At 44.9% G+C, this 288,358-nt stretch overlaps 1 protein-coding gene and 1 long non-coding RNA gene across 6 annotated transcripts; both read right to left on the reverse strand.

The window, feature by feature from the left end:
* Window positions 1–7,265: 7,265 nt before the first annotated feature.
* On the reverse strand, window positions 7,266–238,836 carry LOC148014596 (uncharacterized). 5 transcript variants are annotated; one of them, XM_087667327.1, is made up of 10 exons: window positions 238,614–238,836; window positions 167,383–167,461; window positions 167,237–167,301; window positions 165,981–166,041; window positions 86,412–86,452; window positions 23,734–24,027; window positions 14,385–14,464; window positions 8,296–8,389; window positions 8,062–8,173; window positions 7,267–7,904 (listed from the first exon to the last, which is right to left on the reverse strand). In XM_087667327.1, exons 1-9 carry the CDS (start codon window positions 238,767–238,769, stop codon window positions 8,081–8,083), a joined length of 963 nt encoding a protein of 320 aa, XP_087523453.1. In that variant the 5' UTR covers window positions 238,770–238,836; the 3' UTR covers window positions 7,267–7,904; window positions 8,062–8,080. The 5 variants fall into 5 exon arrangements, with proteins under 5 accessions (XP_087523454.1, XP_087523453.1, XP_087523452.1 ...); XM_087667328.1 differs by lacking the exon at window positions 8,062–8,173 and having other exon boundaries at window positions 7,266–7,904; XM_087667326.1 differs by having other exon boundaries at window positions 7,269–8,173.
* Window positions 86,477–89,774, reverse strand: LOC148014597 (uncharacterized). The gene is made up of 2 exons (XR_015688754.1): window positions 87,298–89,774; window positions 86,477–87,194 (listed from the first exon to the last, which is right to left on the reverse strand). It is a non-coding gene; the product is annotated as an uncharacterized LOC148014597 (long non-coding RNA).
* Window positions 238,837–288,358: the final 49,522 nt, after the last annotated feature.

Raw genomic sequence — 288,358 nt, forward strand, 5'->3', positions numbered from 1 at the left:
TCAGCATTTGAAAGGGCCCATAGTATCTCATGCTCAAATTCGGATACAATCTCTCTTTCTCTCATCCATTTTTGCCTCGCCTTTTAAAAATGCAACAATAAATAATCACCCTCCACAAACTGCAAAGCACGTCTACGGCAATCAATTGTCTTCTTTTGCTTTTCATGTGATATTTGAAGTGCATATTTTATCTTTGCATAGGTTGCATCCAAGCTTTCCACATAAAGATCAAGCTCAAAGATCTTATCCTTAGTTTGCAAGATAGGTGGTACATTCTTGCCACCCTCAACCACCTCAAACGAAACTTTGCTAGTGGAACTATGCATGATATTGTTAACTATGCATGATATTGCTGTTTGCAAATTCAAATAATGGCAAATATTCCTCCTACCGTGTCTTATATTTTGAAACATAGCACCTCAAAAGATCCACTACTATGAAATTTGTTTCCTTAGATTGACTATCTATTTGCGAATGAAAGGATAATGAGAATTTCAGCATGGCAACCATATTCTTAAACAATCCCTTCTAAAACAAGCTAGCCATTTGAGGGTCTCAATCATTGATGATTGACTCTGCCATACCATGATACTTAAAGATATGCTATAAAAATAAACATGCCATACGATTATCCTTTACTTTCTTTCTCACTAGAATGAAATGGGCTTGTTTGCTAAACTTGCAAATGATAGTTCATATCCCATCATTCCCTACTAGGTGTCTTATGAAGCTAAAAAATAAAATCCATTGCTATACTCTGCCAAGGTTGATCATCTTTTGCCTATCATGCTTTACCTTTTAACATACCATGCATGTCTTGGCAAACTACTCTACATCATGCCTCAAAGCTAGCCAATAAAAGAAATGCTCCACTAGTATTATTTGCTTATGCTCACTATCCACATTTGGAACATCATGCTCCTATATTGACTCTTCCTTTAGTGCATCTTGTTATTCCAAAGTTGCATTTATTGCCCACAGATCATGCCATAAGCCCCATATGGCAAGGTTTGAGGATCTTGCCAATTGCATAAACATTTCAACTATTGTTCTCAATTGATATTTAAATAGATAATCAAATTCCTCTTTCTCTTGTTGATCATCAGCTTCTAAAGGCCTAAAAGGATCCACATTTTGATCTAAACCAACATTATTAGCTTGCTGTCCATGTTGCATATCTTGTCCAAGATCAAGAATTACATTTTTTTCAACAATTTGTGAATTTTCAGATCAAGGCATCATCCATGCTGAATCCCATCTCACTATTTGAAGAAATTCTTGATATAATACTCAATTGAATGCAACTTCAGCTTTAGAGCAAGGTTTTTCACATTTAGTTAGGTACCTTGGGTCCATTAAGTCAAGGGAATTGATGGTATCTTGGTGATGAAACCATGAAACCAAGTTTCTCCTCTGATAGGGTGGTAAATAACCTCATTAAGCATTAATTACAACATGCATAAAATTTACATAAATAAAAAAAGCACACTTTAACAGTTTAATCTTGGACATTAGATACCTCATTGGTCCCAAAACTAGCACCCCATTGTGATATTTCTTTATCTTATATCGCAAATGAAAGGAGTACAACTAAGATCCTTTGATTTTCTAAGCTAATCCAAGTGCCTCTTGCTATCCAAATTGACTAGCAAGCCTCCAAGCCAATTTGCCCCTTGGTTTGATTGGCCTTTACTTCTTGAAAGACAAATTCAATCCCAAATCTAAAATTGGCTAGTTGGCCTTTTCAAAATCTCCCTGAAATTTCCTAATTTTAAATATTGGAATTCAAGTTATAGGCTCTCAATTCTGAGCATGCATCCCGAGATTGTTGTTAAACCCTAATTTTTACTGTAAATTAAGCTTTATAATAGAGATCGATTAAAATCTCTTTCTCTGATGGCTTAAATTGTTGAAAAATATTGAGATAATTTGAGAGATGGCAAGAAGATAAGAGAGAATATTGTAGAGAGAGAAAATTCTGAGTTTCATTGGGAGAAAGACTAAAAAGCTAATGCTACCTTGCTTAAACAACCACAAGAGTTGTCACCAACAGCGTAGGACTACTAGAGAGATTGTTACCTCCTATTATGCTGTCATTTGCACCAGAATGGCCTTGGGCTATTGTCACTTGCTTATAGAGGGCTCCAAACCACTGTCACATGTTGTAGGACCGATTCTTGGTTGCTACAAATCACATTAGTAGCTTCTCCTTGCTCTCTAATAGTCTTATTTTCTCTCACAATTACTGGAATAGACTCTCACTAGCCCTTAAAAATATTTCTCGCTTGCATGGGTAAGTTTTACCAAGTGATAGCCTTCTAATCTCATTTTTTAATATTATCCATCTTATTAAATTAATTTTTAGAATAATTAATACTAAAAATTAATTTAATAATTATTCTAGCGCTCAAAAAAATTAATTTCATCAACCAATAGTTAAATTGACTAGGTTATTTTATCTTTCAAGTATCCTTGAGCAGTTATTAATCCTTAGATCGGCACTAATTAATTAATTAATTAATGCATACTCTATAATATCACCACTAACATTAGTGGCTAATAAATCGGTCTAGGCTAAAATCAGACACTAGGATACCACCTACTCCTTGTTAAATATAACTTATTACAACTTTTTTCTTCGGCATTTGATATGTTGGGATCCTAGGTCCCATATTGTGAAGTAATTGACTTACGTCTCACATGTGCAAGTCACATGATCACATTTGATTAACTTTTAATCAAATACTAAGCAAAGCAATAAAATTTCACATCCTTGTGACAAATGGAATCTTCTTTTGCAATGTAGCTTTATTAACTACTGTAAAGTTAGTGTCAATCATACCTTGCTTATATGTCACATTTCTTCTTTTGATTACCTTTTGTACCTCCTCTCGTACCTTGGTTGTCAATTTCTCAACTCACCTCTGATCCTTTTATTAGCTATAACCACCTTTATGGCCAACTCTCCCTCTAGGTCCGCTAGGTGCATAACTACTTAGACAAGCCATTTTGAAAGCCCATGGTATCTCATGAGGAGAACTTCTTGGTAGTCATTTTGAAAGCGTGCTATGCTATTTCAAGTTACAAAAAAGGATGTTGACCTCCCTACTAAGGTAGGTGCTGATGCCATTGTCAACTCCTTTACTAACCTTAGAGATCCCTTGAAGTTTGAGGTTCCTTAGATGCTAAATTGTCCTAAAGACTACTCCTCGAATCACAACCCAAAGATTCAAGCTCCACAAATTCATATTTCTGGTCTCCCAACAAGGCTCACTTGCAATTGATACTATGGAATCCAACTTTGTCCATAAAGTTTTTGAAAGTCTTCCATGAGTAGTAGGCATATTGGCAGTCTGAAAAGAGATGGAAGATATCTTCATGTCTTCCACAAAAAAAACACATATGACCAATGGCTTTAAACATGCTCAGCTTCTTCTTTATAGACCATTTTTTGAACAAAATTCTCCATAGTGTGTTGAGACAGTTAGAGGAAATTACCTTCCATATCATTTTACACCTCCAAATCCAGACCTTTAGTGAGTCATAAGGAAACCTTTGATTCCAACTTTGTTTCAGCTTTAGTAGATGTCTCGTATCCTCCATCTTGAAAAAGCCATGCCCCTTGATTTCCTAGAGAGGGATGTAGTCATCTTGGTAGGCAACATGTAGACTCCACAATGTTTTCAAGGGACAGGTGCCCCCTTGGGTCGCCTTCCCATTCCGCTTGATGTAGCACTTCCCTCCAGCTCCCCACTAGATCCTTGACCACATTAGATCCTTCAATCCATAGCATAAGTCAGGTTGAATAGGTTTATCAACCCATCCAACCTTAGTGATAACACCCAAAAGCATGGGACTCGCCTTGATTGTGTGCATGACTAAGATTGTCCAAGGTTGGGACTTCAACCTTTGGAGAAGGGAGAATTGCAACCTTTGTGCTTTATCCAATAGAGGTTCTGACAAAAGGCTACCAAGATTCTCAAGTGATGTGACTTGACCCCAACCTATGCAAGCAACCTTTCTTCTCACCGTAGGTCCAAGTGAAGGTCCTCAATAGTATTTCTATCTTCCTCTAGCACGCTTGAGAGAAAGGAAGGACAAAGGCCACAAATATCGATTAGGAGAGTATACTTTGCATGATGTAACCTTTCCTAGCCAACAGTCCGTATGTGCATCCACTCTAGGCATTGGAACTTGGTTTTATTTCTATTGAAAGCCAATCAAGTCTTTGGGCAAGGGTGATCCCTATCCCTATAGGGCAGCTCGAGTATCTAATTAAGGTCCCATGCGGGACCAACTTGAAGCTTAAATTGATGGCCCATTGTTCAAGAGTTCCCTACTCCATATAGATAAGTTCTATTTTGCTAGGGCTAATCTTGGAACTAGAAGAGGTCAAGAAATTGTCATAGATTTGTAGGAGGGCCTTGATTGACTATTCTTAAGCTTCGAGGATGTTAGAGTTGTCGATCACAAACAATTGCATAATGAATTGCTGTTGGTTGGATGCTGGAGGCCCTTGATTGTTCCTTTCTCCATCCTTCCATAGACTGCTTTGAGCAAGGGCTTCATGGCCATTGTAAAAAGCAAGGGGGACTAATGAGCACTCTTGTCAAATAGACCTTTGAACCGTGAAGCCTTCTAAAAGAGAGCTATATATTGCTACCCTTGTGGATGCATTGGTGAAGAGGGCCTCCACCATTTGATGGAATATCTCCTCAAAGCCAAGAGCTTTCATAATTTTGGTCATAAATTGCTAAGACACCTTGTCATATGCCTTTTTGAATTCCATAGTTATTAGCAAAAACTCTTAGTTGAGAGCTAAGGCGTGATTAATAACAATAATCACATTTAAATTACGGTTTTCGTACTAATGGGGGATGTAAGAGCTTGGGGAGTAGGTGCTTAATCCACCGAGTCAAAGCTTTTGCCATGATTTTGTATACCATATTTAGCATGGTTAGTGGCCTCCAATCACTTGGCTTGGATCTAGTTGGGGACTTTGGGATTACTTTGATTAGGTCACAATTAACCTCAACGAGCATCTCTCCATTATGTCAAATGCTATTGAGTAAAATGCAAAGATTTGAGCCTAATAGATCCAAATTTTTTTGAAAAAATTCCATAGGAAGTCCATTAGGAGCAAGGGACTTGTGTTTCTTCATTTTCATGGCATCTTGCAACTCTTTTGTGCTAAAAGGGCGATCTAGGAGGATGCACTTTTTCCTGGGGACTTGAGTATGGATATATTGAGAAGGCCTTCTATCTTTTCTATTGCAACAGCATCCCCTTTGGATACTTTACCAAGAATACTTGCTGCTTTTACTAGTTTGCCCCTATGTATTGGATGTGGGTCTAGCGGATTCCTTTCACTCTTTAGCAAGGTTGCCCCACACTGGCTCGGGCAGTTAGAGCTTTGTTGATCCTCATCCTCCTTAGATTGCTCCTTTTCCCTAGAGTGTAGTTCTCCTAAAGTGCTTGATTGATTTGCATATGTATCATGCATTTGGGAAGGACGAGAAGTGCACTTCCATGGCAATCTCCAAGCCATTGACATTGTACAACTCCAAGGCACCTGAGATCTCCTCTTGACAATCATAGAGAATTCAAACATGTTTTTTGAGCTTTGATCGGTCCATAAACTATTGATGTGAGGCATAAAAGGCCTTTCCCAACACCTCCACAATGGAAACGATTTCTTCTTCTTGCTAGTTAGATATCATGGGAAACTAGATCCAAATTGGATACTCATGAAGAAGCGTCATCTCTAGTGAGAACCTAGAGGACCAGGGCAAGACATATACAAGGTGGCATGTGTATCCCATTCCATTGGATAAATTTTATTTCAGCACAAAACCAAGGTGAAATAAAATCCTTTTCCCACAAACCAAGTCAAAATAGAATCCTTTTCCCATGAACCGATACTAGTAGAGGGTAGCTTTGAACTAGTAAGTCACTACAAACCACTTAAACAAAGTTGCCCTTCCTAGGGATACACCCGAGGAAAAAGAAGTAGGGTCCTACATTGGAGTACTTCACCTATCTATTTTCGAGCTTAGGAAGGAAGAAGGCAACTACTACTTTGAAAACCCACTTACCCTTAGGCATTCCTTCCTTGCAATGCTTTTTGTATTGCTTGATGCTTCTCCAAAGTTCCTTCTCCACCTCTTCCATATCGACCTACTTAGCACAAACCATAATAACATAATCCACCTCCATAGCACTTTCCCGCTTGTTTCCTAAGCTCACAGTGCATGATTAGTACTTGATCTCACTCACATGGCCCTCTTGCATGCGAGGAGGTGGAGATGCAATTGCCAACTCTTTAATGAGGGATAAATGCCTCAAGTAGTCGTAATGAGCTTTGACAACTTCCAACTTCGATGGCCTACTCTCTCCCAACAAAAATTACTTTTTTCTTGACAACTCCCCCTTAGTAATTGTCAACAATGTTGAAAGGTGCTTCCATACTACCGTGTTTGAAACTTTAATGCCCTTTTCATGTCCTCTTCAAAATTTACTACGGAAAACCATTCAAGCTCATACAAATGTCTATCTTTACCTTCATCTTCAAAATGAGCTTGTTTTTGGCATTGCCCTATGATTATTGTATGACTGTAAATGAAAGTCCCTAATTGTCAACCAACGATGCTGAGTTTGTTGCTTTGTATAGCAGATCTACTCTTTTGTTGTCCTTCCACTTAGTAACAACTCTAGCTAGATAGATTCATATCAGGGAGTCATCTTCCAAATAACCAATCACCTTTTGTTGGTTTAATTTCGGGATAAAAATATACATTCTATGTCATGTGAAACGTTACAATCAATACCCTTTTCAAACCCTGCACTAGTCCATCCTCTCGCGAAAAGGCCTGTAGGTCCAATGAGATCTTATTTTTTGCTTCGTCGACATCCTAATTTCAGAGATCAGTACTCATCCCAGCACTCATCAGACGGCTTCCTTGGCTCCTCTCCCAAAAATGCAGTCATTTCTTCTACCCTAGATAAATTTAGAGAGCCACAGAACTGATCGTGGAAACTAGTTTCCAGCTGGCTTCGTCTAGGCTTCCATGGTCAGCAAAGAAGGCAACAGACATGCTAAACTGATTCTTGAGGTTGGATACAACAACCGCTTAATTCGTATCCATACTGGCTTCATATGAACAACATTCCCAGAAAAAGATGTTTCCGCTTTACTACAAAAGGCCCGTTAGGTGACGACAATTGGCAACCCTAGTACATTGAGTAAATGACTATTTTGCTATTTTCTGGATACCTCTCAATAGGTAATGTGTTCGTACCTCTCAATAGGAAATGTATTTGTACCTACTTAAAATCACGACCCTTTGACGTTCCACCACTGATACTACAAGCTTTTGGGCACCAACGGTATATCCATCCATACTTGATTGCCATGTCAAAATTTGCTTTCTTTGCTTCACTTGCTTGCCTAATAGTGGACCAGAAGAAGTGAAAACGAGCAAATAGTATGCTACAAGTGTGCCATGTCCATGTAGAAGATGCTGATGCAAAGAACATGGTGACTAGCACCATGGACAAGGCAGCCGAAGCTACGGAGAGAGGGGTTATCATGTGGGAAAGGCCAAAACGGCATATGAGACCTGCGCATATACTACAACTAGAAGTCTATGGCTATAATATGAGAGAGAGAGAGAGAGAGAGAGAGAGAGAGAGAGAGAGAGAGTCTTTGCTCCAGATGGAAATCTGTTAGTGATGTTCGTGAGTTAACGGCAGACATATTTCTGATGTTGTAAACATGTTATGGGATATACACCAACTAAGTGTTTTCATTCTGTTCGTTGAGACAGTTTATCCAGCACTGCTCTCTCTTTCTGCCTTAGGCTCTCTCTCTCCTTTGGTCATCGAGATTCTGATCCTCCGTACCTCTGCACAGTACAACAATTAACATCAAGACTTCAACCTTTTATTTGCCCAGATTGGAGTAGCAATGCACATGGTCCTTCATATGAGATCGATGGAAGCTGCTTGGAAAAGAGCACATGCAACCCAGAAGAGTAGTCCCAATAATGCTCTCATATATACCACTTGAAGGTTCCGTGGATCAGCTGAAAACAAATTGCATGAGTTCTACTTGATCAGAAGCCTCAGCATTTGTTTTTCTTGTTCGTTTATCATGCTTTTCAAGCTTAAGGCCCTGCCCACATAAAGCTTGTCATATTTCTTCAGCTGTAGAATTTTGCAGTTTGATACTGAAACTTAAAATGCATGACAAGGCAGTAACTCTTGATGCAGGACAAAGCAGTAACTAATGCTTACATCAGCTGATGTATTCTGGCTCAACAAATCCAACAACTGCCGTCGATTCTGAGGTGTTCTGTGTGTTGGATCGGTCATTATTACCTTCCCAGACCTGTAATAATGATTCGAGTCAATGTGTATATTTCAGCGAAAACATAGCAGCTTCTAAGAAAAAGTCTTGGAAAAACCATGAACATTTTGAAGAGTAAAAAATGCCAAAGAAGCTTGGTGAGGAATCTAACATGGGTGGGCATTAGGCAGGATTTGAACCCTAGTGGGCCTAACCCTTACCATTCAATTTTCCCTTGACGCTTGCTTGTCTTTACCTAGACAACCTAATCCCAGATTTCTTCAAGGCTGCAATCATCAGACTTCACAATGCATGATTCCCTTGACCCTTGCTTGTTTCACCTAGACAACCTAATCACAAGATTTCTCCAAGACTCCAATCATCTGACTTTAGAATGCATTACCAGCAAATGAAAAGCCGCCCCCTCCTTTTTCCCATAAAGAAATGCTAGGGAAATCACAGAGAAATGCAGAATGTATGACAACACAATGAACACAGTCTATCACATGCTCAATCAAGAAATGATATGAGATTGATACAAATGGGGGGCCTCAAACCTCTGTGTCTCAAGGACTGGGGATGAGGTGAGTTGAGAGTGGTGTTAAGAGACACTATGAACAACTCTGAGAGTGCGCCATACTCATGATGAATCCCAAAAAGCAGCAGTGCAGCCCATCACTCACGACATCATGGCCAAGGAGCAAAATGCAGTCTTTCCAGCAACAAGATATCATGAGGTGACTCCGGGGAGTAAAACATAAGGTTTCCTGGCTTTAAGGCAGCTCAATGGGCAGTAGAAAACGATGATGGTGTAGACCTCAGCTGGCTGGCCACTAGAGTGTGAAGGCACAGGCTGCTGGAGCAAAATGTAGTCAGTAGGAGGTGGAGAAGATGTGGCAACTGCTGGCAGCAGTCAAAAACAACAGGTGTCGGTGGAGATAATCAGGGTGGTAGCTTGATGTGACTGGCGGTGATGGTAGCAGCTGGGTGGACCTCCACAAGCTGGGTGGCAATGGTGGCTAGCTGGGTGGCAGCTACAGTAGGAGGGCAATGCTCCAAAATGCAAGCTTCTTTCTCTAGCTTAATGGTGACTGGCATCTCCACGGATGAGGGCAGCAGATGCTGTGAGACTGATGGCTGGCATGATTAGTGATAGAATAAGATGCCCACAACATGCTCTTTTACAAAGGAGTTTTAGGCATTTGTTCCACTATTCAAAAATAAATCCTTTTAGTTTAACTAAAGATATCTGGGGCTTTTTAAGGAGTAAAAAGTAGCCATTAATGCACAATAATTTGAGGTTAATGCATGCTTTATTTTGGTGGCTCAACAACCCCTCTCGAGAAGCACCTAGCAGCTGTAGAAGACATGGAGTGAGATATGAAGAAGAATCAAGATTTCTAGTCCTGTTTTGATTTCTCCTTTGGAAGTGCAAAAATGGGTGTAAGTAACCATAAACAACCCATACCAAGATGTGAACACAAGAAGTGGTTTCACAATTTCAATTCCTACCCATTTCATGAATTTCAACTTCTTCCGTTGCACACACACATCAGATCTCATCTATTACACAATTCACCACACTAGGGGTACCATTGAATTAGGCACATATCCCATAGATTTAAATCCTATCCCTTAGCCGAGTGGTGGTGCTGCAATATTGGTGGGAATTCTACTCCTAGTGCAAGCACCAGCAAGAACCTATGTTCAAGGGTATCCAATTCATGCATATGAAGCCCCTCCAACAGCTTTCTCACATATGTGAGCCTAGTGGGCCATCCTATATCTTTTCGGCACATGCACCTCACACTAGCCAAACACCTTCTTCAAGGTAAACACCTAGAGTCACCATGTCTTGCAATTCTATGCCACGTCACACCTAGTGCACCACAAGCCTTTTCAATGCTACCCACTTATTTGACACCCCATGCATTGTTCCATTCGTTTTGCTATGGCCAAGCATGCCTTTATTGACCAAACTCACTTTAATGGGCCAAACTTCATGACTTGGTCTAATTAATGCAGCATATTTTGGATTGCTAGGACTTGACCTTGCTCAGGGTTGAAACCCCAACCTAACCTGCATTAGTCCTTATACAAGGTAGTGTGCTCTTGGAAGAGCAAAAGTACCATAGCTATTGTCAAGCTCATGTAAGATCTCATGCTAGAGTTTCACTCACAATTATAACATTTTGACCTTGCATCTAAGTGTTGGGCAACTTCATCGACCACTTTGTGTCTTGTGATCGTACACGACTATCAATCTTGATCATGAGCTCCAAGAATTTAACATCATTGAGAGGGACGACTTGATAGCCCAAGTTGGCTGAGTATCAATATTTGCTTGCTGAATTTGCCATCACTAGTCCAACAAAGTCGATGATGACCAAGTCACTTTGTTCATGAATAAGATGACCCCTAAATATTCAATTTCATGTATCAAATCATTTCACACCCCCAATTTTGAATGTCAACTCTTGCGTTTTGCAAGGTTGTCGGATCTAGTTCACAAGAAATCCCCTTTGCCATATTTAAAGGGTGCCTTGTTTCCACCCCTCAAAGAGGGAAGCAAGGGAGTGGCAAGAATAACACTAGACCTAATCGGCTAGTGCGGAGCAAAGTAACTCCCCCTAGGATCGAAGTTGGGTTGGCAAAATATCACCAAGAGAAATAGCAACTACTAGCATAGTTGAAAGGCCAGTCCTTGGATGAGGAGTGTTATTCAAAGGCCAAGGGTCAAACCCCGACCCTGTACTCCACCTAGGACATTGAGAACATTAGGATAGGGTAATGCCACCTCTCCTTCTTAATTGGACACGTACTACACTTCTTCTTCAATGGATGCTTCTCCTCCCTTCTTTAGCATTGAAATGATAAGGAGAGAAGTGGTGTTTACTTTTCCTTCCCCTATTTGGTGGTAAGACGGAGAGGTCTTGTTCTCTTGGTGCTTATAGGATTTTGGTGACTACATTGATGTATCATGCATTTGTATCATTATCTATTGGCATCTTGATGATCATGCTTGTAAAAGGGTGGTTGGTCAAGTGAAGGATTCCCTTGTATTGCTCAAACGGTACTATTGTATTTTGATCATGCTTGTAAAAGGAAGCTTCGTCAAGTGAATAATTCCCCTATGAGGGCATTGCTCAAGTGGTACCATTATACTTTATATAGCATTTTGTTTGAGCATCACACTTTGTATTAGCCCTTACATCACCCATGCATTGGCATTGTGTTAATGTGAAACAAAGTGCTTTGGATGGAAAAGCAAGGATCCATCCAATGTGAAAAGTCCTTGCACTCATAAGCATGTCTCTCTTCTACCTCATCAAAGATGGTCAACTTGGATCCACCATATTTGCAGTACATCATTATGGCAGTCTAGTATGACAACTACCACCGCAACTTCTTCTATACTTCGTCACCCCATCCTTGCCTTGTAACACTTTGTTTTAAGGAGGATGTAAACTTGTAAGTCTTACTATGCATTTATAGCCATCAAAGAAAAGAACAGACCATTAAATTAGGCTACTTGAAAGAAGATACCCATCACCTTTGCATTCATGGTAGACTGATGGGCAGCCCATTGATATGCTTCTCATCCAATCCCTTGGTTTCTTTGGGGTGGGACCGTTTGGGGTACGAAAGAGGGTGGAGACTTGACTTATTCACTGACTTGGGCACATCTTTTTGGGTTTGGGAGGGAGCATTGAGCCACTAAAATTACGGTTTGCACCAATCAAAATTGCAGTGCATTAATCCCTATTTTAATTCTCCTTAAAAGAGCACCAAAAAGCAATGACTGCTGATTATAAAAAATGAAATGGTTTTTTGAATAGTAGGGCAAATGTACAAAAATCCTCCATCTAAGTAAATGCAATTTGCATACAATAACACTTGCATTTACTTCAATTTGCATACAATAACACTCCACATACAGCTACACGAAAAGCACCTTTTGAAATCATTTATGGATATAGATTGCCTACACCTATTACTTCATTGTCAAACAAAGTTAAAGCTACTGATGATATTGCCAATATGCAAGCTACTATTTTTGATGAAGTTAAAGATATAATTGCGAAAGCCCAATGGACAGGTAGTTCAAACCTGTCCCATGTGTTTGTACCTTTACCTCAGAGACTTGCATAAAGTAATGTGCAAGACCTCAATTGGCATCCTTACAGGACCTTTGACTTTCAGCCTCGTATCCTTTGCTCCTCGCACCAAGTTAGCACACACTTTTTCAAGGTTCTTAAGCAGAGTCTCCCCCTTTCCTAGAAGGGTGAGACATGCTTGAAAAATGAGTATGTATGTCTGTAGATTTGGACTTGCACCTTCCTCTACCATTTGCCTAAATAGGCGTAAAGCTTTTTCTCCTTGATCATGTTTCACATATATCAAAAGTAGAGAACTCCACAGTACCAGATCATGGTTGGATCCGTGAGCAAATACACTTTTTGCTTCCAAAAGGCTACCACATTTTCCATACATAGTCACAAGGATGCTACAAACAAAAGCATCTATTATGAAACCATCCTTCAAGCCATCAACCAGTATTGCTTGGCCAATCTCCAACAATGTGGCTTGACTCATTTGCCCATCTTCTATCACCAATTGACTGATTATCAAGAGAATGATCAGATGGGTTGATGTTGTTCATCAAGATGAGAGCCTTCTCTTTCAGCCCTTGTTTTCAAGTTTCTTCCTCCACCATATGTTCAAATACATTATGAGCAACATTTAAAGATCCATGAAGTGCCAAAAATGAGTGGGCCAATGCAAATTTTATGTGGGAATTTAAAGCTGATGGAAGCGGACCATGAAGATTCGACAATTTTTAGAGACCAAGATAGACAAAAATGCAAACTTTGGCCATTGCTGTGTCACATAGAATACGGCAGGAGTTTGTGAAAGTTGCTTGTCGCAGAGACGCTATGCGTGATGGGTATCCAAGTACAAATCCAAGCAAGTTTATAAAATCTAAATCTCAATCAGGTAAGGTAAACCCATAGTCGCAAATGCCAAGTCAAGTCATAGTGATTGCATTGTGGGCATCAAACTAGCCACCTTGCAGTCGACATCATCATATCTAGAGAATGTAAAAAGCTCTTCTTCCATGAGCACATCTCCAAAGCTGATTCTCTCTGCCATGACTTATCATTTAACACAATCTCTATAAGAATCAAGCATTTAGACTTAGACAGACACAGCATTATAGAATTCCACATTCATTATAATATGGATCGTTCTTACAGACACCCACTTTATAGATTCATATTTATGTCATAACATCTCTGAGCCAGGACTCATCAAATTCAGTGCAGAGTTCGTAACCCCAATATGAGCGTACTGTGCAACAAAATGATTTAATGCATGCAATCCAAAACTAAGAATATGTAAAGCATTTACTAAGACTAAGTTAAGATGACATAGAAACTGGTAGTAGGCAGGTGGAAGGGAGTTGGCAGAGGCCCAGTTGCATGCTTGAAATGTGGGGCAGCAAAGGAGACTAGGAGGCATTGTGTTTGGGACTTTACCCAGGGCTCAGGAGGCATAGAGGACAGTTCTCAGATTGGTTTTTCATGGCACTCATAGTGAGATGATAGCTACTGGAGAGTCTCATTGGCTGTCTAATCTCATAGGCTAATGTGCACAGTATGGATACCTGTACAACCTTGAAAACATTCTCTGGGCAACATTCTTTTACATCAAAGTGGATTCTGCCTTCTCCAAAATTTTAGGGCATTACACATGCACGACATGGAGCTTCCACATGACATCCAGCTTATTAAACATAAATATGAAACAAGGCGTTTTAAGAAAAGGGGTAAATTGCACAATGATTCACAAACGCAGCACAGAACATGCCTTACTACAATGATTGCAGAAAATAGTTTAACCCTGAAGGCATGTAGCTTACCTACTTGCATAGGTGAAATGCAAGCAAATAATGAGAACCTAGTAATGCTTCAACTTGATTCAAGCTCATGGACATGTTCAAACCTCAAACATAATTTGGCAAAGAACTACATACCCGTGACACAGCAATTTTGGCAATACTTTGGCAATACAAGGGACTGACTTCTTTTCATAAAGTACATCACAAGCCAAGACCTGCCAAAATATGATAAAATTACCTTCAGCATTGATAAGAGCACATGATACAAAAAACTTTTTGTACTTTCAAATAGCAGTTGAAATTTGATCGTTTATGTTAGTTGGGGGTAAAAGAGTATGTGCCTAACCGCCCGTGTATTCATTACATTAATAGTACCCGTATGCCTGTACATTGCAGGTGGTGGGCGCCCATCATTGTCACTTCATTCTTTATTTTTTTAGTGACATTTGAATAAGGGAAAGCTGGTCACACATTGTGACTATTGGAGTTTCTACATCTTGAGTCTCTCTTTCTCTCTTGCTCTCTCGCTCCATCTACCATAGCTCACTCCTCCATTGCTTCTGCTTACTTGTGCTCTCACTCGGGCTTCTCCCTTCAACTGGTATCAGAGCATTGGTTCGAGGAGCTTCTCTTCAGTGCGCTTTAGCCCATATTTGAAATCTACAACTCAAGATTTAATGGCTGCCCCCCCTCAAGAAGGTATGCATTAGCCTTATGCTTCATAGGCCTCTTTCTAGCTTGTGTGGACTCCTTCCTGGGATCAACTAAACCTGATTGAGCTTTAGCAAGTGCTCTAGTGTGGCTAGCAATAGCAGCAAACAGATCATTGTGGACAGCAAGATTGCGCTTGTTTTTCTTCCTGGCACTGACAACGGACCTGTTACTTACTCTGTGTAGTATACCTACTGTCTATTCTGTGCAAGACAAACCTGCTATTCACTATGTTGTAGGACATACCTACTATACATTGTGTTGCAAACAAACCTGATGTTCAATACATTGAGGAAAAACTTGCTGTTAACTACTGTTCAAGACATGCCTACTCTATATTGTCATAGCAAGGTAATTCACTGTGAAAGTCTATGCCTATTGCCATCTAATGATATTTGAGTACTTCAGTGGATGTATTGATATATGACATTGATGCTATGCACTTGGATATGCTTATGGAATATCCTGAGCTTCGCATTTGAGCTTGGTTACACGTATTGGAGCTTTGGTCAGTTGCTACAATGATCATTCACTTACAGGCTTGAAGATTTTATTGAGTTTTATGCTTCTCGCTCTATGCTTGATGTATCTGGGATTTCGAATGGCCATGTACTTGATGTTTTGAGCTTGCATTGCTTATTTGGCATTCGGTTTTGTTCCAATGGGAGTTACTTGAACTACTTTGCTATTATTTAAGTAGAGCTTTGGGTTTATGCAGTCAAGCTTACGCCAATGAGATCGGGGGACTTGGTTGAGTCATATCTATGCTCTTCGAATGTTATTTGGATGTGGTTGTTGCCTAGTGGGCTGATTTGATTCATGCTTTGAGCCGGCACATATCTTTGTTAGGTTGTTGTCAGTGATGTATTCATCTTGCTTGGTTATGTATTGAGCTTCTTTACACTTGCTCAGTCAATTGTGTATTTGGCACTTCTCTTTTGTTATCTTGAGACCTACTATATGCATGATAAGTTATGCCTATTGGATATATCCCACTTTGACATATTGAGTTCGATAGTTCTCACTACCGATTGTATACTCAATGACTGCTAGTGGTTTGTTCATACCCTACTTCTTGCAGGATATACCTAGTAGCTACCGATTGGATTCTATCAGTTCATTGCTTACACTTGGCTTTGGATTTACTGTTATTATTTTTCAGTTATTATTTTTCAGCTTGCTATAATTGTAGATTGAATTTAAGGACAATCTTCCTTCCTGTTCTTGCTGGTTATATTGTCTGAGTCATGAGACACATTCTGTACTGCTATGTATGCAAATATGCCTACCGATGTAAAGGGTGTGCTATTGAATGAAGAGGTTAACAAAAAGAATGTAGATATTTCCCACACCTCTCATGCTTTGATAGTTAGAGGCAATAATGGTAGGAGCGGTAATGACTGGCGTGGGAGAGACTCTTAGAAGTCTCGCTCTTAGCCATGTGGACAATCTCCCAGTAAGTCCCCTGGCCGTAAGTCTGCATTGACTTGTCACTATTGTGGGACACAAGGTTATATTTAGCCATAGTACCATAAAATGCGTGATGATAAGCACAAGAAAAAGGGAAAGAGCAAGGTGCAAGAAAATAATGATGATTGTAGCATTGTTCCTAGCAAGTCCAGCATCACGATTGAAGAGATTAATGTTGTGCAGACTCATTTTGATGATGACTACATACTTGCAACTTCTTCTCTTGATGTTTCACAATGGATTGATGTCTCGTCCATCTATGCTTAGTATTGGCCAATTGGTTTAGGGGTTTCATTTTATGTCACCTCTCATCAAAAGTGGTTCCACTCTTATTGCAACATGATAGAATCTGTTAGATTGGATAATGACTTGGCATTGAATATTGTTGGTGTTGGAAATGCCCAACTATAGTTTCCTTTAGGCTATATGTTTACTTTGCATTATGTATGCCATGTTCCGACTTTGACTAAAAGCGCCCTTTAAGTTGCATAGTTGGATAATGTAGGCTATGTTGTATCTTTTGGTGATTCCTTACGAAAGCTTATCTATGGGAATTTTGTTTTGGAACAAGGTGCCAAGTTTGGCACTCTTTATCCCTTGTATTTTGATCTATCCAGCATGTTTTGACAGTGGTTGCAATACCGCATGTATCGTCGCATTGGGCATATGTCATTAAAAGGAATGAAAATACTTACTCATTTGTAGTATCTTCCACCCCTTGACTATAAGTGTTTTGATTCTTATAATCATCGTCTTTATGGAAGGCAGACCCGCAAATAAAAAGTCTAGCATTACACGCATGTGCGAGCCTCTGGCTCTTATTCATTCTAGTATTTGTGGACCTATGTCCTACAAGTCTTTAGGTGGTAGGAAGTGTTTCGTTACTTTTATTGATGATTACTTACATAAGGTCTCGACATATTTTATAAAGCAAAAATCGGAAGTCTTGGCTATATTTCAGCATTGGCTTGCTTTTGTTGAGAACCAATTTGGATATAGGCCGAAATACCTACGATTTGATAATGGGAGCAAGTATGTACCTAAGGCCTTTGAGCAATTTTGTGATGAGAGGGGTATTAAGCGTCAGTTGACCGCCTCGTACACCCCACTCTAGATGTAATATTTCCGCGTACCGTACCGTAAATATTAACTTTCCGTATACCGTGTAAACCCTGTGCAAAGGGTATCTCTCGCATTTGAATTATTAGGCCGCGTAATGTGTGAGCCGCACAAGAGAAATAGGATCCTCTGCGAGTGGTAAAATGACCCGGGGAATAAAAACCGCTAACCGCACGGGAACACCCTCTTGGGAGGGGCAATTCAATTAATTAATTGCAAATTTTTTTATGTATTTATCCCTTTCCCCCAGCCGATGCATGGCTGGAGGAAAGGGAGTATGTGGGGGGGATGGGAAAGTGGGGGTTGCATGGGCAGTTTCCCCCACGTGGGGGGAGACCCCTTCCCCACCCCCACGGCCTATGAGAACATCCCCATCAAGGGATGTGTTTACGAGGAGGAGGAGAGGGAGGAAAGACTGTGCTTGGTGAGAGAGGAGGGAAGCCTGTCGGCCGTGGAGGAGAGGACGTGAGTCGCCTTGCTGCTGCCAACGTAAGGAGGAACGCCGCCAGTCTGCCGTGCCGCTACCTCGCCAGCGTCGCCACCAGCTACCACACCGCCGCCTCGCTGCTGCTGGGCCTCGCCAGGCCGCCATCCCACCGCCACGTTGCCACGACCCTGCCCACGTGCTCCCAGAAGCTCCTTTGGAAGCTTCTATAGAAGCTTCCATAGGGGGCCTCCCTAAACCCCTTTCCCACGGCCCTATTTTCCACACCCATTTTAAGGGCAAATTCCCACCATTTTGGCCCAAAGGCCTTTCCACGGCCATTTTTCCAACTTCCCTAAAGGGATTTTTATTCCACCCATTTCCAAAGGTTCCGTCCCATCCCAATTCCGGGAAAAGGCCTTCCTATTCCTCCCTGGAACGTCTAAGAAGAGACAGCGGAGTCTCAAAGACCACCGCAAGATCCATCGAGTGATCTCCGCAAGAAGGGTTAAGCCGCAAGCCGTCCAATTACCGCGCCGATTCGAATTCGTGGAGAGTCCTAAGCTTTTGTCGCAAGCTCTATCCCGAAGAGGAACCCATCCGCATACAAGCACAAAGGCAAATCGTAAGTCGAATTTACGACTACGATGGCTCCTAAAAGATCCCAGGAGGCAACCGCGGGAGGTTCGACTCCAAACGTGCAAGTGGACATCACCCCGACACCACAAGTCCAGGTTCTTCGTATTAAATTCCGCATAAGGAAATGGTTAGGCGCGCGTAGGAAGGGAATTTCAAGTTACGTTTAAATTAAAAGCATTGAAAGAAATGCATCTTTTTGAGCATTATGAAAGATTGAACGGTTAGGGAATTAGATGCATGTAGATGGTATTTTATTAAGGTAAAGAATCTAATCCTAAGCAAGAAGACGAAGTTTATATGTGCATTAGTTGCCATCCTAGATATGATGAATTAAGCGTATATGCACATTATGATTTCATAGGGAAAGTCTAGCACCATAAGATTTCATTCGGAAAGAACTAATAGGGCACTAAAAACGAACGTATGACTTGCAACATAGTTATACGATGGAATAGAGCAACACTAGTTTTCGCTTGAGTATCATCATGACTTAGTGATTAGGAGAATGTTATGAAATTGCGTAGTCTTCATGAGAAAAGGATCAATCATTAAAGAGTCGTAACTAGGTGTAAATGCATGGGATGCCAAAGGATAAACTACAAGGTAGTAGGTACGATTATTGATGCAAGACCTAGTAGGCCTTAGGGAAAGTTAGTAACCAAATTAGCATGCACCAAGGAAAGATTGTATGACTCGCCAATGCATAAGTTCGAGAGCATAGACTACAAAGTAGTAGGCTGGATTAATTAGGAAAGTTAGCGTACATATTAGTAAGTAATTTACCTCACCAAGAAAACGGCAATCAATCGCTTGTTTACGCGAATTAATCAATCGCTTGTTTACGCGAATTCGATTCCGTAGATTTGGTTTATCACCCTAGAAGGATCATGATGGAACTCCGACGGAGTTGCATATTCTAGTATCATGACCCAAACCTAATTGTAATGACTTGAAGGATACCCCAAAAATCCTGTTACTCGGATAGGGTTAAAAAAAAACCGCAGTCGGAACACTAAGGAAGGAATAGGAGGATTCCATAGAATAGATGCAATACTTGCGCACAAGCCGCAACATTGTATAGTCTTGGATTTTGTTCGCAAAGAGTATTGTCATCTCTCGAAATGAGGTTGACAATTTATTGAAGGGAGTTAAATTATTGAGGATGAGTAATCATCCTGTTATTCACTTTCCCTGGGAAAAGTTGCCAAGGAAAAGGAAAGTTAAGTAAATTGCCTTGAAGCAGTTGACCGACAATAATCTCAAGCGACATGGTCGCTGGATCCTGCCAAAATAAACCTAATGTTTTAGAAGGGTATGATTCTAACCCAAGGATGATAGGAATCTTGCTAAGTTGCAATGGATTCCGGATCGAATGCGGGTCGCATTCGGAGGTAAGGAGTTACTCCTTGACAGTTTGCCAGCCAACCGGCCATTTGAATTTGATTGTGCTTGTGACAGCTAGAAAAGCACTGTTTGCATTGTTTGCTCAATGAACTAAAGGAGGAAAACATATTTAAACGCTTCAGGTGAAAGTCCTGAAGGGAGAGGCAGCTTCAGTTACCCCCGACTGCCTGCCTAACCCTAACCAAGGGGGTTGTGAACCGCGCCGGGAACGTGGACCGAACCCGCCGTGAGAGGTCTCTCCGTTGAGTTCTGCTTGGAGCAGGAGGACGCTTGGGTGCCAGGGGGGGCTCTGGCTGTAAATCCCTCGCCTTCCGGGCCCTGCACAAGAGACTAACGTGACTCGGGATTGGATCTCGAGGCCCGCATACTAGTCTACGGGCGGAAACTTGGGATAGTAATCACAGGAAGGATTACTGGATAGCCTTCGGGCGGATTATGAATACGCCTACCGGCGGGAACTCCTTGTATTTCAAAGATAAAAGGATATAATGATAATAAAGGAGTTGTTTGACATTGTTTTCTTTATGTCCTGTGATAAGATTACGTGAAGGAACCAGTGTTTAACAGGGTTAATCAAGGAAGCTGTTTGTATGTGTCAAACTAATGTGGTAGGTAATTACATAACTAAAACAAACTGAGGAAAGTGCGGAGGATAGACCATAGGTCTGTCCTACGGATGGGTGGTCCCGGTTAGCCGGGAACTTTTCTCAAGATCTTCGATGGACAGAGGATGATCGTCATCACCAAAGCAAGCAAGGAGAACAATGACTTGGAAGTACCGATTACCCGATTCAGGCTGTTTTAGGGAAACGGAATGGGACTATGCCTTTTGGCAGAGAGGTCGAGCCTTGCATCCCTCTCGTTTCCTATTCTCCTTGAACCAAGTGCAGCATGAATTCGCTTTAGACCGAGCGTTCTGCGTAAAGTAGTTCGATCAGGTCTGACGCTAGTCGCTGTTAGCAAACGACCAAACAATTCCGTTCGATCCTAAGTGGAAAGCGCCCAGGACACTTCCGTTACGGGGCAGACGCGGAAAGTCCTAGATTACAAAACCCGCAACATTCCATGGGAGTGCCGGGTGGAGTCTTCTAGACAACCTTTCCGACGGACTGCTAAGACGTGTCCTAGAGGATGTTAGTGGACACGTTACACTAGAATAGTATGACTGAGCGCATGAATAGGACGATTCAAGAGTGAGTTCGTAGTATGCTTAGCCATGTAAGCTTACCGCAACACTTTTGGGCTGAGGCAATTACTACTGCCGTACATTTGACTAATCAATCCGCATACATTGGTCTTGATTACTAGATTATAGAGGAGATATGGTCTGAAAAATCTCCATTATATGCTCATTTGCGTGTCTTTGGTTGTGAGGCTTTCTACTATATTTTCAAGGATAAGTGCAATAAATTGGATTCTAAGTTCGTAAAATGCATCTTTCTTGGTATGAGGATGCAAGTGAGATGAGTTATCGTCTATGAGGTTCGCAAGCTCGGAAGGTCATTCATAGCCATGATGCTATTTTCCATGAGGAGAAAATGCATAAATAGCTTGAGCAAGTTATTGAGATACGTAAGGTGATATTTTAGAAGGAGCCTCCTGTTACTCTACAATCAACTAAATAGCTTGCATCAACTGGTGTAGTGGCCCAAGACCATGATATTAGATAGGAGGTACATCCCCCACAACTTGTTTTGAGGCGGCGGTCTATTAGAGATAGACATTAGACTGATTGATTTGTGCTCTCTGTTATGGTGATAGATGTTAGCGAGCCTTTTATCTATGATGAGACCATGCGTAGAGGTGATGATCATTCTTGGGAGAGGGCCACGTAGTGTATGATTCACTGCAAAAAACCATACGTGGGATTTGGTTCGTTTACCAAGTGGAAAGTGTGCTTTGCCATGTACGTGGATGTACAAGTTGAAAAGCACCCTTGGACATCCCAAGCCAGCCTATAAGGCTAGATTGGTTGCTAAGGGTTTTAAGCAGAAGCATGGTGTTGATTTCGATAAAGTCTTCTCTCTTATAGTCAAGATGATTACTCTACACTTTGTATTGCTTTGATTGTGTAGCTAGATCTGAATCTCTATCAGATGGATGTTAAAATTGCTTTCTTACATAGGGACTTGCATGATGAGATTTATATGCAGCAGCCTTGGGGCTTTGAGGAAAAAGGCAGGGAACATCTAGTGTGCAAGATAAAAAAGAGCCTTTATAGCCTTAAGTAGGCACCTAGGAAATGGTACCATAAGTTCAATGCTTTTATGTACTCACAGGGATATATCCGTAGTTATACGGATCTATGCTTATATACAAAGAAAACCTGTGATGGCAGCCTTACGATTCTCATACTCTATGTGGATGATATGTTGATACACGAAGAAGACCTGTGATGGCAGTCTTATGATTTTGGTACTCTGTGGATGATATGCTGATTGCTGGGAGTGCTCATATGATGAGCTAGATGCTTTAAAAGGTTAGCTCAAAAAGAGCTTTGAGATGAAACATGGGACAGACCTCACATATTCTTGGGATGCGCATCTTGCGCAATCACTCTAAAGGGCTTCTTTACTTGTCGTAGAAGGAGTATATCCAGAAGGTCCTTCAGTGGTTTCATATATAATATGTTAAGCCTATTGGTTGTCGTTTGATGAGTAGAAGGCCGAGATGGCAAAGATTCCTTAGGCATCTCCAGTGGACAATTTTATATATGCCATGATAGCCACTCGTCCCGTGACTGTTGGAGTTCCCACATCTTAAATCTCTCTCTCTTGCTCTCTTGCTCCATCTGCCATAGCTCACTACTCCATTGCTTCCGGTTACTCGTGCTCTCACTCGGGCTTCTGCCTTCAATGTTGCGATATTTCCTGCTGAGAAGCGCAATTGCTTCCAATCCTTTAAGTGAAAGAATTTTTAGCAGCAGTAGATTTTGCTTCCAATTCCTTAATCGAAACAATTCTTAGCACCAATAAAATTTCTTTTAATGCACTAGAGCTTTAAAAAGAAGTTCATAAAAGCATTCTCTAGAATACTGCTTTCGTATTATCAAGATTCGAGATGTGGAGTGTGCACCATCTTCTACAGAATTGCGGCTTTGGTTTCACAATCAAGTTTCAATTGTAGGAGGTTTCATAATCACACAACAGATTCTTGTACTCTGTCAAAGATTCTGCAATACTGCCAGTCCAGGAGGTGATCCAATTAGGATGCAAATTCATATTGGTCATCCATGAGCTTTTGATATGCACAAGTTAAGTGAAGGCTAACTGTGGGTCAAGATTCAGCCAACATAGAGGTAATCTGATTAGGATACGAGTTTGCTCACCCATGAGCTCTGTAACAATGAGTTCTGAACATGGCAGGTTCTAAAGTCAACACAAGAGATGCTTGTACTGTATCTAAAGTTGAAGTGATTTTGTTTTGTTAATCTTTGTCAGCAGAATCTTTCATGAGTAAGCTGTGATCCTCATCCACTGCTCTTTTAAGAGAATGATCATTGCAATGAGCCTACGTTTTTGTTGTTTCACTCACTTTGGTTCTTGGAATGTCAAAGCTCTCATAGTTACTTTCTCATTATGAGTTAATTTAAAAAAGTAGCTTTCCTGTTGGAATTTATACCTCTCCTGGTTTTTGGGACGTGATTGTGTGGTAGCTTTCTTATTTGAGTGAATTTAAAACTAATAGCCTTCCTGCAAGACAGATCAGAAATCAAACCATATCAAATTTTGGAGCTTGTACTTTGCTGTCAGCCCAGTCAAAAAGTTCTGCAGTAGCTCTTAGAACCAGAGCTTCTTGAAGCTCTGTATCCTGCTTGCCTGAAGAAAGAGACTCTGCCGAGTTAAGTGTGAGCCCTGATCTCCAAGGGAAACCTTCCGAACTTTCCACTATTTTGTCAGCAGAAAAGCGCTTCATTATAAAGGATAGATTTGTTGCTGCATGAGGGATAGTTGCATGGACTGAAAGAAGGGAACAAAGGAGAGCTAGGGGCTCTTGGTCATAAAATTCCACCTGCAGTTATGAAATTCAAACAAACTAATGTTACATTCCAATTGACTACTAAAAATTTTCTTAAAAGCATATGATAAAAGACATGTTAACAACCCTGTCCTCCAAACAAAAAAAACCCTGCGCGCCCCCAAACAAAAAAGAAAAACCCCAAAACAGAAAAAACAACCTCTTCTATTAGTTAAAAACCCCAACAAAGGTGCAAAAAGAGTTAAAAAGGGGGGACTTGATGTTCCCAAGCTGGCTCCTCTACATTCCAAAAACTTTCTTGAAGCATATGATAAAAGACGTGTGCCCCTACTAAAAATTTTCTTAAAGCATATGATTAAAGACATGTAAACAACCCCCTCCCCCAAAGGAAAAAGAACCCTGTACAACCCCAAAGAAAACAAAAAGACTCAAAACAGGGCAAAAAACTCTTCTAATAGTTAGAAACCCTAAAAAACTGGGACTTATACACAAAGGTGCAAAAAAGAGTAAAACAGGTGGGACTTGGTGTTCCCAAGCTGGCTCCTCTACATTCCAATTGACTACTAAAAAATTTCTTAAAGCATATGATAAAAGACATGTGCCTCTACTAAAAATTTTCTTAAAGCATACGATAAAAGACATGTAAACAAAACCCTCCCCAAAAGGGAACAAAAACCCTGTACACCCCCAAACAAGTCAAAAAGACCCAAAACAGGGGAAAAAAAAAACACTCTTCTATTAGTTAAAAACCCCAAAAGACTGGGACTTATATACAAAGGTGCAAAAAAGAATAAAAGAGGTGGGACTTGGGTGTTCCCAAGCTGGCTCCTCTACATTCCAATTGACTACTAAAAACTTTCTTAAAGCATACGATAAAAGACACTAAACTGTGGCTAATTATATTATGCAAAGTCAAGAAGTACAATATGCTGAGTTAGACAGTGTGGCTCCTGAGCTGACAAGCTGACCTACGCCATCACATCTGCTGCCCTCAAGCTGCCCCTGACACCCCGCCCTCCTTTGCCTCCCTGCTGTACCAGCACCGCCTTGCCCCTCCCTCCTGCACCAGCACCCCTGACACCTGACCTATGCTGTCTTGCCTCTCCCTCCTGCACCTGCATTGCCCCTTGCCATTGGCGCCTGCCAGTGCTGCCTCTCTCCTGCTCAGCCCTGCCCTTTTTGCCCCCATCCCTGTACCACCTGCTCCACTCCTGTGTCACCCATCCTGTGCCACCCCCTTCCACCAGCGCCGTGCTCTATCTCTGCATAGTAAGCCACCCTCCTTTCCGGCACAGCACCGCCGCCACCCCTTCCTGCATTCTGCACCTTGCTGCCTGCAACCCCAGCTCTTTTTCCTGCTTCCTACCTGCATGCACACCCACCAGATACTCCCTTCCATTGAAGCATGCAAGGGTCTTCAGCCTCCTCTTCTACCCTAGCAGCTTTTGTTCGCAAAGGCCACTAGGCTGAGACTTCAGAATTGAATCCATCACAAGTCCCTAACACTCAGCAGGCAGAAGGAGCAGATGCCCCAGGAGAGCAAGCAGGAATTGGATGACTCGGATGCATACTCCAAGGATTTTCCTCTCTTGTCTGAGGCAGCAGATCTAGCACAAAGGAGGTTGACAAGCATGGGCTACAGAGCCACACTGGTCCCAAAGACTCAGACACACCTCATGAGGATCCTCTGAAGAAATGTACCAGCCTTCAGTGGATGACTTTTTAGGCAGAGCAGTAGCCTCATGAAAACCCTACATAGAGCACTAGTGGGAGGATCGATGAATTTGTTGGGTATTTTACTCACGCCTTACTTACGCCTACGCTCATATGGGAGTGTCGGTGATCAGTAGGACACTGGGGCACTTTTTACTCTCGGTAGGAGAGGTTTTTTCCCCCAGACTTATGGTCTTATTATCGTATGTACTTATGTGCTTATGTTACACACATTTAGGCACTTAGTGTGTGTCGGGTGTGAACACCCCCCTACAACCCTAAGGTTTAAGGGTTGTACTTTGTACTTTCAGATTACACTCATTCAGTCTATTCTCTTGGGTGTCGTGCTTCAACTCTGTCTCTCTCACTCTCACACTGTCTACTGAATCTGGCTGTATCTCGATCCTCTGTTCTCACATTTGGTATCAGAGCAGTCCTCAGTCAGCAGCCAGGAGTCCCCGTCAGTCTTACCCCCGAGTCGCCGGCTCCACGCCAGTCCTGCTCCAGGCCGCTGACACACAGCTCCACGCAACGTGTCTCCAGCGCACAGGGTCTGACGCTGCCTGATGTCAAACCTTGTCAGACGTCACGTCAGCACAGGTACAGCCTGTCGTCAGTCCTGTCAGCAGTCAGGCGCTGTTCCTCAGCGCTGCCTCAGCACAGGTACAGCTCGTCGTCAGCCTCCACCAGTACCCTACTCGTCAGCAACGTCAGCGTCAGCATCGTCAGATTCGTCAGACTTGCGAGTCGTCAGCCCATGTCAGCTCGCGACTCACGACGCCAGCTCGCGACCGTTTCCTGTGCCTGCGCCGCCTGTCTACTTCCACGTCAGCAGTTCGCGACCTGCGTCTGCTCTTCACGTCGCCTGCCCTGTCCACGCGCAGCTCGCCTGCCGTCTGCCCGCGTCAACATCGCGCCTGGTCAGCCCATCAAACGATCACGTAAGGTGCAATTTTAAATAATTAAAAAAAATAAAATAAAAAATTCAGCCCAAGACCAATTCTGGAAGCGGGAGTCACACACGGCAACACAGAACCAGTGCAGGGAAAAATTTCATGCAAATTTTTAGATAGGATCGTCAAACATTTTGGGGCTTTTGTGTATTTGGAGGACAGATGCATTTAAACTGTTGATACAGTCACAGAACGACTGTTTTTGACAGAAATTTTGGCAAAAATTTTGGGGATTTATTCATAACAGTGTTGCATTGCACTGTTTGCACCTTGGGAAGCGTGCAGTAAAAGACAGTTTTCTGACAGAGTACGCCCTTGCACATCAATTGCAGAAACGTATTTGCTGCAATTTCTGGAAATTTGCAGATTTCCAGTTCGTACTGCTTTGACATTGCTCATTTTGTCTTTGGAAATTTGTCATCATGGCAAATCAGGGAGGTGATGTTTTTACGTATGTATCCAAAGAGGACAGACTGGACGGAAACAACTATTCCCTTTGGTCATTTATGATGAAAAATGTATTAGTGGCCAAGAATTTATGGGATTATGTCAGTGGAGAGGAAACTCGGCCGGGAGTTGTAGCTCCCGCTACTCCTCCTCCCCATGGCGCACGTGGACAACGGGGACCTCAGCCCGCTCCACCTCAGCCACTTCCTCCAAGAACTGCAGCTCAAAAAGCTTGGGATACCCGTGATGCACAGGCCTTGTCGCTGATTGCTCTGGCAGTTCAGCGGTCCATCATACCTCATATCCGTTCGGCATCTTCTTCACGAGATGCATGGTTGACTTTGGAGCATATGTTTGCAGGAAAAAATGAGACACGGATCTCTTTCTTGAAGAAAGAGTTGGAAACTCTGAAGATGCATGAAGGTGATTCTATGCAGAATCACTTAAACAAGATTCAGGGCTTGAGGGAGCAGCTCATGAATATAGATGAGTATTTTTCGGATGCACAGTTGATATCCACCACCTTGAATTCCCTGCCTCCTTCGTACTTGTCTTTTCATACTGCATTAAACCTCACAATGAGGATTGCTGAGCACCCACTCACTTTTATTCAGCTGGTTAGCTTGCTTCTAGAGGAGAAGCAAACACGGAAAAATAGTGGTGTGGATGCTATAGTCTCTGAGCAGGCTTTTGTGGCAAGATAGAAAGGCAAGAACAACAAGGTGAAAAATGCTCCACAGAGTTCTGGCACTTCGGGCACATCGCAGAATCAGTCACAAGGGGGGACGCAAGCAAAGAAAGGAAAATGTCATTATTGTAAGAAGCCCGGCCACTATATCACTGAGTGCAGAAAGCGCATTGCCAAAGAGAAGAAGAAGGAGTCAGGAATGTCTGTTTCTACTACTCCTTCCACTGCTAGTGAGTCCGCGTCCTTTGTTGTGGACAGGGACTATTGTTTTTACACTTGCAGTTATGACATCTCTTGGGCCGATAGAGCACTTAGCTCTACGGAGGATGCTGACACTTGGTTCTTTGACAGTGGTGCTTCTAGACATATCACATCTCGCAGAGATTTGTTTGCTTCAGTTAGTGCACCTCCCGTTGGAAAATCGGTACAGTGTGCCAATAATGCATCATACCCTGTTCGTGGTATTGGGGAGATTCAGCTCACAGCCATTGATGGCTCTATTCTCCGCCTGCAGGATGCTTTGTTTGTGCCTGGAATAAAGAAGAATTTGCTTTCTATTTTTTCTTTGGCACGTCGTGGTATGCAGGTCACCTTTGATGATGACCGTTGCACGGTTCGAGAAAAAGAATGCATGACATTGGTCTTGACAGGATTTTTGTGTCATGGTTTATATGAGTTGGATGCTCTTTTAGTAGATCAGTCAGCATACTTGACATCCACTCTTACTCCTGCTATGATACAGGCGGAGTTATGGCATGCTTGTTTAGGGCATGTAAACTTTGGCAGCTTGATGCTTTTACAGCGTACTCAGATGCTGAATGGTGTGGGAGCTTTCACTCAACCGCCAAGATCCTCGGACCGCTTATTGTTTCAAGCGTTCCAAGCCGAGCACTAATGGTTACCTCTCACATAGCCGCCGCGCCATCCATATCTACGGGTGTAGTGAGCTTACCTTGATGCCGTTCGAGTTACCTCCTCTCCCGCGCACTCCGGTAGCTCCACGATCCAAGTGCAAGCTTCAAGCAAGCTCCATCCTCAAGCTCCACGCTCCAAGCTCCATTGCCGCGAGCAAGAGAAGAGAAGAGAAGAGAAGAGAAGAGAAGAAGAGAGGAGACGATGGAGAGCTTCTCCTCCCCGGTCCCTCACCCTCACACACTCACTCCCTCACACTCTCACACTCTCTCTCTCAAGCATAAGCTCAAGCAAGCAAGAACAAGAAGAAGAAGAAGAAGAGGAGAGCTACTTTTGGCCACACACAAGAATGAGCTTCTCATTCACTTTTTAACTTTATATACAAAACCCTAAATCCCTTTTGGGCGGTCATCCCCTTTTCCCCTTTTTACATGGCCGGCCGTAGCCTAGGCCCTTTTTCCCATTATCCTTCTATCTTTCTAGCTTCCTTTCCATCGCCCGTCTACATTTACAAATTGCACGGGTGAGAGCCCGGTGCTCTTTTACAAGATTTCAGGGTGCGCCTTTTTATTTTAAAATGCGCCTTTCGCCTTTTGCCTTTGCCTTGGACTTTTAAGGTTGCCCTTGCGCTTTTGGCATTTTCTCCTTTTCTTTCTTCAGTCGGGCTACCTTTTTTTCTCCCTTTGCCCTGCGCCTTTTCCACTTCCTTTTGCTTTCTTCGTGTTGGGGTTAACATTACCCCCCTCCTAGACGAGTGTCAGTCCCATGGCACTCACCGTCGTAGGTAGCAGGCTGTAGCATGCACCGAAGACGTGGGTGACAAGGACGCCTGTGGTTTCCGTGGAGGAGTGTTGGTGGTGGTGTGGCAGAAGGTCCTGGGGGCCTGTTGGTGGCCAAGGTGGCTGGTGGAAGGTTGTTGGAGTTGGTGGTAGGGCATGCTGTGTTGGGGATTGCATGGATGGCCAGCACAAGTGTTGGTTTGTTGGGGTTCTGTGCATGATGATTCCTTGCGGGCTTGTCGGATGGTAAGGGACAAGCATTCAAAGTTGAGTGTTGATAAGGAGCGATTGGAATTTCGTTGGAGGCTTCAATACCTGCAATTTGAAAACCTCTCGTGTGATCTCTCCCTAAGGGGTAGTGCTAGTCTTCTTATCGTGCACAAGACATATTTGATTAGTTTGGGAGACAGGTCGAACTCTAAGCAAGCTGAGAGTATTGTCCTGCACTTGAGGACCCAAACTGTGCATATACTTTGGTGCAGATATTATGTAAGTGCTCGTGCATACTTACATATTACATAGTTAGAAGACCGTGGGCTAGTTTCTCATAACAATTCGTGGATGAAGCAAAGTTGTCCATGTGGAGAAGGAGTACGCGTGAAGGCATATGAGACATTCTTGGCATTGTGACTGCATGATGTAGCATAATGAAATACAAGGACACGGCACTTTTAGTAGCTGGAAACTATTGGACTCGCTTGATGAGTACGGTGTACTTTTCATGGCCAATCGTGCGTGCTTATCACCACTGATTGCAATGGTACGAAGGCAGAGTGCAAAAGAAAATTGTGTAAGTGGGTCAGGGTGACAGGTCTAACCCTAGGTGAGACAAGCTCCCCAGATATGTCCTGCCCTTGATGTGCCCTGAACAATTGTGGGTGAGTGTAAGGGGCTAGGGGACTAGGGACGAAGCCGGTCGACCAAGGTCACCAGACGTACCTAATTTGAGGACCCCTAGGTGCTGTGCTGTGATCGTGGGTGCTTCTTATTTTTCCATTCATTTCTTTTCCTTTCTTTTCGTTTCTTTTTCTTTTTCTTTTTCTTTTTCTTTCTTTTCTCTCTTTTTTTTTTTTGTGCCTGAGTACAACCATTACAATATGTTGAGGCTATCAACCTTTCAATGGGTTGGAAAATGTCAAGCTTCGAAGGCTCAGAAAATGAATAGTACAATGATGATGGTACCCTAGCCTCGTTGTTAGAGAAGCAGTTGGCGAAAGGGGAAGATACACTTGAGATATTGCAACCCTCCTTGCGGCACATGCGATGTGGGTACAATTGAGGTAACGACTGCCGTGAGCCAACTATAGAGCTTGACCCAGAAAGGGGCGTGGCCTAGGAATGTTTTGTGGACCATGCTATGTGGGCGGTTGGCAAGGGTGCTTTCGGCAGCGTGGCTTTGCCGCGGCTCCTTGTGGGGTTGTTGGTGTTGCGGTGGTTGGGCATTGAACATTTTCGTACAAGGACCTGTATTATCCTGCAACCACTTGTCGCTTCATGAGAGTACATGCATGGTATATGCCGCAACTTTAATAAACCAGTGCAATGCAAGGAGATATCACTTATTTGAATTCTATGGTGTTGACTAGATATTTCTCACCTGCGCTTGATTAGCTTTTTCTTTTGCTAAAGGCGTAGCATATATTAAACGCAGATATAATAAGTTCATACAAGTCAGGAACATGTCAACACTTAACAAGTCAGGAACATGTCAATACTTAACAAGTCAGGAACACTCAACCATTTAAAACAAAAAGTCTTGGCCAGTTATCATTTGATAAGCCCCTTATGCATTATGGGCTACTTGATTTGTACGAGGCGGGGCGAGTTTGGATGGCCGGGTGATTGGGGCTCTGCTGGTGTGGGACTCCCGTGGGGGTGAGCAGGGACATGTCGGCCGGGATATGAATGGTGTAATCCTGGCTCACTACCGTTTCCAGAATTTCTTTAAATAATTCATTAAATTCTTCTTTTTCCCGAGCTGCCCTTTCTGCCTTTGAGCGTCTGGGGCCCGAGCAGGAGCTGGGAGTGCGCACCGCTAGTGCTGCCACCTGTTGCGCGTTTCGAGTCTCGACTTTCTTGACCCGAGGATTCTTCGGCCTTCACCCTGGGCAATGTCGCTTAGGGCCTCGCTTCTTGGCATACCTCTTGATGGTGGGCACGTAGCGCTCCGGTGAAGGGGCACGTGCTACATGCTCCCTTCTTTTGCGAAGAGCGTCTGTGCATGCTAGCTCTCCATGATTCTCCATGCGTTCCGCCACAAAGGAAACCTGCAAGGTGCGACCCAAGGGTTAGACCTTGATACAGGAGACGACTGTTTGCATGGAAGGGATTTTAGTGTGGTTTATGAAGCGCATATGACAAGAAGGGGAGGGGTGAGACATGCGGTGTTTGTTGTAGGGGAATGGTCCCCATGCTGATGTTTGCGTTGCCTCTAGTCATTAGCGGATATTAGTTTATGCTAAGTCGCGTGGACTGGTTGTCGTGGAGTGGGACAGGGTACTTCCTCGGGAGGATAGACCAAAAGGGAAGGTGTATGGGAAGGGACTACACCCTGTCTACACCATCAAAGTTGTTGGTCAAGGTCTCCTATGGTGGCAATATGGGTTGCATGCCCTTCACTTGGAGGTGGGGCTGGTCACACGGCTTTTAAATGTGTGATGAGAAGAGGACTTGAGGAGGTTAGCCTATTAGAACCAACTCTTCTCCCTGCGCTTGACTATCATTGCTTGTGTGTGTTGTTATTGTTTATACATGGTGACACAAAAATCAGTGTTTATTTATATACATATCTATAAATCCATGTCACATCACGAGGATAAGAACCAAGTGTAGAACTCGGGGTTGTACCGGAGCATGGCACACGCATCTAGTATTCGTGGCAGCTGACTTAATACTGATAGATATTTTGCCACGTCGAGTAGCATGGAACCTTGACCGAGTCTACTGGCAATATGTAACTCCTCCTCGGTGAGAACCTTATCAATCAAAGGGCCTTGTAGCCTAGTCCCAGCCAAGTCCCCACCCCGAATGTCAGTGAGCACTCGAAGGGAAGTTGGTGCCACGTAGGTTGGGTCTCTTTGAGACCGCCATTTAGCCAATCGCTCTTCTGAGACCGTCATGATCTGAGCCCCTAGTTCGGCCATTACAACGCAGCTTTCGCACCAACGCCGCTCAAATTGACTCTGGCCTGCTGACAGTCACTTTAGTAGCTCTATGTCTACGAGATTCGGTCGACAGAGCACTTCATTGAACATGACGGTTAAGCGTAGTTCGTCAGCCTCCTCGTCAGGGATGAGTCGCATTTGTTTATGCAGGAGCCTATCATAGTGCCCGTTAAGATGTTATTGTTCTTCCCATGATAGAGGAAAGGTCAAGTAATCTCCAAGCTGCTCCTTGGGGATCGTGCCCACGTCCGCAAGGACGTAGACACGCGCGACCACTTTGAGCTTAGCCTCCAACTCAGTTAAGCATTCTGCGACATTTCTATGTTCAACGAGGGCTTGCTCGGTTGCTATCTCATGCAAAGTTCTAAGAGTTTCCTTAGGCTTTAGCATGGCTGGGGGCTCAGGCCTAGATGAGCAAGATTGGTCCACACTAGGTCTTCTTATGCTCTTGGGGTTCTCACGTTTCTCCTGAGGTTTTGCTATTATTTCGTCATGGTTCTTCTCGGATGTGACTGGTATAGATTTGTCACCCTGTTGTGACAGCGTTGTATCCACTCTTGAGTGATCAATGTGAGTTCTATTGTCAGTGGATAGAGTGTTGCAAGCAACTGTTGCTGGCAACGGTTGCTTTGGTTTCTCAGAACACACGGATGTGTCTGAGGTTTCACCGCTATTCGGAGAGGCATCAGTGGATTCATTGGTGGATGGACTCGATGCTTTATTCATCAGCTCTCCAGCGCTCTTTGTCTGAATGTTCTTGGGGTCCACAATCCCCTGCAACTGTTGCTGTTTTCTCTGCTTTCTCCTCTTTTTCTTGGTCAATGAAGGTGCCTCTCTCGACGACTCAGGACCCTGGGCTATATCGACCGTTGATGTGCTTGGTCGGGCCTCAGCATTTCCCTTCTCTAGTGTGTCCTTATGGGACATAGCTGCGGTTTGCTGAATAGCCTTGCCCGGTTGTGAGGGCACAATTGCCGCTCTTTTTGGAGAGTCTAGCTTTTCAACCAACTCCCTTGCGTTTGACTCCTCCAGCCTAGGCTTTACACACTTTGAAAGTGCTGGAGTTGTCGAGGAAGTTGGTTGTGACACCTCCTCTACAGGTAAATTTCTAAGGACACGTTCCACAAGGGGCATTGTCATGGCCAAGGGCTGTGACTGCTGTGATCCCTGATTGGAAGTAGTAGCAGCTAGTTTAGTGGGCTGGCTACCCTTGGTGGATTGCGGTGTCAAGTCCTTAGGGCAATCAGAAGTGGTTGTCTTTTGTTGGCCTTTGAGCACTCATCTGTGTAGATCGAGCCTGAGCTGATCTAGTCGCATTAGGTGGCTCGGGTATATCCTTGGGTCGAGAGGTACCGATGGCATCATGTCCCACCTTTTTGACGGTTGGAAGCTTAGACGGAGGTAGAGATTGGAATTGAGCAGTTGCCCTTGACAACTGCTGTGGTGCTTCCTGTGTCTGTTTGGGAGAAGAGGGTGTAGAAGATCTAGGGGTCCTAGGTGGATGTGGTACTAGCTGAATGATTTTCTCAAGGCCATTAGATGATTGTGCCATTTGCTTTGTTGAGTGAGTAGCCTTGCCATGAGCAATGTTGTGCCTATGATGTTTGTTCTCCCCTTGGGAAATCAAAGGCTTCTTGGGCACTAATGATTTTTGTACATGCTCAATGGTTGCATCTGATGTCCGCTTGTCAAGCACACTAGGCTGAGGATCTACTTTTTGATAGGCCATGTTTGGTTTCTTGATTTCAGTAGTGATGGCCTCAATCACTCCAATATTTTTGGTTTGAAACTTGGCCTTTCGTTTAGTTTTCCTCCCATGTCTCTTAGCTTTGGACATAGTTTGGGCTTCTGATAGAGGTGGCCTAGCAGGGAGTTTGGGCACCCAAATCCAATGTTTGCCTGCATAATACCCTTGAGCACGAAGCAACGCTTTGGGTATCCATCGCAGTGTTGTGCTGACCCTCCATCGATGCCTGCGTCTATAAGGCTTGGGCTTCTTTTGGGGCCTGCTACGATATTTGTAAGTCCAAAGCCCGTCCTTGGCATTGTCTCTTGACCTTCTTTTTTTAGGCTTGGCCTCACTCAACACTGGCTCTTGTTGTTCGACCTGTGCTTGTATTAACCCTTCCAACAAGTCCTTGCCCTCGTTTGTAGGCTTGACTGTTATGTCATCACCTTCCTTGCCTTTCCCATGAGGTTCGATGAGGTCACCCTTGCTAAAGGTGGTGACTATCCTCACACCCGGTAGTGTCAGGTGTATCCTTTGTGCTACATAGTCGGCTTCACACTTCGTTGCCTTTTTGAAGGGCCTTCCTAGGAGGATTTCCTTTCCACAATTCTCGCTATTTGGAGGAACATAGAACAGGACTGGCAAGCTTTCTGTTTCAATAGTTACAAGGATTCTGCACTTCCCTAGAAGTGCTTGTGGGTGTTCCCCATAAGGGTTAAGAGTTGCATCAGTCGGTTTGAGCTCTGGTTGACCTAGTAGAGTCCATGCTTCGTAAGTCAAGATATTGAAATCTGCTCCTTCATCAATGAGAGCATCAACACTATGCTCTCTTTCTGCGGTGAGTTGGACCCTAAGATAAGCAGGTGGTACTATGTCTTCATCTTCCGGGTCCTGGCTTGTAAATTTAAGCCTTCTGACAGATGCCCTTGAGTTCTCGACTGCATGACCAGATGTGGATTCTCCACTGCTGTCTTGGATCGTCAGTGCAATGCTATTCAAGGTATATCTCTCGTCAAGAGTGTCATGTCTAGTCATCTTCGCATTTGCAGCTTGCTGATATCGCATTTCGCTCTGACTAGACATGGTCTGAACACAATGTCTTTGTGTTCTCGTGGTGTGGCCTTTTTGCCCTTAATGGCTAGATTGGCCCATTGCTGTTCTAGGGTCTCTGTTTGTCTCTATTCGGGTACGGGCTTTTGGTTGCTCTATTGCAAGTGGGACTCCATGCTCATGTAGAGCCATTGCTACGCTAGGGTCCAATTTGGAGGACCTGTCACGGCTCACGTTTTCTCTCCAACCTACTTGGGGGAGGTGCGGAGGGGGCAGAGCCCCCTCTGCGGGGGTCCGGGGGGGGGCAATACCCCCCGGCCCGCAGGGTCGTTACGGTAGACGCCATATGCAATTTGGAGGACCGTTTATAGCCAAATTTTAAACTACGTGCTCTAAATTTTAGCCCGATTATGGATCTGCGATGTATCTTTAGCTCTACGTAGCCTTAGGGGTCAATTTCGGGGTTTAGATGTATCAGAATTTGTGTTCTAGACACGTGTCCGATTTTGACAGTTTTTGGTCCGATTCTCAGATGTCCGATTTCAGGAGTCCGATTTTGGGTGGGTCCGATCGGACCAGTGGTCTGATTTTGATCACGTCCGATTCTAGGAGTCGGATAAAAAAGTGGTCCGATTTTCAAGTGGTCCGATTCTGGGAATCGGATCGGACAGGGTGGTCCGATTCTGGTAATCGGACGGCTTGGTCCGATTGTGAGTGGTCCGATTATGGACTCGTCTGAGTGTCCGAGTGTCCGAGTCTGACGGGTTGGTCCGATCGGACGGGGTTGTCCGATCGAGCGTCCGAGTCCGAGCGGTCCGATTTCCAAAATCGGACGGGCTGGTCCGAGTGGTCCGATCGGACGGTGGTCCGAGCGTCCGATTTCTAAAAATCGGACGTCTGATTTTGGGACTCGGACGACCTGGTCCGACCACGCGGCCGACGGCCTGCGAGTTGCATGTGATGCCTCTAGGCTGATGTGCAGTACACCGAATCGTCCAGCGCCTTCCAGATAGGTGCAAGACACTACAAGGGAATGCCAGACATGCCTGGAACCACTGTGGTGCTCGAATCGAATAGCACTCCAAGGATCTGTGCCCCTATTTCCCTGTTTTAGCCTGTTATACAGCAATAGAGGACCCTACTGTTTGTTTCTTTTTTTCTTCCTTTTCTTTGTTTTTTCCTACCCTAAATGCATCCAAATCAGAAAGTAAATACCTACACTACTTCATTCCACAACATACATCTCAAGAAAGCAAAAAACCTACTTGCCAAGGAGATCGAATACCATCTTCAACCCCCTCGCTTCCTACCTATCTCAAGCGCCAGTTCAGGGAAACCCTTACTTTGATGCTCGATTCGAAGCGGGCAAGCGCTCAAGGCTTGAATCCGTTGGTCCCAGCAACGGAACCAAAATGTGGGAGCTTTTACTCAACCGCCAAGTCCAAGCCGAGCACTAATGGCTACCTCTCACATAGCCGACGCGCCATCCATATCTACGGGTGTAGTGAGCTTACCTTGATGCCGTTCGAGTTACCTCCTCTCCCGCGCACTCCGGTAGCTCCACGATCCAAGTGCAAGCTTCAAGCAAGCTCCATCCTCAAGCTCCACGCTCCAAGCTCCATTGCCGCGAGCAAGAGAAGAGAAGAGAAGAGAAGAGAAGAAGAGAGGAGACGATGGAGAGCTTCTCCTCCCCGGTCCCTCACCCTCACACACTCACTCCCTCACACTCTCACATTCCCTCTCTCAAGCACAAGCTCAAGCAAGCAAGAAGAAGAAGAAGAAGAAGAAGAGGAGAGCTACTTTTGGCCACACACAAGAATGAGCTTCTCATTCACTTTTCAACTTTATATACAAAACCCTAAATCCCTTTTGGGCGGTCATTCCCTTTTCCCCTTTTTACATGGCCGGCCGTAGCCTAGGCCCTTTTTCCCATTATCCTTCTATCTTTCTAGCTTCCTTTCCACCGCCCGTCTATATTTACAAATTGCACGGGTGAGAGCCCGGTGCTCTTTTACAAGATTTCAAGGTGCGCCTTTTTATTTTAAAATGCGCCTTTCGCCTTTTGCCTTTGCCTTGGACTTTTAAGGTTGCCCTTGCGCTTTTGGCATTTTCTCCTTTTCTTTCTTCAGTCGGGCTACCTTTTTTTCCGCCTTTGCCCTGCGCCTTTTCCACTTCCTTTTGCTTTCTTCGTGTTGGGGTTAACAAATGGCTTACCTCTCTTGGAGAGACCTCCTGAGCACTTATGCGAGGGATGCATTTTGGGGAAAATGCATCGTTTCTCATTTCCTCGTAATGTTGCTTTCAGGGCAACAACCAGATTGGAGTTGGTGCATTCAGATGTTTGTGGGCCTATGCAGACCATGTCATTGGGTGGTTGTTATTACTTTGTGACATTCATTGATGACTTCACACGTTTTTGCTGGGTCTATTGTTTGAAAAAGAAGTCAGAAGTGTATGATGCATTTTTGGCTTTCAGTGCACTTGTTGAAAACCAATCTGGATGCCACATTAAGACTCTCCGTTCGGACCGAGGGGGGGAATACATGTCCTCTATGCTGAATTCTTTTTTGCAGCAGAAGGGCATAGTACATCAGTATACTACAGCTTATACTCCACAGCAGAATGGGGTAGCAGAGAGGAAAAATCGGTCACTCATGGAGATGGCCAGATGTATGCTGAAGGCAAAGAGCTTGCCTCATAGTTTTTGGATGGAAGCAGTCATGTGTGCTTGCCACATTTTGAACAGATGCCCTACCAAAGCCTTGAAGACCATCACACCATTTGAGGCTTGGAACAGCCGTAAACCTTCTGTTGGTCATTTTCGTACCTTTGGGTGTCTTGCCTATGCCCATATTCCACAGGTACTTAGAAGAAAATTGGACAACAAGGCTGTTAAGTGCATTTTTATGGGATATAGCACTGAGAGCAAAGGCTACAGACTCTATGATCCCGTTACTAAGAAGGTTTTTGTCAGCAGGAATGTTGTTTTTGATGAAAAATCAGAATTATCCTTGGCTGGTTTGGACACATATCAGGCTGCCCGTGATGTTTTTGAAGGGCTGCTGCCCATTACTTTTGGTGATTCAGCTGGAGGTTCACAAAATGAACCTAATGTTCAGCCAACTGCTCCTATGGAAAGTGCAGAAATTCAGCCATTGGCTGATCGGAATATTCAGCATCATGCTGAAACAGAAATTCAGCAAGAGCTTGCACACAGCCAGGATGCTAGACAGCTACCTAGATGGTATTTACAGACTATGCAAGATAGTCCTTTGGATGCACCCATGGCTGGTCGTACTAGAAGGCAAACTCGTTTGCATGATTCAGCACATACTATGGAGTTTATGATGGCAGCACGTACTTTTGATAATGAAGAGCCTGAATGTTATGAGGATGCACAACACAGTGTGCATTGGAAGGCAGCCATGCAAGCTGAATTAGATTCTATTACTAAGAATCAAACTTGGGATTTGGTGTCCTTGCCATTTGGGAAGAAAGCCATTGGAACAAAATGGGTCTACAAATTGAAAAGAAAAGCGGATGGATCCATTGATAAATACAAGGCACGGCTGGTATCTAAAGGCTACGCACAGAAAAAGGGCATTGACTATGAGGAGACATTTGCTCCTACTTCCCGTATGACGACCATCAGGTCTATGATTGCTTTGGCTGCACATTATGGTTGGACAGTTCATCAGCTAGATATCAAGACTGCATTTTTGCATGGGGAACTTCAGGAGGAAGTTTATGTACAGCAGCCCATTGGTTTTGCAGTTGAAGGCTCAAAACATTTGGTATGCAAGCTCCAAAAGGCACTATATGGTTTAAAACAAGCTCCTAGAGCTTGGTATGAAAAGATAGATGCTTTCTTGCTTGATCAGGGGTTTCTAAACAGTTCATCTGAGTCTACCCTTTACGTATGTAAAGAAGGGGGATCTATGCTGATTTTATGTCTTTATGTTGATGACCTTTTGCTCATTTGAACACATGCTGATCAGATTTCAGCATTCAAACAAAATTTGCAGCAAACTTTTGACATGTCTGACTTGGGAGTTTTGCATTACTACTTGGGCATCCAGTTCATACATACTGCTCGAGGTATTGGGTTATCACAGTCAAGGTATATTGGGCAACTTCTTGAGAAGTTTGGCTTACAGGATTGCAAGCCAGTTTGTACTCCCATGGAACCTGGATTGAAACTGTCATTACATGATGACAGTGATTTGTTTGATATACATACATATGCTCCTGCAGTTGGATGTCTTATCTATCTATGCAATACTAGGCCGGACATACAGTTTGCAGTTTCAGCCTTGAGCAGGTATATGCATCAGCCACGTATGTCACATTGGCAAGCTGTCAAGCGTGTTTTCCGCTACTTGCAGGGTACTCGTTCTCTTGGGTTGCTTTATGCCAAGGGGGGACCACTGCATTTACATGCTTACAGTGATTTTGATTGGGCTGGTGATTATGATACACGTCACTCTACTAGTGGCAATTGTTTCTTTCTTGGCACTTCTTGCATTTCTTGGCTTAGCAAGAAACAATCCACTGTTGCCACATCGTCATGTGAAGCTGAATACAAGGCGGCTTTCACCACCACAGTTGAATGCGTATGGCTTAGACGCTTGCTAGCTGATTTGGATGTATCTGTTACTGAGCCTACTCCTTTGTTCACTGACAGTCAGAGTGCCATTGCAGTGGCACGGAACCCAGTGTTTCATGCTTGCACGAAACACATTGAGATTCACTATCACTTTGTCAGAGAGAGGCTACATGCAGGTGATACCAGCCTTGTCTATTGTCCTACCACCAGTAATGTGGCAGACATCTTCACCAAAGCTCTTCCTCGTGACAAATTTTAAGCATTTCGCGATGCTTTAAATTTGATATCCTTTGGTGACGGATGATCCTTGTACTCTTGATCACTCTTCACTCCAGGGGGGTTTGTTGGGTATTTTACTCACGCCTTACTTACGCCTACGCTCATATGGGAGTGTCGGTGATCAGTAGGACACTGGGGCACTTTTTACTCTCGGTAAGAGAGGTTTTTTCCCCCAGACTTATGGTCTTATTATCGTATGTACTTATGTGCTTATGTTACACATATTTAGGCACTTAGTGTGTGTCGGGTGTGAACACCCCCCTACAACCCTAAGGTTTAAGGGTTGTACTTTGTACTTTCAGATTACACTCATTCAGTCTATTCTCTTGGGTGTCGTGCTTCAACTCTGTCTCTCTCACTCTCACACTGTCTACTGAATCTGGCTGTATCTCGATCCTCTGTTCTCACAGAATTTTCTCATAGTCATAATAGAAGAGCACTAGCTCACAACAGAGAGGATCTCCCCATGTTGTGGGAAGCTTCTGCTAGGGCAGAGCTACACTTATTGGTACCACATACATCCAAATAGAAGTCTGTATATGTGTTGGGAAGCAGTGGACTCAAGAAATGCAGGATTTGGGTCCCGGTTCCAAGGAGAGACATGTGGCTCTCTATGAGAGTGGATGATGCACTTATAGGTTGGTTGCTCATCTATGCCCCAAATGGTCAGTGTGACAGTAGAAAGTTCTAGCATGGTAATATGGGACATGTTTTGGGGACGGGGACAAGAATAGGAATGGGGCCACAAATTGCCAACCCTTGTCCTTGGTACTTTGCTAACAAATGGCCACTAATGCTTCTAGCAACAATGACAATAAATTCCTCTATGAAATCAAGAGTTTCGATGGCATTGGCTTTAATTTGTGGAACGACAGGATGCAAGGCATTTTATTTCTCAAAGACTATGATGATACTCTCTTGGAAACTAAGCCGCCAACTATGGCAGACGAGGATTGGGCTAGACTCAACAAGAAGGCCATTGCATACATTAAAATGGTTGTATATCTGATGATGTACTTACAGACATTAAGCGTCTTGATACAGCTTATGCTGTATGGAAAAAGTTAATGGATACTTATGAAAATACAACTTTAGTAAATCAAGTGCATCTCATGTGCAAGCTTGTGAACATGGAGTTGGATGAGTCTAAGCCAACATCTGAGCATTTCAGTGCTTTCACAGGGATTTTGAGTTTTGCAGGACTTTGGTTTGTAGCCTTTCAATGATAAATTGAAGGCTATTTTCTTGCTGATGACTTTATCTGATAGCTAGGAGGCTTTGGTTATTTTACTTAGCAACAACACTGCTTTAACCTTTGATGGTGTTAGGGGCTCTATTCTCAATAAGGAGATTAGAAGAAAGTCTAGTGGAGAAAGCAATGGTTCAACCTATCATCTTAGAGGTAGGCCAGAGTAGAGGGGTAATGCAATAAATAAATGCAAAAGAAGGAGTAAAAGCAAGGGCAAACAACAAGATGTTACTTGCTATCAGTGTGGGTGTAAAGGGAATAAAAAGCCCAAGTGCCAATATTACAAGAAAGAGCAAGAAAGAAAGAAACAACAAGGAAAGAAAAAGAAGGATGACAAGAAAGATAATAACAACTCTTCCTCAAAAGAAGTTGCAAAGGCAAATATTGCATCTAGTGTGGTCATTGAAGAGCTCTATCACACTGGAGAGATACTTGTTGCAGCCTCATGCAATGATGTAAACATTATGGCAGTAGCAGGTAATATGCACATCACCAAAAAGGAGGTAATTGATGCCTTACTTTCAGCTCATGATGGGCTGTGCCAATCATGGATAGTATGGGGATGTGCAATTTTTGAGATGCTTTAATCTTGCTAGTAATATTTGATTAAGTTACTAATCAAGTGTGGAAGGTTGTTAAGCACGTGTTACACATGGTAGTTATTTCATGGTAACAGGCCAATGATCCCGCGGATGCAGTGTGTTTTAAAGGCAAAAGTTGTGACAAGTTATGACAAGTGGGCTTTGGTTCTCAATTGGTGTCAATTTTGACCCTAGGATAGTTGTTTAACCAATAAATGTCAGTGGTGACACTAGGAACTAGCATTAATTAATTAATTAATGCCAGTCTAAGGATTAACAGAGGTTGGGACCACTTCATGTTGCAAATGGCCTCACCAATTTATTTATGGATAGACACATTTAATTTTGGGTAGGGTCAGAAGGATTGAAATTAATTTTCAGAATTAATTAATTTTGAAAATTAACCTAATGGTTGAATAATGCTGAAAATGGATTTAGAAGGCTACCACTTGGCACAGATATCCAAGCAACCGAGAAAAAACTTTTTTGGGCTGGTGGAGAGGCATTGGGCAATGGTTGAGTGGAATCTTTTTGCTTTGGCATCGAGACATTGCTTTCTTGTATGGAGAATGATTTGCAGGCCTTGGGTTGGCATGGAGTTGTGATTTCTAAGGGAGATATAACCAGATACTTGGGTTATCCTATCGGTGTGGATGTAGCTCCCCGTGCCTTGCTTGATTGGATGTTATCCCGTATTCATGATCAGTTCATATATTGGAAATCTCAAGATTGGCGTCTTTGTGTGAGACTTAAAGTTGCTCAATGTATCATGATCAGTATGATTTCGTTTTTTCTGCCATTACTTCCTTGGACTAAGAAGTCTCTTTTGGAATTGGTTCAGCCTATCCACTTCATGTCGTGGAAAAAGAAAGGGAATTATTTGAGCCAGGTATGGATTTCGTGGCAGCATGTGACTACTCCTAAAAGGATGGGGGGAGTAGCTTTATTGGATGTTAATCTGTATATGGCTGCTTTGAGACTAGCTCTTTTGCAGGCACTGTGTACAGAGTCATCCCTGATTAGATATTGCAAAATTTTTCATCAAAAGGATTGGCATCTCTCATGGTAGTACGGTTATTCACGCTTCTTGGTGGCATGTGCTTAATTCCATGGTGGCCTATTAAGCCCAGTCTTTTCTCCTTTCTCATTATCTCCTTTCTCATTTGATTGCATATTGGCAAGAGATGTTACATTTTGGCGCCCCCTAATTTTCGTAAGGAGGAGAATTCATTGCAAGGAGAAGTACTAGCTACCTCCAGGTTGTTGGATTGGCCTGATAAAGATTTGTTGTGAGACAAGTTTAATTGGATGGCTCGTTTGGGATTGCAGACAATCCTTGATGGTGTCATTCCTGGGCAGCCTCGTCTTAATTCTTTCCGGCGTATTTGTCAACACTTTCAGGTGCCTTGAGGATATCATGACATTTGGTTGTCCATACAGGACAAGCTTCTGAGGTTCTCTCCTTTGCCTGCGTTATAGCCATTGTCTCCCTGGCAAGATTGGATGTTTGTGTTTCCTGATAATTTCGAGAAAAAATAAGCTAATTAGATATATCATCAGATGGTGGAGGCCAAGAGATGGGTCATTGGAAAGGCTAATAAATTATGGCATATTCAGGATAGCAAAAAGAAGTGGCAGGAAAGATTCATCCAACTTTGGAAGTCTAAGGTTCCTTATCAGAGTAGAGTGTTCATGTGGAGGTTGCTTATTGGGGGTCTTCCAACTAGGGATGTGTTGCGTGCTCGCAAGATCTTTGCTAGTCGTCGTATATTTTGCACATGTGATGAGACATCGCTTCATCTCTTTGTCTCTTGTCTTGTTGCTCAACAGATTTTGAGTTTTGTTTCCCATGTGTGGTCCTTGGCGACTTACACCGGGTATCAGCTTGTTCATGGATTATGGAAAACAAGACCTCTATGTCTACTTTGCATTCAGATTATTCCTGCCTCTTCCATTTCCTTAGTTGGATAGCCTTGTGGCATGTTTGGCATACTTGGAATGCCTTTATTTTTTATTCAACATTGCGCATCCATGGTCATGTGGCCCGTGTTTGTGGTTTAGTGTTATGGCAAATCTCCTCGATAGTTTCAGCTGATCTGGTTCTTCGTGACATTGCTGCTCCCTGGCTGGATATTGTTGGCTCTACACTAACTATCCTTTCTCTGTGATATTTTTGTGCTAGAGTCTTGGTAGATTTCCATTTGGATCTATTTTTCCTTTGCGGACTTGATGGTCTGATGTAAATATTTACTTCTTAATTCAATTATCTTCACGAAAAGAGAGAGAGAGAGAGAGAGATTAGTTTGTGCACATTAGGCAATGGAGATAGGTGAACATGTGTGGTAGGAGTGTGACAGAAGCAAAAAGAAAAAAAATCAATTTTTAGTCAGCAGGCTTAGAATGGCCATTCCAAACAAGGAACGACAGGAAACGGTAGGGAATGGCAGGGAATGTTCCCTAGCCGTTTCACCTTCTCAAAGGGTTTGGAACACGTTAGGCCATTCCTACAGGCTGGAACAGCCATTCCTTGTTTCTATGCATCGTGATTAGAGTTTCCACGAACCACTTGCTACCATTTGGTGCGTGATTCCAGCCTTCTATGCTTGTTTGCAGCTGTCGCCAAGTTCCAAGAGCTGTCACCTACAGTTGGGTACTACTGCTTACAGTTGATAGTTGTTGCCATCAGTTAGTTGTTGTTGTTATCATCTTCTCTCTCCTCTGAATGCTGTGTTTTGGTTTTCTAGTTGTTGCCTTGACATTCTCTCACCTCTATCTGTCGCATTTGCACCTAAAAGCTATCGTGCAGATTTTCTCTCTCGTTAGGTTCTTGCATTTTTACTCTCTCTCTCTCCTGCACTGTCGTTTGCATCAGATCCAGCCTTCCTTGTCTGCGTTTGTTGGTGTTCGACACTTGGAGCTTGCTTTTGTTGTGATTTGGGATCCGTTCGGAGTACGACAAACTCTACAACTCATAACCTTTGCCTTGATCGGTTTGGAGTATTCACTGCATAGTATGTTTGTTGCATGAGCATTGTATATTCATTATTCATTCACTTTATTATTATTATTCATTGTATTCACTCTCTTTGAGTTACCCTAACCCTAACCCTAACTGTGTTCTCAATTTATCAATCTGTGCTTTGTCATATGGTTGGTTTCCTGCTTTTTACATTTTAGAGCATCTCTTCACAACTCTCACTAATTCAGGCTATGTGTAGGGACTGATCAGTCCACATTGTTGTATTCAGCATTCATCTTCAGTCAATGCAGATTTCTTCCTTCTTCTTTTTCTTCTTGTTGCTCTCTTCTTTTCTCTTTGTGTTCATGTTCTTCCATTGCGCACTCCCTGTTGCCCTAGTCCTAAGATGCCTTCTATGGCACCCTCAATGCATGTGTCTATACTTCCTTCTTTGCTTAAGGAGGACCGCTTAGATGGTTCCAACTATTCATCATGGTCGTGTAAGGTTGAGTGTATTCTCGACACCTTCGACCTTTGGGAGTTTATTTTTCATCTTGTACCCTATTCGGTGGAGGATTTGAAAGTGGGATCAATAATGGATCATGCTGCCTTACGAGATTAGTCGAGCTAGATCTTTTCTTTTTATGAGCTTGATAGATTCTGTCCTATTGCATGTTGGTAGATTGAAGATTGTTGTGGAGGTATGGAAGAAGCTAGTGTCTTTCTATGGCATCACCTAGTGGACATGTCATTATGTTGTGCCCCAACTTACATTTGAAGAGGGCTATTGTGTCTCCATGCCTCTATCTCCATCTATAGTACCATATGGAACTATGATAGTTTCGATACCTCCACATCAATCAGCACTTCTTGGACATCATCAGCCTATTTCTACCTATCCACCACTAACCCCCCCCCTTATCCACCACCACTACCACCATCTTATCCTCTACCCTACCCCACCTATCCACCTTCACAAACACCTCATGGTTCTAGTTCTTCATCCGCCAAGCATGCTTTTAATGACAAGACTCATTTCAACGGGTCAAACTACACCACTTGGTCTAACTTGATGAGGCATGTCTTAGACTCTTAGAACCTATGGGATTTAGTGCAAGGGTTGGAACCTGAACCTGATCCTGTACTTGTTCCGTACAAGATCATCCGCTCATGGAAGGGTTGTAACGCCTCCGCTATTGTCGAGCTTATGTAGGGCTTATTGCCGGAGTTTCACTCTCAACTTCGGCAATTTGACTTAGCATCGGAGTGTTGGGCATACTTGACTAACTGCTATGCGGCTCACGATAGAACCCGTCACATCAATTTGGATCATGAGCTCTAGAACTTTAAGATCATAGACAAGCATAGTTGTTTTCAGACATGTTTGAAAAAAATTTAAGACGTTTGTAGACGTTTGAAAAACACATTTCAAACTTGACAATTTTTTTCATTAAAAATTTGAAATATTTTTAAAAAGCATTGATTTCAGGTTGCTTTTGTCTTTTTACTGGTCCTGACTGGACACAGCCTGGAAATCACCTTCTGTGAGACTGAAAACAACTCAAAATCCCTCACAGAGTCTGCAAACTGTGGGCAACATGGCTGACTGCCTGGAAACACTGCTGCCCCAAAATTTTTGACCATTGGCGAAGATCTCTCTCTTAGCCTTTGAGCAGTGAAGTGTATTCAGCCTGCACTGTCACTCTTCATAGCCTAAAGGCTAGAAGCTGAAGTTTGAACTCTAAAGTTTGATTATTAAAGAGAACACCTTCTCTTCTCTTTCTCTCTCAAGTCTAAGAGGCAGAGACAGAGGAACACATCTGCCGATGCATGGGATATTATGATATACGAGGCAGATACCGCTGTCTGTTTCAAGAGGGTTTTGGACCCTTGAGACGAATTGTGTAGTATCAAAGATGCTTGGATTTCTTACTCTCGGAGTTACAAAGACGTGGAGCAGCTATTCTATGGAGTAGGAGGCCCCCATAGCTCAGCTCAAATAGATAGAGAGCGGTCTCTGACTTTTTCACTGCTACACGACAAAGTATGGTACATTCCACTACTATTGTCTCACAGCCTACAGGAGTACATCATCATTGGACCTCATCTTCTATGGGTGTTCCTTTGGATAGAGTAGTGGCACTCAGTTGTTCTAGGCACCCATGCCCACCCAGATGAAGGCCTAGACATCCACACCATACCGTGTCTCTTTTCAAAATAATAAGGTTTCTTCATTAATTAAGCATATTTCGGGGCTATTTAAGTCACGCAAATGTATTTTTAGCTCAACCCCCCTCTCATGCCCAAAACTTTTGCTACCAGAAGTAGGCCAACCAAGCCCTTTTGTTTATTTTTCTTTTACCCCAAGGTGTCCTGCCTCAAAGCAGCCAAGGCATCGGGCAAATGATATGCGGCAATTGCCCAGTGACCTACCAAGACCATAGAGGTGATGGTTATTTTATCAAGGGATCCCAAGTGATCACCCTAGAGAGGCTAGGGTATCAAACCAAGGGTACTTGTTGGTTGCCTAGGGGCCTACCAAGTCTTGCAAAGGTGGATGGAATCAACAGTCGACTTTTTTTCTTTTTCTTTTAAAGGGCTGTGATTTAGTTTGGCACAAGATTTAGCCTTAAGTGAGGGTTTTCAAATCAGTTTTCATCCCATTGAGTCACTCTACCCTAAGGTATGGGAAATAAGGGTGGAAGCCCCTCTACCATTATAAAACAAGTAAAACTAGCCCACAAAAAGTAAAGACATACCCATTGGTAGATTTCCTAGTGTCAAGATCTCCTGCCATCTCCAAATCACAGAATCCCTGCAACTCTAGTATACCTTTTTCATAGCATATACACTTCTCTTGTGTACCTTTAAGTATTTGAAAATACATTTCACTACTTTCCAATGTGGCTTGCCAACGTTAGACATGAATCTACTAACAACTCCCATTGCATGAGCAATGTGAGGGCAAGTTGCAACCATAGCATACACTAAAGATCCCCAAGTTGATGCATAAGAAGGTATGCCCTTCATAGCACTAGTAGCTGCATCATCCTTTGGGCAATCAGCTTTGCTAAGCTTTGTATGTGGTGGTAAAGGCACACCAAGGGGCTTAGCATCAGCCATATTAAACCTATCAAGTACTTTGCTAATGTACTCGTCTTGTGAGAGAAACAACTAGTGCTGCTCTCTCTCTCTTTCATTTCGCATGTCCAAAATGTATTTAGCTACCCCAAAATCTTTCATAGAGAAGGCTGAACTTAGCTGCCTTTTAAGAGCATTCAAAGTACTCTTATGCTTTCCTGCAATCAGCATGTCATCCACATATAACACCGACACAATAAGACTTCCATCATCAACCGTTTTAGTATATAAGCAATAATCTGCATGATTGTATTTAAATCCATGGCTGAGCATGAAGGTATCAAACTTTTCATATCATTGTCTAGGGGCTTGTTTCAGCCCATATAAGCTGTGTTTCAGCTTACAAACCAAATGCTCTTTCCCTAGAATGGCAAAACCTTTTGGTTGTTTCATGTACAGCTCTTCATCTAGGTCACCATGAAGAAAAGCAATCTTCACATCCATCTGATCCAACTCTAAATCCAAGGATGCAATGAGAGCAAACAAAACATGGAGCATAGTCATCTTCACTACTAGTGAAAAGGCCTTCTAGAAGTCTATGCCTTCTATGTATAGCCCTTAGCAACCAATTGTGCCTTGTACTTGGGTTTCCCATCGATACAATTCACTTTGTAAACCCATTTATTAGGGATAGCTCTTCTATCCTTGGGAAAAGGTATAAGCTCCCAAGTGTTATTTGCATACAGAGACTTCATCCCTTCTTGCATAGCAAGCTCCCACTTTCTCTTGTTTTCACATGACTATGCCTCTCTAAATATTAGAGACTTACCCTCATTAGTGTCTCTAACCCTCATTAGTCAACAAAATGCAATCCAAAGATGGCTGAAACCTTTGTGGCTGCCTTCTGGTATGTGTAGACCTTCTTACCCAATGATTTGTATTGTCGGAGGGCAATGGGCCTACATCCTCAAGTACGTGCACATCATCACCAGGTTGCTAATATTCAGCATCTTGCTGCTGTACCCTGTTTTCAGCATGTTCTTCTTGCTATCCTATTCCATTCTATGCATCTATTTGTTGTCCATTATCTTTTGGCTGTAGCACAAAGGATTGCTGCTCATTTTCAGCATCAAAAGAAACAAAATCTACAATTAATGGCTGCTGAATGGTTGGCCGTTTGTGTGAAATTTGACTCTCTTTTTGTTAAAGTCACCTTGTGTAGCATGTTTCAACGACTTTTTGCCTCATTAAATACTACGTCTCGTCTGTGTACTATCTTCTTTTCCTGAGGAAGCCAAACTCTATAACCCATCTCTCCCTCATCTCCATATCCCATGAAGATGGCCTTAATGGATTTCGTGTCTAGTTTGGTCCTCTGTTCTACAAGTAGATGCATAAAGTTATCACAACCAAAGGCATGCAAATGGTCATATGAAGCAGGTTTGTCAAACCAATCCTCTTTAGGAATATCATTATCCAATGCATGATTTGAAGAGTAAGTACATACATGAATTGTAGTTTTAAGAGCCTCTCCCCAGAACTGCATGCATTTGACTTTCTCACAAAGTGTGCAATTATATATTTTAGCCACACCATTTGATGCAAGATTATAAGAGGCTATCAACCTCCTCTTCATGGCATGCATCTCACAAAACTTTTTGAACTCGTTAGAAACATAGTCACTCCCATTGTCCATTCTTATAGCTTTTAACTTAAGTCCTTTTTGTGTGGTAACAAAAGTAGAAACCTTTTAAAAGCATCCAACACTTCTTTTTGGCTCTTTAACACATACACCCATGACTTTCTACTGAAATCATCAATGAAAGTGACAAAGTACCGCACATCCCCATATAAATTAACAATGTACACATCAGAGTGTACTAAATCACGAGTATTGGACTTCTTAATGAGACCAGAGTAATAAGGAGACTTCACATGTTTTCCATATATGCAATCATTACAAAATTTGAGATCAAAACCTTTTACATTAAATCTCCCTAAAGAGGAGAGAATTTGAAGGCCCTTTTGGCTCATATAGCCAAGTCTTTTGTGCCAAAGTTCCATATGTGAATGAACTTCAACCATAGCCAACAACTTGCTAGGAAATGCTTTACAATGCATATAATACAAAGTCCCCTTTTTGCTACCTTTAACAATCAGCATAGAGCCTTTGTGGACCTTCCAAGATCCACCACCAAAGGTAGTAAAATACCCTGTTGGATCAAGCTTCCAATTGATAGTAGACTTTTCTTTATGCTAGGTACATATCTGACATCTTGTAAAATTAGCTCGGTTGTTTTCAAGGACCGAATGAATGGGACCTATACCCTCTATCTCACATGCATAGTTATTGCCCAAGTAAACCTTTCCTAGACAACCTGCAGTGTAAACAAAAAATGACTCCAAAGAGGGAGTAACACGAAAACATGCACCACTGTTAACAATCTCACCTTGATTGGCCAACTTATCCAACAATGAGAGCATTGGGTGAGTGACTAAAGCAAATAGCAAAGGGCTGAGAGGGTAGCCTTGCCAAAAAGACCGAGACAAGGCAATTTCATCAATAATCCCCCCATTGAGTACAATACGAGCCACAACACCTTGACTAATGGTATCAACAAGAGAAATCATGCGAAGACTAAATCCCATGGTGGACATTAGTTGCCGCAAAAAGACCGGCTAACATGATCAAATGCCTTTTCAAGATCAAGCTGATGCATAACAACCTACTTGCCTGAAGCTTTGGCATAATCATCCCCGGTTGAACATTCAAAATGTTATGAATTATATTCAGACCCTCAATGAAACCATATTGACGTGGATGAACCAAGTGCGGAAACACTTTCTACAATCTATTGGCAATGATTTTAGAGAAGATTTTATATAAAGAATCCATAATAGAAATGGGTCTTCATTGTTTCAAAGAGGTCGGAGAGGGAACCTTAGGCAATAACCGAATGACAACAATCTTCTAGTCTGAAGGCATCATACCAAAATTCCACACTTGCTGACATAGGCGAGTTCATGGGTCCTTAAGTTGCTCAACATGGGCTGAAAACAACTCATTAGGAAGTCCATTCCAACCAAGGCTTTTCCTTGGAGGCAAATGGGACAACACATCTTCCACTTCATTCTCTCAAATATCAGCCTCCATCAAATCAACCCATTCTGGCTTAACCTGGTTACTAATCAAATCGCAAATGTATCGGCGAGTAGAGTGGACAACATAAAAAAGATTTAGCATATTCCTCTTCTTGAAGAGATTGAACTCTACATTTCAACCATTCAATGCATGTGAGCAAGTCATCAGTGGTATCCCTTGACTGATACAGAGACAACGAGCGGGCCAACAAAGATTGCGCATGCTGCAATTCATCTCCAAAGAGGAAGAATGCTGAATATCATACTGTCGAGACAACACTTGTGCATTATCCCTAAAAGTAGCCCATGCTTCCATCCCTCCAGATAGGACTCTCCAGCTAAAAGAAGCAATCAATTGCTGAATACATTCAAAAAACTGATTTTGCAATAGAAAAGATTGATTGAAATGAAGCCGTCATAAACTGTAATTTTCATTAGTGCTTACGACATAATAATCGCTGAAAAAGAAAAACTCTATGCGTTTGAATGAATTCATTAAGGTCTAGTGCAGATTCCCTTTTTAGACTTTGACTTTTTGCCTTTTAATTCAAAGTTTTCGTGCCCTTTTCCTACCCCACCCGTTTTTCACAATGTATGCCTACGTACTTCACTGACTTTGATTTGCTTTACTGCTTCTGATCTGATTCACCTTACCCCCTTCCCTTCCAGTTTGAGAAGAATCCTCCCTAGGATTGAGGGTTAGAAGGTGAAGGGCTTTCAGCCTGGCGGTGTAGGGGCTACTTGTGAAGGAGCCAAGTATAGAAATTGGGGTTGTATTCCAACTGGGCTTCGCGGTCCAGGTCGGAGGGTTTAATCCCCACTTGGGTGATGTATATGAGAACGTCAGTCAGGAAGTCGCCCGAGTTGACTCGGCTAGCAATGTGTAACTCCTCTTCGGTCAACAGGCGGTCGAGGTAGGGGTGTCCCTTGATGTGGTCTTCTATAGGATGACCCCACAGTGTGGTTAACACTCGATATGATGTCGGTGCGACGTATGTGGGGTCGTACTCTGCCGTTTTGATAGCGCGTCGTTGCTCGGCGTTGGTCATTACTCGGCATCTTTCAACTTCCCATTGCAGTCTAAGATCATACCAATGCCTTAAGAACTGTGATTTCGTCTCAACAAGTTTTGACAGCTCTGCTACTTCTTGGTCAGTGATGGCAGAGGTGGTTCGCTGATCATACGACGTGATGAGGCGTTGTTTGATTGCTTGCTCTTTTGAGATCTCGCCGCTGAGCAACTTAGCAGCAGAGGTAGGGGCTTTTGCAAATGCAAATTCAAACGTTTTCCAAGAACAAGGCATCGTTTGAACTTCGGCTGTGAAGGATTCATCCAATAGGCTAACTCGAGGCGATCGTAGCTCAGAGCTAGAGACACAAAAGTAGCGTCCAGTCGCTTAATGCAATCCACCACGTCATCCCTTGTTTCCTTAGCTAAATCAGCTGCTAGTGAGAGAAAGGATTTCCTCTCGTAAGAGGGCCTAAGGCTTGTGGGTGGTTGGGGTTTGGTAGGACTTGAGCCTTTGACGACGGAGAGTTGCTGTGGTAGGACTTCAGGAGCTTGTGATTGGGTCGCTGGGACGGAGGCTAGGTTAGCAGTGGCCTCGAGTGATGGCCTATTGCTTACAGGATGGATTTGGAAAGCCGGATCGTTTCTTGCTTGTGATGATGCTCCAGCTAGCGGTTGTTGATTGGTCCGACAGGCTTGGGCGATTCGCGTAGGTTCACGCGTGGATGAACTCGATGGTTGCGGGTCGGGGAAGCTCTGCGGCTTATGCTTTCGAGGTCCTACGGTTTTTGGGATGATCGAGCTTGAGGTTGGCATACGAGTGGTGCCTCTGGCTGTGTGGGCCTTAGGTATCCATAGCCAAGCATTGCCCTCATAGTAGCCTTGTGCGCGCAAGAGAGCCTTGGGGACCCATTTTTGACTAATTACACGTCTATTCTTGTGATTGCGTTTGGGCCTCCTAGGTTTAGAGTTTCTGGTCTTATGAGGGTAGGAGCATCGACTCCTAGGCGGCTATTGCGGTTGTTTAGGCACCCATTGAAGGCGAGGCTGTGGAGCCTTAGCTTTGGCTGGTATGGGTTGCGGGCGATGAGCCTCGAGGAGTGGCGGCTGCACACTACCCCCCTCCTTAGAATTGCCTACAGGTGTTTCTATCGGTGGCTGGGTGGCCCGTGATGAGGTTGCATAGCCCTTGCTGAAAGCTGTAACAATGCGAATGTTGCCTATTGCTAGGTGGATGCGCTGCGACGCGTAGTCGACATTGCAGTGGGTCTGCTTTTTGAAGGTGCGCCCCAGCAGTGACTCTGTGCCTGTTTTTTTAGCATTTGGCAACACGTAAAAAATCATTGGAACAGTCTTAGACTCGATAGAAACGGCTGCCTTGCACTTGCCGAGTAGTGCATAGGAATGAGCCCCATATGGACTTAATTTTGCAGTGGTGGGTTGAAGTTGTGGCTGGCCAAGTTAAGTCCAATGATCGTAGATCAGGACGTTGAAGTCTGCTCCCTTGTTGATCAAGGCAGTGAAAGCACATGTTTGTTTTACCGTGACCGTGATACGAAGGTATGCGGGTTCCACGGCTTTCTCGTCCTCATCGTCGATTGCAGTGATTGTGGCTACTCGTACCTTGACAGGCGGTTCTAATATCGGTGGTTTGTGCAAAGGATGCGTAGGAGGGTAGTACTTCTTGACACGACTGCCATTGAAGAAGCCTATTCCTTCACCATTTAGGGTCTCGAGTTCAACGTTGCCTGTTTGGCTGATTGCACGAACTTTAAAGGATCCAAGACCTCTAAATTTCATCTTTTGCTTATGTCCTTTAACCGAGTAGAGGAGCACTAAGTCAACCTGTTCGAACTCGCGCTGCTTAAAGTGCTTGTCAAACCAGCTTTTGCGTCGGGCTTTCTCACAGATCAGTGCATGGGTGGCAAGAAGACGAGTCTTCGAGAGACGTTCGAGCTCAACTAGTCGTTGCGTCCATGCCTCCTTCCCTTCCCATCGCTCTTGAAGCACTATTCTCAGGCTAGAAACGAAGAACTCTAATGGTAGAATCGCTTCTGTCCCATACGTCAGCCTCAAGGGGGTTTGACCGACAGCCGTTTTATAAGCCGTTCGGTAAGCCCATAGAGCTGCCATTAACTTGTTGTCCCAGTCGCTGCGTGAAGCGGAGACGACCTTGGTTAGGACATTGACAAGAATCTTATTTGTTGATTCGGCCTGGCCGTTTGCCTGAGGGTAGTATGGCGAGGATTTGCGATGGATGATGAGGAAGGTGGACAGGAGATGCGCGATCACTTCATTGATGAATCGCTGCGTGAAGCGGAGACGACCTTGGTTAGGACATTGACAAGAATCTTATTTGTTGATTCGGCCTGGCCGTTTGCCTGAGGGTAGTATGGCGAGGATTTGCGATGGATGATGAGGAAGGTGGACAGGAGATGCGCGATCACTTCATTGATGAAGTGCGTGCCTTGGTCATTGACCAGCTTGATGGGGCAACCGAATCATGAGATTACTTGCTCCCATAAGAACTTAGCCGTCGTTCTAGCGTCGCTTTTTCGTGTGGCTCGCGCTTCTGCCCACTTAGTGAGGTAATCCGTGGCCACAATGATGTACTTAGCCTGCGAATACTGTGCCGCAAGACTGATGGGCCCAATGAAATCAATTCCCCATTTTTCGAAGGGTTGTCGAGCAATAACCGGGGTTAATTTCATCCGATCTTTGCGAATTGGGACCTTCGTCCGCTTGGCTTGACGAATCGTGCGGCGGAAAAGCGTGGGCCACCACAGTTGAGACTGCAACACCTTTCGTGCTGTCGTGTCTCCGCTAAAGTGCCCTTCGGCAATGCCGCCGTGCGCTTCTAAGAGCACATCGTGCATCTCATATTCGCACACGCATCTGCGCAACAATCCGTCTTGCCCCAGCCTATAGAGTTGGCCTGCAATCAACTGATAGGGCTGGATCTTAAGGATTAATCGCCTAAGCCGGGCTTTTTCTATTGGTTGGTCAGGCATCCGTGCTCAAGCACTTGGACTATGTCATCTGCCCAATACGGCGTTAGATCAGCCTTGAATAGGTCTCTCTCGCTGGCGAGGTTAAGCAGATGGGCGTCGGGCAGTTCATCAATAACACCTTGTCCCGCGGCTTCTCCGTTGGGAATGCGCGACATGCCATCAGCCATGTAATGCTGTTTTCCCTTCCGTACCACTACGGAGAAGTCGAACTCTAAAAGCAGGAGCCATCGAGCTATGCGTCGTGTAGCACAAGGTTTGTTTACTAGATAAAGCAAGGCTTGATGGTCCACAAAGAAGGTGAAGGGCGTGGCCAAAAGGTAATGCCGGAATTTCTTCACTGCGAATACCATGGCTAATCTCTCTCTTTCCGTCGTCGAGTAGTTCATTTCCGTCTCAGTGAGTTGTCTGCTAGGAAAGCTCACTGGATAGTCTAAATTGTGTTTGCCAGGCTGGCACAACACTGCCCCCATAGCAAACTTAGAAGCATTGATATGCACGTGGAAGGTGATGGTCCAATCTGGGGCTCATAGGATTGGTGATGTGGTTAGAGCCTTCTTCAATTCTTCGTATGCCCGTTGGCATGCTTCAGTCCATTCGAAGACTGTAAGCAACTTGTATAATGGTCTGGCGATCAACGCATAATTGAGTGCAAATCGCCGATAGTACCCGGTATGGCCTAGGAAGCATTGAACTCCTTTGTAGTTGCTTGGGGGTGGAAGGTCAACAATGACCCTGACCTTCGAGAAGTCAGTGGCAATGCCGTTCTTCGACACCACGTGCCCTATAATGCATCCATGCTTCACCCAAAACTGGCACTTTAAGGGGTTCAAGGAGAGACGGTATAAACGACACCGCTTAAAGACTGCTCAGAGTTTGTCTAAGTGTTCGGTCCAGGCAGAGTGGACACAGAGGTCGTCGACAAAGACTTCTAACTCCTTGCGAAGCATGTCCTTAAAGATGGTGCACATGAGGCGTTGGAAAGTTGCAGGGGCATTAGTCAACCTGAAGGGCATGACTATGTAAGCAAAGACGCCCCACTCAGTGGCGAAGGCAGTCTTATGCCTGGTCCGCAGGATGCACTTCCACCTGGTTGTACCCTGAGAAGCCGTCCAAGAAACTGTAGGCTTCCTTGCCTGCCACTCTCTCAAGCATGTGCTCGATGTACGGCAACGGATAGTTGTCCCTCTTGGTGGCAGCGTTTACCTTCTTGTAATTGACGCACACTCGGATTTTTCCATTCTTCTTCATCACGATGACTATGGGCGATACCTAGTCTCTGTGCTCAATTTCATAAATGAATCCTGCTCTCATCAGCTTATCAATCTCCTCCTTGACAGCATGAGCATGTTTTGGATTCATAGGGTACGGTCGCTGCTTGACCGGTATTGCGTCTGGCGTCATGGGTATGTTATGGGTCATGACACTCGGATCTATCCCCTTAAGCTCTCCTAAGGACTAGGCGAACACGTCTATGTACTCTCGCAAGAGAGCGACAAGACTCGTTTTTTCTTCATTAGTCAAGTCATCAGCAATGAAGACTGGTCGGGGTGGTTCCCCTTCTTGGGCTAGGTCCACCTCCTTGACCTTGGCTGGTCCCTCGATTGGTTCGCTTGTCTGTGCTTGACGTTTGGCACCTAACAGAACTACCACCCTATCTCCCTTTTTGAATTTCGTAAATCGTTTAGGGAGGTCTTGCGGTTTTCGCTATTCTTCCGTTCGAGTATCCCTGGGTTGTTTTGCCTTTTCCTGTCTCAACCGTCTGCGCCTTAGATGGACAGACCCCTCCTTGGCTAGAAGAGGTGGTCTCCCCTGGTGGGCGCAGTTCAGATGGTGATTCAGTTCTAAATACTGATGTCATTCCTGGCAGGGCTAGTCCTGCTTGCTCGAGGTCTATGGCTCCTACGTGTTCCAACCAGGCGCGGTCACATTTCACGCTTATGACTCCTCGCTCCATCCGGAAGATACTCTTTCTCTGCAGCTTGGAGTCTACTCGTATTTGCTCTATTTCTTGTCCTTCAGTGTCGTATTCCACGGTATCCACCTCACCCTCACTTTCATCACTGAAGGAATGATAGTCTTCGTATTCGTAGTTCGAATTCCCTTCTTCAGACTGCTCGTCATCTCCTAGGACTCGGTCCATCCCTGGTCGTTGGTCAGGCACCAGGGCCCAGTTATACATGAGGTTTAAGTCATGCACTCTGGTCCATTGCCACTTGGATTCATCTAAGAGATCCTGGAGTGGTTTGAGATTTGCAGCTGGATTGCCAGCTAGCTTGTCCGATAGACATTCCAGTATCTCCTGGAGTTCCTTTTTGTTGGTTGGGACATGGGAGTTAACAGGTTTCGGCTTTCCATGAAGGCTTCCTGCCATCATGCAGACTGGTACGGAGGGTGTGTCGTCAGTCTTGCCTATTGTTTTGATGGCTTGCCCATATGCCTTGTGATCAGAGAACGGCAGGTCGATTGTAGCAAGGACATGCATCCAATCCCGCTCGTCCTCTGGGCATGGGATATACCTGGTCAGGGGCCCGTAGGACTTCTTGACCTGAGCATTACCCTTGAGCATAGCAAAGATGGCATCTAAGTCGACGGATGAGGTCTTCCAGGTGTCCATCTCTACTCTCACGGCGTCCGTCCTATTGCCAAGGAAGATTAAGCCGTTACCCCAATCCTCGATGACCCTAGCATTGCGCATCCAGGGGCGGCCCAATAGGATGTCGTAGTCCACTCCCTTCATGACTATAAAGTCAACGGAGAACTGGACACCTACGATCTTCACTGGCCAATTCTTAAGCACCCCGAATGGCTTGACTCTCATACCGTTTGCTAGTGTGACATTAAACCTAGCAGTCTCAACAGGTGGATTTCCCCAAGTCTGAAGCACTGCATGGCTAAGTACACTAACCCCAGCCCCAGTGTCTACAATTCCCTTTCTTGTTGTATCGCCTAGGGCTAGGACCGGTAAGACTGCATGGATCTCGGAGCCTTTCCAAAAGGCGTTGACGTGCAAGGACTTCGGTGTAGAGTGCAGTGTCAAACTTGGTATTTGCGTTTCTGCCTCATGGTCATGAGGGTCTGTCGTGACCTCCTCTTGTGACCCTTCCACCCACTACTTAAGATCTTGCCATAGGGTGGGGTGCTGCCTAAGCAGATTTCCCAGGCTAAGTGTTACAGGGGTAGTCACTAGTGTGGTTAGGAGATCGTTGGGTGTTCGTCTCTCTCCTAACCTGGATTGTCCTGACCAGTGGCCGTGACTGTACCGCGGCCCTGTAGCAACGCCGAGGCTTGGCCTTAGCGGTACCGCTTGTGGTGCAATTGCTTCTCTTGACTTTGGTTGTGGGAGCAAGGTTGGCGTACTTATGCTGGAGAGATCATCGATCCCATCCTCTATGATGGGCTCAGCGTCTTTTAGGTGTTCTTGGGCTTCCCTCACCTTTTCCATGGCCTCTAATTGTCGCTTCGGGTGCGGGTAGTCCCCTATCTTAGCGCTTCCCTTTTCAGCCATCTTAGGGGCTGACGTCTCTGCTTTTGCGTCGGAGACCTTTTTGTAGCAGGCAAAGTTGTAACACACACTGTTTTTAGTGCGATTTTAGCTTCTGACTTTCTCTTCTGCCGTCTACGGCTCTTCTTCCCTATCGAGGCTGCATCGAGATTGCTAGGTCCTGGCAGAGAGATGCCAGCGTGCTTTGTTTGGGCACGGGTCATGACCCGCAAGGGGATAGGCGTGGCCTGCCCGTCGTGGTTCTCGACACCGAACAGCCCCAATGGGACCGATGGTTCATTGGTTGAGCTAGATGACGGTTTTCGCCTTGGGCAGTTGACGAAGAGATGGGTGATTCCGCACTTAGCACACCTTTGGTCAGCCTTATCTCTGTTTTGCTGCTCCCTTTCAGGGTAGCGCGATGAGACATGACCTGGGTGGCCACAGGTCCAACAGGTGATTGGATCCTGCGTCTGCCCTCCTAGGCCTCTACCTCGTTCTCTTCCTAACGCCATCACCGGGACGGGGCGATAGTCCATGAGGACAACGTTACCCTCGTCGTCCCGCGAAACGTAAGGGCATATGTAAGCTTCCTCCTTGTTTGATTCTTCCATATAGTGGACAGGAGCGTCACTTGGTGGGTGGGTTACATAAGGACTAGGCGGTCTAGGAATGCTTGTAGGATTTATTTCCATCCTAGGAAAGGCCGGCTTAATGTCGTTGGGCGCGGGGAGGGCCAATGGGGCTCCCCTTCCGAAAAATGGCTGTGGCCTGTTCACTAGGTAAGGCTAGCCGTATGGTTGTGAGTATGGAAGTCTCCCTGGCAATCTACAATGCGCAACGTCATGACCGAACCTACCACAGTTAGCGCAAGGTCTTGACCTAGGGTCTTGACACTCGGCTGGCAAGTGGTTGCCGCCACAGTACATGCATTGGATGTGTGGGCGCGTTGGTCGTCTCAACGTATCTTGCAACTTGGCTAGTTCCATTCTAACGTTAGCCAAGTCTTGGTTCGTTTCGGTGGTTTTCCCCTTATCCTGGGATGATGGGCCTGATCGCTCACTCGAGGCTGACGCTCTCTCTGAGCTTCGCGAGTTGGTCTCCTCTAGGTTCGCGCTTCTGGAGCTCCGCTTCTTCAGCTGATCGTCAACTCGGATGGCCTCCTCAAAGACCCTGGCTAGCGCGTCTCGCTGCAAGCCCGAGTTGCCTGCCAAAGCCTTGTATAGTTCCTTGTTCTGAATCCCGCTAATGAATACAGTTGACACTGCTCTTTCAGTCGGTCTCTCTCCAGTAGGGATTCTCTTGAAGAGACTCCGTACATGGGTCACGCAATCGCGAATGTCCTCATTTTCTTTTTGCTTGACGTTCATCAAGCGTACTAGTAGATTATCGAAGTATCCGGGCTCGGCAAATCTCTTAATGAAGAGATCCTTGAGGCCATCGAAGTTGGCTCCCTCTGCGTTATCTAAGCTCGTATACCACGTCCTACCCTTGTCGCCCAAGCAAAGCCCGATCGCTTGAGAGCGTTGAGTCAGGTCGTTGAGGCCGTTGGCTTCGCAGACTTGCTCAAACTGCTCAACAAAGCTATAGGGATCGTCATGGGATTGGTACTTATCGAGTTGCTTGGCAACAATAGGGATTTTAGCCTGGCTTCTTGAGCCCTGGTTTGCTCCTAATCCTGCGAGCAGCGATGTCGCTAGAGCCGTGGCATTGTGCTCTGCAGCCGTGTTATCGAGCAGTCGCTTCATAAGAAGCTCACTCAGCGTTAAGTCTCATTCTAGTGCCCTCTCATGGTCCGTTCGATTCTTGCCAGCTAAGTTCAGTACTCGTTGCACCTCTCGCAACTCCATGCCTTGCCTTTGGTTCCTAGCCTGCTGATCCCTATTATACTCAGCCATACTTTGCAATGCCTTGCGAGCCAGCTTTCTCTCCTCTTCTAGATCTGCAATGATAGCGTCCGCCGTCCTACCGCGGTGCTCGTACCGAGCATGAGCGTTGTAACCTAGGAAGCCCGAACGCAGTTGTAGGAATAGACGAGTAATCCGTCAAAGATGGGTCCCCAAGGCCCTCCTGCACGCACAAGGCTACTATGAGGGCAATCCTTGGCTCTGGATACCTAAGGCCCACACGGCTAGAGGCACCACTCGTACGCTAGCCTCAAGCTTGATCATCCCAAAAACCGTAGAACCTCGAAACCACAAGCCGCAGAGCTTTCTCGATCCACAACCATCAAGTTCATCCACGCGCGAACCCACGCGAGTTGCCCAAGCCTATCGATCCAAGCGACAACCGCCATCTCAAGAGTCATCACCCGCTGGAGTTGATCTGACTTTCCAAATCCATCCTGAAAGCAATGGGCCGTCACTCGAGGCTGCTGTTAACACAACCTTCGTCCTAGCGATCCAATCGTAAGCTCAAGAACATTCATCACCGCAACTTTCCGTTGCCAAAGGCTCAAGTCCTGCCAAACCCCAACCACCCGCAGGCTTTAGGCCCTCTTACGAGAGGAAATCCTTTCTCTCACTAGCAGCTGATTTAGCTGAAGAAACAGGGGATGACGTAGTGGATTGCATTAAGCTACTGGACGCCACTTTTGTGTCGCTAGCTCTGAGCTACGATCGCCTCGACTTAGGCCTATTGGACGAATCCTTCGCAACCGAAGTTCAAACGATGCCTTGTTCTTGGGAAACGTTTGAATTCGCATTTGCAAAAGCCGCTATCTCTGCTGCTAAGTTGCTCAGCAGTGAGATCTCAAAAGAGCAAGCAATCAAGCAACGCCTCATCACGTCGTATGATCAGCGAACCACTTCTGCCATCACTGACCAAGAAGTGGCAAAGCTGTCAAAACTTGCTGAGATGAAATCCCAGTTCTTAAGGCACTGGTACGCTCTTAGGTTGCAATGGGAAGTTGAAGGATGCCGAATAATGACCAATGATGAGCAGCGCCGCGCTATCAAAAAGTAGAGTACGACCCCACATACGTCGCGCCAACCTCATATCGAGTGTTAACCACTCTGCAGGGCCGTCCTATAGAAGAACACATCAAAGGACGCCCCTACCTCGACCGCCTGTTGACCGAGGAGGAGTTACACATTGCTAGCCGAGTCAACTCGGGTGACTTCCTAACTGATGTTCTCACATACATCACCCAAGTGGGGATTAAACCCTCTGACCTGGACTGCGAAGCCCATTTGGAATACAACCCCAATTTTTATACTTGGCTCCTTCACAAGTAGCCCCTACACCTCCATGCCGAAAACCCTTCACCTTCTAACCCTAAATCCTAGGAAGAATTCTTCTCAAACTAGAAGGGGAGGGGCTAAGGTGAATCAGATCAGAATCAGTAAATCAAATCAAAGTCAGTGAAGCACGTAGACATACATTGTGAAAAACGGATGGAGTAGAAAAAGGGCGTGAAAACTTTGAACTAAAGGGCAAAAAGTCAAAGTCTGGAAAAGGGAATTTGCATTAGATCTTAATGAATTCATTCAAAAGCATAGAGTTTTTTATTTTTCAGCAATTATTATGTCGCAAGCACTAATGAAAATTATGGTTTATGACAGGAACAAAAAATGTCGCAGCAAAACCGAGCCCACCGACTCCCCTTCACGGAGGAGGAGAGAACGCGGTACAACATCAACCTGGAGAGCCGCGCCTACAATCAATTGAAATTCCGAACTATTCACAATTTAGAAGAATTAGTGGCCAAGGAAGAGGTGGCCAAGAGCGTCGTGGAAAGCTACAACCTCAAGAAGTACCTGGAAAGTTTCGCACAAGAACCCGACCACACGAGCTGTGTGGAATTTCTCAGGTCCTATAACCCCGACAGCGAATGAGGCACTGTCACAGTGGAAAGAGGACAGAATGCTAAGCAAGTATTGGCCCGGCCTTGGTGGAGAAGGCGCTGGGATTGGAACCAAACGTGAAAAAGAAGCAGAAGAGGGACGTATACGCCATGCTGGGGATGAGAAAGAAGGACGTGCTAACAAACGACAGCATCAGTATCCAGGACATCCCCAATGCACAGAGCAGGTTATAGGCGAAACTCATACACGCGCTCTTTTCCAGCCAACGCTACAACGTGTTGATGCACCGGATCAGCGTACCAATACTGGAACATGTAGCGGCCCATATTCTGCACGAAGTTGACTGGAACGGCTATGTGCGCAAGACCATCGACGAGACAGCTCGAGCGCTAGCCTTAGGAAGCATGCCAGTAGGAGGAGAATCCCCGATGTCGAAGGCCGTATAAAGAAAGAGGGCCTCCCCCAAAGCCTCGTTCATCGCATACGGGGGCATCTTAACGGTGCTTATCCAGGAGGCCGTGAAAGAAGCAGAAGAGGGGGAGGGGGAAACACCCGACAGATCACCTCCTCATCAACACCAAGAGAGGTCCAGTGATTGGACGGAGACCGAGGAAGAAGGAGAAGAACACAAAAGCAAAAAGCAGGTCAAGGAGACTAAGAAAAAAGCAGCGCAAAAGAAAAAGAAACAGGATGAGGGCTGTAGGAAGGAGAATGAAGACTTGGAGAAAGCGAAAAGATAATCCCTCAGGGAAGCCGAGAAGAGAGAAAAGAGGAGGAAGTAGGAAGAAGAAGAAACAACAGCGCAAGTCAGGCAGGCTAAAAAGGCGTCAAAGCAAGAGGCTGAAAGGAGAAGAAGAGAAGAACAGGAGGAAAAAGAGAAACTAAAGGAAGAATACAAAAAGGCCGAAGAGGAAAGGAAAAGAAGAGTCGTGGAGGAGAAAGAGGAGTTAAGAAGAAAGGAGGAGGAGGACTTGGCCGAGGCTACATGCCAGTCCATCGAGCAGCAATGCAAGGTGGATGACCCAAAAGTCTGGAATCAACCAAGGGAAGAAGGGCCTAGCTCCAGCATGCAGGCACCAGAACCCGCGCCCCCCGCAGTTCCGGAAGGAAAAGGCAAAGGACCCCTCCATCCTATCCCCACCCTTATGGCACCCCCCGCTGAACCCACTACGCTCACCCCTAGCATCCCCACTAGCTTGGAAGTGTTCAACGTGGTGGCCTGGATGCAATACTTCATTAGTAAGGAAATGGCCCAAGGGAAGAGCACGGAAACCATAACCATGGGACCAAAAAGGCCAGCCGCAGATACAGAATCAAGGCAGGACCAAAAGCGTCCGCGTATGGAGGCCTCAACTACCCCCACCCACGCAACAATGACGCCACCAGCCAGTTACGACGAATACGTCGCTGAGTTGCTCTCCCAACTGGAGAGAGTGAAGGAGGAAAAAAGAATGGCGGTGGCTGAGTTGGTGACAGAGAAAGAGTTAGTGGCGGCTTTCCAACTGGAGAAAACCCACATCATCGCCATGCAGCAACGCCAAATATTCGAACTCAAGCAAGAGTTGAAAGCAAAAGAGAACAGGGAAGAAAGCTACAAGCAACGGCTGGAGGACGAGAATCAAGAACTCGTGCAGATGCAGCGGGAATACAAGCTCCTCACGATGCAATATAAGGAACTGGAGTCAAAGACCGCCACCATTGAGCAAATGATGGAGGAGCTGAGCGCCAAAGAAGAGGAGAGAAGACAAGAGAGGGAGCAACAACGACAGGAGATCGAGTCCATGACCGATCAACTACGCCTCGGGAAGAAGGAGCAAGACAACATGAGCAAAGAGCTCAGGGCCTAGGAGCAGAAGCTCATAACCCTAGCACAAAAGCAGGGGGAGAGTATGGAAGGAATGAGCAAAAGGGCCGAGGAATGGGCCGCGTAGAACCAGAAATGGGTGAAGGCACTGGCACGGTGCCTCGCCTTGGTGGAGAAAGAAAAAATCTTGGCAGAAAGCAAAGCGGACGCCGCCCAGACAGCCTTCACTGCCCAGTAACAGGCCTTCCTCAACACACTACTGGACACAACTCAACCAGAGGGAAAGGAGCCGTTGGAGGTGATAAAGAAGAAACCGAGCATCGCGCACAGAGCCCTGCATGCAGGGCTACAGATGCCATCCCAACTTGCGGCGGTTAGGCTGGGCTTGGAAGAACAGCAAAAGTACCTACTACTGGCCGGCCTAACCCCCCAGGAGGCAGATGCACTCGGCTTTGAGGAAGGGGCGCAGCTAGACGACCGGCAGGGGGAGGACACTGACATCGAATTCGTCATAAGAGGAACCAACGAAGAAATAATCCCACAATCCCCCTCGCCACACGACCAGGAACAACAACAACTCGACCCGCCCCTGGACAGACAAGCCACGCTCAAGGAGCGACGGAAAAAATTGGTGGAAGAAGCCAAAAGGCAGCTGCAGGCCAAGCCAGTCGTGCGGCCATCCGCATCCCTCCCACCATGCCTTGATGACCTCCCAACGCAATTCCACATAGAGCTAGTGGTCTGGGAACGGCAGAAACTCGAAAAGGACCCTTTCTCTTTCAGTTTCATGATGCCTGACAGCCTGAGAAGGATCCTGCTGATCAAAGTCATGGAGGAGGTGATCGCGGCTAGCAGCCGACTAGGCCAAAAATGGCTAGATGACAGGGCAAGGACCCCTACTCTGTGGGGCACGGAAGAAGCCAAATTTTGGCAAGATAAACTGTACGAGGTGCCACACACAGTAAGGGGCTACGACTGCCAACCCCTCTGGAGAAGGCGAATATGCAATACCAACATGCTCGCCTGGATGGCATTTTGTAACACCCTACCCTACGAGCAGAACGACCCCACATTCATGGCGTATCCTCGTAGGGTAGGCGTGGATTTTGTCGCCACCCTAGGCACGACTTCCCTGTCATCTACAATTCAAACGCCACCTCCTTCGAGGATGCTCTACTTTTTGATTTAGGAAGCCTACCCGCCTCCATGACGCGCTTCCTCGTTGAGTTCTCATCCTGTCTAGATCCCGCTTTCATAACCACCTATAATTACCTTAGGCTCCTTAAGCTCCTACTTAAGCAAGATCCGGCACCGCAAGAAAACGGCTTGCCTCTCCTCTTTTTTGATCCTAATGCTATTGATAGCTGTGCTATGACCCGCTTAATGATGAGAGCTAGCCTACTACCTTCCTTTTGCCTAGCTCTCCTAGAGGATATGAGCGACATCCAATTCACTAGGTGTAATCACCCCTTCCTATCCACCACCTCTCTCCACGTCCGCATGAACCTGAAAGGGTACATGCAAAGCCACCAATTTTTACGCAAATCCATCCGCCCTCCCTCCCCCCCTCATTCCGACGATGAGAATTAGACTTGGCTGTCATACTCCTGATGTAATACTATCCCTAAATGTATCCACCAAAAAAAGAAAAAGAAAAAAAAAGAAAAGAAACGAAGCAAAGAAAAGTACAATCACTGCACCTAGGGGTCCTTAAGTTAGGCGTGTCCGGTGGCTTCGGTCAGCCGGCTCCGCTCCTAACCCCCTAGCCCTTTTTGATCCCCCACATCACGCTTAGGGCACATCAAGGGCAGGGCACACCTAGGAAGGTACCAGTCACCTATGGCTAGACCTGTCACCCTAAGCCATTGGCACTGCACCCCCTTGGCACAAATGGGGTCCTCAAGTATGAAACATCACCCGGGCTTGCCTGCGGTTAGACCCACCTCCCCATTTCACTAGCACGAGCACAATGCACCAACACACTGAGGAAAGCACTCCCCTTAGGTAGAGCACCGCACCTTCTTCTTCAGACACCCCAAAAGCGCCCAACCACCAACTTCGGAGTCCCTCGTCCACCCATGATATCCAGTGAGCTGCTCCGATGAACATCATTCTTGAGCTTCCACAAGCACCTGAGTCTACATGTGGCCCTCACCCTTACACCAACGCCGAAGTGCCATGGGATTGGCACTCGTCTAGGAGAGGGGTAATGTTAACCCCAAGTCGAGATGGCGGAAAAATGGAGGAAAAAGAAAAAGGAACATAGAAAAAGAGCAAAGACACACCCAGGCGGCCTCTAAAGATGAACCGGGGCAAAAAGCGCAACCTTTAAAGAAAATGCGTCTCAAAACACTCGGAAAATTCTTGTAAAAGAGCGCCAGGCTCCCTCCTGTGCCAATTGCAAAATATTATATAGGTGTAGGCTAGAGGCTAGAAGAGGGAAACAGAAAAAGGACCTTGCCACAATGGCCGGTCATGTAAAAAAGGGATGGGTGCCCATGGGATTTTAGGGTTTGTATATATAAAGTTCAAAAAGTGAATAAGAGATCATTCTTTGGTGTGTGGCAAAAGGAGTCTTCTTCTTCTTCTCTCCTGCTCACCTTCTTGCTTGTGTATGCTCTTGAGAGAGGGAGTGTGAGAGTGTGAGGGAGTGAGTGTGTGAGGGTGAGGGATCAAGAGGGTCAAGCTCTTCACCATCTCCTCTTCTCTTCCTTTCTTCCCTTCTCTCTTCTTGCGCGCACGGCTATGAAGGATGGAGCTTGGAGGTGGAGGAGGCTTGAGGATGCTTGAGCTAGCATCTAGGATCGTGGAGCTACCGGCGTGCGTGAGAGAGGAGGCAACTCATATCGGCACTAAGGTAAGCTCACTACACTCGTAGGATCGACGGCGCGTCGGCTAGGTGAGAGATAGCTATTAGAGCTTGCTTGGAACGCTTGAAACAATAAGCGGTCCGTGGGTCTTGGCGGTTGAGCGAAAGCTCCCACATTAACACACGAAGACAAGCAACCCAATGAGCTATTCTAGATACATTAAAATACTCACTAGAATGTAAGATCTAGCCTAGTACAAATCAACCAAAATCCTACTCTTTTTTCTTCTTTTTCTTTATCATTATAAGAATCTACTAAAAGTAAGAGCGAATACAACATGTATGATATCTAAAGCGGTCCACAAAGTGGACATGATAAGTAAAAAGATGACTAGATAGATATCCTGTAACTTGAGTACGTGGACTCCAATTGTAAAGGATCACTGGAATGATATGTCGATGAATATACCAACCACATCTGTGATATGAATGCGGAAACGGTCATCCAGGTACATGAGTGTCAGCTCATGTTGAGCTTGTTGACATCTCAACACTTCCTCTGCAGCTCAACTCTAGGACTTATACTCCAATTTCCCTACAATAGAATGATAGGTATGAGCATCAAAAGACTGACCCGAGGTATCCTTGTGTAGATGGACAGTGGGATCTAGAGACGTGGCCACTGGCCGTGTCTAATCAATGCAGTATTGATCCATTGGTTGTAGGGTATACTTCTGCTATGACAGAAAGATACTTTCCTTGGATCTAATAATCTCCAATTCTAAGAAATAAGACAACCACCTTGAGTCTTTTATCTTGAAGGTAGCACAAAGTTATGCCTTAATTTATGCAAGAGTAGTAGAATCGGAGCCAGTGAGTAGAATATCATCAACATTTAGTAGGATATAGTTGACCCCCACGCTAGTGGTACGCACGTATAGATTTGGATCATAGGGGGTAGAATGATATCCATGAGTCCGTAAGAACTCGTCCATCCTGTGGAACCAAGATCTCGGCACTTGCTTCAACCCATAAAGAGCTTTCTGCAAGAGAAATGCCTTGTCAATCCAGTCAATGGAAGAAAAACCGGGAGGCTACTCCACATAGACTTTCTCATCCAAATAACCATTCAAAAAGGCACTTCTAATATCTATCTAATAGATTGGCCAACTTTGGTGAGTATCCGAATGCAACTAATAGATGAAAGAATGTCAATTGAGCGGTAGGTGCAAAGATTTCTTCATAGTCAATGCTGTACTTTTGTTAGGAAACCTTGCACTACAAGGTGAGCCTTATATTTTTCTAAAGTATCATCAACCTTTAGTTCGGTCCCAAAAATCCACTTCATCCCGATGAGTGGCTTGTGACAAGGACAATCCACCAATGTCGAAGTCCAATTTCGATCAATACTATCCAATTTCTTTTCCGTAGCCTAAGCCACAAAGGATCCTAGAGAGCCTCGTGCCAATTGTCTTGCTCAGAATGTGCAATGTAATCAGTTGTAAACAACAATGTATATGAAGCATGAGGGGCAAGCCGAGTAGATCTTCTAGGGCCCTCCAGAGTGTGATCCGATGGAAGGATCCTCAAATCTTGCATGGTCTGCTAGTACAAGTGAGGTAATGGGTCTCGTGTGGAGGAGGCTTGGGAGCTGAAGTATCTATAGGAAGGTTAGGAGCGGGCAGTACACCCAACTCAATAGGCACGATATCTCAAATGACATGAGTAAAGGGGAGGACAAAGAGTCCAATGCAGAGGATTGCACGATGTCCCTCTTATCGAAGACGATATCTCTCCTAAAGATCACCTTGTTCGGAACAAACGATAGACTTTCGCTTCAGAGGAATAGCCCACAAAAATCAAGAGATCTACTTAAGGGGTCAGCTTTCATATCATGTCATTAAGAGTGCATATAAACAAAACTACCAAAAACTCTGAAATGAGAAATAATAGGTCGAGAGCCAAAGAATGCCTCGTACAGAGTCTTTCTAGGGACTACTAGAATTGGGCATCGGTTGAGGATGTACACTGAAGTGTTAATAGCCTTGACCCAAAGGCACTCATGAAGCTTTGTTACAAACATCATAGAGCGTGCCATATTTAGGATAGTCCGATTCCTACGCTCTAAAACTCCATTTTGTGCAAGGGAGTTGATAGAGGTGAGCTAGCATGTAATGCCATGTTCATGTAGAAACTTGGAAAACTCGTGGGAGATAAACTCGCCACCAGAATCACTCCTCATAGTACCCGCACAACAACCAGTCTGGTTATGGACCAACAACACCTAAGCACTGAAATAAGTAAAGGCATCAAACTTCTACTTGAGGAAGTATATCCACATGTATTTGGAGAACTCGTTCACTATCTGAAAAAAACACATTGCGCCATTTAAGGCAGCACTGGATGTGGGACCACAAAGATCTACATGAATGAGCCTTTTACTTGAAGTATACCCACATGTATCTAGAGAAATCATTCACTATTTGAAAAAAGTACATTGCGCCATTTAAGGCAGCAATGGATGTGAAATTCGGAAAACTCGTGGGAGATAAACTCGCTACCAGAATCACTCCTCATAGTACCCGCACAACAACCAGTCTGGTTATGGACAAACAAGACCCAAGCACTGAAATAAGTAAAGGCATTAGACTTCTACTTGAGGAAGTATACCCACCTGTATCTGGAGAAATCATTCACTATCTGAAAAAAGTACATTGCACCATTTAAGGCAACAATGGATGTGGGACCACAAAGATCTACATGAATGAGCCTAAGGGGTTTTGCAACACGAGTGAAAGACTGCTAAGAAAAGAGTCTACCATGTTGCTTACCTAGCTAGCATGCTTTACAGACCTCTCCAAATAGTTTTACATGTGGAAGGCCTTCAACCATCTCCTCACGCGACAGCTTAGAAAGAGAGTCGTAATCAAGATGGCCTAAGCAAAAATACCAAAGACACTCAGAGTCCGTGGGCTCCCGTGTAGTGACCAAAGCCTGGAAGCCATGGAACTCCGAATCATTGGTAGGTCGGCTCAATAAGAAACTGGGTCATGTGGTAAAGGTCATTAGGCTATGTTGTGCCGCGAGCAGTCACTAAACCAATCTGAGAGTCTAGAACCTCGACTGTGGTCGCAGTGAAGAAAATTGTTCATCCCAACAGGCAAAGCTCCTAAACGGACAAGTTCACCCCAAGCTAGGGGACATGATAGACGTCATCCAACAAAGCAAGGTCTGGACCCAAATCGATGGGAAAATTGGTGTGATCCTAGGTCTTAATCGTGATCGAGAAGTTATTTCCTACACGGACACTCTTGATTGCAAGGGCTCAGAAAATAAAAATGTCCGCTCTAGGAGTCATGTGATGGATTGCTTCACTGTCCATAAGCCAAACAAGTACTGATATGCTCAATTGAGATGAGTGGGCCTCTGCAGACCAATCAAACAAACTCTTTGGAGTTGAGTAGTTCACTGATTGTGATGACGGATTGGTGGTAGTGTGGGTCTAGCCTCTCCATTGCCCCTACCAAGAGGGTTGCCACCACCCCGCTTTCCTTGTTGGGGGGGTTACCCAATTGGGATGCGGGGGTCCGATTCTTGGATTTGGGTTGTGTGCTTCTTACCTTAGATCAACACTCGTCATCATAATGGCCAGTCTTTTGACAATGTTGACAATATCTATTCTTTTTAGATACATTCTGCCATCCAAGGTTAAGTGTGGATTGATTGTTTCCTTAGGATTCACTAGCCGTGTTTTGATTGTGATTTTGATTTGAGTTTTGTGTGCCCTTACCCTATTGCCCCCTTTGAGAAGATGCAACTAGAGCCCTCTCTATCGAGGACGTGTTATAAAATTGATCGAACAATTGTGCGTAATGCAATAGCTGACACTCAAACTAATTAAATGTGGGCATCAGAGGTTGTGAGATCCACCTATTGTACGAAATGAAAATATTTTCTTGGTAGCTTGTTAAGGAATAGAGTAACCTGATCACTAGAGGAGTTGGAGCCAGGTCATGTTGAATATGAAGATTTTAATGACCCAGTACTGATCCCGAAGGAGAGGACTAAATGCCCTCCTCCTTATAGGGATCTCCTAGTATTTCATGGGCTGGTAAATGAGGACCCGATGTTGCACTTAAAAGAATATGGCCTAACTTGCCTTGCAAGTGGGTTCAATGATATTCATCGGAGGCTTGTATTTTCTAGCACCGTGAAGGGAGAAGCTAGGAAATGGTACTGGAGCCTCCCAAGAGGGCCGATTAAATCATTTGAGGAGTAGCATGATCCTGCGGGTTGGCAAGAGTTACCCGCCAATGCGGGATGCCAAGCCGGACGCCCATGATTTTTCAGAGCTCAATTCGGAGCCCAAGTGGTTAAGAACTCAGTGAGGAGACACAAATACTCAGCCAACTTGACTTTCAAGTCATCCTTGTCTGTGATTTTGAAATTTTGGAGCTCATGATCCAAATTGATACGATGGGTCCTATCTCGAGCCGCATAGCGGTCAATCAAGTATGCCCGACACTCAAATGCTAAGTTGAAATGCTGAAGCTGAGAGTGAAACTCAAGCAATAAGCACTACATAAGCTTGACAATAGCGAAGATGTACGAGCCTTCAATGAGCGGACAGCCTCACATGGAACAAGGGCGCGATCAAGTTAGCGTTTCAACCCTTGCACTAAATCCCATAGGTTATGAGAGTCTAAGACATATCTAGTCAAATTTGACCAAGTGGTGAAGTTTGACCCATTGAAACGAGTCTTACCATTAAATGCATGCTTGGTGGATGAGGAACTAGAACCATGAGGTGTCTGTGAAGATGGATAAATGAGATAAGATGGAGGATAAGATGGTGGTGGTGGTAGTGGATAAGGAGGTAAAGGTGGATAGGTAGAAATAGGTTCTTGATGTCCAATGAGTGCTGATTGCTGCAGAGGTACCAAAATAGACATAGGTCCATATAATACCGTAGGTGTAGGTGGAGACACTGGGACACAATAGCCTTGTCCAAATGTCAGCTAGGGCACTACAGAATGATCGAATGGTCCACTAGGTAATGCCATAGAGGCAAAGTGTGATACCAAATGATTCACACTCCAGTATGTCTAGGATGCACTCCCAAAGGGATCGAAAGTGTATGTGTGGAAGGTTGAGCCGCCATCATAGGTATACCACCCGAATATGGGTATGCAGAGTCCTAAAGGCTGTGCCTAAATGTGCAGAAATCCCCGGTGTGGTGTGTAGTGGATAATGTGGTACACTTAATGGAAGGGGAAAGGAAGGTGCAACAGAAGATGAGGGAGAGATGGGTGGGATCCCAAATGGATTTGTAATGGATGTTGTTGTGGAAAATATTGTAGGTTCCGTTTGTCTATTACATGCACTAGATAAAGATGCACCTACTCTATATTGACCATGATTTAAAAAATATTTGAAGGAAAAGGAACGGTAGGAATACTTATGAGTTCTTCCTTTAGCTTCTTATCTAGTTTTGAGTTCATGAAGAAATACCTATCTCCTCATTACCCACAACCAAAGCTTGTTTTGAAAAGTCCCTTCTTGATGAGCATTTTCCAATCCAACAAAAAATATAGAATCAATTGGCATAGAATCTGAAATAATAGGATTCATACCTGGCATTGAAGAGAAGTGGTATTATGGAAGTAACATGTAATCTGAGCTAGGAGTCCACTTGTGGAAAGCCAGTTTGTAGGGGAGATTCCGAAGGTCTTGCAAGATCATTAGTTTTGTGCACCGAATCTAAAGGAGAAAACTCAGGCTTGCTTTCAACCTCCTGCTGAGCCCTATTCATAAGGATAAGATCATACTCAACGACGAAAATTTGATATGGTCTATGGACTCCATGGTAGTCTGATGGTTCTCCACCCATGTGAGATCGGGCAATAGCAAGCTAGGGGGACCCACTCCTAATCATTTCTGTCTATGTTTGGCTGTGGAGACTAGAGCGGTGTTGTGAATGTATTTGAAGTTATCTTACCCTTCTGTTGTTCTTGCTTTCACAAATGAGCTTTCCAATCAAAGGCCAAGGTTTCTCAAAGAGTACCTAGCTCTGATACCATTTGAAGAAATGCTTTAAACTCCATAAGACAAAGCACAGACTGATAACTGAGAATACTATTAGGGTTAGAGTTAGGGTAACTCAGAGAGAGTGAATACGATGAATAATAAAGTGGATGAATAATGAATATATAGTGCTCATGTAGCAAACACACTATGCAGTGGATACTAAACCTCGAACTCCCATATCTCCAGGATATCAAGGCAAAGGTTATGAGCTGTAGAGTGTATCGTACTCCGAACGGATCTCGAATCGCAACAAAGGCAACCTCTGAGTGTCGAACACCAACAAACGTAGCCAAGGAAGGTTGGATCTGATGAAGATGACAGTGTAGCAGAGAGAAAAAAATGCAAGTACCTAAGGAGAGAGAAAATCTGCATGACAGTTGTTAGGTGCAAATGCAGCACACTGAGGTGAGAGACTATCAAGGCGACAACTAGAAAATCAAAACGCAGCATTCAAAGAAGAGAGAAGATGATGGCGACAACTACCAGTTGATGGCAACAGTTGTCTATTGTAGACAGTAGCACCGAGCTGTAGACAACAACTCTTGGAATCTAGCCGCAGCTCCAAACAAACATGGAAGGCTGGAATCAGGAGGCGCCAGATGGTAGCAGGTGAATCGTGGAAACTCTAACTGCAATATTCTCCGAGAACAAAGTGTGGGCAGTAGAGATAACGGCTCTTGAAACCTGTAAAAACATGATTGAGGAAAAGAGACGAGTTGCATGCATATTTATAGAAAGTTTGGCGCACCCAAATTAGGGTTTTGCATGTGGGACATAGTAACTCTCTAGGATCACGTTTCTTTCTAAAATAAGAGTTTTTCTTCATTAATTAAGAGTGTTTTGGGGTTGTTTAAGTCAGGGTAATGCATTTTTAGCTCAACAAGGGCACCAAATCAGACTGAAAATGATGATGGCAGCAGCAACACCAAAGACGGATGAAAATGCCAAGGATGGAGTGTGCAAATCACGCACCTACAAAAGAATATGATTTGCCAAGTGTGGAGGATAGCTATATACAGCCAAAGATCCGGAAAACTAGCGGACCTGAAAGCTGGCCTAAGAATATGGCCAAGCTAACAAAATCAGCCTGGCGATTGCTAAAATAACACGCCGACTGCACCAGAAAAAGGCTAAAATAATGTGGAGGCATTTTGGGGCAGCCATAGGGAGTCAGGGCAATAGATAGTTGGCAAACCTAGGAAATGCACAAGAAATGTGCTCAAAAGAGAAGAAATGCACATTAAACTGCCAAAGCTTCCATGTCTCTGTTGGACTTTGACAAGAGTTCATAACCAAGAGATGATAGATTGACAACCGTAATATAGGCATGCTAACAGATTGTCCCTAGTCATATAATGAGAGGGCCGAGTGGCCGAGACCCCATATGCAGCCATGGTGGGCAACTTGATGTATGCCATGCTAGCCACTAGACCTTACATAGCATTGCAGTGGGAGTTGTGGCTCATTATATGGCAACACCTGGCATGTGACATTAGGATGCCATGAAGGGTATCATGAGATGCCTTAAGAGCATTGCAAATATGCGTATTTGTTATGGTGGCTAGGATACTAGAATCGTGGGCTACACAGATTCTGATTCTGCAAGCTATGCAGATTCTAGGAAGTCCACCTCTAGCTATGTCTTCACCCTTGCTAGAGGTGTTATTTCTTGGATGTCTAGGGTGCAAAAATGCACAACCTTGTCTACTACCGAGACAGAGTACATTGCAACGACTAGGCTTCCAAGGAGGCCCTATCTTAGACCATCTAGTGGTAGACCTTGCTATGACTATGACTCCTACATTGTATTCGAACTCTATGAGTACTATTCAGTTGGCACGTAATCTGTGCTTTCATGCGAAGACCAAGCACATTGAGATCTATTATCACTTCATCAAAGAGATGATTGAGGACAAGCAAATAGAGCTTGTTAAGACCTCAATTGACGAGGATCCTGCAAATCTGCTCACTAAAAGTCTCCTAGTGGAACGTTATGTCTTTCTTAGGAAGTTAATAGGCGTAGGATAAGATGATGTCTATTCGTTACCCTATTGTACTTCTATGTATATATCCTACTTTGTCACTTTTTTCCTGTTTTCTCCAAGCTCAAGCACATTCGCCTTTAAGTGAAAGGTTGTTGGGAATTAAAGGCTGCCTATACCTAGCTGCCTACATTTACTTGTACTTACTCCCTACACACCTATATATTGCATTTGGCGGTTGCCCATCACTATCACTTTATTCTTTATTCTTTCTGTGATGATAGAATTAATGAATGTAAGTCACACATTGTGATTGTTAGAGTTTCCATATACCATCTTGCTCTCTCTTGCTTAAACCTCCATAGCTCTTGCTTCCACTCATGCTTCTACTCTTGCTCCACCTTTCAAATGTGACTAGAGAGAGTTCTTACAACCTTAGGTTATCCTCAGTCAATCCCATCGACCATTGGATAATAGGAGTTGATTTCAACATAGTAAGAGGCCTTGGAGGATATGAGATGCAATTGCATACAGATCACTAGAAGAGGAGAGCATGCTTCTAGGGAGAAGTTCATATTTCAAATCAAAGGACGGGATCTTACCTTGTAGGAGAGTACAGAAGATCCATGGACTCGTTTCAATTCTAGGAAAGACAAGGTAGTAGGAGCTAGAATCTTCTCTAGGGTTGGCAAGGTTTATGTGGATGATTCGACATGTCACCAAGGTGGCTTAGCTGGCATCATTCTTGGCATGACTCTCTCAGACCATTCATCGATTCAACTAATTCCTTTCTAAGAGAGTCAAAGGACTATCTCGCATAGCTAGGTCCTTGTCAATGGGGCTTTAGAGGAGAGATTCAATACTTAGAGATCAAGGAGACAAGGACACTCATTGGCTTTGTTCTTGTTTTTATTTATAATAGAGACCATGCGTTATTTTTTGAACAGTTAGATCTACTAGTACCCGAGGCATCAAGTTCCCCATCCTTGAATTTGAGGAGCCTTGATGTGGAGTTTGTAGATGACACAACAATTTATTTAGACTGATATGAGAGAAATTTTAGGATCTTTGTACCAGCCATGGAGATCTTCAACAAAGTATTTGGTGCTTTAATTAATTCACACACATTGTATGGCCTTTGGGTATGTGACACTAGACAACTAAACTAGCAATCTCAAGAGGACTTCACCTGGGTCCCCACAGGAGGACATTGAGAAATCTTGGGTATCATGTAGTGATTGACATTGCTTCAAAACAATAATTGGCACCTCTTCTCTAGAGCATAAGACAAAAGCTCCTCTACTAGAACTCCACAAGGCTTTTATTAGTAGGGGGTGATGGTTGCAACTTGCCAACCAAGCTCTTCTCACCTCCATGTGGTATATCAATACTTTTTCGGCATTCTCTATGTCATGCATAGGCCATGTGAATTGTCTCGTTGAGAATTCTATTTGACCAAGAGGAGACAAGAGCCTAGCCAAGGCAAAGGTCGCTAGGGATGTTAACATTCAGCCTAGATCCAAAGGAGGCTTGGGGATCATAGACCTAGATAGTTAAAGTAGAGCCTTATTAATTAAGCCCATTTGTCAACAAGGGTCTTCTTCCTAGTGGGAAGCCTTGGAAGAAAATTTTGCCTTGGAGGCTACAGACTAGTACACCCATACTTGGAGGATATATCCACCTGCACTAATTGTCTCCCCCGTGTGATCTGACGTTTGAGTGCCACCAAAAAGCTTCACCTCTAGATGCACCGCTTGGATAGTTGGCTCCTTACTGTATCACATGGCATATCTGCTCGCATTCGTCCACTTCTTGCCTATCAAGCACAACAACTACCATGTGCCATGCCTTCAGCCTGTTGTGACGCCATCATTATCTTCGATAAGCACTGACATCTCCTGTTGGCTAGAGAATATGTATGGATATCAAACAAGTCATTGTCATCATGCAATGATAACTTCAGTCCGCGTGGGTTCCATTGGTGTACAAACTGGCTTGCAATCCTATAAGCCAAACCTCTCAAGAAGTTTACTAATGTATCTTGATTGTGACAATCCAATGCATCTAGCATCATGAATGAACTGAATGCCCAAGTAATAGTACAAAGGCCCCAAATCTGACATCTCAAAAGTTTGCTGCAAATTTTGTTTAAATGCTGAAATCTGATCAGCATGTGTCCTTGTAAGCAAAAGATCATCAACATATAGACATATGACCAGCAAGGATTCCCCCTCTTTACATATGTAAAAGGTAGACTTTGATGAGTTGCTTATGAACCCTTGGTTGAGTAAAAAGGCATCAATCTTTGCATACCAACCTCAAGGAGCTTGTTTCAAACCATATAAAGCCTTTTTCAGCTTACAAATCAAGTGTTTGGATCCCTCAACTGCCAAACCAATGGGTTGCTGTACATACACTTCTTCTTGAAGCTCCCCATGTAAATTTGCAGTCTTTATACGGAGTTGATGCACAATCCATCCATAATGAGCAAACAAAGCAACCATAGACCTAATGGTAGTAATGCGGGAGGTAGGAGCAAATGTCTCCTCATAATCAATGCCTTTCTTCTGTGCGTAGCCCTTGGCCACAAGCCTCACCTTATATTTTTCAAAGGATCCATTTACATTCCTTTTCAACTTATAGACCCACTTTGTGCCAATGGCTTTCTTCCCAACAAGTAAAGATACTAAATCCCATGTTTGTTTCTTTATGATGGAATCAAACTCAGCTTGCATTGCTGCCATCCAATGCACACTATGTTGTGCATCCTCAAAACATTCAGGCTCCTCATCATCAAATGTATCTTCTGCTATAACAAACTCCATGGTATGTACACCATCATGCATATGAGCTTGCCTTCTAGTACGACAAGCAATAGGAGCATCCAACTAACTATCTTCCACAGTCTGCAAATACCATCTAGGCATTTGTCTAGCCCCCTGACTGTGTACAAGCTCTTGCTGAATTTCAAATTCAGCACCTTGCTGAATATTCAGATCAGTCATGGGCTGAATTTCTGCATTACCTAATGGAGTAATTGGCTGAACAAGTTCACTTGCTGAAGCTCCAGCTATATCACCGAAAGAAATGGGCAACAGCCCTTCAAATACATCACCGGCAACCTGATATGTGTCAAAACCAGAAAGGGATAATTCTGATTTTTCATCGAAAACCACATCCCTATTGACAAATACCTTTTCAGAGACAAGATCATATAATCTATATCCTTTGCTCTTGCTGCTATACCCCACAAAAATGTATTTAACAGCCTTGTTATCCAACTTCTTCCTAAGTACCTTGGAAATGTGTGCATATGTAAGACACCCAAAAGTACGAAAATACCAACAGAAGGTTTTCGACTATTCCAAGCCTCAAAAGGTGTGACATTCTTTAATGCCTTGGTGGGGCATCTATTGAAGACATGGCAAGCACACATAACTGCTTCCATCCGAAAACTATGTGGCAAGCTCATTGCTTTCAGCATACATTTGGCCATCTCCATGAGTGACCAATTCTTCCTCTCTACAAACCCATTCTGTTGTGGAGTATAAGCAGTAGTGTACTGATGAACAATGCCCTTCTGCTTCAAAAAAGATTTCAGCGTAGAGGACATGTATTCCCCTCCCTTGGTCCAAACAGAATTCTATTTTATAAAGAAAAAAATGCTTCTTTTTTAGGTTTGGTTAGCCAAATGATGTTCATATTGGATGAAAATTGGTAGGAATGTTGTTTTCTGTATGTTTGATGATTCTCTGCTAGAAAAATCAAAATATATAATGCCATAATGCTGAAAATAATTTTCTAAAAACCCAAAAACCGCATTTTACAAAGGAAAAATGGGATTTTGTGTGTTTTGGGTGAGGAAAAAATATGCACATGGGCTGGAAATTTGTTTGAGCCTTGCTTGCAACATGTTTGAGGGCTGCACATGGGAAAATGCAAAACCCGTAATAATTTATGGTCATAATAACCACCCAATGACTTCGTCTGCATAGAGCCATATATATTTGAGGGCACAATCTGTAACCTGGCAGTTACTCTAAAAAGTAACATCACAGGGAAACGAAAAAAGATGCATTTTTCCCAAAATACATCCCTCGCATAAGTGCTCAGGAGGTCTCTCCAAGAGAGGTAAACCATCAAACATATGTATACATTGCATAAGTATCAACCTACCATAGTTTACATACCCCATGCAAGCATGCCATAACTCTATCTGTGACATAGCAAGAGTAAGACTGGACGCTAAATAGACCAACCGATCAACGGAAAAAACATCCAACTCATATAACCCATGAAATAGAGTGCCAGTCAAACCCAAAGTCACGTGTTCCTTATCTCTCACCATGCATCTGTCATCATCAAAGATGACCTACAAACTACACATTGCCAAAGAAGAAATAGATAACAAATTCTTCTTTATATCTGGCACAAACAAGGCATCCTGCAAGTGGAGAATAGAGCCATCAATGACTGTTAGCATAGTCTCCCCAATACCTCTAACAGGGTATGATGCATTGTTGGCACACTCTAAGGACTTGCCAAGCGGGGTTGTAATAACAAAAGCAAACAAATCTCAACGAGATGTGATGTGCTTGGAAGCACCACTGTCAAAAAACCATATGCCCACATCCTCGGTAGAGCTAAATGCTCTATCAGCCCAAGAAGAGTCATAACTGCATGTGTAAAAACAATAGTCTCTACTGCAACAAAGGATGTGAGCTCGGTAGCACTAGAAGGTGTATCAGAAACAGACATCCTTGACTCCTCCTTCTCCTTGGCTATGCGCTTTCTACACTCAATGATGTAGTGGCCTGGCTTCTTGCAATAGTGGTACTTTCCCTTCTCGACTTGCGTATCTCTCTATTTCTTGTTGCCTTGTGAAGTGCCTGAAGTCCTAGAGCTCTACGGATCATTCTTTGCTTGGCTGCCCTTGCCCTTCTACCTTGCCATAAAAGCCTACTCAAAGGCTATTATATCCACACCACTGTTCTTTCTTGTATTCTCTTCCTCTAAGAGAAAATTGACCAATTGAAGGAAAGTAAGCGGCTGTGGGGCAATTCTCATGGTGAGGTTCAAGGCCATATGAAAGGCCAAGTACGAGGGTGGCAATGAATTCAAGGTAGTAGATATCATTTGTGCATTTGAGTAATACTCATCTACATTCATAAGCTACTCACGCAAGTCCTGAACTTTATTTAGATGATCCTTTATAGAACCACTCTCATCCATCTTCACTGTCTCAAGCTCTTTCTTCAAGAAAGAGATGCGTGTCTCATTCTTTCCAGCAAATATCTGCTCTAAGGTCAGCCAAGCTTCTCGTGAAGAAGTTGCAAATCGAATGTAAAGGATGATAGACCGTTGAACTACCAATGCAATCAACAACAAAGTCTATGCATCCCGTGTATCCCATGCCTTTTGTATTGCTAATCTTTGGGGAAGTGGTGGAGTTGGAGCAAGTTGAACAGACTGAGTTGCCCACTGTCCACTTTCTCCTAGAGAAGGAGTAGCAGGAGCCACAACTCCAGACCTAACTTCTTCACTGCTGACATAATCCCAAAGATTCTTCGCAATCAGCACATTCTTCATCATGAAGGACCAGAGGGAATAGTTGTTACCATCCAACCTATCCTCCTTGGATACGTAAGTAAATACATCACCTCCCTGATTTGACATGATAAATAATGTTGATCAGAGAGCAAAAGAGCAATGTTTCAAGATGGAACAACCTGGAAATCTGAGAATTTCCAAAAAATTACAACAAGTACTTTGCAATAGTTAGACTATCCAAGGTGCAATTAATGTTCAGTAGCACTAAAAATGTGAATGCCCCAAAATTTATTGTCCCAAAATGAACAAAATCAGTCTATTCTAGATTGTCACAAATGTACATGTGTCAATCACTGAGCTGACTACAAAAGTCCCAAATGTCTGGCCCAAAATGCATAAATTCCTTGTTGTAATTGGGTCCCAAACACATGTTGAAATTGAGAATGCATGCCCGGGCAAAAGCTCCTTCCAGAGAAATAAAATTTGATTAAATTTTGATAAATTTTCTTTTTACCTCTCCTAATCTGGGATGGATTGGGTGAGCGTTGGAGCTCGAGCTGGAGTCTAGCAAGCTGTGCAAGTGGCGCGCTAGGGAGCTGGCGTTGTCTAGCAACGGCGCAACTAGAATAGCACACGGCTGAAGGCGTAGCCTGTCAAATGGCTGCACAGGTGACGAAAGGAGCAGCACAACTAGTGAGCATCACTACAAACCTGTGGGCAGCGACTAATGAGCACCAAGAGCAGGGCGCTGGGGCCAGGGCACACGAAGCAAGCTTGAGGCCATGCGGGTGGACCAAGGAGACAAGCGCAGAGATCTGACACCTGTGGTGGCGACGTACAGGACAGAAGCACTGCCCAGACTGGTGGCGCACGTAGGGAACTAGGGCAGGTGTCACGTAGGGTGCACACCAGAGAGTGGACGAATTGACTAACTAGCGGACTTCTCTGGTGCAGGAGGCTGGAGCAGCAGCCCTTCACAGGGAGCTGTGGAACTGAGGACAGCTATGGAGCTGAATGCCGAGGAGCTATGGGCTCAGCTCACAGTGGCCAGCTCTGATACCAAATGAAAGAGTAGGAAGAGATCGAAGCTCAATTGAGAGTAGAGTAGACAATGTAGAGTGTGAGAGCATGGCATCCAATGCAATAATCTGAAGTGTAAGGTGCAAGTACAAAGTACAACCCTTAAACCTTAGGGTTGTAAGAGGGTGTTCACACCCGAAGAGTGTGAAACACGATTAGTGCCTAAAAGTCTGTAACACAGGCACATAAAATAAAAGGAATAAATCTGGGAAAAAAAACCTCTCATACGGAGAGTAAAAAGTGCCCCACTGTCCTACTGAAGATCACTAACACTCCTCTGTGAGCATAGGCGTGAGTTAAACCCAACAGATTCGAGTCTCATAAATCTGGGTTATCTCTCAACAAGGTGACTACAAAGGCCCACTCTTCAAGCTGAGCACTACTCCTCCTATTTTGATTGTGGACAATGGAGCTACAAATTACATGACCCCCATCCAAGACAATTTACTCACTCGAGCCCCTACTGTCTGGCATGTCCGGATCAGGAATAACTCCTCAATCAAGGTTCAAGCTCAAGTTTGCATCAGTTTTGCTATTGATGACCAAGGTCCGGATCTCGCTGCGCTAGACAATGTCTACCATGTCACCCAAGTTGGGGTGAACTTGTTATCTATTCCGCAGCTTTGCCAGTTGGGGCGAGCGGTCTTTTTTACAACAACCACCGTCAAGGTCCTTGACTCTCAAATTCGTTTGATAATTGCTCATGGTCAGTCTACAGTACTGGTAATTCTTTTTAGGCCTGTTGCTGACTCGCATGGCTGTTTTCCTGCATGCAACAAGCATGTGGCTGTTTTTGTTGACAACTCAGCTGATGTAGCAGTCATGACAGCTGATCTAATCTTTGAGATGCTGACTGGCTGTATGCACATTGTTGAGAGTCACAAGGGAAGAAACATAGGGTGCTCATAGCCCACTAAACCAATTCAAACAAGGTGTTGGTTGGCATATCCAAGATTGTGTAGCAGGCTGTGGAGTCACCTATTTATTGTTTTGCATCATTTCAGCCTATATAAAGGCTGCCTCTCCTCCATCTCACATTCATTCTATACATTCACGCTACATCCCACTTGAGAGAGGGAGACTAGGAGCAGTCTGTTCATTGCCCATAGCCGGTGCCTTTATACAATACTCTTGTGCTTTGGTAAATGGATTCTGATTCCCGAGCTCATTATTTCTGACTTCATGTGTTCTTGTTCTTTTATTCTATTCTCTGTGTTTACAGCAGTCCATTGCTCCACAATATTCTGACATGGTATCAAAGCCCAAGCATCTTGGTTCTAGTGATGTTTGCATTTCCTGACTGTTGTTCACTCTTCTCGACTGCGGCAACCATTGCATTTTGCTGTTGTGCCTAACTGGCCTGGGCGCCTCATTTGACAACTGCATGGCAGTTTACAATTGCTGGGAAGCCTATGTGACTTGCATTTTCATTGCTGAACCCTGCATTGTCACTGCTACAACTTGCATTTTCTTCAGCTCTGCCATCATCTATGCTGAATAGCTGATGATTTCATCTTTTGTGTATTCATTTTCACTTTTTTTGTTCACTAGTGCCTACATATGATTTCCTCCTTTCTGCATATTCAGCCTGATCTACACACCAAAGGGAAGGTTCACATGTGTTGGTTGTCATGCCTATGTTCACTGCACTCACTTCAAGACTCAAGTACTGTTTCTCTCTCGTCTTTCATTTGAACGAGCCTTTCTTGCTTGAACAATTGAACTCTTTGGTATGTTCACTACACTGAACTTCACATATTGTTCCTCTTTCTTGTCTTTCATCGAACCGATCTTTCTTGCATGAACTGATGAATTCTTTTTATTGGGCTTATTAACTATAAGTGCCATAGGTATTCACTCAACACCACCTATTCATCTTCTATGCGTACCATCTACAAGTGGCTCCTCCATGTTGGAACACTAATGGCAAACTTAAAAGGCCCGGACTATCTAACTTGGAATGTGGCAATGAAAGCATAGTTTGTGCACAAGCGTCTCTAGTACATTGTTTCAACATCTGCCTTGCGTTCCCAAAAAACTTGTCCTCTTCCAACCAATTTGGACAAAGACAACCATGAGGAAGCAGTCCTAAATTGGGCCAACAATGATGCCAAAGCATACTTCGCACTTCTTTGATGCATCTTAAAGGAAATCCTATTAGTGGTTACCTTCTGCAGGGCATCTCCCAAGATATGGGAGAAGCTCCACCTTATGTACGAGGCTCTATTGACCAATGAGAGTTGTTACCCTATACAGTTAATTGCAGGATAATACAATTCCTTCATTCATTCTTTGAGTAGCACCGATCCAAGATCAGCTTCGCAACATGCAATGTGCTCCTCTTGAATCTCATCTTGTGAGGACTATTCTCTACAGATTGCATCCAAAGTTTGATGGTGTTGCAAATACCCTGCAAGCTCAAACATTGAATACTCCCATTAGTTTCCAATACATGATATCAATACTACTTGAGCATGATCCTATCTTATAATTGCAATGGAGGTTTCCATCTCATTTCGGCAACCACCCTTCTAGTGTTTTGGCTACTTCAAAGAGGGGTAATACGTGAAAAGAAGAAGATTCAATACTACTTCTATGGCAAGAAGGGGCACCTCCGCAAGGACTACAATAACTTAGCAGCATTGCCAAAACAGAAGGAGGAGAAAGAGAAGAAGAAGGGCAAGGACGACTCCAACTCTTCATCAACCTCAGGTTCCAAGGGATTACGGTCATGCAAGAAAGGCCACAATGGCCCCAAAATTTTCCTTCTAGCCCTAATGGTGCCAATTTTCCTCACAACTCGTCAATGCCAGAGAGGGAGTGTGAGTAGTTGTGGGCATGTGAATCTCATCCATATGCACGTGTGTTGGACCTTGAGTGTCGCTTTTTACAAGCACCGATGAAGTCTAGCAAATTCAAATCCTAGAGCCAATTTGCCTTTCCGGTTCATGATAAGAGGTGAGACAGAGAGTGGTCTCTGCCCCTAGTTTGTTTTCACATGAGGGGACACTTTGACAATCGAGTTGAAAGCAAGGAATTTATGGTCATGACATGCTTTCTACAGAGCTGGATAGTGACATGCATCAGATTCAGGTATTTCTACTCTCTGTTATCAAGGATTGGTGTGATCAACATCAGCATCAGCATCATTGCCTTTCCGAACAATCTTGGTGGTGGCTAGATCACCCACTACTTGGGTATACATGGTCCTATCTAATTGCCATTGTTCTATGTACTATGGTGGGTCTTTTATCATTGTATATCTTATTGTACTTTGTCTCCCATGATCTAATAGAGGGTGTTAACAATGTACATATCATGGCTGTACGGGCATACTATATGAGAGAATTTCATTTTTGAGCAACCACCATGATTATGCCTGGCCAAGCTGCATTAATGGTATCCTTAAATGTTGGCCGACCTATTTGTGGTTTTGTTTTATTTCAGCCTATGTAAAGGCTGCCTCTCCTCCATCTCACATTCATTTGATAAATGCACACTACATCCTCCTAGACAAAGGGAGACTAGGATCACTCTACTGGTTGTCCACAGCCCATGCCTTTGCACACACTTTTGTGCTTTGGTATATGGATTCCATTTACCAAGTTCATTATAGTTCATGTGTTCATGTTCTTTGATTCAATTCTCTGTGTTTACAGCAGCTTCATCTTTTTGCTTCCATTGCTCCACAATATTCTGATAGAACATCACTAGACTTAACAATTCTTCACTTGGGCTATCAATAGGCCCCAAAGTGAACTAAGCTGGACACAGTCATGTGATTATGATCTCTGGTGATGAACAAGACCACCATCTCCACCAGATGCAGCAACAAAAGGTACATCACATCTTCAAAAACAATACCAAGTCAGACTGTACCACCTCTTGCCTTCATGTGCATGACCATTGTTCATGTTGGTAACTAATGGTCTGACACCTGCATGTTTCCTGTTTGGCATGGCTGCCATCTATCATGCAGATTTGTCTCTTTTGGCTCAATGCATGCTGCTGTAAAAGGATACTCTTGTTACTGGTGAGAGCAAGGATTGGCAGTTGGATGGTTGAGACAAAGAAATCTTGCAAGAGTTTTTGGTTATAGATCTAGGCAACTGGTGGTGCTGAGATTCTATCAGTTTTGAGACAGCCTCTTCAATAGATTTAAGTAACACCACAAGGGACCATGGGATTTGGGGCCAATCTAGTGTTAGCATTTCTCTATGCAGGAGCAATCTAGCACCACTGTGATTTATTTGCTTTCTGATTTCAGGTGTTGAATTTTTGTGTGCAACCGTTTGTTATTCACTGCCTTTAAGATATTGAATGCCCGTTTCAAAAGCATTGTAGATCACTTTTCTGTATGAGCAATGCATCATGTTGAAATTCATGCATTTAACTTAAAGCATTTAATGACCTATACAATACGCAGTTTCAAGAGAATCGCCAAAGAGGAATGAGCTAGTACCATACCTCTTTGGCACCAGCTAATAAAGCAGCAAGTCCTGCCAAGCCTATTGGACAACAGCAAAACCACTCTTTTTATTTTTGTAAGTTTTAAAAAGACAACTGAATCTAAAATTTTGAGAGATGCACAGCTTTTACATTAAAGAAGGATATTCAAACAACATTGTCGATAATCATTGCTGTAGAAGAACAAACTTTGTTCACTATTGTTGAGCTGTGCTAAATTACTTCTCCAGCCCCCTCTTGCCTCCACCAGCCGCTCACCCTTCCTTGGCTTCCTCCTTGCTTCTCTTTTCTCCTTCCCCTTCTACCCATTGTGCACTTTCCCACTATTTCCCAACCTCTTCTTGGCCTTTCAATTTTCCCCACGGCAAAGGAATAGAATAAATTGCCGTATGTCAAGGAACCAAATACTCCCTACGAAGAAGATCAACATGCTGAACGAGATCTAACTGCCAATGCAGAAGACCCTTAAGCCTAGCACTATGTCCCTGGGCACTAGAGGCTGAGTGAAAAACAAATGCATTCCAGGTGACCCAATTGTGCCAACTGTCAGAGTGCAGCAGTGCGGAAGCGTACGACCAAGACTGAGAGATAGAGTGAACACGGAGAGAAGAGAGAGAGATAGAAGAATGTAGATCTGTATGAAGAATCCTGAATAAGAAATATAGATATGTACACGGGCGCAGTTTGTGTATCTATGTATCTCCACCTCGATGATGTCACCCTGCTATATACCTCGAAGTCTGCAGCAGTCAGCACGATCTCTGCCCCGAACTGAGCCTGAATCTGCAATCAAAATAAATGCCAAAGTGTGCTGGAAATTTGCTATTTATAGCAGAAAAAATAGGCAGCAAAAATAACAGTCAGGCTGCCAAATCTAGCCACTTACCTGTCCAACTGCTGCTGACATGGCGATCTGATGTGGCATTGCTCACATGGCTGCCTATCCAAGGGATGAGCACATAACCATACCTCTAACAACCCTCTCAGATACTGGACACGGTAGGAGATTGAGGGATTTGGAATGCTGATGAAGTAAAACCTGGGAAAGCGCCTTCGTAAACAAATCTACTAAGTTGTCCTCTGTCTTGCAGTAAACCACATTGATAGTGTCATCCAGAAGCTTCTCCCCAAGGAAATGGTACTCGATCTCATTATGCTTCGTCCTAGCATGAAACACAAGATTCCGGGCCAAGCCAATGCAACTTTCATTGTTGCAATGAAGTGTAGTAGGACCGCTTGGCAGACAGCCAAGCTCCTCCAACAATCTCTAAAGCCATACCGTCTCGCATGTGGTAGAAGACACTCGTCAATACTCCACCTCAATTGAAGATAAGGCAACCGTGGGTGGCTTCTTAGTGCTCCATGAAACAACACCTGCACCCAAGGTAAAGCAATAACCTACCATGGACCACCAGTGGTCCACATCGCTAGCCCAATCTCAATCACTCCAACTAGCAAGCACAAAAGTTGAACCATCTATACCTGCTGGATACAAGAGCCCTAGATTGGGGGTCCCCCTCAAGAACCACAAAATCCTCAAAGCAGCTTGCAAATGTACCTCTTTAGGTTTAGTCATGAACCCGGCGTCCAACAAACCAACATCATAACACAAATCAAAACAAGTGTTGAGAAACCAAATAAGGGACCCAATAAGCTACTTGTAACGGGTAGCATCCGCCAAAGGAGAATCAACATGGGTTGTGGCCTTCCAGTTCAGATCCATACAAGTCCATAGAGACTTGCATCCGTCCATCTCAAACGTAGTCCGGAGCTCCAGCACATACCGCTATTGAGAGATGAAGATCCCAGCGGAGTTTGATAGATCTCATGCCCTAAGAAAAAATGGAGAAGTCCCTTGTCTATCATCTCAAACTGCTCATGAAGTGCTGCCTTGGTTGTCTTGACCATCTCTACATGATCACTTGTTAAAAGAAAATAATCCACATAGAGCACAAACAAGGCATGTGCCCCCTCTGAAATGTGGACATAAAGCTGTGCATCAGCCATGGAGCACCAATATCTCAATCTCTGCTAGAGGAATGAGTCTATCTTCTCATTCCAAGCATGTGGAGCCTTTTTGAGGCCATAGAGGGCCTTGTTCAACTTGCACACCTATCCATTTGATGAAGAAAAACCAGGAGGCTACTCAACATAGGTTTTCTCCTTCAAATCACCATTGAGGAAGGCAAACTTCACCTCAAGCTAATAAACCGGCTATCTCCTATGGTTGGCTAAGGAAAGAACGGCTCTAATGGTAGCCATCCGAGCTATAAGTGAAAAGGTGTCATGAAAATCCACCCTTGGCTATTGGGCGAAACCCTTTGCTATGACCCGCACCTTGTGCTAATCCAGAGTACCATCACTGTGACATTTGGTCTTGAAGACCCATTTGACACCAATCATCTTCCTATAAGCAGATTGAGGCACAAGGTCCCAAGTGTCATTCTGCTCAATAGCATCCAACCCTGCTCCATAGCCTTCTTCCAATGCAGTGATTGGAAAGCCTCCTTCACGGAGGTGGGCTCCCTATCCTACATAAGATGAGTCATCAGACATAGTTAGAACAAACAAGCTCGGTGGAGTGTGCTTGGTTCCTCCAAGAACACCGTGGACCATTCTCCAGCTACCACTCCTTAGGGACCCCCGCAATCCGTGCCTCGCGGAGTGTATCACGTGCCCAACGAGGAGGAGGCAAGATAGCTCCTCATCGCTCTCCATCTATTGAAGTCTTTGGAACATCCATCGGCAATGGCTCATGTGGGGTAGTCGATGGCAAAAAAAACCCTCATCTAGAGAAGAACCATTCCCAAGGGGCACAGGCGCCAAAGGAAGAGTCTCTGGTGCCCAACTATCTCCTGGATCTCCAAGTACATGGTGCTCATCAATTTCTCTAAAGTTGGAACCTCCACAAATTGCACATCACGACTCGTGTAGACATATCACTTAACGGGATCATACAAGCAGTAGCCCTAGGATTGCGAGCTATAGCCCACAAACACCGGTCTTTTCGAAGCCACTACAAACTTGCCCCTTTGAGTCTTTGGGATATGAACATAAGCATCACACCCAAAGATCTTGAAATAAGAAACATCTAGCTTGGCGCAAAAATAAGCCTCATAAGGGGTCATACCAACCATGGCCAAAGTAGGTGACCGATTGAGGATGTGGATAGCAGTAGCCATAGCATCGGCTCAAAGACACTAAGGTGTCTAATGATGCTCCATCATGGTGCAAGCCATCTTGATCACACTCTTGTTCTTCCGCTCCAATATGTTGTTCTCCTGAGTTGTGTTTATGTTGGCAAACTCTTGGTGAATACCGCGATCTACTCAAAATCAAGCAAGCTCGTTAGAGACGAACTCTCCTTCCTTATGTGACTGCAAGGTCTTCAGCCTCCAGACTAATCGAGTTGAAGAAGGCCTCCGACTTCAGCGCAAAAAAGTATACCCATGTCATCCTGCTAAAATCGTCAACAATAAGCATGAAATACAAACTCCCCTTAAAAAACTCCATCTGCATAGGTCCACAAAGATCTATAGAAACAAGCTCCAAGGGTGCTAAAGACCACCTCGAAGCCTTGCTGGGATTGGCATCATGATGCCGTTTTCCACGAATGCGAGATACACAAGGCTGATGGCTCACCACTATATCCGGCAAACCTCGAACAAGCTACTGTTAGCAGTCATGTTTGTCATGCCTTGTCATCTCTTGCCTGTGAGCCTTAGTCTGAGTCAGACGAGGACATTAGGAGCTCTGACATGTCTGTCATGTGTTATGATGGGGGAGGCTAGTCACTCTTGACTGGCTATCTTAGGATGTGTATTTCTTTTTGGCCTCTTTTTAGTGGGCAGCCACCACTGGCTGCCCGGCCACCTTTTTGGTCACTGATATGGGGCGCCCATTTTAGGGCATTTTAGGGTTTGCGCCCATTTTAGGGTTAGGGTTAGGGTTTGTCCTTTGCCTATTTATAGGCAGCCCCCCTCCCCACTTGGTCACTTGTCTTCTTGCAGATTCCGACACTCCTTCTCCCCCGTGGTGGTGCTGCCATCATCATCAGCCTGATCTGGTGCCCTCACTGACGCTGTGGGCTGCGTGCAGGGACTGATCAGTCCATTTCAGTGTATTCAGCATTCATTTCAGTCAGTGCAGATTTCTCTTCCTTATTCTCTGCTTTCTCTCTCTCTCTCCCTCCGTGTTCGTATTCCCTCTTCCGCAGCGCACTCTCACATGGTATCAGAGCCGAAGGAGAGTACACGGAGCTGAGTTTTATGCGGGAGAACACCCACAACCTTGCGTTTGCTGGTCAAGACATCTCCAACAGCTGAGGCGTCACCTTCAGCACCATCCCCTTGATCAAGGCGGCCTGTTTTGGTGTCCACCTATTTGCGTTTGCTGTTGGCGTCATCCCCAAATTTGAGTTTTCAGCCTGGGCGGCCCTCCTCCAGCTGGGCGACACTCCTCCAGCCTGCGCCTTGCTGTTCTGGCTATTGTTCCATCTTCAGGTGGCTCTTTTCCTGCCGGCGACCTATTCCCAGGCTGCGTTTTGAGGCAGGAGGCTGTTTTTCTGTGGTGATTGCATCGTTAGCATTTGCGTTTGACATCATCCTTGCGTTCTGTGCAAGGCGGCTAGCTCAGGAGCTTCTGGTGTTTGTGTTTCGGCATCGGCAACCTTCCCTTGTTGTGTTTTGGTGTTTGCAGATTGGAAGATGTCTTCTCATCAGTTTACAGGCTTTGATGACTCAGATGACGAGCTTTTGTCTCAACACTCATCTGAACGGAGGCGTGATTTCTATCACGAGGACCGTCGTCCGGAGTCTATTCCTCTTTCCCGTCCCCCTTCTATTCATGTATCTCGGCAAGCCCCTTCCAGTGGGCCGAAGATGCAGCCTTTGGTACCCCCTGTACAAGTACCCGTACTTCCTCAGCTGCCCAAAGAGGACCGGTTGGATGGCTCCAATTTTTCTCTATGGTCCTGCAAGGTGGAGTGTATCTTGGACTCCTTTGATCTTTGGGAGCTTGTTTCTGTTCCTATTCCCCGGCCTCAGGTGGATCCCGCAGATGGGACATCTATGGATCGTGCAGCCTTATGGGATCGGCTCAATTCTAGAGCCAGATCTTTCCTCTTTCTGAGTTTGCAAGATTCTGTCCTTGTTCATGTTCACAGGTTGAAGACTGCAGCAGACGTGTGGAGAAAGCTCGTGTCTCTCTATCAACAGAAGACGTTTGCCCACCGGATATCTCTCGAAAAGAAGTTGCGGATGCTCGCTATTGATGATAGTCCTTCCATGAAGGACCACATCAACAGATTACAGGATATGAGGGATGAGCTTGCATCCCTCAGTCGGACAATATCTTCTAAAGACATGGCTATGATTCTTTTGACTCAGCTGCCATCGCCTCGGTTTGATGTCTTCTACACCAGCCTTCTTACATCGAGGACCCGTGAGAAGCTTCTATGGGAGGAGCTATCCCCGCTTGTCTTGGAGCATGACGAGCGACTCAGAGAGGTCAGTGCTAGTGGATCCGACTCCACTAGAGCTTTTGTTGCAGGTTCGAGAGGACAGAAGAAGAAGAAGAAGTCAAAGGCTAAGCAGAAGGACAGTTCTTCAGGCTCTGACACAGATTCACAGAGACCGAAGTGCCCACATTGTGGAAAAGGGACACATCCCGAGGAGAAATGCTGGAAGAAGTACCCTCACCTTCGTCCGGGAGCGAAGGGTGGATCTACATCGGAACCTTCTTCTACCTCTACACCAGCTGTTACCCATGAGTCAGTGTTCCTTCATATCCATGCTTTGGAGGAGGATCCTTCTGCAGTGTCTTCTGCGCAGTCTTGGTTAGTGGACAGTGGTGCTTCGAGTCATATGACTCCCCGAGGTGATTTGTTACAGGATCTCCGTCCATCAGAGGGTTCAGTCACTGTTGGTGACATTTTATTGGTGCCTATTAGTGGTGTTGACACATTGCCTTTGTTTACCGACCGACCTTCGAGCTCCTTTTCACAGGCCCTACATGTTCCGGATTTGGGCCTTCCCCTCCTCTCAGTTTATGGCCTTACGAGGCTTGGCACACGAGTGATCTTCACCGAGCATGCCGTTGTTATTGAGGATTCTCTTACGGGAGCTTTTTTATCTACAGGTTGGCAGGAGAGCGGGCTTTACAGGCTCCATTCCCCTTCTTTGATGCAGGGTCCTCCGCGGCAGTCTATTGCTACACCCGTTCCCGCTTGTGTACCTTCTATTCCACAGGTTCCTTCCCATCCCCCACCTTCTCCTCCGGTGGTTCCCTTGTACCCCCCCATCCCTTTTAGAGGGGGACGATCTCGGTGATGCGGCTGTGGATTCCCTGGCCCCTAGTGTTTTAGAGGGGGATTCCCAGGATCGTGAGGAGCTCCTTCAGCGGCAGTCTACATCGACGGACTTCATCGACATTGGCATTCCTCTTGCCACCCCAGGATCTATTTCCTCTTCGGCCTTCAGCCACATCCAGGATCTGAGAGGGGGTGTTAGCAGTCATGTTTGTCATGCCTTGTCATCTCCTGCCTGTGAGCCTTAGTCTGAGTCAGACGAGGACATTAGGAGCTCTGACATGTCTGTCATGTGTTATGATGGGGAAGGCTAGTCACTCTTGACTGGCTATCTTAGGATGTGTATTTCTTTTTGGCCTCTTTTTAGTGGGCAGCCACCACTGGCTGCCCGGCCACCTTTTTGGTCACTGATATGGGGCGCCCATTTTAGGGCATTTTAGGGTTTGCGCCCATTTTAGGGTTAGGGTTAGGGTTTGTCCTTTGCCTATTTATAGGCAGCCCCCCTCCCCACTTGGTCACTTGTCTTCTTGCAGATTCCGACACTCCTTCTCCCCCGTGGTGGTGCTGCCATCATCATCAGCCTGATCTGGTGCCCTCACTGACGCTGTGGGCTGCGTGCAGGGACTGATCAGTCCATTTCAGTGTATTCAGCATTCATTTCAGTCAGTGCAGATTTCTCTTCCTTATTCTCTGCTTTCTCTCTCTCTCCCTCCGTGTTCGTATTCCCTCTTCCGCAGCGCACTCTCACAGCTACACCTTAGATGCCTTCCAAAGATAGTCATAATTCAGGTGGTCAAACCAAGCATGCCATAGCTCGGACTGTGTTTGTGAAGCAAGAACAAAATAAGTCAAGGTAGGAGACTTCAACTTGTAGATCCCATTCTCCACGTAACCTATAGAAAGAACCTTTCTCGAGCCACGCTCAAGAATACAAAAAGAATCTATATCAAACTCAACCAATTGGTTAAGAGCACAAATCTTGTGCACCGAAAGCAAATGGTAACCCAAACCTAGCACATAAAGCACCTCGAAAGTATGAGTACCACCTGTCCATCTAGAATCAACAGCATATTACCCCTACCCTGTATGGAAACAGAAGAGCTATCTCCTATGAAAATCTGCCCATGCGAAGGCCACAAATGGGCAACACCTCTAGAATAAGGGATCATGTGCCAAGAGGCACCACTATCAACAATCCATTCATGGGGGTGTGGGGCTGTCAATGCAACATTAGAAGCCTTCAGGAATGATGCCTAAACCACCTCCAAATGGAGAAAAGCGGCTGATGAGGAAGCGGCCACCGCTCCAAAATCCTTTGAAGCCTTCTCCTTCTTGGTGTCCTTATTGTCCTTGTCGGCAAATCCTTCTTCCAGTGACCTATCTTGTCACAAATGTGACAAGTGGAGTTCTTCTCTTTGCCCTTCTTTGGTTTGTCGTCCTTCTTTTTCTTCTTGTCCTTCCCCTTCTTCTAAGAGGACTAACCTCTCAATGCCTCTGACTGGAAAGCATTCTATCCTTTAAATTGTTTCTCTTAGTCCAAGACCATAGGAACCAACTCCTTCCACCAAAGAGTCGACTCTCGCCTTGAAGCAATCAATGCAAAGTAAAAGGCACTAAACCTAGGCAATAATTGTGACAAAAGAGTTATCACCATGTCTTCGGATGCGATGGCCTTCCCTACATTCTGAACCTATATCTAAAGTTGTCGTAGCTTGTTCACATGCTCCGCTCCCGCATAGAAGATGGCTTGGAAGGATTCAACATCCTCATCTGCACCTCCAAAGACACATGTTTCATAACATCATTCAGTTGTACATCTGATCAAGCTCCAACCATATGTCCCTAGCCACTGTGAAATGTTCAATATGGACAATCATGGCTAGAGTACATGAAAGGAAGAGAAAAGAGTGAATGCGGGCATTCAGTTTGCCGCCCCAATGTGCTTGAACCTTGGCCAACTCCACACAATCGCTTGCAGAAAGTTTGGACTTGTCTCTTGATGCAAGATGGTCAATAGCCTCCATAACAAGCTCCGCCAAATCATAGGACTTCAAGATTGCAAGCATCATAACACGCCAAATGCGATAGTTCTCACCATCGAGCTACTAATCTAATGGAAGAGCCGGTAGAACGGCGCCTGAAACTCCATATCGGTCTCAAACAACATCTTCACCTAAAACGCCTACAATAACACAAAAGCAGCCCCCTTTGACTATGAAAACACAGCCTGCTAGGGCTCTTCTCCGCTCGTCTTGCACCTTCTTCACCAGCCATTGGAGACGATGAAAAAGATAAAATCTATAATTGAAGGCTCAAAACATGGCCTTCCTATACAACAAAAATCCACAACAAAATCAGCAACTTTGCTCCTTTCCCACATGCTCATGCTCGCTCAACCTTGTTTCGATGCACAACCCTCTCACTCGCCCTCAAATGCTGAAACACAGCCTTGTGTCGTCGCTGAAAACTCCTCTTCAAGTCTACCCACGATCATCAGTCTTTGCGATGCTTTGACACCATGTCAGAGTGCAACAGTGCGGAAGCGTATAACTGAGATCAAGAGAGAGAGTGAACACGGAGAGGAGAGAGAGAGAATACAGATATGTACGCGGGCGCAGTTTGTATGCTTGCCTATCTCCACCTCGATGATGTCGACCTGCTATACACCTCGAAGTTTGCAGCAGCTAGCATGATATCTGCCCCGAACTGAGCCTGAATCTGCAATCAGAATAAATGCCAAAGTGTGCTGGAAATCTGCTATTTACAGCAAAAAATTAGGGAGCAAAAAATGGCAGTCGGCCTACCAAATCTGACCGACTGCACCAAAACTGGCCGACCAACTGCTGCTGATGTGGCGATCTAACATGGCTGCCTGTCCAAGGGATGACCAGATAACCATATCTCTAACATCAACAGCTCCAAAATCTGAGAAAGTGGAACAAAATCTTCATATGTGGCTGCACCGAAGTGGGATATTTTGCCTTAGCAAAGACCCACTCATAGGGGTACAACGATGGCCCAATCACAACTCTCCAAAGATCAAACAAACGGGTCCATATTTTCTCGCCAAAGGATAGGAAATAGATCTATGATGAGAGGATTCCACACTGGTCATATAAAATTGTTGTGATATAGGCATATACTATGATTGGTGAGGTAGTGCTGAGGTAGCTAAGACAATGCTTTATGCGAGCAGCTGGCCAACATCACGTCAACACCTTTATTTTTTAAGTATACCCATGTATGTAAACTAACTACTTTCAAGTTCTCAGCTTACTGTGAAATATATATTTTTTATTAGTTAAATAATTATATCACTAAGTATTTACTTAATATTAAAAGAGTAGAGAAAACTACTTTTCAAATTATTAATTAATATAAAATGACTACTTATTAGTTTAATAAATTAAATACTTAATAATTTATCTTATAATAAGTATTTTATACAAAACATTTAAAATATGCAAAATAAACAATTGCCATTGGAGATTCGATGCTTTGAAAGAGCCGAGGCAAGAGGAAGTCCGCCAATCAAGACGCTCCAAAGAAAAACACTACATTTAAACAAAGTCTTGTTTAGCCAACCTTCCATCATAATCATTTTCCACCAAACCTTAGAGTTATACAAGCCCCAAATAGTATTAGCTTTCGTGACCAGCCAATGATGATCTTTGATCATGAGATGATACACCTAATTAGCCAAAGCCTTTTCAAAGTTGAACCGGCCAACAAGACCCCAATCCTGCCAAGGACCATCAAAATCAAGAGTGGAAAAGGGCTGCCTATGCCGCAATACCATCAAAATCTGGCCCCATAAGTCACAATGTCCGTGAGGGATCTAAAAAAGTCTTCTAGCTATACAGAAAGACATCAACACATTGCGACTCACCAGAGTGACATCAACACAACAAAATACAAGACCAAACATGCCTTACAATTAAAATTTGGTCGGGCTTCATGTTTCTCATCCCAAGAGTAGCTTTGACCCAACCAACAATTCCATCTGAAAAGAGTTAGCCACAAAGTGAGCCTTTGCCAGATGCCAGTGCACCTTCTAAGGAACAAGCTTCCATGAGCTTACCAAATGAGTCACCAAAAAAGAGAAGGATCTCAAGAAATGGGCATTAGTGTTACCATGAGCCTTGAATGCTAGTAATAGCATGCATCAGACTGTGGTCCTTCAGGAACATACAAACAATAAAGACCCAAGGGTGATGATCAATAGACATAGCACGGAAAAATGACAAACGAAGAGTCACCATATGAGTCTCAACATCCAATATAGCCCCACAACCCATGCTTTCTAGGGTGCAAACATTTCTCAGGCATCCTTTCTCCCTCTCACTTCCCTTGCTATCTCCATTTAGTTCTTGTCATTTCTCCTAGCCCTCAAAGCATGCTCCCATCCCATAGCTAGCCCTCAATCCCTTTTCCACTTACCTTCCTCCATCCTTCATGCAGCCATGATGCCACCACCCTCTTGCACAACTTCACATTTGTTCCTCCAAATCCCTTTTCTCCCTCTATATATTGCCGGTCATCCTACCCTTCCCCCATTCCCTCCCCCCGGGCGCCCCCAAAAAAAAGAAACAAAAGCCACTGCCCAATTGTCCACCTCTCAAAGAAAATGACTAAAACTTATTGCTCCTCATTGAGTTCAATCTTGGAGGGTCTTTGTGTGATTCTATGAGATCTATCCACCTATCACCCTCATCATAGTTGGACTTCTCTTGATGGAACTCCATTGCTACACATCATGCGTTGCTACCCATTTCAATGTTAGGTTCACACCTTATGGCTGCTACCATGGCATCAGCAATCACCACTACCCAATGGAGTCTTTGTTTGACATAGGAGCATCATCAGCTTTTGCAAACCTAGGACCGATTGCTTGAGGCAACCCAATCAAGGCTTGCATGATGAGAGCTGTGTCAATGAGGGCATTGAATAGATGGCTTTTGGAATGTAGAAGCTTGAGGCGACCCGATCAAGGCTTGCATGATGGGAGCTGTGTCAATGAGGGCATTGAATAGATGGCTGAAGATGGGAATGTGGAAAGGAAGATGAGAGAGAATGACTGGTTGGAATGATGGATGTGATGGATGTGTGGAGGCATGGGTTGGGGCTTCCTATGAATAGGCAGTAGACACTAGAACAGGCTGGAGTAATATCATAAGTATGGCCCCTGCTCAAAATGGCCACCAAACTACCTGCATGGAAAATATAAAATGCACTCTACTAAAGTGATCAGTGTGCAGTGTGAATAGGCTCAATGAACTGGTGGATGGAAATGTGCCTCAAATGGAGAAGACTGGAACACAATAAGACAAACTGTGATAGTGACAGCACCCAATGTCCTTGTCTATTGAGTTTCACAAGTACAAGATGTACATAGAAGAAGACACCAAATAATGTATTAACACGTCCCCTCTCACATCCTAGGTCAGGTTAAAGGCAGGGGAGAGAAAAAATCCAATGGAAAATCAAACCATGTGAATGTTGACGAAGACCATCAATCAAGATACCTAGCCAAGTAGTATGAACCCCTCCTACAGATGAGAACACGCTAATAGGGGTGGCTAAAACATGCCAATGGGAGCGGAGAGGCCTTGAATGAGTAAGACCAAATGTATCCAATTGAGAATGTATGAGCCAAGTCTCTAATGCAACTAAAAGACATTAGTAAGGAGCTACAAAGGCATTGTAAAACACTTCTACCTAAGATAGACATCACGGAACAAAGGGCGCTGAATGGGCATGCTAGTAATAAGAAAGGGTGGCTCAAAGAAGAGAGAAAGTAGTCATTGCATGATGTCAAGACCCTATGAGGATGTGCATCCCTAAAGGAGCTCCTCATAATCCTGGGAACCCCCCTCTGAAACTAATAAAAGGGCCAAGGAATCCATATCATCACCTATATCAATATCCCCCTCTAAAAGGGAAAGAGGGTTCGAGGGAACTACCAAAGAAGGTGGTTGGGGATAGATAGTAATCTGTAGGAGAAATGGTAGCCTAATGGATGAGGCAATGAGAAGATGCACAAGAAGACCATGCACAAAAAAAGAAGGATGGAGCACATAAAAACTGACACTCCTGACAACCTATCCAAAGAATGGCTCTTGAGGTAGCATCCCCTATTGAGCTAAAACATGCTCACAAGCTGATTAGCATCTTTAAACAGCCTCAAAACATGCTTAATTAATGAAAAAACACAAATTTGACGGTTTGAGAGTTTCAGTGGTCCCCCAAAACCGTAATTTTTGGGGCACCCCTTCAACATCTATAATAGACAAGCTGCCCAACATTCAGTCTCATCCTTTTGTGCAAGGTTCTCACTCTATTGTGCAGATTTCAGCCATCAACCAACTACAATCTACTGTCCAACCATCACCGACTGCAGCCCATCACTATCTAGCCCTATGTTGGGTATTTCACTCATGCCTCACTTACCCCTATGCTCACATAGGAGTGTCCGTGATCAATAGGACACACAGGCACTTTTTACTCTCAATAGGAGAGGTTTTTTCCACCAGACTTATGGTATTATTTTGTATGTGCTTATGACACACACTTACAGGCAATTACCGTGTTCGGGTGTGAACACCCCCCTACAACCATAACGTTTAAGGGTTGTACCTTGTACTTTCAGCTTACACTCTTTCAGTCTATTGCATCGGGTGTCCTGCTTCACTCTCTACTGTCTACTGGTTTTCTGTGTTGAGCTTTGATCCTGTCCTCTCTCACATTTGGTATCAGAGCATTGGCTCTGCTCTTCTCAGCTCAACTGTACTCAGGTACAACTGTGTTCACCACGAAGCACAACTACGCCACCGTCCTGCAGCTCACCAGTCCGCCAGGGAGCTCCTTGCTCAGCGCCATTGCCCCGCTTGCCCTCTGGCCATCGTACCTGTCCCCTGTAGTGCCCCACCACCAATCCTGCTACGACACTCCCTTCGCCACGTCGCCCGCTAGCAGCTGCACGAACCCGCCAAACATTCGTCACCAATCGTCACACCCACCTGCAGCCGTCTATGCCCTCCCGCAGTCTTTGGCCCGTAGCTCGCCGCTCGTCTGACCCGCCGGCTACACTGTGAGGAACGTGACAGCCCATCTGAAGCATCGCCAGTCAACCCGCTTGACACCTCCCTGACGTCTCTGCGCTAGTAATCTCGTTTTTTTGTAAATTGTTTTTCAAAAAAAAAAAATTCCAGTTGCAATTTCTGGAAGCAGGGGTTCCTACGCCACAAACACAACACTCAAAAACGTGTCTAGGACACATTGAATGCAATTTTTGGACACATTCTTAAAAAAAAATTTGGGCTTTTATGTTTTTCAGGGAATATTGGCATATGCACTACAGTTATAGTCACTGAAAGACTGTTTTGACAAATCCGAGGCAATAAATTTTGGGGATTTTGCTGGTATAGTGTTGCTGAACACTGATTGCATGTTGGACTGCGTGCATAATAGACAGTTTTGACAAAGTGCACCTCTATACACTAATTGCAGAAAGTTATTTTCTGCAATTTCTGAAAATTTTCAGATTTCGAGTGTAGTCCTACTTCGACATTGCTCTTTTGCATTTTTTTGGTAATTGAAAATCATAGCAAATCACGGAGGAGATGTTTTCACCTATGTATCCAAGGAGGACAGATTGGATGGAAATAACTATTCACTTTGGTCCTTCATGATGAAGAATGTACTTGTGGCCAAAAATCTTTGGGATTATGCCAGTGGAGAAGAAGCTAGACCTAGAGTTGTGGCTCCAACTACTACTCCTCCAAGAGGACGTGCACAACGGGCACCTTAGCTTGCTCCATTTCAACCACTTCCCCAAAGAACAGCAGCTCAAAAACCATGGGATACATGGGATGCACAGGCTTTGTCGCTAATTGCATTGGCAGTTCAGCGACCAATCATCCCCCATATTCGTTCAGCAACTTCTTCACGATAAGCTTGACTAACTTTGGAGCAGATGTTTGTAGGCAAGAATGAGACTCGCATCTCTTTCCTAAAGAAAGAGCTAGAGACATTGAAAATGGATGAAGGTGATTCTATTCAGGATCACTTGAACAAAATTCAGGACTTGCGAGAGCAACTCATGAATGTTGATGAGTACTATTCAGATGCACAGATGATATCTACCACTTTAAGCTCATTACCTCCTTCGTACTTGGCTTTTCATACGGCCTTAAACCTCACCATGAGGATTGCCGTGCAGCCAATCACTTTTCTTCAGTTAGTCAGTTTGCTTCTAGAGGAGGAGCAAACACAGAGGAATAGTGGTGTGGATGCTATAGCCTTTGAGTAGACTTTTATGGCTAGACAAAAGGGCAAAGGTAACCAAGTGAAGAATGCTCCGCAGAGTTCTGGGACTTCTAGCACCTCACAAGCAAACAAAAAACAAGGGGGCACGCAAGCCAAAAAGGAAAAATGCCATTATTGCAAGAAGCCAAGCCACTACATCACTGAGTGCAGAAAGCACATTGCCAAAGAGAAGAAAAAGAAGTCAGGAATGTCTGTTTCTGATACTCCTTCCACTGCTACTAAGTCCGCGTCCTTTATTGCAAACAGGGACTAGTGTTTTTACACATGCAGTTATGACACCTCTTGGACAGATCGAGCATTTAGCTCTACTGAGGATGCAGGCACTTGGTTTTTTGACAGTGGTGCTTCTAGGCATATTACATCTCACAGAGATTTATTTGCATCTGTTCATGCAGCTCTACTTGGCAAGTCTGTACAGTGTACTAACAATGCATCATACCCTGTTCGAGGTATTGGGGAGATTGTGCTCACAGCCATTGATGGCTCCATTCTCCGCCTACAGGATGCTTTATTTGTGCCAGGCATAAAGAAGAATTTGCTCTCTATCTCTTCTTTGGCACATTGTGGATTGCAAGTCACATTTGATGATGACAGATGCATGGTGAGAGACAAAGAGAAACATGACTTTGGTCTTGACAGACCCTTTATATCATGGGTTATACGAGTTGGATGCTCTTTCAGTTGATCACTCAGAGTATTTGACATCCACTCTTACTCCTGCTATGATACAAGCAAAGTTATGGCATGCTAGGATGGGGCATATGAACTATGGCAGCTTGGTGCTCTTACAACGTACACACATGCTAGATGGATTACCTCTACAGGAGAGACCTCCTGAGCACTTGTGCGAAGGATGTATTTTGGGAAAAATGCATCGTTTTTCATTTTCCTGTGATGTTGCTTTTAGAGCAATAGCCAGGTTGCAGTTAGTGCATTCAGATGTATGTGGGCCTATGTAGACAAAGTCATTGGGAGGATGCTACTATTTTGTGACTTTATTGACGACTTTACTCGATTTTGCTCGGTCTACTCTTTGGTCAAAAAGTCAAAAGTATATGATGCATTCTTGGCTTTCATTGCACTTATTGAAAACCAGTCTGGTTGTAAAATTAAGACTCTCCATTCGGACCGAGGGGGAGAATACATGTCCTCTATGCTGAATTCTTTTTTGAAGCAGAAGGGCATTGTCCATTAGTACACTACTGCTTATACTCCACAGTAGAATGGGGTTGCAAAGAGAAAGAATCGGTCACTCATGGAGATGGCTAGATGTATGCTAAAGGCAAAGAGCTTGCCTCACAGTTTTTGGATGGAAGCCGTCATATGTCCTTGCCATGTTTTGAATAGATGCCCCACCAAAGCTTTGAAGAAAATTATACCTTTGAATGTTTGGAACAGCCGGAAACCTTCTGTTGGACACTTTCGTATCTTTGGGTGCCTTGCATATGCACATATTCCAAAGGTACTCAGGAAAAAGTTGGATAACAAGGCTGTTAAATGCATTTTTGTGGGATATAACAATGAGAGCAAAGGCTACAAACTCTATGATCTTATTTCTAAAAAGGTGTTTGTTAGTAGGGATGTACTAATTGATGAAAAATCAGAATTGTCCCTGGCTGGTTTAGACACATATCAAGCTGCCCGTGATGTATTTGAAGGGCTGCTGCCCATTACATTTGGTGATTCAGCTGGAGTTTCAGCAAGTGAACTCAATGTTCAGCCAACTACTCCTTTGCTGATCTGAATATTCAGCAAAGTGCTGGAACTGAAATTCAGCAAGAGCTTATGCACAGTCAGGAGGCAAGACAAATGCCTAGATGGTATTTACAGACTATGAAAGATAGTCATCTGGATGCACCCATGGCTGGTCGTACTAGAAGGCAAGCTCATATGCATGATACTGCACATACCATGGAGTTTGTTATGGCAGCAAGCACCCTTGATGAAGAGGAGCCTGAATGTTTTGAGGATGCACAACAGAGTGTGCATTAGATGGCAGCAATGAAAGCTGAATTGGATTCTATCACTAAGAATCAAACATGGGATTTGGTGTCCTTGCCATTTGGGAAGAAAGCCATTGGAACAAAATGGGTCTACAAGCTGAAACGGAATGCAAATGGTGTCAGAGTGCAGCGGTGCGGAAGCGTAGGACTGAGAGAGAGAGAATGCAGAGAAAGAAGGGAGAGAAAGAGACAGTGGACGATGAAGATCTGCTGTATAAAGAATGCTGAATACAAAGATATACAATGGGCGCAGTGCGCTGGACTGCGTGTCTCCACCTCGACGATGCGACCTGCTGTCCACCTCGAAGTCTGCTGCAGTCTGCACTGTCTGCTGTCTGAAATCTGTGAACAGAGACAGAGACTGCGCGTCACCGGTCTGTAATCTGCGTCAGAGAAGTGTGTATACAGACTGCTGAAAGTGTCGACTATAAATAGTCGAAATCTGCCACGAAATGGGACGCCAGAAATAGGGCGCAGCCTGGAAATAAGTCGGCTGCATTAAATGCAGCCGACTGGGCTGCAGACAGTCGGACTGCCACGTGGCAGTCCGACTGTGCAGCTGCCCTGCTGGTCCGACTGTGCAGGCTATGATCTCTAACACCCCCTCTCAGAGCCTGGACAGGGCAGAAGCCTGAGGGATCTGGAATGTTGCCGAAGTAGAGCCTGAGGAAGCGCCTTCGTAAACAAATCCGCAAGATTGTCCTCCGTCTTGCAATACTCCACAGTGATGGTCTCATCCAGAAGCTTTTCTCGGATGAAGTGGTACTGGATCTCAATGTGCTTCGTCCGGGCATGAAAAACAGGGTTCCTTGCCAAGGCAATGCAACTTTCATTGTCACATCACAGCAATGTAGGACGAGTCTGGGGGCACCCAAGCTCCTCCAACAATCTCCGAAGCCACACAACCTCGCATGTGGTGGAAGACGCGGCCCGATACTCCGCCTCAGTAGACGAAAGGGCTACCGTGGGCTGCTTCTTGCTACTCCATGAAATAACACCTGCACCCAAAGTAAAGCAGTAACCTGTAGTAGACCGCCTGTGGTCCACGTCACCGGCCCAATCCGAGTCGCTCCAACCTGCAAGTACAAGATCTGACCCATCTGTCCCTGCGGGGTAATGAATCCCCAAATCAGACGTCCCCCTCAGATACCGAAGTATCCTCTGAGCAGCCTGCAAATGCACCGTCTTAGGTTCACTCATGAACCCTGCCAAGAGCCCAACAGCAAAACATAGATCAACCCTGGTGTTGAGAAGCCAAATCAAAGACCCAATCAACTGTCGATAGCGGGACGCATCCGCCAAAGGAGAAGCTGAATGGGAAGTGGCCTTCCAGTTCGGATCCATAGGAGTAGAGAGGGCCCGACAATCTTCCATCTCAAAAGACACCAAGAGCTCCTGTACATATCTCTGTTGGGAGATAAAGATCCCCCTCTGAGACTGAAAAATCTCATGGCCCAAAAAGAAATGGAGTAGCCCCAAATCCGTCATCTCGAACGTCCGATGTAAAGCTGACTTTGTCTCCTAGACCTGCTGTGCATCATCACCTGTGACAATCAAATCATCAACATATAAAACAAACAGCACACAACCATCCTCGGAAGTGTGAACATACAGCTGCGGATCGGCCTTGGACCGCCGATATCCCAACTGAGACTGAAGGAACGAATCAATCTTCTCGTTCCAAGCTCGCGGAGCCTGCTTGAGGCCATACAAAGCCTTCTTCAACCTGTAGACTTTCCCATCTGAAGAACCAAAGCCAGGAGGCTGCTCAACATAGATCTCCTCCTTCAAATCACCGCTGTAGTGCATGATAGGAAGAGAAAGGATCGAATCCTGGCATTCAGTTTGTCCCAATGAGACTGGGCCCTGGCCAACTCCATACGAGCATCGGAAGAGAGTGTGGACTTATCTCTTACCGAGGGCCGGTCAATATCCTCCTGTACCAACTCCGCCAAATCATAGGACTGAAGGATGGCCAACATCATGACGCGCCAAATGCGGTAGTTGTCGCCGTCGAGCTTCTGATCTGTAGGAAGAGCTGGTAAGACAGGCACCTTCCGGTCCATAATCGCCTGGAACTCCAAGTCCATCTCTGTAGACATCTTCACCTGCAATGCCTTCTCAAACGCAAAAGCAGCCCCCTCTGACTGGGTAAACTCCGCCTACTAAGGCTCTCCCGCGTCCTGAAGCTTCTTCACCCACCGAAGGCGATAAAAAAGCAAAACCTGCACTTTTAGGCTGAAAACTCAAACTGAAAACGCAAATGGGTCTACAAGCTGAAACGGAATGCAAATGGTGTCAGAGTGCAGCGGTGCGGAAGCGTAGGACTGAGAGAGAGAGAATGCAGAGAAAGAAGGGAGAGAAAGAGAAAGTGGACGATGAAGATCTGCTGTATAAAGAATGCTGAATACAAAGATATACAATGGGCGCAGTGCGCTGGACTGCGTGTCTCCACCTCGACGATGCGACCTGCTGTCCACCTCGAAGTCTGCTGCAGTCTGCACTGTCTGCTGTCTGAAATCTGTGAACAGAGACAGAGACTGCGCGTCACCGGTCTGTAATCTGCGTCAGAGAAGTGTGTATATAGACTGCTGAAAGTGTCGACTATAAATAGTCGAAATCTGCCACGAAATGGGGCGCCAGAAATAGGGCGCAGCCTGGAAATAAGTCGGCTGCATTAAATGCAGCCGACTGGGCTGCAGACAGTCGGACTGTCACGTGGCAGTCCGACTGCACAGTCCGACTGTGCAGCTGCCCTGCTGGTCCGACTGTGCAGGCTATGATCTCTAACAGATGGATCCATTGACAAATACAAGACAAGGCTTGTAGCTAAAGGCTACGCACAGAAAAAAGGCATTGACTATGAGGAGACATTTGCTTCTACTTCCCGTACGACGACCATTAGGTCTATGGTTGCTTTGGCTGCTCATTATGGATGGACTGTGCATCAGTTGGATATTAAAATTGCATTTTTACATGGGGAACTTCAAGAGGAAGTATATGTATAGTAGCCCATTGGTTTTGCAGTTGAGGGCGCGAACACTTGGTATGCAAGCTGAAAAAAGCTTTGTATGGTTTGAAACAAGCTCCTAGAGCTTGGTATGCAAAGATAGATGCTTTCTTGCTTAGCCAAGGGTTCATAAACAGCTCATCTGAGTCTACCCTTTACGTATGTAAAGAGGGGGGATCCATGCTGATCATTTGTCTTTATGTTGATGATCTCTTGCTTACAGGGACACATGCTGATCAGATTTCAGCATTTAAACAAAATTTGCAGCAAACTTTTGGCATGTCAGACTTGGGGTCTTTGCATTATTACTTGGGCATTCAGTTCATACATAGTGCTAGAGATATTGGGTTATCACAGTCAAGATACATTGGTAAAATTCTTGAGAAGTTTGGCTTACAGGATTGCAAGCCAATTTGTACACCAATGGAGCCTGGACTTAAACTGTCATTACATGATGACAGTGATTTGTTTGATATACACACATATGCTCTAGCAGTTGGATGTCTTATTTACTTATGCAATATTAGGCCAGACATACAGTTTGCAGTTTCAACCCTATGTAGATATATGTATCAGCCACACATGTCGCATTGGCAAGCTGTTAAGCGTGTCTTCCGTTACTTGCAGGGTACTAGATCTCTTGGATTGCTTTATGCCAAGGGGGGACCACTGCAATTACATGCTTACAGTGATTCTGATTGGGCTGGTGATTGTGATTCACGTCACTCCACTAGTGGCAATTGTTTCTTTCTTGGCTCGTCTTGCATATCTTGGCTTAGCAAGAAACAGTCCAATGTTGCCACATTGTCATGTGAAGCTAAATACAAGGCAGCTTTCACTACCACAATTGAATGCGTATGGATTAGACACTTGCTAGCTAATTTGGATGTATCTATTACGGAGCCTACTCCTTTGTTCACTGACAATCACAGTGTCATTGCAGGGGCACGGAACCCAGTGTTTCATGCATGCACGAAACATATTGAGATACATTATCACTTTGTCAGAGAGGCTACATGCAAGTGATATCAGCCTTGTCTATTGTCCTACCACCAGTAATGTGGCAGACATCTTCACCAAAGCTCTTCCTCGTGAAAAATTTGAAGCATTTCGCCATGCTTTAAATTTGATCTCCTTTGGTGGCGGATGATCCTTTTACTCTTGATCACTCTTCACTCCAGGGGGGTTTGTTGGGTATTTCACTCACGCCTCACTTACGCCTATGCTCACATAGGAGTGTCAATGATCAATAGGACACTGGGGCACTTTTTACTCTTGGTAGGAGAGGTTTTTTCCCCTAGACTTATGGTATTACTTCGTATGTGCTTATGACACACACTTATGTGCACTTACCGTGTTCAGGTGTAAACACCCCCTACAACCCTAAGGTTTAAGGGTTGTACCTTGTACTTTCAACTTACACTCTTTCAGTCTATTGCATTGGGTTTCGTGCTTCACTCTCTACTATCTACTGGTTTTCTGTGCTGAGCTTCGATCCTGTCCTCTCTCACACCCTAGGCAACTTATTTTCAGCCATCGCCCTGCTATTCGGAGATCTCCATCTGCTGCAACATCATAGCACCTAATCGACCTACGTTTTCAGCATCCCGTGCCAAGGGACAGGCTGTTGCCATCTCTCCCACCAGGAGACCACTGTAGTACCTATGTTTTTGTTGTCTAGCAGGCCACCTACATCAGCACACACCTCTCCTATTGTCCTCTAACAATTCTCTACCTCAAGTGACCAGTTTTCAGCCTTCTCTAGTGGTACACTGCTACATTTACCAAATTTCAGTCTTCGATTGCTGTGTTTAGGTGACCAGCCTGCTACCCTTCATTATTCAGCACTCTCTCATCTTTGACTAGTGGTTACAACACTCACGGTTCGTCTCCGGTGGACTCTACTCTTTGACACTCCATTGCTTTGCCTATGGGCGTTATGTATACTCTTCCATTCATTTACAACATTCCTTCACTTCAAAGTTTCTTCTCTCTATGTTTGTCTCTGTGTTTAAGTTTTGGGTTTTGCATTTGTGTTTGCATTTTGCGTTTAGGGTTTGAGTTTTGCATGTCACTGTATGAGTCTTTGTGTTTCAATATTGGTCGTATGTGCTATGTTTCCTCAGAGCAAACCCTAGCATATCTTCACATTTCCTACCAAGATGGTTGACGTTGTGAGACGGTGACGGTAACAGTGACACAGCGGTGACAATGACGGAGATGGTGACACTGACGGAGACAGAGAGTGTGCAGCCTGCTGTCCACGACAAAGATGGAGAAGATTGATGCCACCTGACAGAGCACCTACAAGACAGAAAGTGGATATCTTCCCTAACCAAACTGATCAGCTATATATACCAGAAGAAAGTGCCATAGTGCAAGCACAGAGGTGAGTAGTGAGATGCTCCAAAAAACAAAACTGAAAATAAGGAAAGCAAAGCTAACTGTAATGCAATGAGTATGTAAGTATGCAATGAAAATCTAAAAAGGGAAAGGCTGAGTGTGCGGCTATCATCACGTACTGCGAGGTGGGGAAGTGGTCCTAGAAGGTACAATAGATACCCTAGAAATGGATGCGTAAAGTGCAATGGGTGAGCCAGCAAACCAATCAGCTAATCCTTTAGGAGTAGTGAAGTAGATAGGCTATTGAGGCTATCCGTGTGCCGCAAATCTAGTAGGCACTGGGACAAATGGAGTAGAGGATGTGGTAGCAAGAGGCATAGCCTCACTGGATTGGCCAGCCGGAGTGAAAGCAGTCATAGCAGTCTACCGTGGTTTTCTAGGTATAAGACCTTGGGCCTTGGTATGACACTCCTCATCCACATGGCCCAAGTGTGTGCAAAACTTATTTTTCTTAGGAATATGCTGCCAAAGGAGTTGTGTTTCTTTAGTTCCATCAAAGGAAGGGATATCATCATTATTTTTTGTTTGCCTTCGTATCTTGCAAGTTCTTACCACTAGTCGTTTTCCCTCCTAAAGAAGAGGCAATCAATCCTTGCCTCTCTAAATGGATGTGTGTGGAGGACTTCTTGTGGACTTGATGATATAGCCTAGCGTAACGCAAGAACTGGCACTCAAACTTGTAAAAGGTTGGTAGTTTATGTAGGGAGATAATGTACTAGATAAAATGGAAGTATTTGTCAAGCAACTTGTTCAAGAAGTGTAGGAAATTCAGTGTTTCCACACATGATCATGAGCTAGAAGACATAGCTATGGAGGATGGTACCATAGTGCGCTCATGATTGTGTATGAGAGAAAATGTGTATATAGAAAGAAAAGAGAGAACAAGACACAAACTAGATGCAAAGTAGAATTATCTTCATGTTGATAAGTAAAAGAGTTGTTTGTGACAATGAAGATGAGTCTCTTATATAAGCTAAGGCAAGTGGGTTACTTACATTGTCATGATCACATGGGTCCAACTACTTCTCCTAAAGGAATTTTGCATCTCACCCTTTTTCACCAACTAGAGGGGGATTCACATAAGCCTATTAGAGAGGCATATTTCAACACCCTCTATGGCTCAAATAATACGCAAGAGATGGATAATGAATAATTGGGATGATTGGGCTAGGTGGTACTCACTCCTAGATAAAGAAAGGACTACATCTAGTACATTGTCTAGGATTACTCAATGTGAATACATATGGTGCAATCTCTAGACTTACACAACATGAATACAACTAGTACAATGTCCAGGATTACTCAATGTGAATACAACTGGCACACTGTCTACGATTGCAAGATATGGAGGAGCTATCAAATAAATAAAACCTAACCATTAAAAGATGAAACAATGATTTGTTGTTGAAGAACTCTAAGGTTGGACACCTTCGTTGAAGACTTTGATGATGCATAAACCTCTACTATATTGCTGCTCTTTGATAACGTAGTCCAAAATAGTGTTGGCAACCCTCCCTTGCTTGCAACATGAAACATGTTATTGTCCCCGTGCATTTGGTGACAAATTCTTTGAGAAAACGCTTCCCCTCATTGAAATTGATAGAAATGCAATGGTGTATTGCCTTGTATGTGAATAAGTCTTAGTGAAAGCTTGGTGTGAATGGGGCCAAATGTCATTAAGGTTTGAAACCTTAATAAGAACATTATAAGCTAAAAAGCTTATCTATTCAAAAAAACAATGACGATGAAGCCATTGAGAGCGGAGCATGATCAGCACAAAATATGCCACCAAAGAAGATGAGATAGCTGGAGGTCAAAGCTAGAGCTACCACCATGGATGACTACGCTTGTTGATCCGCCTTTCATGCTAATTGATGTCATGTTGGAGGGGCGTTGATTGTTGAGATGGCAGCTGAATATGCCCTTGGATAGTTGCCGGTTGACTTTTAGTTGCAATGACGCCATTGGATGATGAGTTGTGAATGTCAATGATTGCTGCCACCCTTGGCTTTTCTAATGGCCACTTAGAGGTTGAGCTACCATGTGACTATCAGCTGGATAGGCCACCATTTTAATGCCATGAATGTGTCAAATGATGGGCTTGACACTAATGTCATAGAGATTGCTGCTACCCGATGATCAACTAATCAACCGACATGGACTGCGCCTATTGCACGTGGAGCACCAATGATTACGCTGGATGCCGATGTTTGATCACTAATGTGTCTCTCCCAAAATGGCGTTTTACTTTCTAAGGTTTGCACAAACATTAATAAAGTACCTAAAGGAATAAAGACGAGGCTGCCCAGGAATAACACCATCACGGACTGATTAAACTTGTCTCGCTGCAAATCTTTTTGTGGCCCATCCAACAACCGTGAGGAAGCTAGTATTTCTCCTTGCAGCAAATTTTCCTCTTTATGAATATCCGGTGTCGTGCCGCTATGCGCACACCATGTAAAAAAAATCTAGAGTGTGGCTTTCTTATTGATTTAGAGAGCCAATGCCATTTTAGACATTAGTATTAGTGTCCATGGTTCAAAAATATTAGATTTTTGGGCAAGTTTTAGCCAATTTTTTTATATTCTAGATATTATCTCTTGTAAAAATCCATAAAACTATAGACAACTTCTAGATTAGGATGACATGTAAAAGAAAGCATATAGCTTTCAGCCAATTTGAGAGGATTTTATGTAAAAAGAGAGATTGACGAAATCGTGCGATGCGCGATGCTGTTTTCAGGCAGTGAACAGCACTCCAAAGTGGGAGATGGAGGAGTGATCTGGCAGAATTCTGGCTAGGCGTCTTGATATTTTACCCCCCTTTCAGAGCCAATGGAAGCATCAAATTGGCGATCTAAGCAGCATAGAGGAAGGTATTATTTTATACACGTTTTTGTCTATTAGAGTTTTATCTTTTCATAATGCAGGAATAAACTGGCACACTTCATCTCTGTTAGTATTCTTCTACATTTTCTAATTCTTTTTGGGAGTATTCTTCTACGTCTTCAATTTCTTCAAACCCCTTCTCTTTCGTCTACTCCTCTCCCTGAATCTACCTTCACTCTGTTGTCTCTTACCTCCGTGGTGGACTCTCGACACCAAACGCACCGACACCGTGTTAGGGGAAGTTTATGCTATCATCAGAGGTGAATTCCGGAAGTTATTTGGGCTGATTTGGAGCTATATCTTCAGCTATATTCAGAGAATTAGCTACAACATTGTTCTTTTAATTCATTTCTTACTCTACAGAAGACACCTTGTCAAAATATGCAAATATTATGTGCCCCTATGGCAGGGCAATGTTTGTAGATCATTCATAGATGCTTTGAGTTGAATTAAGAGGAGCTTTTTCTCTTATTTCTTGGCTGTGGTAACTTATCCTTATCAGAAACTCAATTTGAAGCTCTCTTGAAGCAAGTTTCTTTGCCCTACAAGCCTTGTTATTGACTCATAAGCTTTTGTCCCTAACAGTCTACATTGAATGTAATCATGCAAAGTTGATTCATGTTATGGCATCATGTATGAATGATGGGATGCAGAGTTGTTTATGATACATGACAGCATATTGTACTTGATTTTATAATTTGTGATTGCTCTTACAGTCAAGAAAACAAGCTTGATTTGAGTTAGAACTTATGAGATAATACTCTTGTGATCTTTGCTAAGAACATGGACTTGGAAGCTCTATTAACATCTTCAAGAACTTGGCTTGAAACCTTCAACCCTTCTCTTATCTCTACCATCTCCGGAGTCTAAGCTCTTGAACCCCCATACATTCTTCTCTCTCAAACCCCTGTGATTGACCGTGAAGTACCTCTTGAACCTTTAAACATTCACTGTAATCTACTTATCTCTTGAAGACACATCTCCATCTATCTTATCTAGTTTTCTTGCCGAACCCCTATGGTGACCTTCAACCCTATGCACTGCGACACCGGGGGATGCCAAACTGCAAAATGAAGCATCTCCTGCCAGGAAGCTATCAAATGAGAAAGGAGAAAAGATTGGGAGACCTTTATAGGCCTCGTAGAATTAAGTGCACGCCACCAAGAAGCATGAATAACGGTGCTACCATGAGAGATGCCAGTCTTTTCTATGAAGAATTTGGCAATATCTGACCAAGGATGACACTGAATACATAGACTCTGCAACAGGAATAGCCTTAAAGTGGCCATTTGCAAATTAACATCTAGCAAAGCTGCACCCCCCCATCCTTTTCGAAGTGGTCACATACTGCCAGGAGATCCATACTTGCCCAAACGATTGCCTTTCTTTTTCCAAAGCGTGAATCTGATAGGCTGAACCAAATCCAAAATGGACTTCTTAGGCCAAGGAAGTAATGGCAGAAAGAATGAGATCATACTGATCATAATGCATTGAGCCACTTTTAGTCTAACATGTAGTGGCCAACTCTGAGATTTCCAGTACATGAACCTATCATGAATTCGGGAGGCCATCCAATCCAACAAGGCATGGGGAGCAACCTCCACACCAATAGGATATCCCAAGTGTCTAGTTATATTGCCCCTTAGTGATCACTATTCCATTCCAACCCAAGGCCTGTAGATCATTCTCTGTACAGGAGAGAAGGGTGGATTTCTGAGTATTAATGTGAAGACCCGATGCCAAAGCAAAAAGATTACAGGCCACCATTGCCCGATTAACATTAATATGATCCGCCTAAAGGAACACGAATCATCTGCCAAAGATTGACCCACAAGCTGGTCACCGCCGGGAAGAGTTAAGCCAACTATCTCACCTTGAGCTCCCAACTTATCCAATAATGAGAGCATATAGTGAGTTACCAAAGCAAACAACAAAGGGCTAAGAGGACAGCCTTGCTGAAGGGACAGAGATAAGGCAATTTCCTCTGTAATCCCTCCATTAAGAGCACTACGGGCCACAGCATCCTGACTGATGGTATCAACTGGAGAAATCATACGGGGCCGAAAACCCATTGTAGACATTAATTACCGCAAAAATGACCAGCTAACATGATCAAATGCCTTCTCAACATCAAGTTGAAGCATAATAACATGCTGCCTAGAAGCTTTGGCATAGTCAATTCCCAGTTGAACATTCAAAATGTTATGCATTATATTCCGACCTTTAATAAAACTATATTGACGTGGATGAATGAGGTGCAGAAATACTTTCTGCAATCTGTTGGCAATAATTTTGGAGAAGATTTGATATAACGATCCCATAACAGAAACGGGTCTCCATTGTTTCAAAGAGGTTGGAGAGGGAACCTTGGGCAACAACCTAATGACAACAATCTTCCAATCTGAAGGCATCATACCAGAGTTCCACACCTGCTGACACAAGCACGTTAATGGGTCCTCAAGCAGTTGCACATGGGCTGAAAACAGGCATTAGGAAGCCCATCCCAGCTTGATCTTTTCCTTCAAGGCAAGTGAGACAGCACTTCTTCCACTTCATCTTTAGAAATATTAGCCTCCATTAGATTCACCCATTCCGATTTGACCTGATTACTAACTAGGTCACAAATATATGTTCGAGCAGAGAGAACAGCATCAGAAATAATCTCTTGCGGACCCAACAAGGCCCTATAAAAGTCAACAGTCATCCGAATAATAGAGGCAATATCAGTCACCATATCACCTTGCCCATCCTTTAAGCGCACAATATTTTCCCGGGCATATTTCTAATACAGACGAGCATAAAATTAATAAGTTTGACAATTATTATCATGTAAAGCTTCAGCTCTGGCCAACAGTTTGTATTTTTCATATTCCTCTTCCTGAAGAGATTGGACCCCACCTTTCAGTCATTCAATGCATATGAGCAAGTCATCATTGGAATCCCCACTCTGACACAAAGACAAGGAATGAGCTAATAAGATTTGAGCATGCTTAATACCATATCGTCGGGATAACGCTCAAATTTTGCAATTTGGCCTGCTGATAAGATTTTAACTGTAACTCTTTAATAAGATCAGCCAAACGCATTGCAATGACAGCAGGAATACATCATTTGGAGTGTCCCCCAGCAGAGAACGAACCAAAGCCAGTAAGTCCTCCGCTGCTTGCCGACGCTGCCGACAAAGAGAGGCATTATGGATCCCATACTGCCGAGCAACCCCCTGCACATTAGAGAGTAATCGTTCAAAAGAAGCATTGCCCTCAGCGGCGAAGTCCAATAAAAATCTATCAATCAATTGTTGCATATAGCCCTAAAAGATTAAATGCTTCAAATAAGAGGAGTTGAAGCGCAAAGGGAGTCTATCCAATTGCTTAAAAGGTGCAATGGGTTGTGCAAGTATCTCAAGCTGTAATGGGAAATGGTCCAACAAGGCATATTGCTGCAACACTTTCATTTCCAGCATCTCAGGAAGAAAACCATCATCCTGCATGATGTACATGCGGTCCAACCGCGACCATGTAGTTGCATACTGCACAGAATGGAAAGTAAACCTTGTAGAAGAAGGGTGTAGCCAAGACCAGAGATCTTGCTTAAGTACGGCAAGAGCAAATGTATTCCACACACGACTTTCCAGAGCGTCCATCACCAAATGTTCCGATGTGGACTGTGACGAATCAACACACATATTAAAATCCCCCATCAAAAAACCCCGTCTACCAAGTGACAAGGAGATCTGCAAAGTATTCCAAAGATCCCGGCGGGATAAGAGGTCATTCGGAGCATAGAGGCCCAACAACCATAAGATCTCTCCTTCAAATAAAACTTCAATCACCACAAAATGGCCATGTACATCATTTTTAATAAGAACAGGCTGATATTTCTCATATACAATCATAAGCACACCCGAATAATGCATGGCATGTGTCCCTGCATAAAACAAAGCGAAACCCATGGCAATCCACAACTTTTCCTGCTTCACCGTGACTCTTGTGCTCAACAGCACACAAGACATCCCACTGATTCTCATGCAATACAGTCCACATGGCATGTTGCTTATGGCGAGAACAAATGCCTCGCACATTCCACGTGGCTATCTTCATGTGTATTCAAAAGATCAGCTAACACGGCAAAAGAGTTCTGACGGCCGGCTTTAGAGGTAGACGGAATATCCACTGTCTTGGGGATGGAGCGGGGATAACGACGATCCCATGGTGTAATCACATTACCTCTAGTATCAAAAGCCAACTTAGCAGGTGGGCCCTTTGGACCGTCCGAATATACTTTCCTAGTAGACTGATTACGAGGTGCAGAAGAAACCATAGGATGAGCAGGATGCTATGAAGACAACATCTCTTTCCTGCGCATGGAATCTTGTGAAGCATTAGGCCCAGTATCCGCCAGGCCAGCATCAAACCTTTTATCTTTTTTTGCACGTACATCCACCCAGTCATTGCCATGGGAATCCAAACCCGAAACATATTGTTTACCTTTATCCAAAACTTTAGATGGCTCGGTGGCATCCTGCAATAGAGCATCACACACCATATCTTCCATGGGCAGTGCAACATGCTCAGCATCTGAAGTCTGTTGCTTCTCTGGGCATTCGGCCATAAAATGCCCCAATTTTCCACACGAAAAGCAATGTCCAGCAAAGTTGCCCCATTTCAAACGAAAGTGCAAAGGATGCATGCCAGAGCAATTAAGACGTAACCAAGCAGACCTTTTTCTAGCAGCGTCCCATAACATACACAAACACTTACGATTCATGGCCCTTAGGCTCGGGGGGACCAAAACAATGCCCACAATGGCCATGGCATCCTTTAACAGTGGCCAATAGACAACTGGACAATTTTCCACTTCAACCCACATAGGGCATTCACGTTGAAGCAGGCGCTGAAAATCTGCCATTGGGCGCCATGGCACAACATGGACCAAACTGCGATCAAAGAACAATGGCAGTTTAGACAGGAGATCAGCACGGTGCTTCTCAGATTTCAACAGCACCTCATAGAAGCCTCGGGGCCCAACAAAAATCTCCTTAACACACTCCCCTTGTAGTAGATTGTGCAGCCATTGGCGAATATGGGAAAGCACTAGGATCCTGCCAATGAAGAAGAGTATAACAGCACGGTCATAAAACACCGAAAATGAGTGCAAGACATTTTTCGGGTCCACCGTGGCTTCCAACACATCTTCAGTTTCAGAGTCAGAAAAGCTTCATGATTATGTTGGACATAATCACCAAGTAGAGTGTTGGTAAACTCCAGCAAATGCTCCCAGTCAACATCCTTAGAATCCACAGAATCAGAGGCAACCTGAGCATAAGAACGTTCCTGATGATCCATTGTCACTTCCGAAGTATGCTTAGTGTGTTTTCCAGCAGGCTGGAACTCAGGACCAGGGGGCATCTCCTCTGTGCAAGGAACCATATCCTCTGGTTCCTCTGTATCAGAATCCGGACCAAGGGCTGCCACCGTTTGGTCGATAAAAGCCATATCCAAACCAGCCATGTTGAATCACCACTTGTGCAGTTCAAATGCAAAGCCAGGAGCTCACGGGTGGAAGAAACGAACGCAGGCCGCTCTCCCTCTCTCTCTCTCTCACACGCACTCTCTCTCTCTCTCTCTCTCTCTCTCTCTCTCTCTCTCTCTCTCTCTCTCTTTTTTTCGTAAAAGGTAATTATATTAATTACGAAAAAAATACAAGATTACTGGATTACAAGATACATGATGACACAAAGCCATCATGTGAAGAGGTTTTCTCTTTCTCTCTCTCTCTGTTCTTCTGATTACAAGATACACGAGGGCCCTAGGCCAACGTGTGGGGAAGCCCCGTAGTAATGTACTGAAAAGGTTACACCAATCATGGCAACGACCCAGAGGCAATTGCCATATGCCACGGATGCAAATCCTCCCGAGGGAGCAAGTCGGAGTGTCGGATGATATCTAACTGCCAATGCAAGAGCCCTTTAAGCCTGGCAATATGTCGGGGTACATTAGAGGCCGAATCAAAGAGAAAAGCATTGCACGTGGTCCAAATGTGCCAGCATCCCCAATATCTGAAAAAGTGAAATAAGATCTTCTCATGCAACTGTGGCGGTGCGGGATACTTCGGGCGCACAAAAACCCAGTCGAAAGGAGATAGCGAGGATCCCACGACCGCGCGCCAAATGTGCGACAAGAGCGACCAGATATTCTTGGCGAGCGGGCAAGAGAGAAAACGATGTCGGGCTGATTCCGCCGTTGTGGTACAGAAGAAACAATTGCCATTCGAGATGCGACGCTTGGCAAGGGCCGAGGCCAGAGGAAGACCACCAATCATCACCCGCCAAAGAAAAACCTTGCATTTGAAAGGTGTCTTATTTAGCCAGCCCTCCATCAGCGTTTTCTGCCACCATGACAGCGATTTCCGCAGGTCCCAAACAGTGTTAGCTTTCTCTCCCAGCCATTGGTGATCTTGCACAAGAAGATGATACACCTGATTAGTAGAGGCCTTTTCCAGACTCAGGCGGCTTGCAAGGTCCCAATCCTGCCAAGGGCGGTCCACAGTCAAGGCAGGAAAGGGTTGTCGACCCTGAAGTTCCGACGAAAGCTGCTCCCATAAATCACGGTATCCACGCGGGATCTTGAAGAGTCGCCGAGCAGTCCGAAAAGATACGAGGACATTGCGAGTGGCAAGGGTAGCATCTGCCACCGACGTCACACCTAAACGGGCCATGCGATTAAATCTTGGTCTGAGTTGATGTTTATCTTCCCATGAAAGGAGTCTCGATACTGCCAACAATTCCAGCTGAAAGGAGTTAGTCTGCAAGCGGTCCCCTGCTGGGTGCCAACGGGCCTTTTGCAGCACCACTTTCCAAGAGCCGACCAAGTGCAGTAACAAAGAGGAAGAGGGGCTGGAAACACAAGAGTCCGCATTAAGGACATGCCACAAGGAGGCCCGAAGCCGTGTGTTACCATGGCGGAGCCCGCTGTCCTCAAGAAAATAGCGGGCTATGATGGTCCATGGGTGATGGCCCACACACATGGCACGAAAGAGGGACCAGCGGAGAGCTAACATATGAGTATCTGCATCCAAAATAGCTCCTCCACCCATGCGCTTAGGGGTACATGCGTGTGACCATGAAATCCAGGAGATGCCGGCCTGCAGTGAATCCTTCTTCCACAACATGAAACGGATGGGATGAGTGAGGGCCTTCAAAGTAGTAGGCGTCCATGGCAACAAAGGCAGGAAATATGTAAGCATCGGAAGCATGATTGTCTGGGCCACTTTGAGGCGGACATGGAATGGCCACGCTTGCGACTTCCAATACATAAACTTCGCCGCCAGTTTTTGTGAAATCCACTCCAGCAGGTCTTTTGGCCGTACATCCACCCCCAGCTGGAAGGTGTTTATGAAGCCGATTCGCCAGCACTTTGGAGTAGATTTTATACATGGAGCCCATCAAAGAGATTGGTCTCCAGTGTTGCAACTTTGACGGCGAAGGGACCTTTGGAATTAGTTTGATAAGGCCTTCTTTCCATGAGGAGGGCATGACCCCCGTTTCCCACACCTGCTGAAACATGGCCACCAATGGCTTCACCAACTGCGTGGCCGAGGTCTGAAAGAATTCATTAGTGAGGCCATCCCAGCCAGGACTTTTATCATTCGACAAGTGCAACAAAACGTCCATAACCTCTTCCTCGCAAATATTCGTCTCCAAAGCGGCTTGCATATCAAGTGGAACCTGCTGGCGGACCAGTTGATAGAAGACCGAACGGGCATGCGTAACCTGGCTAGAAGGCGAGGAAGAGGAACCAAGGAGTTCCATAAAATAGTTTCTGCACATAGTGACAATGGTCTGCGGATCCGTGGCCATGCGACCTTCCGAATCCTGGAGTCTGGTCATATTTTCGCGAGCTGGAGACGCATGCAAGGCGCGAAAGAACTTATGAGACTGGCAGGCGCTGTCTTGCATTGTGTCCGTCAAGTTGTGCAGCTTGGCCTGTTGATATGATTTCAACTGAAACACTTGAATAAGATGGGCCAACCGCCTCTCCAGAGACAGCAGAAAATCATCATCAGGGGAATCCAGAAGCAAGGAACGGACCAACGCCAGTAGGTCTTCTGCTGCATGTCGACGCCGGCGACAAAGCGAGGCATGATGGATCCCATACTGGCGAGCAACTCGCTGCACATTGGAAAGCAGTCGTGCAAATGAAGGCAAGCCCTCCGAGGCGAAGTCCAATAAGAACCTCTCAATCAGCTGCTGCATATAGCCCTGGAAAATTGAATGCTTCAAATAAGAGGAGTTGAAACGTAAAGGAAGCCTATCCAGGAATTGCACAAAAGGTGCAATCAAGTGTGCTCGCATCTCAAGCTGAAGGGGGAAATGGTCCGACAACGCATATTGGCGCAAGACCTTCATCTCCAACATCTCGGGAAGAAAATCATCGCCCTGCATGATATACATTCTGTCCAGTCGCGACCAGGTAGTTGCATATTGTGCGGAATGAAAAGTAAACCCTGAAAAAGAAGGGTGAAGCCACGACCAAAGATCTTGCTTGAGCACGTGCAAAGCAAAGGAATTCCACACCCGGCTTTCCGGCATATCCATTACCGAATGCCCGGAAGTGGACTGTGAAGAGTCAACACACATATTGAAATCGCCCATCAAGAACCCCCTTCGGCCGAGTGACATGGAGCCTTGCAAAGTGGACCAAAGATCGTGTCGGGATGCGGGATCATTCGGAGCATAAAGGCCCAACAGCCATAAAATCTCTCCTTCAAATAAGACTTCGATCACCAGAAACCGGCCCTGCACATCATTTTTAACAAGGACAGGCTGGTATTTCTCATGGACAATCATCAGCACGCCCGAATAGTGCGAAGCATGCGTCCCTGCATAAAACAGACGAAATCCATGACAATCCATCACTTTTCCTGCTTCACCGTGACTTTTGTGCTCAACTGCACACAATACATCCCACTGGTTCTCGTGCAAGACGGTCCACATGGCATGTTGCTTATGGCGAGAGCAAATGCCTCGCACATTCCACGTGGCTATCTTCATGTATTCTCAAAGAAGGAAGTCAGGAACGAGGCACCTGTTGCCTTGATTTCACCTTTTCCGCGAGAGCATCCAGGACACCCTCATCCAGAAAATCAGCCAATACTGCGAAAGAATTCTGGCGACCTGCTTTGGAGGTAGAAGGGAAATCCACTACCTTGGGAGAGGGGCGGGGATAACGCCGATCCCAGGGTGTAATAACATTTCCTTTGGCATCGAACGCCAGCTTGGCAGGTGGGCCTCTGGGGCCGTCGGTATAGGCTCTCCTTGGAGACTGATTGCGGGGGCCCGACGGGGCCGTAGGACGCGCAGCCTGCTGTGAAGTGGCCATGTCTTTCCGGCGCGTATACGTGCGCACGGAATCCTGGAAAGCGGGAGGCCCACGATCCGGCTGGCCTGCATCCAACTTTTTACCTTTTTTAGGACGTGCCTCAATCCAGTCAGTGCGACCGGAATCCACACTCAGGACCTGTTGTTTGCCTTTATCCATGACATGAGGAGACTGAAGGGCTTCCTGGGGCGTGGCATCAAGCACCATGTCGTCCTTGGGCAGCGCAACCTGCGCATCCTCCGAAGACGTCTGCTTTTCAGGACATTCGGCCATGAAATGCCCCAGTTTTCCACATGAAAAGCAGTGGCCCGCAAAGTTGCCCCATTTTAAGCGAAAATACAAAGGATGCATGCCCGAACAATTGAGGCGAAGCCACGCGGGCCTTTTCCTGGCCGTGTCCCAGAGCATGCATAAACGGTTGCGGTTCATCGCCCTGAGGCTTGGGGGAACCAGCACTGTTCCCACAACTGCCATCGCATCCTTCAACATGGGCCAATAGACCGCCGGACAGTTTTCCACCTCCACCCACACCGGGCATTCGCGTTGAAGCAGACGCTGGAAGTCGGCCATGGGGCGCCATGGCACAACATGAACCAATCGGCGGTCAAAGAATAGCGGCAACTTGGACAGGAGCTCAGCGCGATGCGTTTCTGATTTCAGCAAGACCTCATAAAACCCGCGAGGTCCAAGGAAGATCTCCTCAACCGACTCCCCTTGCAACAGATGGTGCAACCACTGGCGAATGTGCGAAAGCACTGGGATCCTGCCAGTGAAGAAAAGTATAACGGCACGGTCATAGAACACCGAGAAGGATCGCAAGACTGATTTGGGGTCGACCGTGGCTTCCAGCACATCATCCGTTCCCGCAACAGAAAAAGATTCGGTATTATGCTGGACATAATCACCAAGCAGGGTATTGGCGAAGTCCAGCAAATGCTCCCAGTCAATTTCCTGCGAATCTACAGGATCAGAGGCCACTTGCGCATAGGAGCGTTCCGGAGGGCTCATTGGCTCATCAGGCGTATGCTTGGAGCGTTTGCCGGCAGGCGGCTGTTCAGAAGTCGGCGGTAACTCCTCCGTGCATGGCACCATATCTTCCGGCTCCTCTGCATCGGAATCAGGGCCAAGGGCGGCCACCGTCCGGTCAAGAAAATCCATATCCAGGCCAGCCATACTGCTGTCTGCACACTTGTCCTGGTAAAGGGCGAGTTAGGTTAGTTGAGGTCGCTCCTGTTTCTGCAAACGGAAGGCGTTCAAACTTCGGGCGTCGACGGGGCCACAGGGCGCTACACGCTGACGCAGGGGAAACGATCACCAGCGGCTCCGGCGGGCAGTCGTCAGGCGAGCAGGTGCAGGCTGGCACAGGCGAACAGGGGCGGGACAGGCAGGCAAGCCCGAGGCGTCAACGGCACGATCTGTCAGGACGCGCAGGTCCAGGCGACGGCAGGGGCAGGGGTAGGATATCGGGCGACGTGGCGACGGGACAGCCTGGCGCGTGGACGACGGCTCACACAGTCGACAGGCGGCAAGGCAACGGGGCGCGCAGACCTGCAGGCGACGTGGCGGCGGGTTGCACAGGCGGCGGGCGACGTGGCGACGAGATGCACAGGCGCCAGGCGATGACGACGTGGGCGACGGGATGCACAGGCGACAGGCGCTGAACGTCCGCCGCGCAGGTCTAACGAAGAGCCACTCTCTCTCTCTCTCTCTCTCTCTCTCTCTCTCTCTCTCTCTCTCTCTCTCTCTCTCTCTCTCTCTCTCTCTCTCTCTCTCTCTCTCTCTCTCTCTCTCTCTCTCTCTCTCTCTCTCTCTCTCTCTCTCTCTCTCTCTCTCTCTCTCTCTCTTTTTCGTAAAAGGTAATTGTATTAATTACGAAAAGAAGTACAAGTTTACATGATCACAAGATACACGATGGCTCTACGCCATCGTGTGCAAAAACTCTCTCTCGCAACAAGAAGTAAACAACCCAAGAGTTACAAAACATCATGGCAAAGACGCAGCGGAAATTGCCATATGCCAGGGAAGCAAGAGCTCCCGAGGGAGCAAGTCAGAGAGCCGAATAAGATCTATCTGCCAGAGTAAGAGACCTTTAAGCCTAGCCATGTGCCCCTGAACATTAGAGGCGGAATCGAAAATAAAAGCATTCCGAATAGTCCAGTTATGCCAACAGCCCCAATATCTAAGAAAGTGAAACAAGATCTTCATATGTGGCTGTGTCGGTGTGGGGTATTTGGGCTGCACAAAAACCCAATCAAAAGGGCGTAGCAAGAAACCGACCACCGCGCGCCAAACTGCCGACAAGAAGGACCAGATTTTCTTAGCGAGAGGGCAAGAAATAAATCGATGACGAGCCGATTCCACACTGGTGGTGCAAAAGAAACAATTGCCATTGGAGATGCGACGCTTGGAAAGGGCTGAAGCCAGCGGAAGACCACCAATCATTACCCTCCAAAGAAAGACCTTATATTTGAAAGGTGTCTTGTTCAACCAGGCTTCCATCACCGTTACCCTCCACCATGACCGGGATTTACGCAATCCCCATAGAGTATTAGCTTTAGTAACCAGCCATTGATGATCTTTCATCAGAAGATGATACACCTGGTTAGCTGAAGCCTTTTCCAAATTGAGCCCGCTTGTAAGATCCCAGTCCTCCCAGGGACGATCCGAAGTAAGGGAAGGAAAGGGTTGTCTGTTCTGGAGCATCATCAAAAGCTGTCCCCATAAATCCCTATATCCACGAGGGATCCTAAAAAGTCTCCTGGCTGTACGAAACACTATCAACACATTGCGACTAGCAAGGGTGGCATCTGCGACCGAAGTCAAGCCCAAACGTGCCATGCGGTTAAATTTTGGTCTAAGCTCATGCATGCCTTCCCAAGAAAGTAACCGCGACACTGCCAACAATTCCAGTTGGAAGGAGTTAGTAGCTAAGCGGTCCTCCGTTGGATGCCACCGAGCCTTCTGGAGGACCACTCTCCAGGAACATACCAAATGGACAAGGAGAGATGATGAACGACTAGAAAACGGAGTGTCTGCATTAAGAGCATGCCACCAAGAACCCCAAATTTGGGTATTACCACCCAGAATCCCCTGATCCTCAAGAAAATAACGGGCTATAACAACCCACGGGTGATGATCCAAGCACATGGCGCGAAAAAGAGACCAATGGAGTGCCAGCATATGAGTTTTGGCATCTAAGATAGCCCCACCACCCATGCGTTTCGGGGTACATGCATGCAACCAAGAAATCCATGAAATGCCTGCATGCAAGGAATCCTTCTTCCATATCATGAAACGAATATACTGCGTAAGAGCATTCAATGTAGTAGTAGTCCAAGGCAGCAAGGGCAAGAAATATGTGAGCATTGGCAACAGAATTGTCTGAGCCACTTTGAGGCGAACATGGAAGGACCAAGCCTATGACTTCCAATACAGAAATTTCGCTGCCAGTTTCTGTGAAATCCACTCTAGTAGCTGCTTTGGCGGAACATCAACACCCAAAGGGTACCCAAGATGCCTGACAATGGAACCACGAGGAACAACCATTCCCTGCCAGTCCAATGACTGCAAATCCGACTCCGTGCAGCTGTGAATAGCTGATTTCAAAGTATTGATGCGAAGACCAGAGGCCTCACCAAAGAGAGCCCAAACATCTAATGCTTTACGAAGATTATTCTTGTCCGTACGCAGAATCATAAAGCTGTCATCAGCCAAGGATTGACCAATGAAGTGCTGTCCAAAAGGAAGAGACAATCCAGCCAACTGCGAAGAAGCTGCCAGATGAGTTCACATCGAAAGAACTGGATGAGTTGCAAGGGCAAAAAAGAGAGGAATCAAAGGGCAACCCTGTCTCACAGAGCGGGCAAGGACAAAAGGCTCGGTAACACCTCCATTCAGCATGATTCGCGAAGACGCCGCAGCACTGATGGTGTAAATCAGACGAGACATCTCGGCACCAAAGCCCATAATAGACATAAGTTCTGCAATGAAAGACCAGTCCAGATAATCAAAAGCCTTTTCCAGGTCCAATTGAATCAGTAGGACCTCTTGATTGGAATGTTTTGCATAATCAATTGCCAGTTGTGCATTTAATACTTGTGCAAAATGTTCCGGCCCTTAATGAATCCATATTGGAGAGGATGCACAATGGCAGGAAGATGCTTATGGAGCCGATTCGCCATTACTTTGGAAAAGATTTTATACATAGAACCCATCAAAGAAATTGGTCGCCAATGTTTCAACATAGACGGCGAAGGAACTTTTGGAAGCAGTTTAATAAGTCCTTCTTTCCATGAGGAAGGCATGAACCCCGTTTCCCACACCTGCTGAAACATAGCAGTCAATGGTTTCGCCAGTTGGGTAGCAAAGACCTCAAAGAACTCATTGGTGAGACCATCCCAGCCAGGACATTTATCCTTGGGCAAGTGTAACAAAACATCCATAACCTCCGCCTCACAAATGTCTACCAAAACATCCCATTGATTCTCATGCAATACAGTCCACATGGCATGTTGCTTATGGCAAAAATAAATGCCCCGCACATTCCACATGGCTATCTTCATGTGTATTCAAAAGGAAAATCAAGTACGAGGCACAGCTTGCCGCGATTTAACCTTTTTTGCTAGAATGTCAAGGACTCCCTCATCCAAAAAATCAGCTAACACAGCAAAAGAGTTCTGACGGCCAGATTTAGAGGTGGACGTATATCTGCTGTCTTGGGGATGGAACGGGGATAACGACGATCCCATGGGGTAATCACATTACCTCTAGTATCAAAAGCCAATTTAGCAAGTGGACCCTTTGGACCATCCATATATACTTTCCTGGTAGGCTGATGACAGGGAGCAGAGGAAGCCATAGCAGGAGCAGTGCGCTCTGAAGACAACATTTCTTTCCTGCGCATATAAGTACGCATGGAATCTTGTGAGGCAGTAGGCATAGTATCCGCCATGCCAGCATCAAACCTTTTACCTTTTTTTGCACGTACATCAACCCATTCATTGCCACGGAAATCCAAACCCGAAACCTGTTCTTTACCTTTATCCAAAACTCTAGGTGGCTGGGTTGCATCTTGCTACGGAGCATCGAGCGCCATATCATCCATGGGCAGCACAACATGCTCAGTATATGAAGACAGTTGCTTCTCTCGGCATTCAGCCATAAAATGCCCCAATTTTCCACACGAAAAGCAATGCCCCGCAAAGTTATCCCATTTCAAACGAAAGTGCAAAGGATGCATGCTAGAGCAATTAAGACGTAACCAAGCAGGCCTTTTCCTAGCAGTGTCCCATAATATACATAAACGGTTACGATTCATGGCCCTAAGGGTCGGGGGGACCAAAACAGTGCCCACCATGGCCATGGCATCCTTTAATAGGGGCCAATAGACAGCTGGATAATTTTTCACTTCAACCCACACCGGGCATTCATGTTGAAGCAGGTGCTGAAAATCTGCCATTGGGCGCCATGGCACAACATGGACCAAATGGCAATCAAAGAACAATGGCAGTTTGAACAGGAGATCAGCACAATGCTTCTCCGATTTCAACAGCACCTCATAAAAACCTCTGGGCCCAACAAAAATCTCTTCAACACACTCCCCTTCTAGCAGACTGTGCAGCCACTGACGAATACGGGAAAGCACTGGGATCTTGCCAGTGAAGAAGAGTATAACAGCATGTTCATAAAACACTAAAAATGAGCGCAAGACATTTTTCGGGTCCACAGTGGCTTCGAGAACATCTTCAGTTCCAGAGTCAGAAAACGCTTCCTGATTATGTTACACATAATCGCCAAGCAGAGTGTTGGCAAACTCCAATAGATGCTCCCAGTCAACATCCTGAGAGTCCACAGAATCCAAGGCAACCTACGCATAAGAACGATCTTGATGATCCATTGTCTCATCCGAAGTATGCTTGGTGCGTTTGCCCACAGGCTGGAAGTCAGGACCAGGGGGCATCTCCTCTGTGCAAGGAACCAAATCTTCGGGTTCCTCTGTATCAGAATCCGGACCAAGAGCTACCACTGTTTGGTCTATAAAAGCCATATCCAGACCAGCATGTTGTATCACTACGTGTGTCGGTCAGCGCTCGGAACCAGGAGTACACAGGAAGCAAAAACGGCACAGGCCTTTCTCTCTCTCTCTCGGGCAGAACGGACCCTGCACTTGACGGATGAAGGGGCTCAGGCAGAGCACTAGCAAGAACAGACGCCCGCAGGGCAGAGAGGGCACATCCACCGTCAGGGAACATGAGGCCCCTTTCCCGTGCTCGCTCAGGCTCTCGCTCCCGCTGTTCGCTAAAACTCTCTCTCTCTCTCTCTCTCTCTCTCTCTCTCTCTCTCTCTCTCTCTCTCTCTCTCTCTCTCTCTCTCTCTCTCTCTCTCTCTCTCTCTCTCTCTCTCTCTCTCTCTCTCTCTCTCTCTCTCTCTCTCTCTCTCTCTCTCTCTCTCTCTCTCTCTCTCTCTCTCTCTCTCTCTCTCTCTCTCTCTCTCTCTCTCTTTTTTCGTAAAAGGTAATTGTATTAATTACGAAAAAAATACAAGATTACTTGATTACAAGATAGTTGATGACACTAAGCCATCAAGTGAAGAAGTTCTCTTGCTCTCTCTCTCTCTCTTTGTGATTACAAGAGGCACGAGGGCCCTAGGCCAACGTGTGGGAAATCCCCGTAGTAATGCACTAAAAAAGTTACACCAATCATGGCAACGACCCAGAGGCAATTGCCATATGCCAAGGAAGCAAATCCTCCCGAGGGAGCAAGTCGGAGTGTCGGATGAGATCTAGCTGCCAATGCAAGAGGCCTTTAAGCCTGGCAATATGGCGCGGTACATTAGAGGCCGAATCAAAGAGAAAAGCATTGCGCGTGGTCCAAATGTGCCAGCATCCCCAGTATCTGAAAAAGTGAAATAAGATCTTCATATGCAACTGTGGCGGTGTGGGATACTTCGGGCGCACAAAAACCCAGTCGAAAGGAGTTAGGGAGGACCCCACCACAGTGCGCCAAATGTGCAACAAGAGTGACCAGATATTCTTGGCGAGCGGGCAAGAAAGAAAACGATGTCAGGCCAATTCCGCCGTTGTGGTACAGAAGAAACAATTGCCATGCGAGATGCGACGCTTGGCAAGGGCCGAGGCAAGAGGAAGACCACCAATCATTACCCCCCAAAGAAAGACCTTGCATTTGAAAGGTGCCTTATTCAGCCAGCCCTCCATCAGCGTTGTCTGCCACCATGTCAGCGATTTCCGCAGTCCCCAAACAGTATTAGCTTTGTCACCCAGCCAATGGTGATCCTGAATGAGAAGATGATACACCTGATTGGTAGAGGCCTTTTCCAGACTCAACCGGCCTGCAAGGTCCCAGTCCTGCCAAGGGCGATCCACAACCAGGGCAGGAAAGGGTTGCCTACCCTGAAGCTCCGACGAAAGCTTTCCCCATAAATCACGGTATCCGCGCGGGATCTTGAAAAGTCGCCTAGCAGTCCAAAACGATACGAGGACATTGCGAGTGGCAAGGGTAGCATCCGCAACTGACGTCACACCTAAACGGGCCATGCGGTTAAATCTCAGTCTGAGCTGATGTTTATCTTCCCATGAAAGTAGTCTCGATACTGCCAACAAATCCAGCTGAAAGGAGTTAGTCTGCAAGCGGTCCCCTACCGGGTGCCAACGGGCCTTTTGGAGCACCACTTTCCAAGAGCCGACCAAGTGCAGTAACAAAGCGGAAGAGGGACTGGAAAAACGGGAGTCAGCATTAAGGACATGCCACCAGGAGGCCCGAAGCCGGGTGTTACCATGGCGGAGCCCGCTGTCCTCAAGAAAATAACGGGCTATGATGGTCCACGGGTAATGATCCACACACATGGCACGAAAAAGGGACCAACGGAGAGCTAGCATATGAGTTTCTGCATCCAAAATAGCTCCACCACCCATGCGCTTAGGGGTACATGTATGTGACCATGAAATCCATGAAATGCCTGCCTGCAGTGAATCCTTCTTCCATAGCATGAAACGGATGGGATGAGTGAGAGCCTTCAAAGTAGTAGGCGTCCATGGCAACAATGGCAAGAAATACGTTAGCATTGGGAGTATAATTGACTGAGCCACTTTAAGGCGGACATGGAAGGGCCACGCTTGCGACTTCCAATACATAAACTTCGCCGCCAGTTTTTGTGAAATCCACTCCAGCAGGTCCTTTGGCCGTACATCCACCCCCAATGGGTATCCAAGATGCCTGACAATAGAGCCACGGGAAACCACCTGGCCTTGCCAGCCTAATGACTGTAAATCAGGCTCCGTGCAACTGAGAATGGCTGACTTAAAGGCATTGATGCGAAGCCCAGAGGCCTGACCAAAAAGCGTCCAAACATCTAATGCCTTGCGAATGTTGTCCCTGTCCGCCTGCAAAATCATAAAGGTGTCATCAGCCAAAGATTGGCTAATGAAGTGCTGGCCCAAAGGAAGAGACAACCCTACCAGCTGAGCAGAATCTGCCATGGAGGATAACATTGAAAGGACCGGATGAGTCGCCAGGGCAAAGAAGAGAGGACTCAAAGGACAACCCTGTCTGACTGAGCGTGCAAGGACAAATGGCTCTATAACCCCACCATTGAGCATAACTCTGGAGGAAGCCGCATCACTAATGGTGTAGATCAATCGGGACATCCGGGTACCAAAGCCCATAGCAGACATGAGACCTGCAATGAAAGACCAGTCCACATAATCAAACGCCTTTTCCAAGTCCAATTGAATCAATACCACTTCCTGACCGGAGTGTCGCGCATAGTCAATAGCCATTTGCACATTTAAGATATTATGCAAAATGTTGCGGCCCTTAATGAAACCATATTGGAGAGGATGCACAATAGCGGGAAGGTGCTTATGAAGCCGATTCGCCAGCACTTTGGAGTAGATTTTATACATGGAGCCCATCAAAGAGATTGGTCGCCAGTGTTGCAGCTTTGACGGCGAAGGGACCTTTGGAATCAGTTTGATAAGGCCTTCTTTCCATGAGGAGGGCATGACCCCTGTTTCCCAAACCTGCTGAAACATGACCACCAATGGCTTCACCAACTGCGTGGCCGAGCTCTGAAAGAATTCATTAGTGAGACCATCCCAGCCAGGACTTTTATCCATCGGCAGGTGCAACAAAACTTCCATAACCTCCTCCTCGCAAATATCCGCCTCCAACGTGGCTTGCATATCCAATGGAACCTGCTGGCGGACCAGATGATAGAAGACCGAGCGGGCATGCGTAACCTGGCTAGAAGGCAAGGGAGAAGAACCAAGAAGTTCCATAAAATAATTTCTGCACATATTGACAATGGTCTGCAGATCAGTGACCATGCGACCCTCCGAATCCTGGAGTCTGGTCATATTGTCGCGAGCGGGAGACGCATGCAAGGCGCGAAAGAACTTATGAGACTGGCAGGCACTATCTTGCAATATGTCAGTCAAGTTATGCAGCTTGGCCTGCTGATAAGATTTCAACTGAAATACTTGAAGAAGATGGGCCAAACGCCTCTCCAATGACAGCAGAAAATCACCATCTGGGGAATCCAGGAGCAAGGAACGGATCAAAGCCAGTAACTCCTCTGCTGCAGATCGACGACGGCGACAAAGCGAGGCATTATGGATCCCATACTGCCGAGCAACCCGCTGTACATTAGAGAGCAACCGTGCAAATGAAGGCAAGCCCTCGGAGGCGAAGTCCAATAAGAACCTCTCAATCAATTGCTGCATATAGCCCTGAAAAATTGAATGCTTCAAATAAGAGGAGTTGAAACGTAAAGGGAGCCTATCCAGCAACTGCATAAAAGGTGCAATAGATTGTGCCCGCATCTCAAGCTGGAGGGGGAAATGATCCGACAACGCATACTGCTGCAAGACCTTCATTTCCAGCATCTCAGGAAGAAAATCGCCCCCCTGCATGATATACATTCTGTCCAACCGCGCCCAGGTAGTTGCATATTGTGCGGAATGAAAAGTAAACCCTGAAAAAGAAGGGTGAAGCCACGACCAAAGATCCTGCTTAAGTACGTGCAAAGCAAAGGAATTCCACACCCGGCTTTCCGGCGCATCCATTACCGAATGCCCTGAAGTGGACTGAGAAGAGTGAACACACACATTGAAATCTCCCATCAAAAACCCCCTTCGGCCGAGTGACATGGAGGCCTGCAAAGTGGACCAAAGATCCCGTCGGGATGCGGGATCATTCGGAGCATAGAGGCCCAATAACCATAAAATCTCTCCTTCAAATAAGACTTCGATAACCAGAAATCGGCCCTGTACATCATTTTTAATAAGGACAGGCTGATATTTCTCATGGACAATCATCAGCACGCCCGAATAGTGCGTAGCATGGGTGCCTGCATAAAACAGACGGAATCCATGACAATCCACAACTTTTCCTGCTTCACCATGACTTTTGTGCTCAACTGCACAAAATACATCCCACTGGTTCTCATGCAAGACGGTCCACATGGCATGTTGCTTATGGCGAGAGCAGATGCCTCGCACATTCCACGTGGCTATCTTCATATATCTTCAAAAAAGGAAGTCAGGAACGAGGCGCCTGTTGCCTCGATTTCACCTTTTCCGCGAGAGCATCCAGGACGCCCTCATCCAGAAAATCAGCCAATACTGCAAACGAATTCTGGCGACCTGCTTTAGAGGTAGAAGGGAAATCCACTGCCTTCGGAGTGGGGCGGGGATAACGCCGATCCCAGGGTGTAATCACATTACCTTTGGTATCAAACGCCAGCTTAGCAGGAGGGCCTTTGGGGCCGTCGGTATAGACTTTCCTTGGAGACTGATTACGGGGGGCAGACGGGGCCGTAGTACGCGCAGCCTGCTGTGAAGTGACCATTTCTTTTCTGCGCGTATACGTGCGCACGGAATCCTCGGAAGCAGTAGGCCCAGGATCCGCCAGGCCTGCATCCAACTTTTTACCTTTTTTGGGACGTGCCTCAATCCAGTCAGTGCGACGGGAATCCAAACCCAGGACCTGTTGTTTGCCTTTATCCATCACATGAGGTGACTAAAGGGCTTCTTGGGGCGGGGCATCAAGCACCATGTCATCCTTGGGCAGCACAACCTGCGCATCCTCCGAACACGGTTGCCTTTCAGGGCATTCAGCCATGAAATGCCCCAATTTACCACATGAAAAGCAGTGTCCCGCAAAGTTGCCCCATTTCAAGCGAAAATGCAGAGGATGCATGCCTGAACAATTGAGGCGAAGCCACGCGGGCCTTTTCCTGGCCGTGTCCCATAACATGCATAAACGGTTGCGGTTCATTGCCTTGAGGCTTGGGGAAACCAGCACCGTTCCCACAACCGCCATCGCATCCTTCAACATTGGCCAATAGACCGCCGGACAATTTTCCACTTCCACCCACACCGGGCATTCTCGTTGAAGCAGACGCTGGAAGTCGGCCATGGGGCGCCATGGTACAACATGGACCAAGCGGCGATCAAAGAATAGTGGCAACTTGGACAGGAGCTCAGCTCGATGCGTTTCCGATTTCAACAGCACCTCATAAAAGCCGCGAGGTCCAAGGAAGATCTCCTCAACACACTCCCCTTGCAATAAATGGTGCATCCACTGGCGAATATGCGACAGCACTGGGATCCTACCAGTGAAGAAAAGTATAACTGCACGATCATAAAATACCGAGAAGGATCGCAAGACTGATTTGTGGTCCACCGTGGCTTCTAGTACATCATCCGTTCCCGCTTCAGAAAAAGATTCATTATTATGCTGGACATAATCGCCAAGCAGAGTATTGGCAAAGTCTAGCAAATGCTCCCAGTCAATTTCCTGCGAATCCACAGGATCAGAGGCCACTTGCGCATAGGAACGTTCCTGAGGACCCATTGGCTCATCAGAAGTATGCTTGGAGTGTTTGCCAGCAGGCGACAGTTCAGAACCCGGCCGTTCAGAACCCTGAGGCAGCTCCTCCGTGCATGGCACCATATCCTCTGGCTCCTCTGCATCGGAATCAGGGCCAAGGGCTGCCACCGTCCGGTCGAGAAAATCCAAATCCAGGCCAGACATACTGCTGTCTTCTCTCTCTCTCTCTCTCTCTCTCTCTCTCTCTCTCTCTCTCTCTCTCTCTCTCTCTCTCTCTCTCTCTCTCTCTCTCTCTCTCTCTCTCTCTCTCTCTCTCTCTCTCTTTTCTGTACAGCGGCGCTGTCCAAGGGCGGATTCTACAAGCACAGCCGATGAAACCTGAGCTTTACCTGTCAGCCTCACTCGTGGCCTGTCCCAAGAACGCGTGTGGCAGGGCACAACCCTAACAGTGCAGGGGCCTGAGGGTGGAACACAGGGCTGGCAGTCGACGGCAGAGTGGGATAGTCGAGGGCGCAGGGCAGGGGCCGCGCCAGCAGAAACCCTAATACACAGGGCGAACGGGCGAAACGCAGGTGCAGAGCCCGCAGCTCAGGCAGGCGATAGCAGGGCGGGGGACGCAGTCGATGGGCCTACAGGCAGCAGGGTGGGGGACTTAGCCGTAGCCGACGGGGCGTGAGAGATAGGCAACAGGGCACCAGAGGCAGCCGAGGCCGACGGGCCTTCAGAGGCAGGCGACGGACCTGCGGGCGACGGCAGCTTCAGAGGCAGGCGACGGGCCTGCGGGCGACGGCCAGACGGCAGCTGCAAGCGACGACGATCAGGCGCTGACGACGGGACACCAGGCGATGGCGACGCTGCAGGCGACGCATCTCTCTCTCTCTCTCTCTCTCTCTCTCTCTCTCTCTCTCTCTCTCTCTCTCTCTCTCTCTCTCTCTCTCTCTCTCTCTCTCTCTCTCTCTCTCTCTCTCTCTCTCTCTCTCTCTCTCTCTCTCTCTCTCTCTCTCTCTCTCTCTCTCTCTCTCTCTCTCTCTCTCTCTCTCTCTCTCTCTCTCTCTCTCTCTCTCTCTCTCTCTCTCTCTCTCTCTCTCTCTCTCTCTTTTCGTAAAAGGTAATTGTATTAATTACGAAAAAAGTACACGATTACATGATTACACGAGTACAAGAGGCACGAGGGCCGTAGGCCAACGTGTGGGAAATCCCCGGACTAGGGTACTAAAAAGTTACACCAATCATGGCAAGGACCCAGAGGCAATTGCCAAATGCCAGGAATACAAATCCTCCCGAGGGAGCAAGTCAGAGTGCCTGATGAGATCTAGCTGCCAATGCAAGAGCCCTCTAAGCCTTGCAATATGTCGCGGTACATTAGAAGCCGAATCAAAGAGAAAAGCATTTCGGGTGGTCCAAATGTGCCAGCATCCCCAGTATCTGAAAAAATGGAATAAGATCTTCATATGTAACGGTGGCGGTGTGGGAGACTTCGGGCGCACAAAAACCCAATCGAAGGGAGTCAGTGAGGACCCCACCACCGCGTGCCAGATTTGTGACAAGAGTGACCAGATATTCTTGGCGAGCGGGCAAGAAAGAAAACGATGTCGGGCCGATTCCGCCGAAGTGGTGCAGAAGAAGCAAGTGCCATTCGAGATTCGACGCTTGGAAAGGGCCGAGGCAAGAGGAAGACCACCAATCATTACCCACCACAGAAAGACCTTGCATTTGAAAGGTGTCTTATTCTGCCATCCCTCCATCAGCGTTGCCTGCCACCATGACAGTGATTTCCGCAGGCCCCAAACAGTATTAGCTTTCACACCCAACCATTGGTGATCTTTAATGAGAAGATGATACACCTGATTAGTAGAGGCCTTTTCCAGACTCAACCGGCCTGCAAGGTCCCAGTCCTGCCAAGGGCGATCCATAGCCAGGGCAGGAAAGGGTTGCCTACCCTGAAGTTCCGAGGAAAGCTTTCCCCATAAATCACGGTATCCGCGCGGGATCCTGAAAAGTCTCCTAGCAGTCCGAAATGATGCAAGGACATTGCGAGTGGCAAGGGTAGCATCCGCAATCGAAGTCACACCCAAACGAGCCATGCGGTTAAATCTTGGTCTAAGCTGATGTTTATCTTCCCATGAAAGTAATGTGGATACCGCCAACAATTCCAGCTGAAAAGAATTTGTCTGCACGCGGTCCCCTACAAGATGCCAACGGGCCTTTTGGAGCACCACTTTCCAAGAGCCGACCAAGTGCAGTAACAAAGAGGACGAGGGACTGGAAAATCGAGCGTCAGCATTAAGGACATGCCACCATGAGGCTCGAAGCCGTGTGTTACCCTGGCGGAGACCGCTGTCCTCAAGAAAATAACGGGCTATGATGGTCCACGGGTGATGATCCACACACATGGCACGAAACAGAGACCAACGAAGAGCCAGCATATGAGTTTCTGCATCCAAAATAGCTCCACCACCCATGCGCTTAGGGGTACATGCATGTGACCATGAAATCCAGGAAATGCCTACCTGCAGTGAATCTTTCTTCCATAGCATGAAACGAATGGGATGAGTGAGAGCCTTCAAAGTACTGGGCGTCCATGGCAGTAATGGCAGGAAATACGTCAGCATTGGTAGCATAATTGTCTGAGCCACTTTGAGGCGGACATGGAACGGCCAGGCTTGCGACTTTCAATACATAAACTTCGCGGCCAGTTTGTGTGAAATCCACTCCAGCAGGTCCTTTGGCCGTACATCCACCCCCAATGGGTATCCAAGATGCCTGACAATCGAGCCACGAGAAACCACCTGGCCCTGCCAGCCTAATGACTCTAAATCAGGCTCCGTGCAACTAAGAATGGCTGACTTGAAGGCATTGATGCGAAGACCAGAAGCTTGACCAAAGAGCGTCCAAACATCTAATTCTCTCTCTCTCTCTCTCTCTCTCTCTCTCTCTCTCTCTCTCTCTCTCTCTCTCTCTCTCTCTCTCTCTCTCTCTCTCTCTCTCTCTCTCTCTCTCTCTCTCTCTCTCTCTCTCTCTCTCTCTCTCTCTCTCTCTCTCTCTCTCTGTGTGTGTACAGAGCAGCGGGCACTCTGGTCGAGACGCTGCCTCTCTGACAAGAGCGGAGCTTAGGGTTGACCGCAGCTCGGCGCCTCTGCAGAGGGCAACAAATCGAGCAAGCGGACCCGCGGACAGCAAAGTGGTCGAAGGCAAATGGGCGTCTGTCGGCGTGGCAGCGCGAGTGGGCAAGCAATGGGCGCAAGGGAACCCGTGACGAACCAAAAGGGCGCTGAGGAGCAAGACGCGCGAAACGCAGGCTCACGAGACGGACGGGTGACAGGCGGGACCCCAGCCGCCAGGACAAACAAAGGACGGGTGACGGCCTATGCCGTCTGCACGCGGGGAAACCAGGCAACGGATGGCGACGAATCGGCACAGGCGGCAGGTCACAAGCGGGCGCCATCGACGAGCTCATCTCTCTCTCTCTCTCTCTCTCTCTCTCTCTCTCTCTCTCTCTCTCTCTTTTTTTTTCGTAAAAGGTAATTATATTAATTACGAAAAAAATACTGGATTACAAGATACATGATGACACAAAGCCATCATGTGAAGAGGTTTTCTCTTTCTCTCTCTCTCTCTCTCTTTTTTCTGATTACAAGATACACGAGGGCCCTAGGCCAACGTGTGGGGAAGCCTCGTAGTAATGCACTGAAAAAGTTACACCAATCATGGCAACGACCCAGAGGCAATTGCCATATGCCACGGATGCAAATCCTGTCGAGGGAGCAAGTCGGAGTGTCGGATGATATCCAGCTGCCAATGCAAGAGCCCTTTAAGCCTGGCAATATGTCGGGGTACATTAGAGGCCGAATCAAAGAGAAAAGCATTGCGCGTTGTCCAAATGTGCCAGCATCCCCAATATCTGAAAAAGTGAAATAAGATCTTCTCATGCAACTGTGGCGGTGCGGAATACATCGGGCGCACAAAAACCCAATCGAAAGGAGTTAGCGAGGATCCCACCACCGCGCGCCAAATGTGCGACAAGAGTGACCAGATATTCTTGGCGAGCGGGCAAGAGAGAAAACGATGTCGGGCCGATTCCGCCGGTGTGGTACAGAAGAAACAATTGCCATTCGAGATGCGACGCTTGGCAAGGGCCGAGGCCAGAGGAAGACCACCAATCATTACCCGCCAAAGAAAAACCTTGCATTTGAAAGGTGTCTTATTTTGCCAGCCCTCCATCAGCGTTTTGTGCCACCATGACAGCGATTTCCGCAGTCCCCAAACAGTGTTAGCTTTCTCTCCCAGCCATTGGTGATCTTGAACAAGAAGATGATACACCTGATTAGTGGAGGCCTTTTCCAGACTCAGGCGGCCTGCAAGATCCCAGTCCTGCCAAGGGCGATCCACCGTCAAGGCAGGAAAGGGTTGCCGACCCTGAAGCTTCGACGAAAGCAGCTCCCACAAATCACGGTATCCACGCGGGATCTTAAAGAGTCGCCGAGCAGTCCGAAATGAGACGAGGACATTGCGAGTAGCAAGGGTAGCATCTGCAACCGACATCACACCTAAACGGGCCATGCGATTAAATCTTGGTCTGAGTTGATGTTTATCCTCCCATGAAAGGAGTCTCGATACTGCCAACAATTCCAGCTGAAAGGAATTAGTCTGCAAGCGGTCCCCCACTGGGTGCCAGCGGGCCTTTTGGAGCACTACTTTCCAAGAGGCGACCAAGTGCAGTAACAACGAGGAAGAGGGACTGGAAACACGAGAGTCAGCATTAAGGACATGCCACCAGGAAGCCCGAAGCCGTGTGTTGCCATGGCGGAGCCCGCTGTCCTCAAGAAAATAACGGGCTATGATGGACCAAGGGTGGTGATCCACACACATGGCACGAAAAAGGGACCAACGGAGAGCTAACATATGAGTGTGTGCATCCAAAATCGCTCCGCCACCCATGCGCTTAGGGGTACATGCGTGTGACCAAGAAATCCAGGAAATGCCAGCCTGCAGTGAGTCCTTCTTCCATAGCATGAAACGGATGGGCTGAGTGAGGGCCTTCAAAGTAGTAGGAGTCCATGGCAACAATGGCAGGAAATACGTTAGCATTGGAAGCATGATTGTCTGGGCCACTTTGAGGCGGACATGGAATGGCCATGCTTGCGACTTCCAATACATAAACTTTGCTGCCAATTTTTGTGAAATCCACTCCAGCAGGGCTTTTGGCCGTACATCCACCCCCAATGGGTATCCAAGATGCCTGACAATGGAGCCACGGGAAACCACCTGGCCTTGCCAGCCTAAGAACTGCAGATCAGGCTCCGTACAACTGAGAATGGCTGACTTAAGGGTATTGATGCGAAGCCCAGAGGCCTGACCAAAGAGTGTCCAAACATCTAATGCCCTTCGAATGTTGTCCCTGTCCGCCTGCAAAATCATAAAGGTGTCATCCGCCAAAGATTGGCTAACGAAGTGCTGACCCAACGGAAGAGACAGACCGGCCAGCTGGGCAGAGGCTGCCATGGAGGATAACATTGAAAGGACCGGGTGAGTCGCCAGGGCAAAGAAGAGAGGGCTCAAAGGACAACCCTGTCGGACCGAGCGTGCAAGGACAAATGGCTCTGTAACTCCACCATTAAGCATAACTCTGGAGGAAGCCTCAGTACTAATGGTGTAGATCAATCGGGACATTCGGGTACCAAAGCCCATAGCCGACATGAGGTCTGCAATGAAAGACCAGTCCACATAATCAAATGCCTTTTCCAAGTCCAATTGGATCAATACCACTTCCTGACCGGAGTGCCGCGCATAGTCAATGGCCATTTGCACATTTAAGATATTATGCAGAATGTTGCGGCCCTTAATGAAACCATATTGGAGAGGATGCACAATAGCTGGAAGGTGCTTGTGGAGCCGATTCGCCAGCACTTTGGAGTAGATTTTGTACATGGAGCCCATCAACGAGATTGGTCGCCAGTGTTGCAACTTTGACGGCGAAGGGACCTTTGGAATTAGTTTGATAAGGCCTTCTTTCCATGAGGAGGGCATGACCCCCGTTTCCCACACCTGCTGAAACATGGCCACCAATGGCTTCGCCAACTGCGTGACCGAGGTCTGAAAGAATTCATTAGTGAGACCATCCCAGCCAGGGCTTTTATCATTCGGCAGGTGCAACAAAACATCCATAACCTCGTCCTCGCAAATATCCGTCTCCAAAGCGGCTTGCATATCAACTGGAACCTGCTGGCGGACCAGATGATAGAAGACCGCACGGGCATGCGTAACCTGGCTAGAAGGCGAGGAAGAGGAACCAAGAAGATCCATAAAATAGTTTCTGCACATAGTGACAATGGTCTGCGGATCCGTGACCATGCGACCTTCTGAATCCTGGAGTCTGGTCATATTTTCGCGGGGCGGAGATGCATGCAAGGCGCGAAAGAACTTATGAGACTGACAGGAGCTATCTTGCATTGTGTCCATCAAGTTGTGCAGCTTGGCCTGTTGATAAGATTTCAACTGAAACACTTGAATAAGATGGGCCAACCGCCTCTCCAGAGACAGCAGAAAATCATCATCAGGGGAATCCAGGAGCAAGGAACGGACCAAGGCCAGTAAGTCTTCGGCTGCATGTCGACGTTGGCGGCAAAGCGAGGCATGATGGATCCCATACTGGCGAGCAACCCGCTGCACATTAGAGAGCAGCCGTGCAAATGAAGGCCAGCCCTCAGAGGCGAAGTCCAATAAGAACCTCTCAATCAACTGCTGCATATAGCCCTGGAAAACTGAATGCTTCAGATAAGAGGAGTTGAAACGTAAGGGGAGCCTATCCAGGAATTGCACAAAAGGTGCAATAGAGTGTGCCTGCATCTCAAGCTGGAGGGGGAAATGGTCCGACAACGCATATTGCCGCAAGACCTTCATTTCCAGCATGTCGGGAAGAAAGTCATCGCCCTGCATGATATACATTCTGTCCAGCCGCGACCAGGTAGTTGCATATTGTGCGGAATGAAACGTAAACCCTGAAAAAGAAGGGTGAAGCCACGACCAAAGATCTTGTTTGAGCACGTGCAAAGCAAAAGAACTCCACACCCGGCTTTCCGGCATATCCATTACCGAATGCCCTGAAGTGGACTGAGAAGAGTCGACACACATATTGAAATCTCCCATCAAGAATCCCCTTCGGCCGAGTGACATGGAGCCCTGCAAAGTGGACCAAAGATTCCGCCGGGATGCGGGATCATTCGGAGCATAGAGGCCCAACAGCCATAAAATCTCACCTTCAAATAAGACTTCGATCACCAGAAAGCGGCCCTGCACATCATTTTTAACAAGGACAGGCTGATATTTCTCATGGACAATCATCAGCCTGCCCGAATAGTGCGTAGCATGGGTCCCTGCATAAAACAGGCGGAATCCATGACAATCCATCACTTTTCCTGCTTCACCGTGACTTTTGTGCTCAACTGCACACAATACATCCCACTGGTTCTCATGCAAGACGGTCCACATGGCATGTTGCTTATGGCGAGAGCAAATGCCTCGCACATTCCACGTGGCTATCTTCATGTATCCTCAAAGAAGGAAGTCAGGAACGAGGCACCTGCTCCCTCGATTTCACCTTTTCCGCGAGAGCATCCAGGACACCCTCATCCAGAAAATCAGCCAATACTGCAAAAGAATTCTGGCGACCTGCGTTGGAGGTAGAAGGGCAATCCACTGCCTTGGGAGAGGGGCGGGGATAACGCCGATCCCAGGGTGTAATAACATTTCCTTTGGCATCGAACGCCAGCTTGGCAGGTGGGCCTCTGGGGCCGTCGGTATAGGCTCTCCTTGGAGCCTGATTGCGGGGGCCCGACGGGGCCCTAGGACGCGGAGCCTGCTGTGAAGTGGCCATTTCTTTCCGGCGCGTATACGTGCGCACGGAATCCTGGGAAGCGGGAGGCCCAGGATCCGCCAGGCCTGTATCCAAGTTTTTACCTTTTTGAGGACGTGCCTCAATCCAGTCAGTACGATGGGAATCCACACTTCGGACCTGTTGTTTGCCTTTGTCCATGACATGAGGAGACTGAAGGGCTTCCTGGGGCGTGGCATCAAGCAGCATGTCGTCCTTGGGCAGCACAACCTGCGCATCATCCGAAGACGATTGCTTTTCAGGGCATTCGGCCATGAAATGCCCCAATTTACCACATGAAAAGCAGTGGCCCGCAAAGTTGCCCCATTTTAAGCGAAAATACAAAGGATGCATGCCCGAACAATTGAGGCGAAGCCAAGCAGGCCTTTTCCTGGCCGTGTCCCATAGCATGCATAAACGGTTGCGGTTCATCGCCCTGAGGCTTGGGGGAACCAGCACTGTTCCCACAACTGCCATCGCATCCTTCAACATGGGCCAATAGACCGCCAGACAGTTTTCCACCTCTACCCACACCGGGCATTCGCGTTGAAGCAGACGCTGGAAGTCGGCCATGGGGCGCCATGGCACAACATGAACCAGGCGGCGATCAAAGAATAGCGGCAACTTGGACAGGAGCTCAGCGCGATGCGTTTCTGATTTCAGCAGGACCTCATAAAACCCGCGAGGTCCAAGGAAAATCTCCTCAACCGACTCCCCTTGCAAAAGATGGTGCAACCACTGGCGAATATGCGAAAGCATTGGGATCCTGCCAGTGAAGAAAAGAATAACTGCACGGTCATAGAACACAGAGAAGGATCGCAAGACGGATTTGGGGTCCACCGTGGCTTCCAGCACATCATCCGTTCCCGCAACAGAAAAAGATTCGGTATTATGCTGGACATAATCGCCAAGCAGAGTATTGGCGAAGTCCAGCAAATGCTCCCAGTCGATTTCCTGCGAATCCACCGGATCAGAGGCCACTTGCGCATAGGAGCATTCCGGAGGACTCATGGGCTCATCAGGCATAGGCTTGGAGCATTTGCCGGCAGGCGGCTGTTCAGAACTTGGCGGCAATTCCTCCGTGCATGGCACCATATCTTCCGGCTCCTCTGCATCGGAATCAGGGCCAAGGGCTGCCACCGTCCGATCAAGAAAATCCAAATCCAGGCCAGCCATACTGCTGTCTTCACACAGAGGACGAACTCTCTCTCTCTCTCTCTCTCTCTCTCTCTCTCTCTCTCTCTCTCTCTCTCTCTCTCTCTCTCTCTCTCTCTCTCTCTCTCTCTCTCTCTCTCGCCTTCTTTATATAGATCAGTGGGCACGCTGTTCAGGATGCCGCCTCTCTGACAACCGCCAGGTTTAGGGTTTACAGGAGCTGGACTCCGTTCTTCAGGCCCTATATGAAAATTTTGTGCACAGGTGCAGTAGCTGTGAACTGGCTTCTGGCTCTCGCAGTCGTTCAGTCACCTGCCACAGGAAGGAAGGAGGACACAGATCCTCCTCAGGCACTGCCGCTCCTGAACTGTGACTGCCGCAGGCCTGTGGAAACACAGATCCCACACGACTGCAGGACGACTAGGGTGTCAGCGGGGGACAGGGCCGTGCTGTCGATACCTCCAATCTGCCACGTAGCACAGTCGCAAGAAGGCGGGGCGCAGGACGATTTGGAGAGTGCCAGGCGTAGACGCAAGTGGTAATAGAAGGCAGAGGCGCAGGCACGGACGCTGTAGCAAGTCGAAAGGCGGCGGACAGGCAACGGCTCCCACGTCAGATGGCGACGGCAGGGTCCCCGACACGCAGGACGAGCGCGGGTCAGGCAGCCGACGACCGCGCGAGGCGACCAGGCGACGACATCGCGTTCGCGCTCCCCGTCACGTTCCGCGCCATCGTCGTTCCTCTCTCTCTCTCTCTCTCTCTCTCTCTCTCTCTCTCTCTCTCTCTCACCTCTCTCTCTTTTTTTTTTTCGTAAAAGGTAATTATATTAATTACGAAAAAAATACAAGATTACTGGATTACAAGATACATGATGACACAAAGCCATCATGTGAAGAGGTTTTCTCTTTCTCTCTCTCTCTGTTCTTCTGATTACAAGATACACGAGGGCCCTAGGCCAACGTGTGGGGAAGCCCCGTAGCAATGTACTGAAAAGGTTACACCAATCATGGCAACGACCCAGAGGCAATTGCCATATGCCACGGATGCAAATCCTCCCGAGGGAGCAAGTCGGAGTGTCGGATGATATCTAACTGCCAATGCAAGAGCCCTTTAAGCCTGGCAATATGTCGGGGTACATTAGAGGCCGAATCAAAGAGAAAAGCATTGCGCGTGGTCCAAATGTGCCAGCATCCCCAATATCTGAAAAAGTGAAATAAGATCTTCTCATGCAACTGTGGCGGTGCGGGATACTTCGGGCGCACAAAAACCCAATCGAAAGGAGATAGCGAGGATCCCACGACCGCGCGCCAAATGTGCGACAAGAGCGACCAGATATTCTTGGCGAGCGGGCAAGAGAGAAAACGATGTCGGGCTGATTCCGCCGGTGTGGTACAGAAGAAACAATTGCCATTCGAGATGCGACGCTTGGCAAGGGCCGAGGCCAGAGGAAGACCACCAATCATCACCCGCCAAAGAAAAACCTTGCATTTGAAAGGTGTCTTATTTAGCCAGCCCTCCATCAGCGTTTTCTGCCACTATGACAGCGATTTCCGCAGGTCCCAAACAGTGTTAGCTTTCTCTCCCAGCCATTGGTGATCTTGCACAAGAAGATGATACACCTGATTAGTAGAGGCCTTTTCCAGACTCAGGCAGCTTGCAAGGTCCCAATCCTGCCAAGGGCGGTCCACAGTCAAGGCAGGAAAGGGTTGTCGACCCTGAAGTTCCGACGAAAGCTGCTCCCATAAATCACGGTATCCACGCGGGATCTTGAAGAGTCGCCGAGCAGTCCGAAAAGATACGAGGACATTGCGAGTGGCAAGGGTAGCATCTGCCACCGACGTCACACCTAAACGGGCCATGCGATTAAATCTTGGTCTGAGTTGATGTTTATCTTCCCATGAAAGGAGTCTCGATACTGCCAACAATTCCAGCTGAAAGGAGTTAGTCTGCAAGCGGTCCCCTGCTGGGTGCCAACGGGCCTTTTGGAGCACCACTTTCCAAGAGCCGACCAAGTGCAGTAACAAAGAGGAAGAGGGGCTGGAAACACGAGAGTCCGCATTAAGGACATGCCACCAGGAGGCCCGAAGCCGTGTGTTACCATGGCGGAGCCCGCTGTCCTCAAGAAAATAGCGGGCTATGATGGTCCATGGGTGATGGCCCACACACATGGCACGAAAAAGGGACCAGCGGAGAGCTAACATATGAGTATGTGCATCCAAAATAGCTCCTCCACCCATGCGCTTAGGGGTACATGCGTGTGACCATGAAATCCAGGAGATGCCGGCCTGCAGTGAATCCTTCTTCCACAACATGAAACGGATGGGATGAGTGAGGGCCTTCAAAGTAGTAGGCGTCCATGGCAACAAAGGCAGGAAATATGTAAGCATCGGAAGCATGATTGTCTGGGCCACTTTGAGGCGGACATGGAATGGCCACGCTTGCGACTTCCAATACATAAACTTCGCCGCCAGTTTTTGTGAAATCCACTCCAGCAGGTCTTTTGGCCGTACATCCACCCCCAATGGATATCCAAGATGCCTGACAATGGAGCCACGGGAAACCACCTGGCCTTGCCAGCCTAAGGACTGCAGATCAGGCTCCGTACAACTGAGAATGGCTGACTTAAGGGTATTGATGCGAAGCCCAGAGGCCTGACCAAAGAGTGTCCAAACATCTAATGCCCTTCGAATGTTGTCCCTGTCCGCCTGCAAGATCATAAAGGTATCGTCAGCCAAAGATTGGCTAACGAAGTGCTGACCCAACGGAAGAGACAGCCCGGCCAGCTGAGCAGATGCTGCCATGGAGGATAACATTGAAAGGACCGGGTGAGTCGCCAGGGCAAAAAAGAGCGGGCTCAAAGGACAACCCTGTCTGACCGAGCGCGCAAGGACAAATGGCTCTGTAACTCCACCATTAAGCATAACTCTGGAGGAAGCCGCATCACTAATGGTGTAGATCAGTCGGGACATGCGGGTACCAAAGCCCATAGCCGACATGAGGTCTGCAATGAACGACCAGTCCACATAATCAAACGCCTTTTCCAAGTCCAATTGGATCAATACCACTTGCTGACCGGAGTGCCGCGCATAGTCAATCGCCATTTGCACATTTAAGATATTATGCAGAATGTTGCGGCCCTTAATGAAGCCATATTGGAGAGGATGCACAATAGCTGGAAGGTGTTTATGAAGCCGATTCGCCAGCACTTTGGAGTAGATTTTATACATGGAGCCCATCAAAGAGATTGGTCTCCAGTGTTGCAACTTTGACGGCGAAGGGACCTTTGGAATTAGTTTGATAAGGCCTTCTTTCCATGAGGAGGGCATGACCCCCGTTTCCCACACCTGCTGAAACATGGCCACCAATGGCTTCACCAACTGCGTGGCCAAGGTCTGAAAGAATTCATTAGTGAGGCCATCCCAGCCAGGACTTTTATCATTCGACAAGTGCAACAAAACGTCCATAACCTCTTCCTCGCAAATATTCGTCTCCAAAGCGGCTTGCATATCAAGTGGAACCTGCTGGCGGACCAGTTGATAGAAGACCGAACGGGCATGCGTAACCTGGCTAGAAGGCGAGGAAGAGGAACCAAGGAGTTCCATAAAATAGTTTCTGCACATAGTGACAATGGTCTGCGGATCCGTGACCATGCGACCTTCCGAATCCTGGAGTCTGGTCATATTTTCGCGAGCTGGAGACGCATGCAAGGCGCGAAAGAACTTATGAGACTGGCAGGCGCTGTCTTGCATTGTGTCCGTCAAGTTGTGCAGCTTGGCCTGTTGATATGATTTCAACTGAAACACTTGAATAAGATGGGCCAACCGCCTCTCCAGAGACAGCAGAAAATCATCATCAGGGGAATCCAGAAGCAAGGAACGGACCAACGCCAGTAGGTCTTCTGCTGCATGTCGACGCCGGCGACAAAGCGAGGCATGATGGATCCCATACTGGCGAGCAACTCGCTGCACATTGGAAAGCAGTCGTGCAAATGAAGGCAAGCCCTCCGAGGCGAAGTCCAATAAGAACCTCTCAATCAGCTGCTGCATATAGCCCTGGAAAATTGAATGCTTCAAATAAGAGGAGTTGAAACGTAAAGGAAGCCTATCCAGGAATTGCACAAAAGGTGCAATCGAGTGTGCTCGCATCTCAAGCTGAAGGGGGAAATGGTCCGACAACGCATATTGGCGCAAGACCTTCATCTCCAGCATCTCGGGAAGAAAATTATCGCCCTGCATGATATACATTCTGTCCAGTCGCGACCAGGTAGTTGCATATTGTGCGGAATGAAAAGTAAACCCTGAAAAAGAAGGGTAAAGCCACGACCAAAGATCTTGCTTGAGCACGTGCAAAGCAAAGGAATTCCACACCCGGCTTTCCGGCGTATCCATTACCGAATGCCCGGAAGTGGACTGTGAAGAGTCAACACACATATTGAAATCGCCCATCAAGAACCCCCTTCGGCCGAGTGACATGGAGCCTTGCAAAGTGGACCAAAGATCGCGTCGGGATGCGGGATCATTCGGAGCATAAAGGCCCAACAGCCATAAAATCTCTCCTTCAAATAAGACTTCGATCACCAGAAACCGGCCCTGCACATCATTTTTAACAAGGACAGGCTGGTATTTCTCATGGACAATCATCAGCACGCCCGAATAGTGCGAAGCATGCGTCCCTGCATAAAACAGACGAAATCCATGACAATCCATCACTTTTCCTGCTTCACTGTGACTTTTGTGCTCAACTGCACACAATACATCCCACTGGTTCTCGTGCAAGACGGTCCACATGGCATGTTGCTTATGGCGAGAGCAAATGCCTCGCACATTCCACGTGGCTATCTTCATGTATTCTCAAAGAAGGAAGTCAGGAACGAGGCACCTGTTGCCTTGATTTCACCTTTTCCGCGAGAGCATCCAGGACACCCTCATCCAGAAAATCAGCCAATACTGCGAAAGAATTCTGGCGACCTGCTTTGGAGGTAGAAGGGAAATCCACTACCTTGGGAGAGGGGCGGGGATAACGCCGATCCCAGGGTGTAATAACATTTCCTTTGGCATCGAACGCCAGCTTGGCAGGTGGGCCTCTGGGGCCGTCGGTATAGGCTCTCCTTGGAGACTGATTGCGGGGGCCCGACGGGGCCGTAGGACGCGCAGCCTGCTGTGAAGTGGCCATGTCTTTCCGGCGCGTATACGTGCGCACGGAATCCTGGAAAGCGGGAGGCCCACGATCCGGCTGGCCTGCATCCAACTTTTTACCTTTTTTAGGACGTGCCTCAATCCAGTCAGTGCGACCGGAATCCACACTCAGGACCTGTTGTTTGCCTTTATCCATGACATGAGGAGACTGAAGGGCTTCCTGGGGCGTGGCATCAAGCACCATGTCGTCCTTGGGCAGCGCAACCTGCGCATCCTCCGAAGACGTCTGCTTTTCAGGACATTCGGCCATGAAATGCCCCAGTTTTCCACATGAAAAGCAGTGGCCCGCAAAGTTGCCCCATTTTAAGCGAAAATACAAAGGATGCATGCCCGAACAATTGAGGCGAAGCCACGCGGGCCTTTTCCTGGCCGTGTCCCAGAGCATGCATAAACGGTTGCGGTTCATCGCCCTGAGGCTTGGGGGAACCAGCACTGTTCCCACAACTGCCATCGCATCCTTCAACATGGGCCAATAGACCGCCGGACAGTTTTCCACCTCCACCCACACCGGGCATTCGCGTTGAAGCAGACGCTGGAAGTCGGCCATGGGGCGCCATGGCACAACATGAACCAATCGGCGGTCAAAGAATAGCAGCAACTTGGACAGGAGCTCAGCGCGATGCGTTTCTAATTTCAGCAAGACCTCATAAAACCCGCGAGGTCCAAGGAAGATCTCCTCAACCGACTCCCCTTGCAACAGATGGTGCAACCACTGGCGAATGTGCGAAAGCACTGGGATCCTGCCAGTGAAGAAAAGTATAACGGCACGGTCATAGAACACCGAGAAGGATCGCAAGACTGATTTGGGGTCGACCGTGGCTTCCAGCACATCATCCGTTCCCGCAACAGAAAAAGATTCGGTATTATGCTGGACATAATCACCAAGCAGGGTATTGGCGAAGTCCAGCAAATGCTCCCAGTCAATTTCCTGCGAATCTACAGGATCAGAGGCCACTTGCGCATAGGAGCGTTCCGGAGGGCTCATTGGCTCATCAGGCGTATGCTTGGAGCGTTTGCCGGCAGGCGGCTGTTCAGAAGTCGGCGGTAACTCCTCCGTGCATGGCACCATATCTTCCGGCTCCTCTGCATCGGAATCAGGGCCAAGGGCGGCCACCGTCCGGTCAAGAAAATCCATATCCAGGCCAGCCATACTGCTGTCTGCACACTTGTCCTGGTAAAGGGCGAGTTAGGTTAGTTGAGGTCGCTCCTGTTTCTGCAAACGGAAGGCGTTCAAACTTCGGGCGTCGACGGGGCCACAGGGCGCTACACGCTGACGCAGGGGAAACGATCACCAGCGGCTCCGGCGGGCAGTCGTCAGGCGAGCAGGTGCAGGCTGGCACAGGCGAACAGGGGCGGGACAGGCAGGCAAGCCCGAGGCGTCAACGGCACGATCTGTCAGGACGCGCAGGTCCAGGCGACGGCAGGGGCAGGGGTAGGATATCGGGCGACGTGGCGACGGGACAGCCTGGCGCGTGGACGACGGCTCACACAGTCGACAGGCGGCAAGGCAACGGGGCGCGCAGACCTGCAGGCGACGTGGCGGCGGGTTGCACAGGCGGCGGGCGACGTGGCGACGAGATGCACAGGCGCCAGGCGATGACGACGTGGGCGACGGGATGCACAGGCGACAGGCGCTGAACGTCCGCCGCGCAGGTCTAACGAAGAGCGCCGTTCTCTCTCCCCGCCATCGCGTTCCAAAATGTCTCTCTCTCCTCTCTCTCTCTCTCTCTCTCTCTCTCTCTCTCTCTCTCTCTCTCTCTCTCTCAGACTCTCTCTCTCTCTCTCTCTCACCTCTCTCTCTCTCTCTCTCTCTCTCTCTCTCTCTCTTTCGTAAAAGGTAATTGTATTAATTACGAAAAAAGTACAAGTTTACTTGATTACAAGATACATGATGGCACTAAGCCATCATGTGAAACGGTTCTAGTTCTAAGAGTTACAAGGTCATGGCAAAGATGTAGAGGAAATTGCCATATGCCAGGGACGCAAGTCCTCCCGGGAAAGTAAGTCAGAATGCTGAAGAAGATCTATCTGCCAATACAAGAGACCCTTAAGCCTAGCAATATGCCGCTGAACATTACAGGCGGAATCAAAAAGAAAAGCATTCTGAATGGTCCAGTTATGCCAACAGCCCCAATATCGAAGAAAGTGAAACATGAGCTTCATATGTGGCTGTGCCGGTGTTGGGTATTTGGGCTGCACAAAGACCCAATCAAAGGGCCTTAGCGAGAAACCAACCACCGCTCTCCAAACGGCTGACAAGAACGACCATATTTTCTTAGCGATAGGGCAAGAAATAAATCGGTGACGGGCAGATTCGACACTGGTGGTGCAAAAGAAACAGTTGCCATTGGATATTCGTCGCTTGGAAAGAGCCGGAGCAAGCGCAAGACCCCCAATCATCACCCTCCAAAGAAAGACCTTATATTTGAAGGGTGTCTTGTTCAGCCACCCTTCCATCACAGTTGCCCTCCACCATGACCGGGATTTACGCAATCCCCATAGAGCATTAGCTTTAGTGACCAGCCAGTGATGATCTTTAATCAGAAGATGATAGACATGGTTAGCGGAAGCTTTGCCGAAACTCAGCCGGCCTTCAAAGTCCCAATCCTGCCAAGGACGATCCGAAGCAAGGGCAGAAAAGGGTTGTCTGCTCTGGAGCACCATCAAAAGCTGTTCCCATAAATGCCTGTATCCACGAGGGATCCTAAAGATCCTCCTGGCTGTACGAAATGATATTAACACATTGCGACTGGCAAGGGTGGCATCCGCGACTAAAGTTAAGCCCAAACGTGCCATACGGTTGAATTGTGGTCGAAGCTCTTGTTTACCTTCCCATGAAAGTAACCGCGAGACTGCCAGCAATTCCAGTTGAAAAGAATTAGCAGCTAAGCGATCCTCCGCCGGATGCCACTGAGCCTTCTGGAGGACCAGTTTCCAGGAACATACCAAATGGGCAAGCAGTGATGAAGAGGAACAAGAGAATCGGGAATCGGCATTAAGAACATGCCACCACGAACTCTAGATTTGGTATTGCCATGCCGAAGCCCATGCTCCTCAAGGAAATAATGGGCTATAACGACCCACGGATGATGATCAAAGCACATGGCGTGGAAAAGAGACCAACGGAGGGCCAGCATGTGAGTTTGGGCATCCAAAATAGTTCCTCCATCCATGCGTTTGGGGGTGCACGCATGCGACCAAGAAATCCAGGAAATGCCTGCATGCAAGGAATCTTTCTTCCATAACATAAAACGAATAAACTAAGTCAGAGCATTCAGAGTAGTAGTAGTCCAGGGCAGCAAGGGCAAGAAATATGTGAGTATCGGCAACATAATTGTCTGGGCTACTTTGAGGCGAACATGGAATGGCCAAGCCTGAGACTTCCAATACAGGAACTTAGCCGCCAGTTTCTGAGAAGTCCACTGTAGAAGCTGCTTTGGGGGAACATCAACGCCCAAGGGGTAGCCAAGATGCCTGACAATGGAGCCACGAGGCACAACGATACCCTGCCAGTTCAATGACTGCAAATCCGACTCCGTACAGCTAAGAATGGCTGATTTCAACGCATTGATGCAAGGCCGGAAGCCTGACCAAAGAGAGCCCAAACATCCAATGCTTTGCAAAGGTTATCCTTATCCGCCCGCAAAATCATAAAACTATCATCAGCCAAGGATTGACTAATGAAATGTTGTCCAGAAGGAAGCGACAATCCAGCCAACTGAGTGGAAGCTGCCATATGAGATAACATCGAAAGAACTGGATGAGTCGCAAGGGCAAAGAAGAGAGGGCTCAATGGGCACCCCTGTCTGACAGAGCAGGCAAAGGCAAATGGCTCGGTAATGCCTCCATTCAACATGACTCACGAATACGCCGCTGCACTGATGATGTAGATCAGTCGAGACATCCGATCACCAAAGCCCATAGCAGACATAAGCTCTACAACAAAAGACCAGTCCAGATAGTCGAAAGCCTTTTCCAGGTCCAATTGAATCAGTACGACCTCCTGATTAGAATGCCTTGCATAATCAATCGCCAATTGCGCATTTAAAACATTGTGCAGAATGTTTCGGCCCTTAATGAAACCATATTGAAGAGGATGCACAATGGCAGGGAGATGCTTGTGGAGCCGATTCGCCATTACTTTGGAAAAGATTTTGTACATAGAACCCATTAAAGAAATTGGGCGCCAATGTTTCAACATAGACGGCGAAGGAACCTTTGGAAGCAATTTAATAAGTCCTTCTTTCCATGAGGAAGGCATAATCCCCGTTTCCCACACCTGCTGAAACAAAGCCGTCAATGGTTTCGCCAATTGGGTAGCAAAAACCTCAAAGAACTCATTGGTGAGACCATCCCAGCCAGGACTTTTATCCTTAGGTAAGTGTAACAAAGCATCCATAACCTCCGCCTCACAAATATCTGATTCCATAGTGGCTTGCATGTCCTGCGGAACCTGATTACGGACCAGGTCATAAAAAACTGAACGGGCCTGAGTAGTTTGGGCTGAAGGTGGAGAAGTGGAACCAAGAAGGTCGATGAAATAATTCCTACACATATGCACAATAGTCTGCAGATCAAGGACCAGGTGCCCTTTTGCATCCAGGAGTCGAGTCATATTCTCTCTAGCAGGAGAGGCATGGAGGGCTCAAAAGAACTTATGAGTCTGACACGCATTATCTTGCAAAGTCTCCGTCAAATGCTGCAATTTGGCCTGTTGATACGATTTCAACTGAAACTCTTGAATAAGATGAGCCACACGCATTGCCAGTGCTAGTAGAAATGCATCATCTGGAGTGTCCACCAATAGAGAATGGACCAAAGCCAGCAAGTCCTCCGTTGCTTGCCGACGCTGTCGACAAAGAGAGGCATGATGGATTCCATACTGCCGAGCAACCCGCTGCACATTACAGAGCAATCGTTCAAACGAAGCAGTGCCCTGAGAGGAGAAGTCCAGTAAGAATCTATCAATCAATTGCTGCATATAACCCTGAAAGATTGCATGCTTCAAATAAGATGAGTTAAAACGCAAAGGGATCCTCTCCAGAAATCGCTTAAAAGGTGCAATGGGTTGTGCGAGCATCTCAAGCTGCAGAGGAAAATGGTCCGACAATGCATATTGCTGCAACACTTTCATTTCAAGCATCTCAGGGAGGAAATCATCATTCTGCATGATGTATATGCGGTCCAGCCGCGACCATGTTGTTGCATACTGAGCGGAATGGAAAGTAAACCCTGTAGAAGACGGGTGCAGCCAGGACCAAAGATCTTGCTTAAGAACAGCAAGAGCCAACTCATGCCACCTACGGCTTTTCGACGCGTCCATTACCGAATGCTCCGATGTGGACTGCGAAGAATCAACACACATATTGAAATCCCCCATGAAGAGGCCCCGTCTGCCAAGAGACAAAGAAGTCTACAAAGTATGCCAAAGCTCCCGGCGCGATAAAGGATCATTCGGAGCATAGAGACCAAGTAACCATAAGATTTCTCCATCGAATAAAATTTCAATCACCAAGAAGCGGCCATGCACATCATTTTTAATAAGAAGAGGTTGATATTTTTCGTGTACAATCATGAGCACACCAAAATAACGCATGGCCTGTGTCCTTGCATAGAACAGACGAAAGCCATGGCAATCCACAACTTTTCCAGCTTCACCGTGACTCTTGTGTTCAACAACACACAAGACATCCCACTAATTCTCATGCAATACAATCCACATGGCATGTTGCTTATGGCGAGAACAGATTCCTCGCACATTCCACGTGGCTATTTTCATGTGTTTTTTGTAAAAGAAAATCAGGTACGAGGCACAGCTTGCCTCGATTTGACCTTTTCTGCGAGAATATCCAGGACTCCCTCATCCAAGAAATCAGCCAACACGGCAAAAGAGTTCTGCGGACCAGATTTGGAGGTAGACGGCATATCTGCGGGCTTGGGAATGGATCGGGGATAAGGACGATCCCACGGGGTAATGACGTTGCCTCTGGTATCAAAAGCCAGCTTAGCTGGTGGACCCTTTGGACGATCCGAATACACTCTCCGAGTGGGCTGAGGACGGGGGGTAGAGGAAGCCATCGCAGGAGGAGAGTGCTCCGACGGCAACATTTCTTTCCTACGCATATAAGTACGCATGGAATCTTGTGACGCAGAAGGCACAAAATTCTCCATGCCAGCAACCACCCTGGTACCTTTTTTTGCGCGTACTTCAACCCAGTCTGTGCCACGGGAATCTAAACCCGAAACCTATTGTTTACCTTTATCCAAAGTTTTAGGTGGGTGAATAGCATCCTGCAACGGGACATCACATACCATATCTTCCATGGGTAGCGCAACATGCCCAGCATCTGAAGTGTGTTGCTGTTCTGGGCATTCGGCCATGAAATGCCCTAATTTTCCACAGGAAAAGCAATGTCCTGCAAAATTGCCCCATTTCAAACGAAAGTGTAAAGGATGCATGCCAGAGCAATTGAGACGTAACCACGCAGGCCTTTTCCTGGTAGTGTCCCATAACATACACAAGCGGTTACGATTCACTGCCCTTAAACTTGGAGGAACCAGAACAGTGCCCATAGCAGCCATGGCGTCCATCAATAGTGGCCAAAAAACAGCCAGGCAATTTTCCACTTTAACCCATACAGGACACTCCCGTTGCAGCAGGCGCTGAAAATCTGCCATGGGGCGCCATGGTACAACATGGACCAAACGGCGATCAAAAAACAAAGGCAGTTTAGACAGAAGAGCAACACGGTGCGTCTCAGATTTTAACAGCACCTCAAAAAAACCTCGGGGCCCCACAAAAATCTCTTCAACACATTCCCCTTGTAGCAGACTGTGCAGCCACTGGCGAATACGGGAAAGCTGGGGGATTCTACCAGTGAAGAAGATTATCACCGCGCGATCATAGAATACTGAAAAGGAGCGCATGACAGATTTGGGGTCAACAGTGGCTTCCAAAACATCTTCCAGTGCAGAGTCAGAAAAGACTTCCTGATTATGTTGAACATAATCGCCAAGTAGAAGGTTGGCAAACTCTAGCAAATGCTCCCAGTCAACATCCTGAGAGTCTGCAGAGTCCGAAGCAACCTGAGCATAGGAACGATCCTAATGATCCATTGACTCCTCCGAAGTGTGCTTGGTGCGTTTGCCTGCAGGCTGAAAGTCAGGAGCAGTGGGCATCTCTTCAATGCACGGAACCATGTCGTCGGGTTCCTCGGTATCAAAGTCCGGACCAAGCGCTGCCACCGTTTGGTCTATAAAATCCAGGTCCAAGCCAGCCATGGTCTATCATTGCATAAACCGGTTAGAGGCCGAACGAAGATCTCACGGGAGGCAGGAATGCGTAGGCCGCTCTCCCTCTTTTTCAGGCAAAACGGACCCGGCACTGGACTGACGAAGAAGCTTGGGAAGCGCGTGCACAGAAACAAACGGCCGCACGTGCGCACGTCCACAGGCAGAGAGGGCCTCGTTCCCTTGCCAGTTCACACTCTCGCGCTCGCTATGTGGCAACCCAGATTGGGGCCTGTTGTCACACCCTCGCTGTCAGGCACTGAGGATGACAGAATAGGATAGGGCGATGCAGATCACCACGCCGACGTCAGCATGGACAAGAGGCTAACGGACAGGCAGGACGCGACAGCGCAACCAGGGCGCAGACCCTGTGCTAGTGACCCGTCCGTCGCAGAGCAGGGCGACGTAAGCAAGAAGATCGCACGGCAAAAAGACAGCAGGTCGCGGGCTAGGGTTGGGCGCGAGGACGAGGGTTGGGCGCGATGACACGAGCAGGGCAAAACGTTTGACGAAGGCAGCAGACACGTCCGCTAGACGAGGAAGCAGATCCGCCATCGCCCACGCACCAGACTCCTCGCCATCACCCTCTCTCTCTCTCTCTCTCTTTTTTAGTAAAAGGTAATTGTATTAATTACGGAAAAAAGGTACAAGATTACATGATTACATGATTACAAGAGGCACGAGGGCCCTAGGCCAACGTGTGGGAAATCCCCGTCCTAATGCACTAAAAAGGTTACACCAATCATGGCATCGACCCAGAGGCAATTGCTATATGCCAGGGATGCAAATCCTCCCGAGGGAGCAAGTCGGAGTGCCGGATGAGATCTAGCTGCCAATGCAAGAGCCCTTTAAGCCTGGCAATATGTCTCGGTACATTAGAGGCCGAATCAAAGAGAAAAGCATTGCGCGTGGTCCAAATGTGCCAGCATCCCCAGTATCTGAAAAAGTGAAATAAGATCTTCATATGTAACTATGGCGGTGTGGGGTACTTTGGGCGCACAAAAACCCAATCGAAAGGAGTTAGTGAGGACCCCGCCACTGCCCGCCAGATTTGCGACAAGAGTGACCAGATATTCTTGGCGAGCAGGCAAGAAAGAAAACGATGTCGGGCCGATTCTGCAATAGTGGTGCAGAAGAAACAATTGCCATTCGAGATTCGACGCTTGGAAAGGGCCGAGGCAAGAGGAAGACCACCAATCATTACCCGCCAAAGAAAGACCTTGCATTTGAAAGGTGCTTATTCAGCCAGCCCTCCATCAGCGTTGCCTGCCACCATGACAGCGATTTCCGCAGTCCCCAAACAGTATTAGCTTTCACACCCAGCCATTGGTGATCTTGAATGAGAAGATGATACACCTGATTAGTAGAGGCCTTTTCCAGACTCAACCGGCCTGCAAGGTCCCAGTCCTGCCAAGGACGATCCACAGCCAAGGCAGGAAAGGGTTGCCTACCCTGAAGCTCCGACAAAAGCTTTCCCCATAAACCACGGTATCCGCGCGGGATCCTGAAAAGTCTCCTAGCAGTCCGAAACGATGCGAGGACATTGCGAGTGGCAAGGGTAGCATCCGCAATCAAAGTCACACCTAAACGGGCCATGCGGTTGAATCTCGGTCTAAGCTGATGTTTGTCTTCCCATGAAAGTAATCTCGATACTGCCAACAATTCCAGCTGAAAGGAATTAGTCTGCAAGCGGTCCCCCATTGGATGCGAACGGGCCTTTTGGAGCACCACTTTCCAAGAGCCGACCAAGTGCAGTAACAAAGAGGAAGAGGGACTGGAAAATCGAGAGTCAGCATTAAGGACATGCCACCAGGAGGCCCGAAGTTGTGTGTTACCATGGCGTAGCCCGCTGTCCTCAAGAAAATAACGGGCTATGATGGTCCACGGGTGATGATCCACACACATGGCACGAAAAAGAGACCAACGAAGAGCCAGCATATGAGTTTCTGCATCCAAAATAGCTCCACCACCCATGCGTTTAGGGGTACATGTATGTGACCATGAAATCCACGAAATGCCTGCCTGCAGTGAATCCTTCTTCCATAGCATGAAACGAATGGGATGAGTAAGAGCCTTCAAAGTAGTAGGCGTCCACGGCAGCAATGGCAGGAAAAACGTTAGCATTGGTAGCATAATTGTCTGAGCCACTTTGAGGCGGACATGGAATGGCCACGCTTGCGACTTCCAATACATAAACTTCACCGCCAGTTTTTGTGAAATCCACTCCAGTAGGTCCTTTGGCCGTACATCCACCCCCAATGGGTATCCAAGATGCCTGACAATGGAGCCACGGGAAACCACCTGACCCTGCCAGCCTAATGACTGTAAATCAGGCTCCGTGCAACTGAGAATGGCTGACTTAAAGGCATTGATGCGAAGACCAGAGGCCTGACCAAAGAGCGTCCAAACATCTAATGCCTTTCGAATGTTCTCCCTGTCCACCAGAGGCTACCTTGCTACGATTCGGGATCCATTCAAAGTACGACACACTCTCTAGCTCATTATCCCTGCCCTGATCCCTGAGATATAGGGGTTCGAGATACAGAATTCATTCACTACATAGTGTGTTTGCTACATGAGCATTGTATACTCAAAAGTCATATCACTTCATTCATTCTCTGTGTTCATTGTCTCTGAGTTATCCTTACCCTAACCATGTTCTTCTATCAGTGTGTGCTTTGTTGTATGGTGTTATTTGTACTTCTGGGTTAAAGTATTTTCTTCACATGCTATCAGAACCGAGTTCTTTGGGAGAAACCTAGGCCTTGATCTGAGAGCTCTACACAAGAAGCAGGAACAAAAGGACAGATGACTCCAAACACTACTTCCACACCACTTCTCACATCCGAGCTAAATCCATCGAGGAACGAGTCGAAGTAGGCCTCACAGCTTGCTTCACAAGCTCTTGACATGGCCGAATAGACATTGGACTACCATGGAGTTCCATAACCTTACGAGATCATTGCAGCTGAGTACGATCTCATTTTGATGCATAGAGCCTAGCAACAAATAGAAGGTAAGTCCGAATTTCACCCTTTAGATTCGGTGCACCGATCTACTGACCATGCAGGAAGGGCGGAATCCCCACTTAGGACTGGCCATCCGCAAGTGGAAACTGGCACAGAGTACACTCCATTGCCTTCCTACTTATTCTCTCCGGTGCCAAGTATGTCTACCATTTCAAGTTCTGTTAATGATGATTCCTCTTCACCTATTGGTATGGATGATTTTCATGATGAAGGGCGTATGCAAAACAATTTTTGGTTTATGAATAATGAGAAAGACAAATATTTCTTTATGAACTCAAGACTAGGTAAGTAGTTAAAACAAGAAACTGTGAGTACTCCTTCCTCTTCTTTTACTTCAAACAATTTTGTTTTCAATGGTCAAAATGAAGTAGGTGCAACTTCATCATTATCATTTTAATTTGATGCTTTTAAAGGACAAAAGGAACCCACATTATTTTTCACATCTACATCTATCACAATTCCATTTAATCTCCCTCACATCCCACCCTCTTATTCCACTGCCACATCCTTTCAGCCTCCATTAAGTGCACCGCAGGTTGCCTCTCATATAGGATCACATGTGTTTCATTTACCACACCGCGGGGTTCTTCAAACTTAGGCACAGCTGCCGTAAGACCTCATCTCTTCCTCTGTCAGAAGGTGTTCTACCTTTTCCTCACACACTTTCGGGATCATTGCAACCTGGATATTCTCTCCAGTCTCTCCCGAGTGTGAATCAGTTGGTGCCACAATTTGTCTCCATGGCATTACCTAGTGGGCCCTCTCGTCATTATGTTGTGTCCCACCCGACATTTGAAGGCTTACATGTCCCAGTGCCTCCACCTTCACCGGCACCTTATGGCAACATTCATGTTCCACTACCTCCACATCAATCAGCACTCATTGGACACTCACAGTCTATATCTACCTACCCACCTCTTCCCCCTCCTCCTCCTTATCACACACCTCCACCACCACCACCACCATCTTATCCTCCACATCCATCTTACCCCACATTCCTGAGACCTCATGGCTCTACCTCATCTTCCGCTAAGCATGCATTCAATGACAAGACTCGTTTTAAGGGATCAAACTTTCCAACTTGATCGAACTTGATGAGACATGTCCTTGATTCACAAAACCTATGGGATCTTGTGTAGGGGTTGGAACCCCAACCTGATCCCACACTTATTCCATACAAGGCCGTCCACTCATGGAAGGCTAGGAATACTTCCGCTATTGTCGAGCTAATGCAGGGCTTATTGCTTGAGTTTAATTCTCAACTTCAGTATTTTGACTTAGCGTCAAAGCGATGGGCACACTTGACTGACCGCTATGCAGCTCGGGATAGGACCCGTCGAATAAATCTTGACCATGAGCTTCAGAACTTCAAAATCTCTGACCAAGAAGACTTGAAAGTCAAGTTGGCTGAGTATTAGCGTCTCCTTGCCGAATTCTCCACTACAGGAACTCTGGAGTCCTCTGATGATCAGGTCACATTGTTTCTCAACAAGCTGCTGCCTAAATACTTCAATTTTGTGTAGCAAGTGGTTTCTCTATTCAATTTATCCACATTCTATAAATTTGAATATCAGCTATTGCATTATGCACGGCTCTTTGATCAGTTTCATATGAATAATCCCTCAAAAGGGGGTTCTTGTTGCTCATTCTCAGAACGAGCAGCAAGGAAAGGGTAAACCAAATCAAACTCTAATCAAAATCGAAATCAAGCAAGGGAATCACAAGGAAACTCCCAGTCTCAACTCAAACCCGAGTGGTAGAACGTACCTAAGAAGAATAGGTATTGTCAACATTGTTAAAAGACTCCCCATTTTGACGACGAGTATCGATCAAAGATAAGAGGCACGGCACCAAAACCCAAGTCACAGACCCCCGCCCCTAAGTCGGGCAACCGCCATTAGGAGAGGCAGAGCGATGGCAAGAGGCAAAGGAAAGGTCAGACCCACACTGCCACCAATCAACCATCTCAATCCACAATATTCTCAACTCCAAAGGGCTTGTCTGACTAGTCTGCAAAGGCCCCCATTGTCTTCGTAGAGACATCCGATGTGAGTCTCGTCCACATCTATAAGTTGCCTCCCGACGAGGTTACCATAGAGGCCCACTAGTCATAGCCGAGCACATCAACACATGTTTGGATTGTGGACAATGGACCTACACATCACATGACTTTTATAGAGGACATCTATCGTACCCGAGCCCGTCCGCGTAGCAAACAACTCCTCAATCAAGATCCAAGCTCAAGGTTGCGTCATTTTTGCCACTGACAAGGGTTCGGATCTTGCTTCGATGGACAATATATACTAACTTCCTCAGCTTGGGGTGAACTTGTTATTTGTTCAGCAACTTTGCCGGTTGGGGCGAGTTGTTTTCTTTACAGTGACCACAGTCGAGGTCCTTGATGCTCAAATTGGTTTAGTAATTGCTTGCGGTGAGGCACAGCCTAATGGCCTATACTACATAACCCATTTTCTTACCCAACCGACAACCAAGGGCTCCGTGTTCCATAGCTTGCAAGCATTAGCCACATCTCGGAAGCCTACAAACAATGAGTGTCTTTGGCGTTTCCGCCTAGGGCATCTTGGCTATGACTCTCTTTATGAGTTGTCTCGCCCTTTAGGTTGAGGTTGCTAACATTGCAGTATACATCCTCAACCGATGCTCGACTACAGCTCTTCCTCAAAAGACCCCGTACGAGGCATTCTTTGGCTCTTGGCCTGTCATATCCCACTTCAAAGTCTTCGGGTGTCGTGCATGCACACACACACACTCACCTGCTAATAAAATAGGAAAGCCTTTGTTTGTTGTAGGAAAGCTTCTCTGCTTAATTCATACTAGGCCAGACTTAGCTTACTCAGTCAACATTCTCAGTCAATATTTCATAGCACCTAGGATATCACATTGGATTGCATGTCTTCGTATGCTCGTTATTTACGGTACATTGATTCTGATTGGGCAGGAGATCCTAACACCTTGCGCTCCCATGGCAGCTACCTCCTCACCTTGGGTACAGCCCTCTTTTTCTGTCCAACCGTAAGCAAGAGATGATGGCGACTTCCACGGCCAAGGCTAAGGATAGGGCTCTCTTTGATGGCACCACTGAGGCCATCTACTTGAGGAGCTTACTGGGAGCGCTTCACTTCCCTTGTCACTCTCCCACTGTTGTCTACTGTGACAACCAGAGTGCCATTGCCCTTGCGGGCAATCCGATCATCACACCACGGACACGGCATGTGGGAGTCCACTTCCACTTATCCAAAGAGCAAGTTGAGCTAAGCACTATCCGCCTAGAGTTTATGCCTTTATCAGACAATTTTGCAGGCATTTTGACCAAAGCAATCAACCAGCCGGTTCTTCAGTACCTGCTACCCAGGATCAGCTTGGATACATTCTCCCCTACTTGTTCAGATTGACAGGGAGAGGATGTTTCCCTCTTGCTTTCTCTTCCAGTTTGAGAGGAAGCTGCTCCTTCTCTTAATAGTGACAGTGATTATGCTTATAATTTTTTCATTCATTTATTCTCTTGTATTGTACCTATGGACATTTATAGCTTCATTCACACTGTCAGGATGACATGATTGTAAAAGTGCACTTGGGCAAGTGAATAATTTCCCTACAATGGCACTGTTTAAGGGAACCGCTCCATTGCATTTTGCGTGAGCATGGCATCTTTCATCTCCCTTTGCATTATCCCATACATTGGCATTCTATTCATGTAAACATGCATCTATGCGCATTTATCCATTTTCGGTCTTTTGGAGTGGTTGTCTCTAGATCTACCATATTCCTAGCATTGCGCGTGGCAGTCTCCAAGGTAGTTCTCCCTAGCTTGCTTGCTTGCCTTGCTTGTCTTGCTTGCTTCACATCTTTGCTATATTTGTGTCACCCATACCTTAGCCATTTTCCTTTTTCACCGACACCCAGTAATGATAGGGATAGTATGCTTGTTTTGTGAAGGTCCTGGGACCATCCCTTATCACTCTCTTGTTTGGGACACAAATACTCAATAGAATGAAAATTGATTTCAACCCTCACTCTTAAAAAATGTGAAAACACAAACTTCCTATTTTTAGAATTAACAATCTAAGGCTCCTAAAATTTAGAGACGTCCTAAAATTAGGGATCCCATAAATGGATATCATATGAAATCTCTTTTCACATACATTGCAAACCAATTTAACACAAGATTATGATGCAAAGACATATGCATTCTAAACTATCAACCTACACATGCACATTGTACAAGCTTTTTATGGTCATGCATCTTGTTAATTGTAACTATCTATTCTCACCAATCTTACCTACCAAATATGCTTACTATCGGACTTGAACCGATCTTTTATGTGCAAGTCTAACCTAATATGCCAGAGTTCGGGTCACAAGTGCCCAGTTGAGTCGTATAGATGGAAGTATGCACTATCTTGATTGAACCCAATGCATGGATTCACCATGGCCTATTACCACTCTCATTAGTGGCCAAACCTAATGTACATTTCTACATATTCATCAATTACAAAGTAACTAAATTTAATAAGTAGTTAACTATACAAATTAATTTAAAGGGCACAAGTTTTTTTAATGTCCTATTGTGAAATGCCTCCAACTTTTATTCAATTGTCCTCAGTTGAAAAGCTTTTTCATATAGTCAAAGGATGTCAGAGTAATCCTTCATGAAATTTCCAATTATCTACTTTGCATGTGTTGTGGATAAATCTTTGTATTTCAACAAGGATTTTTGTATCACAATGCCTTTTTTTTGTTTAATCCTTGTAAAATAAAATATATTCAAGTTCAAAGAGTTATTCCTTATTAAACAAATGTTGTTTAGATTCAAAGAGTTGTTTTATTTCTTCAACTTTGGGAGATTTTCAATAATATGTTTTCTTGATGCTAGCTCCATATAAGGCTTAAGTAAGTTACATAAAAGCACTATGTATTTCCAATGAGTGAGAAGCTCAAGTCTGCAAAAAGAACTTCATTGATTTTATTAACTACTTTTAAGGGTCCAAAGTATCTATTGGACAGCTTTAAACAAAATAAAGTTTAACTCGAACCTTGTTTTAGTCTACTTTTATCAAATTTTAGCAAAACATATTAACCCTTTCCAAAAGCCAAATAAGTATCTATTGGACAGCTTTGGTTAATTGACAAAGACCTTGTTTTAGCCTACCTTGATCAAATCTTAGTAAAACATATTGATCCTTTTCAAAAGCCAAATGTTGGCTTCATTTATCGGCTTGCTTATTTTGTCTCTCTTGGGCTACTTTAATAGTGGCTCGGACTTAATCTATTGTTATTTTATGTCTAAAGCAAACTCAAGAAAACTAATTTGCATTAAAAACTTATCTTTAGTACGAATGTTTAAAGGAGGAATCACCTTCCTATATATTATTTCATTTGGAGCTTTCCTCGTAGATGAGTGTATGGTATTATTAGAGGCAAACTCTAGCAATGGAATATATTTCTTTCACTAGCACTTATGTTCACTAACATAAGCTTTCAATATATCCAAAGAAGTGAAATTCATCACTCCATCTGGCGATTAGTTTAAGAATGAAAAGGATAGGGAACTTTAAAGTTACTTGCGAACTTGGAATAAAGCATGCCAATAGTTACTTTTGAACTTTAAATCTCTATCTGAGATGATTTCAAAAGGCATACCATGTATCTAAAGATATATTAAATAAAAGGTATTGCAACTTGTGAGGACTTGAAGTGACATGGAAAAAAACATCACTACTTATTAAATCTATCAATTATGATCCAAATCATGTCATGATCTTGAGGTGTTCTTGGAATACTTGAGATAAAACCTATTGTGATAAATTCCCATGAAGCATTAGGTATTGGGAGAGACTGCAACAATCCTGGACTATTTTACTTGTCATAATTGGATTTTTAACAGCCATAGTAAAACCTCAATAAAGTTATGTGTATCTCTTTGCAATGTTAGCTAATAAAGGAAGTACTCAATGACACTTATCACTATAGTAATTGTAATTTGAGGCACTCTAGAAAAGCATAGCATATGCTTTTTAGAAGTGTACACAATTTGAAAATGAAAGATGGATAACAAATTTATACATCTTGCATATTTCTCCTGTAAAAGCTTTATCTTCATAAAAGTCACATGGTTTCTCTTCATCATTTAGACGCAAAAACTACTATATTACCTTCTTGATTAAGCATTGCACCAATACAATCACCACAAGTATCTACTTCCACTACAATTTATTTTACCAAATCTAGAATAATAAGAATAGGTTCAAAAGTAAGGGTCGTTTTCAACTTCATGAAAATTGCCTTTCCCTTCTCCCTTGAAAGGACCTTTTCTTTCTTGTAAAATCATGAAGAGAAAAACGAGCTCTTTGTAAGATCATGAAGGGGAAAAGTCATACATACAAAATGCTTAATGAAGTTGTGATAATTAGAGCAGACGCCAAAAAAAAAAAAAAAAAAAAAAAAAACACCTTATCTACATCATGAAGATTAAGCCATTATTGAGTTATCTTTTATCTTTTCACAATCCATTTGAATCCCTTCAAAAGAGATGATATACCTTAGAAAATGCATTTTACGCATTAACAATTCGCTCTTTTACCATTTATTTTACACATGAAAAATTCACTCCTTTTATTATCTATCAAGAGTTCATTTTGTCAAAGTAGTTATAAAAAAACCTTCCAATGTTAAAAATGCTCCTCATTATTCTTGCTAAATACAAAAATATCATCAAAGAAAATATCAACATATTGGCGATGATCTCTAAAAATGTGATCCATCATTCAATTCAAGGTGCCTAGCACATTGATTAATCCAAACGGAACCACCAAAAATTCATAAAGACCAAATGAAGTGTGGAAAGCAATTTTCTGTAGATGTTATGGTATTATTGTCATGGTTATCAAGTACAAAAGGTATGATACAATACGGTACAATAAAATATGGTATTAAATAGTATCTTAAAATTTTATAAGGTGCGGTAAAATATTAATATGAGAAAAGTAACTTGATTATTTTGGACTAAAGATAATAGAATAGATATTTCAAGTCTGAATAGCACTGCTATTAAAGTATATAAGATGAATACTTGAGGATAACATGCCAAAACTTAATGGTGCATGCACAACATGCTGCTACCTACAACTTACAACTACATAAATGGGAGTGGATACTCATGCATGAATGATCATACAAATGAGAGAAGTGTGGACTTGAGAGAGAGAAGGTTGAGAGAGATGGAGAAGCTAGAGAGAGAGAAGGTTGTGTGTATATGTGTGTGTGTGTATAAGAGAGAGAGAGAGAAAGAGAAAGATATACTAACGTCTACATAAGGCCAATGTGGCCTATAAGGCAAAATCTAGAGTACATCCATGTCTAATGTCATCTCATCAATAAGGTAAAGATAACATTACAAATAAGTGGGTGGCCTATGAAACAATACTGAAAATAACTATACGAAGGGACTATACTAGGGTTAAACCATGTGTAGTGTTGTTCCATCGATAGAAAAGAAAAGGAAAGGAAAGAAGAACCAGATATGATATAACCATGTACAAAAGTGTGGTGGAACCTAGGACTATAGCTGGTCTCAAGATCTGCACATGATCTCAACTATGATGCGGTCCCTAGCTGCTTCACTGATATGCTTGCTGGTGAGTTTGCGATGTCTCATGAGATGAGAGGCTTCAGAGAAAAAGAGGGTGTGAGAAGCTTATGAGAGAGAGAGAGGCTTGGGAGAGAGAAATAAGAAAGAAAGAAGAAAGAAAAAGAAAGAAGAATGAAAAAAGAAGAAAGTTGTAGCCTTGAAGGAGAGTGGCCAAAAGGTGCCTATTTTTCATACTAAATCATATGAATGCATACCAAACCAAAGAAAGTTGTAGCCTTGAAGGAGAGTGGCCTTGAAGGAGAGTGGCCAAAAGGTGCCTATTTTTCATACTAAATCATATGAATGCATACCAAACCATACCGTACGAATCAATCTATACTACGTGCGGAGACAACCCTAATTACTGTGATCCGGTATCACAATTCTTCAAATCATTATAACTAAAACCTTTGAGCCTCCTAAACAATCCAAAATATTATCAATCCTAGAAAGAGGAAAGTGATCCTTGATAATGATTTTCCAACTATAACAAAATGAAGTTTCCATTCACCCCTGGTCTATCAAGAATATGGCTCACTTTACCTTGCAGCTATTCCCAAGGCTTTGATAGTTTGTGTATCTCTTGAGTATTATGTACATTTTCTGCTACATCACTCATAGCATTGATTGTCATTAGTGGCTTAGATTTGTTATGAAAGACCTTGCTTTGCTCTTTGTTTGGACATTGCTCTTTGTTTGGACATTCTTCACTTATGTGTACTATTTGTCCACATTTAAAACACTTCCGAATCAAGCTAAAGAAGGAGCATTTCTCATTTAACCTTAATTAGCTCATTAAAACAGCAACAGTTCTCAAAAATTACCACAAAGTTTCTATGTCCCATAAGCAAACGCCCAAACCTTGGGAGGATCCATGTCTATAAATAGGAGTATGCCCGGCTACTTGCTTTATCCCTTGTTTTGCAAGTTTCATCAGTTTGAGTCATCATTATTGAAGGTTTTCCACATTAGGAGGTGAAGTTCTACTTCTGAACATTGGGCATTAATAGATACAGCACAATGAGCATCTTTATAAGGGGAAGAGCAAAATTTTCTTAAATGATAACCATTCGACTAAACACAACAATAGCTTATAGTTTGCAAGCTCTTTTAGGACATGCTTATGGTGAATATTACAGAGCAAAGTTCACAGCCAGAAGTCAGTACAAGCATAAGTGTATAGCCACAATATAAGATAGAACTCAGGTTTTCACCTAGTCCGCAACCAAGATCGCAGACATGTAGTTCAGTGACAAGCTGTGGATTTCTTAGGATCTGCAAAATAGTGGTATGACACTATAAGCATTTGGTGGGTTAATGCTAGCTACATGTCAAACTTAGTATGAAACTTTGCCAACAATTAAGATATCAGATAATTCAATAAATTAACACGTGAAATAACCCAATACAGCCATTTGATGGGTTAATGTTAGCTATCAACTGTAACAAATTTTGTTGACAAGTAAGACAGTTTTCTCTTCTGACACAGCTGCAGGCAAAGATATAACTATCAGTTTCTATGAACAATTTTAATCAGACTTTCTTCTTCATTCCAATCTTGAGGCTTGGTGCAACAAGCAACGAGTGAGATTAGCAGATCTACATCAATCCTAATATTCTAAAACATTAATTGAGTATTAAAGCACATGTATTGATGTGGTTAATGAGATCAGCTGGGCTTAAACTTGGTGGCAGGAGCTCAGAACTGGCAAGGGGGTGGACTACTGCTCTAGCAGCGAAAGTAAACAGAAATGCTGCTGTGGAGTATAGGCAGTTGTCCTGAGGTGAGTATAGGCAGTAAGAAGGTGGTGATGAATCAAATTTTAGAATTCCTTTACTGCATTTTTACGAAGCTTATCTATCAACCACAGAAGAGTTCTATTGAAGGCTCATCCAACATGTAGAACAGTGAAAATTCCAAATTGAATATCTGAACTTTCTATCTATAGCTCAGCTTTTTGCCAGACTCACCAACAATTACTAGCTACACCTTTCAGCTCCATTGCTTGATGAGTAAAACTTCATATATCAGCATTACAAATCTGACACAAAAATTTCAATTTGCTTCAAAGGTTTTTGGGAAATACAAAGCTATCACCAATTGAGTTACAGAAAGCGGAGGAATCTGGAACTTTATGTGGATGTAATGATGGTGCTTGTACATACTCTCAACATATTCACACTTATGTTTCAGGAGCTAGTGTGTATTTTGCAATTAGGTGTATCATGAGAGTTTAAGGATTGTCATCATATTGAAGGAAGTCTCCAAAGACACAGATTCAATGACGACTCTACAAGAAGAGATAATTTATTATCAGATATTGACCCAAATATAAACATCTATGCCAACTATCACAACAGAGCTGAGCAAGGAAGCTGAAAAATCCCAAATCATATCACAATTCCATAACTACACTCAATTTCAACAAAACCTGTCTTCACTATCAACTTTAACTCAAATAGATTGTACCTCCTCTGCAAGGATGATGGCTGATGGCCATAATCTGCACCAGTATGGATCCCCATCAAGTCTTCCTACAAGTTGGCAATTAACAGAATCCATTAGAAAAAGAGTCAAAGCAAACCAAGACCTCTTCTCATCCCAACTACCTTTACCTTGTTCTATATACATGTCCAAAACCTGATCAACTTCCTTTGGCTGGACAACTGTTAAAACTCTGCCTTGTATCGCTACCTGCAAGATGGCAAGTAAATAACAATCAAGAGTATCAAACTACTCAACTTAACTAAAACTGCAGGTGTATTTTAGTCTGCTATATTGACTGGAGAATAGACATGACCCAAAGAGAGTGCAAAATATTTGGATGTTTAAAGAGCAATTAAAAGATTATTTCTGAACACTAATAATGCCACATGGTGTCCTGTGTATAGACTAGGGCTTGCTCTACATGTATCTTAATAACAAACCCTAACCTTAATGACTGTAAAGTGTGATTTGTTGCAGGAAATGCCATGCACTATGATGTGGCATCTGGTGTCACGCTAAGCAGTTTCCACGTGGGATTGATGATGATGACTCGATTCTATCTTATGTGAAGATAACACCTATAACCAAATAAATAATGAATGAATAAATTCAGTACTTCACCGGTCTCTCAGAGTTTCAGTCTTTTTATGTTATAGAATTAACTTCTAGAATAAATATTAAAGAAATACTACAAGGGGCATATGGTTTTAGGCCATTGGTGTTGGTTGTCTCATTTGATTGGTAATGTTCTAAATTTGTTCATTCATTATTTGCTTGCTGTTGTTTACTTGTAACTCATGAAATACCACTACCCTTCCAATCAAAGAAGGCTGGTTTCAGATACCCTTGCATGTAGGTCCCCATCGGTGCTTGGTTTGGGAGTGGAACTCCCACCAACATTGCACCTACACCACCCGGTTAAGGTATAGGAGTGTGACCTATGGCAGATGTACCTTATGGTGTGGTACTCATCAGTGTGGTGAATTGTGGAATGGATGAATCATGAGAGAGAGAGAGAGAGAGAGAGAGAGAGAGAAAGAAAGAAAGAAAGAAAGATATACTAATGTCTACTAATGTCTCAATCTCCAAGTGGTGTGGCAATACTCTGAGCTGGTCTATGGCAACTCTCATGGCTTGTGGCTTGTAGCAATCCGTGTACAATGGTCTAGTAATGAACCCATCCTCTGTGAGTCTCATGAAAAGGTCTCCGCAGTGCTGCATCTTCGTGGGGAGAGGGGCCTGGGTGCCACCCATGTGCTGTCTGTCTGTCTCTGACACAAATCCTGCCTAATGATCATGCTCCTCTCTGTCCCAGGAGCTGGACAAAAGGTGAATCAGGGTCATACTGGAAGGCAGGGAGGCTCGTCATGTCAATGTCATACCTGGCCAACACCTGTTCCACCTGGAAGTACCATGAGCTCGCGCATCCCTCACGGACCATTTGTCTAGAGGCCTCCAATTCCCTCCATGGTAACCTGTCAAATGTCAAGTCTTGTACTCACTATATAAAAGTGATGATCTGGAAAAGGGCCTCTATCTCCATGGATGTTGCAACAAACTCTACTCTAAGTATCTCGTGGGCACTGAGGGTTTGCTGCATATCATGCATGACAACAAAATAATCTGAGGCCGCTTTATCTGTGTCTAAACTGATGTGACTAGTAAGGGACCCAAAAAGTTGCTGAGCACATGAGAGCAGGAGTGACCATGGTGGCAAATAGTCACTGCCTGGTATATGGCTCCTGCAAGTATGTCTGGTGGCAGTCTCTCTAGAAGCGCCAATGATGCATATCCCCTAATGAGACAATCGTGTGCTACCTGCACCATGGAAAGGCAGCCTGATGTGGCAATAAAAGTACTTGCTATATAAAAGTGATGATCTGGAAAAGGGCCTCTATCTCCATGGATGTTGCAACAAACTCTGCTCTAAGTATCTCGCGGGGCACCTGAGGGTTTGTTGCGTATCATGCATGACAACAAAATAATCTGAGGCCGTTCTATCTATGTCCAAATTTATGTGGCAAGTAAGGGACCCAAAAAGCCACTGAACACATGAGAGCAGAAGTGGCCATGGTGGCAAATAGCCACTGCCTGGTATATGGCTCCTGCAAGTATGTCTGGTGGCACAATCTCTCTAGAAGCACCAATGATGCATATCCCCTAATGAGACGATCTTGTGCTGCCTACGCCATGGAAAAGTGGCCTGATGAGGCAATAAAAGTGACTCCCAAGTAAACATATGAGCTCACTACCTCTACTGGCTGCCCATCTAGAGTGAAGTATGATCCCCTACGGACCTAGGCTGATGTGTGGAAGATGAGGACCTTGGTTTTCCCAAGGTTCACTGACAATCCTCTATCTAGGCAAAAAGCAGTGGAGGGCTTCAAGGTGTCTCTGAAGTCCCTCCTATGTCTTTCAAATCAAAACAATATATTGTGATGGAGATAGAGGCCCTTTTCCAAATCATCATGGATACCTACCAAGTCAAAGCCAACTCCTCCTCCACTAGTGATATAGTCGGTGATCTCATCAATGTATAGCCCAAATAAGGTGGATGATAATGGCATCCATTGCTTACAGAGCCATCATTTGATGATGGTAATCTCATCAATGAGGATGAGTACGAGTGTCTCACCATCCGATACCGAGGAGTCATCTTTAGACTCTCTTGATGAGCACTCAAATAGTCCTGATAATGATGATGATGATAATGATGCCTCATTCTAGGCCTCTCTCTTTTTTGTATCATTGTATCTACTCTTGAGTCCTATCTATGATCTATGATCCATGTATGATGTATGTTGTTGTACGCATGTTGCACATGCAACCGTGAGGGCCTAGTATATGCCAATTTTGGCTTTTAACCTCATATATTCATTCATAGTAATGGCATTGCTATTTTCACTTTAAACATGTGTTCTATCATTTATAGTTTTTTTTAAATCAAGTTTTTTTTTCTCATACTAATATCGTATCGTACATTATAAAATCTTAAGATACCAGTTAGTACCATATTTAATCATACCCTACTGTATCATACCTTTCATACCTGACAACTATGGTGTTGTGAGAAGTGGAGTAAAAGCATCAAAGCTTGCTCCAACTTGATCTTTCACAATCTTGTGCCCCAAGACTATCTTGTATTCCTCAAAAGTGAGCATATACATTCTAGATTGAGAGAACCAATCCTTTACGACAGATGTCATAGGGTCTAAAGGAGACTATTAAAAATACCAATCCCTTGCAGTCACTGTCATAGGATGTGAAGGAGAATGCCTTGTAGACGATGAGCAAGACATCTTAGAAGGTGTCCTTGTTGAGGTAAAATATGCATTACTTGCTGATTAGCCTCTTAAACAACCCCAAAACACACTAAAAATGCTCTTTTAGAGTAAAACCCTAAAACGGGGAGAGGTTCGAGAGAGTTCAGTGTGGAAACCCTAAAACTGGAAGCGGTTCGAGAAAGTTTAGTGGAAACCCTAATTTTTGGGGCGCCCTTCCACATCTATAAATAGACAGGCTGCCCCCATTCAGCAATCATCCTTGTTTTGCAAGTTACACCAGCCCACACACCCTCTGCTGCTGTTGGCGCCCAGTTTCCAGCCTACAGCCCGCCTCCATCTCTTATCCAGCCATCATCGACTGCAGCCACATCATCTTCAGCCTATCCATTGCTGTAGGCGACAGCTCTCAGCTGCTGGCGACTGCTCCAAACTGTCCCAGACTGCTGTTCAGCCTGCTGTCCATCATCTCCAGGGTCAGCCAGCCTGCGTTTTCAGCATTGCAGGCCCTGACACTCTCAGACACTGTTTCAGCCTGCTGTTTACAGCAGACTGGCACAGTTTCCAGCCACCGATTGGTGGTACACTGCTGCATTTACCAGTTTCCAGCCTCCAGACTGCTGCGTTTTGGTGACCAGCCTGCTGCCATTCACTATTCAGCACTCCTACACTCCGACTGGTGGTCACAGACATGGGATCCGTCTTCGGTGGACGTCACACTCCAACATTGCTCTGCCCTTGAGCACACTATGTACTCTTACATTCATTTACAGCATTCATTTACTTCAGAGTTGTTTTCTCTCTCTCCCTTCTTCTGTTTGTGTTTGAGTTTTTGTGTTTGAGTTTTGAGTTTTGCGTTTAGGGTTTGAGTTTTGCCCTCTGTGTCTGTGTCTGTGTCTTTGTGTTTCTGTCGTGGTCGTACACTCTGTGTGTCCTCAGTGCAAACCCTAGCACTCTTCTTAACACGGTATCGGAGCCGGTGCTCTTGTAAAGAGTATCCTGCGGATATTGTTGAGAGCTAGTCTTTGTGCAAGGCATGTTGAGAAATCAAATGATGTATGCCTAGAAGAGGCTTTGTATAAGAGAGATGACAAAAGTTGTATGCTCTAAGAAGAGATGTCCAAAATCCCATATGCACAGTGAGGTACAATGGTACTATCCAAAAAGCTATAAAGGCATGTACTTGACACTCATTTCATGTAATGGCACTATCAATTTGATTCACTCAAGATTGTGTTTACGAGTCCAAGCTAATCTATCTTGGAACCTAATTCACTTGAGTTACAATCTCTCATTCTTGATAATGTATCGTGTGTTCGATTTGCATCCACCATAGTTAACTAGCTCTGGACGAAGACTGGCTGGAGGATGCGTTTGTTGCGCAGAAGGCACGCACGGGCTGGACAACAGGCACAAGTGCCAGGCGGACTCCTGCATTGAATGGGAGGAGGGACACGGTTCTGAGCAAGGCTGCTAGTGCGGGAGAGACTCTGTGGAGCAGGGCCCTGCTGAGCCTGATACTCCTCCTGTGTGCGAAGCAAGCGCACGAATTTTGAGAGGCAGCCATGCTGGGTGGACTTCCAGCAACTCACGATTAAATCCTTAAAGGCTTTAAAGAGCCTTATCTCTAAGGTTTCAATAAGTTTTTTTTCAAATACCCTTGTTCACACTCCCACACTCTAAGCTATTCACGATAAATCGATTTTCTACTCCATCAAGTTTCTTTAGACACTAGAATTTGGTGCCATTTCTTCAAAATCTGAAGCACTTGTATGGGATTAGACACTGCCATTGAGCAAGATTGCCAATTGGTAAGACCTTCCTACATGAAATTATTTGCTTGCACAATTATCGAATCCCTTATCTTCTTGTAAAAAGGATAGACACTGCCCAAGAGTTCTCGTGGTAAGACCTCCTACTAAAAATGACTGAAGTGGAACATATAGCAAAATTTAATGGTGAAGGCTTCCATGCCTGGAAGGAAAAGACCATGTACCATCTTATGCGGAAAGACTTATGGAACTTGTTCGAAGACGATGCAGATAACAAGAAGGAAGATGATGAAGATGGGTTCGTTGAAGAAGACCAGTTCAAATCCAAAGAATGGAAGAAGATGAATAATAAGGCACTAGGCATCATTGCTTGGGGATTAAGTGATGATGTGCTACATCATATATCTGGCATTAGAAATGCTAAAACCGCCTGGGAGGAACTTGATAAAATGTTTGGTACTCAAGCAAAGAATTCAAAGGTAAAACTTCTCATGCAGTTTTATAAACTGGATATCAAAGACAGTGCTTCTATGACCATACACATTAATAAGTTTAAGAGTTTAAAAACTCAACTTGCATCTCTTAAAAAGAATATTGAGGAAGATGAAGCAATAGCCGTACTGCTTGCAAGTGTAAACAAGGATCCATATGAAAATCTTGTGTCCACTTTGAGTAATGTTCCAAGCCTCACACTTAAAGATATTGAGCACTCACTACTCGATGAAGAAGGCAAAGTAAAAACCAAGATTGCAAAAGACAATGTCTCATCATCTAGGGACAATCTTTTGTACACCAAAGGAGCTGCTGGACCTAAAGGAAGAGGTCGAGGATTCATCAACAACAATAACAAGGATCGGATTACATGTCACTATTGTGGTAAGACTGGCCATGTAGCCAGTGAATGTTTCCACAAGAAGAGAGCCCAACAATTGCAAAGTGATCATCACCAGAACCAATACATGGAAGAAAGAGAAGAAGAAGAATATGCTTCCACTACCATCAACAACTCTGACAGATTGTTTTGAAGAACTTTCATTGTATCTTTCATATGTTTTTTTTTCCATAGTGGATCTTTCTTTTCCTTAGTGAATTTAATTTGTACAACCCTTGCCAAGATGTAAAGTCTCAAGCTTTAACTTGACTAGGCTGCCTATGAGCTAGTCTTCCGGGCCATGTTATCATGAAGGAGGGGCAAAAGCCAGCAAGTGTAGGGACTCATCATTTGAGGGGGGGTGTTGAGAAATCAAATGATGTATGCCTAGAAGAGGCTTTGTATAAGAGAGATGACAAAAGTTGTATGCTCTAAGAAGAGATGTCCAAAATCCCATATGCACAGTGAGGTACAGTGGTACTATCCAAAAAGCTATAAAGGCATGTCCTTGACACTCATTTCATGTAATGGCACTATCAATTTGATTCACTCAAGATTGTGTTTACGAGTCCAAGCTAATCTATCTTGGAACCTAATTCACTTGAGTTACAATCTCTCATTCTTGATAATGTATCGTGTGTTCGATTTGCATCCACCATAGTTAACTAGCTCTAGATCCGTGTTTATCAACAAGGCACACAAGACGACTCGTAACCAAATCACAATGTCCCAGACACCTTCTTCTCTAGTTCCTATGATGTCTTATCAGGCTTCTCCATCATTGGAGGTCCTGAGACGGCATTATGGACTCCGTGAGGAGGACGACACTCCACCTTCACCAGATTTCACTAACATGACAGAGGAGGACTTTGAGGAGTACTATCGCAACAAGTACGGTGATGTTTACACCCCTCCCACCAGTTTTGCTACCACATCCGAACCGGTTGGTGAGGCTGGCCACCTCTCCAATCATGGAGGATATACGGCATTCGGAACGTCTGGTGATCCATCTTCATCATCTCAGCCATGTCCAATGTCAGGTTTGTACAATTCTTTTGTGTTGCATGAATCAAAACCCTCGCCTGTTTCTTCTTTTGAGGTACAGGATCCGGATGGCTTTGCGTATGTGAACTTCAATAGAGGGGGCTAAAGAAACAGACGGAATTCAGGTACATCTACAGCTTCTGTTTCATTTGAGCATATCACACACACTTCTCACTTCCCTCCCATCCCACCCTCTTCTATATCACACCTTGATCATCTCTCATCATCTTTCCAAAATCTTGGATTACACTCCACATCTGCTTCACACGCCCTAGGGGTTGGATCTTCCATCTCCGCTCCTAGCACCTTTTCCTTCTCCACCCCATTCTCTACCTCTTTGCACCATGGTACTTCGTTAGGGGAAATGCCACCCTTTAACACCGTGCCTCTTACCTTTCAACAAATGAGCACACCCATAACTCTTGGGTCGACTGTGATGGGCATCCCCCTCACTATCCCCAGCTTCACATCTCCCATGACCACTCATACGCAGGGGTTTCCATCCTCAGCTTATGGTGTGTCTTCACACTCTCCTTGGGTTACACTTACGTGAGGATTCCCATCTTCTTCTCCTCGTATTCCCATCCCATCTCCTTGGGTTCCTCACGTGGCTACCATGCCCATGCCTAGTCAGCCCATCCCTACCTATGGATCCACCTTGCACACTACCCGCATGCCTGGTGGGCACTCTGGGGCCCATTCCCAAGTGTAATCCACTCCCCCATCCTCCCCCACTACACTTTTTCACACTATCCATCTCCAAGCACTACCACTCCTGTTGCAACGGCCAAGAATGCATTCACGGATAAGACCCGTTTTAACGGGTCAAATTTCACTACTTGGTCGAGTTTCATGCAACAAGTGCTTGAGTCTCAAGGTCTTTGGGCCCTCGTCATTGGTCTAGAGCCTATGCCGGACCCTCGACTAGCTCACCTTGACTACATCCGTCAATGGAGAGTCCGCAATGCTACAGCCAATGTTGAGCTAATACAGGGATTGCTTCCTGAGTTTCACACTCAGTTGCAGCACTTCCCGCTTGCGTCAGAGTGTTGGAGTCACCTTCTCGACCGCTATGCGGCTCGTGATCGTACTCGGCGCATCAATCTCGACTTTAAGCTTCAAGAGTTCTCTCTTAAGAAAGGGGATGATCTGAAAGTCAAGCTGACTAACTATAGGCGGTTACTTACCGAGTTCGCCACTACTGGCTCTCCAAAGTCAGATCATGATCAGGTTACATTCTTCTTACATAAGTTGCCCGCAAAATACTTCGATTTCATTCAACACATCATCTCCCAACCTCGATTGCCAACCTTCTACGAGTTTGAGTGCCACTTCTTGCGTTACGCAAGGCTGCATGATCAAGTCCACAAGAAATCCTCATCATAGCCTTATTCAAAGCAGAAGGGGTTGGTTGCCTCTTCTTCAAGAGGGAAAACCACAAGTGGCAAGAACTCGCTAGATGCGAAGGGAAGCCAATCAAAGGGTGACTCCTCTTCCTCAGATGGAACCAAACAATCAAGACCTATCTGGCAGCAACTCCCTAAGAAAAACCGGTTTTGCACACACTGCCAGAGAGCAGGCCATGTGGACGAGGAGTGTCGCTCCAAGGCCCAAGGTCTTCCACCTAAAAAGCCTCAGCAGACTGCTACAACTTCACAATCCAATAGGACTACGCCTTCCGCTGCTGCCCCATCTGCTCCTCCAGCCCCCACATCGACTGCTAGACATGTGGCCCCCGGACAGTCTCAGCGGCCATCCTTCTCTACTCCTGAAGGATTGATTGATTAGTCTACAGGTTCCGATCCTGTTGCACTTCATGCATCTATCTCACCCACCTTCCCACCTCGTCAGGCGTTCCCTTGGCAGAGCCCTGCTACTGGACGTACGCGATGGTGGCCACCTTCTTAAACTAGCATATCTCTAGGTCCTTTCGGATACCCTAGGTCAGTCTAGCATTCATTTTTCGCACTCTTAGAGTCAGGCCCATAGGATTTTTGTCTCTACATTTTAAGTCTTCCACTGCATTTACTCACACACACATACACATTTGCATCTTTGCACTTGTTCCTTCAATTAGCTTTTCATTTTAGTTTTGTTTTGTTTTTTGGAGCATCTCACTACTAACCTCTGTGATTGCACACTTTGATCTCCTTTGCAGGCTTTGTTATCAGTGTAGAGCTAACATGCAGGTTTGCCCAGTCCTACCTGGGCTAGAGACTTGGGATGTGCGCCGTTCCTTCATGGTTTCATCATCCTTGGAGTTTTGCTCTTCTACCAGCAAGGAGACTTTTCCTCTCGAGACGGATCGTGCAGCATCTCTCTTGATGCTATCATGGCGTTGACTTCTACCTAGCTCTTCCAGCTGGGATGCTTCCTCCTCCTCTTCATTCCTTATGGTTCTCGGTACCACACGAAGACCGACATCAGGCTCCTCTTCCTTCTTCGGCATCTACATCCAGGTTGAGAGGGGTTTCCTATCCTTCTTGGTATTCTACAGGCTTCAGCACTTTGTCTTCCACATCGACTTCTCCCCTTTGTTGTACCTTACCCTTTGCATTGCATGATTTCATCATCTTTGTACTAGGGCGCTTGGGCAAGTGAACAATTTCCCTATGAGGGACACTGTCCAAGTGGCACCTACTACATGAGCATTCTTCAACATGTAGCATACTTTGCATCTCATTGTGCAGAGCATCACTTGAGCGGATCCTAAGCTGTTTCCACCGGCAGCTGTTGTTACCACACCACCATCCTTCTTCATCACATGGATACCTCGTCACCTACTTTTTCTCGTCATCGTCACCCTAAGTGGATGGGTTAGCTTGTATTGTTTTGTGATGTGTTGGGTGTATCCTCCCTACTCCCGTCTTTTGGGTCACTATTACTCAATTGGTCGCATCCCATAAAATTTACCACACTTATTCAAAAAAAAAAACACACACAAAGTTCAATGTGGTTCCATCCGCCTTTGTAGGACTTGGTAGGCCACTGGGCAGCCGACGTGCACCCTTTGTCCGATGCCCTATCCTCTTTGGGGTGACTACTTGGATTCCCTTGGTGAGATAACCATCGCCTCTGTAGTCTTGGTAGGCCACTGGGCAGCCGACATGCGCCCTTTGTCCGATGCCTTGGCTGCTTTGGGGTGGAACACCTTGAGGTACATCAACATCACAATGGCTGGGCTAGCCTTTCGGCTCAGTTTTGGGCCTAAGAGGGGGTGTTGAGCTAAAATATGCATTACTTGCTGATTAGCCTCTTAAACAACCCCAAAACACACTTAAAATGCTCTTTTAGAGTAAAACCCTAAAACGGGGAGAGGTTCGAGAGAGTTCAGTGGAAACCCTAAAACTAGGAGCAGTTCGAGAAATTTAGTGAAAACCCTAATTTTTGGGGCGCCCTTCCACATCTATAAATAGACAGGCTGCCCCCATTCAGCAATCATCCTTGTTTTGCAAGTTACACCAGCCCACACACCCTCTGCTGCTGTTGGCGCCCAGTTTCCAGCCTACAGCCCGCCTCCATCTCTTATCCAGCCATCATCGACTGCAGCCACATCATCTTCAGCCTGTCCATTGCTGTAGGCGACAGCTCTCAGCTGCTGGCGACTGCTCCAAACTGTCCCAGACTGCTGTTCAGCCTGCTATCCATCATCTCCAGGGTCAGCCAGCCTGCGTTTTCAGCATTGCAGGCCCTAACACTCTGAGACACTGTTTCAACCTGCTGTTTACAGCAGACTGTGCACAGTTTCTAGCCCTTGATCAATGATACACTGCTGCGTTTACCAGTTTCCAGCCTCCAAACTGCTGTGTTTTGGTGACTAGCCTGCTGCCATTCACTATTCAGCACTCCGACTGGTGGTCACAGACTTAGGATCTGTCTTCGATGGACGTCAAACTCTGACATTGCTCTACCCTTGAGCACACTGTACACTCTTACATTTTTTTGCGTCTGAGTTTTGAGTTTTGCGTTTAGGGTTTGAGTTTTGCCCTCTGTGTCTGTGTCTACGTCTTTGTGTTTCTGTCGTGGTCGTACACTCTGTATGTCCTCAGTGCAAACCCTAGCACTCTTCTTAACGGTCCTTGCATTTTGGAATGCCAAACTTTGCTCTTCACAAGCGAAGAGGATCTTTAACTCTTAGAACACCTCTACTCTCATACCATGTAAAGATATGGTATGGCAAGTAGAGAAAATGTGTAGTATACAAGGAGGACACAATCTGTAAAATGTTGAATGCTCATGAATGAATAACAAGTATAAAGGTGATACAATCAGAGAGCTGCAAAGCTTGTGTCTCGGCTAAAAGAATAGGTGTCCAAGTGTGTCATGCTTGAACCAATCCCAAAATGTAGCAACAACAATTTGATATGTCGAGTGATGGTGACAGTAGCATACGCTGTTAGCAGCAACAGTCTGATATGTCAAATGATGGTGGCAGTAGTATACGCAGTCCAATATGCAGACAGCACAGAGCTAGCTAACAAGATGACAATGTCAACATTCCACAAATGGGCAAAAGGCTCAACGAAAAACAAGGTGGCCTGCCTAATGACAAACTGCAGCAATGGCAGCTCCAGAAGACCTCCAATCAGCAAACCATAGGATTGCTTATGCAAATGACTGTTGCAACAAGTTCATGGGATGTTGCGCAGCCTGTAGGAATAGCAAACGCAGGTCTGGCTAATGCTGGAACAAGTCACCAGGCAGCAAAGAGTGACGGGCACTTGATGTGAGACCCCAAACCAACAGAGCAGCAAGCTCTAGACTGCAAGGCTGGAAATCAGGTGACCCAACTGTGTGGGGGCTATGATCAGCATGGCAGCACTTGAACAAGGCTCCATGAACTGGTGATGTTCTCTAGAAGGGGAGTGGGCTGTTAAGCTAAAGAATATGCATTACACTCTCTCACAAAAGCCACTAGCTCCTATCTCTTTAAGACGCTTGTTATGCTCCAAAACAAAAGGACTAACTCCTCCCAAAGAAAAGTCTCATGTACTCTCAATGTCAAAAGGATGGTGTAGAAACCATCATACTTGGGACATGGCAATCGGGTGAAAAGAACCATGGCCATATCCTCCGAATAAATCGTCCATTTAAGGGATGCAAGCTTATCCCTCATATCCTCCATTTTGTTGATATCATCCTTCATGGAAGGAGAGTCATAAACCGAGAGCATGCAAAGCTTCTTCTCCAAGGTCATACAATGGGCAAATGTCTTCTAATGATAGAGAGAAGAAATTTTTGTCCACACTTCTGCCACCGTCTTTAACCTATGCACATGAACAAGGATAGAGTCTTGAAGGCCCATAAAGAGAAAAGATGCGGCTCCAGAATTGAGCCTATCCCAAAGAGCTACATGATCCATAGATGAGTCAATAACAAGATCCTCCACGAGCCAAGGAATAGCGGTAGTGAAAAAAACCCAAATATCAAAGGTATCAAGAATACACCCCACTTTGCAAGACCAAAGGGGGTAGTTTGATCCATCCAAACAATCTTCTTTGGGTAGAGAAGGAAGAACGAACACTTGTACAGAAGGTGCCATCATAGGCATCCTAGGGCTAGAAGGATGGGTCCTATGCGAGACATGAAGAGAGGGAGGAGGAGATGGCTGCTTTGATCTATGTGATCTGTTAAGAGAGGGTTCCCATTCAGAACAAGGCTCAAACCTCTGATCTTCGCAATGATCATGCCGCCTCTCCAAGGGATTAGGAATATACTCCTCATTTGAGTCATCAAAACCTTGGAACTAGTGATATTCCATGTCTCTAAACCTGTAAACACACTAAATCTACTGCCTTTGGCTATAGAAGAGCCCAAACAGAGAGAATAAGCTGTTATACCTGCAAGGATATAGTTGTAGATGTCTTGCCTTTGTTGAAAGCATATGTAAATCGCAAAAAAATCTGCATTTTCTGTAGCAAACAGCAGGCTGAAAATTTGTGTTTTCAACAATAGGGCGGTCTTCTCTGAAGGAAACCTCCATGTCCTCACATAGGCAATGAACCATGTGAGAGTGAGCAAAGAAAGAGAAACACAATCAGAGAGATAAAAGGAGAAGAGAGAAGACAACAGGAAGAGAAGAGAAATCTGCACTGAATCTGAAATGAATGCTGAATACAATGGCGAACCGATCAATCCCTGCATGCAGCCCAAAGCATCAGTGAGGGCACAAAGTCAGGCTGGAAAATGAGGACAACACCAAAGATGATGACAGTGATAGAGATGGAGTGTGCAGCCAGCAGTACTCAGAGAAGATGGAGAAGAATGCTACAATCTGTGAGAGCACTTGCAAGAGATAGGAAAGAATGATCTGCCCCACCCAGCCAGTGGCTATAAATAGTCATAAATGCTGAAATCTAGCCAACCAGCAGCTGGCTGATTTCAACCAGTTGGCTAACTGCATAAAATGCAGTCCAACTACTATATGGGCAGTGCAGTGTAAATGATGGCATGGCAGCTGCTTGGTGAGAACACTGCAATCTAGAGCTGAACAAAATCAAATAGGGCTGATTCAGGGGAAGGAATGCACACAAAACTGAATGACAAACATAGTCAGAGCTCCTCTATCTCCATCAAACTCTGACAGAGCTCACAACCAACAAATGACAACTGGTAGAATTGAATGGCAAGCTAACACACTCACCATCCCCAACTAGACTTTTCAGAGGTGATCCATTCAAGGCCTCTTTATTTCCTTTGGCCTATGTTGGCCTTCTATTTGATTGGGCTTTCATCTCAAGGGGGGGTCTTGCTCCTAGGCTTGCATTCTTCATTGACGGACTTCATTAGAATTGGCACTCTTCTTGCCACCCTCATATTGGCATCTTCTTTGGCCTTCAACCACATCCACGATCTAAGAGGGAATGTTAGCAAGTATGCGTATTGCATACCATCATCTCCTGCGCCTATGAGCCTCAGTCTGAGTCAAATAAGGACATTAGAAACTCTCATGTTGTCTTTGTCTATCATTCTATGTGCTTTAGGCACGTTAGATGGAGGGTTTTAGTAGATTAGTTAGTTCATGAGTGAGCATGTGCTTATACTATGGGATGGGCACATTATTATTATGTGTTTCATTTTCTAACACCTGATTTATGAGTTTTTGTTCATTATTTTATAGCGGACCTGATTATTTTATTGGCCCATGCTGGCCGACTTTTCCTGATTTATGGCCTATTTATAGGCTGGTTGCTCTCCTCCTCCATTCATTCATCATTTACAAGTCATGTCAAAGACAAGGAGCTGGTGCCAATGCCCAAACAACTAGTGGCTCACTATTGTACATGACCATCTCAGGTTTTGGTATGTGTATTCCATTTCTTGACCATACTTTTGAGCTCTCTCTTTGCAATGTTCTTGTGTTCTTCTATTTCTCTTTTTCCTTGCAGTCTTTCTTGTGTTGTGCAGTCTTCTACTACGGCTTCTACACTTCCATCACTATAAACGCTTCTAACATGGTATCAAACGTCCGTGCTAGGCCTTGGAGTGCTGTTTTTCTGCTGTTCCAGGTCTGTCATCTATTGCTGATCAATCTTCCTCTGTCTACAACAGCTTGGGTGACCAGTTATTGGTATTTTCTGCCTGTTTCCAACCTTCAGCCCTTTGCATTTCTGTGCTCTAGAGTGTGTTTAGGGTTTTTGCACTTTGTATGGGTGCATTTAATGCTAATTCAGTCTGCATTTTTTTAATCTGCATTTGCATTTTCTGCATTTTATGCTCATGCGGGATGGGCAGTATTTTCCCGCCTGTTCTAGCTGTTTTTCACCTGTCTAACCTGATTTCCCCTATTTGCAGCAATCATTTTGTGATCAGTTCCTCTGTACACTACGTGTGAACTCCTGCAAGTGCAGTCTATGCTGCTGTGTTCTGGCTGTACTCTCTCTCTGCTTCTCTTCTTTGCTTATTTTTCTCATCCCATACTCTCCAAATGGCACCTCCCTGCTACTCTACTCATAATAAACTTCATGGCCCCGACTACCTTACATGAAGTGTTGCTATGAAAGTATGGGTTGTGCAAAAGTGATTACGGTATGTGGTTTCAAGAGCTATTGTGTGGCCCCAAACTCCAACTACTCTTCCAAATGATTGGGACCATAACAAATATGAGGAAGTTGTGCTTACATGGGATACAAATGAAGCTCATGCATATTCCGCTCTTCTCTAATGCATTTCTAAAGAGGTTCAACTTTAGAGTTATGGAAGAAGCTCTAGATGTTGTACAAGGCTCCATTGACCATCCACGTAATGACCCTCTATGGTCAGCTCTAGCAGATGAAGTTCAAGCCAAAGGATGTTATCTTTTTATTACTTCGTGTTTACACAATTACAAGATCAACTTCGACACATGCAGTCCGCACTTCCAGAGGCTCATCTATTGGGGACTATGCTCTATGAGCTCCCTTCGGAGTTTGGAGTGGCCAATACTTTATGGGCCTAAATATCCTCAATGCCTGTGAACTTCACTCATATGTCCTCAATATTACTTGAGCATGAGACATCCTTGAGGTTACAATGGAGGCTTCCATCTCGACATGGTGGCTAGGATGAGGCATTTGCAGCTTCATATAGGGGTGACAAAAAGAAGATGAATGGCCCAGTGTTATCACTATGGTAAAAAGAGACATTTACACAAGGATTGCGAAGACCTAGTGCCCTTGCAGAAGAAGAAGAAGCAAGCTAGTTGGTATATAAAAGGTTCGTTACATTCCTTGCTGCTTGAAATTTGTCTTGTCCTCAAGAAGTTGCTTGTAGTACTTATAGTACTACAGCTTCCTCACACAAGCACTATTTCTAGATAGTCTTTGAAATACTATGTTGACATCCATTTAGAATCTAAATCGCAATAATTTTTAAATTTCAAAATGAATTTTCTATAAGTATTCCTTCCTTGTTTTCTAACCATGTGAAACACTATTTGTTATGGTTGAACTATCTCTTCCTATTCATCTACTTTAGGTGAATCCTTTGCTACAACTTCCAATGATGGTGGAGGCTCTTCATAAGGCTTTAAAAGATTAATATGAAAAGCATTGTGAGTTCTCCAATGCTTTGAAAGTTGTAACGTGTAACAAATATCATTATTGTTTTCATTGACTTAAATGGCCCATAATTTCTTATTGCTTGCTTAGTGACTTGCGATGATGGTTTATTAAAGTTTCATAGATAGCTTTGTCAATTCTAGCTACACTTAATCTCCTTCTAGAAAACCATAGTGTCTTCTATGCTTATTTGCTATTTTCTTTTGTTTTCCTTAAGATCTCTTTGTATAACTTGTCTAACTTAAGCAAAAGCTATACCCATATCATGCACCAACTTGTAGGCATGAAATATATTCTCCTTGTTTTTTGAATAGGTAGTAAGAGCAGTTTACAATATATGATATCAAAGGGTGCTTTACTTGTAGAAGCATGAATTGTGTTGTTATAGGCATACTCTACCAAAGGCAATTACTTTTCCCATTATGTATTAGCTTCATGGCAATAGCACTTCAATATAGCAATATTTTGAGATTAGCTATCTTACTTTAACCATTTGTTTAAGGATGATAAGAAAAAGAAAATGTAAGCTTCATACTCAAATTTCAAAGAAAGCTTGCCAAAAGAAACTAGTAGTTCATGGATCTCTATCACCCATGATGGATTGTGGTATTGCATGATCCTTAGAGATTTGTTGAATAATATTCTAGTCATTTGTTGAGACCTAATACTCTTCTTCAATGGAATAAAATGAGCTTGCTTGCTAAACCTATCATAAAGCACATATGCTATGATTACCAATTATTGATTTTGGTAGCAAAAGATTAAATCCATCACAGTGCTTCCCTAGGTTTAGCTCCAAATTGATAGTGGTTGCAAAAGCCCTACAAGCTTTTGGCATCAACCTTTATCTTTTGACACTCTTTCATGAATCGCTCAATATTTCTTCAAAGGCTTGGCAAGAAGATATATATTTGGCCAAAAATACCACAATGAGCCATATAGGGAGTAACATGATATTCTTCCTTTACTTTAGACTTTATGTTTTATGACACACAACTTATTCCCCACCAAAAGAATCTCATCTTTGATAACGTAACAGTCTATCTTTTTACGAAGCGATAAACTTTTCCAAATGACTTTAAAATCTTCATTAGAAGTATACATATCTCTTGTACTAATGAAATCTATATGATAAATCGTGGACCTTGCATGAACTTGAGGTCTTTTTTACAAGGCATTAACTACCTTGTTTTACTTTCCAAGAATATGCAGTATTTGAAAGTTCAATTGTGCTAAATAGTTGGCCAAATGAATATGCTTTTTAGAAATCTGTGGTTGGTTGAGAAAAGCTCTTAGACTGTCATGGTTAGTTTTGATGAGAAATTCTCCACCTAAAAGATAGTGCCTCCAATATTTTAAAGCTTGAATGATGGCTATCAACTCCTATTTATATGTGGTGACATTCTTTTTTTTTTCCATACCATAGAGATAGGGAACGCCCGTTCCGGCACTTAAGAACGGATTAACACATTCCAGGAGGTCCGAGCCCAGGAAACGCTGGCGGAACGTTCTAGCCCATTCCCTTTCCCGTTCCAGGCTGTTCCCTGTCCGTTCCAGGGTTGTTTCCTATTTGGAACACTCGTTCCAACAGTGGAGCTTTTTTTTTTAATTCGTCGATCATGTCTGTCTGACGTTCATTTAGGATCGCAAGTCACCTATCGTTGTTGCTGTCACCTATCATTGGCCCAACTCTTGCCTCTCCCGCCCCTCTTGCCTGCCTAGCTCAACTGCCTAGCCCACCTCTCGTCTCTCCCGCGTCCAGCCTCACCTGCCTGCTCCCGCCTACCTAGCCTGCCTCTCCCGCCTGCCTAGCACCTCTCTTGCTTGCCTGGCCCATCTCTCTTGCCTGCCAAGCTTGACTCCCGCCTGCAATCAAGTGAGGAATCTCATGTAAAGCACCAACCAAAGTATTTGTCTACTCAATACTGATTTTTGTTCAATGAGATCATTATCTCCCCAAAATTTGGGGGATTTTGGATCAATTGTTGGCAATTGTCCTAAAGTTTGGGGCTTTCTCAAGGATTGGGGCCCAAATTTGGTTGCAATGTCCCCAAATTTGGGGCATTGGGATCCATCATCCCACGATCTGAAAGAGTCCCCCAAATTTAGGGCATTTTGAATCAGTCATTGCCCCAAATTTGGGAGCTGAAAATGCGCCAAATGTTGGAGCATTTTCAGCAAGGGAATGTAGGCTGGAATGCCCCAAATTTGTGGCATTTTGAATCAATCATTGCCCCAAATTTGGGAGCTAAAAATACCCCAAATTTTGGGGCATTTTCAGCAAGGGAATGCGGGCTAGAATGCCCAAATTTGTGGCATTTTCAGTAAAAGAATGCAAGATGAAGTAGTACCAAAGTTTAAACATTTTTAGCAAACATTTAACACATGCATGTTGAAATTTTGGCTGCAAGTTTCTGCAATTTCACTGAACTTTACCGATTATTTGTCACTTTTATATAGATGGCAGCTTTGACATCTATGGGATCTTCATCATCCTCAACAGGTACTTCATCAACAATTGGACAAAGTCGAAGCACTATTTGGTCATGGTGGGATGAGGTAGATGCAAACTTTGCTCTTATGCTCGCACTAGTGGGGCTGATAAAGTGAGAGTCCATCTTCTAGATAAGGAGGAAAAAGAGGTGTGTTTTTGCACCAATGTATCAATTGAGAAAATGTAGAAGTTACTTGACCCCATAGCCACTTCTATGGGGAATTCGCATGCCACGAGGATGCCAAATATAGCAATGGATCCAACAACATGGACTCCAAGGCCAACGAGGCATGGTGCTTCATGCAAAAGACCACCAGGATTAGTGGTTACGCAGCCTTCTCATGGGCCATCAGTGGTAGCAGGTTGTGGTGTTAGACAAAGTTAATTGCACACTTCATGGGAACCAAAGAAAAAAGAGGAAACAGATGTAGCAGTGGCACGCTTTTTTTATCATGACCATATTGCATTCAAATCAGTCAAGTCACCTTATTTTTTAAATATGGTGATAAAGATTGCAGAGTATGGACCCACATATAAGCCCCCTTCAAAAAAGGAGAAAGTAGCCATAAAGATTGCAAAAACAAATATTCACAATCAATGGGCAAGAAATGGAGTGACATTGATAGCAGATGGATGGAGTTACACACGCCATGGGTCCATACATAGTGTTGTCGCATATTCTCGTGGGGATGTATATTTCATTGATAGTCATGATGCTTCAAAGACTGGAAAGAGTGCAGATGTATTGGCATCCGAGTGGTGTGAGGCAATGCAGGCTGTTGGGGAAAAAAATGTAGTGTAGTTTGTGGCAGCTGGTGAACCTACAAACAAGGCAGCAGGAAACATTTTAATGGCAATGTATCCACATATCACCTTTAGTCCATGCATGGAGCATTGCTTGAATAACTTGTTGAAGGATATTGGGGACTTGCCATGGATTGCATCTCTTGTTGCAAAAGGCAACAAGATTATCATATTTATATCTAATCATCAATACTTGCATGCTGAGTTTCGCAAAAGAAGTGACAAAGAGCTTCTCAAATACTCGGATACACAATTTACATATAACTTTCTTATGCTTGGTCGATTGCACTGTTGCAAAGGTGCAATTAGGTAGCTATTTGCTAGTGATGAATTTGAAAATTGGACTGGGACTGCCTCCTATTATGCACATGTTGAGGCTTGCAGATGGCATGGATCCATGCATTGGGAAGATTTATAAAGATATGGATCACATGATTGAGAAGTTGGAGAGTTTGAAACCAAATGCAGACAAGTATGAGCAAATCAAGGAGTTATGCATCAACAGATGGAATGAGTATGACTCTCCTATACATGCTGCAGCATATGTACTTGATCCTGAGTTTCAAGGAAAGATGCAAGAAAGGGACCTTGAGGTGGTCAAGGCTTGGAACACATTGCTTGCAAGGCTTTATCCTAGACGTGAAATGCAACGCAAAATTAAAAATCAGCTCCCTGTGTATCGGAAAACATTAGGGATGTTTGGTACAGAGGATGCACTAGAGGACAGGACAAATATTGGGGCTGCTTTATGGTGGGAGGACTACAGGGCAGAAGCTCCAGAGTTGCAGTTTGGCTATTCGTATTCTTACCCAAACAATTAACTCTTCTTGTTTAGAGCAACTATGGAGCTTATTCAATCACATTCACTCAAAGAAGAGAATTTGTCTTGGTACGATGAATACGAATGACCTAGTTTATGTGAGCTCCATTCTTCACTAGCTAGCTCGTACATCAATTGCAAAGGCTGATTCTTTTATATGTTGGGAAAAAGATGACGATGATGGTGATGGCCAGGATGTTGTTCAGCAGGATGAGCATTCAAACACAGTGGAGTCATCTTCCATGAATCAGAGCACTTAGCGGCTAGCCTTTTGAAACTTTATAGTATTGACTTGGAAATTGGAGCTCTTGTAACTTGGATCTTTAGACTTTAAAGTTTAGTGCATATTTTGTGTCTTTGCAATGCACACTTGTTGGACTTATGCAACATTGTTGATTATAATGTTGAATCATGAATGCGACAATCCATTGCTCATTACAATGTTTTGAATCTTTATTATTGTTGAAACTTGGTTTTTATGTCTCTAATTTCACGAATTATGGTTGATATGATATCTCTCTCTAGATTCTAAGACTTAAGTGTTGATTCTCTCTCTCTTTTTTTTTCGTAAAAGGTAATTATATTAATTACGAAAAGTTTTCATGATTACAAGATACACGATGTCTCTACCCCATCATGTGTACAAACTGACTGTTTACAAGAACCAGAGGGCCAAATAGTTACAAAATCATGGCAAAGACGCGGAGGAAATTGCCATGTGCCAAGGGCGTAAGTCCTCCCGAGAGAGGATGTCAGAGTGCCGGAGAAGATCTATCTGCCAATACAAGAAACCTTTAAGCCTAGCAATATGCCGCTGAACATTATAAGCAGAATCAAAAAGGAAAGCATTCCGAATGGTCCAGTTGTGCCAACAGCCCCAATATCGAAGAAAGTGAAACAAGATCTTCATATGTGGCTGTGTCGGTGTGGGATATTTGGGCTGCGCGAAAACCCAATCAAACGGGCGAAGCGAGAAACCAACCACCACTCGCCAGATGGCTGACAAGAATGACCAGATTTTCTGAGCAAGGGGGCAAGAAATAAAACGATGACGGGCGGATTCCACAGTGGTGGTGCAAAAGAAACAGTTGCCATTGGAGATTCGGCGCTTGGAAAGAGCTGAAGCAAGCGGAAGACCACCAATCATCACCCTCCAGAGAAAGACCTTATATTTGAATGGTGTCTTATTTGACCAGCCCTCCATCACAGTTACCCTCCACCATGACCAGGATTTATGCAATCCCCATAGAATATTAGCTTTAGTAACCAGCCATTGATGATCTTTAATCAGAAGATGATACACCTGGTTAGCTGAAGCCTTTTCTAAATGCAGCCGACCTGCAAAGTCCCAATCCTGCCAGGGACGATCCATAGCAAGGGCAGGAAAGGGTTGTCTGCTCTAAAGCACCCTCAAAAGCTGTTCCCATAAAAACCTGTATCCACGAGGGATCCTGAAAAGCCTCCTGGCTGTACGGAACGACATGAACACATTGCGACTGGCAAGAGTAGCATCCGCGACCGAAGTTAAGCCCAAACGTGCCATACGGTTGAATTGTGGTCGAAGCTCATGTTTACCGTCCCACGAAATTAACCGCAACACTGCCAACAGTTCCAATTGAAACGAATTAGTGGCTAAATGATCCTCCGCTGGATGCCACTGAGACTTCCGGATGACCAGTTTCCAAGAACACACCAAATGGGCAAGCAGAGATGAGGAAGAACTGGAGAACCGAGAATCTGCATTAAGAACATGCCATCACGAACTGCGGATGTGGGTATTACCATGCAGAAGCCCGTGCTCCTCAAGAAAGTAACGGGCTATGACGACCCAAGGATGACAATCCAAGCACATGGCGCGAAAAAGAGACCAGCGGAGTGCCAGCATATGAGTGTGGGCATCCAAAACAGCCCCTCCACCCATGCGTTTTGGGGTGCATGCATGCGACCAAGAAATCCAGGAAATACCCGCATGCAAGGAATCCTTCTTCCATAACATGAAACGAATAGACTTCGTAAGATCATTCAGTGTCGTAGTAGTCCAGGGTAGCAATGGCAAGAAATATATAAGCATTGGCAACATTATTGTCCGGGCTACTTTGAGGCGAACATGGAAGGGCCAGGCTTGAGACTTCCAATACAAAAACTTGGCCGCCAGTTTCTGTGAAATCCACTATAATAGCTGCTTTGGGGAAACATCAACCCCCAAAGGGTACCCAAGATGCCTGGCAATGGAGCCACGGGGGACAACCATGCCTTGCCAGTCCAGTGACTGCAAATCCAACTCCGTGCAGCTGAGAATGGCCGATTTCAAGGCGTTAATGCGCAGACCAGAAGCCTGACCAAAAAGAGCCCAAACATCTAATGCTTTATGAAGAGTATCTTTGTCCGCACGCAAAATCATAAAACTGTCATCAGCCAAGGATTGACCAATGAAGTGCTGTCCAGAGGAAAGCAACAATCCAGCCAACTGAGTAGAAGCTGCCATATGAGATAGCATCGAAAGAACCGGATGAGTCGCAAGGGCAAAGAAGAAAGGACTCAAAGGGCACCCCTGTCTGACAGAGCGGGCAAGGACAATTGGCTTGGTAACTCCTCCATTCAACATGACCCGAGAAGATGCTGCAACACTAATAGTATAGATCAGACGAGACATCCGGGCACCAAAGCCCATAGCAGACATAAGTTCTGTAATGAAAGACCAATCCAGATAATCAAAAGCCTTTTCCATGTCCAATTGAACCAGTACGACCTCCTGATTTGAATGCCTTGCTAATCAATTGCCAGTTGCGCATTTAAGACATTGTGCAAAATGTTTCTGCCCTTAATAAAACCATATTGGAGAGAATGCACAATGGCAGGAAGATGCTAATGGAGGCGATTCGCCATAACTTTTGAAAAGATTTTATACATAGAACCCATCAAAGAAATTGGGTGCCACTGTTTCAACATGGATGGAGAAGGAACTTTTGGAAGTAGTTTAATAAGACCGTCTTTCCAAGAGGAAGGCATGATCCCCGTTTTCCATAGCCGCTGAAACAAAGCCGTCAAAGGTTTCGCGAGCTGGGTGGCAAAAAACTCAAAGAACTCATTGGTAAGACCATCCCAGCCAGGACTTTTATCCTTAGGCAAGTGTAACAGAACATCCATGACCTCCGACTCACAAATATTTGCCTCTAGAGTAGATTGCATGTCCTGAGGAACCTGATTGCGGACCAGATCATAAAAAACTGAACGGGCATGAGTAATTTTGCCTGAAGGCGGAGAAGTAGAACCAAGAAGGTCGAGGAAATAATTTCTACACATTCACAATCATCTGCGGATCAAGAACCATTTGACCTTCTTCATCCTGGAGCCTCGTCATATTCTCTCGAGTAGGAGAGGCATGGAGAGCTCGAAAAAACTTATGGGTCTGACAAGCACTGTCTTGTAGAGTGTCCGTCAGATGTTGCAATTTGACCTGCTAATAGGATTTCAACTGAAACTCTTTAATAAGATCAGCCAGACGCGTTGCCAGTGATAGCAGAAATGCGTCATCGGGAGTGTCCACCAGCAAAGAACGAACCAAAGCCAGCAGTTCCTTGGCTGCTTGTCGGCGCCGCCGACAAAGAGAGGCATGATGGATCCCATACTGGCGAGCAACCCGCTACACATTGGAGAACAATCGTTGAAAGGAAGCAGTGCCCTGGGATGAGAAATCCAATAAGAACCGATCAATCAATTGCTACATATAGCCCTGGAAGATTGCATGCGTCAAATAAGACGAGTTGAAACACAATGGGAGTCTATCCAAAAATTGCTTGAAAGGAGCAATTGGTTGTGCAAGGAGCTCAAGCTGCAGAGGGAAATGATCCGACAATGCATATTGTTGTAACACTTTCATTTCGAGCATCTCAGGAAGGAAATCATCATCCTGCATGATGTATATGCGGTCTAACCGCGACCATGTTGTGGCATACTGGGCAGAATGGAAGGTAAACCCTGTAGAAGAAGGATACAACCAAGACCAGAGATCTTGCTTAAGAATGGCAAAATCCAACTGCTGCCACGTACGTCTTTCCGGCGCATCCATGATCGAATGTTCTGATGTGGACTGTAAAGAATCAACACACATATTAAAATCCCCCATCAAAAAACCCCGTCTGCCAAGGGACAAGGAACTCTGCAAGGTATGCCAAAGCTCCCGACGAGATAGAGGATCATTCGGAGCATAGAGGCCAAGTAACCATAAGATCTCTCCTTCGAATAAAATTTCAATCACCACAAAGCGGCCATGTACATCATTCTTGATAAGAACCGGCTGATATTTTTCATGTACAATCATAAGCACACCAGAATACTGCCTGGCATGTGTCCCTGCATAGAACAAACGAAAACCATGGCAATCCACAACTTTACCTGCTTCACTATGACTCTTGTGTTCAACAGCACACAAGACATCCCACTGATTCTCATGCAATATTGTCCACATGGCATGTTGCTTGTGGCGAGAAAAAATTCCTCGCACATTCCACGTAGCTATCTTCATGTGGATTCAAAAGAGGATCAGGTACGAGGCACAGCTTGCCTCGATGAGACCTTTTCGGCGAGAATGTCTAGTATACCCTCATCCAAGAAATCAGCTAACACGGCAAAAGAGTTCTGACGACTAGATTTGGAAGTGGATGGCATATCCGCTGACTTGGGGATGGAGCGGGGATAACGATGATCCCATGGGGTAATGACATTACCTCGAGTATCAAAAGCCAGCTTAGCGGGTGGACCCTTAGGGCCATCTGAAGACACTCTACTAGCTGTCTCTTGACAGGGAGCAGAGGAAACCATAGCAAGAGCAGAGTGCTCTAAAGACATCATTTCTCTCCTGCACATATACGTACGCATGGAATCTGATGAGGCAACAGGCACAGTATCCATCATGCCAACAGCATGCTTGTTGCCTTTTTTCGCGCGTACATCTACCCAGTCATTGCCACCAGAATCCAAACCCGAGACCCATTGTTTACCTTTATTCAAAACTTTAGGTGGCTGGGTGGCATCTTGAGATGGCGCATCACACATCATATCTTCCATGGGCTGCGCAACATGCTCGGCATCTGAAGTGTGGTGCTTCTCTGGGCATTCAACCATAAAATGCCCCAATTTTCCACATGAAAAGCAATGTCCTGCAAAGTTGCCCCATTTCAAACGAAAATGTAAAGGATGCATGCCAGAGAAGTTAATGCGTAACCAAGCAGGCCTTTTTCGAGCAGTGTCCCATAACATACACAGGCGGTTGCGATTCATGGCCCTTAGGCTTAGGGGGACCAAAACAGTGCCCACAGCAGCCATGGCGTCTTTTAGCAGTGGCCAATAAACAGCCGGACAGTTTTCCACTTCAACCCACACAGGGCATTCACGTTGCAGCAGACGCTGAAAATCTGCCATGGGGCGCCATGGCACCACATGGACCAGACGGCGATCAACGAACAATGGCAGTTTAGACAGGAGAGCAGCACGGTGTGTCTCTGATTTCAACAGCACCTCAAAAAAACCCCGGGGGCCAACAAAAATCTCTTCAACACATTTCTCTTGTAGCAGACTGTGCAGCCACTGGCGAATACGGGAAAGCAGCGGGATCCTACCAGTGAAAAAAAGTATCACAGCACGTTCATAGAACACTGAAAAGGAACGCAAGACATGTTTCGGATCCACAGTGGCTTCCAGAACATCTTCCGTTGCAGAGTCCGAAAAGACTTCCTGATTATGTTGAACATAATCGCCCAACAAAGTGTTAGCAAACTCCAACAAGTGCTCCCAATCAACCTCCTGGGAGTCCACAAAATCAGAAGCAACCTGAGCATAGGAACGATCCTCATGATCCATTATCCCTGCCGAAGTATGCTTGGTGCGTTTGCCCACTGGCGGAGGTAAGGAGCAGGGGGCATCTCTTCTGTGCACGGAACCATGTCCTCTGGTTCCTCGGTGTCAGAATCCGGACCAAGAGCTGCCACCGTTTGGTCTATGAAAGCCAGATCTAGGCCAGCCATATTGTATCAGTACGTATGTCGGACAGAGGCCGAGTGAAAAAATCGCGGGGGGCAAAGACACGCAGGCCGTAACTGGGCGCCGGTACAGAAGCGGACGGACTCAAGCAGGTGAGCCCCAGATCAACAGCTCTCTCTCTCTCTCTCTTTTTTCGTAAAAGGTAATTATATTAATTACGAAAAAAATACAAGACTACTTGATTACAAGATACATGACGACAGTCTACGTCATCATGTGAAGAGGTTCTAAGTGCTACAAGTTACAACTTCATGGCAAAGATGCAGAGGAAATTGCCCTATGCCAGGGGCGTAAGTCCTCCCTAGAGAGCAAATCAGAATGCCGGAGAAGATCCAACTGCCAATACAAGAGGCCCTTAAGCCTAGCAATATGCCGCTGAATATTATAGGCGGAGTCAAAAAGAAAAGCATTCCGGACGGTCCAGTTATGCCAGCAGCCCCAATATCGAAGAAAATGATACACGAGCTTCATATGTGGCTGTGTAGGAGCGGGGTATTTGGGCTGACCGAAAACCCAATCAAAGGGGCGCAGGGTGGAACCAACCACTCCCTGCCAGACAGCCGACATAAATAACCAGACTTTCTTTGCGATGGGGCAAGAAATAAATCGGTGGCGGGCAGATTCCACAGCAGTGGTGCAAAAGAAACAGTGGCCATTGGAGATTCGTCGCTTGGAGAGAGCCGAAGCAAGCGGAAGACCACCAACCATCATTCGCCAAAGAAAAACTTTACATTTGAAGGGTGTCTTGTTCAACCAGCCCGCCATGACAGTTTCCCTCCACCATGACCGGGATTTACATAATCCCCATAAAGCATTCACTTTGGTGACGAGCCATTGATGATCTTTAATCAGAATATGATACACTTGGTTAGCAGAGGCTTTGCTTAAAGTCAGCCGGCCTTGTAGGTCCCAATCCTGCCAGGGATGATCTGAAGCAAGGGCAGGAAAGGGTTGTCTGCACTGGAGCACCCGCAAAAGCTGTTCCCATAAAGGCCTGTAACCACGAGGGATCCTGAAAAGCCGCCTGGCTGTACGAAAAGATATAAGCACATTACGACTGGCAAGGGTGGCATCCGCAACGGAAGACAAACCCAAACGGGCCATCCGGTTGAATTGTGGTCTGAGGTCCTGTTTACCTTCCCATGCAAGTAAACGGGAAACTGCCAGCAACTCCAATTGAAAAGAATTAGCAGCCAAGCGATCCTCCGCTGGATGCCACTGGGCCTTCTGGAGGACGTGTTTCCAAGAACACACCAAATGAGTGAGCAGCAACGAAGAAGAGCTGGAGAACCGCGAATCAGCATTAAGAACATGCCACCAAGAACTCCGGATCTGGGTATTGCCATGTTGAAGCCCCTGGCCCTCAAGGAAATAACGGGCTATATCGACCCATGGATGATGATCCGAGCACATGGCGCGGAAAAGCGACCAACGGAGTGCCTGCATGTGAGTTTGGGCATCTAAAATAGCTCCGCCACCCATGCGTTTAGGAGTGCACGCATGCGACCAAGAGATCCAAGAAATACCTGCATGCAATGAGTCTTTCTTCCATAGCATGAAACGAATGGACTGAGTAAGAGCATTGAGAGTCGTAGTAGTCCAGGGCAACAAAGGTAAGAAATATGTGAGCATTGGCAACATAATAGTCTGGGCCACTTTGAGACGAACATGGAAAGGCCAGGCTTGAGATTTCCAATACATAAACTTAGCCACCATTTTCTGAGAAATCCACTGCAGCAGTTGCTTTGGGGGAACATCCACACCCAAAGGGTACCCAAGGTGCCTGACGATGGAGCCACGAGGAACAACCAGACCCTGCCAGTCCAAGGAGTGCAAATCGGACTCCGTGCAGCTGAGAATGGCTGATTTGAGTGCGTTGATGCGAAGGCCGGACGCCTGACCAAAAAGGGCCCAAACATCCAAGGCTCTTCGAAGGTTATCCCTGTTCGCACGCAAAATCATAAAAGTATCATCCGCCAGGGATTGGCCAATGAAGTGCTGTCCTGTGGGAAGTGACAGTCCTGCCAACTGAGAAGAGGCTGCCATATGAGATAACATCGAAAGAACTGGATGTGTGGCAAGGGCAAAAAATAGAGGGCTCAAAGGGCATCCTTGCCGGATAGAGCGGGCAAGGACAACGGGCTCAGTAACACCTCCGTTCAGCATGACCCGCGAAGACGCTGCAGTGCTGATAGTGTATATGAGACTAGACATCCGCGGACCAAAGCCCATAGCAGACATAAGTTCAGCAACGAAGGACCAGTCTAGATAGTCAAAAGCCTTTTCCAGGTCCAGTTGAATCAGTACGACTTCCTGATTGGAATGCCTGGCATAATCAATTGCCAGTTGAGCATTCAATACATTGTGCAGGATATTTCGGCCCTTAATAAAACCATACTGTAGAGGGTGCACAATGGCCGGGAGATGCTTATGGAGCCGATTCGCCATTACTTTGGAAAAGATTTTGTATATTGAGCCCATCAAAGAAATTGGGCGCCACTGTGTCAACTTAGATGGCGAAGGAACTTTTGGAAGCAGTTTAATGAGGCCTTCTTTCCATGAGGAAGGCATGATCCCCGTTTCCCACACCTGCTGGAACAAGGCCTGCAAAGGTTTCACCAGTTGGGTAGCAAAAGCTTCAAAGAACTCATTAGTGAGACCATCCCAACCCGGGCTTTTATCCTTGGGTAAGTGTAACAAGACGTCCATAACCTCTGCCTCGCAAATATCGGACTCCATAGTAGTTTGCATGTCCTGCGGAAGCTGATTACGGACCAGGTCATAAAGCTCTCTCTCTCTCTCTCTCTCTCTCTCTCTCTCTCTCTCTCTCTCTCTCTCTCTCTCTCTCTCTCTCTCTCTCTCTCTCTCTCTCTCTCTCTCTCTCTCTCTCTCTCTCTCGTGCAGAACAGAGACGGAAGGTCGCACGCAGGGAGGTAGCACGGGTCGAGAGGACAGGCAACGGCAGGGCAGGACGGGCTGTGCATGAGTCTAAGGGGAGACGTCAGGCAAGACGCAGAGCAGTAGGGCACGATCGCACATCAAGGTCCCGACCTGGGCAGACGACGAATGGCCAAGGCAGAAGACGGGAAGGCAGGAAACGAAGCGGGAACGAGGCAGAACGTGTAGGCACCTACACACAACTCTCTCTCTCTCTCTCCCTCCCTCCCTCCCTCCCTCCCTCCCTCTCTCCCTCTCTCTCTCTCTCTCTCTCTCTCTCTCTCTCTCTCTCTCTCTCTCTCTTTTTCGTAAAAGGTAATTGTATTAATTACGAAGAAAGTACAAGTTTTCATGATTACAAGATACACAATGGGTCTACCCCATCGTGTGAAAAGAGGACACTATCTCTTTACAAGAACCAGATGACCTAAGAATTACAAAGTCATGGCAAAGACGTAGAGGAAATTGCCATATGCCAGGGACGTAAGTCCTCCCGGGAGAGCATCTCAGAGTGCCGGAGAAGGTCTATCTACCAGTAGAATAGGCCCTTAAGCCTAGCAATATGCTGCTGAACATTATAGGCGGAATCAAAAAGAAAAGCATTCCGAATGGTCCAGTTATGCCAGCAGCCCCAATATCGCAGAAAGTGAAACATGATCTTCATATGTGGCTGTGTCGGTGTGGGGTATTTGGGCTGCACAAAAACCCAATCAGACGGGCGTAGCACTAAACCAACCACCGCTCGCCAAACGGCCGACAAGAATGACCAGATTTTCTTAGCGACAGGGCAAGAAATAAATCGGTGACAAGCGGATTCCACACTGGTGGTAAAAAAGAAACAGTTGCCGCTGGAGATTCGGCGCTTGGAAAGGGCTGAAGCAAGCGGAAGACCACCAATCATCATTCTCCAAAGAAAGACCTTATATTTGAAGGGTGTCTTGTTCAACCAGCCATCCATCACAGTTGCCCTCCACCATGACCGGGATTTACGCAATCCCCATAAAGTATTAGCTTTAGTAACCAGCCATTGATGATCTTTAATCATAAGATGATACACCTGGTTAGCTGAAGCCTTTTCTAAAGTCAGCCGGCCTGCCAAGTCCCAGTCCTGCTAGGGACGATCCGAAGCAAGGGCAGGAAAGGGGTGTCTGCTCTGGAGGATCATCAAAAGCTGTTCCCATAAATGCCTGTATCCACGAGGGATCCTGAAAAGCCTTCTGGCTGTACAAAAGGATATCAATACATTCCGGCTGGCCAGGGTGGCATCCGCGACTGAAGTTAATCCCAAACGTGCCATGCGGTTGAATTTTGGTCGAAGCTCATGTTTACCTTTCCACGAAAGCAACCGCGAAACTGCCAATAATTCCAATTAAAAAGAATTAGTAGCCAAGCGATTCTCTGCTGGATGCCACTGAGCCTTGTGAAGGACCAGCCACCAGGAACATACCAAATGGGCAAGCAGGGACGAGGAAGAACTGGAGAACCGAGAATCAGCATTGAGAACATGCCACCAAGAACTCCGGATTTGGGTATTCCCATGCAGAAGCCCATGATCCTCTAGAAAATAACGGGCTATAACAACCCACGGATGATGATCCGAGCACATGGCGCAGAAAAGCGACCAACGGAGTGCGAGCATATGAGTTTGGGCATCTAAAATAGCCCCTCCACCCATGCGTTTGGGGGTGCACGCATGCGACCAAGAAATCCAAGAAATGCCTGCATGCAGGGAATCCTTCTTCCATAACATGAAGTGAATAGACTGAGTAATAGTATTCAGTGTAGTAGCAGTCCAGGGCAGCAATGGCAAGAAGTATGTAAGCATTGGCAACATAATTGTCTGGGCCACTTTGAGGTGAACATGGAAGGGCCAGGCCTGAGACTTCCAATATAGAAACTTAGCCGACAGTTTCTGTGAGATCCACTGTAGTAGCTGCTTTGGGGGAACATCAACACCCAAAGGGTACCCAAGATGCCTGACAATGGAGCCACGGGGAATAACTATACCCTGCCAGTCCAATGACTGCAAATTCGACTCCGTGCAGCTGAGAATGCACGATTTCCAAGGATTGATGCGAAGACCGGAAGCCTGACCAAAGAGAGCCCAAACATCTAATGCTTTACGAAGGTTATCCTTGTCCGCACGCAGAATCATGAAGCTGTCATCAGCCAAGGATTGACTAATGAAGTGCTGTCCAGAAGGAAGCGACAATCCATCCAACTGAGTAGTAGCTGCCATATGAGATAACATCAAAAGAAGTGGATGAGTCGCAAGGGCAAAGAAGAGAGGACTCAAAGGGCACCCCTGTCTGACAGAGCGGGCAAGGACAAATGGCTCGGTAACGCCTCCATTCAGCATGACTCGCGAAGACGCCGCAGCACTGATGGTGTAAATCAGACGAGACATCCGGGCACCAAATCCCATAACAGACATAAGTTCTACAATGAAAGACCAGTCCAAATAATCAAAAGCCTTTTCCAGGTCCAATTGAATCAGTACGACCTCCTGATTGGAATGTTTTGCATACTCAATTGCCAGTTGTGCATTTAATACATTGTGCAGAATGTTCCGGCCCTTAATGAATCCATATTGGAGAGGATGCACAATGGCAGGAAGATGCTTATGGAGCCGATTCGCCATTACTTTGGAAAAGATTTTATACATAGAACCCATCAAAGAAATTGGGCGCCAATGTTTCAACATAGACGACGAAGGAACTTTTAAAAGCAGCTTAATAAATCCTTCTTTCCAGGAGGAAGGCATGATCCCCGTTTCCCACACCTGCTGAAACAGAGCCGTCAATGGTTTCACCAGTTGGGTAGCAAAAACCCCAAAGAACTCATTGGTGAGACCATCCCAGCCAGGACTATTATCCTTGGGCAAGTGTAATAGAACATCCATAACCTCTGGCTCACAAATATCAGTCTCCATAGTAGCTTGCATGTCCTGCGGAACCCGATTGCTGACCAGATCATAAAAAACTGAACGGGCATGAGTAATGTGGCATGAAGGTGGAGAAGTGGAACCAAGAAGGTCGATGAAATAATTTCTACACATGTTGACAATAGTCTGCGGATCAAGGACCATTCGACCTTCTGCATCCTGAAGTCTAGTCATATTCTCTCGAGCAGGAGAAGCATGAAGAGCTCGAAAGAACTTATGAGTTTGACAAGCAGTATCTTGCAAAGTCTCCGTCAGATGTTGCAATTTGGCCTACTGATAAGATTTCAACTGAAATTTTTTAATAAGATCAGCTACACGCATTGCCAGTGATAGCAAAAATTCATCATCTGGAGTGTCCACCAGCAGTGAACGAACCAAAGCCAACAGGTCCTCTGTTGCTTGTCGGCACCGGCGACAAAGAGATGCATGATGGATCCCATACTGCCGAGCCACCCGTTGCACATTAGAGAGCAATCTTTCAAACGAAGCAGTGCCTTGAGAGGAGAAATCCAATAGGAATCTATCAATCAATTGCTGCATATAGCCCTGAAAGATTGCATGCTTCAAATAAGACGAGTTGAAACGCAAAGGAAGTCTCTCCAGAAATTGCTTATAAGGTGCAATGGGTTGTGCTAGCAGCTCAAGCTGGAGAGGGAAATGGTCCGACAAGGCATATTGCTGCAGCACTTTCATTTCGAGCATCTCAGGAAGGAAATCATCATTCTGCATAATGTATATACGGTCCAACCGCGACCATGTTGTTGCATACTGGGCCGAATGGTAAGTGAACCCTGTAGAAGAAGGATGTAGCCACGACCAGAGATCTTGCTTAAGAACGGCAAGAGCCAACTCATGCCACATACGACTTTCCGGCGCGTCCATGACCGAATGCTCCGATGTGGACTGCAAAGAATCAACACACATATTGAAATCTCCCATCAAAAAACCCCGTCTGCCAAGTGACAAGGAAGCCTGCAAGGTATGCCAAAGCTCCCGGCGAGATAAAGGATCATTCGGAGCGCAGAGGCCAAGTAACCATAAGATCTCTCCTTCGAATAAAATTTCAATCACCACAAAGCGGCCATGTACATCATTTTTAATAAGAGTAGGCTGATATTTTTCATGGACAATCATGAGCACACCAGAATAATGCATGGCATGTGTCCCTGCATAGAACAGACAAAAGCCATGGCAATCCACAACTTTACCTGCTGCTCCGTGACTCTTGTGCTCAACAGCACACAAAACATCCCACTGATTCTCATGCAAGACAGTCCACATGGTATGTTGCTTGTGACGAGAACAAATTCCTCGCACATTTCACGTGGCTATTTTCATGTCTATTCAAAAAGAAAATCAGGTACGAGGCACGGCTTGCCTCGATTTGACCTTGTCTGCAAGAATGTCCAGGACCCCCTCATCCAAAAAGTCGGCTAGCACTGCAAAAGAGTTCGGACAACCAGATTTGGAGGTAGACGGCATATCCGTTGTCTTGGGGCTGGAACGAGGATAACGACGATCCCATGGGGTAATGACGTTACCTCTAGTATCAAAAGCCAGCGTAGCAGGTGGACCCTTTGGACCATCCGAATACACTCTCCTTGTGGGCTGTTGACGGGGAACAGCGGAAACCGTAACTGGAGCAGAGTGTTCTGAAGACAACATCTCTTTCCTGCGCATATAAGTACGCATGGAATCTTGTGAGGAAACCGGCACCGTATCCACCATGCCAGCAACAGGCCTGTTGCCTTTTTCCCCGTATACATCAACCCATTCATTGGCACAGGAATCCAAACCCGAAACCTGTTGTTAACCTTTATCCAATACTTTAGATGGTTGGGTGGCATCCTGCGACGGAGCATCACACACCATATCTTCCATGGGCAGCGCAACATGCTCAAGTTCTGAAGTATGGGGCTTCTCTGGGCATTCGGCCATAAAATGCCCCAATTTACCACACGAAAAGCAATGTCCTGCAAAATTGCCCCATTTCAAACGAAAGTGTAAAGGATGCATGCCGGAGCAATTAAGGCGTAACCATGCAGACCTTTTCCTGGCAGTATCCCATAGCATACACGAACGGTTACGATTGACAGCCCTCAGGCTTGGAGGGACCAGAACAGTGCCTACAGCAGCCATGGCGTCCTTTAACAGTGGCCAATAGACAGCCAGACAGTTTTCCACTTCAACCCAGACAAGGCATTCACGTTGCAGCAGACGCTGAAAATCCGCCATTGGGCGCCATGGCACAACATGGACCAAACGGCGATCTATAAACAAAGGCAGTTTAGACAGGAGAGCAGCACGGTGTCTCGGAGATTTCAACAGCACCTCAAAAAAACCCCGAGGCCCAATAAAAATCTCTTCCACATATTCCCCTTGAAACAGACTCTGCAACCACTGGTGAATACGGGAAAGCTATGGGATCCGCCCAGTGAAGAAGAGAATCACGGCGCGTTCATAGAACACTGAAAAGGAGCGTAAGACATTTTTCGGGTCCACAGTGGCCTCCAGATCATCTTCAGTTGCAGAATCAGAAAAGGCTTCCTGATTATGCTGAACATAATCGCCAAGCAGACTATTGGCAAACTCCAACAAGTGCTCCCAGTCAACCTCCTGAGAGTCCACAGAATCAGAAGCAACCTGAGCATAGGACCGATCCTGATGATCCATTGGCTCCTCGGAAGTATGCTTGGTGCGTTTTCCCGCAGGCTGGAAGTCAGGACCAGGAGGCACCTCTTCTGTGCATGGAACCATATCCTCTGGTTCCTCGGTATCGGAATCCGGACCAAGAGCTACCACCGTTTGTTCTATGAAAGCCAGATCCAGACCAACCATATTGTATCACTGTGTATGCCGATCCGAGGTCGAGTGAAGAGCTGCAGTCTCTTTCTCTCTCTCTCTTTTTCTTTGAACAGATCAGTGGGCACTCTGGCCGAGACGCTGTTTCTCTGACAGCCGACGGGCGTGGGGCTTCACAGCAGCTGGACACCTCGGCAGAAGAGGACACGCACAAGCAGGCTGCGCTGCAAACAGCAGCACAGACGAAGGCAGCGGGGCAACTGGTGACGTGGCAGCGCGATCGGGCAGGGGATAGAACGGGACAGGCAGCAGGACACGGGACAGAAGGCGGAACAGGAGACAACGGCTCTCGTTCTGACACTGCAAAAGAGGCAGGGACGATTCAAACCTGTCAAGCACGGGTGGCGTCGGGGAAACCTGCACCTCATGAGATAGGCGACCGCGTGCAGACGGACGTTCAGGTGCAGAGGACGAGGACTCGCAGGCAGAAACCACGACTGAAGTGCTTAGGGTTTTCGCTGACGGCGCAGGACAGGGCGCAAATAGCGGGTGAAAGCGTGCAGAACTGCAGGCGTCGACGGTGCAGACAGGGTGCGAACAACAGGCGGGCAGAGGCGGAACGTCAGGCAACAACGGAGCTGACGCGCACGAGAGGTGACGACAGGCGGGTCGTCGGTCGTCGACGGCACAGGGCGACACGATGGCAGGGCGTGGAGAACCAGGCAACCGCAGGGCAACAGGAACCGGCGGCTCCATTCCTCTCTCTCTCTCTTTTTTTTTCGTAAAAGGTAATTGTATTAATTACGAAAAAAATACAAGATTACTTGATTACAAGATACATGACGACAATACAAGTCATCATGCGAAGAGGTGCTAAGTACTACAAGTTACAATTTCATGGCAAGGATGCGGAGGAAATTGCCATATGCCAAGGACGGAAGTCCTCCGTAGAGAGCAAATCAGATTGATGGAGAAGAGCTAACTGCCAATACAAGAGGCCCTTAAGCCTCACAATATGTCGCTGAACATTATGGGCGGAGTCAAACAGAAAAGCATTCCGAATGGTCCAGTTATGCCAACAGCCCCAGTAGCGAAGAAAGTGATACATGAGCTTCATATGTGGCTGTGCGGGAGAAGGGTATTTGGGCTGGCCCAAAACCCAATCAAAGGGGCGCAGTGTGATACCAACCACCTCTCGCCAAATGGCCGACAAAAATAACCAGACCTTCTTAGCGACGGGGCAGGATATAAATCGGTGGCGGGCGGATTCCATAGTAGTGGTGCAAAAGAAACAGGTGCCATTGGAGATTCGTCGCTTGGAAAGAGCCGAAGCAAGCGAAAGACCCCCAATTATCACTCTCCAAAGAAAGACTTTGCATTTAAAGGGTGTCTTGTTAACCCAGCCCTCCATCACAGTGACCCTCCACCACGAGCGGGATTTACGCAATCCCCATAAAGCATTTGCTTTAGTAACTAGCCATTGATTGTCTTTAATCAGGAGATGATACACTTGATTAGCAGAAGCTTTGCTGAAAGGCAGCCGGCCTTGTAGGTCCCAATCCTGCCAGGGATGATCCAAAGCAAGAGCAGGGAAGGGTTGTCTGTTCTGGAGCACCGTCGCGAGCTGTTCCCATAAAGGCCTATATCCACGGGGGATCCGGAAAATCCTCCTAGCAGTACGAAACGAGATAAGCACATTGCGACTGGCAAGGGTGGCATCCGCAACTGAAGACAAGCCCAACCGTGCCATCCGGTTGAATTGTGGTCTAAGCTCATGTTTACCTTCCCACGAAAGTAGACGCGAGACTGCCAGTAATTCCAATTGAAAAGAGTTAGTAGCCAGGCGATCCTCCGTTGGGTGCCACTGAGCCTTTCGAAGGACGTGTTTCCAGGAACACACCAAATGAGTAAGCAATGATGAAGAAGAACTGGAAAACCGCGAATCCGCATTAAGAACGTGCCACCAAGAACTCCGGAGTCGGGTATTGCCATGCCGAAGCCCATGACCCTCAAGGAAAGAACGGGCGATAGCGACCCACGAATGATGATCATCCGAACACATGGCGCGGAAAAGGGACCAACGGAGTGCCTGCATGTGGGTTTGGGCATCTAATATAGCTCCGCCACCCATGCTTTTGGGGGTGCACGCATGCGACCACGAGATCCAGGAAATACCTGCATTCAATGAGTCCTTCTTCCAGAGCATGAAGCGAATAGACTGAGTGAGAGCATTCAGAGTCGTAGGAGTCCAGGGCAACAATGGCAAGAAATATGTGATCATTGGCAACATAATTATCTGGGCTACTTTGAGGCGAACATGAAAAGGCCAGGCCTGAGACTTCCAGTACATAAACTTGGCCATCATCTTCTGAGAAATCCACTGCAGGAACTGCTTTGGGGGAACATCAACCCCCAATGGGTATCCAAGATGCCTGACAATAGAACCTCGAGGAACAACCAGACCTTGCCAGTCCAAGGATTGCAAATCCGACTCCGTGCAGCTTAGAATGGCTGATTTGAGCGGATTGATACGAAGGCCTGACGCCTGGCCAAAGAGACCCCAAACATCCAATGCTTTTCGGAGGTTATCCTTGTCCGCACGCAAAATCATAAAGGTATCATCCGCCAGGGATTGGCTAATGAAATGTTGCCCTGTAGGAAGCGACAGTCCGGACAGCTAGGAAGAGGCGGCCATATGTGATAACATGGAAAGAACTGGATGTGTCGCAAGGGCAAAGAATAAAGGGCTCAAAGGGCACCCCTGTCTGACAGAACGGGCAAGGACAAAAGGCTCAGTAACACCTCCGTTCAGCATGACTCGCGAAGACGCCGCAGCACTAATGGTGTAGATCAGACGAGACATCCGAGCACCAAAGCCCATAGCGGACATAAGGTCAGCAACAAAAGACCAGTCCAGATAGTCAAAAGCCTTTTCCAGGTCCAGTTGAACCAACACCACCTCCTGATTAGAATGCCGGGCATAATCAATGGCCAATTGGGCATTCAAGACATTGTGTAGAATATTTCGGCCCTTAATGAAACCGTACTGGAGAGGGTGCACAAGGGCAGGGAGATGCTTATGGAGCCGATTCGCCATTACTTTGGAAAAGATTTTGTACATGGAACCCATCAAAGAAATGGGGCGCCAGTGTGTCAACTTAGATGGCGAAGGAACTTTTGGAAGCAGTTTAATAAGACCTTGTTTCCATGAGGGAGGCATGATCCCCGTTTCCCACACCTGCTGAAACAGAGCCTGCAATGGTTTCGCCAGTTGGGTAGCGAAAGCTTCAAAGAACTCATTGGTGAGACCATCCCAACCCGGACTTTTATCTTTGGGCAAGTGTAACAAGACATCCATAACCTCTGCTTCACCAATATCTGACTCCAGAGTAGCTTGCATGTCCTGCGGTAACTGATTGCGGACCAGGTCATAAAAGACCGAACGGGCCTGAGTAGTTTGGGCTGATGGAGGAGAAGCAGAACCGAGAAGGTCACGGAAATAATTCCTGCACAGATGCACAATAGTCTGTGGATCCAGGATAAGGTGGCCTTGTGCATCCTCGAGTCTGGTCAATTTCTCACGAGCAGGAGAGGCATGGAGAGCTCGAAAGAACTTATGGGTCTGACATGCACTATCTTGCAAGGTCTCTGTTAGATGTTGCAATTTGGCCTGCTGATACGATTTTAACTGGAATTCTTTAATAAGATCGGCCACCCGCAGGGCCAGTGCAAGCAGAAATGCATCATCCGGAGTGTCCATCAACAGGGAGCGAACCAAAAGCAGCAAGTCCTCCGCTGCCTGTCGACGGCGCCGACAAAGAGAGGCATGATAGATCCCATATTGCCGAGCAACCCGCTGCACATTAGAGAGCAATCGGTCAAATGACGCAGTGCCCTGAGAGGAAAAGTCCAAGGAGAATCTGTCAAGGATTTGCTGCATATAGCCCTGAAAAATTGTATGCTTTAAGTAGGAGGAGTTGAAACGCAAAGGGAGTCTCTCCAGAAAGTGCTTGAATGGGGCAATGGGTTGTGCAAGCAACTCGAACTGCAGAGGGAAATGGTCCGACAAGACATATTGCTGCAACACTTTTATTTCGAGCATCTCAGGCAGAAAATCATCATTCTGCATGATATATATGCGGTCCAACCGCGACCATGTTGTGGCATACTGAGCCGAATGGAAAGTAAAGCCTGGAGAAGACGGGTGTAGCCAGGACCAAAGATCTTGCTTAAGAACAGCAAGAGCCAAGTCGTGCCACATACGACTTTCCGGCGCATCCATGACCGAGTGCTCCGATGTAGACTGGGAAGAGTCAACACACATATTGAAATCCCCCATGAAGAAGCAGCGTCTGCCAAGTGACAAGGAAGTCTGTAAAGTCTGCCAAAGCTCCCGGCGAGATAACGAATCATTCGGAGCATAGAGGCCAAGTAACCATAGGATTTCCCCTTCGAATAAGATTTCAACCACCAAAAAGCGGCCATGAACATCATTCTTAATAAGAACCGGCTGATATTTGGCATGTACAATCATGAGCACACCCGAATAACGCTTGGCCTGTGTACCTGCATAGAACAGACGAAAGCCATGGCAATCCACAACTTTACCGGCGTCACTGTGACTCTTGTGCTCAAGAGCGCACAGGACATCCCACTGATTCTCATACAATGCCGTCCACATGGCATGTTGCTTGTGACGAGAACAAATTCCTCGCACATTCCACGTGGCAATTTTCATGTGTATACAAAACACAATCAGGTACGAGGCACAGCTTGCCTCGATTTGACTTTGTCGACGAGAATGTCCAGGACTCCCTCATCCAAGAAATCTGCCAACACCGCAAACGAGTTCTGAGGACCAGATTTGGAAGTTGACGGCATATCGGCTTGCTTGAGGTTGGAACGTGGGTAACGACGGTCCCACGGAGTAATGACGTTGCCTCTGGTATCAAAGGCCAGCTGTGCAGGTGGACCCTTGAGACGATCCGAATACATTTTCCTGGCGGGCTGATGGCGGGGGGCTGAAGAAACCATAGCAGGAGCAGAGCGCTCTGACGACATCATTTCCTTCCTGCGCATATATGTTCGCATGGAATCGTGTGAGGTAGACGGCCCAGTACTCTCCATGCCTGCACCAATCCTGTTGCCTTTTTTGGCGCGTACTTCAACCCAATCAGTAGCACGGGAATCCATACCCGAAATCTGTTGTTTACCTTTAGCCAGAACTTGGGGCGGATGGATAGGATCCAGCGACAGAGCATCACACACCATATCTTCCATGGGCGGAGCAACATGAGCTGTATCTGAAACGTGTTGTTGCTCGGGGCATTCAGCCATAAAGTGCCCCAACTGTCCACAGGAAAAACAATGGCCAGCAAAATTGCCCCATTTCAAACGAAAATGTAACGGATGCATGCCGGCGCAGTTGAGGCGTAACCATGCAGGCCGTTTCCGTGCAGTATCCCATAACATGCACAAGCGGTTGCGATTCACAACCCTAAGACTGGGAGGGACCAAAACCGTGCCCACAGCGGCCATAGCATCCTTTAATAGCGGCCAATAAACAGCCGGACAATTTTCCACTTCTACCCACACAGGGCATTCACGTTGCAGGAGGCGCTGGAAATCTGCCATCGGGCGCCATGGAACCACATGAACCAACCGACGATCAAAAAACAAAGGCAGTTTAGACAGAATAGCAGCACGGTGCGTCTCCGTTTTCAAAAGGACCTCAAAAAAACCCCGGGGTCCAACAAAAATCTCTTCAACACATTCCCCTTGTAGCAGACTCTGCAGCCATTGGCGAATACGGGAAATTAGCGGGATGCGACCAGTGAAGAAGAGTATCACCGCGCGATCATAAAATACCGAAAAGGAGCGTAGGACAGTTTTTGGCTCAACGGTAGCTTCCAGAACATCGTCTGGAGCAGAGGCAGAGAAGGCTTCCTGGTTGTGTTGAACATATTCACCAAGCAGAGTGTTGGCAAATTCCAACAGATGCTCCCAGTCCACCTCCTGGGAGTCCACCGGATCCGAAGCAACCTGCGCATAGGAACGATCTGGAGTAACGCCTATCTCTTCCGGGGTGTGCTTGGTACGTTTGCCCGCAGGCTGGATGTCAGGACCCGGGGGCAATTCTTCAGTGCACGGAACCATATCCTCGGGTTCCTCAGCATCAGAGTCCGGGCCAAGTGCGGCCACCGTTTGGTCTAGGAAATCCAGATCCAAACCAGCCATCGTGTGTGACGAACTGATCTCACAGAAGGACTAACCGACACACTCTCTCTCTCTCTTTCTGTGTACAGAGCAGCGGGCACGTGATCCCGGACGCTGCCTCTCTGACGAAGGTCAGGTTTAGAGTTTCACAGGAGCTGGGCGCCTCTGCACGAAAGGAGGGGCACACGCAGGCGGCGCCTCGAACCGCGGCAGAGGTTAAGTTGACAGGGCGGCGTGGGTAGGGCGGCAGAAACAGGGCGGCAGGGCGACAGGGCGTCAGGGCGGCAGAAACAGGTGAATCTGGCAAGGCGCACCTCTGCAGGATGTGCGGGCGGGACTAGGGCAGGGAGGGTACTCAGGCGAGGAGTATTTCAGCGGGGCCTGCAGGCGACGGCGGCGGGGCCTGCGGGCGAGGGCGGCAGGGCGTGCAGGCGAGGGCGACGGAGCGCAGGCGACAGCGATGGCGAACAGGTAACAGGGTCACGCTTTCCCTCGACGATGATGACGGCACTCAAACGCCCGACGAACGAGGCTGAGGCGAACAGGGGGTGGCGCCAGGGAGGGCTTCAGGCGGCGACGGCGCTGATGAAAGCAACCGCAGGGCGCGCCTGACCTAACGATGGCAGGGCGGCACGGAGCAGGAGCAGCATCGCGATTCTCTCTCTCTCTCTCTCTCTCTCTCTCTCTCTCTCTCTCTCTCTCTCTCTCTCTCTCTCTCTCTCTCTCTCTCTCTCTCTCTCTCTCTCTCTCTCTCTCTCTCTCTCTCTCTCTCTCTCTCTCTCTCTCTCTCTCTCTCTCTCTCTCTCTCTCTCTCTATATATATATATATATGTGTGTGTGTGTGTGCGCGCGCGCGCGCGCGCCATTCCCTCCGTTCCCGTTCCCTAACTTTGGGCGTTCCCCCCATTCCGGGGGGTCCCGTTCCCCGTTCCTGGTAACTATGTTCCATACACAACCACATGTCCTTCCTCGTTCAAGAGTACACTAATGCAATCTCATGAAGCAACACATTCCCAATGAAAGGTTTTGATAGATTTGATATAATCAAAAGTGATCTTTTGCTGATATAGAATTCAGAGCTTCAAAAGCTTCCTTTCATTTAGTCCACTGGAATGCCACTCGTCAATTCCAACCATTCAACAATAGCCTTGAGCTTTTCTCAATCCATGCATATCTCATCTTTGGATACAATATGGCCCAAGTAGTAAATCTCTTCTAAAAAGAATTCCCTTTCTTTGCCATTTATATGAAGCTTGTAAATTCATAGTTCTTAAAACACTATTTTTGAGTGTTGATTATGTTAGTAGTCATGTTTGTCATGCCTTGTCATCTCCTACCTTTGAGCCTCATAGACGAGGACTTTTGGAGCTCTGACAGGTCTGTCATGTGTTTTGATGGGGGAGGCTACTCTTCTAGAGTGGATATCTGGGTGCATTTCTTTTGTTTGTCGGGTTCCAATGTGTTTTTCATGGGCGATTTCTGCATTTTCCAAGCTGTCCACACCTACTGGACATTATCCTTGCCAATCGGATTTTTTGGCCATCTGGCATTTTCTAGATATTTATTATGCCACGACCAGCATTAAATGCTGGTCGGCCAGCATTTATGCATTTCTAGATTTCAGTAGGCCACTTTAGGGATTTTGTGGCTATTTATAGCCATTCCCCACTTAGCACTCATTCATATCATTATCTTTCTTCTTCCCTAGCAAGTGCACACTCCAACTCCATCATATTCCTCTATTGAGAAACCACTTCTTCAGTTTACACACTTCATTTAGGGTCTCACACTGACAATCCCAAAAAAGACAGGTATCCACATTTTGGCCACTTTTTCAATGGGTGCCCACACAGTGGTGCGCCACCCTAGACAACTTATGCCTATAAATAGGCAATCACTTCATTCATTCTTTACATTCCTACCACCTCTCTCTTCAATCATTCTTTACCACCTTCTTCGATCACCATCACTTCCCTTCTCTCCCCAGCCCCTTCCACTACCCTCACACCCCTTCAAGAGGACATTGCGGTTCTTAGCTCATGGCTACCTTTACCCTTCCTCTTCTGCTTCAGTTGTCTTTCACCTTCCAGTAATTACTTCGATAGCCCACTACCCGGAGGACTACATTTCACTCCCTTCACTATGTAGATTGCCCACAGGTGTTGCCGCCTAACCAAACAGGACAGTGCAATTTCTTTTGAGCTTCCACTCCGCTATATCAGCTTTTCCTTCTCATAGTATGATTTAGTGCATCATCACCATGTTCTTGTGTTTCTGAGTTTCTCTTCTCTCTCAATGTTTGCTATATAAACACTGTGTTACTCCCCGCAAACCCTATTGTCTCTCTGCACTATCGCTTATTTTGGCACGGTATCAAATCATACCTGTTATTTTTGACACATCTGTCTCCGGTGCTCCTGTCATCATCAACTTGATATGGTGCCCTCACTAACACTGTGGGCTACGTGCAGGGACTAGTCAGTCCTCATCATTGTATTCAACATTCGTCTTCAATCAGTGCAGTATTTTTTCCTTCATTTTCTACTCTCTTTGTGTTCGTGTTCCTTCTTCCGTCGTGCACTCTCACATGGTATCATCGCCTAAGAGAGACACAAAGTTGACTTCTCACGGAGGAGACCACCCTAAATTGCCACGCAGCCTTGTCACACATCAACGTTTTGCTAAAAACACAGCTTTTTGCTTGGAGGCATTCGCTTGTACCAGGTACTCGTTTTGCTGCCCACTTCCTCTCCTGCTGGAGGTGACACTTCCTCAGTCAAGCAACAATCTTCTGCTATAAACGTAGTGTTCCTTAGTCATGCAGCAGTTCTCCTCAGCAAACGCACATAGTCCTTGTGCATGCAACAGTTTGTCTCCACCATCCGGACCCTCTACATCAACTTCCTTGTGATCCTGTAGCCGTTTCCTCCTGTTTGGGGATTGTTTACCGCCAAAACACAGATTTCTTGTGGGTGTCTTGCAAGATATTGAAGATGTCTTATAATTAGTTCTTTGCTAACTCAAAGGATAAGGTCTCTATTCCTTTCTCTTAGAGACGAAGAGATTGTCATACTAGTTCACGCAATGACTGAAGGTTGCCTAGCCCGTTTGTACAAGATCCCCCTCCTCCTCATTCTCCATGTTTCACAAAAGGCATGTTCTGCTGGCCTTCATATGCCATTCATGGCACCCTCTATACAGGTGTCCATACTCCCTTTTTTTCCCAAAGAAGACTGGCTTTATGATTCCAATTACTCGCTCTGGTCGTGTAAGGTGGAGAGTATCGTTGATACCTGCTTTGGGAGTTCATTACCCACCCTATTTCCCATCCAGTGGAGCATCCCACTGTTGGATCATCCATGGATCATGCGGACTTATGGAATTAGCTCAACTCTAGAGCCCTATCTTCCTCTTTATGAGCTTACAAGATTATGTCCTAGTGCATGTGCGCAGGTTGCGGAAAACAGCAGAAATGTGGACAAAGCTTGCTTCTTTGTACCATCAGAAGATATTTGCCCATCGGATTACTCTTGAGAAGAAATTACAATTGCTCGTTGTTGATGATTCTCCTTCCATGAAGAATCGTATCAACAAGTTGGAGGACATGAGGGATGAGCTTGCCTTCCTTGGCAAGATGATTTCTTCAGAGGATATGGCTATGATTCTTTTGACTTAGCTGCCATCTCCCTAGTTTGATATCTTCTACACCAACCTTCTTACATCGAGGACCCCATGAGAAGCTTCTATGGGAGGAGCTTGTCCTGCTTGTTTTGGAGCATGACGAGCGCGCCAAAGAGGTAGCCAATGGAACAACCTCCACCAAAGCTTTTGTTACAGGTTCAAGAGGGGGAAAGAAGAAGACAAGAAAGTCAAGGGCTAAACGACCGGAGAGTTCTTCACACTCTAACTCCAACTCGAAAAAGCCTAAATACACATACTATGGGAAGAGAATGTTAGCAGATTAGTCAGCTCAGGTGTGAGTCTATGCTGCAGAGGCTACAGCATTTTATGTAGTATTTATTTGGCATTTTTTGGAGTGTTGTCTAAAGCTGGGGAGCATTTAATGCTGGTCAACTACATTTATTGCTCCCCCCATTTTATGCCTATATATTGCTAGGGCTCCTCCTCCTCTGTGTACTTCAGCCATCATTTGTGGATTCTTCTAGGGAGAGAGGAGCCAATGCCAGGATGCCCACACAGCCAGTGACTCACTGTTGTATGCTGTTGTCTCGTATTCGATATGGATTCCGTTTCCCAAGCATACATTTGAGTTCTCATCTGTATTTATGTTCATTCTTTCTTTCTTTCTCTTGTCTTGTGTTTCAGCAATTTATTTTAGCATGTTGTTTATGCTTCCATTGCTGCACCACTTCTGACATGGTATCAAATTTCAGGTTGTGCACACCTTGTGCTGTGTTTTATTGCTGATTTCAGGACTGATTTACCCCTCTGCTGCCTTGGCAACTGCTGTCAACCTGATTGCGACCAGATTTTGGCTTCCATACTCTGCGTTTTGATCAGCATCTGCATCACCTACCTGTCCAACACCTCCTACTGCCTGTGTTTTCCTCATTAGGCTGCTGGCGACAGTTCCCTACACCTGTTTAGGCAGTGTGCAGCCTGCGTTTTGCTGTTTACAGCACTACTTTGGGCTGGGTGACTGGTAGAACATGCCGTTTTTGCTGTTTCTAGCAGATTTCAACTAATTTTTTGACTTTGTGCAGCAGATTTTGGCTTATTTTGATCAGCTTTTGGGTTATACTGCATGTGAACTCTTGTTTTTTGTAGTCTGTGCTCATGGTTTGACTGTGTTCCCTCTCCCAATCCCTTCTTTTCTCTACTTTTTTTCTCAATCCTCTCCAGATGGCTCCTCCATGCACATCCACTGATGACAAGCTCCATGGACCTGATTATTACACGTGGAGTGCGGTGATGAAGGCTTGGTTTATTCAGAAGCGATTATGATACATGGTTAACGGAGCTGTGGCACGTCCTCGACAACCTTCTCCTATTCCATCTGCTTTTGATGAAGACAACCATGAGGAGGTTGTGCTTACGTGGGATTCGGATGATGCCCGTGCTTATTCAATGTTACTTCACTGTATTTCCAAAGAAGTCCTACCGGCGGTCACCTCCTGTACGACAACTTCAAATGTATGGTCGAAGTTACAGTTGATGTATGAGGCTCCTTCCACCATGAGGGCCATTACTCTCTATGGCCAGCTCCACCAACTGAAGTTTGAATCCAAAGATACGATTTAATCCTTCCTACTTCGTGTTAACCAACTCCAGGACCAACTTCGCACTATACAGTCTGCCCTATCAGAGGCACATCTTGTTGGTACGGTACTCTACAAGCTTCCTCGAAAGTTTGATGGAGTGGCGAATGCTTTACGGGCACAGACATCTACGACTCCTGTCAGTTTTCTTCACATGTCCTCCATGCTACTTGAGCATGAGGCTACTTTGCGACTACAGGGAAGGCTTCCGTCACATTATGGAGGTTCAAGTGAGGCTCTTGCAACTTCAGAGAGGGGTTCGAAGATGAAAAAGTCGAAGACCCAGTGTTACCACTGTGGCAAGAAAGGTCATTTAAGGAAGGACTGCAAAGAGTTAGCGGATTCCAAGAAGAAAAAGGAGCAAAAGATGAAGCAGGATGTGGACTTCTCTGACGAGTCATCATCTGCCTCAGATTCCGATTTCGATCCTCCAGCCAAGGCGAAGTCCAAGGGGCGGAAGGGATCCTCTTCTTCGGCTCGTGGGAAGGGGTTAGTGGCCTCTTCCTCGGCTGCTTTCTAGTGGTGGTGATGCGGACATCCTTCACAACTCTCCAGTGCTAGAGAGGGAGTGTGAGAGGGTGGTGAGATGAGGCAGCCGTGCCTCATCTATATGTCTATACAGATGCACAGGATCCAAAGAGGGATATCCCTAACGCATCAACCAAAGTCTGGTAGGTATAAATCTTGGAGCTAGGATTGACATCTAGGTTCATGATGGGCTGGTTACTTGAGAGAGAGCGGGCGGCTTTCGTCTGGAACCCACATGAGGGGACACTTTGGCAGTTTTGGTTGAAGGCGGAGATTCCATGGTCACATATTCAGAGACCTGTTTGGCAGATTGGTCTTGTATGTCTTGAGTGACATAGGTGACATAATACAAAGAGCTACTATGATTCTTCTCTATTTTCACATGATGTTGTTACGCTCGACATCGACGTCAGATACTCTCCGAGGCATCTTGGTGGTGGGTTGGCCACTCATTGCTTGGATATCCATGGTTTTTCTGGTGGTTCTATGTTGTATAGTTTATGGTTCCCTATCATTGTACTATTGTATTATATCATATCACCCCTGATCTGAGAGAGGGTGTTAGCACATTAGTCAGCTCAGGTGTGAGTCTGTGTTGCAGAGGCTACAGCAATTTATGTAGTATTTATCTAGCATTTTTTGGAGTGCGATCTAGGGCTGGGGAGCATTTAATGCTAGCCAACTGCATTTATTGCTCCCCCCATTTTATGCCTATATATTGCTAGGGCTCCTCCTCCTCTGTATACTTCAGCCATCATTTGTGGATTCTTCTGGGAGAGAGGAGCCGATGCCAGGGTGCCCACACAGCCAGTGACTCATTGTTGTATGCTGCTGTCTCGTTTCAATATGGATTCCATTTCCCAAGCATACATCTAAGTTCTCATTTGTATTTGTGTTCATTTATTCATTTTTTCTCTTATCTTGTGTTTCAACAGTTTATTTCAATATGTTGTTTATGCTTCCATTGTTGCACGACTTCTGACAGAGGACACATTCAAAGGAGAAATGTTGGAAGAAGTACCCTCACCTTCATCCAAGAGCAAAGGATGGAGCTACAATATCCGAGCCTTCTACCTCTACTCCACCGATTACCCATGGGTCAATGTTCCTTCATATTATTCAATTAGAGGAGCCTTCTTCAGTGGTTGCCTCGTCTTCTAAAAGGCCTTGGTTGGTTAATAGTGGAGCTTCTAGTGATATGACTCCACAAGGTGATTTGTTGCAAGATCTATGCCCTTCTGAGGATTCAGTCATTAATGGTAACATTCTTTCGGTGCCTATTTGTGGTGTTGGCACTTTGCCTCCCGACCAAGCGTCGAGCTCCCTTTCACAAACACTTTATATTCCGGACTTGGGCTTTCCACTTCTCTTAATTTATGGCCTTACCATGCTTGGTACCTAGGTTGTCTTCACCAAGCATGCCATTTGTATTGAGGATTCTTCCATAGGGGCTATTATCACAACAAGTTGGCAAGAGAGTGTTGAGCTAAAAATGCATTAATTTCACTTAAACAATCCCAAAACACGCTTAATTAAGAAGTAAACCTTTTTTATTTAAAAAGAAATGTATTCCTAGAGAGTGTCTATATCCCATGAGCACAAACCAACTTGGGAGGGCCCAAACTTCCTATAAATAGGTATACTGCCCTCCATTCAGTCTTAATCTCGTTTTTGCAAATCCAGGTGTTTCAACTTGCTGCCCATACCTCAAACGCGGAGAACATCGCGGTCCAAGCTGGCCATTGCTGTCTACAACAGTATGGCGCCTCTTTCCAGTCTACCACACACAATTCGAAGCTAATTTCAGTATCCTGACTACTATTGTTGGTTTTTCCTGCGTTTTCAGTCTTTCTCTCTTGCAACTTACATTTGCTAATTTCTCTCTCTTGCAGCCATTGTTTTTAGTCTTTCTCTCTTCTCGCTTGTGTTTTTAGTCTTTCTCTCTCCTGCTTTGTCGTCTGTATCAAATCGAGCCTTCCTAAGTTCCCTGGCTGCGCTTGCTGGTGTTCGACGTCCAGAGGCTACCTTGCTGCGATTCAAGATCTGTTCGAAGTACGACGCACTCCCTAGCTCATTACCCCTGCCTTGATCCTTGAGATATTGGAGTTCCAAGTACAATATTCATTCACTACATAGTGTGTTTGTTGCATGAGCATTGTATATTCAATAGTCATATCATTTCGTTCATTCTCTGTGTTCATTATCTCTGAGTTACCCTAACCCTAACTGTGTTCTTCTATCAGTATGTGCTTTGTCGTACGATGTTACTTGTGTTTCTATGTTAGCATATTTCTTCACATGGTATCAAAGCCGAGTTCTTTGAGAGAAACTTAGGCCTTGATCTGAAAGCTCTACACTAGAAGCAAGATCAACAAAAGGACACATGACTTTGAACACTACTTCTGCACCACTTCTCACACTCGAGCTAAATCCATGGAGGAACGAGTCGGAGTGGGCCTCATAGCTTACTTCACAAGCTCTCGACATGACCGAACAGACATTGGACTACCATGGAGTTCCACAACCTTATGAGATCACTACAGCTGAGTACAATCTCATTTTGATGCATAGAGCCCAGCAACAAATAGAAGGTAAGTCTAAATTTCACCCTTTAGATTCGGTGCACCGATCTACTGACCATGCAGGAAGGGCGGAATCCCCACTTAGGACTGGCCATCCACAAGTGGAAACCGGCACCGAGTGCAATGGATACTCCATTGCCTTCCTACTTATTCTCTCCGGTGCCAAGTATGTCCACCATTTCAGGTTCTGTTAATGATGATTCCCTTTCGCCTATTGGTTTGGATGATTTTGATGATGAAGGGCGTATGCAAAACAATTTCTGGTTTATGAGTAATGAGAAAGACAAATATTTCTTTATGAACTCAAGACTAGGTAAGCAATTGAAACAAGAAACTGTGAGTACTTCTTCCTCTTCTTTTACTTCAAACAATTTTGTTTTCAATGGTCAAAATGAAGTAGGTGCAGCTTCATCATTATCATTTCAATTTGATGCATTTAAGGACAAAAGGAACCCACATTATTTCCCACATCTACATTATCAGAAATCCATCTATTGCGTTATACACTACTGTTCAATCAGTTTCATATATAAATAATCCCTCTCAGAGGGGGCTCTTGTTGCTCCCATTTTCTCAGCAATCTACACATAGAGTTGAGGCACCTCTTAGATTGATTCACGTTGATCTTTGTGGGCCCATATTCACTGCTGCCTTGAACGGTGCACTGGACTTCTTTTTGATAGTGGATGATCATTCGAGATACATGTGGGTGTACTTCCTCGAGCCTAAGTCCAATGCTTTCACATAATTCTCTACTTGGGTGTTGTTGGTTCATAAGCAAAGGGGTCGTCGTGTTGGTTGCATGTGGAGTAATAGCAGTAGTGACTTCATCTCCCATGAGTTTTCCAAGTTTCTACAGCAACATGGCATCTCTCGCCAACTCACCTCTACCAACTCCCCCTCTCATAATGGAGTCATAGAGCGTCAGAACTGGACATTCATGGAAATGGCAGCTCTATGTTGTTTGTAGTAGAGCTCCCTGAGCGCCTTTAGGTTGAGGTTGCTAACACTGCAGTGTACATTCTCAACCAATGCCCAACTACAGCTCTTCCTCAAAAGACCCCATGTGAGGCATTCTTTGGCTCTCGGCTCGTCATATCCCACTTTAGAGTCTTCAGGTGTCATGTATACATACACGCCTGTTGATAAAATATAAAAGCCCTTCGATGCGCATACCTATAGGTCTGTTGTAGAAAAGCTTCTCTGGTTAATTCATTCTAGGCCAAACTTAGCTTACTTAATCAACATTCTCAAACAATATTTCACAACACCTAGGATGTCACATTGGATTGCATGTCTTCGTGTGTTGCGTTACTTACGATGTACATATTCTTATGGCCTCACTTATGGTTCTGGTTTATGTTTGCAAGGATACATTGATTCTAATTGGGTAAGAGATCCTGACACCCGGCACTCCCATGGCGACTACCTCTTTACCTTGGGCAACACATCTCTCTTTTTTGGTCCAACCATAAGTAAGAGACGATGGTGGCTTCCACGGCCAAGACTGAGTATAGGGCTCTCTTCAATGGCACCACCAAGGCCATCTATCTGAGGAGCTTACTAGCGGCGCTTCACTTTCCTTATGACTCTCCTACCATTGTCTACTACAACAACCAGAGTGTCATTGCCTTAGCGGACAATCCAATCATCACACCACAGGCGTGGCATGCGAAAGTCCACTTCCACTTTTCCAGAGAGCAGGTTGAGCTAGGCACTATCGGCTGAGACTTTATATCTTTATCAGACAATTTTATAGATATTTTGATCAAAGCGGTCAACCGGCCGGTTCTTCGATACCTTTTACCCAGGGTCGGCTTGGGTACACCCTTTCCTACTTCTTCAGATTGACAGGGAGAGCATGCTTCCCTCTTGCTTTCCCTTCCACTTTGAGAGGGAGCGGCTCCTTCTATTGATAGTGACAGTAATGATGCTTACAGTTTTTTCATTCATTTATTCTTTTACCCTATCCATTGGCATTTTGTTCATGCAAACATGCATCTGTGCGTATTTATCTCTTTTCAGTCTTTTGGAGTGATTCACAATCCATTCAAAGTACGACACACTCTCTAGCTCATTACCCCTGCCCTGATCCTTGAGATACAGGAGTTCAAGGTACAGTATTCATTCACTACAGTGTGTTTGCTGCATGAGCACTGTATATTCAATAGTCATACTTCTATAAGTTTATGCCTTGTCGTACGGTGTTATTTGTGTTTCTATGTTAGGGCATTTCTCCACAGAGAGCAGGCTTTATAGGCCCCATTCCCCTTCTCTTATGTAAGGTCCTCTAAGGGAGTCGTCTCTTGCTACCCTCATTCCCACTTGTGCACCATTTTTTCCATAGGTTCCTTCTTATCCCCCACCCTCTCCTCCAATGGTTTCCTCGTACCCCTCATCCCTCTCAGAGGGGGACGATCTCGGTGATGTGGCTGCGGATTTCTTAGCCTCTAGTGTTTCAAAAGGGGCTTCCCAGGATCATGAGGAGCTTCTTCATTGGCAATCTTCATCAATAGACTTCATCGACATTGGCATTTCTCTTGCCACTCTAGGACCCGTTTCTCCCTTGTTAGAATTTGTCAATTCTATGGGCAATACCCAATGTTTTAGTCTTTAGTTCTTTTTTAGTCCTTAGTGTGAACACAACTAAAGTTATAAGTTGTGTCACCACTCTTAGAGTTAAAGTTAAAGTGAGTAAACTCTAGTTGAGTTAGAGCTAGATCTATCTTTAGACCTAACCTTTCATTCTCATTCTTTTAGTTCAGCAAGTACACTCTACTCTTTTGCTTCAGCACACTCTCATTGTCTCTCTTTTCTCTCCTCCATAGCTCACTATCATTTTCCAACATTTGGTATCAGAGCAAGGTTCTACGCATGAATTCAATTCAACTACTATCAACCGGTGCCACCCCGCCTAAGGTCTTATTGCTGCCAGTCAGAGCTCTCCGCCCGAGGAAGAGAAGGACGAGCTGTTGCTGTTTTTAGCCTGCGCGCAACTCTACATGCAGTCTCGTACACAACCCGCATGCACCTCAAGAAGCTATTATTTTAGAGAAGTTGCTACTGTTTTCAGCTCTGCCTCCTATTTTCTCACCTCTACCTGCCATATTATCAACCCTACCTGCGATTTCCTACAAACCCTAAAAAGTGCAAAAACCCTAATTTTCAGATTTGGGATCTTTTTGAAATTTCTGCAATTTCCCATCCATTTTGGCCATCTCTTTCCAAATCTCGGCTCATGCCGTCTAAAATTTGGAGCCCTTGAAAATTTTCACTCCCAGGGTTCAAATTGACAACCAATTCGAAGAAATTTCACCATTTCTGTGACGAGTCATAGTAGAGATGAGATATTCAACAATGGCAAATGGCGAAGAGAAAGACAAAGAGTGAACAACAATAGAGAGTGAGAGAGAGAGTATATTAACGTCTCTAAAAGGCCAATGTGGCCTATGAGACCAAAGCAATACATACAATGATGGTGTGTTTCTCATCTGGAACGAGAAAAAGATGAAAAACATGCCTATAAGACTGAAAAAAAATGAAATAGTGTCCTATAAAAGGGAAACATGTCAATGATCTGAAAGTGAGAGTAGAAAAAGGAAAACTCTCCATCAATGATATGTCTGTTCTCTAAGGAGGTGTATCTCTGCATGGCTGAGGCGTCTCGGCATCTGTCTCCTATGCCGCTCAATGATGGCTTTAATTTGTCTGTGGTGTGGATGTCTAGGCCTTCGTCCGGGTGGACGTGGGCACCTAGACCGGCTAAGTGCCACTGCTCTATCCAAAGGGACACCTACAGAAGATGAGGTCCAATGATGATGTACTCCTGTAGGCTGTGTGGCAGTAGTAGTGGTATCTGCCATACTCTGTCGTGTATCAATGAAAAAGTCAGTGACTGCTCTTTGTCTACGTGAGCCGAGCTGTGGGGGCCTCCTATTCCGTAGAATTGTTGCTCTGCGCCTCTGGAGCTCCAAGAGGAAGAATCCCAAGCATCTCTGATCCTCAAACTGCATGATCTGTCTCAAGGGTCCAAAACCCTCTCGAAACAGATAGTGGTATCTACCTCGTATATCATAATATACAGTGCATCGGCAGATGTAGTGTTCCTCTGACTCTGGCTCTCTATCGCATAGTGGGCATATGCGTTCTTCTGTCTGTATACCCTCCCATCTGCCTGTCTCAATCCTCAGGTGGTGGGATGAGGTGTGGATCTGACCAGTAACTGTGCGTAGTCCATGAGGCAGCTGTGTGTCCATGTAATTGGATCAGGTGATGAAACCATCCTCAGATACCTGAAGGAAGTGGGTCTGGTAATGTGCCATCCTCGTGCCATGGGGGGAGGGGGTTCGGATCCAGGTCTTCTCCGTATCTAACTTCAATATGTCTGCTCTGATCACATGGTTTAGCTCTGATCAGCTTAGGTCAAGTGTAGGGCAATCCAAGCTATAGTCAAAGGGGGGTAGTCTGTCAATCTGCAGCCCATGTAGACTCATCCATGTACTCATCTGAGCATACCAACAATGTCTGTCACCATCTGCTGCTAGTTGTCTAGAAGAGGCCAGGGCTAGCCATGGGTATCTATCTTGGGGGAGCTCCCATAGTCTATGTATGAAAGTCACTGCCTCGACCAATACCATGGGTGATGCTCCCAACTCAGCTTTGATAATCTCATGTGGGGTCGAGCTCTTCGCTCATATCATACGTGAGATCATCATGACCAGTGGTCTTTCCATATGCTCCCACCAGTCATAGTATTCCTTCTCTGGTCCATCCTGGTCTCCCAAAGGCTGTCTCCTCGTGTGAAAGAGACTTGGACCCCAAATAGCTGTCCCATATAGGAGTGTGGGTGTAACCAGGGTGTCAAAAAGCCACAGTTTGGTGCGCGGCTCATGAAATTGTATGTGAGCACATTGCCTCTCCAATGCACCTAAGGTTGCATATGCTTTTGCCAAACGAGCCTCTGATGTCTCTCTCCAAGAGAATCGTGGTCCCTTCAATGTGACCCCCAAATAGACATACTGCCTAACCATCTCCACTGGCTCCCCATCAAAAGTAAACTGGTGCTCAGCTCTTATCACCCAAGCAGCTGAAGTGTTAAATACCATAACTTTAGTTTTCCCAAGGTTCACATTAAGATCTCTATCTCTGCAAAAAGCTGATAATGCATCCAAGTGTCTATTTAGTCCCTCAGGTGAGTCAGATATAAGTACAATATCATCGGCATAAAGCAGTAATGGTATCAGCACTCCAGCTAGGCTGACTCCGGCCCCACCAGTCCTATCCACATATTCTGAAATTTCATCTATATACAGTCCAAATAGTGTCGGTGAAAGTGGACAGCCTTGTTTCACCCCAATGGTGCTATTGACTATATCTGAGATGCCCTCAGGTGTTCGTACTCTGCCCGTCACTGTCTCATACAAGGCATAGATACTCCACTGTATCTCTACAGGCACATCAATGTTTTGCATTCTTCTCATGAGTCTAGCACATGGCACTGTGTCAAAGGCCTTGCGAAAGTCCACAAAACAGCAGTAGATCTTTTCTTGAATGCCTTGCCTTCTTCGATGATTGCCCTCAATGTAAAAATATGGTCTAGAGTTGTATATCCCCTCCTGAAGCCAGCCTGGCCTTTTGATCTCAGGCAATGCATCTCGACCCATTCACTCAATGCTTGTTCCACGATAGAGCCATATATCTTGGCCAGCATGTGTCCAATCATGATAGTTCGGTAGTTACTAGGTAGCGCGGGGTCTCCACTCTTAAAGAGCGGCACAATAATATGGTCTGACCAACAGGTTGGAAATCCCTCACAAACTGCCCTATTAAAGATGTGAGCCAGCGTTGGTGCCAAAATATCTCTTTTAGATTTTTTGTGATAGTTATATGTAAAGTACAAGTGCTAAGGATGTGTTCGCACCCGAGTACGTAAAAAAGGCACGGCGGCCCTTTATTCCCAACAATAATAGCTTGAAACTCCATGTTAGCCTCAGAAATGCCTACAAAAACACAAAAGCAGCCCTTGCTAACTGTAGAATGTATCCTCCTAGGGCTCTTCTCTGCTCGTCTCGCACCTTCTTCACCAGCAAAAGGTGATGAAAAGGTGAAATCTACAATTGAAGACTCAAAACGTAGCCTACCTTCTTCTGGAACAACAAAAATCTGCCATAAAATCAGCAACTTTGCTCCTTTTCCACACATCCATGCTCACCTTAGCCTTGTTCCGATGTGCAGCCCTCCTACCCAAACCACAAAAATCCACCACAAAATCAACCACTTTACTCCTTTCCCGCACATCCACGCTCGCCTTAGCCTTGTTTTGATGCGCCACCCTCCTACTCACCCTCAAATGCTGAAAGGCAGCCTTGTGTTGCACTGAAAAACTCCTCTTCAATTCTGTGAATTATCAATCAATCTTTACACTGCTCTGATACCATGTTAGAGTGCAGCAGTGCGGAAGCATATGACCGAGACTAAGAGAGAGTGTGTTGAGAAACCCTTCACCCGCAATTTGCGTTTTTTGTGTTTCTACGTTTTGCGTTTAGGGTTTGCAGCCCCAAAAAGAGGTGCCACCCTAGTCTGACTGTGCCTATTTATAGGCCACTCTCATTCATTCCTTACGGCTAATTCACTCAATCCATCACCTCTTCTCTCCAGCCTCTTCACTACCCTCACACCCCTTCAAGAGGACATTGTAGTTCGTGGTTCGTGACAGTCTTCATCATCTTCCTTGTGCTACAGCACCCTTGTTCCCTTGTATCACATTCACTCCATGATTCAGAACTTCTTCATTCCATTCATCAGAGTTTTTTCTCTCTTCTCTTCTCTTCTCCATGATTACCGAGTTCACTCCGTGTTCCTCCCCGCAAACCCTAGTGTCTCACTGTTACGTCATCTTTTGACATGGTATCAGAGTTGGATCTGCTCAAACAGCGGCAAAGATCCTGCACTCCAGTGACGGCAAAGACCGGTGGCCGGTTCCGCATCCACTTCTCTTCTTCCGTTGCATCAAAATCTCGTTTTTGCAGGTTTCAAGTGTTTTCAGTTTGCTGCCCACACCCCTTTCACGGAGGACATCGCAGTCTCAGCTGTCCCTTGCTGTCATCTACAGTCTGGCGCCTGTTTCCAACCTTCCACCCGCAATTTGCAGCTGTTTACAGTAGAGCGACTGTTGCTGATCACTCTCCATTTAGAAAATAATCTCGTTTTTGCAGATTTCAGGTATTTCAGCTTGCTGCCCGCACCCCGAACGCGAAGGACATCGCAGTCCAAGCTGGCCATTGCTGTCTATAATAGTCAAGTGCATGTTTCCAACCTAACACACACTGTTCAAAGCTGATTTCAGTATACTAATTGCTACTGTTGGTTTTTCTTGCGTTTTTAGTCTTTCTCTCTCCTACATTGTTGTTTGCGTTAGATCCAACCTTCCTTGGCTGCGTTTTCCCACAAAGATCCTCCTCATCAGAGAAGACAAAGACCGGTGGCGGATTCAATATCAACATTTCATTTCTCTATCATTTCTGCTGCGCATTGGGAGATATCATTTTTCTCCCTTCCACCCTCCCTTCTCCAGTTTGCCACACCGGTACCATGGCGTCTCTGTTAGCAGAGTATTTGTCAGCTCATGTGCGAGTCTGAGCTTGATCTGGGCTGGGCATTTTTATTAGGTATTTTAGGTATTTTTCTGGTATGGCATTTTATGTCATTGGGGCATTTTTATGCACCAGTCGGCCAGCATTAATGCTGTCCGACCAGCATTATTGCTCCCCACTTTTTCAGCCTATTTATACTCAGTGCTCCTCCTCAGTCAGTATCATTATCATCTTCACCATCTACAGACTCTGTGGAGAGAGAGGAGCCAGTGCCAGTGCCCACGCAGCCAGTGACTCACTGTTGTATGCGACTGTCTCGTGTTCAGATATATGGATTCCATTTCCCGTGCATACATCTGAGTTCTCATCTGTATCGTGTTCTTTCTTTTCTTTTTGTCTTGTGTTTCAGCAGTTTATTTCAGCACATGTTTATGCTTCCACCGCTGCTCCACTTCTGACATGGTATCAATTTTCAGGATTTGTGTTTCTGCTGTGTTTTCTTGCTGATTTCAGGATTGTTTTGTACCCCTGCTGATCCGACGACTGCTGTCGCAGCCAGGCGACCTGTTTTAGGGCTGTTTTCAGCCTGCGTTTTTTGCAGTTTTGCCATCGCCTGCTGCCTTCGCACCCTCTGCTGCCTGCGTTTTTCATCTGCAGCTGCTGGCGACAGTGTTCTACCTGTTTTTCTCCAGTTTACAGCCTGCGCTTTGCTGATTCAGCGTCTCTCGTGGCTGGGTGACTGTTAATTCAGGCCCTTTTTGCTGTTTTTGGCAGTTTTTGACTGATTTTTTGACTTTCTACAGCAGATTTTGTCTTCTATTGATCAGATTTTGGGTTATATTGCATGTGAACTCTCATTTTCTGCAGTCTGTGCTTGTGTTTTGGCTGTGTTTCCTCTCTCAATTCCATCTCTTCTCTACTTCTCTTCTTATCCTCTCCATATGGCTCCTCCGTGCACTTCCACTGATGATAAGTTACATGGACCTGATTATCTCACATGGAGTGCTGTCATGAAAGCTTGGTTTGTGCAAAAGCGGTTATGGTACATCGTCTGTGGAGCTAATCCTCGACCTCTCCGTCCTTTTCCTCTTCCTGAAGACTTTGATGAGAACAACCATGAGGAAGCGGTGCTCACATGGGACTCGGACAATGCCCGTGCTTACTCGGCGTTGCTTCGGTGTATTTCTAAAGCGGTCTTACCGGCGGTTACCTCCTGTAGGACATCTCCTGAAGTATGGCAGAAGTTGCAACAGATATACGAGGCACCTTCCACCATGCGGGCAGTCACACTTTATGGCCAGCTCCAGCAGATGAAGTTTGAGCCGAAAGATACTATTTAGTCTTTTCTTCTTCATGTTACGCAGGTACAGGACCAGCTTCGGCACATGCAATCTGCTCTTCCCGAGGCGCATCTCGTCGGGACGGTCCTCTACAAGCTTCCCCCGGAGTTTGATGGAGTGGCCAATGCTTTGCGCGCGCAGACATCACCGTCTCCTGTTAGTTTTACACATATGACCTCGATGCTTCTTGAGCATGAGACATCCTTGAGATTACAGGGGCGGCTTCCGGCACATTATGGAGGCGAGGCTTATAAAGCTTCAAAGAGGGGTGACGGGAAGAAGAAGTCGAAGGCCCAGTGTTACCACTGTGGCAACCATGTCAGAAGTGGAGCAGCGGTGGAAGCAGGATGTTGACTCTACCGATGAGTCCTCTTCTTCATCAGACTCCGACTCAGATCCTCCGACCAAGGTGAAGTCCAAGGCACGGAAGGGATCCTCTTCCTCGGATCGCGGGAAGGGCTTGGTGGCCCCTTCCTCGACTGCTTTCTAGCGGTGGTGATGAGGTCATCCCTCACGACTCTCTTGTGCCAGAGAGGGAGTGTGAGCGGGTGTTCAGATGGGGCAGCCGCGTCTCATCTATACTTTTATACAGGTGCACAGGTTCCAGAGAGGGACGTCCCTGACGCATCGACTTCAATCTGGCGGAATCAAATCCTAGAGCTGGGATTGACATCTAGGTTCATGATGAGCTGGTTATCTGACAGAGAGCAGGAGGCTTTCGTCTAGAGACATGAGGGGACACTTTGGCGGTCTGGCCAAAGGCGGAGAATCCATGGTCACATATGTTCAGCGGCATGTTTGACAGGATGGTCTTGTATGCTACTGCGAGACATTGGTGATGGACACAGAGACATGCTATGATCTTCTCTATTTCTAGGTGTTTGGTACGATCGACATCGACATCAGGTTCTCTCCGAGGCATCTTGGTGGTGGCTTGATCACCCACTGCTTGGGTATCCATGGTTCTACTTGGTGGTTCTATGTTGTATAGTTTCTGATCCCTTTTCATTGTACTATTGTATTGTATCAGATCACTCATGATCTGAGAGAGGGTGTTAGCAGAGTATTTGTCAGCTCATGTGTGAGTCTGAGCTTGATCTGGGCTGGGCATTTTTATTAGGTATTTTAGGTATTTTTCTGGTATGGCATTTTATGTCATTGGGGCATTTTTATGCACCAGTCGGCCAGCATTAATGCTGTCCGACCAGCATTATTGCTCCCCACTTTTTCAGCCTATTTATACTCAGTGCTCCTCCTCAGTCAGTATCATTATCATCTTCACCATCTGCAAGCTCTGTGGAGAGAGAGGAGCCAGTGCCAGTGCCCACGCAGCCAGTGACTCACTGTTGTATGCGACTGTCTCATGTTCAGATATATGGATTCCATTTCCCGTGCATACATCTGAGTTCTCATCTGTATCGTGTTCTTTCTTTTCTTTTTGTCTTCTGTTTCAGCAGTTTATTTCAGCACATGTTTATGCTTCCACCGTTGCTCCACTTCTGACAGTCTCCACCAACAGATTGCCAATCTACTGGGTGTTCCTACTGCGGCAAGAACGATCATTCCACTGATGACTGTCGGCATCGACCTTTGCTCCCCACCCCCCAAAATATATGCGTCTTCCACTAGACATTCCTTGTGTCACCTCTCCTTTCTAGGCCACAGAGATTGTTTTGCATCAGCTATCAAAGTATTATGCTCAAGGCAATAAGCCGCACCCAACGCTCACTAAGTCCTTTCAAGCACAAAGAGGCTCTAAGACCTTACGAGGGGATAAGCCCCCCTCGAGACCACCCCACAGTGCGGAGGTTTCCCCCACCCCCTTCCAAGTACAGTGGCTTCCACAGCCCACATCTCCTCCACAATCCACTCTCCTCAGAGCCCATGACTATTCTCTACCCTTGGCTCATCCTGAGCCTCCTTCTTCTCCATCCTCTGCCACTCAGGTTCAAGAGGCCACTTCTAGGTGCTTTTCGGCTGCTTCTTCCGCGCCCCAGATAGCTTCTTCGGCACAATCGGCGCCACTTCCTTCGTCATCAAATGCTTCGTAGTCCATGAGCCATGAGTGGTTGAATTCTCTTTCTCTCTCAGATTGGGATTCAGAGGGGGATTTTCTTACTTCGCTCTCAAAGGGGGCTTCCAGTTCCTCGGCTTCAGAGGGAGCTCCTACTTCTCCTTCCGATTCAGAGAGGGACCCTATGTGCCATAAAGTTCTTCACACACCACCACCTTTCACTTTCGAGGAGTGGCTATCCTTTGAGCACTCATTTTCTCTACTCATACCCAGGATCTAGAGGATCTACCTAGATCGGGGCCCTTGGGTCTTCAGCAGTGACTTGGTGGCTAGGCCTTCGTATTTCTTCCAGCATGGAGTCATAGAGCTAGTGGCTTCTCTCCCAAGGTGGAGTTTTGGATTCTACAGCTCATCCAATCTCCCGACTATCTTCAAAGGTCTCCTTTCAGGTGGTATTCTCAGATTATAGGGTGGATGTTCTTTGTCCCTTGGTCAACATGGAGCCAACTCCCGAGATCGAGTACGAGCATATCCTTATAGTTCTCGGCACCACACAAAGTCTGGCATTCCTCCTATGCATTGCATGTTTTCATCATCTTTGTACTAGGGTGCTTGGGCAAGTAAACAATTTTCCCTCGCGGGACACTGTCTAAGTGGCACCTGCTGCATGAGCATTCTTCAGCATGTAGCATTGCATCTCCACCTCACTCTTCTCTTGTTCCCCTTTTTGGGCCTGAGAGGGGGTGTTGAGAAACCCTTCACCCGCATTTTGCATTTTTGCGTTTCTGCGTTTTGCATTTAGGGTTTGCGTTCAGGGTTTACAGCCCCAAAAAGAGGCGTCACCCTGGACTGACTATGCCTATTTATAGGCCACTCTCTCATTCATTCCTTACGGCTGATTCATTCAGACCGTCACTCCTCTCCAACCTCTCCACTACCCTCACACTCCTTCAAGAGGATAGTATGATTCGTGGTTCGTTGCTATCTTCATCATCTTCCTTGTGCTACGGCACCCTTGTACCCTTGTATCACATTCACTCCATGATTCAAAACTTCATTATTCCATTCATCAGAGTTTCTTCTCTCTTCTCTTCTCTTCTCCATGTTTACCAAGTTCACTCCGTGTTCCTCCTCGCAAACCCTACTATCTCGCTGGTATGCCATCTTTTGACAGAGTAAACATGGAGAGAGGGAGAGAGAGAGGGAGAGAGAGAGAGAGAGAGAGCTTTTCCCTTTCTCGGCCTTTTCTTGAGAGAGAGAGAGAGAGAGAGAGGCCGTTGCAGGAGAGGATGCCGTCGCGTGTGCGTCTAGCCCTAACGCCGCCTGTCTGACTTGCGTGTCATCTTTTTTCCTGTCACGAGGATCTGCGTTGACTGTCAGACCGCACACGGACTGGCAACGCAGACCTTCTGCCCCTCATCGCCTGATTAGGCTGTAGCAGCGCCCGACAGCCACTCAGCAAGGGAGAAAGCGGGCAACAGCTTGGCGCCCCCCACCTGACTTGTTTCGAGATTGCACTACCCTGGGGCCCGCGCCTGTTGAAGGAACAGCAGGACACCGAACTAGAGGCGCCACTCCTTCTGCAAACCGGCAAGTTCGTCAGCAACTGTCAGGCAAATTAGGGCAAACCCGCGCAGAACAGGGTAGCAGACATGAGCGGCAGTGTTGACTGCTCGTGCAGATCAGCTTTGGGACTGGGATTGGCATCTGCTGGGTGCAGACCCATACCATGCAATCAGTCCAAGGAACTATGGGCTGTGGGCTGTGGGGAGTGCTGGACCCGACTCTAGGATTGTGCTTCTTCTTGCAAGCTGTCGTGCATAGCCTGGAAAGAGAGAGAGAGAGAGAGAGAGAGAGAGAGAGAGAGAGAGAGAGAGAGAGAGAGAGAGAGAGAGGCCTGTGCTGGCCTGCGCCGTTTCTACCTCCTATGAGCTCCTGCCTCGGCATCTAACCAACGCAAGTAGTGATACACCATGGTTGGTCTGGATATGGCTTTTATAGACCAAACAGTGGCAGCTCTTGGTCCGGATTCTGATACAAAGAAACCAGAGGATATGGTTCCTTGCACAGAGGAGATGCCCCCTGGTCCTGACTTCCAGCCTGCGGGCAAACGCACCAAGCATACTTCGGAAGAGATCATGGATCCTCAGGAACGCTCTTATGCTCAGGTTGCCTCAGATTCTGTGGATTCTCAGGATGTTGACTAGGAGTATTTGCTGGAGTTTGCCAACACTCTGCTTGGCGATTATGTTCAACATAATCATGAAGCGTTTTCTGACTCTACCACTGAAGATGTTCTAGAAGCCACTGTGGACCCGAAAAATGTTTTGCGCTCATTTTCGGTGTTTTATGAACGTGCTGTTATACTCTTCTTCACTGGGAAGCTCCCAGTGCTTTCCCGTATTCGCCAGTGGCTGCGCAGTCTGCTATAAGAGGAATGTGTTGAAGAGATTTTTGTTGAGCCCCGAGGCTTTTATGAGGTGCTGTTGAAATCTGAGCAGCATCTTGTTGATCTCATGTTTAAACTGCCATTGTTCTTTGATCGTCGTTTGGTCCATGTTGTGCCATGGCGCCCAATGGCAGATTTTCAGCGTCTACTTCAAAGTGAATGCCTGGTGTGGGTTGAAGTGAAAAATTGTCCGGCTGTCTATTGGCCATTGTTAAAGGATGCCATGGCCGTGGTGGGCACTGTTCTGATCCCCCCGAGCCTCAGGGCTATGAATCGTAACCGTTTGTGTATGTTATGGGACACTGCTAGGAAAAGGCCTGCTTGGTTACGTCTTAATTGCTCTGGCATGCATCCTTTGCACTTTCGCTTGAAATGGGGTAACTTTGCCAGGCATTGCTTTTCGTGTGGAAATTTGGGGCATTTTATGGCTGAATGCCTAGAGAAGCAACCGACTTCAAATGCTGAGCATGTTGTGTTGCCCATGGAAAATGTGGTGCTTGATGCTCTGTTGTAGGATGCAACCCAGCTGCCTAAAGTTGTGGATAAAGGTAAACATGTTTCGGGTTTCGATTCCCGTGGCAACGATTGGGTAGATGTACGTGCAATAAAAGGTAAAAGGTTTGATGCAGGCATGGCAGATACTGTGCCTACTACTTCCTAAGCTTCCATGCGCACTTATATGCGCAGGAAAGAAATGTTGTCTTCAGAGCACACTGCTCATGCCATGGTTTCTCCTGCTCCCCGTAATCAGCCTACTAGGAAAGTATATACGAACGGTCCAAAGGGTCCACCTGCTAAGTTGGCTTTTGATACTAGAGGTAACGTCATTACACCATGGGATCGTCGCTATCCCCGTTCCATCCCCAAGACAGTGGATATACCGTCCACCTCCAAATCTGGCCGTCAGAACTCTTTTGCCGTGTTAGCTGATTTTTTGGATGAGGGAGTCCTTGACATTCTAGCAGAAAAGCTTAAATCGAGGCAAGCTGTGCCTCATACTTGATTTTCTTTTTGAATACACATGAAGATAGCCACATGGAATGTGCAAGGCATTTGTTCTCGCCATAAGCAACATGCCATGTGGACTGCATTGCATGAGAATCAGTGGGATGTCTTGTGTGCTGTTGAGCACAAGAGTCATGGTGAAGCAGGAAAAGTTGTGGATTGCCATGGCTATCGCCTGTTTTATGCGGGGACACATGTCATGCATTATTCTGGTGTACTTATGATTGTACATGAGAAATATCAGCCTGTTCTTCTTAAAAATGATGTACATGGCCGTTTTGTGGTGATTGAAGTTTTATTTGAAGGAGAGATCTTATGGTTACTTGGCCTTTATGCTCCGAATGATCCTTTATCCCGCCGGGATCTTTGGAATACTTTGCAGTCCTCCTTGTCACTTGGCAGACGGGGTTTTTTTATGGGGGATTTTAATATGTGTGTTGCTTCTTCACAGTCCACATCAGAGCATTCGGTGATGGACGCTCCGGAAAGTCGTGTGTGGAATGCATTTGCTCTTGCCGTACTTAAGCAAGATCTCTGGTCTTGGCTACACCCTTCTTCTACTGGGTTTACTTTCCATTCTGCGCAGTATGCAACTGCATGGTCACGGTTGGACCGCATGTACATCATGCAGAATGATGATTGATGTTGATGTTCCGCCAAAGCAACTACTAGAGTGGATTTCACAGAAACTGGCAGCTAAGTTTCTGTATTGGAAGTCGCAGGCTTGGCCCTTCCATGTTCGCCTCAAAGTGGCTCAGACAATTATGTTGCCAATGCTCACATATTTCTTGCCTTTGCTGCCTTGGACTGCTACTACTTTGAATGCTCCTGCTAAGTACATTTGTTTCATGTTATGGAAGAATGACTCCTTGCATGCAAGCATTTCATGGATTTCTTGGTCGCATGCATATACCCCCAAACGCATGGGTGATGGGGCTATCTGGATGCCAAAACTCATATGCTGGCTCTTCGTTGGTCTCTTTTTCGTGCCATGTGCTCAGTCGTGGTGAAAGGCAACTGTGATGGAGGGTTGGTTGAACAAGACACATTTCAAATGCAAGGTCTTTCTTTGGAGGGTCATGATTGGTGGTCTTCCTCTTGCTTCCGCCCTTCCCAAGCGTCGTATCTCTAACAGCAACTGTTTCTTTTGCACCACCAGTGTGGAATCGGTCCGTCATCGATTTATTTCTTGCCCTCTCGCGAAGAATATCTGGTCACTCTTGTCAGCGGTTTGGCGAGCAGTGGTTGGGTTCTCCCTAAGCCCTTTTGATTGGGTTTTTGTACGGCCCAAATACCCCGCACCGGCACAGTCGCATATGAAGATCTTATTTCACTTTCTTAGATATTGGGGCTGCTGGCACAATTGGACCACTCAGAATGCCTTTCTTTTTGATTTGGCCTCTAATGTTCTGGGACATATTGCGAGGCTTAGAGGTCTCCTGCATTGGCCAATAGATCTCATTCGACACTCTTGACTTACTCCCTCGGGAGGACTTACTTCCCTGGCATACGGCAATTTCCTCTGCATCTTTGCCATGACTTTTTGTAACTCGATGGCTTAGAGCCATCGTGCATCTTGTAATCACGTCAACTTGTACCTTTTTTTCGTAATTAATACAATTACCTTTTACAAAAAAAAAAAGAGAGAAAGAGACAGAAGAACGCACATCTGCAACATCAAGAATGCTGAATAAGAAATACAGATATGTACACGGGTGCAATTCATATGTCTGTGTATCTCCACATTGATGATATCACCCTGTTGTACACCTCGAAGTCTATAGCAGCCAGCACGATCTCTGCCCTGAACTGAGCCTGAAATCTGCGATCAGAATATGACAAAAAGTGTGCTCTAAATCTGCAATAATAGGCCAAACAACTGGTACAGGTCAACTACATTAAATGCAGTTAATTGTGCAAAAGACCGTCTGACTACACAACTGCCACGTGGCAACTTGTCCGACTGCTAATGTGGCATCCAACACAACTACTGATATGGCGACCTGCTGACGTGTCCGACTGTTGATCTGGCTGACAACTTGACTGTTGATGTGGCATCCTGCAATAAATGCGATGACTGTACTGCAGCACACAAACTCTGACAAATTGCTCTCGAATGCATGGATACATGCCTGTCTAGGGAACGATTAGATGACCATATCTCTAACACTATTAAGTAACAAAAATGGAATCCCCAAATCGAACTACCTCCATCCCCAAAAAATAAGACATCTAACTGAGTAGAGCTAAGCTAGGCCTTAATATCTACAACAATAGTAGAATCTGAGCCTCTAATCAATATATCATCTATATACAATAAGATATAGCTGAATCCCTTTGAAGTGAGTTTAACATATAAGTTTGGGTCACAAGGGATAGAATGGAAACTATGAGTTCAAAGAAACTCTCCATTCTATGGAACCATGATCACAATATGCTTGCTTTAGCCCGTAATGAGCTTTGCGTAAATGAAAGACCCTATCTTTATGGTCTACACGAGAAAATCCACGAGGCTACTCCCCATAGACTTCTTCCCTCAAATAATTGCTCATAAAGGCATGTATAAAGTCCATCTAATAGAGTGGCCAATCATTTGAGTAGTTAGTGCTACTAACGAGCGGAATGATATCAACCACATTGTGGGTATGAAGGTTTCTTTATAATCAATGCCATGCTTTTGGTGAAAACCTTGCACTACAAGGCGAGCCTTGTATGTATCCAAAATCCTAGCTTTCATTTTGGTACTAAAGATCCACTTAGTCCCAATCACTTTCTTATGGCTTGGGCAATCCACCTATAAAGAAATACTCATTCTACAAATAACAAATACAATTGTACAGCAAAGCATAAACTGCTAAAGAATACACCTAGGATTAGCAGAACTCAAAGATAATGAACATTGAAGAAAATAATGAATGAATATGTATGCAATGCTTAATACAGCAAACACATTATGCAATTGTGAAATATTGACCTGCAAACTCCCATGTCTCTAGGATTAGGACAAAGAGTATGAGCTAGAGAGTGTGTTGTACTTTGACGGATCCCAAATCATAGCAGATAGCCTCACAGATGTCAAGCGACAGCAGCAAATACAGCTCAAGAACAGTTGACACAGCGATCAACAGTAGAATCAAAAGAATACTAATCAGATAATGACATGGCAGCATGGCAATAGGGTGCAATAGCAAATGCAAGTATAGGATCTGGCGTGGCAATCTTGGTAGCAATCTAGAGCAGCAAAACGTAGATAAATCTACCACGTGGCAGTTGCCGATAAGTCTCAAGATATGCTAGGGTCTGCACTGAGAAAACACAAAAAGTATGACGACGACTGAAACACAAAGACTAAGACAGTGGCATGCAAAACTCCAATCCTAAATGCAAAACGCAAAATGCAAAACGCAAAATACAAAGCACACAAACACAAGCAGAGAAGAAAATGAACTTTGTAATAAATGAATGAATGCTACAAATGAAGGAAAGAATGTAAAGATGCTTAAGAGCAAAGTTGTCCAATAGTCGGTGGCTCTCATGAGAGCAAGCTAAGCGTGATGTCAATGTGTATCCTCCACTGGAGACGGATCCAAAGTACAATAAAGTAACTAGCAATCAAAGCAAAGGGTGATAAGAAAAAGTGCTGAAAATATAAAAATGACCTAATATAGATTATGGAAGCTAATCACTAGTGACAGTGGGATATTAAACGACAACTACTATAAAACCACTCCCCGTTTTAATAAAACTTCTAGTAATTTACTGTTTTGGAACCATTTTAAAGAGCTAATTAAAGGGTAATGAATTTTTAGCTCAACATTCCCTCTCAAGCCGAGAATTGGAATCAAGAAGGCATTACAAGAAAAGCTCAAGCTAATTTTTTCCCCAAGGTATCCCACACCAAAGCAACCAAGGCATCAAACAAAAGGTGCACATCGGCTGCCCATTGGCCTACCAAGACTACAAAGGCAATGTTTATCTTACCAAGGGAATCCAAGTAGTCACCCCACAAAGAATAGGGCATCAGACAAAGGATACTAGTCGACTACCCAGTGACCTACCAAGTCCTTCAAAAGCAGATTGAACCACATTAAATTTCTTTTTCTTTTTATTGAAAGAATAAATATGATTTGTAGCCTTTCAAGTAACTGTGCCCCTTAGGAAGAATAAAAAGGAATGGTTAGATCCAACACATTACAAAACAAACAAGCTAACCCAACCACTCAAAGGTATCAATGATGAGAAAAAGGGTGCTGGAGTAAGATGATGGTAAGGTGGAGACCAAGTATGCTCTGCACAATTAGATACATAGAGTAGTGTGCTACATGATGAGAATACGCATGCAGTAGGGACTACTTGGACAATGTCCCTCGTGGAAAAATTATTCACTTGTCCCACTAGGGCGGCGTCTGGAGGGAGGGCGCCAGCTGTCTACGATGGCGCCCCACCGTGGGCGCCTAGGCTCTTTCTGAGACTATCCACTGTGAAACCCTAAACGCAAAATGTGAAACCCTAAATGCAAAACACAAAACCCTAAACACAAAACTGCGAATAAAGGGTTTCTCAACAAGGACTAAGTGGTGGACAGCCTATCTATTTATAAATGGATAGTCCTCCCAAATGAAGGTTTGGCTTATGGGACACATATATTCTCTAAGATTATGTTTCTTTTTAATATAGTTTAATAATTTCGAGTTTTCAAGCTATTATAGATGGCCAATTAAGTCTAAAATGCATTTTTAGCTCAACATTTCATCTCAGACCTAAAATTGGAGCTAGAAAGGAACAGTCAAGATAGCTTAAGCTCAATTTTTCTTTGATGCCAAGATGTCTCACCTACCAAGACTACATTAAGCAAAGGGTGCGTGTCGATTGCCTCTAATACCCTACCAAGACTATAAAGGCAATGGTTATCTTACCACAAGAAAGCCTAAGTGATCATCTCGAAGAGACCAAGGCATCAAATAAAGTATGCTTGTCCACTACCCAATGACCTACCAAGACAGATGAAACCAAATTGAACTTTTCTCTTCTTCTTTTTTTAAAAGGAAAAAAAGAAACACACACAAAGAGAGAGAGAGAGAGAGAGAGAGAGAGAGAATTTACGAAAAAGAGAGAGAGAGAGAGAGAAAGCAAGGGAGGGGAGGGAAAGGTGAGGGAAAAGAGTGCCCCGAGGAAAAATAAAAGGGATGGTTAGACCTAACACATTACAAAATAGATAAGCTATCCTTACAACCCGAGGGTATTGATGAAGAAGGCTATGGAAGATATGTGATAATGAAAAGAAAAACTGCCGTGGGAGTTGGTATGAATATGGTGAAACCAAAGCCCACCACTCTCTAACTAAAAATTGATAAATGCGCACAAATGCATATTTACAAGAACAAAATGTCAATGTGTGGGATGATACAAAGGACAATGCAAATCATCATACTTATGTAAAATACTTTGCAATGATCACTTGGACAATGCCCTTACAAGAGAATTATTCACTTGTCTAAGCACAAAAGCATCTCCATCCATATTGAAGCCTTACAAGTTAGATTGTGGAATCTCTCTTGCTCAATTCTTAGCATAGGCTACTTTGGAGATTGAGTTAATATGGAAGCATTTTATATTATCTTTCCTCTATAGCTTATATTTCTGAAGGTGAGCTTTCCAATCAAGGGGTTAGGTTTCTTCAATGAGTACCTAGCTCTAATACCATGTAAAGAAAAAAAAATGCTCAACTACAAAATACAAACACAATCGTACAATAATCACATAAACTAATAAAGAAACACAATTAGGTTAGAATAACTTAAAGACAATGAATACAAAAGATGAAAGAAATTTGAATAATGAATAAATACAATGCTTAATGCAACAAACTCACTATGCAAAGGTAAAATATTGAAACTCAAACTCCCATGTCTCTAGGATTGAGGCAAAGAGTATGAGCAAAAGAGTGTGTCGTGCTTTAACAGATCCCAAAACGTAGTAGTCAATATTAAAGGTGTCTAACAATAGCAAATACAGCTCTGTGAAGGCGGATCACTGTGACAATCGGACAGTTAGAGCATAAGTTAACCTCATATCTAATATTGTTGATTTTATTATCCATATATAATATTTCCACTCTCTCCAAAGTATTTTCTGTTATCACACAAACTTAAACTCCTCCATCTGTGTATGCTTGGACAACCTTTTACCCCTCTAAGACTATATCAAAAACTAAAACAAGATCTTCCCTTTGTCTAGATTTCACAATGCTCTATCAGTCCTTGCTTTCTTACTATCCTAGTACTAACACATTTGGTCGATTGTCTTCTCAATCTAGATATTATAAGTAAGCATCTAATCAAAAGTAATAATTGTCTTTTAAAGTTGTTAATCCTTGATAAGTCATACTCTTCAATTCCTTATCCCAAAAGGTAATCATATTCAATTACTAGCTTTTTAGATCTCTTGTGCTTGGCTTCTTAAATATTCTAAGCCTCTAGAACCACTTGCTTTCCCATCTTCCTAGCTCTTTCTTTAGCATTGATGGACAGCAACTTTGCTAGTCCTCCTATTACAAGTACATCCACTTCCTCATCATTAATAGAGCTTCCATGGACTTGTTTTCTCCCTCCATTGGTAATATTGACCTATCCTTGTGGGACCCTCACATCTTGTCATACAAAGCAATCTAACCTCTTCCTCTTCCATATGATGGATACATGGCTCCTATCTCTCTAACTGAATGTGGCCACACTAGAACATAGTAACCTCTTTCTACAAGCTGATTTCATAAGGTTGCCTTGCTTTCTCTAGACTCCAACAGCTCCAAAAGTCATTAACTCTACTCCCTCTTCTTTTTTGGCTTCTTGCTCTTGTAGCTTGCACAAGAGCTATGCCATATGCCTCTATAGCTTCCAACCCACTTTGTCTCTCACCTTTGGGTGTAGGCTTACCATAAATTTCCTTAGTTTGAAGTAGTCCCTCTGTACTTATGTAATCCTCTCCAATTATGACCATAAACTGCTCAAAAAGACCTGAACATCCTCCTCTAAACTTTATTGAATATCTTTTGACTAGATGTCATTTTCAGCAGTTGGAACTCCGTATCCAAACTTCTGAACAAGTGCTTGTTTGAACCTGATCCAATTGTTCCTCACTTCATTAGTAAGACCTTCATACCAAGGAAGTGCTTCAACCTACTAAGACCATGGGAACTCCTAACTTGCACTGATAGACATTTTGTGCAACAATGTGTGCCAGTCGCTCAAAATTAGGTAACCATTCTCTTAGATCCTGTTCTCCATTGGAAAATGAACGATACTACGGTGCCACACTACAACCCATTGGTCAATGCTGACCTAGGTCAACATGATTCAAGAAGTTCAAGGCTATCTACTGAGAAACGAGTCCTCAAAGAGAGATTTGGCTTACCGAGAGAACTAAACATATCACCAGAATAGAACAGCGACTGATGCGGGCTTCTGTCTTCTATACAGTTTCATTAAAAAGGATCACAGGATATGGTCTACCTGAGTTTGCTCGAGCTCAATGCGTGCAGGCAAAGACGCTGCTGGTGGTGGTCGGGATATAGACGAGAATGCTGCTGCTACTGTGAATGGAGGGGCCCGGATAATCGCGGGGAAGCGAGGAACGAAAGGACGGTAAAGCAAAAATGCGTTGGCCATGGCTGGCAGAGACGACTGCACGCTACAGGGGCGTCAAGTTTCATGCAACGATACATGGTGCACTTTGTGCTAGATTAAAGCAAAAGCTTATATATCCATACGCTGATGACGACAAGGCTATGACAATTTACAAATCTTAACATTAGTTTTTTATAATGCGGTGAAATTGTATTTCAAACAAAAGGATAAAGTTAGTACATCATCTTAGAGATGCAATAGGCTTCAAGCCAAAATGCTTAACTTCCTCCAAAAGAGCCTATATATCCAAGACTTCTTCATGTACTGCAGCTACCCATAGCCGTAAGGACTTCAATTCTAAGCTAGTCTAAATTGTTATTAGTAAGCTCAACTTCTTTTCTTCTAAATACCATATTATTCCACTTGTGCCATATAAATTTCAACACCGCTCCAGTGACCAGACTGATGAGTTTCCAAGTCTTATCATCAAAATTCGAGCGGTTTGCAAAGAAGGCATTTGACATCCCAAATTCAAACCTCAGATTAGCTTCCTTGAGCCATTTTTTAAAGGTCATCCACACTGGTCTAACATGCAGGCAGTCTCAAAAGACATGCTTTTCAGTCTCCTCATCTTTTCCACAAAATGGGTAGAAAGGAGAAACTCTAATCCTCTTCGTAAGCCTGGTCCTCAAGGGCAGCTTTCTAATCAAAATTCTCCATCTTAATACATTAATTCTAAAGGACGGCGAGGCTTTCCACACACTACTAGATCTTCTTTTCCAAATATTTATTGTTGCCATGGGGCATTCCTTTTTCCACTTGTGCTTCAGTTCCAGCAAAACTGTAGATAAGCCAAGTATCTTAATGCACATGGGGTAAAAGAAGAAACTTCAACCTCTAGTATCAAAGAAACTAGGTGTCCAAGCACAACCACCATAGACGACATGCATACTGAGAGCCGACACAAATAGACACAAACATTACTTTCAACATACAATGCCTAGGTTGCAAAGCAATATGTATTCATAGCATAGAGATCAAATAGCAAATGTACTCAAGACTCAATCCAATATGTATATTGCTAAAGTTAGAATCAATACATCAATCATGGAATCATAGACCAAATGGTCTTGACATAGTTCTCTAGAAAAAAAAAGGGGGGACTAGATGACTCTAAGGTACAATGACCAAGGCAGTACTAATGCCAAACACAAGGACTATGAAACAATACAATATAAGCTTTGCTCTGAGAGCACCTAGGATGCTAGTCAAAGAAGACTTGGTAGAAAGACTCGAGAAGGATATAGCATGGAGCAAGAGGACCCTTCGTTGCTTAACCTCTATGGCTATGCATATACTCGAACAACGGTGACATGCCACGCATTACTTATCCATTTGTGTACCCACCTCCATAAAGATTTTGTCTCATGGCATTTCCAAAAGAGATGCCCAACTATCTCTGTTTCCCTATCATAGCAAGCATAAAGAGAGGACATGTCCATCCTTTTGGTGGAGATACTCTCCTTATTTGTGAATTTATTCATAACCACCTTACATAGAGCTAGATTTGGTCTTAGAGAAAGGGTGGAACTCCATTTCTCTTTCTTGTTGATTTTTGTCCAAAGGGAAAGGCTATAGTCGAAATTTTTAATGTGGAGCTTGAGCATTTTTGCAAAGAGGATTTATCTTAAGAATTTTTATTGAATCCCTTAACATGTTAGATATCACCAAAACATATCTCAAGCCCCTTAATGTTCTTATTATGTGTTGCAATTAGAACTTTCCCTCTAGGAGAAGCATCAACGTTTGGACTCTTTTAGATGTAGTAAACATATCCAAATTTTCAAGATGAGTATATTATAAAACGTACTACATAATAATACTAATTTTTCTATTACAACGTTTGTTTTTTAGATAAGATTATTCTTTTTCTTTCTTAAAATGACTTGTTCGCTTGTATTCTTACAAAATTAGTCTAGATTCATTCAAACACTACTACCACTAGGGTCGTTTTGCTACATGTCACACAATGAAAACTCAAAAAGTTATCCAAATGATGAAAATTTGGACCACCATAACCCATAAGCCCAATTATACAAATGTCTTATTCTTGCACTGGCCAATGGTTGAATAAGTACCATTGGTTAGTTACCATACAATCTATAACCTACTCACCAATAAGAGACTTCATAACAGTCATGTAGACTTTCTCTTGATTTACCTATATTTGCTTAATATGAAATTACTCCACTCCCTTTCTGCAAGGTCAAATCCATTAGAATGATTTGGAAGCCAACCCTATATTTTCTCTTTACTTTTTGCAAAGTAAAAATGGGGCTAACTATGGCAAACAAACATTGATATAGAACAATATTAACACCATGATCATCCTCTTCCCCTCATTTATGAAGGCTTTGGTTCTTGATATCATGATGGCTCTCTAGCTCAATAAATTTAGGTGAGAATTGATTCTTAAGCACTTGAAGAAGAGAGCTAATCCCAATCATATCCACTCATTATGTTGACTGCTCGTTGTCTAGCATATGTCATTGGTCTAGTTCGGACAAGATACGTAAAGTGGTGAATGCTTCATTGCATGATGTCTAGCCATGTTCTACTACTAGCCACGTCTCAACCTTTTTCTACATCAAGGATTCGAATGCAAAGACCTTATGGGTCTCATTGTCCTGGCCAGGGTAGTTGGTTGTATATACCACATCGAATTAGTGGATAAAGGTAACTAGATCCTCATTGGAAGATCAAGAGAACTTTGGACAAGAGATATTAGGTGGGTGAACCATTGAGATTGGATGAGAGAGTGGGTTTGGGGCTACTAAGGGGACACCAACCAAGTTGAGTGACCCAATTTGCTAGGTTTGGTGGGGTAGTGTGAGGAATTATGGAAAGGTCAGATTCTTTATCAATCGATGGAGTGGAGTGTGAACAATAATTTTGAAATTCCATAGAAGATTATTGCGCTCCAAATACAATCTCATTGAGGATCGAAAAAGCCTCAGGAGGTGGTATTGTTTGGTAATGAGTATCTAGTTGTGCATGGCCTAGAGCCGAGACTACATTAGGTGGACTAAGTGAACACATATGCATTCAGCTTAGCATATGGAGGAATGATGCTCATGGTTGCCATGTGTAATCAGGTCTGAGTACTACTACCATATAATAGAGGATATATATACTCAGAATTAACTCAGGTGGACATCGACATCACACTCAACAGTCAGCGTCTTGGGTGCAGAGCAGCATAGTCACAATAATGAGATCGAATACCGACTGTACTCAAAAGATCAATCCAAATATATTGCTGAAATAAGAACGATACATTTATTAGAGACTGAACGGGATATAGACATAGGACTTTGGGAAACAACTAGTGCTAGATCAGAGAATCATCATGAATACAAGACAATAGTGAGATAAGATAATGACATACTATTGCAGAATGTGGGGACTATGAACAAGACAAGAGTAGCTCTGCTGATAGAGAGCACTCAGGGTACCAGTCAAGAGAGATTAGCCAAAGGGACTCACGAAGAGTCTAACAATGAAGCATGAGAGCCCTATGACCCTTGAACTCTTGGACTATGCATGTGCTTGCAAACCTTGATCACTTTCGCTCCCTTCCTTATAGCTCGCTGCTACTATGACATTCTCTCCACCCATGTGCCATGTTAGGTAATCTTCACTACTCCTACACCCATTGGCTCATTACTGTGTCACTGGTGGCTCCTAGCTTTATAAAGGCCGCTAAACTACTGTGTTTTCAACACTTTCTTCATGAACCTCTACTCCAACTAATGGGGTTACTATACTTAGGATCCATCTCCAATGGACAACACATATCGACATCTCCCTCAACCCACTCCTAAAGAGAGCCATCATCTAATGGATAGCCCTGCCCTTGTACATCTTTTACATTCTTTCCTTCATCTACAACATTGATTCATTCACTTCAGAGTTCTCTTTCTTCTCTCTTTGTGTTTATCTTTTTACATGATTCATTCACTTCAGAGCTCTCTTCTTTGTTTGTGTTTATCTTTTTACATGTTGTGTTTTGTGTTTTGCATTTTGTGTTTTGTGTTTAGGGTTTGAGTTTTGCACATCACTATCTGAGTCATTGTGTTTTAGTCATGACCATACTTTTGTGCTTCCTTAATGCAAACTCTAACATATCTTCACATACACTTCACTTGATTAAACCTTGTGAGCATTATTAGATCATCCATGAGAAACTTGAGTAGAGAGTAGGGGTGAACAAACCTTGTGACAATCACACAATGTACAAAGTGGATTTCTAAATCCAAAGGGGGTTAATACTTTAGGTCATGTAGCAACTTCAAGTATGTAAATCATTCAAGGTTGATGTTAAGTGTATCAATACTATATCCAAAGGGGGTTAATACTTTAGGTCAAGCAGCAATTTCAAGTACGTAAATCATTCAAGGTTGATGTTAGTGTCTCGATACTAAATCCAAAGGGGGTTGATACTTTAAGGTCAAGCAACAATTTCAAGTACATAAATCATTCAAGGTTGATGTTAAGTGTCTCAATGCTATATCACATATTTTTGAGCTACAATATTTGTATGAGAATTATACACAAATTAATCTAAAACTTTGATTGAGCGCCATTTTCACAAAAAGTGCATTGCATTCAATCACATTTCTTGTGGAAAACTGAAAATATGATTATGCATCTTACACTATCAATTGCACAAATATTAAAGAGACTTCTTTGCCACTAAAAGAAGTACGAAATGCATAATGAGATAATTTGAAGGAACAAAAAAATGAAAATGGGATCATATGAGAGGCCAAGTAAGGTAAAAACAAAACCTTGGAACTAGAAGATTGACCCAACAAGCATTTTGTAGGAAGAGAAAGGCGACATAAAGAAATGCAAGCCAACTCTTGGAAACATTCGAGGAAAAAAAATGAGCAAGACTCTAACCATCAATGTTGCACATTAATCAAGAAGGGAGAACCAACCAGTGATTGACTTGATCCTAAGTGACTAGTTGCTAATGGAAAATTGTAGCCTAGCAAGGAAAGCTATCTTCATTAGGGTCACTTGCTACTCTACCCGATCTTATTTGCATCATTAAAACCTTAGTCACACAAGAAGAAAAAGTAACCATGTCAGTGTTGAATTCAAATGCAAATGACCTAGGGTTTGACTCTAGGGAATTCCCAATAGAAATCCAACTGTTATTAGCACAATATGTCTAGAAAACAAGATTAGTATTTGTAGGTAGATCAATACATGAGATCATATTAGACTTGAAAGAAGAAAGAAGGCTAGGAAAAGACCTATTACAATAAGTTCCTAGGTTCATGCAAGCACAAAGAGTTGATAGGCAAAGATAAGAGATTGAGCTCTAGATTGGGCTGGGAGCCAATCTAGATAGAGAAAGAGTGCTTGAGATAGAGCTCTCACTCCAATTGAACTCTTGAGTGGTTACTAGATAATTCAGCCAATGACCAGAGTAGCATGGCATTAGCTACCTCGATCCTGGCTAGATTAGGAATAGGGGACAACACCATGAGCAAAATGAAAATCCCTATTGTCACAAAACAACTCAAGAAGTACAAAGTGGGAGATGATCCTTACAACTTGATGGAGTAGTTTGAACATGTCTATGAGGCCAACAACCTCCAAGACATTGGCCAATGCACACAAGCTTTCAGGTTGTGCCTAGAAGAAAAAGGATACACTTGGATTATTAGCCTCAATGATGCTGAAGGCAATGCCTTTGACATGCTTAAGGACCTCTTCATCAAGAGATTTTTGAAAGCGGGATATGCAAAAAAATTGATTTTCAAACTGATGAATGTAAGTTAGAAAGATAAGGAGAAAATCCACGATTACATTACCCATGTCCAATATCTTTGTAAGAGGATTCTGGCAACAACTAAATGACCTACTCAAAAAGTGATCTCCATCATGTTAATTAATGGGATCAAAAATGGAGAATCTTATAAAATGCTAGCAAGCAATTGAAATTTAAAAAAACGATGGGAACCAAATTTTAAGAAGAAGTGATCCGTGTGGATGATTTGCTAAAGGAAAGGAACACAAAAGCTATTCAACCCACAAGATCATTACCATCCATGGTGAGAGATCCATAATCCATAGTAATTAGCCTATTTTATATACATTGGACAAAGGGAAGAGTGTGGAGCTTACATAGGAAATGGTAGGACTTAACTTGGAGCTTGCAAAAATTCAAGATGCATTATGATGGCCCATGAGGCTGCACATTCAGTGTATCATCATATTCTATTAGAATATCCGTACAACCCATGACCACACCTACATGAATTGCGGAAGGGTTGGACATGATGTAAGGTGAGAAGGATCGAAGCTTGCACTCAAGAGCTATGGCGGGAGAGCAAGAGCAAGAAAGAGAGAGACAAGAAATGGGAACTCCAACAGTCACAATGTGTGACCGGGCCTTCCTTTATTCAAACTGTCACCAAAAGAATAAAGAATAAAGTGATGGTGACAAGTGCCCACCACTTGTAGTGTGCAGTGGCGGTGTCTGTCAGTGTAGTAATACACATGCGGCTAGGCGGAGGCACCTTTACCCCCAACAACCTCCCACTTAAAGGCGAATCTGCCCTAGTGAGGAGTGAAAAGAAAAATAAAAAGACAGTACAACATGTACATGTAGAATCCGAATGCAGTATAGGGATAGCATCAATACCAAGGTCAGCAACCAAACGACCCAACCAAATGGCCTCCTTGCAAGCCTCAGTGGCTGCAACATACTCGGCCTCTGTAGTAGAAAGGACCGTGCATTTCTGCACCCTAGACATCCAAGAAACAACACCTCAAGCATAGGTGAATACATAGCCGGAAGTGGACTTCCTACTATCTGCATGTCCTACATAATCAGAGTCAGTGTACCCTACGACTCCTATATCATGGCTGCCATAGCATATGCACATATCTACAGTGCCCTTTAGGTACCTCATGATACCCTTCATAGCATCCCAATGCTTCTTGCCAGGTGTAGCCATATAGCGTGCCACAATACCAACTGCAAAGGCAATATCTAGACGAGTGGCTATCATGGCATACATAAGTCTACCCACTGCGGATGCATAGGGAATCTTGGCCATCTCGGCCCTCTGCTCATCTGTCTGTGGACAATCAGCCTGTGATACCTTCACATAAGAAGGCAATGGATAGCCAATAGGCTTTACGTCCTGCATGCGGAAGCGTTCAAGAACTTTATGAATGTACTCCCTCTGTGACAAGTAGAGGAGTTCTTGATGCCTGTCGCGTCTAATACGCATACCAAGTATATGAAAGGCATGTCCCAGATCTTTCATCTCAAAGCTCTTCTTGAGCTGAGCCTTAAGAGCATCTAGCTCATCATGAGCTTTCCCTGTTATCAGCATATCATCCACATAGAGTACCAAAATCAATAAAGAACAATTTCGGGCTTTCTTCGTGTAAAGACACGGATCCATAGCACTCCTGTTGTAGCCTTGTGATTGCATAAAGGCATCAAACTTATGATACCACTCCCTAGGTGCCTGGTTCAAGCCATTAAGACTTTTCTTCAATTTGCACACTAGGTGTTCCATGCCAGGTTCTGCAAAGCCTCCGCGGAGGCTGCTCCATATAAATCTCATCATGCAAGTCCCCATGTAAGAAATCCGTCTTGACATCCATCTGGTATAAATCCAAGTCAAGCTGAGCAATCAAAGCCAAGACTAAGCGCAGGGTGGTCATCTTAACCACAGGAGAAAATACCTCATCAAAGTCCACACCATGCTCTTGCTTAAAACCCTTTTCTACCAATCTAGCCTTGTATGCCGGCTTGGGGTGTCCATGGGTACTTTTTAGCTTGTACACCCACTTGCATGGCAAAGCCTTCTTGCTCGTAGGCAAGAAAACCAAATCCCAAGTGTCATTCTTATGCAAGGAGTCTATCTCAGACTACATAGCCCTCTCCCAGGAGTGACTGTCACCCCCTGCACATAGCCTCACAATAAGTGAAAGGCTCTCCTGCATCTATAACCAAGACATAATGCATCGAGGGTTGAAATCTATTAGGTGGACGTCTGTCTCTAGTAGACCATCTCACAGTAGGCTCTGCTGCCTGCCTAGTTGCATGTCCAACACCTTGACCATGAGTATCTACTACAACTGTAGGCTGTCCAATTGGCTGTGCGGGAGCTCTCGGCTCCTCTTGAAATATGACCCTGCGGATCTCAACAACTCTCTCAGGCTGCCGATGCATCTTGTCTTCATGGAAGACTACATCATGACTACGGATGACTTTCCGCGCCTGCGGATCCCAGAGATGGTAACCCATCTCGCCTGCATCCCCATAACCAAGGAAAATGCATTTGACACTTTTAGGATCCAGCTTGCTTCTCTTATCCCTGGGCACATGGCAAAATGCCTCACATCCAAAGACACGGAGATGTGCATAAGAGGGAGGTTTTTCAGTCCATACCTCCTCTACAACCTGGAAATCCAAACCACTAGAAGGTGATCTGTTTATGACATGCACAGCTATACTAACTGCCTCAGCCCAAAAGCTCTGTGGTAGGCCTGCATAGCTAAGCATACTGCATACACGCTCCTAGATGGTTCTATTCATCTGCTCAGCCAAACCATTCTGGGGGGGTGTAGGGGGCGGTCAACTGACGCTTAATACCCCTCTAATCACATAACTGCTCAAAAGCACATGAGACATACTCACCCCCATTATCTGTTCTTAGGCATTTTAGCCTATACCCAGACTAGATCTCAACCAATGCAAGCCATCTCTAAAACACAGCCAAGACATCGGATTTCAGCTTAATGGGATAAGCCCAAACTTTCCGTGAAAAAACATCTATGAAAGTAACAAAATATTTTGCACCACCCATAGACTGACAAGGCATGGGCCCACAGACATCCGAATGTACCAATGCCAAAGGCTCACTCATGCGTGGCTTACCAGACTTCTTATGCGTAGACCTAGTCTGCCTGCCATAAAGACAATGCTCATATGAATCAAAACATGCATAATCAAGGGGCGGTAAGTACTGCAAACCAGAAAGCATTTTCATTCCCTTTAAAGACATATGGCCCAAACGGGCATGCCAAAGAGATACATGTGGGATAGAACCCACAGAAAAAACATGATCAAGGGAAGAAGCTGATACAATCAAGGGATAGAGGCTATTAGCCTTAGCACCTCTCGCAATCACAAGTCTGCCACCAGTGATCTTCCATGCAGAGTCTCCAAAACATACATGATATCCTGCGTCATCAAGCTGTCCACCTGACATGAGACTACGTGTCAAAGCAAGGACATGACGTACATCCTGCATAACAAAACTGCTGCCAGAAGGAAACTGCAGCCTTACATCACCAATGCCCACAATATCAAGAAGCCTGTCATCACCCAAACACACAGAACCCAAAACAGTACGGTATGAATGAAACCACTCTTGGCAAGGTGTCACATGAAAGGACACATCTGAGTCCAAGAGCCAACATAATGCATACATAGAGTGTATCTTTGTCATCTGCGAAGCACTAGATGAAGTTGCAAGGATATAATCATCATCAACATCCTCGGGCTGCATAACATTGATCTCTTCAATTTTAACACTGGACTTTGCAGGCACTATGCTGCAATCAGAAGACTTATCCTGCACTTTGTCTTTCCCCTTATCTTTGCGCAGTTCATGGCATTATGGCCTAATATGGCCCTTTTTCCCACAATGGTGACAAGTAACATCTGTATTCTTGCCACGAGATTTGCTACGTGACTTCCCACGAGACTTGGACCGAGATTTCTGAGAATCATGTCCATGGCCACTACCACTGCCATTGCCATGCTTTCCATATCCATCATTCTTGCCTCTAACTGTCATAGCATGTGATACACGAGAAGCATCCAAATTCTTACGATTAACCTCTTCTTGCAGAAGAGCACTCTCAACATCAGATAATTTCAAGGTAGCAGTAGAGGCACATAATGCAGTGCGGAATACATCCCATGACTCATTAAGAGTACCAAGCAAGAAAAGAGGAGTGACATCCTCTGCAAAAGTGATATCCTGCAAAGTCAAGTTCTTGAGTATAGCATGGAACTGGCTCAAGTGAGCAGACATAGTCACATTCTCCTTCATGTGCAGATCCATAAGCTGCTTCAGCCAATACATCTGACTCGCTGGACTTTTCTTGTCATAGAGATTCTTGATTTTATCCCACAACTGCCATGCACTCTGTTCTTCCTCAAATACATTGTAATGAACCTGTTCTGTTAGAGATAATACAATAGTGGACTTGCATAACTCATCAAGCTTAAACCATTCCTCATCTGGCATAGTTGCAGGCGACTGCCCACTGAACCTCAATGGTTTGATCTGCGATTTCTTGCACCAATACCTGCCAAATCTAGCTCTTCTAATAAGAGTAATTCGTACCATCAAGCTTAGTGATGTTGAAAATAGCATGATCAGTGGACGAACTCGCCATAATGCAAGCTAGAAGACTGTAGACAGTTCAAAAATTGCTTGCTGTTTACTGCAAAAAATGACCCAAAAATCACCAAAATCGAGAGAAAATGGCAAGAAAAGTGTAGCCAAAGCTAGTGCCCACCAAGTACTGGTGAAAGTACATCATTTTAGAATATTTCAGCATGAAAAATCCATGTCAGTCCAGAGTTATATGCTTGCTATAATATATGATAGTAGGGTACTGTGAGAGTCAACTGTTGACCAAGTCACTGCACCAAGTCAATAAATGACAGCCAAGACATGATCAGCCATAAACGGGCATAAATCAGCACCAAACAGTCATCAAGACCCTGAGCAAACACCCAAACATGCCACCAAAGCATTCGTCAGTGGGCATACCCCCTGTACAATAGGGCAAAGTATACATAACATTGGCAAGACCTGACACCAGTAGGTGTATGCTCACAAGAGTGCAAAGCCCAAGCTCAAGTCAAAAGCAACTTCAAGACATCAGTGCATGAACCATGCAATATCCAAGTGTAAGAGATTCCAAAGTCTCAAGTATTTGCAAAATGCTCAAATAGCATAAACTTCCTGCTCAATGTCGGTCAAGCGTACAAGATGCTCCCACTGGCACAAAAGGCAAATAAACGAGCTCAACGGCTCAATCAAACCAAGTCAAAATGCCAAAGATAGGTGACCAAGACAATGCCTCAATAGCATCCCAAGAGCATGACGGCTACAAAGCAACTGTAGGTAGCATCCATGAGTAAGACATACATCCCAATAAACTCTGACAAGCCAAGTAACATCCAAGACAACTCCAGATAATCCAAAATGCATCCAAGATAGAGATTCAATGAGCACTCAAGCTCAACATATGCATAGGGTAGTCAACCGAGACATGAGCATTAAGCAGTAGGCAACGGGTATGCATAGACCCAAAGAGCATCACTGTCAAAGCATATACCACTGTCAAGCATGAACCATATCAATGAGTGTGTAATATCAAAGCTCTTCCAAAAGCATTCGAAATGGAATCCAAGCTCGAAGTCGTACCCTGAAGATCAATACTTCATTGCATATATCCAAGACATAACCCGAAATCAATAGGCATAACCCAAAGCAATCAAATGAGCTTCAGCCCACTGTTATTACAGCCAAGAATGACTATCAAAACTGAGAAATTTTAGTATGGAAATCAATCCAAAAATGATGGCATAATATGTGCAATCCATCCCCAAGTCGATCGGCATCCAATAGGCATCAAACCGGTTGACTATGTATGCCTAGACAAGCATAGCATTTACTATCAATGTAGCATCAGCATAACATGATTGTGAACTGCTGTAAACAGTCCCAAATAGTGTTTGAATCAGCCCCAAATCAATGTCCAATGCTCAAGCCTTCAAGACCAAGCCATAGACCATGTTAAGAGTGCATTATGAAGCCCAAACATCATGCCAATGACCACTAGGAAGTAGGGAGCTGCTTTGGTGATGTACACAAGCTACAAGAAGATGGCGCAAACTATCCAGATCTGTAGGGGAGGCTTGCTACTCACGTGGTTGAAGTTTGAGGTGTTGGGGGGCAAGAGAAGTGGCCAATGGTGGCCCACAATGAGCCCCAACAAGTCTTGTTCAAAGGCAAGTGAGATATGAAGCAAGGGAGCTTCAATGATGGCTGCCCCAATCTTGTTTACAGCCTATGAGACCTGAGAAATGAAGTAAACCTTGAAGAAAATGATCAAATACCTTTGCTTGAATGCCCTGAGGGTGCCTTAATAGGTCGGGAAGAAGCTCGGGAAGTCGGGGAGTGACGGGAGCTCGGGAAGGTCGGATATGGCTGTCGCGAAGGAGAACCAATGCGAGTGGGGAGTCGATGGGAAGCTGAGAATGCCACGAACCAAGCTCAAGAGTTGTGAAGCCGAGCTCTAATACTAGTTATAAGGTGAGAAGGATTGAAGCTTGCACTCGAGAGCTATGGCGGGAGAGCAAGAGCAAGAAAGAGAGAGACAAGAAATGGGAACTCCAATAGTCACAATGTGTGATTGGGCCTTCCTTTATTCAATTTGTCACTAAAAGAATAAAGAATACAGTGACGGTGATGGGCGTCTGCCACCTGCAGTGTGCAATGGTGGTGACTGTCAGTGTAGTAATACACAAGCGGCTAGGCGGAGGCGCCTTTACCCCCAACACATGAAGCCATGCATTGCCGATTGCCGAGGAGGCTGCCATCTTCTTAGCCCTACCCTATGAGAGTGCATGATGGAAAGAGGAAGGTTAACATGGAGAGAAGGAGACAAAGAGAGCATAGGAGAGAGAAGGAACAATGTGACTAGAATGGCCGAAGGTACAAGGCTACAATAGTCATCCCCAACATGTAGCTCTACATGTCAATGTGGGCACTACATATGGTAGCAAGGGGATGAGAGAATGAGGAGGGTTGGCGATTATGAAGGATCAATGATGGATATTGGTAATAAAAGCGGAAGGGCATGCTACTTAAATATAGGCCAAAAAGAGGGAAAACCCTAAATGTGGTCAAAACCCTAAAAATAGCAATAAAAGAAATGCACTAATGTGCCCTCCATCTAAAGTGTCTAAAACACATAAAATGACTGACAAGTACAATGTCAGAGCTCCTGACCTCATTTGACTCAGATTGAGGCTCACAAGTAAGAGATGATTAGACACATATGACTACTAACACCCCCTCTTAGATCTTGGATATGGTGGAAGGCCAAAGGGTCTTCGTTTCTATCGAGTTTGAGACTGTTCCAATGCTGTTTTACGTGTTGCCGAGTACTACAGATGCAGGCATGGAGTCACTGCTCGGGCGAACCTTCAAAAAGCAGACTCACTACAATGTTGATTATGAGTCGCAGCACATCCACCTAGCAATCGACAATGTGCGCATTGTCACAGCTTTCAGCAAGGGCTGCGTGGCACCATCACCGTCCGCAGGGCCACCGATAGAAACATCCATAGGCAAGATTAAGGAGGGAGGTAGTGCGCGTCTGCCGCTCCCCGATTTCCATAAACCGCAGACCGCAGCAACCAAAGCAAGGGCCCAATAGCCTCGCTTTCAATGGGTGCCTAAACAGCCTCGAGAACCGCCTAGGACTAGACGCGCCTGTCCACATAAGACCCACAACTCTAAACCTAGAAGGCCAAGACGCAATCACAGGAAGAGCCGCGTGATTAAGCAAAGATGGGTCCCTAAAGCGCTCTTGCATGCACAAGGCTACTATGAGGGAAATGCCTCACTGTGGATCCCTAAGGCCTCCACGGCCAAAGGCACTAGTCATATGCCACCCTCAAGCTTGATCAGCCCATGTCCCCCAACACCTCAAGACCATAGGCTGTAGTGCTTTCCAGAGCCTCAGCCATCCGACTCATCTATATTTCGGCCCAAGAGAGTCGCACAAACTTATCGGCCCAAGCAACAGCCACCGTCATAGGTGGCATCATCTGACCAAGTCAACCCGACTCTCCACAGCAAAGCTGACTGCAGCAGCCCAGCTACTGCGACTGACCCTAACCCACCCACCTTACAAACAGCCCGGTTGCAGGCTCAAGGAGACTCCCAACCGCAACTATGTACTGTCAAAGCCTCTAGTTCTAGCAAACCTCAACCATCCCCATCGACCTTATGCCCTCCTATGAACGAAAGTCATTTCTAGCGCTAGCTGCTGACCTTGCAGAGGACATCGGAGATGATGTGGTGGACTGTATCAAACGGCTCGATGCCACCTTTGTGTTGCTAGCCCTCAGCTATGATCGCTTGGACTTGGGTCTATTAGCGGAACCCTTTGCAACGAAAGTGCGCAATATGCCTTGCTCTTGGGAGACTTTTGAATTCGCCTTTGCACAGGCTTCTCGCTCTGCGGCTGAGTTGCTCGGTAGCGAGCTCCCCAAAGAGCAAGCCATTAAGCAACGCCTCATCACGTCATACGATCCACGAACCACTTCTGCTATCACTGACTAAGAGATCGCAAGGTTATTCCACCTTGCTGATACTGGATCACCCTTCTTGAGGCAGTGGTACACTCTTAGGTTGTAATGGGAGGTTGACAGATGTCGCATAATGACCAACGCCGAGCAACGCTGAGCCATCAAAACAGCAGAATATGATCCCACCTACGTCGCGCCTACCTCGTATAGAGTGTTAACCACTCTTCGGTGCCGACCCATGGATGAGCATATCACGGAACATCCCTATCTTGACCGCCTCTTAATAGAGGAAAAGCTCCACATCGCAAGTCGAGTCGACTCTGGTGACTTCCTCACATATGTCACACACATAAGAATTCGACCCTTTGATCTGGACCACGCCGTTCAACTGGAATACAATCCAAATTTCTACACTTGGCTCCTTCACAAGTAACTCCTACCCCAACAGGCCCAAAGCCCCTAACCTTTTGACCCCCAATCCTAGGAAGGATTCTTTTCTAAGACGGAAGGGGAGGGGGTATGTGGTGAAGGTGAAAGGAATCAGATGGGAAATGAATCAAAAGGGGATACAGTAAAGTAAAGGTAGTGAAAAGCATAAGCATATAGTATGAAAAAATGGCTTCCTAAGAAATTCATTCAAGAGTTTTTATTCTCACGTAACCAGTGAAGTGATATGTGGAAAATGCTTATGAAAGTTACGAATTATGGCAGGAGCATAAAATGTCGCAGCAAGACCGCGCCCATCCACTCCCGTTCACAGATGAGGAAAGGGAGCAGTATCGCATCCATCTAGAGAACCGCGCCTTCGGCCAACTCAAGTTTCGAACCATCCACAACATAGAAGTCATGGTGACCAAGGAGGAAGCAGCCAGGAGGGTGGTGGAACAATGCAACCTTACAAAGTATATTGAAAAATTCTCGCAGGAGCCGGATCACCTAAAGTGCATAGAATTCCTCAGAACATACAACCCAGACCAAGAAGGTGGCATTGTAACAGTGGGCCGAGGAGAGGGTGCAAAGTGTCCTTTAAAAACCCCATAGTCATCTATACTCCAAGAACCATCTCAAAATCTATACACCCATGAAGAAAGCCTCCTCCAAGGCCTCCTTCATTGGGTATGGAGGAGTCTTGACTGCACTCATCCAGGAGGCAATAAAGGAAGCACAGGAGGCGGAAGAGGGAGAAGGAGAAACGCCAGAGAGGTCGCCTCCTCACCAGGACAAAGACAGGTCCATCGAACAAAACATAAACATAAGAAGAAGGGGAGGGACAGACTAGTAAAAAGACAATCAGGAAAACCAAGAAGAAGGTGATGCAGAGGAAGAAGAAGAATGACAAAGGCAGGAAGAAGGAGAGGGAAGACTTGGAAAGGGCGAAGAAAGAATCCCTGAAAGAAGTAAAGGAGGGAGAGAGGACAAAGAGACAGGAGGAGGAGAGGGAAAAAGAGGAGTTACAGAAAGCAAAGGAGGCATCGAAACAAGAAGCAGAAGAGAAGAACAAGAGGGAAAAAGAATAGAAAGGGAGAAAGAAGGAAGAGCAAAGAAAAGCGGAGGAGGAAAGGAAGAGAAAAACGGATGAGGAAGAGGAAGAGCTACGAAGAAAGGAGGAAGAGGACCTGGCGGAAGCCACCCGCCGGTCCATCGAACAACAGAGCCGAGCAGATGAACTAAGGAGCCTGAGCCCGCATAGAGAAGAGGGGCCAGGGTCTAGCACACAAGTGCCAGAGTTTGTGCCACCCCCAGTCCCTGAAGGCAAGGGCAAGGCCCCGCTCCATCCGATCCCTACCCTCCCGGTGCCTTCCGCTGAACTCACCACCATCACCCCCTGTATTCCGACCAGTGCAGATGTGTCCAACTTCGTGGTGTGGATGCAGTATTTCATCAACAAGGAGACAGGCCAAGGACAGAGCACAGAGACTACAGCCACAGGATAGAAGAGGCCAGCCACGGATGCGGAGTCCATGCAAGAGCCCAAAAAGCAAAAAGTCGAAGCCTCAACCTCGCCCATCCACACAACGATGACGCCATCGGCTAATTACGACGAATACGTCGCCGAGCTGCTCTCCCAATTGGAGAGAGCTAAGGAGGAACGCAAGATAGCCGTGGTCGAGTTGGCAGCCGAGAAGGAATCGGTTGCCGCCTTCCAGCTGGATAAAACAAGAATGATAGCCTTGCAGCAGTGGGAGATTGCAGATCTCAGACAAGAACTAAAGGCTAGGGACGAGAGGGAGGAGCACTAGAGGCAGCTGCTCGAAAACGAGACACAAGAATTAGTAAAAATGCAAAGAGAGCACAAGCTCCTAATAGCGCAATACCAGGAGCTTGCTGTGAAATCTGCTCAGATTGATACACTCGTGGCGGAGCTGAATGCCAGGGACGAAGAAAGAAAACGAGGCATGGAGGAACAGCAGGAGGAACTCGAGCGCCTGACAAACCAGCTGACCTCTGAAAGAGGAGAATAAGAGAGGCTAGTCAGGGAATTGGAAGATTATGAGCAGAAACTCATGATGCTAACCCTAAGACAGAGAGAGGGCTTGGAAGTAATGAACAAAAGAGCAGAGGAGTGGGCTGCGCACAACGAAAAAAGGGTGAAGACACTGGTGCGGCGCCTTGCTCTGACAGAAAATGAGAAAATCATCACAGAGAGCAAGGTAGAGGTAGCCCAAGTGGCCTTCAACACTCAACAGAAGGCCTTCCTCGACACCATCCTGGACGCCACCCACACAATGCAAGGAGAGCCATTGGAGGCGATGCAAAGAAAGCTCGGCATGGCACGAAGAGTCCTACATGCTGGACTACAGATGCCACCATTACCTGCAGAGGTTAGGTTGAGTTTGGATGAACAAAAAAAATACCTAATGCTGGCCGGCCTAACCCCCCAGGAGATAGACACCCTCGGATTCGAGGAAGAAGCAGCACACGCAGAATGGCAGGGGGAAGAAGCAGAGCTGGAAATCGATATGAATCGATTCAGGGAGGATGTAGTCCCACAATCCCCCTCGTCGCAGTCTCAAGAGCCGCCACAATAGGACCCATCTGCGGAAAGAAAAGCCGTCTCTAGGGAAAGACGCAAAAAGCTGGTAGAGGAAGCCAGAAAAAAACTGAGAGCCAAGCCAGCCGTGCTACCGTCCGCACCTCTCCCTCCGTGCCCTGATGATCTTCCCGCAGGATTCCACGCAGAACTGGTGGTGTGGGAGGTACAGGAACTAGGAAATGATCCATTCCCCTTCAGTTTCCTCCTACCCAACAGTCTGCGGAGGGTCCTGCCGCTCAAAGTGATGGATGAGGTAATCACGGTCGGTGGGCCGGTTGGGGCAAAAATGGCTGGAAGAGCGAGAAAAGACCCCAACCTCTTGGGGCACAGAAGTGGCCGACTATTGGCAAGATAAGGTTTTTGAAATCCCACACACTGTACAAAACTACAAAAGCCAACCCCTGTGGAGGAGGTGAGTATGCGACATCAGCATGCTCGCCTGGATGGCGTTTTGTAACACCCTGCCATTCGAGCGGAACAACCCTACCTACATGGCGTACCCTCGAAGGGTAGGGGTAGATTTTGATGCCACCCTCCACGGGCGGTATGACTTTCCCATTATTTATAACTCCACTGTAGTATCCTTTGAGCATGCCCTTCTTTTTACCGCAGAAAGCCTAGATGAGTCTATGATGCACTTTCTTGTGGATTTCTCCTCATGTCCTGACCCCGCTTTTGTAATTACTTGTAATTATCTTAGGTTACTTAGGCTACTTCTTAAGCAGGACCCGACTCCACAAGAGCGCGGCCTACCTCCCCTATCCTTTGACCCTAATGCTATAGACAACTGCGCCATGGCTCGTCTCATGATGAGGGCTAGTCTTCTTCCCTCTTTTTGCCTAGCCCGCCTAGAAGACATGAACGACAGCCAATTCACTAGATGCAACCACCCCTTCCTCTCCACCACTTCCCTTCATGTCCGCATGAATCTGAAAGATTACATGCAAAGTCGCCAGTTTTTTAGCAAGTCTATCCGACCCCCTTCTCCTCCTCATTCCGATCAAGACAATTAGGCCTATGTATCATTTCCACAGAGAGAGAGAGAGAGAGAGAGAGAGAGAGAGAGAGAGAGAGAGAGAGAGAGAGAGAGAGAGAGAGAGAGAGAGAGAGAGAGAGAGAGAGAGAGAGAGAGAGAGAAACAAAAGAAGCACCACAGTCACTGCACCTAGGGTTCTCCCTAGCCCCCTCCCCACTTCACACTTAGGGCACATCAAGGGCAGGACTTTCAGACCTGTCACCCTAAGACTCGCACCGCACCTCCAACGAAGCACAAACTAGGTCCTCAAGGGTGGGACATTACCAAGGGCGTTAGACCCATCTCCCAGTTCCACTGCCACGGGTACCACACACTGCACGGTGAGACAGACACACCCCTTAGGGAGTGCACAACTTTTCTTGCAGGTTATGTTTGAGTTTCAAGAAATGGCTACTCCGCGAAAGAGGATCCCCCACGGCATCCTTTAATGACCAAAACTTCTTTTCATATGCCGGCATCCAGCCATCTGCCTACTAATGGCTACCATGATTGAACCAAGTCAAGGTAGAACTGCCATTGGCATAGATCTTGGAACCTCATCGTCCAATGATCCATGCCCAATGCCTCAAGATCTACGGATCGCTTATTGATTCCACAAGCCTGAAGACCTTCAACTCAAAACTGAAGACCTTCAACTCAAAGACAAGGATCTTCAATCAAAGCCACACATTTTCAAGGCAAACAACGTTCGGGGGGTTTCTCCAGAATAAATCCCTCCAATACCATCCTCCTAAGGGATTGCTTATTGCTTCAAGCGTTTCTGATACTCAAAAGACGACCGGCTACATAAGGGGTGCCACAACAGTGTGAAAGATGTTGAGTATCTTCATGGAGCCTAAAGCATGCCGGAATCTTTCCTGGTCATCGTCCTTAAACTCCATCACATATCATTCACCCAACCACATTGGAAGCAGCGTCACCCACCTACTTGTTCCGCCTAGCAGCCGACCTAACTAGCCACTACGTCCCACCGCAGTGCCATGGGACTGGCACTTGGCTAGGAGGGGGGTAATGTTACCGTGTTTCCCGCAGCACAGAGGAGCGAAAAATGGAAAAAAATGGAAATAGCAAAAAAGGTGCAGGATAAAAGCAGAAAAAGGTGCCTTGACCGATAACCAGTCCCTGAAAAATTTAAATGTTCGGGCACGACCCTCAGAAAGCCTCGGTGTCGGCCCGAGACAACAAAAGAGAAAAAGGGCGCACCATTAAAATGTGGGAGCGCCCCCGAATCTTTGTAAAAGAGTGCCAGGCTCGCTCCTGTGCAAAGTGTACGCATTAGCTGGGAATAGGATAAATTAGAATGGTGGGAAATGGGAAAAAGGGCCTAGGCTACGGCCGGCCATGTAAAAGAGGGAAAAGAGGATAACCGCCCAAAAAGGATTTAGGGCTTTGTATATAAAGTTGAAAAGTGAATGAGAAGCTCATTCTTTGGTGTGTGGCAAAAAGAGTCTTCTTCTTCCTCTCTTCTTCTCTCCTTCTTGCTTGTGTGTGCTCTTGAGAGAGGGAGTGTGAGAGTGTGAGGGAGTGAGTGTGTGTGAGAGTGAGGGATCAAGAGGGTGAAGCTCTTCACCATCTCCTCTTCTCTTCTTCTCTTTTCTTCTCTTCTCTTCTCTTCTCTTCTCTTGCGCGTGTGGCTATGGAGGATGGAGCTTGGGGAAGGAGGAGGCTTGAGGATGCTTGAGCTAGCATCAAGAATCGTGAAGCTACCGGAGTGCAAGGGAGAGGAGGGTACTCGATCAAGCATCAAGGTAAGCTCACTACACTCGTAGGATCGACGGCGCATTGGCTAGGTGAGGGATAGCCATTAGAGCTCGCTTGGAACGCTTGAAACAATAAGCGGTCCATGGGTCTTGGTGGTTGAGCAAAAGCTCCCACAGGTCTATAAGGTTTTATAAGGGATGGCTTATGCATACTGCTCTTTGTTGACATTCGGGTGTCCTATTGGATATGTTGATGCTTGGTCATCATGGTTTATGCTCAAATATGCTATTTGAGAGCTATTGAGCTTTAATTTGGATGCAGACACTTCATTGTTGGTTGAGATTTATGCTACCTTGGTTGACATGTTATTTTATCTCTAGTTTGGCTATGCCTATGGTTTATGGGTGCTCCCGACTACTCAGGATGATATGCTGATGTATTTGGATGATGCCACTTTGATGTTTATGCTCCCAGATGTTTCTTGAGCAAAGAGTAGAGCTCAATTCTTAGTTCACTTTCATTTTCTTTGCAGCTGGCATTTCACTCGACAAGGTTTATGCCTTGTGCTACCCATTATGGGATTGATGTCTGATGTGGATGCTTTTGGGTTCGGCTGTAGTATGGCAGATGCTTGGGCTTGAATCGACTTGCATTTGAGAATTTTGTGGAGTAGTTTGCATTTGGTTGGCTTATCACTTATGCAACTTGGATGCTATTTGGCCGTTAATGCCCCGATTATGGATCTTGGATTTACTTTTATGCAGACAAGTATTGAGCAGTGTTGCTTCCTTGTCTTGGCAGTTGGTTATTGAGTAGTGATTGCTCATTGATACTTGGATTTATTGTGGGATACCTGGTTGATTAGTGGACTTTACAGTGCTTGGGCTGCAGTTATGACTTTCTTGCTCCCTTGTTGTCTAGCTTCTATGCTAGTTGGGCTCTTGTTGCCCGTCCATGTTAGAGAGCAGATGTTATGCATGCTTACCTGTCTATGCACATGGTCTATTGTTGTCTACCTTACAGAGCCACTTGTATGGATGATGTTGTACAGGCGTTTGGGCTTCTCCTGGAGCTTGACTCTTGCAAGATGCTTTGCCACTTGTCACGGTCTTTACTTGACTTGAATGTTCCTAGGTGGCATGATGTACTGCAGACCTATGCATATGCATATGGTTATGGGCTGATTTCATGGTTGAATACCATATGCTCTTATGACAGATGTCTTATGCTTTACCGTATTGTGGTTGGTTACGTCATGCAGTTGGCTACGACTCTTCTTCATATGGGAGCTTTTGCATCCTTGGTTGATGCCTTTATGTCCTCCCATCCGTTGAGGTTTCATGAGCCTTTGCAGCATGCTTCTACCACTGATTTACTTGCTGATGATTGTCTTCATGAGCAGGTTCCCTCTATTGGGACAACCCTTGACTCCTTGAGCTCTGTGGATGCTATGAATAGCCCTATTCATGATGACTTGGGTCTTCTACAGGTTCTTCAGTTTACAGATGTTGTATCCTTCCATTGTGAAAAGCTTGGGCATGTTAAAAGAAAATGTTTTAGACAGATTAGAGAGCAGCAGAGACAGAGACGGACTCAACATGAGTAGAGAGTCAGAGATACATGAGGTGCAATGGGTGTTACCACTGTTACTAGTGGTGAGGTATATATTGTTACCCATGATGATGCAATTAAGTATGTACTCTTGTCATCTAGTTTCCCTACAACTTTCTTGCTCAGTGAAACGGCCTACGCCTCAGATTGGATATTGGATTCTATGGCATCTTTTCATGTTACTCCACATAAAGCATGGTCCTCTACTTACAGGGAGTTTGATGGATGCATTTCTTTGGGCCTTGAGTAGACTTATGCTATTCTTGGTATAGGGGACATACACCTAGCTTTGCCTAATGGGACTTCTCTTATGCTTAGGGATGTTTTACATGTTCCCATGCTCAGGAAGAGCTTGATTTTTGTTAGTCAGTTGCATGATGTAGGTTACTCTGTTTCTCTTCAGGATAGGTCATGGAAGATTTATCATGGTTGCTTGGTTTTGGCTAGAGGTTCTAGAGTTGGTTCTCATTACCCAGTGCATGTCTCTCATGTGGGAGATTCTATGGTTGCGGTTATTCGGATACCACATGCATTATTATGGCATTATTGCATAGGCCATATGCACCATAGAGAGATGGAGATCTTGTCTCATTCATACTCATTACTGCCTCCTATGTCACTTACAGATCTTCATGCTTGCCCTGATTGTACTTTTGGTCCTTGTAGAGCTCCCTTGGCTTATAGCGATCGTACGAGGCATGCTCCTCTAGATCTTGTCCATTGTGCAGTATATGGACCTATGCCTTTTGAGTCACTTGGTGGAGCATCGTACTTTGTGACCTTTGTTGATCATGCTACCCACCGTGTTTGGGCTTTTCCCTTGGTGCAGATTGAGGATGCTGCAGTTATGCTTGACATGTTTATGGATTCTGCTGTAGCAGGCCTAGGTGCTTGCAGATGGATTATAAGAGTCATGCTCTCTCTCTCAGCTTTTCGGACCTCTTGTCAGCAGTATGACATTGATTTCTTGTGCCCACGGTATTATGGGATTGCTCATGGCATGTGCTTGACCTTACATGCAAAGATTGCTTCTATGCTTACCATAGCTGGGTTGTCTTATGGCTTTTGGGATGAGGCCCTTATGACGGCAGTCTACTTGCTTAATAGGACATCGTGTTTGAATTTAGACAATATTACACCACACGAGGCATGGAGTGGCATGAGACCCTCCTATGATTACTTGAGCATGTTTGGCTGCTAGGCATTTGTATGCATGCCAGATATGCCTATGTCACACAAATGTATCCTCCTTGGTTATGGAGATGGTGACTTTCAAGCTTACAAGTTATGGGATTTAAATGCCGAGCAGGTTATACGTAGCTGTCATGCTATCTTTTATGAGACACAGACATCTCTCAAGCCTCTTGATGAACAAGGAACCTCAAGTGAGAGAATGGTCAGTGAGAAGGGGGAGTAAGGCTCAACACCATTCAGCTAGGGAGAGAGGAGAAAAATTATGCTAAGGATTCCCATCAGGAAGACTAGATCCACCAATTGAAGAAAGCAGAGACTTATAGAGAGTTGAAGAAGAGTCAAGGAAACTCGAGGAGGAATGTAAGAAGAGATAAGAGGAGGAGGAATAAAGATTAGTAGGTGGCCATTTCCATCAAGAGATCAGTAGAACAGACCTCTTAAGCCTAAGAATTGGCCATGATGAGCCCAACACATGAAGATGTGCCTAGAACAAGTCCCACTCCAAAGGAGGCGACTGAAGACCAATGGTAGACACACGGCAAGGGAAAGGCCCCCATGCATGTAAAACCATCAGTTATGGCTACCACAACCACCCCAACACAAGGAGCCAGAAAAGTAGTGGTCAATGAAAGTAGGGTGACAGCATGGGTGCAGTTTTTAATAGGCAAAGTGCATGAGCTAGTACCAACAGCATCAGAAGGGACCCCAATGGTAGGAGCCAAAATACCAGTAGCATAGTCGATGTAGAATCCTGCAAAGGACCTAAGGTGCCATGCCTTGAGGTATCAACCACTTCAGTGTTGTTGGTAGTGTGCAACACAGAGAAGAGTATGATGAGCTGGTGAAAGAGCTCTAGAGCCAATACGAGAGAATGAATGAGGAGAGAAAAGTTGTGCTTGCCTTGAGCTAGAAGTAGAAAAGGATGCTTCTACAACCTTTCGGACTGAGAAAAACAAGGCAAATGATGATATACACCAAGGAAGTGATGGCACTAAAAGAGGCTTTGAAGGAAAGATAGGGTGAAGAAAATTTGTGGGACCTATATGAGGAAGAAAGGGAAAGGCACATGGCTTTAGAGCAATTATGTGCCTTAAAGCCAAAGCCAATAACTTTAAAGTAAGCAGCATCCTTTGCTACTCACTTAGTCCTTAATGTAAACCTCGTTTCATAAAAAACCAAAAATTAAATACATAACAAGGTAATAGTAATAAAACTTACATAAACTCCAAATAAAACAAATGCATGGAGTTAGAAAACAAGGAGTAGAAATGGCAGAGGGATGAATTGAGAGAAGAGCTGCAGGTCATAAAGATGCAAATAGATGAAGAGGCCATGAAGAAAATGGCAGAGCTATATAACCAACTCTAGGTAGCACTCCATGAGCAAGGCATCCTAAAGGAGAAGGTGGAATGCCAAGGCCAAGATAAAGAAAAGATGCTTGTGATATGGAGAGAGCAAGAGCAAATGCTACTGGTAACCATACTCTTATGATAGCAAAACCAAAGTCTCGAATAGATGAAAGAGAGAGGTGAAAGATGGGAAGAAATCAATAATGCTAGAATCAGGAATTTAACAGAGTGCCTAGCGCTATCAGAAAGTGAGCCCATAATGACTGAAGCAAAAGAAGAAGTGATAGAGACATGGATGCTAGCATAATAGGAGGCCTTCTTAAACATTGTGCTGCATATCACTCATGTAGAAGGAGAAGAAACTACCGATGTGCTCAAAAGGAAATTAGAACTCACAAGGAGAGCACTAAGATATGGCCTCCATAAAATGATACCCAGAGCCAACACTAGCCTAAGGATGGAAGAGCAAAGGCAACATCTAATCAAGGCAAGGTTGTCTATGCAAGAGCTCAACGGGATTTGGAAAACAAGAGTAACAATCACAACCCCCTATGCAGGAGCCTATAAAGCCAAATCTTGAACAAGGGCCCAATTTTGAGTAGGATAATGATGAGGAAGAGTAGCCTAATGTAACAAACCCAGCGCCACAACCAGAATTGCAAGCAAAAGTGCATGATGAAGACCCCACTTCCCTAGAGAGAACTGTGAAATGAGGCATAGAAGGTGGGAATTTGTAGAGTTGTCACTTAGAGCAGAGAAAGCTTACTTCCAAGCCTTAGCTAGTACATGAAACCCCTATCCCTCAACGAAAAGAATGCTTTCCAATCAATTGGGCATGAGAACTATCCCTATGGGAGAAATATGAAAGCCATAGCAATCCATACTTTTTCACCTTCTCCTACTCTCAATCACTTCATTGAGTACTGTCACCAAGGGTGGCGAAGGAGGTGATCAAGCTTTCAATACAGCTGGGCAAAATGTGGCTAGAGGAAAGAGCAAGGCAACCAATGTTGTGACAGAGGGAATCCACTAGATATTAGGAGGATAAAGTGATGGGTGAGCCTACCAAGGAGATGCTGAGTAGATTTTGATTCAGAGGTGCATGGAAGATACGATTTCCCTTGAATTTACAATGTTAATGCCGCAACCCTTTAGGAGTGCATGTCCTTCACTAAAAAGGATATTTGCCCATTTATCGCGCACTTCCTCAAGGAGTTTTCTTAATGTTTAGATGTGACGTTTATCACCACTTGTAACTATTTACGTCTCCTAAGAATACTTCTTAAGCAAAATCCCACTGCAAAGGAAGAGCGACTATTGCCCCTCTTTTTTGATATAAATGCAGGCATACATAGTTGTGCTATGACTAGGCTCATGATGAGAGCTACTTTATTGCCAGTCTTTTATGAACCTCCTAGAGGACATGAATGATAGTTCATTCACGAGGTGTAACCACCCATTTTTATCCACTATACCTCTAAACATGGGAGTTAACATAAAAGCTATATACTAAGCTAGTCCTTTCTTAGTAGGTAAATTAAACACTAGCTCTACCCCTGCAAGAGAATGGGATGCAATGTAGTATCGTCCCTTGTAATTTATTTATCTTTTAAAATGAAGAAGAAGAAGAAGAAGAAGAAGAAGAAGAAGAAGAAGAAGAAGAAGAAGAAGAAGAAGAAGAAGGGGGGGGGAGAGAGAGAGAGAGAGAGAGAGAGAGAGAGAGAGAGAGAGAGAGAAGAGAAAAATAAAATTTTCTCATTTGTGATGTATGAGTGCCACAAACACTGCATCTAGAGACCATTAAATCCCTAGCCCTTCCCCACTTCATGCACTTAGGGCACATTAAGGGTAGGACATTGTGATACATCTGTCTCCCTAAGTCGTGCACATCGCCTCCCCTTCCATGAATTGGGTCCTCAAGTGTGGGACAACACCCCAGGCTTGTTTGTCAACCCACCTCCCCCTTCCACAAACTCGCTACATGGTAAGGTAGAACTTCCCCTAATAGGTAATGCAACTGTTCTTCATTTACAAGTATATTTTACAGCTATACAACTCGCCAACAACTCTGGAGGCCCTCTTTGATCAGTCAACATATCTTCAGTACCAGTAATCTCCAATCATATGTCACAAGATTAGCATACATGACCAATTTTTCCAAAAGCCCCAAGTATCGTTTCCCAGACTACCCTCAACTCTCCAATCCATACCATCCAATGCCATAGGACTGGCACTCAACTACTAGGAGGGGGTAATGTTAACCCTTGGAATGACACAAGGCACAAAGAAGGTTTGAGAAGGAACATAACAAGATAGCATGATGGAAAAAGAAGATCAAGAAGCATGGAAAAAAATTCAAAATCAAGAATAGGACACACAAAAGATAAAGCATATTTTAGTCCTTTGTAAAAGAGTGCGAGGTTCCCTCCTGTGCGAATTGTAAATGAAAAGGCGCATGTAAAGGAGTCATGAGAATAAGAAAGAATAGAAAAAGAGTGGAAAAGAGGACCAAGGCTGGGATGACCAATCATGAAAATGGGTTGGGTGCCCTAGGGGAGAAGGGCATGTATACAAGTCAAAATTTGAATGGATAAGCACATTCTTCATGTGTGTGAAACTAGCCCTCTTTTGTATGAGTTTAGCATCTGTTTTGGGAATGTAAAGAAATGAACATTTTTGAAAATATATTTAGATAGGGTTTAGAGATGCCACTGGATTAGCTATGTTAGCATGAAAACCACCTTTATCTTTGAAGAGAAAGGCTTTTGGATTAGAAGAATAGGTCATGATCAGAATAGGGATGAGCTAGACTAAGTTAGCCCTTATCTTATATTTGCAAGTATATGTACAAGGGTATAGTATGTGAATTGCTAAAACCTCTAATTTTTATTGTAGTTAAAGTGTAATAAGAATTAGAGGACTCAAGCCTCCTGAGATACATAGAGTTACAAATGTTACCAATGATTTTCATTCAGAAATAAAATGGTAGAAAAGGGATGTACCATGTTGAATTTCAAAATATGTCTAAAGGTAGAAATTTTAATAGCATTGTGATATGTGTGAGTAAATATCTTCTTTATTGGGTATTACAAAAAGAAATAAGTTGTGCCATGTAAAGAGAATGTTGGGAAATTTTGGGTTAATAAGGTTGTTAAAACTTTTTTGTTTTATAGAAAGAGGGATGATTTTGAAAAGCTGATTTATGATTGGTACATGAAAGTCTAGACTTGTCAAAGCTTGCACACCTAGATTTCCTCACGGTAAAAAGAGGCATTAGAAGTTTTTGTGCTTCGAGAGTGAAAAACATGGATGAGCTAGGCCAAATCAAATCCTTATCCAATAAGCACTTCACTAGAGTTATAATTTATTCTTGTTGGGATGCACAAAATCTACATGGTGGCTAGTTTAGCAGAATACTATGTGCACTAGACCGGTGGGGTGATCTCATGCCTCTTGGGTACGAGTTCTCTAGGGAAGAACTCACAAAAACTATCTTTATGGAGATAAAACTTTTGCTTACAAACATTTTTCACTTTGACATTTTGTTGACAAAAATTCCACTACTTGAGATGAACTTTGTTGATTAACTATTGGAGATCTTACAAATATTGTGATTCTATTATAAGCACAAAAAAAAAGATTATTTTTTTTTTGTATAGAAATAAACAAGCACATTGGATTGCAAATTTAGGATTTGATTAGGGAAATCTTTAGTTATCCATACTGTGTAAGAACTATTTTCATGGTAATAGAACCTTCGCTTACAAACATAGAATGGAGGGTACAAAAAGGCCACATTAAACATTTATCACTTCTAGAGGGCTCGATAGTTTTCACTATAATATTTTCTAACAATGATTTGACTAGCTCATAGGAACTTTCTTGTTTAACTATTCAAGGGTTTGAACATCACCAGGTTCCATTATAAGCACTAAAAAAATGAATTGATTTGGTTGTATTGAAGTGAACAAACATATTGAATCACAAAATTAGAACTTAATTATGGAACTATCTTCAATTATCCATCCTATCCACTAGGTCCCGTAGGGGTATGAATCAACACCAAGCACTACTCTCTTCGTGGATCTATGCACATATAAGCATGAAATTTAGAAATCTTCTAATATGTGTCTTAAATTTTGTTGATAAGATGGTTGTCATTAAGAATATCTTTAACACATTTAGTCTTTGTTGCCTTAGTTTTGCCTTTCAATAAAGCTTGTTAGGACAATATTGAGAAACTGCTTTCCTTGGAATTTTGGTGATAAAGACTCAAGCACTACATTGCTTGGCCAAAGACTAGTTCCCCAAGGAATGTATGGTAATCAATGAGTTGAAATGTTATGAGGGAAGGCTAGAAGGCTTTGCTTCACTTTGTTCAAGTAGGCTAACTAAGAATTAGCCACAAGGGCTATCATGTTAAGATATTGGGTCTATCAAGCTAAGTTTCTTACTAGGTTAATGGAATGGTTCGATTAGCAAGCCAAGTTATTTTCAAATGGTTGCAAAATCAAACTTTGAGACTTGTTGTTGTAGCCCAATAGAAAAGAGCAATATATTGAAGAGGTGGGGATTTTTATTTTTATAATTGAATAAACTAATAGTGTAGCTTTTAATAAATCATTTGCGATTTAGCATCTCTTCTATGAACGCAAACAAATAAAAGATTTTTGGGAAAATATTTAGATATGGGTTAGAGATGCCACTCAATTAGCCCTTTTAGCATGAAAATGACATTTTTATTCAAAGTTAAAGACTTTTGAACAAGATGAAAGAGTCGATAGAAAGGGGATGAGCTATACTAAATTATCCCCTTATCCAATAAATCCTTCACTTGAGTCATAAATTTTGCATGTTTGGATGCACTAACTTTATATGCTAGCTAGTTTAGTGAAATACTACTTGGCACTAGATCACTAAGATGATCGCATGCCTCTTAGCTATGACTTCTATAGGGAAAATCTCATAAAAAGTAGAATACAAGAAGGCCACATTAAAGTTTTATCATTTTTAGAGGGCTTTAGATTTTTCACTCGAGACAGAGAGAAACTTTGTTGCTTAACTACTTGAGAGTTTGCAAATCATTTGGTTCTATTTATAAGCACTGGGAAAATCGAGTTGATTTGTTTGGATTGGAATGAACAACCATATCAGATAGCTAATTTGAGATTTAACTAGGGAACTATATTCAATTATCCATGCTATCTAGGAAGTAGTAGGAACTGTTCTCATGATAATAGAACCTTTGCTTACAAACATAGAAAGGAGGATACAAGAAAATTGCATTAAATGTTTATCATTTTTAGATGGCTCGAGATTTTTCACTCCAATGTTTGGATGACAACAATTCTGCTAGCTAAGAGGAACTTTCTTGACTAACCATTAGTGAGTTTTTGATTCTATTATAAGCATTGAAAAAATCGAGTTAACTTGTTTGTATTGGAAACAAAATCCATATTGGATTGCAAATTTGGGATCTAACTAGGGAACTATCTTCAATTATCCATGTTGTTCCAATAATTATTCTCATGGTAATAGAACCTTTGCTTGAAAACATAAAAAGGAGTATACAAGAAGGCCACATTAAAGATTTGTCACTTCCAAATGGCTCAAGATTTTTCACTCCAAAATTTGATAATAACAATTGCACTAGCTAAGAGGAACTTTGTTGCCTAACTATTGAACAGTTCTCAGATCTTCTTATTATGTTTATAACCATTGAAAAAATTGAGTTGATTTGTTTGGATTGGAATTAGCAACCACATTGGATTGAAAATTTGGGATTTAAGTTGGGTAACATCTTTAGTTATCCATGATGTCCACTAAGTCCACTAGGAGAATCAACATCAAACAATGCTTTTGGTAGATCTATGGACAAATTAGCATAAAGTTTATAAATGGTCTAATATGTATTTTACGTTTGCTAGAAAATGTGCCTGGCACTAGACCACTAAGATGATCACATGCCTCTTGGCTATGACTTCTCTAGGAAAAAACTCTTTGTAGAGCCTTTGCTTAGAAACATAAGTAGGAGAATACCAATAGCATAAGACAACGATTCTACTAGTTGCAGAGACAAACTTTGTTGCTTAACTATTGGAGAGTTTGTAGATTATCTGGTTCTATTTGTAAGGAGTGAGAAAACTATGTTGATTTGTTTGGATTGGAATCAGAAAGCATATTGGATTGCAAATTTGGGACTTAACTAGGGAACTATCTTCAAATATCGCTACATTAAATGTTTATCAATTTTAGATGGGTCAAGATTTTTCACTCCAATGTTTGTTGACAACAATTCCACTAGCTAAGAGGAACTTTGTTGGCAAGCTATTGGAGAGTTTGAAGATTATTTAGTTTTATTATAAGCATTGAAAATTTTGAGTTGACTTATTTGTATTGGAGCCAACAACCATATTGGATTGCAAATTTGGGATATTACTAGGGAACTATCTTTAATTATCCATGTTGTTCCAAGAATTGTTCTCATGGTAATATAACCTTTGCTTACAAACATGGAAAGGAGTAAACATGAAGGAAACAATAAAGGTTTATCACTTCCATATGGCTCAAGATTTTTGACTCCAATGCTTGCTAATAACAATTGCACTAATTGAGAGGAACCTTGTTTGTTAACTATGAAATAGTTCTCACATAATCTAATTATGTTTATAAACACTGAATGAATTGAGTTGATTTGTTTGTATTGGAATGAGCAACCATATTGGATTGCACATTTGGATTTAACTTGGGAACTATTTTCAGTTATCCATGATGTCCACTAGGTCCACTAAGAGAATCAACATTAAGCAATGCTTTTGTTGAATCTATGGACAAATTAGCATAAAATTTAGAAATGGTATAATACATATTTTAAGTTTTGCTTATAAGCTAGTTGTCATTGAGAATATCTTTAATACCTTTAGTCTTTGTTTCCCTGCCTTTCAATGAAGCTTTTTGGAACAACCTTGATGAACTAATTTCCTTGAAATTTTAGTGATAAAGACTCAAGCACTCCATTGCTTTGCCCAATATTACTTTGTGAAGGAAGTATGGTAATCTATGATTTGAAATATTACAAGGCTAGAAGGTTTTGCTTCACTTTGTTTAAGAAGGTTGACTATTGGCTATCATTTTAAACTATTGGGTTATCAAGCTAAGTTGTCTACTAGGTTAATGGAATGGTTTTGATTGGTAGGGCAAGTTATTTTCAAATGGTTGCAGAATCAAACATTGAGATTCTGTTGTAGCTCAAAATCCTAATGTTACATGGTTTAGTATTCTTTGACAGTGCTTTGTGGAAAAGAGCAATATAAGGAAGATGTGAACTTTTATTTTTATAATCAAATAAACTAATGGTGTGGCTTTTAATGAATACTTTATCCCCATTAAGCATAATCCTAAGCTCTCCAAGATGCAGATCTCGAGCAGGATCAATAGATATTTTGATATATGAGGTGATGGGAAATCGAATTTTTGGTTTGTAGATGGAACATTATTGCATTCTATCTCACTAATCGAGAAATCAAGAGGATGTATTGGTTATTAGAAAAAGAAATAAGTTGTGCCATCTAAAGAGAATCTTGGGAGGTTTTGGGTTAATAGAATTGCCATACCTCTTTTGTCTTATAGAAAGAGAGATGAATTTGAAAAGTAGATTTATGATTGGTAATGAAACTCTAGACTTATCAAAGCTTGCATACCTATATTCCCTCATGGTAAAAAAAGGGTTTGGAAGTTTTTGTGCTTTTAGAGTGTGGAAGTCTATGGACTACCCATTTCAATAGGATAAATATTTTGCTTTTGGCAGATAATCATTGACACAAGTTGTCATTAAAGAGAGGATTAGGAAGTTTAAGTAGATGTTATCTTTGTGTCCTTATGCTAAGCACTCGTGATGTAGTTTAGCATGTGTTCTCAGAATGCAAATAATAGAAAGATTTTAGGAAAATATTGTAACGTGTCTACCTGTTCGATTTCAGGACACATCTTAGTAGCCCATCGGGAACAGACTCTAAAAAGCTCTGCCCAACACTCCCATGGAATGTTACGAGGTTTGTGATCTAGGTCTTCCTGAATCTGCCACGTAGCGGAAGTATTCCGGCCGTTCCCACTTAGGACCGACCTGAATAAGGGTTTTTCTAGTGGTCAAACTCCTAGAACGGCAGCTAGCGTCGAACCCCAGGTGAACTACTTTACGCAGAAACGTCAGGGTCGAAGCGGATTCATGCTGCACTTGGTTCAAGGAGAATGGGAAATGAGAGGGATGCAAAGCTCGAACTCTCTGCCCATAAGGCATAGTCCCATTCCGTTCCCCTAAAACAACATAAATCAGCATTCTAGCAACCTGAAATCTAGGTCAGCGTTGCATGTTGTTCATTCCCTTCAAGAAAAGTTCCTTGCTGTCCATTTTGCTTGAGAAAAGTTCCCGGACAACCGGGACCACCCATTCGTAGGATGGACCCATGGCCACATCCACCGCACTTTCCTCAGGGTTGCTTTAGTTGTCTAATTACCTACCACATTTAGTTGGACAAGCATAAAACAGCTTCCTTAATTAGCCAGTTAGACACCGGTTCCTTCACGTAATCTTAGCACTTGACATAGAAAAACAGTGTCAAACAAGTTCCTTTTCAATAGGTTATTTTATTATCTTTGGAATACATCCATATAATCCAGCCCGTAGGCTAATCCATAATCCGCCCGAAGGCAATCCATAATCCGCCCGAAGGCTATCCATCAATCCATAGGGATTACTAATCCAAGATTCCGCCCATAGACTAGTATGCGGGACCTCTTGTGCAGGGCCCGGAAGGCAAGGGATTTACGGCCAAAGCCCCCTGGCATGCAAGTGTCCTCTTACTCCAAGTAGTGCCCAATGGTGGAGAGACCTCTCGCGGCGGGTTCGATCCACGTTCCTGGCGCGGCTAACAACCCCCTTGGTTAGGGTCAGGCAGACAGTGGGGGGTAACTGATGCTGTCTCTCCCTTTAGGCCTTCAACTTGAAGCATTAATTATCTTTCCATCTTAAGTTCCTTGAGCAAACAATGCAAACAGTGCTCCTAAACTGTTACAAGCACAATCAATTCCAGTGGTTGTTTATTTGGCCAACTGCTAAGGAGTGAATCCTTCTCTCTGAATGCATACAGCATTCGATCTGGGATCAATTGCGACTTGGCAAGATCCACAAGGGTTTGCTTGTTCACCCTTTTGTCCTTGGGTTCGGGTCATACCCCTGTTAACCCAAATTAACCAACACTTTAGGTTTCTTAAGTTAAGACATTGAATCCTGGCGACCACGTTGCTCCAACTTAATTGATCCTTTGCTTACTAAGCAAAACATAACTTCCCTTAACTTGGCAAGTCGGCCCAAGAAAGGTGACGTAAGAGGATGTCTACTCATCCTCTTGCAAGTTAGACTTGCGCTAGAACCTGCCAACCTCATTCCAAGGAATGGCAAATCAATCTTGTGATTAAACCACAAGGCCATGCGACGTTGCAACTTCTTGCATAAGTGTCGCATCTAATTCATGGGATCATTTCGCCCATTGAACGGCGTTTCCTGGTCAAGGAATTTTGTTTAGACAAGATGCAGGGTTTAGGGTGTCTTCTTACCCAACCCAACCCTAATTGTACTAGGCCGGTTTCCAAACTCAATCCGAGTTTTATCATTGGGTCGGTCGACCCTTAGGGTAGAACCCTAGATTGTTGTTTGCATGAGTGTCCAATTGACCCAAACATTCTGTGAATGTGGGTAGGACCTTTGGGTTTGAGGGTTTTGACTTGGCGTCCGAGTATGATACTAGGCTGTATTTTTAAGGTGCCAAGCCCTAGCTAGTATTTGAGGCGTTTATCGTTTCGATTAGTTATGCCTCTATGAATCCCTAACGGTTATAATATTACAAGTGATTCGGATAAATTGTCCTACTTGTCTTGCGACAAGGATGATCCTTTCCTAGAGATGCTAAACTTGTTCTAAGGATGTAAATAGTCTCAAGACGCCACAATACATGTAAACATGCGATTCATTACTTCTACGCACCAAGAGGTTTGCAATAACCCTAACTTTCCTTGCTAAGGTCATTACGCATGATAATTTAGAGAATAACTTGCATGAAACCTACGAGGATTTTCATCAAGGAATTATACCTACAACCCTTTTGCCTAAGCCATTGAATTTCATGCTTTGATATGATATGCGATCTTTTCTAAATGCAACTCAATGAAATGAAATTTACGCATGACGAATATGTAACATGCGACCCTTAGATACAACATTGTAAATGAAGTTCATGCAAGACTAAGGCTAGTGTTGACTTAATCCATTTCCAAGCATCTTTTGCATGCAACTTGCAAGTCCGTGGTTCCATTCCCATACTATGCAATTGTCCAAGGTTTCATTTTCATGTCGTGCAACGGACGTTAACAACTCTATCCATGCGAGACATAACAAGGAAGTTATTAACTAAACGCAAAATACACTTGTTCTTTCACGGCCAAACAAGGATGCACTTGACAATTTCAACCTTTTAATGCTAGGCAATATGCGTTTTAGGCTTGTCACTTTGAAATGCATGGCAAGGCAACATGCTACTAAACTCGTAAAATGGATAGGTAATTTACATTCATAACAGTGAAAATGCAAATAACCCAATTTCATGTCATGCATTAAATCTAGTAAATCATTCGAGTAGGCAATTTTTCCCAGATGCATTATAACTAGGCTAGGTGAATTAGGAACATGTATAAGTGCTTCATTTCCATGAAAATTATCGTGCTTAATGCATTTCATATACGTGGAATTAAAATCGTGGAACCTGGGCTTGTGGATCCGTGGGGATGTCCACGAAGAACCTCCCACGGGTGCACCTTGCATCTTCTTGGGAGCCATCGTTGATGATTTGAACTCCGTGAATTACCCTCGCTTCTACGCGTTCTCCAAACAGCCTCAAGATTTGCCTTCTCCCTCATACGCAGGAAATTCCTTCACCGAAACACGGTTTAGAAAGCACCCCGGGAAGGCTTGTGGGAATGGGGCTTATGGAAGCCCCTCCTTAGAAGCTTCTCAAGAAGCTTCTAAAAGGCTTCTGTTTTAACCAGAAAAAAAAACGTGGAGGCCAATGATGGGTGTGAAGTCAATGACAAAAGGGGGATCGCCAGCGACTTGGCGGCGGGAGTACGAGCAGCAGTCGGCACTGTAGGCGGCCTGTGGTGGAGCAGGGCGGCTGATTTTTGGCGGCTATAGTAGCACGGCGGCAATCAGCATGACAACATTTGTTTTTTAGTACCTCCCCCCCAAGGCTAAGGGGGGCTATATAGTGCTTAAGGGGGGGGGGGGGGGGGTGGGGGGGGGGAAGAGACTCCACATACGTGGAGCTCTCATGCTTCTCTCCTCTCCCCATGCACTCCATCTCTTCACCTCCTTCTCCCACTCCCTCCCCTCCAGCCATGCATCGGCTGGGGGAAGGGATAATAATAAAAAAATTTAACTTAAATTTCATCATTATCCCAATTGCCCCTTTAAAAGGGGTGTTCTTCTGCTACTATGCGGTCTTGAACCCCTGGCCTCAATTGCTCAATGCGGAGGCCTCATTTTTGCACGTGCAGGGTATGGATTAAGCTACTACCGATAGTTATGATGTGGGAGAGAGCCTTGCACAAGTTTTATGTGGCGTGCAAGGAGTCAAGTTCAATAATATTTTTGACCGGAAATATTACATTCTCTCCCCCTTGGAGGAATCGAGATGTCCTCATCTCGAGAAGAACTGGGGGTATTGTTGGTTGAGAGTGCTTTCATCCATCCAAGTAGCATCCTCCTTGGGATAATATTTCCATTGGATGAGGCATTCTCTCAAGGTTTTGGGTCTCAATTGTCTCTCCCTAACATCTAAGATCCTGTCAGGCTGTAGCTCAAGGACTCCTTGGCTAGGCATTACAACTTGTTGGTCATCAAGTACATGGCTAGGATTAGATATATACTTCTTCAGTAGGCTGATACGAAATACATTATGAACCTTTAGGTTCTCAGGGAGTTGTAGTCTATAAGCATTGGGTCCTAGGCACTTGAGGATCTTGTAGGGTCCACAATACCTTGGACTTAGCTTCTTGCAATCTCCTAAGGATAGGGAACTCTTCTTTGGGTGTACGCGAATGAAGACCATGTCTCCTTCCTCGAAGGTTCTATCTTGGCATTTCAAATCCGAATATGCCTTCTGTCTATCCTTGGTGGCTTGGATGTCCTATCTTATTGACTTCATTTGGCCATCCATATCTTCCAGCATCTGCCTTGAAGCTTCAACCCTCATGGTTGGATCCGAGAAGTTTAAAGGACTTCGACAGTCATGCACATACAATGCTTGAAAAGGGGTCATCAGAATGCTTTGTTGGTAAGAAGCAATGTAGGCAAACTCAACCAGTGGCAAGTATTGAATCCACCTTTTTGGTTCACGGCAGCAGTGTGCCCTTAGCATATCCTCGATGACTTGGTTGACTCGCTCCGTTTGACCATCGGTTTGGGGATGGTAAGCTGTACTAAAACAAAGTTGAGTCCCAATGGCTTCAAAGATAGCTCTCCAGAAGTGTGATGTGAAGAGAGAATCACGATCACTAATGATTCTTCTGGGCAATCCATGCAATTTGAATATCTCCTTGATGAACAACCTTGCAATGTCTGAGGCTTTATAGTTTGTCTTAACAGGAATAAGGTGTGCAACCTTAGTGAGCATATCCACCACAACCATAATGGAGTTGTATCCTCCCTGAACTTGGGGCAGGCCAACAACAAAGTCCATACTGATGAATTCCCATTTCATTTAGGGAAGGTCAAGTGGTTGCAACTTTCTTGGCATTTTGACATGTTCGGCCTTAATACATTGACAAGACAAACACTCAGTGACATATTTGAGAACGTCACCTTTAAGCCTTTCCCAATAGTAGCTCTTTTTGACTGCATTGAGGGTCTTGGCATAGCCAGGATGTCCTGAGAAAGGGGAATCATGAGCTTCCCAAAGTATCTTTTGCTTGAGTGACTGGCTTGCTGGTATACATAATCTCATTCTATAGTAGACAAGTCCACTATTGATAGAGAATACTTGATACTTAGCCTGTAGCTTTTGGTCCTGATCCTTGATAGGGATCTCCCTTAGCATCTTCTGATAGGTTGGATCATGGCATGCTTCTTCTCTAGCTAGCTCAAGTATTAGGTTGTTTGGCATGGATACCTTTGTGGCTAGAGATCTAGATATTGATGGATTTTGCAAGATTAGAGAATTAAGGAATGCCTTGTGACTAAGTGCATCGGCAACTACATTCTCCTTTCCAGGCCAGTATTTAATTTCAAAATCATACTCCTCCAACACTTCAATCCATCGACGTTGCCTCATATTGAGCTTGTTATGAGTAAAGATCCACTTGAGACTTTTATGATCCATCACTAGGATAAACTTGTTACCCAGCAGGTAATGTCTCCAAAGCTTTAGAGCATGGATGACAACTAACAACTCTAGATCATGGGTAGCATAATTCTTCTCATGGCTCTTCAGTTTTATTGAAGAGTATGCTACAGGATGACCTTCTTGTATAAGCACACATCCTAAGGCAAGCGTGCTAGCATCAGTTACTACTTCGAACTCCTTACTGAGGTCCAGAAGTTTCAGGATAGGTGCTGATACCAAACTTTGCTTTAGTCTATCAAAGCTAGATTGTTTGCTTCTTTAGTAGATTCATCAGAGGTGCTGCAATCAAAGCATAGTTTTTGATAAAGACCCTGTACCACCCTATCAAACCAAGAAAACTGTGTATTTCTTCGACAGTTGTTGGTATTGGCCACTCCAAAACATCTTTGACTTTGGCCGGATCCACTAAGATTCCTTCCGCTGACACGATGAATCCCAGATATTCAATCTGACGTTTGAAGAATGCACACTTCTTCATCTTAGCATAAAGCTTGTGTGCCCTCATTGTCTCAAGGACAATCCGAAGCTGGGGTTCATGATCTTTCTCTTGTTTGGAGTAGACTAAGGTATCGTCAAAGAAGACGAGTACGAAGTCATCAAGATATGGCCTAAAGATATCCTGCATTAACCTGTTGAAGGTGGCAGGTGCATTTGTCAGCCCGAACGACATGACTAGAAACTCAAAGTGTCCATATCTTGTGTTGAATGCCGTCTTTGGAATATCTTCCTCCTTGATCCTTATCTGATAGTATCCAGACTTGAGATTAATCTTGGAGAAGATCTTCGCACCTTGAAGACAGTCAAGAAGTTCATCTATTCTTGGAATAGGGTACTTGTTCTTAATGGTTGATTGATTCAACCCTCTATAATCAATACACAGCCGAAGCGTTCCATCTTTCTTTTTCTGGAACAGCACTGGAGCTCCCCATGGTGAATTGCTAGGACGGATGTAGCCCTGATCTAACAGTTGCTTGAGTTGCTCCTTCAGTTCAATTGCTTCCGAGATGGACATTCTATATGGCCTCTTTGCAATTGGCGCACCTCCTGGCACTAGCTTGATCTCATGATCAACTTCCCTTTGAGGAGGAAGTTCTGTTAGCTCTTCAGGAAATACGTCTTACTCATTTAGCCATGAAGGTTCTTCACTAGACTCCTGATTCTGATTTAGCTTATTGAGCTTAATCAAATAGACAGGTAGTCCCTTTCTAACTCCCTTTATTATCCGAGATGCTTTGGCCAATTGAATTTTTGGCTTTCCAGCCTCTCCTTGAGTTGTGACTAATTCCCCTTCAGAGTTTTGAAAGGAAACTTGACCCTTTCCACAATGAATGTGGGCATCATTAGGTTTAAGCCAATCCATCCCGAGCAAACACTCATGGATACCTAGGTTCATGACCCTGAATCTGATCGAAGTCGACTTTCCTCCCAAAAAGAATTCCACCTTAGCAGTTTGCCTAGTACAAGTGACCTCACGACCATTTGCTAATTCCACAAGTAAGGTAGGTGCTTCTATTGTGGCTATTCCTAATCTTCTTGCACAAGCTGGTGAGATAAAGGAATGCATACTGCTACAATCAATCAAGGTTTTGAAGCTTTTATCTTGATAATCCGATGGAGTGTGAATCACCGAAAACTGGCGATTCGGGCCTTTCTTATGAAGGGCGGCATGGACTGTTGCCCTCTCAAGTCTGCTTTCATGGTCGGGTCTTCTTCATCGCACATTTCCCTGTTGGCAACACAGGCGGTTCTTCCCCTGGCCCGGGTGGCGGCTCCTTGGCCACGGGCGGTTCCTTGGAATGGTCCTTGACATTGTCCTCCGCCAAGTTTGGGATATTGCCTTTTGAAATGACCGGGCTTGTTGCAATGGAAGCAACGGAGATTGCGGCCATTACCTTGGGTAGGAACAAAGTTATTGACATTGTTGGTCCTTGCTTTCTTCCTTTGTCCCCAGTTTTGACCTTGAACTCTCTTTGCTTGGGACCTATATACTCCTTTGTTCTGATCATTATAAGACCAAGTCTTCATATTTCTTGGCCTGATCTGCACCTCCTGAATTATGGGCACAGCTTGAATGAGTGCGTCTTCAAGATCTGTTGGGTGCATTGATTCGAGGCGGGTATTTACAGGTGGGTTTAATCCGGCACAAAACTTCGACACTTGTTGTGTCATATCCATTTGTTGCACATACTTTAAAAGAGAGACGAACTTTGAGTAGTATGCGTCAAGGGTCAGACCAAGCTATTTCAGCTCGTAGAACTCGTTCATCTTCTGCGTGCAATATGTAGGTGGTAAGTATCTTCCTTGCACAGCTTTTTTCAGCTTTTCCCAGGTAACGGATCCTTCCGAGATCCCTTGGTCTTTGCACCATTGCTTCCACCAAAGCCTGGCTTTGCCGGTGAGCTTCAGCTTGGCTAGCATTGCTTGGTTGGCGGGTGCAGTACTACTGACTGCTTCAAAGTAATCTTCCATGGACTCGATCCAAATCTCAGCATCAGCTTGGACAGTCTTTTCTTTCCCGTCAACTCTGGCGGCTTGATCTGCTTGAGAAGAAACTTCTTCTTCTGAATCAAGGCCATACTTGGTGTAGGGGTTGGACTAGGAATCTGTACCTGGGGTTGTGCCTGGGTAAGAGATTCTTAACGTTAACAACTCGCTAATTGTTACTTTAATATTTCATATCCAATTCAGCTTTCAGCCAAGAAACCTAACCACTTAACTTTTTATCAATACTCATAGTCAAGACAATCATTGATAAAAAGAAGCCTTATTTTATTAATATGGGCATAGCCCTTTCGGAGTACAATATTTCTTGGGATGGTAGAGCATTGGGGTCATGGATCTTCAAGAATTGATAAGTCATTGGAAGATAAGGCTATCCTTTCCTTTGGTACCCATTCTTCTCGTAGCATCCCAACACCTTGATCCTATCGGCGGGAATTATGCGGGTCACTTCCTCGTACACATACATGTTCAGTTTGACCTTCCGACCTTCGACATGTAAAGTTGCATTTACGTGAGCCTCAACAAAGATGAATAGCTTCATGATCTTCAGGTCCTCCAGCCACTTGATTCTCTTTAGGTTGGTTCGAAGGTATGCAAATCGGTGGGCAGCTATGTAATAGATTCCTGAATCACCCGTCCATCTTTGTTCCACGTACAGAGGCGATGAATTGTAAATGCGGTCTAAGATATTCATCATATCGATCCTTCATTGATAATCCGAGGCATGCATCGCGGTCATAAACATGACCTGGAACACCATGAATCTGTTCCAAGCTTCATGACTTTGCAAGACAACATCAATAAGTAAGGAAATGTTCTTAGCAGCAACATTTGCTTTACTTCTTCTTATTAAGTTCTTCTTGAGTCTGCCACGTAGCGGAAGTATTCCAACCGTTCCCACTTAGGACCGACCTGAATCAGGGTTTTTCTAGTGGTCAAACTCCTAGAACGGTAGCTAGCGTCGAAACCCAGGCGAATTACTTTACGCAGAATCGTCAGGGTCGAAGCGGATTCATGCTGCACTTGGTTCAAGGAGAATGGGAAACGAGAGGGATGCAAAGCTCGACCTCTCTGCCCATAAGGCATAGTCCCATTTACTTCCCCTAAAATAGCATAAATCAGGATTCTAGCAACCTGAACTCTAGGTCAACATTGCTTGTTGTTCATTCCCCTGGAGAAAAGTTCCTTGCTGTCCATTTTGCTTGAGAAAAGTTCTCGGCCAACCGGCACCACCCATCCGTAGGACGGACCCATGGCCACATCCACCGCACTTTCGTCAGGGTTGCTTACGTTGTCTAATTACCTACCACATTTAGTATGACACGCATAAAACAGCTTCCTTAATTAGCCAGTTAGACACCGGTTCCTTCAAGTAATCTTAGCACTTGACATAGAAAAACAGTGTCAAACAAGTTCCTTTTCAACAGGTTATCTTATTATCTTTGGAATACATCCATATAATCCAGCCCGTCGGCTAATCCATAATCCGCCCGAAGGCAATCCATAATCCACCCGAAGGCTATCCAACAATCCACAGGGATTACTAATCCAAGATTCCGCCCGTAGACTAGTATGCGGGACCTCTTGTGCAGGGCCCGGAAGGCAAGGGATTTACGGCCAAAGCCCCCCTAGCACCCAAGCATCCTCCTACTCCAAGTAGTGCCCAACGGAGAGATCTCTCATGGCGGGTTCGATCCACGTTCCCGGCGCGGCTAACAACCCCCTTGGTTAGGGTCAGGCAGACAGTCGAGGGTAACTGATGCCGCCTCTCCTTTCAGGCCTTCAACTTGAAGCATTAATTATCTTTCCATCTTTAGTTCCTTGAGCAAACAATGCAAACAGTGCTCCTAAACTGTTACAAGCACAATCAATTCCAGTGGTCGTTTATTTGGCCAACTGCTAAGGAGTGAATCCTTCTCTCCGAATGCATCCAGCATCATTCAATCTGGGATCAATTGCGACTTGGCAAGATCCCCAAGGGTTTGTTTGTTCACCCTTTTGTCCTTGGGTTAGGGTCATACCCTGTTAACCCAAATTAACCAACACTTTAGGTTTCTTAAGTTAAGACATTGAATCCTGGCGACCACGTCTCTCCAACTTGTTTGATCCTTTGCTTACTAAGCAAAACATAACTTCCCTTAACTTGGCAAGTCAGCCCAAGAAAAGTGACGTAAGAGGATGTCTACTCCTCCTCTTGCAAGTCAGACTTGCGCTAGAACCTGCCAATCTCATTCCAAGGAATGGCAAATCAATCTTGTGATTAAACCACAAGGCCATGCGATGTTGCAACTTGTTGCACAAGTGTCGCATCTAATTCATGGGATCATTTCACCCATTGAATGGCATTTCCTGGTCAAGGAATTTTGTTTAGACAAGATGCAGGGTTTAGGGTGTCTTCTTACCCAACCCAACCCTAATTGTACTAGGCTGACAACATTCGATCCTAGGGTTTCCAAACTCAATCCGAGTTTTATCATTGGGTCGGTCGATCCTTAGGGTAGAACCCTAGATCGTTGTTTGCATGAGCGCCCAATTGACCCAAACATTCCGTGAATGTGGGTAGGACCTTTGGGTTTGAGGGTTTCGACTTGGCGTTCGAGTATGATACCAGGCTGTATTTTTAAGGTGCCAAGCCCTAGCTAGTACTTGAGGCGTTTATCGTTTCGATTAGTTATGCCTATACGAATCCCTAACGGTTATATTATTACAAGTGATTTGGGTAAATTGTCCTACTTGTCTTGCAACAAGGACGATCCTTTCCTAGAGATGCTAAACTTGTTCTAAGGATGTAAATAGTCTCAAGATGTCACAATACATGTAAACATGCGATTCATTACTTCTACGCACCAAGAGGTTTGCAATAACCCTAACTTTTCTTGCTAAGGTCATTACGCATGATAATTTAGAGAATAACTTGCATGAAACCTACGAGGATTTTCATGAAGGAATTATGCCTACAACCCTTTTGCCTAAGCCATTGAATTTCATGCTTTGATATGATATGCGATCTTTTCTAAATGCAACTCAATGAAATGAAATTTACGCACGATGAATATGTAACATTCGACCCTTAGATACAACATCGTAAATGAAGTTCATGCAAGACTAAGGCTAGCAGAGAACCATGAAGTGAACTTTATTATCTCTAATGTGGAGGAGACAAGAATATGATATTCTTGTATAGATAGCAAACTCCCTTTGGTTATTTTCTTAATGTAGAGATTAAGAAAATACTTTTTAAAAAACTTTTTTGACCCTAATATATATGTGCATTATAGCTCATAGGGATAGGATTTAGGCATGCATGGTAGGAGAGTGTAGTGACAATCAAAATCCATGTAATAAGTAGATAGGCATAGAGATCATGAGCATATGCAACCGTTACGTGTTGATCTTCATGAGAGCTAAACTAGGATATCAAATAGATACTCATTGCCCAAATGCACTTTACATACTATAGAGATAATAAATAGGCACCTCCTTTGCCTAGCAAGCCATATGCTAGAACTTTTTTTAATGCTTCATTGTTGATGACTATACTCTTCTCATTTATATTTATCAAGGAGAGAAACATATCCCATTCAAAGAAGCAAAAGAGAGCATTAATTGGATATATACCATTCAAGATGAGTATGATTCAATAAGCAAAAATAATACATTAAATAATATTGGCATGCCCAAGGGCAAAAAGACTATTAGTACTAGGTAGAGTTGAAGAGGAAAGCAAATGAATACAATACTAATCACTGCAAGGCTCAACTTGTTGCAAAGGCCTATGCACAAAGGAAGGGAATTGTTATGATGAGACCTTTGCACCTACTTCATGTATTACTATCATTCTATCTTTTATTGCATTGGTTGTAAATCTTCAATGCAATGTACATCGATAGGGCATTAAGATAAATGTTCTCAATGGTGGCTTACATATGGAGGTCCCAATAGATGTATAAGTATAACTAGATCTACTTCATCTTTTGTACTTTTGCACACTTAATAACACTCATATTTCTAATTGTGTGCTCTTGAGCTTTTTGTTCTTCTTACATGTGCATATGTGCATTACTACAACCCAACCTTAGATCTGACATATCATTTATAGACGATCAAAATGTTATGAAACTATATTTATTTATGAAATTTATGAAATTCAAATTGTTTTGATAATTGTGGATTTTATCTATTTGCCACGTAATTTGTGACTTATCATGCGAACACATGCATGCAATATTAGTTGCATTATGCCTCGTCGATAAATGAAAGGATACTAATGTGTTTTGTATTATGGTGAGTAGATAATTGGATGGAGTTAAGGGAATTATTATTTTGGAGTGTGCATTTTAATGCATACAATTTATGTGCTTCATATCATGGAAAATATCACCAAAAATATTATATTTTTGTATATGCCTCTATTAATGCAAGGACTTTGCATGCGCACATGTGCAATAGATTTATTTTGATATATTTACTAGAGAAAAAAAATATTTTTTGTTGTAAAGCTATTTAGAATAGAGTATGTTTGATTTATTTACACAAAAGCAAGATTGGGTGCAATCTCTCTCCATGTATGTGTATCTTACTACTATATTATTTTAGCTATAGGTTTGGAAATCCCCGAACCTCCAGAGGGCTTCCTGAACCTACCCCCTTTTCCAAACCTCCCTCCCCTCTTTCTCACCTTTAATATCTCAATTTCTCTTCCCCTCACTTTTTTCATTAAAGCCTCCCCTCCCCCCCCCCTCCCCCCACAACCTCACTTTTTTAAATTAAAACCCCCTCCCCTCTCTCTCACTTATAATCTCTCTCTTTCTTTTCCCCCTCCCCTTTTTAATTAAATTCCTCCCCCTCCCCCCACTCTCTCTCATGTGTAAGGCCTAGGCTCTCTCTCTCTCTCTCTCTCTCTCTCTCTCAATTAAACAAAAAGTTTAATCTGAGAGAGAGAGAGAGAGAAAGAGAGAGAACAGAGAGAAAGAGAATTATAGAGAGAGGAAATATAAAATTTAAGAGAGAGGGAGAGAGAGGAAAAGAAAAAAGGAAAAGAGAGGAGAAAGGGGGGAGAGAGACATAGAGAAGTAGATCTCTCTCTGTCTCTCATTGTTCTTTGTGTTCTTCCTCCTCTCACTAACTTACTACTCTCTCTCTCCTCGCCCTCTTCTTCTTCTTCTCCCTCTCTCCCCTACTGTCTCTCTCATTCTTTTCTCTCTCACGCACATACATTAGTAGGTTGGTTGGTTAGTTAAAGAGAGAGAGAGTAGGTTAGTTGTTAGTTACATTAGTTGGTTAGTTAGGTAGAGAGAGAGAGAGAGTAGATCTCTCTCTATCTCTCATTCTTCTTCGTGTTCTTCCTCCTCTCACTCACTTAGTCACTCTCTCTCTCCTCGCCCTCTCTTCTTTTTCTTCTTCTTCTTCTTCTCTCTCTCTCTTCCCTTGCTCTCTCTCTCTCTCTCTCTGACTCTCTCTTTCTTAGTTGCTTAGTCAGTAGGTTGGTTAATTGGATGGTTAGGTTAGTAGGTTTTGTCTTCTTTATTGTGAGTTAGTAAGTTTTTGTCTTCTTCTTCTTCTTCTTTTTCTTCTCTCTCTCTCTCTCCCCTCTATTTCTTCTTCTTCTCCCTCTCTCCCCTCCGTTGTCTCTCTCATTCTTCTCTCTCTCACACACATACATTAGTACGTTGGTTAGTTAGTTAGTAGGTTGGTTAGTTAGAGAGAGAGAGAGAAAGAGAGAGAGAGAGTAGGTTAGTTGTTAGTTACATTAGTTGGTTAGTTAGGTAGAGAGAGAGAGAAAGAGAGAGAGTAGATTGGTTGTGTTGTTTATGTTGGTTAGTTAGTATGTTGGTTGGTTAGGTTAATAAGTTTTGTCTTTTTAATTGTGAGTACATTGTTGTAACTTAGTTATGGGTTGGTGTGGTTTAATTTATTGGTGCTTTTGTTTGCTTGGTACACTTTTGTTTGTGGGATTGGTCATTGGGGCAGTTAGAACCTCTCTCGCTCACTCTCTCTCTCTCTCTCTCTCTCTCTCTCTCTCTCTCTGTGTCTGTCTGTCTCTTTCTTAGTTGGTTAGTTAGTTAGTAGGTTGGTTAGTTTAGTTAGTATTATGTTAGTTGGTCAGGTAGTTACAGAGAGAAATCTTCATCTTCTCTCTTTTTTTCTTGCTTCTTTTTCTTTTTCTTTCTCTCTCTCTCTCTCCCTCCTCCTCTCTCTATCTCTTTCTCTCTTCTTCTTCTTCTCTCTGTCTCTATCTCTCTCTCTCATCTCCTTCTCCCTCTTCTCTCACATCTCCTTCTTTGTCTTCTTCTTCTTCATCCCATGCTCTCTCTCTCTCTCTCTCTCTCTCTCTCTCTCTCTCTCTCTCTCTCTCTCTCTCTCTCTCTCCCTTAGTTGGTTAGTTAGTTAGTAGGTTACTTTTTCTCGCTTCTTTTTGTTCTTCTTCTTCTTTTCTCTCTCTCTCTCCTCTCCTTCCTCTTCTTCCTCCTCTGTCTCTCCTTCTTCTTCTTTGTCATTTTTTTCTTCATCCCCCTATTCTCTCTCAATGCCTCTCTTTCTTAGTTTAGTTAGTTTAGTTAGTAGGTTACTCTAGTTTAGGGTTAGTTGGTTAGTTTAGTTATTTACTTTATTATTGTCTATTAATAGTTGGTTATTTAGTTTGGTGGAGAGAGAGAGAGGGAGAGAGAGAGAGAGTACGTTGGTTGTGTTCGTTATGTTGGTTAGTTAGTGCAGTTATTTAGTGCATTGGTTGGTTGGTTAGGTGTGGAGAGAGGGAGAGGGAGAAGCAGAGAGAGAGGGTTAGTTGAACTTTGGCAGTATTAGATATGGGAGTTTTTGCTGTTATAAATTTTGAGAGTATTTTATATATCCCTCAAGGCTAATGCATGTTTTTTGCCGAGTATGGAGGCATCTATAGCAAACAAGAATATTCGCCTCACAACGGAATGTTCACGACCGAACCCACTAGGATCGACCTGAAATTCGGGTTCCTATTTGTCAAAGTCTCCTGATAGCATTCTAGCATCGGTTTTTGAACATCCTACTTTACGCAAAGATACCCAATTCGAAGCAGATCCATGCTGCACTTGGTTCAAAGAGAATGGGAAACGAGAGGGATGCGTTGCTCAACCTCTCTGCCCATAGGGCATAGTCCCATTCCGGTCCCCTAAACCGGCATGAATCGAGGCTCTATCCTAACAATTTCTAAGGTCGAAGACAGTAAACCTTGTGAGAAGCCTCCCAGCTTTCTGGGACTACCCTGCCGTAGGACGGACCAGTCGGGGGTTCCGCCCACCCACTTCCCTTAATAGCTTTAGTTTTCTAATTAGGTCCTACCACATTTATATGTGACACTTAAAGTCAGCTTCATTAATTAAGCCTTTTAGGGAACAGAGTTCATTCACATAACTTATAGCGCAAACACAAAAACAGAGCAAAGCAATCTATTGACAAACAAGTTCAAACAAGTTCCTTAACTTATCTTCAAGTTAATCTTTGCCTCCCACCCATACATGAGAAATTATGTATCGCTTTTGTCCAACAAAAGTATCCCTTCTGCCCTGCAGAAGTAACTGGTCCAATTCACATGGCACCACAAACTCAATCCTTTATCTAGAATAGGATCTCCCAACATGCCCAGATGTTGGGGGCCACGGAGGTCTTCAACTCCATTCTAGACCTTGGAAGGGGTGTCCAGAGCTCCAACTGACCCACAAGCTGTCTAGGAGCAAAACATCATTCCTGTGGTTGGCCTTTTCACCACTCGACCTTCGGCCCGTGAATCGAGCAGTGCCTCTCGGGTTAATCCGTGGTGCGATCATGGAGGTGATCCACCCGTGCAGTATATCCTTTCTTAATTAAATCCTTTAAGAATCAAGCACAAACAAGGCATTCAACTCTAATATCATTTTTCAAGAAAACATCCCTTTATTCCCATGGTGACTTGTCATCACAGACCCTTGCCATGCATTTACCATAAATCACAAGCACTTGGAATAATCATCCAAACAACAACTAACAACCAGTTGAATGTAAAAGCATTTAGGATGTTGTTCGATCAACCAACAAAACCAATTGCATTCTTTCCAACCAATGCAAGAATAGACGGTATAACATTTCCATCGTATATTTGCTCTCCCCCTTGGGATCTAAGAGCAATACTATGCAAAAATGTTTCTTAACACTTCCTTCCTTTGGCTAGGGCATATGTTAAGGGTTCAAACACTTTTCATGATGTAAGTTCTATAGTTCACTTACCTTGATTGACAACCAAACCCTGAATTTGGATTGGCAAAGGTCATCGTTATCCAACGGAACTCAAGACATCTTAGTTTTAGCCTTTATGATTAATTTCTTGTACTAGCTCTTAGTTAAGTCATGAGGCAAATAGGAAATTATCCTCATATATCAAAATATGTTATAAGCATAATGTGTAAATACTTGATAAGATAAGTGCGAGATGATCTCAAGTAATTAGACTCCAACAGGCCTTGCATTGAGCTAGAATCTAGTTTTTCTTAATATTTGGGCTCTCAAGCTAAGTACTTTTGAAGTATCTAAACTTAAAACTAGTACTTTCTATTCATGATTCTCAATGTCAAATTATTTTAGTAATTATGCTATTTGTAACCCTTGACTATACTTTAATCTAGCACTTGTATGCACAATCTTTTAATGTCATTATTTTGACGACTATGCCATTTATAAACCTTGACTAATTCTTCCTTGTAATTGCTATACCAGCAAATAAGTCATATGTAACTAGGTGCAATTATCTTCCCTTGATATATGCACTTCACAAACTCCATCTTCTGAGTAGGTGAGATGAAATTTATCCTTTCCCATGGCCTATACTCATGCATCGTAGTATGGGGCCTAACATATCTCATACAAGAATCAAAGCAAGCATCTATCAATTTGAAAATACATTACTTACGACCGGAACCGCAGTTGAATTGTCAGTGATGCCTTTGCCCGAAGCCTTGTTGCTAGTTGCAGGATTGTCATCCGCACGCGACATTCTTTGCTTGGAGGCCATCGCCCGCAAGTAGACTCAAGAGATTAAGAAGGTAGAATAGATTCAGGATGGGAGAGCGTAAGAGAAGATGGTTAAGTCGAGGATCGAGAAAGAGAGAATTGAGCTAATTCTCTTCCTTGCAACCTCTCGGGGTGACTCTTCTCTCTCTCTCTCTCTCTCTCTCTCTCTCTCTCTCTCTCTCTCTCTCTCTCTCTCTCTCTCTCTCTCTCTCTCTCTCTCTCTCTCTCTCAAGCTCTATTTCAAACTCTTCCTCACAATCTCTTGGAGGGGTATCCTTCTCTCTACCTC

This window comes from Lygodium microphyllum, chromosome 25 (assembly GCF_053477565.2).
Source record: "Lygodium microphyllum isolate KBCC chromosome 25, Lygodium_microphyllum_v1.1.10, whole genome shotgun sequence".
NCBI classification, from domain to species: domain Eukaryota; kingdom Viridiplantae; phylum Streptophyta; class Polypodiopsida; order Schizaeales; family Lygodiaceae; genus Lygodium; species Lygodium microphyllum.

Bases quoted from the DNA above. Each gene is read 5' to 3' on its own strand.
- LOC148014596 (XM_087667327.1), bottom strand. From the start codon at position 238,769: ATGGCCAACGCATTTTTGCTTTACCGTCCTTTCGTTCCTCGCTTCCCC. The intron at 167,462-238,613 runs GTAGACCATATC...GCCATCTTGCAG, and splicing joins TTGAGCTCGAGCAAACTCAG to GTAGCGATACAAGGCAGAGT. The intron at 8,390-14,384 runs GTATGTAGTTCT...TCATTATTACAG, and splicing joins CCAAAATTGCTGTGTCACGG to GTCTGGGAAGGTAATAATGA.